At 48.0% G+C, this 238,156-nt stretch overlaps 4 protein-coding genes across 5 annotated transcripts in view; 2 read left to right on the forward strand and 2 right to left on the reverse strand.

Annotated features, from left to right (window-relative positions):
* The window catches only part of Ndae1 (Na[+]-driven anion exchanger 1), a 207,260-nt gene extending 150,538 nt beyond the window's left edge, over nucleotides 1-56,722 (reverse strand). Inside the window, exon 1 of one of the 2 annotated variants that reach the window (XM_089543780.1) lies at nucleotides 56,357-56,722. Coding sequence is in view for 1 of the 2 variants with exons in the window: in XM_089543777.1 (XP_089399903.1) it covers nucleotides 20,218-20,237 (20 nt within the window). In the remaining variant the exon portion in view is untranslated. Of the gene's footprint in view, nucleotides 1-20,217; nucleotides 20,851-56,356 lie in introns of those variants that run through there. The other variant, XM_089543777.1, reaches the window with a different exon arrangement.
* Nucleotides 56,723-67,964: 11,242 nt separating this feature from the next.
* On the forward strand, nucleotides 67,965-167,823 carry LOC149341652 (arrestin domain-containing protein 3-like). The gene is made up of 8 exons (XM_089543785.1): nucleotides 67,965-68,739; nucleotides 159,644-159,716; nucleotides 160,537-160,684; nucleotides 161,866-161,968; nucleotides 163,187-163,443; nucleotides 164,190-164,379; nucleotides 164,764-164,909; nucleotides 166,880-167,823. The coding sequence occupies exons 1-8, from the start codon at nucleotides 68,481-68,483 to the stop codon at nucleotides 166,934-166,936; spliced, it is 1,233 nt and encodes a 410-aa protein (XP_089399911.1). The 5' UTR covers nucleotides 67,965-68,480; the 3' UTR covers nucleotides 166,937-167,823.
* A 2,713-nt stretch (nucleotides 167,824-170,536) lies between these two features.
* LOC149341653 (lon protease homolog, mitochondrial-like) lies at nucleotides 170,537-203,046 on the reverse strand. Its single transcript, XM_089543783.1, has 21 exons — nucleotides 202,387-203,046; nucleotides 200,809-200,897; nucleotides 197,722-197,841; nucleotides 197,479-197,507; nucleotides 197,167-197,378; nucleotides 195,720-195,852; nucleotides 194,999-195,057; nucleotides 191,433-191,516; nucleotides 189,940-190,071; nucleotides 189,045-189,133; nucleotides 188,113-188,251; nucleotides 186,085-186,207; nucleotides 185,264-185,319; nucleotides 184,057-184,148; nucleotides 183,851-183,969; nucleotides 183,397-183,513; nucleotides 181,903-182,043; nucleotides 178,585-178,750; nucleotides 177,185-177,402; nucleotides 174,334-174,498; nucleotides 170,537-170,841 (listed from the first exon to the last, which is right to left on the reverse strand). Exons 1-21 carry the CDS (start codon nucleotides 203,008-203,010, stop codon nucleotides 170,695-170,697), a joined length of 3,054 nt encoding a protein of 1,017 aa, XP_089399909.1. The 5' UTR covers nucleotides 203,011-203,046; the 3' UTR covers nucleotides 170,537-170,694.
* A 231-nt stretch (nucleotides 203,047-203,277) lies between these two features.
* vap (RAS p21 protein activator vap) lies at nucleotides 203,278-236,504 on the forward strand. The gene is made up of 25 exons (XM_089543786.1): nucleotides 203,278-203,730; nucleotides 204,552-204,701; nucleotides 206,681-206,816; nucleotides 207,394-207,464; nucleotides 208,895-209,012; nucleotides 210,108-210,192; nucleotides 212,031-212,175; nucleotides 213,826-213,901; nucleotides 214,152-214,299; nucleotides 215,816-215,898; nucleotides 216,056-216,129; nucleotides 217,891-217,978; nucleotides 219,264-219,440; nucleotides 221,899-221,966; nucleotides 222,591-222,667; nucleotides 222,786-222,958; nucleotides 224,151-224,310; nucleotides 227,947-228,089; nucleotides 228,528-228,643; nucleotides 229,229-229,315; nucleotides 230,474-230,541; nucleotides 231,269-231,357; nucleotides 231,422-231,499; nucleotides 232,661-232,783; nucleotides 234,947-236,504. The coding sequence occupies exons 1-25, from the start codon at nucleotides 203,528-203,530 to the stop codon at nucleotides 235,022-235,024; spliced, it is 2,814 nt and encodes a 937-aa protein (XP_089399912.1). The 5' UTR covers nucleotides 203,278-203,527; the 3' UTR covers nucleotides 235,025-236,504.
* The last annotated feature ends 1,652 nt before the right edge of the window (nucleotides 236,505-238,156 follow it).

Here is a 238,156-nt window from a genome sequence, read left to right on the forward strand (position 1 = left end):
CGACCGACCGACCGACCGACCGACCGACCGACCGACCGACGACGACCCGACCGACCGACCGACCGACCGACCGACCGACCGACCGACCGACCGACCGACCGACCGATCCGACCGACCGACCGACCGAGCCGACCCGACCGACCGACCGACCGACCGAACCGACCGACCGACCGACCGACCGACCGACCGACCGACCGACCGACCGACCCGACCGACCGACCGACCCCGACCGACCGACCCGACCGACCCGACCGACCCGACCCGACCGACCGAGCCGACCGACCGACCGACCGACCGACCCGACCGACGCCGACCGACCGACCGACCGACCGACCGACCCGACCGAACCCGACCGACCGACCGACCGACCGACCGAATCCGACCGACCGACCGAACCGACCGACCGACCGACCGACCGACCGACCGACCGACGCCGACCGATCCGACCGAGCCGACCCGACCGACCGACCGACCGACCGACCGATCCGACCGACCCGAACCGACCCGACCGACCGACCGACCGACCGACCGACCGACCGACCGACCGACCGAGCCGACCGACCGACCCGACCGACCGACCCGACCGACCGACCGACCGACCGACCGACCGACCCGACCGACCCGACCGACCGACCCGACCGACCCGACCGACCGACCGATCCGACCCGACCGACCCGACCGAGCCGACCGAGCCGACCGATCCGACCGACCGACCGACGATCCGACCGACCCCGACCGAGCCGACCCGACCGCCGACCGACCCGAACCGACCGACCGACCGACCGACCGACCCGACCGACCGACCGACCGACCGACCGACCCGACCGACCGACCGAGCCGACCGACCGACCGACCGACCGACCGACCGACCGACCGACCGACCGACCGACCGACGACCGACCGACCGACCGACCGACCGACCGACCGACCGACGACCGATCCGACCGACCGACCGACCGACCGACCGACGACCGACCGACCCGACCGACCGAGCCGACCGACCGACCGACCGACCGACCGACCGACCCGACCGACCGACCGACCGACCGACCGAGCCGACCGACCGAGCCGACGACCGACCGACCGACCGACCGACCGACCGAGCCGACCGACCGACCGACCGACCGACCGACCGACCGACCGACCGACCGACCGTCCCGACGACCGACGACCGACCGACCGACCGACCGACCGACCGACCGATCGACCGACCGACCGACCGACCGACCGACCGACCGACCGACCGACCGACGACCGACGCGACCGACCGACCGACCGACCGAGACCGACCGACCGACCGACCGACCGACCGACCGACCGACCGACCGAACCGACCGACCGACGACCGACCGACCGACCGACCCGACCGACCGACCGACCGACCGACGCCGACCGACCGACCGACCGACCGACCCGACCGACCGACCGACCGACCGACCGAGCCGACCGACCGACCGACCGACCGACCGAACCGACCGACCGACCGACCGACCGAGCCGAGCCGAGCCGACCGACCGACCCGACCGACCGACCGACCGACCGACCGACCGACCGACCGACCGACCGAGCCGACCGACCCGACCGACCGACCGACCGAGCCCGACACCGACCGACCGACCGAACCGACCCGACGACCGACCGAGCCGACCGAACCGACCCGACCGACCGACCGACCGACCGAGACCGACGCCGACCGACCGACCGACCGATCCGACCGACCGACCGACCGACCGACCGACCGACCGACCGACCGACCGACCGAACCGACCGACCGACCGACCGACCGACCGACCGATCCGACCGACCGACCGACCGACCGACCGACCGACCGACCGGACCGACCGACACGACCGACCGACCGACCGACCGACCGACCGACCGACCGACCGACCGACCGACCGACCGACCGACCGACCGACCGACCGACCGACCGACCGACCGACCGACCGACCGACCGACCGACCGACCGACCGACCGACCGACCGACCGACCGACCGACCGACCGACCGACCGACCGACCGACCGATACGGGTACTAGGACTCTACATCCACAAACACAGACGGCCAGACACTACATTGGCCAAACTCCGAAAGGTGGGGGACCAGGTGGGCCGTATGGTCCGCCGGGTTTCCAACAAACGCGGGGGGTTACGAAGTAAGGATGCCTTGCGGCTGGCAAACGCCTTTGTAACCAGTCGAATTCTCTATTCGACTCCTTATCTCCACCTACGGAAACAAGAGGAGGATGCGCTTGAGGCCATCCTTCGCAAAATTATTAAGCGTGCCCTTGACCTCCCCATCACTACTTCAAACAGCCGGCTTATGGCTCTTGGGGTGGTGAATACTTTCCGGGAGCTCCGGGAGGCGCACCTTACAAACCAGTACACGCGCTTGTCGCTAACGGAGTCGGGTCGCCGCCTTCTTGCTCGACTCCATATCCAACACACCCCTCCAATGGAAGACAGGTTTCGCATCCCAGAACTGTGGAGACGTGCCCTCCACGTGCGGCCTCTTCCAGCAAACATGTCACACGAAGACCATAATGGTCGGCGCCTGGCACGAGCGGAAGCGCTAGCCCGACATTATGGCAACAAAACAGGTGTATACTACGTGGACGCCTCCGGTCCTCACCACGGGGGATGGTACACGGCCGCGGTAGTTCACAACAGCAACACAGTTAACGGCCTCACCTTCAGAGCCAGAAGTGCAACACAAGCAGAAGAGGTCGCGATTGCTCTCGCGGCCTCACATTCCGATTCAAAATACATAATCACCGACTCGCGAGGGGCCTGTCGGAACGTCGAACAAGGCTGCACTCCCTTCCTAGCCTATCGAATATACCAAAATTGCATACGGGATACGGACCCCGCACACCGTTACATTATATGGGCCCCTGCTCATCAGGGGTTGGCAGGAAACGAGGCAGCAGACGCAGCCGCCCGCGCGCTCTCTCACCGGGCTGTTTTCTCCTCCCCACCCGATCAGGAACCCGATTTTAATCCGGTGTATACATTCAAAGAAATTACAGCCTACTATCAAAACAGTCATCGCCTTTACCCAAGCCCATGTAAAGGCCTCAAGAAGGCGGATGAGCGGCTCCTTCTCCGCCTTCTCACCAATACATTACTGTGCCCGGCAGCACTAAAGCATTTTGACCCCTCCTGTAACGGCAGCTGCCCGCACTGTAGTGCGGTGTCTTCTGACACCTATCACATGGTGTGGGCCTGCCCCTCCAACCCGGCTATTCCCCCCATCCCCAACCCAACCCGGGAGGACTGGGAGGCGACCCTGCTCGGCTGCCACGACTTACAGGCCCAACAAGCCTTAGTCGGGCGCGCCCGGGCGGCGGCCACCGCCACTGGGGTCCCATACTAGGGACCTCCACCTAGTGTTTGTAAGGATCGGTCCCTTACGGGCTGATCCAAGCATACCTCCTGTCCTTTCTTAATAAATGTTTTCACCACCACCACCACCGACCGACCGACCGACCGACCGACCGACCGACCGACCGACCGACCGACCGACCGACCGACCGACCGACCGACCGACCGACCGACCGACCGACCTTACAAAAGAAGTGATGGTTTCATCGAGCGCCCGAAAGACAAATAAATCTCCTGGATTAGAGCTTTCTTCAAATCCAATAACGTCTGGCGAAATCGGAGCCAAAAAAGGATAAGAAAAAACACCGGTTCGCTTTGCTATCAGGCGAGAAACATGAAGTAAAAAAGAAAATTAATAGTGACCTGAAGCAATCACCTTGCCGACGAAACTTTGATTACTCCGAGCAAAGGCTAAAGCTCCTCTCGCGAGCAGTCGTCCTTCGCTTCAAGTGAGAGAGAGAGAGGCACAGACTCGTTCGTTAGAAGCCACCTGTAGTCAGCTGCTATTTTAGGAGGGCTCGGAAAATGGATTCCGGAAAACCAGTACCGGGGAAAAAAAAGATACTGAGAAATTTCCAGACCGAAGACTGCTCGGTATACTCTGCGTGAAGCAGTAGGCGATCGAATGTTTCCCGAAAAAAACAAAGTTAGAGAAAGATTATTCCGAAAAAATAAACAAAATATATTTTGCAACAAATATTCTGGGATACTCGAGCCGTAAAAGAGAAGGGGCTCTGAATTCGATATTGCGGCTTCGTCATCGATTAGACCTTACTTGAAAACGTATAATAAATGCGAGAAAAAATGTGAGAAACTAGAATGGGCAGTGTGCGGTGCTGAGGGCGGTACGTCAGCTCACGCGGATCGAGTGCTGCTCTAGGCACACAAGAACCGCACCGATGCCGGTTTTAGAACACATACTTTTTCCGCACCGGCGATCACTGGAAACAGGGCAGAAATTAAATGCCTCGAATGTCTCCCACTCGTGAGCTATAGCAACACCGCCAGCCGATAGAGGACGCCCTGTAGCGACGTGTCCGCAAATCAAATGTTGCGGGTTGCGGGTTTGCTTAGCCTGACTGAGTCCCTCGCTTCTGGACGACCGAGAGTGGTATGCACGTGCACTTCTCTATCTCTATCTCTCTCTCTCTCCCATTTCTCCCCTTCCCCCCCCCCCCAAAAAAAAAAAAAAAAACTTGTGTATCTATAAACTTACAGGCTCAGCGCACTAATAAGCGAAGGCTGTTATAGCTTTGGTTTAGCCATTTATAATAACCCAACCCTCCTACATCTCCCGTAAACGTTTAGAGGGGGATTTCACTCGCTCCACTTTGCCACCTGCCAACCCTGGCATTTAGCAGCCACCGATCAAGTTAATTTACTAAGTAATTAGGATTCAGGATGCAGGGCTTAATGGCTGTACAGTAATTATAAAAGCTTTCGCTGTAAAGATCTCTTTTTCTCCTGTACATTACTAAACAAATAAGAAATAACAGGTGGAACATGCATTCTCACTTCTCTAGTCGGTTCTTTATCCAGCCATGCCGTGGAAACTAATGCATTTAGTTAACTCCCACTAAAGCCTCAACAACGGGCTCCCGAAGGCTTCAAGGACGAGTCACAGAGGCGTAGCTAGTCTGAGCATACCTCCACCTCCGCTATAAAATCTTTATGGAACGCCGGAATCGACTATTTCGTTTCGTTGTGAAACGACATTGCCGCCGGTATACGCAGTCTCGTCACAGGCGAAGGACGCGGGCATCATCGTGCACCCCTGCATACAAAGCCTCTGGCCAGGCACCCGTCGACGAAACGGCCAAGACGCGAGCCTCTCAAGCGAGTCGAGTTTCGATTCAGTGACCTTGAATGGGGCAGCGTATCGGCGGCACGCCTGACGCGCACGCATCTCATCCGGCCGCTGCCTATCCAGTGCAATCTCTGCCGCGGAATACCAATGTCCCTGCAGCCTCATACATCCAACCTGCGCATTATAAGACGTCGCGGAGACAGGGTCAAAGCTGCTGCGTGGACGCGAGACAAAGCGGACTTCAAGACCACGGACTTCAAGACCGCTATATCGCGGTCACGCATGCGCAGACCACGCGTCACTGGAACACTTTATCGGCACCGCACAGCCACTACTGTTACCGAGCCTGCAAGGAAATGCTCACGAACGTACTGCACGTGCACAGAAAGCAGCCGACGGTAGCGGTATAGGCAACAACGCTATGCTAAAACTCCCTAACCTTTACCGCGCAAACACCGCGGCGAAGGCGGCGGCGTCAGGGCGCGAGCGACTTGGCGCTCGAAGCAGGACTCGGGGCCACGAAAGATGTAAGACACGGGAAACTTACAACAGCGCCTAAGTATAGAGCCGCTGCGCGAGAACTCTGGGCTCCGGTGCCAGCCGCTGCATGCGTGCGGAGCTTTGAGGAGCCATTTGCGCAAAAGCACGGCACGTCGCGACGTCGAGCAACGCGCCCACGCGAGCAACGGCGCGATGCTTCCAGCCGCACTGTCGAAGCTCTGCGGAGCGCGCACAAAGCGAGACGGATTCTCCAAACACTTTCTCCTCTATATACCACTCGCACGCAAGGTGCCCACTGCACGACAAACGTAGGTATGAAAGCGGGCGGCCCGCCGCCGCTTAATTCAGTGTGCTTGGGGTGTTGACTTGCTCCCAGCATTATCGACCTAGGAACCAGAGAATGCAAACACGTTCAACAGCGTTTTGCAATGGAGCGTAAGGTTGAATAATGAGCGCTGCAGAGGACAGGCTATATATCCATGCAACTCGATGGGACAAAGCACATCTATACACTTTGCGCCGCCTCGTAATGAGTTTTTATTTTTTTCCCAACGTACAGCTCGTACGAATGAAACGGGTAAACGCCATAAGCGTCAATCGATGCACACATATAGGAACGCACTGTTTACGAACAACGTGCGAGAAACTCATTTCCGTTAGTCCGCTCGCGGTGCAGGCCCCACATCGCGCACACACGTTCGAGGTGGCGAACAATGCGAACGCGCCACAACACTGCGACCTCGAGGCCCCTGAATTCCCGGCCGGCCACCATCGATGCAGTGTGTGTCTGTACTGCCAGCTCTGCTGATACTTTTACAGGAGGCAGGTTATATACAGCTTGCGTGTACAGGAACGCAAAGACCGTGGGAAGGGGAAACGGAAGGCTCAGAATCACGGCCATGCGGCTCAACCCGACCATTACCAGCACAGGCGGGCGTAATCGTGCCCAACCGAGGCGCGATCATTGCTTTCTGCGACGGCGCCACCCAGGGCGGTCGGCGGCGGCACCACGGACGCGTTCGATGCGATAGCGCCGCTGCGGCCCGAATACAAAAAAGTTCGCTGCCGCAGAGGTGAATCACGCCTCCGCGATCGGCGGCTCCGCGCGGAAAAGCCCCGCGATTCGCCCGCGCCGCGCAACTGCGTCGGTCGGTAATGCCTCTCCTTTCTACGGTACAAAAGTGCGCGATAAGCCCCTACTCGCATTGGGATCGAATGTGACCCTGGAAGCCCGCAGTGTGCGAACATTGCTGCAACAGCGTCCATGAAAGGCGACACCGCACTCTGCTGTTGCAGAGTGCGGAGAGAGAGAGAGAGAAAATTCACACGATACTGAACCTGGATGAGGAGGATGAATGAATGAATGAATGAATGAATGAATGAATGAATGAATGAATGAAGACTTTATTGCAAGGAGATCGTTCCTATCTGGTCGTATCCCTCCTCTTGGGTTTGGAGGAGGATAAAACTTTTTTTTCTGTCGGGGTAGAGTTGGAATGGAGCAGGTCACAGCTGGAGGAATCCTTCGTTCAGGATCCCATTGGAGGCTGCGTCTTGGCCCTAAAGTGACTCGAAATTTCAACGACAGAGGCAATTGAAAGTTATTGCTGTTCGCTATCGTCGGGTGACGATTGCTGTGAATCTGGAATCTTGTTCTTAATACATTCGAGTTGAGTCCGCCGCGGTGGCTCAATGGTTACGGCGCTTGGCTGCTGACTCGAAAGACGCGGGTTCGGTGCCGGCCGCGGCGGTCGAATTTCTGTGGAGGCGAAATTCTGGAGGCCCGTGTTCTGTGCGATGTCAGTGCACGTTAAAGAACCCCAGGTGGTCGAAATTTCTGAATCCCTTCACAATGGCGTCCCTCATAGCCTGAGTCGCTTTGGGACGTTGAACCTCACAAACCAAACCAAATCACATCATTCGAGCTGAACTATTCGGGAAATTTCGATGTATTGAGCACTGATAAGTTTATAGCTCTGCGCGTTTTGAATATTCATACAACTCCTCTCCTATATAGCAAGTTGTGAATGTACTGAATTAGAACCGGTACTAACAGGTGTCGCCGGTACTTAGCTGGTGGGCCCAAGCCAGGTCTCCCACTAGCTACGGGCCAAGGTCACCGCTCGCCCGTCGTCAGCCAGTGACTGTCGGCACGACAGCATCGAGGCGCTGAGCGGAGCGGATCCCGATGTTCGAACCGTCAACGACCATCTGACGCTTGGACGAGGGCGGATGCAGGCCCTGCTGAGGAAATCAACGCGCACGCGAGCTCGCAAACAGGGCCGCGGTCACGCACGCCGTGTCGCAAAACAGGGGCACCAGCGCGCTCTGGCGGGGGCCTTTCCGTTTCCTCGTTACACCACCACTTGCCCAGCACACTTGTGTTTCTCAATATGACATCAGAACGGAGACACGGGCGCTGAGCGGAGAGCTTGTGCTGTTCCTCGAATGCGTTAGAAGTACATTTTGGCGCAATTCAGAGGTGCGCGCCGAAAAGAAAAAGAACGACTAGAGAAACGGTGGCAAAAGATCATCCGCATCGCGAAGACAAAAACAAACAAACAAAAGATAATTTTTCAGACTTTTCACTCGCTTCTGGGGCAACGAGGTGACAACAGTCACACGGCTGGGACATCCCAGTTGACATCCTATCAGAACAGGCACATACATTAGTCCCTCTAAGATGCGCATTACTACGAATGGCACATGGTCAAGAACGGCCGCTTCCGGGCCCGCCTGGACAGCGATTCTCAGTAACCAACTGGTGACCTCGGCGGAAAAGAAAGAGGGAGGAAGGGTTGAGGTGAGGCTGGAGGTAGTGAGAAAAGGAAAGGCACAGTAAAAGTCTCAGCCACGGTGGACACCTGAACTTCGCCCACGAGGCGGCAAAAGAGGGGATACGTGAACGCGGGAGCTTGAAAGCGTCAGCTGTTAAATGCCTGCTTTGTGCAGAGATAGCGTCTTTGTCACGAAATGACGTCAACGTCACGCGACCAGCGGCAGAGTAACGGCCATACCCGTTGACCTTGAAGCCACATCCCCCACACCATTTCGCCGGAGATGTCTTCGTCGTCGTGAAATGAAGTGATCCCATAACAAGGTCACGTGAGCCTGTATTCGCATTAAAAGGTCATGCGACCCTTTAAAAATCAATGGTACTTTCGAACGCGTTCTCTTGTAACACGATCTCTTCAACCTCCCTCTTTTCCAGATAAGCTCACGCTGAAAGTCGTGTCACAATACGCGAACGCCAGTTCAACTTTTTGTTCAACTACGCCGACGGCATTAGCTTTCAGCGGGGAAAGGGTCTCATTTATTGCTACCTCTGTAAAAAAAAAAAAGAACATACAAATAAAGAAAGCGAGAGCTAGATATTAGCCGCGGCGAGTCCACGAGCAAGAAACCTAGCGCATACTTAAACAGAATGATGCATCATTTAAGTCTGTACATATACAACTATCTCGCTTTGACCTTTGCCCCCGGAGCCCCCCGGTACGCCACGCGTTGGCATGCTTCCCCTCGTGTATCAAACACACTCGAACGACAACGGCGAATCACGAAGCCGGCCGGGCTCGACGCCAGGCCGGATTAGCACCGCGCTGACGCAACAGCTGCTGCGCCACGCTGCCGATCGACGTCGCGGGGCGCTTAATTTTAGAAGAGCCACGCTTGTCGAGCGGACGCTAAACGGCGCATGAGAAGCAGTGCGGAAAAAGCTCGTCGAGCCCGGACGCATAGCTGCGAATAAGGGGCGACATGTGCGGGAATGCGGACGATTCCGCGCGCGTGAGACGAGACAGGAGAAAGCGCGGGACGTGTAACAAGCTGCGCCCGGAAGATGTCGCAAAACGCACTCAAGCGAATCGTGAAAGATGCTCCGTAAGCATGGGCGAAAAATACTTCGCAAGGTAGATCCGGGTTTAAGAGTTTGAAATACATACACATTATATATAAAGCAGTTTCGCGTGCCAGTAATTAAATCCGCATGATTAATTGGAGGGATATGGCAGAGGCCTTTGTCATGCAGTGGGCGTAGTTAAGTTGACCATGATGATGGTGAACCTACTGAACGGAGTTATGAGGCAGGTCGGCGTTTTTCATATAGGGTCTATCGAAAGAAACGTCACTGAATTGTTATTTGATTTCATTTCAACCTAAACGCGGCAGCATGGAATCGAATCTACGACCTGGCTCTCAGCACCAGATTCATAGGCAGATCCAGACCTACAGGTTCGGAAAGGGCGGAAGGGGGGGGGGGGGGATATGCTACTTGGCGAGGTGGGAAGGCAAACTGTACTGCCTGAGGTTTCTTTGTTTTCAACTGCTTCTCCAACTGGCTTCTTTGTAAACATCACCACGCAGACGGCAGCCTAAATAAAGCAAGACGGACCATATAACCCGGGAATCACACTCAGGGTCAACGGTAACATTATACCAACGGTGGCAAGCATTAGAGTTCTTGGACTACGAATTCAGGCCAACGGCAGGAACTCGGAAACTATTCAGAGGCTAGAGGCCAGCACAAGTCAAACTTGTAGACTCCTGAAACGGATTGCAAACAAACATGCAGGCATGAAAGAAGCTAACCTCCTCAGGCTAGTCCAATCTTTCGTAATCAGTAGGATAGTCTACGTGGCGCCATATCTGCGGCTTCACAAGGCAGAAAAAGACAAACTCGACATTCTCATTCGTAAAGGGATAAAAACGGCACTAGGTTTACCACCCAATACATCGACGAACAGGATTATGAGACTGGGTGTTTCCAATACCCTCGAAGAGCTCATTGAGGCTGCAACAACCTCGCAATACCAGAGACTGTTGCGCAGCCGTACCGGTCGCACCATTCTGGAGAAGCTAGGGCATGAGCCACGAGCATGCTCCAGACGTACTGAAAAGGTTCCTACACAGGTTAGAGACAAATTAAAGATACCTCCACTCCCAAAAAACATGCATCCCATCTACCACGAGAGCCGGAGGAGGGATAGAGCAGTAGCTTTGCAAGCCCGATTTGATGGCAGACAGGACGTCTTGAATACAGATGCCGCAGAATGCGCGGACGGTACGGGGCGCGTTTCGGTAACAACCAGGGAAAACGAGGGCCCGGTAGCGTGCAGCAGCACCCGAAACTCGACCGCAATGGAGGCGGAAGAGCTGGCCATTGCGCTGGCTCTAACTCAAAAACAGGTCAAAATTATTGTCAGTGACTCAAAGTCAGCGATCAGAAACTTTGAGGCGGGCTGCATTTCAGCTGTAGCAGCACGAGTGCTGGCCGGTGCCCCACCACCGGCAGAACAGGTCGCGCTCATTTGGACACCGGCGCACCAGGGGTTGAGGGGGAACGAGAAAGCGCACACACTGGCCCGAGAATTAGCTACCTTCCGGGATCCCAGGGGCGTCTCATACGCAACCCCATCCCCCTCGCGAGATGAAGAGCCCCTACGGTTCGATGAGATTCTTAATACATACCAAGAAATTCTAAATCATTACAAATTAGGCAGAGCGACATTTCCAAAACCGAATAGACAACTCACTAAAAGCGAAGAGGTCGTGTGGCGCAAGCTTCAAACTGGAGTTTTCCCGAACCAGCAGCTCTATAGTAAGTGGCACCCGGAGATTTTCAGCCCCAGGTGCAAGCGTTGCGAGGGCATAGCGGACATGGTCCATATGATATGGACATGTCCTAGCTTTGGAGAGCCTTACAGAACTGCTGAGTCCTGGGAGGCACTGCTTCTGAAAGAGGACGAAAAATAACAACGCACTGTCATCCGTCTCGCCCTGGCCGCTGCCGAGATCTAGGAGATTCCGGTCGACGGTTAAGGGGGAGGACATGGCTGGGACCGAGCTGCGACTCGGATCCGGGTAAACCTTTTGACGGGTGTCAATAAATGTTATTTCTCTCTCTCTCTCTCCAGACAGGCGAAAAACACGTGACTCGTCCAGGAATTTATTTGTTGCACATCGGTTCGTGAGGCAACAGCACAAGATTCGTACACGATAACAATCCTAACATAAGCTCCTTGGATTAATCGCTGCCTAGAACATATTCGCCATCGGGCCACCGTGACGGGTGGGCACCGCCAAATATCTGTGAAAGCGAATGTGTAAAGCCGCTTCGCAACAAAGTTTAAAGGCGTAATGTTTGCACGAAAAAGAAAAGTTGAGTGCCAAAGATACGAACGCTGTAGACGAGAAGTAGCCTGCAACACACGAGCGCCAAATTTCATCAGCGGTGCTCTGGAGTCGCATCGCGAGCGTCCTTCAAATTTAGTCTCCTCATTAGCTCCGCGGCTTCCTTTCCTTCATGGAGCCCGCCATTGCCTCTTCCAGACGTGCGGCAGTGTCTAGGCACGTGTGTATGACACATATGTACGTGGGGGCGAACGGGAAAAGAAACAAGCAAAAAAAAAAAAGCTTTTTGCAAGTTGCGGCCATCTTCCAAGACATATTGTAGACACTACCTACGTACAGCAGTGCTCTTCAGACTGTCGCATTCAATCTCTTTTTATAAAGTATCTTCAGTTTTCTGTGATGTTTCCTCTAGTTCTTGTTATTGTTCCCTGGCACCAGCCGCTATACTTCTCTCTCTGATTATATTTTAGCCTGCTTTTTCACCGAAAAAAAAAAAAACTTCGTAATGTCCCCCACCTTCTGCAATGCCTTCGGGCCCTAAGAGTAACAAGCAAGTAAAATAAAGAGCCATTTTCCTTGATTCTCGAAACTGAAAGTTAGTGATCGTGTCCGATTTTCATTACTAGAGAATTAGAAATTAATTTTCCTAGCAGTGCACGGAGTCTCCTGCGCACTTCTCTGTGAATTAATCACTGCGCTCCCACGTAATTACGAGAACACAGAAATAACTGCGCCGTTCACCACACGGTTCTCTACAGTCGTTCAAATACGATCAAAACGAAACGCTATGCAATATAAGTGCCTAGCTGCCGTCCGCTGCTGCGATAAGTACAATAGAAGCGAAGTTTACATTTAACGCGACGAGGCGTCCGCAGAATTCACGATGAACCTTCGCAGGTACACTATAAGTCGTCATCAAAGCCACCAAGGCGGTCGCCGCTCCAGTAGCCCTCGTTGAACATGTGCCGACACGTATTTTTCACCTCTTCCAAAGGTCACGACACGGGAATGGAGAACGTGCTCCAGAGATTTGCGGTTGGCACCTGTTAGAGAGATGGCGCAATACTTAAGTGGCGGCCTGCATGAATAGGTTGTATATTGTGTGGATAGTTCAGGCGACTCGGCGGTCATGTGGCATGGTGCCTGTTGGCAATGATCGCGAAAAAAGAGTTGACGCAAGATATTTACGCAGCAAGCAATGTAATTACGATAAGCGATGAGTCTTGTTAACAAAACTAACAAAAACTCATTTTGAAAGCCCCGCTGCTCAAGCTACTTAGGCCTGAGATATGTATCTGATTTTTTTTATGAACGCCTATCGGTGACACAAGAGAAGAAGAGAGAGAGAGAAATTGTGAAGAATGGTAAAAAAAAAATCAAGAAAATGCACGAAAGAGCGCGCGGGATCTTCCACGGCCAGAATGGGCACGTATTGACATGCCTCGGCGTCGCAAAACTTGCGTCTATACAGGACCGCGGTAAGCTAAACTAAAAACTTACGCGTAAACAAAAAGAAAGCGAAATAATAACGGTTTACGGGGGTTTAACGTCCTAAAGCGACTCAGGTTATGAGGGACGCTGTAGTGAAGGGCTCCGGAAGTTTTGACCACCTGGGGTTGTTTAACGTGCACTGACATCACACAGTACACGGACCTCAAGTTAGCATTTCGACTCCATCGAAATGCGACCGCCGTAGCCGGGATCGAACCGCCATCTTTCGGGTCACAAAACGAAATAATAAGAAAACAACGTAGCTATAAAACGCTGATTATAATCACATGGATCTCACTTTCACCTCTCACTCTTTTCTTTCTTTTTCCTGCAGTCTTTTATGGGCTCCTTTCTTCTCGTCTTCTGCAGCGAGACACGTGCAACCTCTGTCCAGTTTAACAAAGAGCCTCGACTACACCGAAAAACCGAATAGACTGGTGACGTCATCCGCGTGTCAAGGGACCAAAGCGGAGGCGCAAACACAAACAGAAGGTGCGACGAAACACCCGAGCGGTCCCCGGCGCTGCGCCGCGCGACGCTGTCGTCCGTTTCGAAACTCAATTTCACAGTTGGCTCATCCCCGCGAGCTTATGGAGATGTTAACCTTGCCCTTTCGATTTCAACAGAGCCGCCGTCGCCATCGTCTCGTGGACAGTCCGCGCTGCAGGGAACGAAGCCGAGACGACGACATTTATACGCGACGAAAAGAAACAAAATTCAAGGTACGTCCAATTGCAAAATGAAAGACCGGGCGCTGTCCTTGTCCCTGCAAGACGCAGTGAACTTGCCCTTGTGGGCCCCATCACACATCCCGCAGCGGAGGACGTTGGCCGGACGTACGCATCATTTTGCTTGTCTTCGCTTCAGAGCAGCAAGACTAATGGATTACCGTCGCCGGCTGTCGATACGCATCTACTGGAAGTTTATACTGACAGCAGGGTGCTTCGGGGCCAATAACGACCCGCATGCGAGCGAGGTTGCTGTAATGAGCTCTCTCCTCATAATAGCTCCACTGCCAAACACCCGAGGGATTCATGCCAGAGCGCAGAGCACCGGGCGGGTGCAATATGTCTTCCGTCCCTTCGCATTTTTCACCTCTGTGTGTGTGTGTATATATATATATTTCTTTTCGAAACACCTCTGGATTTCCCCGACGCTTGTGTCGCTTTCTGTCCCCAGCAAATAAAATGGGAAAGTTCGAAGGCATTGCTGTATAGTTTCGCGCGCTGAGACCTACTATCGGCAAACGTGTCAACTATCTTTCTGCGTATGTGAGAGCCAGGTGCGCGTTTTTAAACGCAACCTCGAACTGGCAGGTTGCCCGCATACTTATCAACAACTTGTGCCCGCATTTTCCTCTCCGGCTGGTTTTCCTTTCAATTAACAGCAAAAAAAAAAAAAAAAAAAACAGCCACGAACGGAGCGGACAGCCAGACACGAACTGAGAGGGTTTTCTCCACTTGTTTCGCTACAACGCACTTAGCCGGGACGTGTGGCCTCCGCGTAGGGTAATAAATTTGTATCACTCTGTTTCAGAGATAAGCACGCGAGATAACCTTGACGCGAACTGCAATTATAGGTCCGAGACCAGCTCGCGCAAGCTTCGAACGGAAGCGCCCGTTCGTTTAGCCGAGCCTAAGGACGTCCTGCTCCTAGCTTATGTCCTCCCGATTAGCGACCACATGAACAGAATCCCTTTTGCTATGTAGTAAACAACAGCGTAACAGGTAAAGGCACTAAAGATGTAATTTCGTCACCTCACCCTGAACAAAGAAAAATGAAGGTAAAAGCGCTTGCCACACCAATTATGCTGCAGAGGATTGAAAGGGAACGGATAAGCCTGGTTTATGAAAGAACCCAGATAAGTCCACTTTTGTCCTCGTCGTCGCTCGCCCATTATGTGGCCAACCCCGCTAATTATTCTTTTTATCTATTTCTTTATTATTTTATCCATTCTCAGTATTCACTTCTGCTATAGCTCGCCGACAGCGCGTATATACCGCGGCCAAACATCGTTGTTGAGGCCAAGAAGCGCTCTGTACGGACCTAACGAGGGAAACGTGCGGCGTGATAAGATTACGTCACTGCATTCTGTCGGTGCTAACAAAGCTGCTGGCGACAAAAAGAGGTCTTGCGTTTACAGCAAGGCGACAGACACCACTTCGGCTCGCTTGGCAGCGGAGCGTTGCAATCGCTTGAAAGGCTGGCTGGCAGGAAAAGTGGCAAACACTACAGGTAAAATATGCGCTGTGCAGAGGTACAAAACAAAACGGTACAATAGAAAAGAACAAATATTTACATCCGGTAGGTTTGTTTCTCCATAGTTCAGTTACCCGACTTGATCAAACTATACCGTCAGCTGCATCGAAGCACTAAGGTAGAATGCACAGGTATAGAGCTGTTTTTTTTTTTTCATGGCCGCTCCGTAGTGGTGTTGCGTTAACCACGTCCTGCGCAACACCTGAATACAACATTCAGGCGTTGCATGGCCATGCGTACTTACTTTACGCTCGTAGCTCTTTACCACAACTACCTGCATACTGCGACGGCTATATACCCATGATCGCACGACTTTACCGCTCTTAGCTGTACCAGGACTGCCATAGCACAGACGCCCAAGAAAAGCGTACCCCGTTCAGTCAAGGCAACGGGCTTAAGAGCCCTCAGGCGCAGTGCTCAGCCAACTCGGTAATAAAATTGCTGTATATGTACAGAAATTTTATGATCGAGCCTGCACAACGACTGATCGATCAACGGACTGCACAGCCATGACGTTTCTGAACCCTGATCGTCTCAGTGCAAAGGCGCGCGTGTAAGATTGACGGTATAAACCGAAGAAAAAAAAATATTTTTTTTTTTTCAGGTACCAAACGCACAGCGGATAAGAATATGAAGCCTAATACACTAGGCAACTATTTACGCTTGCTGTTCTCTTTTCTTTTCCGCAGCAATCCTCCGCTGACCCAGCGTTCGACACGATTTCTTTTCAGTACCTCACGGCGCACACGTTCTCTTCCGCCTGACTGAGCGCTACTGCGCATCGGCTCTGCCCGAATGCGCAAAGCCGCCGCAAGAGGGTGTCCTTGCGGGCAAGCTCCTAGTCATCATCTCTCTTTGTGTTATGATTTTTGTTATTATTTGTAAGAAACGAAAGAGCCCTCGCGCAAGTTTCGCATGCATTCCCAAGCGCCAGAGTTAAGACCTGCAGGAGAGGCACACTATGCGCGCGACTTATGAAGCGCGAGATCCCATCGGCGAAGCCAGATCGTTTCCTCCGCCCCCTTGCAAGGACCGTAAACCCGAGAAGCGACAGTTTCGAAGAACGAAGAAAAAAAAAAATCTTTTAACAGCCCGATTGTTCTCGCGGCGGCCTCCGACCTGTCAGCAGTGCGCGCAACGATGAATCATTTATGCAGGCACCGCCGAGTCATAATAATAAAAAGAAACGATTGCGTAACGAGCGAAAGCCAAGCGCGAATTCAACCAACCCTCCGGGGGCATTATACTACATCCCAGCTACGGCGCACACACCTCAGCCCCCCACACCACCAATGGCATTATCGATGCAATCCGCGCGCAAAGGTCACGCAACGCGTGATCCGCCAACGCCCTGCCTTCCACGCGCCGCCGCCGCAACACTGAGCCGAGGAAAGTTTTCGCCAGCACTGCTGCGCTATAAAGTGAAATAGGCGCAGCGTCTATACGGCAGGCTACTGCTTGCTCTATTTATTTTATTGTTCCGATCAAGATCGCGAGCATAGCAACTGTTCGGCCTATTCTCGAGAAAGACGGCAAGTGCCGTTAGAAGCGAGAAAACGGCGAGGGGAAAGCTTCTCCAAGGATGGAGCGGCAGAATCACGTTTCCAGAATGCACACGCATTTGGGACAAAAGCGCAGATAATGACGCAATGGAGCAGGTGTCGCTGATATCGAACTTTCTACCTTATCTTTTTTCTTTTTTTTTTACATTGTGGGCGCTCTTGCATGCGTATCGGCCTTATTCCTGCTGCGTTGCACGCATTTAAATGTTCACCTTCGACACATAATTGACTTGAAGGAGTGCTCAAAATTCACACAACGGAATAAATGGACTCATAATCACTGTGTACAGCACCGTGGAGTGCAAACACCGTAGGTGGACTACAGCTCAAGACGTTAGCGGCTTGTGCAGTCGAGAGTTTGACGGAACACCGTGTGAAGCATGCCAGCGTCTTGCGCGTTAACACAGCACGCGCTGAAACGGTGCAACCGGTGTTATTGCACTGACCAAGCCAACTGCTCAGTCTCACTGAATTCTAGCACTGCTAAGTCATACACTAACAAAGTGGCACGAACATATGCATATGTCAAAACGAGAGGGGAAGTTTGCCTGCCATGAAGCATAGCGCGCGATTTCAAATTAAAAATGTTCAGCTCTGTATCCGATTCCAAACTAGATACAATGCAATTTCGGATCATAAGCCCAGTCACCCGCACACGGACGCCCAAAGCCGTTCACAGAGTTTAAGTCTTGTGGCCGCTACGAAAACTCGGTGATAAAGCATGATATAGCAAAGCAAGCGAGATCGAGGCACCTGAAAAAACAAATTAACTGACGAGAACTTTGGTGGGAACCGGCGTTGAATGAACGCACCTCGCCGTCCAAGCCACCTCTTCGAGTGCAGAGGACAACACGACGCAAAAGTGTTGCCTCGATGCGCGCGCGAGTGGGAGCGATCAAAAAACCGAGGCTTCTGTGCCTAAATAAAGGGCCGCTGGGACTTCATGGTTAATTACTCGCGTTGCCAAGGAAGGGCAGACCGGGCAGCTCCGACGAGCGATGACGCGCTTAGCCTCGCCTTCGCGAAGGGCTCTCCTGACAAGGGGCAAAACAAGGAAGGGCACGCAGGATCATACCCGCACCAACGGAATGAAACAAATATACATAAAAAAAGAAGATAAACTAAATCAAAAGAGCAAGCTCCGGTAACGGCAGAGTGATTACACACGCCTTGTTTCCTTCTTTTTCTTCTTTAACCGCCTCATTAGCTATCGAGAACGAGACTAAAAATACTCGCTAACGTAGGCGTAGTGAGCTGACGCTAATCACCGAGAACAGTGCGCTGTCAGGAAGCCCACCCTACAACTTCCCCCCTTTGTTGTTATACTTTTGCTTATGTAGGCGAGGACCTAAATGACAACGACTAAATTCCTTCGAACCTAGCTTGACGAGTGTGTGAAGACTTGCGGCAAGCGCGAACACAGGGGTCCCCATATTGCTGTACGCGCGCCAGCAGGGGAGAAGGAGGTATATATGCAGAGAACTACGAACGACTCCAGCTAACGGCGCGCGATGCTTTGCCAAGTAGGCGGTCACGAAAAAGGCGTTACCACTGGCCTGTTCAGACTAAATGATTGATCGCAGCACGAAAAGGCAGTTTTCAGCGCTCGCGCGATTCATCACGCGTTTTGTGGCGGTGATGGAGAAAACAAACACAGCTGAGAGGAAGGCCGACAAACAAGCGTGCCACGATGGAACATGCGTTAGATCTGAGCAGTTTCGCTTCGTAGTAGTAGGATAAGTGTTGTGTTGGGTTTTATGGCACATAAGCGACTGAGGCTATCATGCGTCAAGAACGAGGTCAGAAGTCTGTTTATTTATTTAAAAAAAAATCCAATCTATACTTAATTTTTTTAGAACATTTTGCTTTCTTGAAAAAACCTAAAACCACAGGACAAATCAACAAGACTGCTTTCACCTAAGAGCAATGTTGGACAGAAAGGTATGTGTTCATCGCAAAATAACGCAGCAAAATGTTGTTGGATAACGTTTCGCGCCAGACAAGGCCCAACACTTGACAGCGGCGTCTATAGCGTCACGACAAGGAATCTATTTAATAATGAGCAGTATACATAATGCAGCCAGATAAAGAACGAAGGAAGAAAGGAGACAACAGCAGCTGTTGGCTCCCCCTTTTTATTCGTACTTTGTCTGGTTGCGCTTATGACTGAAAATCAATTCGCCCGGCTATATATCCGTTCTTTAGAGGTTATGTTTCAAGCTTTTTCTTTCTTTTACGGGGTTCCTATCGCAAAGTAAGAAACGAAAAAAAAAACATCGAATTTTGTCATATCTGTTGTACACCAAGCGCCTTGTTTGACCGAGCCATTCGCGAAGCTGGGAATATTTTGAGAGTCTCTGGAATTTGGAAAACTTATTAAACATAAAAGTATGTGACACCAGGTCATTTATTTTTTTATCGACGTGACATGGAGTAACAATTAAATGCACGAGTCCTTTCCTGTCCAACCTTTTATCCACGCCAATATATCAGAATAAAAAGCTACATGATTGATCGCTGCTGACTAGGTATATTAATATCACTCAATTTTACAAACGAACTCAAGACCAATGTCGAGTCGAAAAAGCATGTATGCTGGTGGACGCGTCTGGTTTCTATCAGTCAAGTAAACCCAAAGCGCTTTCGTGAGACATTTAAGATGCAGCAAACAGGTGTTGACTTTTATTGTACTGTACCTAATGAAAGGTAAAACCGAAAAGAAGAAACGTGGTTTTCTGTTTCATAAAGTGTAAACTGCAGCTGATATGACATCGTAACATTCTGCTGACGGCATCTTAATAGACGTATGCTGTGCCACACGAAGCATGCACACAAACAATCTACAGAACGCGAAGAGAAAAACAGGTTTAATATTCGACCTGTTCTCAGGCAATTGTATACGAGTTTCACAGAAAGTAGACACATTTCATTGAATCAACCAAGCAAATTTGTCTTTACAGATAGTAACAGAGTTCGACCCCTGCTTTAACGGGGCCTGTTTACAACAGCCTTAACGCATGCCAAATATGAAGAAAAAAAAGATAAATAGGGGAGAAAAGAAATAGAAAGAAGCAAAATCTCTAACCTCGGTAAACGTAGCGACATGGCTGCCGTTTCGCCGCGGCGGCGACAGCTTCGACGAGACCCGGTGAGACAGTGGTATTCCTACGAGTCCCTGCAGTGCTCGACGGGATTCCTCCGAGATTCAGTTCACTCGCAAGCACGAGCACGCTCGCACACACACACACCACTCGCGAGGACCAAAAGAAAAGTGAAAGGGAATAACAAGACGCAGAACCGGCTCGCGCTGCTGCTCCCGAGGCAGCGGCGACGCGAAATCACGGCGACAGTCGGTCGCGTACAAAGAGAGCACCGGTATCCACCACGCGACACAAAGTCCGCGCAGGGATGGACTGTACGAGGCACACACGCGCACAAAGTCGGGTTCCGCCCACTCCAATCACTTCAGCAGAAACAGTAACAACAGCAGCAGCAGCAAAACTGGGGGCAGGGAACGGGCAGATGCACGGCGGCGAAGCCGATGCGGAGGACTCCCAGCGCTGCTCTGATGCGGCGAGTTCGACCCGGAGCGTGTCTCTTCTTCACGAGGCGAGAGAGATTGCAGAGTCGCGGCGCGCGCGACTGCTCTGAACGTTCTGAGCGCGCGACGGGTGTCGTGGTCTGAAAGCGGCGGCGGCTGCTGCGAGGTCCGCGTTACGCTAAGCGACGCTGGCGTGCCTTCGAGCGGAGGAATTAAGGCTTTCCCCCTCGACGCGCCACCTTCACCGCCACCCCCTCCGCCCTCCTGGCCCCCGTTGCACCCGCGGGAAATCGAAGAGAGGCGCGCAAGCACGCGTCGCACGCACGCACACAGCTGCCACAGCGTTACGCGGGAGCAGCGAGAGGAGGAGAAGGACGAAAAGGAGGAAAGGACGGAGGAGGAGGAGAGTGTCCTGCGAGGATGAGGGTGAGTCTCCATCCTCTCCGGCGGCACCACCAGCGCTGGAGGAGAGCCGGCGGAGGTGGTGGCCGACGCCAGTGAAAGGCCCTTGGCGGCAGCAGCCGCCGCCTCGTTGAGCAATCGCGGCCGGCCCTGGTGACAACGGCGGCTGCGGCAGCTCGAGAGGCACTGCTGGTGCAGCGCGAGCGGACGCTGGCTGGCATGGCGAGCGATGCGCTTTGGCCCCGTGGGCGGTGCCGACCAGTCGAAGCGCTCAATGGCGCTAACAAAAGAAGATGCGTAGAGCACCTGTTTACGAGACGACGGCTCAGAAGAGGAGGATGCGGTGACAGCATCCTCCGGTGGGAACACAATAGTAGAAGAAGCGGCGGAGGGGCCGAACAATCAGCACGCACGCTGCGTTTGGCGTGGCCCGAAGAGAAAGACGGCCCCTGCCTGCAAAGACAGCAGCGTGTCCCTGATGAGATCAAGGAGAGCCCCCTGACGCAACCAAGGGCGGTGTGCAAAAGTACAGGTAAAAAGGGCCGCTTGTAGTATGCGTAACCTTGAGCCACTTGTTTCAACTGGCTGACAATATGCGACGGTGGACGATGCGGTCCCAACACTCGGATTATTTTCAGACGAGCTTCGTCACCGAACAGCAAAGCGTAGAGCGAGCTCCAGTCAGGCTCGTGCAGTCAGGCTCGAATGAAACGCGAACAGCGCCTCTGAACAAAACAAAATAGTATTTTGCCAATGTACTTTCAGCTGCAGTGTAAAACTAGCCGGACTCATGTTGCTGGTAAAAAGATCTAGCGAAGTATATGTAGTCAGAAAGGAATATCTCGCTGCAAAGCCGAAAAGTTCGGCATATGCTGTTCGCGTTTCATTCCGGCCTGACTGTACATACCTGCGGTGCGGGCTGGGACACATTTTTTTTTTCCTTTTTCTTTTATTAGTTCCAATATAATATGTGTACATGCCTACGGTCGAAGCGTCGCAGAATTATACCATTCGAGGCACGCACCGCGCGAAGCACCTCGTCTCCCCAGAGGCACAATTCGACGGTGTTTTCATCCTGAACGCGCTACGTGAAAAACCAGCGCTTCTTCGTTTCAAAGGGGAAAGACGAATAAACCGAAAGCAGAACCGAGATACATCGCACTTCCTGTGTACCGGGCTATGCAGGCTTCGCGGCCGCCTCGAAATGCATTAAAGGGCGCCGCGGTGACGTCAGCGCAGCAGCGACCGCAGTGGTTGCGCATTCAGGTGCCTCGCGAGGAGTTGATTAGGCACCTAAAACGGAGCTCCGCGAAGTAATGCATCGCGCTCTCCCGGTTGCGAGTTCGTCGAGGGAACGTACCCGGACTTGGCAACGCGGTCACGCGTCATTAACGTTTTACGCAACAGCCCAGCTTACTCGGTTTCGCGAGGGCAGCTACAGAGAGAGAGGAGATGTGGGGAGAAAGCAAACGGTCAAGAAGAAAACACTCAGTATGACGGCAACACCGCATCTGGCAAAGGGCAACAACGCTAAAACACGGAAAGTATAAGACCTGAAAGGTCCGTATACAGAGGTTCCTAATGAGATTACCGCCAAGACAAATTGAATACTCGTGTCGGAGCGGTGAGAAACACAAACGAGCGGGAATTCCGCGAGTTTTTCGCAACAGAAAAAGTCTACCCTCCTCCCACCGTCTTTACTGTTCTTAATGGGAATAGAAATGTGCGACAGAGCTTATACAAGGAGGAACGCACGCGTACAGGGCGTTTGCATATTAGCACAACATAGCCGTTTAGCGAAGGGGTTCGCGTGAATCCAAACAAAACGAAAAGGAAAACCGGGATTCCCGTTTACTGCCAAGCAGTTATGGGAGAAAGACGTGGAGCGCCACTGCGAGTCATCTGCAGGCTTTCAAGGCGAATAAAGGTCTACGTGCTTTCGGTGGAGCTCGTTTGATCGACAACTATAGTCTCCAATAATGGCGCTCTGTTCCTGCCCTCGCGTTAGCCAGCTTCTCACCACAGCGGTCACTAGACAAAATACATCAAATGCAAAGAACTCATGCAGCTTCAGGTGATGCGCGTTTTTAACAAGTTGCAAGCAGTCCAGATCGGCCAACGTTAACCGCTGATAATGCATTTCGCCTTTCATTCGCGCAACATGCAGGGCCTACCAGCAGGCGCTCTTCCTAAGCCCCTTTTTTTAACTACTCATTTTTGTTCCCTCACAAATGAAGAGTCGCATGGAGAATTCAGCAACCCATGTATGCGCAAAGAGCTCCCACTCTAATTGATCCCCACGCACTATGAATGCGAGGCACTATACCTGACTCTGACAGGCAACACTCCACTGTCATTTGGAATGCGAGAGCGCACCGCCTGTCTGTGCTTGTACTAACATGCTTTTTAACTACCGCCACAGCTTCAGCTATACCTTAACCTCTAACCACACAACTGAACCTGTTTAGTCGTTTGTCTCATCCTCCGGCTCCCTGCATACAGGTAAGGAGCCCCAAGACGGAAGCAAACCTGCGAGCAGCTTCGTTTCCCGCCTTCTTGTCATCAAAGTATAGGAGCAGGCGTGCGGCAGCCGTGACCCGCAGGCGCATGGGGGAAGTGCGCGCCGCCGCGGGACGGCTTGCGCAACAGCGCCGCGACCCGACGCTCTGTCTATTTCGAGGTGCGCGCGGCTGCACACGTGCCTCCTTTGGACGCCGCGGCACGGCTCCTCGGGAGAGAGCCGAAACCAAACAAATACGCTGCGAATAAAGTAACCAGCGGTGGCGGCGGAGACTCGAGAAAGTGCGCAGCGCGGACGCCGTATAATAAGTATACATACAAAGCTCACATTCACCCCGGCGCAACGCGGAGGGCGGCCGCGACCGCGAAATCCGTGACCGGCTGCGACTTGCGTGACGACTACCAGCGCCGGGAACAAGAGCTGCCATATGACGTCACGTACACAGTGCCTCTAGATGCTGAACGATGCGGGAATCGGAGTCAGAACGCGGAGCACTGCGCCAACGCCAAACGTCCGCGAAATTAATGGTGCTCCGACTCCCGCTAATGCGCTATGTCCAGAAAACGTTTAAACGCCGCCCGCCACGGTGGCTCAGTGGCTCTGTCGTTCGGATGCCCGGCTCATGGTCGCGGGACTGAATCCCTGCCGCGGCTGCCGCATTTCGGTGCAGGTGAAATGCAGACACGGCCGTCTGTTGTGCGATGTGCAGTGCTCGCTAAAGAAAAAGAGAGAAGAAAAATAAAGGGAGAAATAAAGTAACGCTTGCGGTGATTTTTAGTGGCTAAAATGCCACTCGCGAGTTCCAGCTGCAACGACTGCCTGTGTAGAGTCCACTTGCCATGCGGCCTGACAGGCGTACGCTGCAATGTTTCGGGTTCCTGAATCTCTCCCGGAGATGCGAGTGCAACAGCCAGCGCTGGGGGCTTCTTTTGGCTGGTCGTTTATACGCGATGGCTCTCTTCTTACTCCTGACGATGGGACGACGATGGTATCGCTGCGGGAGAGCACCTGTGTATGCATACATACCTATATTCGCCTTTGGCTGCGCGACCTAAATGCCCGAGGACATATACCAATATACAAGCGCTTCCTTTGCTTTCCTTTCTCTATATCTCCTTCCATCTTTCTTCTTTCCATACTAATCGCTCACAGAGCCTCGTTCCCCGACCTATAAAGTGAGCTCAAAACGCAAAAAAACAAAAAAGTGAACAGATGCGTTATAAGCCCTGACACTTCGGTTCGATGGGCAGTCATACAGGTAAGGCTTGGTGCACAGCCGCAGCCGAGTGAATGAATGCAAGTTCAATCAGCAAAATTAGTCGTTAGTCAACTATGCGCGGCCAATTACCGACCCGAGCGCCAGCATTAACGACCGAGCGAGCTCGACGCAGGCGCCAATAACAGGTCTGACGCGAGCGAGCGCGCATTCCGAGGCGGAATTCTCGGTTAGCGGCGAGCGCCCGATGTGACACGTCGGCGCGGCGCGTTAACGACTTTCCGTCGCGCGTTTTCGCAGCTTCGCTTCGGTCAAATTACGTTGCTGTCAATCAGCCACGTCAAGAGTGACACAGGGGGCGGGTGCCTGGGCTGCGCACACCGCACAAACACGCGCGCACACACTTGAAGATTTCACAAACCGCAAATTTACCTTATAAGATCAAACAGCTGGCATCATTTAATTTTTTTCCGACGGTTATAAGTCTTTTCCCTGAGGAACCTCATCAAGCTACTCTGTTAATAGCTTTGTGTTCCTCTCCTGGCATTTTCTTTCTTCTGTAGCGTTGTCAGAAAAAGAAAAAATGCTCAGTAGGAATGAATGAATGAATGAATGAATGAATGAATGAATGAATGAATGAATGAATGAATGAATGAATGAATGAATGAATGAATGAATTTTGCCACCAAGGCAGCTAAACGTGGAGCAGTGCATTTTAAGCCTATTTCGGGGCCACTGAACAATCGGCTGGCAGGAACCGATAATGAAGCACAAAGAAGATGGCCAGAACACGAGCGTGGCTGAACTCCATAGTGCCGACCAGAAAACTCCCACGCGCTTGTACACTTTACAAAACATTTAAATTCGCGCTCCCCGGCGCTACTCACAAAGCACTCGTAGCCTTACGCGATGCTATGCATTTCTGCTGCCGCTTTTGCGTGTGTATTGAACTGCCGTTGAGGTGCGACCCTGCAGGCCGCAAGTTAAAAAGCGCCAGTTTCGTAAGGCAATTTCGGCAGCTCCGTCAAAATATATTATGAAAGAAAAGGCGCAGTGATTCTCGCACTCTAGGCGCACAGGACACCCGAACCTCGCATGATGGAAAGGATGATGGAGGGGCTGAAAGAAGGAAGAAAGAAAGAGGCATCGATGTTGGGGGCTCCGGAGTAATTTAGACCACCTGGTGTTCTCTGAGGCACAGTGACATCGCACAGCACACGGGGCCCTTTTCGCATTTCGCCTCCATCGAAATGCTGCCGCCGAGACAGGCAACTGATTCTGTGAACTCGCGCTCAGAAGCCAAATACGATGTAAACGAACACGGCGAAAAAGCGCCACATAAAAATGCATCGCACAGCCTCTAGTCTCCGCCTCTGCTTGCTGGGTGCCAGCGTGACGAGATCGTGGCGCATTTCAGAGAGAGAATGAGACGAGGCCCGCATAGACGCAGCATAAATGACACCTCTGACACCACTCAGTCGTACACGGCTGAGTCGGTAAACAACACGCGACCATGGCTTAGACGGTCGGATCTGATGAAGAGCCTGGCGCACCGACGGAAGAGAGAGAGAGGAAAGAAGTAAAGGGAGGGAGGAGACGCCGCACAAACCTCTTCGCAGAAGCAAAATGAAGGGCATCCTGTGAGTATACTGTCATATCTCGGGTAGAGGTAGCGTGGCCAGTTGTTGCATCACCAAGGGGGCTCGTACAGGATGAGGGAATGTTTGAAGCTTTGAAGGTTGGGGTTACGAAAACAAGCAGGTTTAATGACAAGAAACTAAGACACTTATTTACATAATGAAGAAAAAGAGCTAAGAAACAAAAATCAAGAGTTCAAAGCGTCGAGCGACTGGATGAGCCTATTACCCAAGGCCCAGAGCCACTGGATGAACCTGTTACCCAAGGTTCAGAGCCTTCGTGCTCACTTTGGGCGCAGGTTAAATAGCCCAAGGCTATTTAACGAAGACACCTGTTGTAGAGTCCACCCGTGGGAACTGGCGAGGAGGAAACGTAAGTCTGCAGCTCTTTCGCACTGCGAGGCAACCATACTGTTGGCAGCTCGTGTCCATTGAACACAGGTGTGGCATGATGGCGCCGCGGCCGCAGCTGCGCTGGCTTCCTCTGATTCGTTCCGGGTCTTTTCAGACGAGGAGCATCCTTTCTTCCCCTGTCGTCGGTCCTTCTAGAAGGGAAGGTCGTTGGCACCGAGCCGAGCATGGGAAGAGCTCCATCGACCATTTCCCAGCTAGTCATTCTTTTTGGTGGGGTCATCTTGGGGTTCAAACGACCTTTCGAAATTTCCGCTATTGAATCCGCCACCGTTATCATCGCGGGTCTCAATTTGGGTCGTGACAATACGTAGTTCACTAATACAGTTGTCCGTCCTCATTTATCCTATAAAGTATGTCTTTTTGATGAGCACACTGTTTGATAATGGACTCATCGCTAGAAAATTCACGGACGACCAATCGGATTGATGCGGATGATATGCGATAGCATTTTTCTCTCAATCGCCAGTCATATTCCAATTCCAGTTCCAGCAATTCCAGTTCCAGTACTGTTCCACTCTTGGTTTTATTGAAACTTTGATTGCATTCTGATCGCTTCCTCTATTTATTTTTGCTGCCTTAGTCTTGGTAATTTTCACATGAGCTGAGTCAATCTTACTCCGGCGTCTATCTCCCCTCTCCTACAGGAAGAAAGAGAGAGAGAGGCGGCAGAGGGAGGTGAGGGAGAGGAGGACGCTTGGCAGGTGTGACGATAACGGCAGTCTCCGAGTTTTCTCTTCAGTGAGGCTTTTATGATATCCCATAATATCCCCAACATGACGTAATCACTTTCCAATCACTGCGCCACCGCGTTCGGAGAATAGCCCCGCGGAGGAAAGGATGTTGAGGCTCTGAGAAATTCGCTTCGCTTTAGTTGAATCTGTTTCTCGCCATATGCGGAGAACATCGCCCCGTTATGCGTTTCGAGCTCTCGTCTCTCTTGAGTATAGTCGGGGCGCCGACGGGACATTCAAAGCTGCGAGAGAAAGACACGCCTGACCTCGCACAGCCGCGAACTATGAGGCTTCGAAGGCGAGCCGCCCATATTCGCACGTGCGCATTCTGCAACACAGACTCGTCCGCAGATGGTCGCTATTTGCTCTGACCCTTCTAACCCCTTTTACTTCTCTCCTTTCTTGGCCCTCTCGTGGTACAAACTCTTGTCCGAACGTCGGAAATTCCGGCCTTTTTCACGCGTACGGAATAAATCGTCAAAGCACGCGAAGCGTAGGTCAACAAAGGCAAATGCCGGCGTTGTCGCCGGCATTTCCTTCCCTCCACATTGTAACTAGGACATCCCGCTGGGCGTTCTCGCGCCTTTGTGCGGGGACCGAACATCGCCCGCTGACCCCGGTGTAGGGAAAGGAGAGGGAGAGGAAGAACCAGAAGCATAAAGTACGCTCGGGATACAAAGACCAAGCAGTGTAACCAGATTAATCGGCGCGTCTTCTTCGACTACTTCCGAAAAAGGCTCGCAGTCTCCCTCGTCGTCCAGTGTGGACGTAAGCATGAGGATAGTGATAGCCAGGCTCAGAAATGGACCTACAGAAGGAAAACGAAGACCTGCAGAGGACCATTAAGAGTGTGTCAGAGCACAACTTGGAGGCAACCTTGGGCTAAGCGCTTTTCTTCGGTTGGCGGCACCCTCCTTCTCTTTGCCCTCTCCCGTGCAGAGTGCGTACAGCCAGCGGTGACCCCGCGTTCCGCCGCACAAACCGTGGGTCGTCGCGGTCGCGTCCCTCCAGCGGCGGGACGTAAGAAAGACGCCGCTCTCCGTGACGGACCACGAGCACACGCTCTGCTGGCGCAGTTCCGCCTCGCACGGGCCATGCGGGGAGGCCGTGGCACGCGACAGCCACGCGCGCAGCAACCGAGCGTGCCTGGCTAATCACTCGGGGCCGGCCTAGTATCGGCGCGCTCGGCCACGGGCATGGCTGCGGGCGTGGGAGCGACACCGGGGAAGGCCGCTGCGGTCGGCTTCGCGCGGGCAGCCAGAGAACGACTGTCGAGAGATTTGTCGCTAACGAGCGGCGGCGGCCACTCGTCGGCCCAGACGGCGCGTCGCCATCCATCCACTACGCGACAAAGGGCTGTCTCTCTCCCCCAGCGAGCGCGACCGACCCCTGGGCGGCGGGAAAATTCCGCTGCGGAAACAGTGACGCAGTGGCGAAGTTGCGCACTTGACAGCGGACGTGCCACGCGGTGCCGTCGTATCGGCCGCACGCTTTTGGAATTCAAAATTCCAAGGCGCCCCGTAAAAAACGTGTAGTATTGCATGCTACAGCAGTTGATTAACGGTACAGCGCTAACTTCCAGGACAACTGCGACGTGAATGAAAATTTCAAGCTGGGGTGTGAATGCACACTTTATTATATTTTCTTGCAGTTTTTCTTGAACTTGCAGGACGTAGCATTTCATAATTCCGGAAGTGACCCGCAGTAGCTTGCAAGCATAAAACTGAACAAAGATATGAAATAATTTGTTTATTCACCCAGTGACTCGCTTAATCATGCAATCACTCACTAGCTCACTCACACCGACTCGCACGCTCACTAACTAACTAACTAACTAACTAACTAACTAACTAACTAACTAACTAACTAACTAACTAACTAACTATCTCGCTAACTAACTAACTAGCTTACTAACTCACTCACTCACAACGCCGCGCCTTCCTTTCCGTTTGATTGCGTTTTGCTCCACGCGGTTCAGCACTTGTTCCAGGACGTGTTCTTAGCAGTAGACTAGAGGATTTCATTTACCATATGGCGTGCCCAAACAGAAACAAAGATATTGGTAAAAAAAAATTGGGTTCGTAATTGCAAATCATGGACATCTCAGCCCACACGCAACAAAGCCGTAAGAGCAAAAAGCTCGACACAAATACCGTACCGCGCAAACTCGCCTTCTATAGACGACCTCTCATTTGTGTGCGCGACAGTCGACGCACGTCAGATGAATCGCGTTCCGAATTTCCCTCCATTGGGTATCGGCCAAGGAAAGCACGGTTATGGAAAATAAGCGGCAAGCTACACAGCGCATTGCTGAGACGTAAACAGCGTGTTATTCCGACATTATCATGGAAAAACCGTTCCCTTCCAGCGAACAAAGCGTCAAGAAAAAAGGAAAACGAAAAGCAGGAATGGTAGAAAAAAATTGGTGCTAGCACACTAGAAATTAGGGTGGAGGGGCTCATGGCAAATGGCACAGCGACTGCTTGGCAGCGGCCGAATCTGGGCGATCTTTTGGCGATAATAAACAGTCTCTGTGCCGCCTGGAAGCTCTTCGTAAGGACATCGGGTATCTCGGCGCAAACACAGCGTGAATAATGACCCATGTCGAGCCTCTTCGGATATATATCGGGAGGCGTATATATGCGTCCAGGGGAGCGCTAGAAGGGGATCGTGAGGTGCCTCGCAAAGAAGAACAACGCAGTTGAGCGAGAACGACGATGCGCAGAAGGCGAGTGCGCCCAGCACATGCAGCACGTGTCTGCCAAACTCTCATCGCACCCCATTGCAGGATCGGCGCCAACGAGAAAGGGGGACTTCATCCAGTCCCAACAAGAGGCGCGTATCGGCATCAGAAACCACTCCGCTGATTCCTCGCAACAATTTCAATAGGTGGTTCAGAAACTGTCGCAAGAAAATGACTAAGGGCAGTACTTTGAGTACCGACTCACCGGTGCGATAAGCTTCTTGAAGCCAGCTGCTTCCATGAAACCAGCGCTTCGATCTTCACCGCAGATAAGTTGTTACTCGAAGGACAAAGCCAATTAAGCGCAGGACATGATAAAAGAATCGACAATGGTATTCTCTCTTCAGCAATCGACCGCGAAGTTTTCGCACGTGCCCGGCGGCTGAAGAAGTTCCGCGACTGCGGGGGACGCGAGCGGATGTGGACGAGGAAGTTTCTCACACCAGGCGTCGTAGCAAGACTGAAAGCTTCCTGGCATTGGCGACTCGATGCAATCAGCTGGCACCGCGCTGACGGCCGAGCTGTTGCAGGGGGCGTCCTTCACCTCCGAGCGGCGTCGGGCTCGCGAAATCGAGGTCGCATCGGGGAGAGCCAATTATCAAACGCGTCCTCCACGAAGGCCCAATCTCAGAATGCGTGTTTGGAAGAAAGTGACAAATTCGGAATTTCAATTGCGGTCGCGATGTCTCCTTTGGAATCAAAGCTGCATGCGCTTATAAAGTTGCAGTTAACAGCGTCTATGCGTGCTTCTCTCTCTGTGTGCGCGCGCGCGTGTGTGTGTGTGTGTGTGTGTGTGTGTGTGTGTGTGTGTGTGTGTGTGTGTGTGTGTGTGTGTGTGTGTGTAGCCGATCGGCTAAAGAAATGAAAAAAAAGCTAAAAAAATCACATGGTGGTTACCAGTGTGCAACGCGAAATTCAGGGACAGCTGTTTGCGGTGGAGAATATTGTGTTGCGCGTTGCAGTGACGTCATGCGGACCAATCAGCAAGTTCTAGGAAGCAAGAAGGATGAACATAGCTGGAAATTATTATTTCAGTACACGACATGCAACTTATTACATAGGTGAGTAACGTACAAGGAAGTCCAGCTGCGCTGCGGCACGCCTATATATACTCGCGGCCGAGGGTGGGAACCGACGAGTGCCATAGATAAAGACAAGGCAGAGTAGTTTTAACAACGCCCACTTGGGAAAACAAACAGAGCATCGGAGATACAACGATGCGCCATGAACAAAACAACAAGAAAAATGATGCGATTACAGTCCTACGATTCAAAATTTTCGAAGCTTTCCCTCAACGAGCATCAAACAACAAACCACCGTTAATTGTGCTCGACGCGAAAAGGGTCATAATCGCACACTAAGTTGCTTTAGCACTTAGCAGTTGCACTTTAGCAGTTTCTGCATTTTATGAGCTATACGGATGGTGGATGAAATCCGCCTCCAAGCTGCTCAGACGCGATAAACAATCGAGAATGCGGCAGAGCGCCTGCAGCTCAGCTTCACTGCCATGCACAGCTTAAGATTCTCCGATCGCATTCATTCATTCTTTCACCCAGTCAGTAATATTAATCTTTTCCATTTTACTTCCTTTTTCTCTGATACTATGCATGTTATTTTCTCTCTCTACCTTTGTTTCCTGGTTATTTTTTCTCTTTTAGTTCCTCCCAACATTTTGTTCTTTGTCGAAATTCAAAAGAATCAGTCTTATACAACGCAATAATCAATATATTTGCTGTATTGAACACAATGATACACACTGTATGAACAGCGCGCCCCCTGCGTGGTCGGTGCCACGTGCTGTGTATTCGGGACGAAATAAGCGCGGTGCACTATGCGTTCGGCGCCGTCGTGAGGGCGACAGTTGGACGGCGGCCAGCGGCCCCGAGACCGACGAGAGGCCGCCGGATGATTTGATTGGGGCGGACGCGAGCCAGCTTCGGCAGCGCGCGCCCCCGTCAACGAGCGCACATTGGCCATCGCGACGGCCCCTTAATGGACGCCAAGGGGCCACGCGCCCGCCATCGGCACGCGCGCATCACGCAAATGAAGCGGCCGACGCCAGCACAAGCTCGGCGCCCGATATAGCGTATGGCTGCAGGCATCGCGACCTGGGTCGCTGTGCATTGCAAACAAGAGCGCCGACACCAGAGTGATGTCCCCTCGGACAGCGAACAGGCTCCAAGCATCGTCCGAAGTGCCTTCGGCCGTACGTGCGACGGCGTCGACGTGTTCTGGGAATGCTATGCGGGAGAATTTCCGGGAAAAAGGGTTTGTCCTCCAACCGCATCACGCCGTGCGCTCGATGATGACGGCACCATGGGCGCCTGTCATCGAGCGATTTCTGATACGGGATGTGCACGGCCTGTCGTCGCCCGTCGAGTTCTCCCTGCGCTTTTAAATTCAAATTTCGCGTCTCCGCTGTATCTCGCTGCTTCGCATTAACGCTGTGGTCGGTTGCTCGCTAACGGAGGAAACGACGAATCGGGGGATGAACTTGTGGAGGGGGGTCCTTCGGGCGGCCGTGACGGATGTTTTCCTGTCACGGCCAGCTGACGTTCGCGAGTACTTGTTGAAGAGTGCTACCCCTTTTCAAGGGCAACTTGCAGTCTGTCATTGAGAGAGAGACAGCTTTTGATGATTCATAAGCATCGCCATTTCATTCGGGGCGTTGGATACACGAGAACAAAAAATAATCAAACAAAATCCAGCCATACCAGCGGATTCTGTTTTTCTACGAATTCCCTTTTCCCGAAGGAAAGAAATATTAAGTCCGGGTCCAAATCGAGGGAACCGGCGATGCAAGCAAACAGCGCCGTTAAATCTTTCTACGCCGCTGAACTACTGATCAATTCGCGCTACAAGGGACATACACACGGAAACACAAACGGACGAAGCGCGTAACGCGCTTCGTCCGTTTGTGTCTTCGTGTGTATGTCCCTTGTAGCGCGAATTGATGAGTATGAAGCACCAACTAGCCCCCGCTCTTGCATTGTTAGCCGCTGAACTACCCGCCTTTCGGCAAACAGACACCTACAAGACTATTTTCGGTTGGGTGGACAGCAAAAGAAAGCCGGCAGAAAGCGCTAAATGACCCTATACGAAGAATGTAACACCCCATAAAAAGACCGCCGCTAGCTCATGGCCCCCATAAGCAGCGTATAGGACAAGCACTTATTCCCTACCCCGAGAAGCTCAATTACTTGAGCACGTGAGGCTGTAGTCCAAGAAAACAGCCATAAAGTAACGCAGTCAATCTTGAGCCCTCGACTGCAACACTAAGAGGTGAGACACTGTGTAAAAGAAGATGAAAAAGGAAAGGGAGAGGGGACGTTCCACGCCCTGTGTACCAACGTAACATATTAACGAACCGTAATGTGTCCGCCTGCCCAGAATCGCACAAAACATTGTGCCGAGCATCCAGCGTCGTGTGCGAACAGATGCCAATCCTGCTCGAAGTTCCCTCGGAAGAAGATTGATGGCGAATTGCAACTGGCGATCAGGAGCACTTTCTCCGCGAACCGAAACTCGCGTTTCAATGGGTGATTTGGATTCAGATCGAGGGCTCCAATCGTGAATTTCAGGTTAAACTCGCTGCGCGGCGGATCGCCCCGTATTTGAACGGGCAGCCAGGAGTGCGTCTTTTGTTCCAACCGTCCATCTGGATTTCTTGACACCGTGGCGGATTCAATGCATCGTTGGAGATTCAGAGCGATAATCCCGAAATTCGAGTGGAGTATGCCATAAATAACCTGATATATAATTGATAGATAACGCCTCCCGTTTGGCAAGAATATGATCTTGCGTCGGGATTAAGTCACCGTTGGAGAAAGCAGTAAAAAATTCAGCTAAATATAAGGAGGATCGATTGACACCCTCCACGCGCCCGCTGAAAGTCCTGTGACGTCACGTCAAGTTGACAGACAGTCCTTACGCTGAAACGCTGAAAGTATAAACACGGCGATGAATGGGACCATTAGGAGGCAGATAGGAATAGCCCCCCCTTCTTACAAAAGCAGGGCCCTGCAAGGAACAGCTCCGTCAGCGCAGGTGAGCGCGTCTGCCATGTTCTGGTGCACGCGCAAATCACCTTTCAGAGTAGTGAAATCCGATGCCCAGTCTAACGTACCTACTCAAAACAATCAAAGCAGAACACGCCTTGCCAGAAGTAAGATTTTTCATTTATTCATTTATACCAAATCTGCTCATGCCCCCAGCCATGAGTGAGTTCTGCTTCTTCCCGTCCTCTTCGAACGGGGACGCAAATCGATCGCCAAGAATCCGTGACGTGGCATACGCCGTCCGCAAACCAAATCAACGAATCGGTCCGCGAACAGTAAATCCACAATAACAACCGCTCTCCCTGTGAATATTTAGGTAAAGCGCTGATTTTGGCCAGGGAGCGGTGAAACTCGGAGACAGCCAGCCTGATGACGATATGCACAGCAGAGAAGGCTCAACAGCGTGTTCAGTCGATCCTTTCAGCCACCGCGGTGACAGCTACAAATTCTCACATGCTGCGCTCGCTGAGCCCGTTGGCAGTACAGGAAAGCGTAGAACCAGTTTCATCGGCAACATAACACCCTGCGTAGAACCAGTTTCATCGGAAACACAACACCCTGCGTGCTACTATTTATTTTTTCTTCACTTCCAGGTTTGCGCAATGAGGCGCTGCCTCAGGATTCTCCGTCCGCTGCCTGCCACCAATCACGTCCTCTTCGCCTGTGCTATCGATCCCACCACTTCCCGCTCAAGTTCAAGCGTAACTCATACGCCCCTGCGCCCGTGTGCGGGAGCAGTCTGGCTTGCGCCTAACACTATAGCGTACAAAATGGAAGAAGCCGTGCAGAGAGCAAACACGCCAGAGTAGGGACACGGTTCGAGCTAAACGGAGTCGTCACGCTCGGCTACGAATGGTCGCTTGCGCAAGCGCAGACACTCTTCGCTCACCCAGTTCTACACAGCAAACAGCGACGGGCACAGCAAGCGATTCCCTGTGGATGTTGCCGAGAGTGCCGGCGCGTCTTTCGACAGACCGCTTTGGCCTTCCGCGGCGAAGCGTATTGTATAGCGTCCAACAGACGGTCGTAGCCGGCGGCAGCAGGTTAGCGTGAGCGGCTCACGTCGCGGCTCCAGCCTGAACGCGGGACTCAGCGCAAAGCAGTCGAGGCACGAACGCTGCCTCCGACGCACGCAAGAGCAACAAAATAGCGAGGTCGTTCACCCCCTGAGACGCAGGTTTGCACGCGAAATGGACTGTAGACAGAAATGACAGCGAGTGAAGAAGTACGGGCCACATGCGGGGTGTGGACGTGTGACTATTCGCACCTTCTCCTTGTCAGCAGCATAACAAGGAGTAGGAACTGTTTAATGATCTACCTACGAGCTATTCGAGGTGAGGGTGGTAAATATGATGTGGAACGCGCACACACAAACGCACGCACAAACAGACACACACACGCACACACACGCATACACGCACGCATACACGAACGCGCATGCACGCACACACGGACACGCAGTTTTCAGATTACAAATGAGAAAGAAGTATGGGAGATGTAATACTGTTTTAGACTTTTCCAACAACGTGCTCTTATTACAGGAATAACAAAACTAGCAGCAGTGACGCGTTGGTGTCGGTATAGCCTTGCCATGCTCGCCTAACCGCATTTGCCGTGCGGCGGTAGTATCGCACTGTTAGCGTATTTACCGCACGACGGCGAAAAAACTGCCTAATATGGTGCCAGTCACGGCGGTTTTAATATTGTGTTCAGTAGCCCATTAAACTCGGCTTCCGAAAAAGATAAATAATTGAAAACAAAAATACACTGCGCCCTATCGTTCGCTATTTCTTTTCTTTGAACAGCATAGCGATGCTTCTAGGCTTGTTGCCGCGAGATAAGCTAAAGAGAGAAATCGAAAGCAACAGCGTGTCCAGCCTTGAACGGAGAGAGAGAGAGAGACGGAGGAAGCCACCGAGGGCTAGCGACGTGAGCCCCGGTCTCGACGCCGTGCGGGGAAGCGCCCCAAGTGCACTGGGGCAGTGGCGTCCCCTTCCCCCCCGTTACCTGTCCGGGCTCAGCGCAGTGGGCCAAGGGCGCACGATCGCCTCCTGGTCGCCCCTTCTTTCATCGCGGAGGGCCGAAACGCGGAAACGCCCAGCCTAATGGCTTTTCAGGCGGAGCACGTCAAGCAGACCGCCCTCCCGCCGGATCCTGTGCAAGCGATGCTGAGGAATTTCCCGCAGAAACGGTGGATTCATGGACGCCACCTGGGAAGCCGTGAAGGCGTCAGTGCGGAGGAAATGTCTGGACGCGTTCTGACGTCACCTTGTACTGCTCTCCGACGATGTACAGTCTTTGTCAAAAGTAACCAGGCTGCATGGTTTGCTTCTAGCTTGTATAGTGGAGCCCTTGTGACTTTCCTAAACATCAAAAGTTGTTGGAAGGTAAGAAGACCCCCAGTCCTTACCTTTAACAACCATTTCAGCTTCAGGGAAGCTGTAAGGGCTCCACTGTATGAGCTAGAAGCAAACCATGCAGCCTGGTTACTTTTGACAAAGACTGTACTTCGTATTTGCATTCTCAGCGAATGAAAAGCCTCATATCCCCCGCGTAAAAACGAACTACGGATTTTTTTTTTTTTTTTTGTAAGGAGCTCAGGAGCGCGGTAGTTTTTTCCAAGCATTTTTTTTTTCGATGAAATGACAAAAATAATTAATTAGGATCCCCTGAATGCCGAGTCGGAAACGCAAAACCACGAAGACAGCGCAACATGTAAATCCAAGTCCAGCTTTCTTGGAGATCGCTTTTAATCGTGAAGCAACTGTGGGATATTGTAAGGTACTGTTACGAACGTAATAGCGATGCGTAGCAAAATCTCGCTTTTAAAGTTTATCCTGCGCTCGCACTGAGTAGTAGATTGCCATAGAAAACCAGTGGGAGGCGTTTTTTTGACTACAAACAGCAGAAATCCACCAGAGTCCTGAGGAGGCATATGCGGATATATTGGTTGCCATGGTGCAATCTTAGATACGCGAAAATGGTTTCGTTCACAGTCAACGTCTCGTTGAAAAAATGCGCTTCTCCAGAATTTGTGGGCATGGATGCAACAAGGTGAGTGCAAGGTTCAATCCATTCCGCTCTAATGAATGCAAGAAAGGCTAGAAAGACAAAATGCAAGAAAATTTTCGAACGTCTAACTTCTCACCGTCTTTTTATGCAAGCGTGCGGCCCTTAACAAGATTAGGGATACTAAGTGAGGAAAAAAATACTCCGGACATTCAGGTCACGATTTCTCTCGGAAAAGGCAAATCGTAGTAAGATGAAATCTTGTTTTTCCTCGAGATTCTAAATTGCATAACAACGTTACTTCGTGTAAAAGGATCTAAGTAATAAGTTTAACAGAGTTCCATTCTAAAAGCGGCACGGTTCCAACGAGGCCTGCCTCTTGTAAGCGCGCTCGCTATCTGCGTAAACACGTACGAAAACGAGTGCGACAGGACCGTAACGAACCCGCGTTCTCTAATTCGTCCTCTTCCGAGCGGAAATGGTCAGTCCTTCGGATAGCTAGGCCGAGCCACGAGATGGAAAGTCATTTGCCCCCTCTAGTGCCTATAGCACGAACACCGAGTCGTCCTGACTGGTCCATGGACATTGTTTTTACGAGCTCTGCAAACGACCGTGCTTCTTCTTGGCACTCAGTCGAAGGGCCCAAGCCAAGGGACATGAACCAGGAAATAACAAAAACAACTGAGCAGTGCTTGCTTTACTTCCGCGGAGCGCACCGATTCCTTTTGTACTGGCAGTTGCAGAACAGAGCTCGCGCCTTTTCCGGGAAATCAAAGCGCTTACTGTGCCGTATACTTTTCGTTATTAACTGCGGGATGCCCATTATTGGCGTCAGCCGGGTTGGCAAAGCTCTCAGTCAGTCTGACCATAACACCGTCGCTGGTCAATAGGCTCAAAAAAAAAAAAAAATCTAGCAACTGGTCGAGCTCTTCCAGTCGAACTGTTGAGTAATTTGTTTGAAGGCCTGCATTCTGCTGATTACGTCATACGCGCAATAGGCAATACGCTACACATCGTAAGCAAGCCATGTACAGTCTTTGTCAAAAGTATACAGCCCAAGGGGTCTGCTTCTGAGCTCTGCAGCGCGGCTTCTCATGCATACTCGCGGACCCTAATCTCAAGAAGGCAGGAGGAACTTAAGTCCTCAACCCTCCCAAGCTTAGGACTGTCAAATGTGCTAAAGAGCTCCGCTACAACGCTTGGAAGCAAACCCATCGGGCTCTATATGTTTGACAAAGACAGTACATTCCGTAAGCCCGCTTCTTTTTCTTTTCTTGCAGCACGGAATTTGTTGCAGTGAAACGACGTTACTTGCAGCAACTATTGACAAAGCGACCGCAGAGGGACAGTTAACCAGAGCGACTGCGAGAATACCGTAACCAGTACTGCACACTAGAATGGCAGTATAAGGAGAAACAAGTGGTAAGGAGAGAGCGCATGAGTTCGGTTTGAAGGATGCAGCTTGGCCGTACATTTCGTCTGAGGTAAAAGCCGTGCGTTGTACCGCTATTAAAACTCCGTTGTTTCATCCTAACCGCACTCAAGCAACGAGTGCCAGTGAGTGCGCTCGGAATTGAGGGAGGGAAGAAAGAACGCCGATCGTATAAGTATAGAGTGAGGACACTGCTGACAGAGAACAGCTTTTAGTTTCTCAACGTGCGGCGATACTTGCGGCTGCGGGACAAACTGAAAGCTTGGATTTTCATCTTCTCGCAGATGAAAATGTTGACCCGGGATGTTACCGGGAAGCAGTAATTGGCCCGCCGAGGTCATATGTACACTATAAGTAGGCCTGACCCATACACCGATGTCTGAATGGGCGCCCTGACGCCTTCTTCTGTACTTCTTCGCAATGGAAGAAGACGGAAAGCCTGGAAGCATTTTTTCCTCTTGTTTTTTCTTTTTATTAAGCGAGTACAATCGCGTATGTATGGAGGCAGCTGCATTACCCAAAAGAACGCATTTAGCAGCTGTGCCCGCACTGCAATGAGAGTGTCTTGTGATTGGTAATCAACCTGAGGAAAACTATTAAGAAAAAAAAAGAAAATAAAAAGTGTCTCCTCCTGCCTCCATTCCTTGATAGTCTCGTTCACCATGAGAGAGAGATAGACTTTAATGAATAATGGAGAGGTCTGGCTGGTTATGATTACGTATAGGTAACGGCAACGTGAAAAGGGATCCCATCATGAGCATTCAAGCAATGGTTACTCCACAAGTAAGGGTGAATTAACCACTTTTATCGAGGTTACTCCACTCTGCAACCAATCAACGTTTCAAAAGTGTAGACGTCATCGCGTGCGTCAGTCATCTTTGCCCAGAACAGAAGAATTCTCTTCCAGTTCGCGGCGTTAAATGTAGAGTGGTACAGCGTCGGCATGCACTTCCAACGTCAATTTAGAGTGTAGGCAGAATAAATATTAGAGCGATTAATTTTCACTCCGAAGGCGCGAAGACTACTCTGCGGAAGTGATAATGTAACCCGCCTGTATTTCCACTCCAACAGCTATTTTTTCCGTTCTTGTGTTCGCGTTTCATTTGACGCTGGTGACTCCATCGGCATCAACGGCACTGGCACCCGCGCCAGCGCCGGCAGCTGCTGGTGCGACACCTACCGGCCGTCTTCCGCAACCGCCCCCTTGTGGCGCGCGCGCCGCACGCGACCGACCGTTCGCCGCCGCTTCCGTGCGCCGGTGGCGCCCAACGGAGCGTGCAGCGACTGCGTCCGCGGATGGGCCCAGCTGTCCGCTCCGGTCTGACGGCACCAACAAAGGGACGAGACCGGACAGACACACGCACGCGGCCCCGCTCCTTTTGTACGTGCGGCGTGTATGACGAGCGTGTTCGACGTCGTATCGCTGCCTACCCAAGCGTTGCCGCTTTCAGATATACGGCCATTACGATGCACTGGACGAGGAAGAAAGGGCTGCTTTTTTCCCCCTTTTTTTTTTTGCTGTTTGGTTGTCTTTGAGACGCCAATCGTGCTAAGCGCGCGATGAAACGCGACGCTGCGTCGTAATATATTATGCTTCAAAACCATGAACGTCAGCTTTGCGAAGAAGTATACAGGCTGAGAGTCGGGTCGAAACGTACCTGGAAGTGTGAAAGGCATGGCGACACGTGTATAATGCGTTATATAGGAGAGAATGCAATTAGTGCCACGTTAGCCCGCCTCTACTCCCGCGAAGGTTAAGTAGCTTGAGAGCTACCTTCAGAAGGTGATTCGATTTTGCACTATGAAGTTTCGTTTCACTAGTCTCCATGACATATATACATCATCTGCGCGCTTTCTCGAATACCTCCGCGTTCTAACGTTGTCAAATGTGCTTAGTGGAATCACCCAAGGCAGATAAGATTTGAAATAAGTGACTACTTACTCCCATCCAAAAGAGTTATGACGATTTAAGACGAGAAAGTTTTACAGCCTTTCTGCGTAGCCGTGCAGCTACGCTTGAGTGGATGCTAATGAGTAAATACTCCTTTATTTCAAATCTACTCCCCACACCTAGGTGGATCCCCATTAGGCCCGGCACCCATTCTGCCACCCTAAAGATGGTAGCAATTACTCCGCAGCCCCTCGTTACCCAGCGTGCAACGTAGCCCGGAGCATTGCCTTGGCATACTAATGTCCTTGGACCAAAATCCGACAAGACGAATGCGTTAGCCGTAAGGAAAAAAATACACACATAAATAAAACGACGACTCACACGCCTAGGTTTGAACGTCACCGAAGCAAGCACGATTATAGCCTATAGCGCATAGCGAGACTCAACATCGGCCTTCCAGCAACGAAAAGACATAAAAAAGGGAGAAAACTGTGTCGCAAAAGCCCCTCATTTGCTTCTGCTTAATTACGGCCAGCGAATACGCCGCGGCTGGCCAGTGTTTGGCCTTTCCAAACCAAACGCTGCAAAAAAGGAAGGGATGATGGGGGGGGGGGGGGGGGGGGGGGGGGTTAAAGATAGAAATGAATTCTGGACGCAACGCTGTAATAAGTCCTGGAGGCAGGCTGTTTTCCCGGCCGACGTGATGCAGTCCTTTTCACATTCCGCTGCAGGGGGCATTCTCCGAGGATGACAGCGGCGTTTATTTACTGCGAGCGAATCAGGAAAGTAAGGCGGCGAACGTGTCGCAAGCCGGTATCCCAGTCCAACATTTGAAAGCTGACACAGACAAGAAACATGTGCCTCTGAGAAGTATATAGCTCTGCCTTTCCGCATTCCGGACAGCCAGGCAATACCCTGCATGCATACACAAACGTTCTGTTTTACACGCGCCTGAAATTTTATCTGTGCTTTGTTAACTATTTCTTCTTTTTCCCCCTTTCTTTCAGCGTTGGCGCGCGATCGGTTTCTGCCCTTTTCAGACTGGCGCTGTTCTTCGCATTTCTTGCACGGGCGCGAATTCTTTCCTGCTCTTATTTTTTCGAGCAACGTGTCCTACGCTAAAAAGATCTGCTGAGAAGAGTGGCTGTGGTGTCGTCGTGGCAATGCAATAAAAGACGTGCTAGCAGGAAAAAAAAAAAAAAAAAGGTGGACACGCGTGCAGGCAGTCGCCAAGCGAAGGCAATCCCATAGGCACAAAAATAAAAAAGTAAACGAATAAATGAAAAATTAGTAAGATTCTTTAGCTCGGCTGCATAAGTTCTAAAACCTGGAGAGGCTGCAGACATGCTGTCGCTGATGAAAATGAACTATGCTATGCAGAAGCTCTGCTCCCAGGCTGGAAGAAATGGAAAGAGATGAAAGAGGGGGCGGATTTCGTCATAATCCTAATCTCCCTGTAACCTCTTTCCCTCTCCCTCTCTCTTTCCTCTGCAAGTTTCGCCCAGGTTCTCTCAGGGAGATGTGGGGATCTTCACTCAGTGTCTTTACAAACTGCTTCCCTCTTAATCCAACCCTGCGCTGCATAGATAAATTTACACTCTGAACACTAGCACACTAGGTGAATTTCTCTTGCGCAAGCCTGAGCTCCGCAAGGCTTTCAATTCAACTAAAGCGGATGGGAAAAACACATGCCTAAAAAAATTCAACCACGAAACCATGCATTGTGGGGTGCCGGCGTTAGCAACAAGCACACCCACTCTCTCGTGACGTGAAGACAAGCGTGCCACCGCATCGATGCACGACAACACCTACGCGCTAGTCAAGCAACGACGTTATTCCTTCCCTCCCCTCATCTTTCGTACACGTACAGCTTCACTTTTCAGTGGCTGCGAATAAAAATTCCCCCGAAAGGTTGCGCAAGGCTATATGCACCAACGCGTCGCGTCCACCACCGTGAAAAAGGATTGAAGCGCTTCTGACGACGGCTTTTCTTTGTCCTAGCTTTTGTCTGCGGTGGCCGAATCAATGGGCCTCCACGTCCGCGCTCCGTCAGCTCTGCACTGCACCTGCTGCTGACAAAAGGGCCCGTAGTCGGTGTCCACAGGAAGCGCCGCCAAGCGGCCATCCATGGCAACGCGTTGACTTCCGCTGACCGTGAGCACGTGCCTCGTTTCTCTCTCTTTTAACACCACAGACCAAGCAAGAACCCTTGACGCCTCCGAAGAATGCGAAAAGAAAAACTAAAGGAAAAAAGACGCATACAACGGTGACCGAATTTCTGCATTTTTCCAAGTCTGCAGGTAATAGAAAGCGGATGCGCATTAGACAGAAGGACACCCAACCCGCATGTCCGGTGCGCATTTCGAACGTCGCTTTGCACGCAATCGCCAGCCATTCTGCAAGCCGCCCGGATAGAAGCGCCCCGCCTCTCCGTGTTTGCGCAGTAGTACGACACCTCTCAAGTCTACAAAGTGTGGCAGGAAGTAGGCGTCGCACATTCTTGGCGGCGCCGGCCGGCTGGCTGGGAAAAGAAAACGCCTCGCGGTATACGAGTGTTCACGGAGCCTTTCGAAACCCGACTAACGTTGACTCTAATTATGGTGGGCCGTGCAAGAAAGTGCGCTTTCTTTTCTTTTTTTATATTATTCTGCGTCAGTCTAAGCAAACAATGCGGAGCCCAACGCGGCCCTGCGCAACGGCTGTACCGCTGAGCGGATGGGAGCACAAGGTCAAGGGTGCGCTTGCCAGTCGTTTTTCAGTAAGTCGAGGCTGGAAGGTACCGAATCCAGATATTTCGAATTACTGGCTACATCGAACACTCAGATTATCCCCTTGAAAATCCTGCGCAAAAGTATAGGAAAGTTCCGCGGTAAATCGAACTCTAATTTCGCCAGTCGTTCGGCATGTCGAACGGCGGACAACGCTCCTGCAAATGGCGCTTCTCCTCACTGCTCCCTTCGATTTTCGCGCGCGGAAACGCATCGGCTGCGTGGCCTTGGGCATCTGCTGGCAACGTTAGCGCTGTAAAGTCACGTGACGGGTGGAACGTTGGGTGTGTTTGAGAGCGGCCTCTGCTCTCTTGTGCTCACATTACATCGCTGCCATGCGGTGAAGCCAGCCTACTAAGTTAACCTAACGGCGGTCCTCCCTTTTCTCCCAAAGGCGTTACGGAAACCAACTGTACTTTAATTTCAGTAGTGTACTATTACATTATTATAGTGTATTGCATTTTTCGTGTATCGAATTATAGCTATATCAAACTATTTCGCGATCCCCTTCGAAGTCCATATATCTGGGTTTGAATGCAGAGAGTTTCAGCAGAGCGTTACCATTTACGCCACTGCTGTACACCGTTAGCCAACAACATCGCACGCACTGTCCGCGACTGGAAGCAGCCGTATACGTTAACGCTGTACTAAAGCTCTCTGATGACTAGCAGCACCAAGGCGAAGACCACACGTAGTCGGTCGGTCGCCGTCGGAGATATCAGAGGAAGATCCGAGCTTATGCCGAGCTTTCTGTAGCTGTCATACGCGTCAAATCACGTTGAGAGCACTTCCACTCATCCAAACCACGATGGCATTTACGTTTCCCGGCGTCATACACCATTGCTCTAGTGCCGTTAAAATTTCGGGATATCCATTCATTTAAGGCCTATAGCACCTAAAAAAAGACATAACAGTTGGGTAAGCAAGCAAGCAACGATATAAAATAGTCCAAACAATGTAGGTGTCGCGCAGCATCAGTACAGTGTAGTATGCAATCAGCACTAGGTTAAGACGCATTGCAGAGACGCCACTGAGGCCTCTCCGCTGGTCTTCCTCTTCTTCCTTTTAAAACATGGCACATACCCACACGGGGGTATTGGCGCTGCTCATAACCTCCGCCTGCTATTCATCGCACCGCTTTTTTTTTTTATATATAGGCGAGAGCGAGCATGTGTGAGTATGCTACAGCGCCTTCTTCTGACAAACGCATCGACTTTCGTCTCCTGCAGATACCCGTGTATTCTATCCTAAAGAAATCTCCATAACTGGCCTTAGCCGGAGAAACAAACACATGCGATGTTGAGAGGCACAAGGTACAGCTATAGGCGCGACAATTTATTCTCAGGTACAAGTGAGGCGCTAGTTGCGATTCCTCACGGAAGAGGAGAGCAAGGTAGGCGTTTCTTTTCCTTTCAAAAAGAGAAGAAAAAATTAAAGAAGAAAGACGGGCTAGTAACAAGCCGCCAAGAGCGCGTTCCGAAACCATGCGACAAAGACACGCACAGCGACGCATATCGGGCCGCGCGCTCAATACCCGGAGCTACACATTTCGTAAACACGCTCACATGTCCACCGAGATGGCGCGGGAAGCACGTAACGCTCGAGGGAAGAAGCAGCGCCCGCGTGTTTACGTTCCGGTTGCACTCCGCGTGACAGCTAAGCACGCACAATGTTGACGAGGAACCGCGCTTAACAGAACTGATCAGGCACGATAATGCAGTCGACAGCTCTCGGCCGCGCCGCCTTCACAAACATCGCCGAAAGCGGCGTGCGCTATGCTCGCCAGCTTTTCTCCCGGTTTCCTTCCCCGCACGCGCGACAGCGAAGGTCGCATCGCAGCGCCCGTGGTTCGCGGCTGGAAAGCGAAGCGCACGTAACATACACGCGCTTCCCAAGGCATCCGTCTCTCTCTCGTCCAAGCATGTAAGCGCTTATACGTGCGAACAAGGCAATATGCGCCAGAGTTTGCACACACACAGACGCAAGGTCAGCGAAGTGCATAATGCCACGTGACATATGCTCTTCTTGGCAGGCATTACGACAGCCTTTCCCCCCATCCGCCATCGTATTTTGGTTTCATGTTACTACGGCAGGAGCCGAGCGTGCACAGAGTGCGATCTTGCACGGCTGCCAAGTTACGCGTTACACAGCCCTCCCAGAGGTAACACACACTTGCCACATTAGACCAGCTGTTACGGCGTTCTGTTGTATACCGAGCACAACGAGGTCGAGGGTTCGATCCTGGCCGCAGCGTCCGTGTTTCCTAGTGAGCAAAATGTAGACTCGTGTAACGCAAATTTCAGTGCATGTTGAAGAACCCTCGAGGTGGCCGAAGTTAATTCGGTGCTCTATACTATATGAATTACGGCGCGGCTCCTAGGTGTTCCCTTAGCTTTTAGCGCTAAAACAACTGTTTTTCATTAGAAAATCCTTTCTCCCTCTCCCTCGCTCATGTTGTTTATGAGGTTTAACGTCCAGAAGCTGCACATGCGCTATGGGCGACGCTATCGTAGCGGAGAGTTACAGATTAACAAGCCGCCGCGGTGGCTCAGTGGCTATGGTGCTCGGCTGCTGGCCCGAAAGACGCGGGTTCGATCCCGGCCGCGGCGGCTGAATTTCTTTGGAGGAGAAATTCGAGGCCCGTGTACTGTGCGATGTCAGTGCACGTTAAAGAACCCCAGGTGGTCGAAATTTCCGGAGCCCTCCACTACGGCGTCTCTCATAGCCTTAGTCGCTTTGGGACGTTAAACCCCATAAACCAGTTACAGATTAACACAAGCCCATCTTTCTTGGACATCGATCTGATCGGTGAGGCAACAGTAGAATACTGCAAGATACCGTTATGACCATATTGATGGGAATAATCTAACCTTCCTATGCGCAGCTAAGTATTGCTTTTAAAGTGTGTCCAGCCCTCGCATCGAGTAGTTAAGACTGCCACAGAAAACCAGGGTGCGTTTTTGACAATAAATAGCAGAAAACTGCTGGCGTTCCGAGGATGGACCTGCGCATATATTGATTGTTATGGTGCAATATTACGATGTGCGAAAAAACTGCGTTCCTAAACAACTTCCCATTCAAAAAATGCGCTTTTCCGTAATTTCTGGGCAAGCGTGTAGGCGTATGACGTGCTTCACTCACTATAGAAATGTGAATAGTTTTAGTTTGTGCTCGCAGAAGTAGATCGATTACTCCATTACCGCAGAAGCCGCTTTTTCCATCACATCTATCAAAGTGGTGTCAAACTGTCAGCTGCCAAGGACGGAGGAAGCCGGTTATAATATACCTCCCTGCAAGCTATTCATTCGTTGCATGCACCTGGGTATTTGCGTGCAATTTTATTGCAATATATAGACGCGCAGAAACTACCACAATCCCGTATTTTTGATTCTGCAGTAACCATATTCTCCTTAATAAACCTACCAGTTCTTTTCTTTTTTGCGATGCAGGAACCACTAACGACGAAAGGCTGGAAATTTATAGTCTTTATTCGGCGTTTTCATTTCTTGGATATTATTACAGGATTAATTTCAACCACATCGGTTAACTTGAAGCAGGCCAGAGGAGGTTACTGATAAAAGAAAGGCGCTGTATCTGCCTCACTCGCGCATGGCATAGTAGCCATTTAATGCGCAGTGTCGCGAATTAGCGTTCACAGAATTTATTTCGCAGAGTTTGGCTTTTTTTAGATTTAAGGAGGTATAATCGACTTCACTTTGTTCACGAATGACGTCATATTTAAGCCGATGAGCCGAAAAGAGTTCGTCGTTTACAGAAACTTGTCACACTGCCTCGACGGAGGCATTTTCATGCGCTGGAAATTTACTAATTAAATTTCATTTACTACACGAACCTCGCTATCTGTTAGCTGCACCGTGAGGTTCGAAGTGATAGTAACGGCGAAAGGCGGGACGACGGAAAAAAGCGCAGGCGCAAGCCACCGCAAGTGGCATGGTGTGTGACGTAGCACTAGTGAGCCTATGCATAGTGGTCTCCATTGGCTCAACCTTCATTGTGCCCATCCAGAATACTAAAGACTGTCTTACAGTGTATAGTAAACCAGCTGTGACATGACTATTCGCACGCGCTTGATAATGACAGAACAAGCAATGACGGACATTTGTCGAGGCTGCTGCAGCATGTATATAGCATATAATGCACGTCCAATAACCAGGCGCCTATGCAGTCCTATTAACCGCTTAGAAAAGCAGACACGAAAGCACGAGCAAACTGACTCATGGACAACAGACGCGAGCAGAAAGGCGACACTGCGTTCCGGCCGACGACCCAACGATATTATTTCTTGGAGCTAGAGCAACAGCATGCACACGGGGGCTACCCTGAAACTGCATCCCACTTTAAAGCTTCTGGTAAAAGCAGTCGCAAAGACTGACGTTTTACTGTCGTTCACGGGTTATGAACTCGGACATATATGTCCGGAAGCAGTGCTACAAACGACTCGAATAAAGAAATAAAACGAAGACGATCGCGAGCTGCAGGGTCCGCTCGATGTATTACACATGCATTTATATCTGCGCATATATACCAGCAGGCATGTGAACGCAACAAACAAGAGGAAAGAGGGGGAGTTCAGAGGCCCTCTTCGGCGATCAAGACAGGATTTACGACGACGACTACCACGGGCAACGACGTTCTATGGCGGGCTCTTCGAAGCGAGGAATATGCCGAAGAGAAGGGTGACTCCCGAGTGCGCTTTCGAAAGCCGCTCCTCGGCGCGCTTCCGGGCAATTTCGTCGTCGTTCTCGTCGCCGGTCCCCGTGACAAGGCAGCCCTCGAGCAGAACGGAAATCACTTCCTGAATCAGGGCCCGTATCGAGTCGTCCTCTTCCCGGGGGAAATGACTCGCCTCGCCAAGTACGGCGGCGCGTGCCGCTCTCAGGGAGAAACAGGCACGAGCGACGACGATCTCCGTTGGACGTCAGTGAAGCCCGGGGCGCGGGGACCACTGGCTCGATTTCCACTGAGACGACGGGGATCTGTTGCTCTCTGTTCCGACGCTCGTCGCGCGACGTATAGCCGGCAGAACGCGCATTATAGTGGGGCGAGATGCGTAAACAGAGGGAGGGCCAATCAACGTCTTTGTTCTTCCTTATTGCTAGCTAGAGCGACCTCCGTCACCGAGCCAGCAGAGAAGCTCGGTGCAACAGGGCAAAAGTAACGCTTATACAACAACACTCAGTTACAGTGTACTATAGAAGAGGCAGTGCAGCGCGAGGAAAGACGAAGCAGTAAGACGCTTGACTCCTCCACTGGCGAACGAAGCGGTGGCGCTGGAGTCGTCCACCCTTGAACGCGTTTCTAGCCTTGCCGAGCTTCTGTGCCTGGTGCGTAAAAAGGCGATATATTATTTCCGTTTGCACAGCCAGTGGAGTGGTTTAGGCGGAAAAATGTGATCGCTCGCCGGACGGATCGACCCCGTGTTGAAATGGGACGCCGTGTTGAAATCGCCCCTCTTTGACGGCGCTGCGATCGAACCTCTTGAGAGCGGGCCGCTGCTGGCGATGCCGCTGGGGCCACGTGGAGAACAACCACCGATAAGTTGAATGTAACTCTGATGTGTTTTCGGGTTATTCTAAAACGCATTCCAAAAATCCACACAAAGAATTACGACCTTCTGCGAAAAATAATTTTGCGATGTCAGCCAGGTCCTCATATATTCACGTGGCGCCACAAATATCCTTTCAAGATGTCAATTATGCTTGTTTTGACAGACACCATTCATATGAAGCCGTTACGTAAAGAAATCAGCACATTTTGAGCAATTTAAAATACTAATGCTCGCAAAACAACCAAACGAAAACGCACTCTCACTGGAACCATGTCAAAGGCAGAGCTACCGTAAAACCCGAAAGGATCCATGCACAATTTTTGCAGGTCTCAGCACGTTTTAATGCGTCCACATATATGAATACATTACGCCTAGTACAGGAGGAATTTGACAGTGATAAGGTCGCGTCCACATATGTGGGGGCAGCGCCCGAGATGGACAGGCTATACTGATGCCCTCACTAGCCTACCTGCAGTCCGTGAAGCCTCTATACACCTGAACTTGCTTTAACGCCAGCGAAGATCAATTACCGCGCAATAAAGGCAAAATCGGTGCGCAACGCTGACAGGGCCGCACGGATTGTCAGTTGGATACCCGGCAACCTCACGGATACTAAAGCCTGCTTCAACGTTCGCACTGAAAAAAATGACAAATTTTTCGATAATGTGTCAGCAGGGAGCCCCTAGTTGAACTGCTAAAAGCGGACGCGACGACGATCACTGGATATTAACGATTCCGCATATATTTACCATCATAAGCGGCCGCAGACGGTGGTCCTTCATGGTCAATATTCTCGTACATGGAAACGCGAACCAGCCCAACTTGCGCTTGAGTGCTTCTTGTTTACAACTGCCGTCGCCATGACGACCCAGCTAAATATTCCATGCTCTGAAGACATTTCGCTTTTCCGACGGCAATATGGAGAGTTGATAAATTAATTAATTTTGACGCCCCCAAGCTTACACTACGACCTTCGCGCTCGTGACGACTCCCAATTTTTCCTGAGCGCGGTTCTTCAAATCGTACCAGGAGCGCAGCAGAGGGGCATTCTTGCTTTTTGCAGCCTTCGGTATGTCGTTTTCCGACTCCGTATATCGTAATAACGCCCTATAGCGTGCTTAGTAACCGAACGTCAGTATAGGAAAGCTCAAGAACGCGAACTTTTTATCGTCGAGTGCGAATAACTGGAGCCAGCAGGAGCGCCCAGTTCTGTCTGCATAGAAGATACGTTTCCTTCGACGTCGCCGGTCATCACCACGAACTTGGCTCAAAGAGACACGCAAGAATCGGCGAGGAGCCGTAACATAACGTTGGAACAATAAGTGAAATAAACTGCAGGTCGCCTTCCCCCTAATCCGAAGAACATTGCGGAGGGCCTTTAAAAATAACTACTTAAGACGGCTGACTGAGCGCACAAGATATATACCACAATATCGGGCCGATTACCTGTGCTGATTGCACGGGACGCTGCAAGTGGACCCGAATCCCTCTTCCAGAAGAGAATATATGCATTCTAAAGAAGCTAACAGCCATTGAAAACCAAGGAAAACAGAGGGGAACCTTACTTCTTCATGGTAGTGTTGATTAGAACAAGACATTGATAGCGTAATTGCTTTTGATAGGAGATGATTCTGCAGACAGCAGAAGAGAAATACAACCACGTGCCCGCGGTGTAATACGAACACATGGAAGCCCCGCAGGCGGATGTGACGCTCGGAAATGAGAGTACCGCGCACGGACACTGCGGAACTGACGCAGACCGACACGGAGACGACCTGCTCCGCTGGCGGGGTATCCGGGAGACGGCGTTGTTTCTCGTCCGTTGATGAGCGGGCACACAAAGCCCTCGACGCCGCGGTCAACCCGGGGGACTGCGGCGCACGTGGAGGGTACGTGATCCGCGGCAGCCCACGCACGGAGGCGCAGCCGTGATGGATCACGTATACGCTTCTACGGACCTGCGTACACGGCGGAGACAAAAGCGAGAGGGCCTGCAAGGCCGCGTGCGACGGAGGAAAGTGCGAGCAGGGCGACGAAAACCTTTTCACTGGGGCTGGTGCAGTACACTATACCTGCGCGTCCGTGGTCGCCGTTGAACTGTTACGCAATAATTGGTTATCGGGAAAGAAAAGGCGCAGTAACTGCCTCGCTCTCAACTACGCCGTGGGGGAAGGGATGGAGGAGGGAGTGAAAGTAGGAAGAAGGGTAAAAAAAGAGGCGCCGCAGTAGAAGGCTCTGGATAAATTTCGACCACCTACAGATCGTTAGAGGGACACCAAAGATAGCTGGTCCAATTGTTGTTTTTAGTTGAAAAGTCGATTCTATGTCTTGTTTTTTTCTGAAAGGGGGGGTGGGGGGGGGGGGGGGGGGGGTTATATGTACCCGGCAGAAAAATTACATTTCAAATGCTTCTCGCCACTCGATTCAGACTAGTGACATCTGCACCGAATATGATCCCGTGAGCTTATCCTCAGGGATGCGGTGCAGAAGAAAACTCTGTCTACGCATGCAGTTTACCTCCGAGATCGACCCGTGATGGCGACACCCTTATTTTATTTTGTACTCCTTGCCAATTAATGGAAGCCCCCTTTTTCGGTGCAGACAGTGTCTTTGTCGTTAGAATGTGGCTATCTATCAATACAGGGCTACTTCATTTTGTCCCCAGTGTCCCTTTAACGTCTACCAACGTCAAACATCGCACGGGAGTCTTTTGCCTTTCACCTTTGCGTCTAATCGTTGCGGGATTCGATCCCGCAACCATCAGACGCATTACAAGAACTAATGCACTGGAAACCTGCGCGCGCAAACACGCAAGACGTAATAGACCATACTGGGTCTAAAGCGACCTTTATATCAACGGGGGGAGGGGGGGGGGGGGGGGGGTGACGCAGATACGCACAGCCATTGTCGAAAGAACCGGGAGACCCAATAGCCACCTAGCGGACCATTGCATTTTCACAAAGTTGAGGCTGCTGGCGCCTGGCGTCCAGTCCTTATTCTGCAACGCCTGTTGTAATGCGAAGCTCCAGATAGCGACGAGGCGAACGTCCCTGTATCTTGGAGAAGAAGAGCGAGGGAAAGTTTGGGACGCAGGAGGAGCTCAGCTGGCTGAGAAAAGACTCGCTGACAGCACTGGCCGTGCGCATGAAATGAAGTTGTAAGCGCAGTTGTGACTAAAGCTGTTTATGACGAGTACTGGAAGCAGTTCATTTCAAGCACGTGCCCTTCTCACCAGTACGAAGTCCCTGCAGCTAGCTGCGCTTTGTCCGTGCGTGTAATGGCAGCACCCTTGTTCTCAAAACGTATTTTCTAACAGCAAGTGGTGGATTATATAAGAAAGGACGAGGGAGGGGGGGATCGGCACACCTCGACAAATTTTGTGCGGGGCGTCTTCGAGAAAGAAGGACGTTTTGTAACCTTCAGAAACATGGTACACGGGTATACGAGTCCCCAGCGGTCACCCGACGAAGAGGTGCGCAAACAAAAATGAGTTTTGGAATGGACACTGTTTGGTTTATCATGAGAGACAGAATAAAATAAAGGCATGGAGGTTAACAGGAAACCCAGTAAGGGAAGCACCTGAAAACAAATCATGACCATTACAGCTTACAGACATGTCTGAGCTGTAGAAATTCCTCCACACCGCCCTCCTCCTCGCCTCACCCCGGTGCTTGCATTCAGAAAGAAACGATATTAAATCCATCGGTCCACCAAATGGCACAAGACAGTCGAGGCAGCAAATCTGCACCGCAGCGACTACAAGAGAAGATAAAAAAAGGTACCATCGTTGCCATACGTTGCACTAGACAGATATATACCCCAAACTGAGCGATATCTCAGAGGGTTGTTTGTATACGGCAGCATACATGGCTACAGCGGCGCAGAAGATATCCTTCTTCTTACGTCACACAAGCGGAACGCCGTGACAAAAGGGGATTTCCCAATGTCAGATCAAATAAGCACCTCCCTTTCGATCGCTCTTTCTCTCGGACTGTTTGCCCTGTACCTGCTTATTGGAGGCTCGAAGTGCGCCATACGTACCGATCGATGCTCAAAGGAAGGAGGCGTCGCTAGAGAAAAGAATCTGACGTCAGGGGCTCACGCCTTCGAAAATACCCTGTGCAAAAGCAGGTCCGATCGGGTTCTTAAGCTACGGAATTAGCCTAGTTAGGCTAGGTTAATTCCGCAATTATCTTTAGTTACGCTCGACTTTTTTTTTTTTACCTCCGTCTGAGAAAATACAGCCCCTGTTAGAGAACACGTTCAGTCTTGGCCACTGGATGTATCACGGCATCAATTCGCAAATAACATAAAATAAGAATCGCCAGGTACTACATTTGCTAATGTTATAACCGCGCAGGTGGGCATTTCTGTAGTGTGCAGAGTGCAGACTTACGGTTTACCGCCAGACTTACGTCGGGCATAGCCGCTCAGGTCTTGTTTTACTCGTTCATGAAGACAGTTTTTCCAGATATAATTGCAGCGTAGGGCGGACACGCAGGCGCAATGACAGATAATGCCAGGGCGTATGTGGACTTCGCTTGTCCTGTACGACCCTGCTCGCACATATGCAAATGTTAGGCGGCAGTTTCTACGCGACAAGCATACGGTCAGTCACACGTTATGCCGCTGATCGTCACTTTTGCGGCTCGGGGTTGAACACATCACCAACAGCGACCTATCTTCTCACCAGTAGCTACAGCGTGTTTGGCGCAGGATATCCTCCATTGCGTATGTGCCATGAAACTCAACACAATATAAACTACAACCCGCTCAAAGAAGCACGCTATTCGATCCTCCCCTGCGTCAGAAACGCGTTCATGTATTTATTTATTTATTTATTTATTTATTTATTTATTTATTTATGAATACTGCGATCTTATACACAAGATCATAGCAGGTGGGAAACAATGTATTAAGATACAAAAATACAGACACATACGAACAAAACAGAATTGCACATAGAATTGCACATAGAAAAATCAGGAAGAAAAATACCGCGGCAAGGTCAAACAAACAATTATTTCAAATGCTCTTCAAACAAATGCAATGATCTCTGCCTGACAACATCATCCGTAAGGTTATTCCAATCAGTGATGGTCCTTGGAAAAAAAGAATATTTAAAACAAATAACTCGAGAATTTAATGGCGTTATGGAAAGAGAATGGCGATTTCTAGTTTGGTACCCCGAGGAATAAGCAAGGATATTAGAGGTGTCAACTTTGAAATTATTATGAATTAACTGAAAGAAAAATTTTAAGCGACATATGCGATTTATGTTAGGAATAGAGGGTAAGCAGCTTTTTTATTTATTTATTTATTTATGAATACTGTCAACCCTCATTTGAGGGTCATTACAGGGAGGGAAAGTGAGACAAAAAAAAATGCACATATAACCATGAATGAACAAGCTTCTTTGAGCATACAATACAAGAGAGCATTGAAACGCAACACAGTTCACACCACTGTAGAACCACCTGCTATACAAAAAGCAATATTGGACAATCAGTTACGCGCCCATCTACAAGAATCCCACTTTATTCTAGTGCTCAATAGCATCCGGAAAGAATGAGCAGCGAAAGACGTTAGTTCGTGTCAACGAGGAGATCACTGACTGATGCTCGCCCGTAAGTGTTATAAATAAACCTTACTGCTTTCTTTTGGATTCTTTCAAGTTTATTTATGTTTACCTTTGTGAACGGGTCCCAGATAATCACTGCATATTCTAAGATTGGTCTAATAACTTGGCGCACATTCTTAATTATGTGCGCCAAGTTCTTCGCTGTTCTGACGACGCAAGCTAGGGAAAACGACACGAGATTTATTTTCTTCTCGCATATCTGTTGACAGGAATGACAGCACTGATTATGCATTGTGCGGTTTTGAAGACCCCAAGCGAGTTAGGCTATGAGGGACGACGTAGTGGAGGGCTCCCGATTAATCTAGGCTACCTGGGGTTCTTTAAAGTGCGCTGACATCGCACAGCACACGGTCGTTTTTGAATTTTAGCTCCACCGAAATTCGGCCGCAGCGGCCAGAATCAAACCCGCGACCTTGGAATCAGCAGCTGAAGGCCAAAGCCACTAAGCCACCGCGGCGGGTGAATGACAGTGTGGTCGCGGTATGTATACAACGGAGGTTCAAGCTATTTTAACTGCCAAGCAAATATTCTTTAATCAAATAACTCCACAAAATCCCGTCAGTATCCGAGTGACACAGTTGGATGCTTATCCACGCACTTGGACACATGTGCACAACCAGTGCCTCCTGCAACTAACTTCACCTCCTCAAGCGGGGCAGCCTTGTGTTGATGTTCGAAGTTACTCTGCTCGTAGTGAAATTCCCCCAAGTACAGCGCAGTTACGATTCAATCGCACTACGCTTCCAGGTTTTATAGCTCGCGCAAGAACATCATGCGTCACACGCTACGGGCGACGAAGGTTCACCCCGGATGAGTCAAACAAGTGCGCAGCCTGAAACTGCGCGGCCAAAGTCGCACGCGCACCGACACATCTGGCGGTGTTACGCACATGTAATGACGTCACTGGCGTAGTGCGCGCGCATCTGACGGCCGCGTCATGTGACGTTACTTGAACGCCAACCGCGCCAGACCCGAGTATGCGGAGGGAGCTTCCCCACACTGAAGCCTTGGCGCGCGCGCCCGGTCAGACGGATGGCGGGAAGAGGAAGGCGAAAAGAAGCGGCGCCAGCCTAAAGGAAAAAAATAAAACCCAACCACCGCAGCAGCAGCAGCATGGCTGAAACTCCGCCGGCACAGGAGGCTGCGGCCGCCGGAGCTATAAATGACCAGGCTCGAGAAACGCCCGCGCCCAAGGTTTCTGGCGGCTCCTCAAGAGCACTTGACATTTCCGACGCGGCCGCCGTAGGAAAAACGTTGCCGGGAAGCGCGATTCACTCGCCAGCAAGGCTGCGCGCGGAATGGCATCGTACGCGCGAAAGAGGAGGGGGAGCACGCAACGACACCGCGCAGCTGGGCATCGCTTGTTGCCAGGCCCCGAGGCCGGCCCGGACGGAGAGGCCAGCATCCAACCTGTACACCCACGGTTGAATGAACCTGGGCCCGAGCACCGTTTCGCATCGTCCGTCACTTCGGGAGTTGGCTGGGGATCGATTGAAAATGTCGCCGGCGACCGTTCTGAGACGGCGACGAAACAACTTTCGCGGTAAACGCGCTTCGAGTTCATGCAGTGTCGAAACCGCCGGCGCGGGACAGGGGATAGAGGGGAAAAAATGTGGGGCAGCCGTTACACTGCGCTCTGCCGGGTACTCACAGCTTGTTTTAAAGACGGCAACGAGCGCAACGGTGTTGGGAAGTGCTGGCGGCGGCGGCAACGGCAAGCGTCACTCAGCTTCCACTGGGCCGAGGTTCGCCGAGGTACCGGCGGCTTCCGAACTTCATTCGCGTCTGCAGTGTTCACCAAGTCGCGCTAACGGGAGCACACGGTCAAGCGGACACAACAGAGATGCCGCCAGACAGACGTCCGATCTGTGACGATGCGGCAGCGGCGACTGCAACACACGTGAACACGGTAGCGAAGCGCTGCGCTGTGCTACGCCACTGTCGCAGCAGCACTCGGTCCGCGGGAACAGACAGCGGTACGATCAGAACGTCGCGTAGACTGTCCGTCAGCGTGACCAGTTGAAGGGCTGCTTGCCTGCTTCGAGGGAGGCAGAGCGTCCTTTTCGTCTTTCTTTTGTGGGGAGGTTATCCTCGTTTCAAACCCTACAACGGCTACGGCGGAAGGTGCTGGTTTCGCCGCAGTGCAGAAGGCGGTCGCCTGGCCAGCGATCGACGCTTGCGCCGCTCCGTCCAATGGCGGCGCTGCTTCCCGCTGACGTTTCGCCGGCTGCCTGGGCCGAGGCTACGCTCTCGATGACGTCCGGCGACACGTGATCCTTCCCGCCACGGGCTCCGCGTCGTCTGCTACCGGATGCTTCCGGCCGCAGGGCTGGGCCGGTTCCGTGGGAATAGCATGGGAGACGAGAGAAAAGCGGCGAAGGATCTTGGCTATCGCGTCTCGCGCAAGCTGCTGTGCCAGCTCGAGTGATAGGGGCTCCCTGTGAAAGTGAACGCTCGGCGCCGTTTCCGCACAAGCGACACGGCACTTGCTCGGCCCGGGTTCTTCCACGCGGGCACGATAAGCTGAGATCCGCTTACGACGACCCGAATTAGCCGTGAAAGAAAGCAGGTCAGCGAATGGCCCCGAGATATCTGAGAGCACGTGAGCTGCATGTCTTGAGAGGTCATCTAAACGCAAGCAGGGTGCATGCTCGCCCGTTTATCTTTGTGTATGTGTTCTGGAGGTTTTTATATCAAACTACGCTCCGTCGTGCAGTGACGCTTGGTTTCGTACCACTTAGTTCGACGGTAAATTTGAGGATAATAACTCATTCAATTTGAGGGTGTGAGAAATAGAGGCTTAAAACGAGGGCTATAAAAACAAAAGTGAGATATAGTGCTTTCCAGGATCCAACACCTAGGCAACCAATGTCTTACATCGGTGGCTTGCGGCTAATTTGTTGTTTTGTTTAATTATATTGACCGCCCTGCCTCTCTCCTTGTTTTCGTTTAATTGTGGCCTTGACAGCTGCCGCAGCACACGACCTCAGCTTAATACTGCTATTAATCCTTGGCACCAATGATTTTTACTTTTTTATTCGTCAGTCTGCGTTTCCCTATAATGCCTGGAGTCTTCACGTGTGAATGAGCTGCCAACAAATGCGTAGCGAGCGTTCAAGATGCCTATCTAGGGCTCTTTGTTGTATCTATGGAAGCCCTAAGAATGTGCGCTTTTGTTTGAAGACTTATTCACCCATCTCCACTTGTTGACAAGCGCTTAGATTCTCATTTCCAGCCTTTCCCTAAATGGTTTGGAGCTCATCCGAGGTTAACTCTTATGTATTTTCTCCGGTCATCTTCCCACAGGAAGTATTCATTGCTGATGGCGCCATGCCAGTTCTCTCAGAGAAACTGCAAGCTACACCTTTACAAAAGCTGCGAATTTTCCAAATTGGTTTTGCTTAATTAACTCCGGTAGTGCGCTAATCTAGGCACAGCGATAAAGACAGTTGATAGCTTTCGCACTGCCTTGTTGAGCCGTTCTTGCGTTCCCTAGTTGCTGACCGTACCCGTGGCAAAGCACTACTGAAGTTAACGAAGAGAATGTTGCCTACATGCCTCGATTAAACATAGCTGGCAGTTAGCAACTCACTTTAGAAAGTTTCTTCCTTTCAAAAGTCAATACGTAATATAATACTCAGAAATGACACTAAAAAGCAATTTTACCTGTATTAATAAAAATGCTAGCACTAATAATAATAATAAAAAATATAGTAAGTCAAGATGAACACTAAACTAACACTGAACTTTGATATCAATACACTGCATGGAACAGAGAACTGGGTAAAATTAAATATATCACGGCATGCGGAAGAAGATGTTTTCTTCATGTGAGCACAGCATCCCGCCAAACATTTGAGACTCTGATCCTCACTGTGCAATAGGTTAAAAATAAGGAAAGGTTGCTATTGGAGGTCGCCTCGAGAACGTGGGAGAAGAAACGAGTTAAGTATGCGAGTGATTAATAAACTTCTTCAACTCCTCCAGATATAGAAGAACACACTGAATTAAATAATTGTAAAGCTGGTGACGCAACGGCCAGATTTTGAACAGCGAAAAAAGGAAAATTCTCCACATGGAAATCTACTCTATCATGAAAACAGCAGCAAGCAAAACTCAGCAAAAATGCACTTTGAAAAAAAAAAAAGTAACAACGAATGCTGAAATCTACGCTTCATCCCTTTCGAAAATGGAACTTTCTCATTCAGTAGACGCGGTGAATTATAACTTACGGGCGTTTTCTGTGAAAGCTCGAATCCGAAAGTCTCTTATCGAGAGCATGATTATCGCGTGTTCACTTTTTCTCTGTTCGTTCTTTTTTTTTTTTTTGTTGCTGCATCTCTTGCATCCAGCAATACAAAACGCCAACAGAAAACAACCTTACGTGCTAGAGTAAACACAGACGAAAGCTATGCCGCAAACCCCACGAGCGTGACATCAGTCGTTACGGCATCGACGAGAATCATCGACTTATACCGTACCCCGCTTTCACCTTGGGATATCCAAGCAAGCGACGCTATCAGGCATACGCTACAGACATGCGAAATATGATTGCGCTCGCAATTGTCAGCAAGGCTGCAATGTTACGTGGCCTTCCGGGCAGATGTATACGCATACGCTATACGCGCAGGTCGAAGAAGATCCGCCTTACCTTCACGCCGCGTGGAGTGGGCCACGATAAACGTACAGAGCGATTGTGCGCGTATTCATGAGGTGGTGTACACGATGAGGCTTGGCAGACGCGCTGCGCAAGCGAGGTTATCGCCGAGCTCAGCCGTGGCAGTTTCCGGATCAGCCGTCGCTGGAGGGACTTCTTCGACGGGACTACACAGCTATGGCTGCGCCTATCCGTCCTCTATATACGTATAAAATATAGGCATATTGCGTAAATCAAAAAGCCGCCGATCGATCGGCTCTTGGCACGAAGGCGATTCTCGTTTCTCCTGACAGATATGGCTTGCGCGGTGGGAATTTCAATTCTTCTCTGGCGATCTGTATGCGGGTTTCTAAGTGCCAACTCAAGCTGCCTTCGCACAGCGAGAGTTCTTGCCGAACACACGCTCTTATTGATGCTGGTTCCGGTATATCCAGCCGCACGCCGCATATGTGTGTGCGACGCGCACTGCAGCCAAATCGCTGTCGAGATATGATCGGGAGATACGTGCGGAGTATTAAAGACTGGCTTTACTTCGCGTCTTCCCCTCATCCTCCGCCCGGTTATCGAGGTATTTATAATAAAGCAAGGGCACGCATCCTGTTGTGCTTCCTATCGATCTGGGAATTTGTGTGCGAATGGTGAAAAACTGCTTCTTAATGGGTGCGTAGTCAGCGAAGGTTAACAATGTTCTCAAGCTAGTCTTCGCTGCTGAACTGTATTCGAGACCTACCCTTTATTAAACTAAATGGGCCTCAAGGAGAAAGCGCTCCGATGAGCGAAATCTGCGTTTGCCATCGTTTCAAGGCTTCCTGAGACCGTATCCCAGCGTTATTTCGCGTTACCGTCCTACCCGAGCCTCAACAAAGCAGAGAGAATACTACAACGATCCTTCAATGCCGCTGAATTCAACGCCATTTAGCTGCGCTCTGAATGCGCAAATCAAGCACGCACAAGTTGTTTGTTGTTATCCTCAGAACGGAAACGGAAAATACCCAGAGTGGAAGACTGGCCAGGACTTGGGCGAGGCGATAAAACACCCTACAGCGGTGAAATTTAAGACAGGGGAATGATTTATTAAACTGAACTGTGAGTTTGATTGTGAGAGATAGATGAGTAATTGAATAACTAGTGAACTGAGCAGTTTGGCTTTAGTAGTTTTTTGGAGACTGCATAAGAAACCCTCCGCGGTGGCTCAGTGGCTTTGGTGTTTGGCCGCTAATCTCAAGGGGGCGAGTTCGATCTCGGCTGCGGCGGCCATAATTCGATGGAGGTGAAACGCAAAAAGGCGTCCGTGTGCTGTGCGATGTCAGAGCACATTGAGAAGCCCTACGTGGTCTAAATTAATGCGGAGCCCTCAACTACGGCGTCCCTCATAGTCCATGTGTTGCTTCACCATCATCATTGCTACATCACAACTATCACCATCATCTGCGGCCGTGGTGCCCACTCGTGTAACCAGTGCAGGATCAGTCCCGGGCGAATTACCCGATTTCTTTAAAAATAAATCACTGTTTGGTTTGGTTTACGGAGCTGTACGCCCCAAAGCGACTAATATGGAGTGACAGTGGTGTAATATGGCGCAACTATGGTAAACACTCTCTTTCCAGCTAGTTTCTGGCGAAAAAAATTTTCATGCCATGGCCGCCATCTTAAGTTCGCAAATTATATGATAACATAGTGTAACAAAAAATTACTTAAACTATGCTTTGTTCCCTCAGAGAGTGAACAACAACGAATCGAGGTGCTTTGCATGACTACAAGCTGGTGCGCGAAGTATTCGTACGCTATATACCGGGTGTCCCAGCTAAACGTAACCAAACTTTTAAAAAAGGCGAAGTGTCCTAGTCCAGTGACACCAACTCTGGGTTGTTCATAGTCGCGTGGCCTAGTCTTGGGTATTTTTTCGCTCTTCAAAGTTAATTAATTAGTTAAGTTTAATTAGCTAACTTTTTAATTATTAACTTCAGGAAGAAAGTGTCAATGCAAAAGTTTTAGATCACCTCGAAAAACCGCTAGTAGTGCTGTTTCCGCCAAGTTACGATTTACGTAGCTTCATTTATTGGCCTTAAAAGAAAGTTGTCACGTGACCAGCTTCTCGCTCACTTCTCTGCCCCAATGTGCACCCAAAGTCTCATCGAGGAGAGGACTTCAGAAAAAATAGATTTTATTCTTTAAGGCACGTCTTGGGACGTTGAAGTGGCACAGTTGTCATGTGGAAGCTTTTTCTTATTGTGCGGGTTATGGTTAAAGGCCGGTAAAAAAGCTACTTTACGTAAATATTACTTTGCTGCAAATGTCTCAGTAAGCTGTTTCTCAAAGCGATCTACAACTTTTCCATTCACACTTTGTTCCACAAGTCAATAATTAAAAAGTTAGTTAATTGAGCTTAAATAATCAGAGAACCTTGAAGAACGAAAAAAATACTGCAGACTAGGTCACGCGACTCTAAACAACCCTCATTTGGTTTCAGACGGCTAGGACACCCCGTGTTTTTACAAGCTTGGTTACATTTAGCTGGGACACCTGGTATACTGCACCCTTCCTTCCTGCATGTACACCGAGACAGTCGTCAGTGTCGTTGCTGACTTTTCAAAAGGAAGTGCGGAAAATAAATTCGAAGGCTTAAAATAAATCCACTGGTGGAGAAAAATGACCAGCATATAAATTGCAGCATATTCTCTCTGACTCATTCTAGTCCATGTATATTTGATTAAAGGTGAAAGAGAAAATAATGCATTAGTAGCCGATTACTCTTTTGTAATTGTTGAGTTTATTTATGGGTACTGTAACTGACAATTGAAATCAGTTACATTTCAGATTAAATAATTGTAATTGTAAACGGTTACTTCGTTTCAGTAACGTGCACAAGACTGATGCTTCCACATTCGGCAACGAATTCTCTCATTCCTCCTGCATGGAGTATGCATCGTCGCTTGTCATTTAACGGGCTGTCATGTCGATATGAGCCAACAAACCAAAAAAAGTTCAGCTATGGTCACTATATATGTCTGCTGACAATACGCGCCAAACGAGAAACGGCAGCGCTGAATAGAGTCCTCCCTGACCTTCACCACCGTCGCACACGGCACCGTTCTCGTTGCTTTAAGCGCAAGTCACGGTACTGTGCACGCCTGCGCCAGCTCTGCAAACGGTCGAGACCACATTGCCGGCGGCAAAAAGGAGACCACCCAAGCTTTATGGGAGTCCACTAAAAATTCTCCTTGCATTCCGCACTTTGCGTTGGAAACGACTCTTTTTCTTTGTTTTTCTTTATTTACGAAAACTTTCGAACTGATTCAGCTTGACGTAATTATTATTTTACGTTCGGCATCGTATCCTCCTGGAGCTACAGCACGGGAGCTGAGCTCAAGCTTACGAGCGTACGCCTTTCATTGTTGTTGTTGTTGTCGTTGCCTCTGAAGCGATGACACATACCCACGGTGGGCGATTGGCCAGGATTTGGTGCAGATCCTCTACCAAGATCTCTACCAGTTAATCCTCTACCAGGATCTGCACCAAACCCAGCCTAAACCTTCATTTCCACTTCTTCACTTATTCAGCGCGGCTATTACCCAGCGCATAACAGGCCGTCAACAGAGGTCAGACTTATGCTAATTTGACTGCAAGATATAACGGCCTCGCCGTGTCATGTTCTTTACAAGACAGCCATGAATACCTCCGTATAATGGCTGGTGTTCACTTCAGCCTATTTATTGCTTTCCTCGTACCCATCCGCATATTTATCAGCCTTCTTAGACCAGGACTATGCGTTACTGATTGCAAAGTTAATTACTCGTATGCGCAGTGCAAGAACCAAGGCGAGTTGACTTCTCGGAATTACCTCGAACCCTTTTACCGGGAACACCTACAAAGAACTCGCGAAAACTTTCCGACCGAGAATACAAATATGCAAGACCCCAAGCTGCAAGGTAGTCAACATTTTTAAACAACAATGTTTACAGCATGAGGTAGTTGGCGTCACAGCGCGCCCTGATTTAACTAGATAAAACGAGCGAGAGGGTTGTCAGCTTCTTTTTCTTCCTCCACTTTGTCACACCTGAGAGCCTTTTAAGTGTGACATAACGGCGCGGTTACTGGTCCGCGCCGTATAACATCTACACGCGACATAGGAAGGAATCTATTCACATTACACGAGGACCACGTGTTTCTCATGTGTGAATTCTCGCACTCTTTCTGGAGGGCGCCACAAGAGAGAGGCAACAAAAAAGCACGAAGCAGGACACTTTACGAGCTCATCGATTCCGGTTCGACATTCATCCTTATTGTTTACGCTTAAGCACTTGGAGCCCTACTTTCGTAAGAATGAGACCAAGAAGCAGAGAGAGATAGAGAGATATGTAACAAAAATGAGAGCGAAGGTCGGCCACGCGAGCTTCTTAGTCAACCACGTTCTTCACGAACTTGAACGGATTCGTAAACAAGGATCACGAGCTCATAGTCGCCATTTCGACATAGGATGTTCCGCTAATGAAAAGATGCGTGAGATATGCAGCGCGCGTGCGTTGCTGATCTCCGAAACCATTCACGTCCGCTTTGTGTGCGCTGTTCTTCAGAGCTTTGTATCGTATGTACGGCGGGTATATGCTGTTAGTTAGACAAGGAAGAACGGCATATTCCCAATACATTATTTGCCGCACGCGCACGCGCGTGCGCACTTCACCCCGAGATGGTATCGCCCTCTGCGCGGTGGCATTCCGGTGCATGCAGGTCGTAAAACGAGAAACTTCACTCGGGGGAATCACCCAGAGCTGCTCCCTTGCGAAAGTTGACAAGTGTCCAGAAAACGGGCGGAAAACACCAAGCCCACATCGCGACACGCGCTTGTGCCAGAAAAGAAAAGAAAATATCTCTGGCGATGTTATCCAAACTCTTCAACTCCCTCTATTCAGAGAGCAGTGAGTGCATTTAACAATAAATTCAGGATTGCAAGTACGAAGGAATGAAGGAATGAAGATCTGAAGTCTTTCTGGTTGTTTGTCGACCACCAGTGTGGCTAACTGTATCGGGACAACTTTTGAAGACCAGCTACTTTTAGATAAACTCATGAAATCAAATCAAATTAAACAATAATTTGTTGAGCACATGCGGGATGAGTACGACATCAGTATACAGGCAAGGGTCCTAAAGTCAGGAGACTGTGTCGCGGGACCCTCGATAGATTAATTGCTAAACTAAATTAAAACAAGCAGCAACACAGATAGACACTTATAAATTGGTAACAATGGTAACACACATTAGAAATGTTACATGTGATGGTAATGAAACCTCTTAATAGATTAACTGGGCATAAAACAAATATGCAGAAGAAAAGTAGCAGGCGAAATTCTAGAGACCCGTGTGCTGTGCGATGTCAGTGCATGTTAAAGAACCCCAGGTGGTCGAAATTTCCGGAGCCCTTCACTATGGCGTCCCTCATAGCCTGAGTTGCTTTGGGACGTTAAACCTCAATAAACCAAATCAAACTAAACAAAAAATAAGTAACCGTCGTTATACGTATGATAGTGATCAAAATACAAAAAAACAAGAAAGATATACACAGTTGTGAAAACAATATAAATATGATTTAATAAACGGCAATTACAGAAATCATAATTGAACCAAAAATTTAAGGGCAGGGCTGCAAAACTATATAAAAGAGAAAGTGTTCAAAGAATAATCAAAGATAGGAATTTTAGAAAAGAGAAAGATGTTACGTTTTCTATTGGTGAAAAAAAAATCAGAGTTGATTTAAACATAGACAAGGACATGAGGGAAATTCAACTCAGGAGTGCATTATTTCATACAGAACTACAGACGAAATATGAACTCCTTTTTCCGTAAATATTAAAAACTTGAGGGAGCAATTTTTTTTTGAGCTGGAAACCTAGTGTTGTTAGTTTTCTGTAAAAAAACTGTTCTCAATAAATTCAAAATATAGTTTGTTGTCCAATGACCAAAAAAAAACATGAACTGATATATTGTACTAAACAAATTATTAATGGATAATATATTGCTCAAACGCAACACATTAGAAACACATTCCGTAAAGGAAGGTGGGAGTGAAAGAGAAACAGGTGCCGTAGTGGTGGTCTCCGGAATCATTTCGACCCCCTGAGGATCATTAACGTGCACTGATATCGCACAGCACACAGGCGCCTTTTGCGTTTCGCCTCCACATAAACGCGGCCGCCCGGTTCGAAGATTTTCGTTTCGGAGAGTTTCAAGTTGCGGCTCCTGAGCTATATAACTAAGCAGAATAAGAACTCCTTACACAATATTGCTTAGCTTCTTGCTAAGAAAGTATTACAAAAGAAAAAAGTATAAAGTGGTCTCCTTGGTTCCAAAATGTTCACTCTGCGTGTGTGAGCAAGCTTCAGGAATTATGGAGGTCTGAAAAGCTCAGTGAAGCATAAAACGACAGTTGATCGGAAACTTGGTGTCCTGACAGGAACGACAAGAAAACCCACCAATACGACGGTGGAAGGAAACGCAACGTTGATTTAATCTCCTGAACATTCCTTTTGGGTGTATTCTACAGTAATGAGCACACTGTACTCCCCCCCCCCCCCCCCCCCCCCTTTTTTTTTTTCTTACGGAATACAGCCAACCGAATTAACAGGCTACTTCGTATTTAAATAACAGTACTAGAGGGGTGGACAGGGTTAATTGGAGAGACATGTGAGAGGTCTTTATATTGCAGTGGGCGTAGTCCGGCTGATGATGATGATGGCTGGTGGAGTGAGGAGAGAACTCGACAGCGTTCCGTGGTCTAATTACGCTGGCGTTCGAGCTAATGGTGATGCCAATCACGAAGTGTGTGGCGCGTACTCGCGGTACTGAGACGTTCACAAGGTAAGATCGCGCGCCAGTGACGTTTAACTATGATTAAGTCACTTGCGTACGTAACACCGGCATTCCACTCGTTTCACGAAAGCGTTGTTCTTGAGTAAAATCTAACAAGCAACTGAAGAGGCCTTGAATACTGGCCCTGCAGAACGGATGAATGAATATGGTGAGAAACATGCCGTTTTATCATACCCTCGCCTGAACTATTCTATACGGCATATAACCACACGGATATCTCCAATCAGAATTAAAGAGTGTTTCCTGCTTCTTGGATAAATTTCACGCTTATACGAGGGGGTACCCAAAAGAAACCGGACTAAATTTTTTGGTCGGCAAAGCTTCTGTGGTACCGCGTTTTGCCACTAGGAGCGCATAGAACGAACATTCCAGAGTCAGTAAGCCGAGTGCCGTCGTTGAAGGAGGTCAGTCTAGTTTAGGCAGAGTTTTAGAGTGACGACTGTTTTGTGTGAATGTCGTTTTTGCAATGGCTGATTTTCGTAAACAGCGTGCGCCGGTGAAATTCTGATTTTTGCTCGAAAAAAGTTGAATGGAAACTCTTGAAATATTAAGAAAGACGTACAAGGACAATGCTATGGGGATAACTCAAGTGTTCCTGAATCGAATCCTGAATCAAAGCAACAATCATGCCAATGGAAAACTTCAAATTCACCTCGCCTCAAGAAAGCTCGTCAGGTGAAACCAAACCTCAAAACAATGCTGGTTTGTTTTTTCGACGTGAGAGGAGTCGTCCATTGAGAATTTGTTCCGCAGGGTCAGACAGTTAGCCAGGCTTTCTACTTGGATGTTTTGAAAAGATTGGGCAACAGTGTGCGGTGGAAGCGGCCAGATTTGTGGCGGTCGGGTGACTGGTTTTTCCATCATGGCAATGCTCCTGCTCACACAGCCCTGTCTCTGCGACAATTTTGGACCAAAAATGGCATGACCCCTATTCCCCAACCCTCATATTCTCCCGACCTTGCCCCGTGCTACTTTCTTTGTTTCTTAGAATGAAAAAATAGGTGAATGGAAAGCGTTTCGATGATGTTGCTGAGGTGAACAAAAAAACGACGGAGGCACTGTCAAGCATCACAAAAGATGAATTTAAACAATGTTTTGAAAAATGGAATGAAAGATTCGACAAGCGTATCATTGCAAGTGGGGAATACTTTGAAGGTGATTGAAGGTCTGTGCTTAAAATGTGAACAAATAAGTTCAAACAAAAATAAGTCCGGTTTCTTTGGGTACCCCCTCGTATGTTCTATGGCTTTCATTGTACACTCCACAAATTATAACTACTAATAGCAAGGTATATGCAGTAAAAGTTGTAAATAAAGAATTCCTCCTACATATTCACATTAATTAAAATCTCCGGTTTTTTAGGTTGCCCGTGGCATGCTTAGTTCTTGATGCACTCATATAAAACACGCTGATGTCTGCTTTTCTTTCTTTTCTTTTTTAGCGTCTTAACTAATATTGCCTTCTAGCCTCTATACTAATATTTCATTTGAACCATAGTTGCCGCTGAAAGCATCGTCATGCGGGTGCTTGCACTTCTAGCGCTACCTAGCCACCAATTTTAACACGACGCAGCTGGCTGGGGCTAAAAGTCTCTTTGCTTTGCCGCAAGGTGGCAGCACCATCTCTGCTTCCCGTCGAACTTCTTGAATGAATTGTCATGCAAAGCACCTCCTACGCGTCGCGGGGGGCCCAAAAAGCGCATTCCTCGCGCGCCAGGCCCGTTAGATCATCTCCAGCTGTTCGCGAGGCACGAATGCCCATTCAGTTGCATAGCGTCGGCTTACTACTTCCAATGCAGGTCTCAGTTCAACCGGCGCACGGGCGCACGCGTGCACTTCGCGGCCGTTCCGTCTGCTGCGAGTTGGTTTCGGTTCCGTGCTTTGGTCTCGCTCCGGATCTCGCCTAAACGGGACAGCGCGAGAGCACGAGCGCATTCCCGAGACGCTTGGCCGTGCTCTCTCCTCCGGTGCTCCTCCTCCGTGTGCCTTCGATCGGAGTACGTAGCCGCCGCGGAAAAGCGGGCAGCGCGGCCTGCGGAGTGTTATATCAGCGTCGGCGACCACTGCGATGCGTGCCGTGACCGTCGCGGGCCGGCAGCGTCCGCGGTCGACGCAGCACGCGCTCGACAGCGAGCGCACCGGCCGCAAGCCCGGCGCGGGCTGACTGCACCGCGGCGCCGAGCTCTCTCCGATGCGCCGCGAGGGAAGACGTTGCTGCGACGACGACGAGGCCACGAGGCTGCTGCAGCCGAGCCATGGGCAAGCTGAAGGCGTTCGACATCGTGCTGGACGGCTACCGCAACGTGTACCACCCTGGCCAGGCGGTGCGCGGCAAGTGCGTGCTCGAACTCAAGGGTGACATGCGACTGAAGGCGGTGCGCGTGTTCATGCGCGGACTGGCCAAGGTGCACTGGACCGAGTCGCGCAGCACGGGCAACCGGCTGGGCGCCTACACTGAGCACTACAACGCCGAGCTGGAGTACTTTTTCCAGGGACAGACGCTCTTCGGCTCCGGTGGGTGAGCTGGCTCGTTGTGTACGCGTCCGTCGCGTATGCTAGACCTGTGTCCGTGCAGTGATTGCACATCTGTGTTGTGAGTGGCAGACCGGTGCTTTTCAGTACACACGCATGTCAGCTTGTTTCTGGTGTGTCTTTGTCATTTAATTAGTCCCGACTTGTAATCGCGGAGCCTCCTCGCGCATGCACGCAGTCACGTCTTCCGCCGACGTGCTGTGTTCCGGACTGTATCGAAATTTAAACCGCGCGCTTCGCGAAACTCCTCCTTCGCTCCCTTTTCCATTTTGAGCTCGGCATCACTTTCCAGTGCGCTCCTTTAATAACTTGCGCTTTAAAACGTTCTAACTGTATTTGCGTCGGACAAAGTCGTTTCTTTGAAGCTCCTGAGGGAATGTCTATACCGTCGAAAACGGGATTTTGCCAACAACTGATCATTTGTGCTTGTCATTCATGTTAACTGTCACTGTACACTGTTCCCAGCACTTAACTGTGACATAGTCGCCGGCTGTCTGTTATGCTGACTCTATATACGAAACGAATTCAGGTTCGGTGCAGCGCGTGTTGAGTGCCGGTTGCCATAAAGTGGCCACTTCTGCCGCTGCGGTCTTCGTCGTTTCCAAGGGGCGTGCTAGTGGACTGACTTGCCTTTCGTCGGCACGCTGTTTGTTTTTGTTGGCCAGATACCAGGCCAGGGCAGCAGGCCTTCACTCTGGCACTAGCAGCTAGAGAGAGAGAGAAAAATGACTAAAAGAAAGAAAGCGAGCCACGGGTATCAACAAACATTCCCCGAATTTACTGCGGACTACAGCATTGCAAGACGGGGCCTGACTGAAGAGCGCGACCGATGATGCATGATGGACACCCGCCGCGGTTCCGCTGGACTTGGACGGATCGTTGAAGTAATTTCCGCACCTCCGTTTACAAAGCGGCCTGTTCGCAGAGATGACTCTCCACGAACTCGCCGTTTGTCTGCGCGGCGACGCCTAAGTTTAGCTTTACTCGAGAGCAACGAGTGGGATCATTTGTCATTTCAGCAACCTCCTCTGGTCCCGATTTGAAACGACTCGCGTGCGTGGGAGGCTTCGAGGCTTTCTTTAATTTTTTTTTTCTCCTTTTAAACAGACTGGAGGAATGTCCTGCAAAGTGGCATAGTTCGCAGTGCGTGAGGTTACTGCTGTCGAGCAATGTCTAACGAAGGGACTTGTCAACAGAAGAGCGTCAAAATGAGTGTCATGCGCTAAGATTTTGACAGGCAGGAGACGGCTTATACTTATTCCATTCCTTTTTATTTTACATTTTTTCTGAGAAGGGGTATAACACTCGAAGCCGGCCGGCTGACCGGAAATTAATAGACATCAGTCAAGCATATTTATCCTGTCCTTCGATGGCACAGCGTAACGCTGACCAGCTCGGCGTAAATTCCTCTTAGCACTGCTGAATGACCGTCTCAAGAAACTCCCGCAGTTGCCGAACGGTCGCCGTAATCGGTATTTGTGGATCGTTAACGGAGCAAGGTTAAGATAGCGCGCGAACTAATCAAGCAGCTGAGGTGAGGGACAGAAAAAGTAGCACGTACTAAGCTCTCTTCGAGCTCACTGAGCTCGACATATTAGCTGGAAACACACAGAAGAGGCTTAGCATCAGCTGCCTGACAGAGAGGCTTCAGCTAGTGACTTAGAAAAACAAAAGCAATAGAAGGGGGAAAACAGAGGGACCTCGATGTTATCACCAACTCATTCTAGCAAGCAGGAAAACAGCACCATATTGTGCCCAGAGGCTTCAAGGACTATGATGAAGGAAATGCCGTGGGCTACGGGAAACACCTAGCTCCTCGAGTAAGAGCAACAACAGCAATAATAATAATAATAATAATAATAATAATAATAATAATAATAATAATAATAATAATAATAATCTTTCCAACAGAGGATAGAATACAAAATATTGTGGGCCAATCTAAGCCTACAAAGGCTTGCGCGATTGGGCCCGGCAACGCCAGAAATTTGCTGCTACGTTGGCTACGCGGTTTGAATATATTAACGAGCACTTACTGCAAGATTTCTTCATTCACAGTGGTATATATTACACACTTTCAGGACTTTGCCAAATTAACGGTCATGACATGTCATTGTCTTAACAAAGCAAAGAAATAAGAAGAAGCCATGTTCTAGAAGAAAATTCTTAACAGATGCTTTAATGCGCTCAATGAAGTATAGCCGCTAGCACTTCGTCTAAAAGTCTAATAAAGAATTCAGTAACATAACCACAGCGCCTTGGTCTAATAATAGTAATAATAATTTCGCAGCGAACATATATCCTGGAGAGACATGCGTATAAACTGTACAGCTAATCGTGCAGCTCCTGAAACGTTTCGGTGGGACTGTCACTCCTACTACAGAGTACACAACCATGATATGTCATGGTGAGTGTTGCAGTTACGTTCTTGTGCATTAATTAACAGCTTGTAGTACTAATAGTTTTCGGTTAACACGATACGTGCACGCCTAACACGAGTATCTCATATGGCCTTGTAAAAAAATACTGGTTGATTTCTTATTTTTTGCTTCGTCAGCTGCGTTTTGCACGAGTAAATGTATACAATGTACTACCCTCAAGAAAAGTAATGGACCATGGAAGCGGATTACACAAAACAAATATTTCTTGAAACATGGCAGCGGTAACGGTTTATCTGTCGATAGGTACAAAACATAGAATGCGTTTGTGTCGCTCGTCATATTATAACTGTGGTGTTAGACTTCCCGGCTAGGAAACTTTAATGCCGATTTCATGGTGAATTTTCTTATCCTGCCGATAGTACATCCCGTTCAATGCAATGACTGCAGCTGCAACAGCGCCGCACAGATCTTATTTCTGCATGCCGACTGCCATCTTTAAAGGGCACTGAGGTCAAATTGAAGTTGACACCTATCGCTAGCTTACCGCGTTGCAACACAGCGTTTTGGGCCAGTTGGTAATGCGTACTGAAAGAGGGGAACAGAGGGGAAAACAAAGGACCAGGTAAAGAAAGAGACGGACAGACGCTGAACTTACGAGCGGCTTTTTTTTTTTTTTATGCAGAAACACACGATTAAATAAAGCTGCCGCGGTGGTTCAGTGGTTATGGTGCTCGACTGCTGACCCGAAAGACGCGGGTTCGATCCCGGCCGCGGCGGTCGAATTTCGATGGAGGCGAAATGCTAGAGGCCCGTGTACTGTGCGATGTCAATGGACATTAAAAACTCCAGGTGGTCGAAATTTCCGGAGCCCTTCACTACGGCGTCCCTCATAGCCCGAGTTGCTTTGGCCATGAACCATAAACCAAACACGCTTACCTTTCCGCCGCGCTGACACGCTCATGTCATAGTTAACAAGAGACAAATAGCATATATAAATTCGAGCACTGCGAAACTTCTACAGGCTTGTCCAAAAGACCCATCTCACGTTTAGTCAATGCCACGAATGCCTTGCTCACACACCTGTCTGCTTCATGGCAGATATGGAATGCCTCTAAATGATCTGCCGCACAAAAACGTGTTTATGGTTATAGAACACAACTGTATTGTCCAGATATGGAGTGCAATGGCAGGTGCGACGATGTGTCACCAAATATGACGAATTTCAGCCATCCAGCGACTTGTCATGTTCCGGCAAGCGTTCATTCAGACATCTTCCTTTTTGGCTCCCGTGTGCATTGCCACACGAGAGTGAAATTCGGTTTACCACTCCAACCTTTCGCAGCACGTATTGTGTGCTGTGACGCACACCGCATGCTTGCGCGATTGTACCATTGTCTTTCTTGCTTTTCAAGGAAGCATGAATCTTTCTCAGTTTGTTTGGAGCGGAAAATACAATCTTGGCAGCGAATTTATCCGCCACTTTCTTTCATCTGTGCGACCGCGTCCTAATGACAAAGACGCTACTCTGGAAAAGGCAAAAAAAAAAAAAAATGTAATGCAGGGTGTTTACACAAGCAAACTGCGGTGAATCAAGGCGCTTTTTTCGGGAAGCAGAGAGGCTAGACTGTATCGCCAGTCATTTCCGAACGGTGATGACGGAGTCTCTTTTTAAGTCTTGACGTTACGAGCTTGGCGAGAGAAAAAAGAATGTTTCGTTTCTAAATCCCATTTTGTTGGCAATAAATGCGTTTTTTTTTTTTGCTTCCAGAAAAACGCCAATGGTGTAGCCAGAAAAAGCCATGGAATCGATTTTTACTGAGAACAAAAGTTCAATTGAGTATTTTTCAGTGTATCGTTGAGATGGAATGAACAACACTCGCACCGATTGCCGCCTACTGTTCCGCAACAGTGATTCGTTCAGAGAACAAGGGCGTCCGCAGAATTTTTTGCAGGGGGGGGCCCCATTGGTTGTTGGCGCCGGAGGGGGGGGGGGGGGGGGTATGTTCGTAGCAAAAAGGCACTATTTGCGGAGTAAATTTATTTATTTATATACAAATAAAATAAATAAGTAAAATACACGCATGAAAGAAAAATTACAAACAGCAAATTAAAGCGAGGCTAGGAGAGATACATTGGAGTTTATCAACGAAGAAACAATTAAAATTAATAAAAATGCAAAAAGATACTATCACTTCGTGGAGAAGAGTGCTCAGTCTTGCTGCATACGGGTTCTCGACACACCCGGATTGATGACCAGCACACAGCACAATATGTTCACAAACACGCAACGACAGTCACTCAGTCAGTCTTCCTTGAACAGAAACTGTAGACGCCTCGGATTTTTCTGGGCGAATTGCGTGATGACACTGGTGATAAATTCATTTCTGTGCTTCATTACACGCTCTCGGTGCACACTCATCATACAAAGGCCGTCCAGTCTGTCGTTTGTCATCGTTGAGCGTAGCCACGTTTTCACTCTCCTCATTGTACTGAAGGAGCGTTCGACCGTACAGGTAGTAACTGGCAAAGCCAGAGCCACCTCAATGGCTTTTGCAACACCAGGGAAGAATGTCTTGGCCTGATGTAGAAGCTCGCAGTAAGTTATTTCTGATGGGTCCCCAGTTTTGTTGCACCACATCTCGTACCAAGAGATGGCCTCTTCCTTGAAGTTGTCGATGCCGTAAAAGCACTGGAGTTCTTCGGCGAGAACAGCGAACTCAACACGGCTCAAGTGCTTCATTTTTGATGGATGCAGCTGGAGAAGTTTGAAGCTCCTCTCATTGCTTTCAGAAAAGCGCCGAGCTAAAGAAGCAGTGAGGGAGTCCAAGTACGGCACATATATTGCCACACGGTAGTATTCCTCTGGCGACTGAATCCCGTAGTTGTCTCGGTGGGCCTGACGAGAGACTTGTCTTGGTACAGATATCACCACATTTAAGTGATTGGCTGCCTCCCTTGCTGCATTCATGATGTTAGAGAACTCCTCTACAGCGTTTGTCCGGTGGCCGCGAAAAATACGTTGTAGCTCAGTGATGTGGCCATGCACAGAATGGAAGTCCATGGATACACCTTGCAGAATGTTCGTAGCTGGTTCGAGCCGAGCGCTGTACTTCGCTACAATATGCAAGCAGACGATGAAAGATGAGCTTGTTGTTGCGCAGTAGAGGATGTGAGCTCGTTGTCTAGTTGCAGCGTTCGAGCATGATTCCGTGGACGCGAGCTGCTCGAGTGCTTCGACTATGGGACCGTAATGCTGAGAGAAGATCCTAATAGACTTGTACTTTGCAGACCATCTTGTCTCACACAGCATCGGAATGTTGGGCACCAATTTTCTCCGGAGCACGCTCTCGCGGAAGAAGTTTATGGTTTGTTTGCTTATCCCAATTGTGTTTCGAATTTCAGAGACGTCGTTCAAATCGTTGATGACGAGATTTAGTTTGTGACTTGCACAGTGGAAAAATAGTGCCTTCGGGAACTGTTTTTGTATAATTTTGTTCACTCCAGCTTCTTTTCCAGCCATTGTAGAGCATCCATCGTACCCCTGTCCAACGAGGTTCGAAAGAATCAGTCCGACATTCGTCAAAAGCTTCAAGATTGCCGCGGCGATGCAAGCGGAGTTTAATTGCTCCAGCTCTACAAATCCCAAAAACTGCTCTCGAACGCACACTTCGACTTCCGCCTTGTCAATAAAGCGAACGCCTATAGACATCTGCTCTTTTCCTGAAATATCTGCAGTTTCGTCAGCAAGAACGGAAAAAGCAAACGCTTTGTTAGTTTCGGTAACTATCTGCTCTCTCAGGATGCCGCCACAGATTGTGATGATCTCGTTCTGGACGCGGACAGAAGTGTACTTGGCATTGCCAGCAGAAGAAGCGAAGTGCTCCTGAAGTAGAGTATCTCCAGCTTCTACACGAAAGTCAAGCAGATCATTGAAGACTCTACTATCGGACTCCTTGCCGCGAATCGGCAAGTCATGCGTCGCGCAAAAGACAATGGTGGAAACTATTGGAAATAGTTTCTCACGGTTCCTTTCAACTTGCGCGTGCAGTGCTCTGTTCAGCTGCTGTACAACGGGTAGCTGCTTGCCTTTCATCACATCCATAAAGTTCTGTGAGGCCGTCATTGCCTCCTGGTGCCATTGGGATTTTACGTGATCCCTGCACGCCTCGTGCATTTTTCTGTAGTTACTGAAAGCGCGCACGATAAAACTTCCTTGAGTACCCCGGTGAACACGTGGAGGAAAAATGACGCAAAAACGACAAATAGCGCCTTTCGCTGTCGCTGAGTACGCAAGCCAGGGGGCGTAATCTCCCAGCCATTGATGTCGAAAAGGCCTCTTTCCAGGTGTTACATCCTTCTTAAAATCGTATGTAACATTTGGCGACCATGGCTTAGTAAGAAGACGTAACTTCAAAAAGTCCGGTATGCCAGTGAGTTTAGCTTTGCCTAGAAACTCTCCTAAGTCATATTCTTGAGGCAAGTTATTTGTTTTCTTGATGTTGTCTCCGGACTTCGATCCCAAGCAAGGAGAAAGGGAATCGTCTCGGCTTACTGCGTGACCGGAGCTCGCTGGTGAAGTTCCCTCCATGGAGACGACGACGTCGGCTACTGTCCGGTGATGAAAGGTTGCATCGCTCTGGTCAAATCCGGACTTAAATCCCAAGAAAGGAGAAATGGAATCATCTCGGCCTGCTGCATTACCTGAACTCACTGTTGACAGAGTCCCTTCCATGGAGTCGACGACATCAGCTACTGTCCGGTGATAAAAGCTTGCATCACTCTGTTCAAATGCTACACCGTTGTCACATATCACACCAGAATCTGCAGGGGCGCATTTGGATAACGCTTCGTCAGACAACCGCTGACGCTTGAAGAAGCGCCGAATGTCCATCATTCGGAACCGCGCGAGACAAAGCTGGCTATGGAGTTCTTCGGGGTTGGTAGTGTTAAAAATATATACACATTGATTGAAAAAACGGTTGAATGCGTACGTTGAAAACAAAAAATGACTATATATACAACGAAAACTTATTTACAAGATAAATGCACGCTCGCAGCTTCATACACCTCGCTCCACCTTGCTCGCGCAACCGCACAGTCGAGTATTTGCACACACACTACTCGCCGCTCGTCGTTTTCTCGTCCGCTGTCTTGATTGTTCGTTGACAACCGGCCACTAAAAATACCGAAGCACAAACACAGAGGCGCGCACACATGCAAGGGCCTACTTGCCGCAGTATCCCCGAATACGCACTCTGGGGGTGAAAGGAACGCCTCGTGACTTCCGAGGGGAAGGGACACTCGCCACTCCGGTCGGAAAATTTGTTTTGTGTGTTTTTATGGGGTTCAGAGCCCCAAAACGACTCAGGCTATGAGGGACGGAGTAGTACAGAGTTCCGGATAATGTCGACCACCTGGGTCTCTTTACCATGCACTGACATCGCACAGTACATGGGCGCTGTTGGGATTTGAGGCCCAGCCAGAGGTGGCAGGCGAGCCAGGCGAGCCAGGCAGGCGCCATCGGGCTGCCTTGACCAAAGGCGCTGGTTTCCGGAGAAGATGCAAGGAACGCTGGTGTGGGGGCGCCTCTGGAGACTGCGTCGCCGTGAACAAAAGCAACTGCTAATCCCCTTTGCCGAAGATTCTGAAAGCGGCGCTTCTACCGAACTGCGCTCTCCCGTGGATCGGAGGAGACAGCGAGCGGCGGCGGCGCCAACTCATCGCCTGCTTGCCCTTGAGCAGCCCGACAAAGCGGGGGTGGACACGGCTGATTTGTCCCTCCCTCCTGAAGAATTCATCGGTGGCCGGAATGTGCACTGTCTGCCTCCGTGTGGCTATCTCTCTAGAGATCAAAGAAACAGGCACCCATCTCAAGACGCCTCGAAACACATGCTCGCCGGTGCCGCTGTATGTCTGCAACGACGCGTCCCCGGACGCGGCACTTCGCAGATGTGACCCAAAGCTGGAAGCGGGGCCGCTTTTACTCTTTTTGCTGAGCGCACCGCCGCCCCTGGTGTGCGGCCATCACTCACGGTTAGAGTGAGTGATTTTCCAGGGGGGTGCAGCCGCCCCCCTTTGCCCCCCCCTCCGGACGCCCATGGATCTACCTGCAAGCTATTCGAGGTGAGGGTGGTAAATATGATGTGGAACGCGCACACACAAACGCACGCACAAACAGACACACACACACACACACGCATACACGCACGCATACACGCACGCATACACGAACGCGCATGCACGCACACACGGACACGCAGTTTTCAGATTACAAATGAGAAAAAAGTATGGGAGATGTAATACTGTTTTAGACTTTTCCGCCCTCCCCACGTGACGGCGCACACCGCACAGACACACACATACACGGGCAAGGAGGAACTTGGCGTCTCTGAGTCGCGAACTGTTTTCCCAGGCCCAAAGGTCGTTTGCTGCTGAGTGACGATCCTGATCGATGGGGACGCGAGCGCTGACCGCTCACACCGGTGACCTCTTCAGTTCGGTGGAAGGGACAAATCAGCCGTGTCGCCCCTCGGCTTTGTCTGCTGCCCAGGGCGCACGCGGGTAATGAGTTAGCGGCGCCGCCGCCCCGCCGTCGTCGCCACTGGGTCTCGTCGGTCAGTCCACGGGCAGTCCGGGAGAAGCACCGCGCTCAGCCTTCCCGGCGAAGGGATTAGACGTCTTTGTGTACGCCGACGCCGTCGCCAGTAGCTGCCCCACGCAGTGTCTCTTTTGTCTCCCCCGGACAGCAGCGCTTTCCGTCGCAGTAGCCTGATGACGCCGGTCTGGCTCGCCTGTTTCCGCTGCCAGTCCCCAGGAACGCAGTCCGGCACCAGAGCCGCATTCAGCATCGCCGGCGAAGGGGATTAGAGCCTTTGTCCCCGCAAACGCCGAGCCAGAAGCCGCCTCCAGGCCAGCTTTTCCTTGCGTCTTCTCCGAGAAACAGCAGCGCTTTTGGCCGCATACCTGATGACGCCTGACTGTCTCGCCGTTCTCCGCTGGCTGGGCCTCCGATCATTACAGCACACGCAAGGAACGCCGCGCGACTTCCGAGGGGAAGGGACACTCGCCACTCCGGTCGGAAAATTTGTTTTGTGTGTTTTTATGAGGTTCAGAGCCCCAAAACGACTCAGGCTATGAGGGACGGACGGTCTCTTTACCATGCACTGACATCGCACAGTACATGGGCGCTGTTGGGATTTGAGGCCCAGCCAGAGGTGACAGGCGAGCCAGGCAGGCGCCATCGGGCTGCCTTGACCAAAGGCGCTGGTTTCCGGAGAAGACGCAAGGAACGCTGGTGTCGGGGCGCCTCTGGAGACTGCGTCGCCGTGAACAAAAGCAGCTAATCCCCTTTGCCGAAAATTCTGAAAGCGGCGCTTGTACCGAACTGCGCTCTCCCGTGGATCGGAGGAGACAGCGAGCGGCGGCGCCAACTCATCGCCCGCTTGCCCCTGAGCAGTCCGACAAAGCGGGGATGGACACGGCTGATTTGTCCCTCCCTCCTGAAGAATTCATCGGTGGCCGGGGTGTGCACTGTCTGCCTCCGTGTCGCTATCTCTCTAGAGATCAAAGAAACAGGCACACATCTCAAGACGGCTCGAAACACATGCTCGCCGGTGCCGCTGTATGTCTGCAACGACGCGTCCCCGGACGCGGCACTTTGCAGATGTGACCCAAAGCGTGGAAGCAGGGCCGCTTTTACTCTTTTGGCTGAGCGCACCGCCGCCCCTGACGTGCGGCCATCACTCACGGTTCGAGTGAGTGATTTTCCAGGGGGGTGCAGCCGCCCCCCCTTGCCCCCCCCCCCCCTCCGGACGCCCATGTCAGAGAATGAAGAAAGTGGTGTGAGGTGAAACGAAGCAACCTCGGCATTCCGGAACTATACCCGAGATGGCTGACGAGTGTCGAGTTAACTCACAAGTCTTCTTTCTACCGTAGCAAAGGAATGTCTGAAAAAAAAATGAAGGTAAACAATAGAAGCAAGGGAAAACAGTTTTAGAGATCAATAAGACCCGCTGCGACGGCGAGTGGCTACGCTGTTCTGCCGCTGAGTATACGGCGAAGTCTCGTGGGGTCGAACCAAGCTGCGGGCGGCCGCATTTTACGTGTGACGAAATGCGACTACGCCCGTGCGTAAATGGGAATTTCCGTGCGTGTTAACATGTCCGACTTTCCCGGACAAAAATTTAGAACATTGGAAAATTGTAAGGTACTGTTATGGCAATATCGAAGGGAGTGGTTCATTCTTCGGATGTTTAGCAAAATCTTTCTTTTAAAGCGGTTCCATCGCTCGTATCGAGCAGTTGAAGACTGCCACAGAAAACCGATACGAACGCTTATGACGATAGCAAAAATAAGCCTGTGGACGGGAAATCTGCTGATATAGTGATTGTTACAGTGAAACCTTACAATATATATAAAAAAATTGAGTTCTTAAACTGTTAATCCCGTTCAAAAATGTTTTTGTCCAGAATTGTTGGGTAAGAGAACACAGTGGTTGGTTGGAATTACTTCCTTCAGGCCTCTGCAACTCTTAGGTCCTATCGGGCGTCATAACTCAGGTTCAGTCTTGGCCCTGTTGACGCGATAACCGGCTCTTTCGACGCAGAAGATGAGCGGTGGACGTATAACGTCGTACATTCACCATCGTCAGTCGTTGAGGCGAGGCCGGCTTATTCGTTCTGCCTCGCACCCAGCTTCCGGACTGTGTGCGTGTCTCGCCAACAGCGACAGCACTGCAGCAGCGTCTCTGCTTATCCTCCGGCGGTGTGTTCCTTCTCCGCCGCCGGAGATGTCAATCCAAACAGAATTACCCCGACGACGCGTGTACGCGCTGGCGGCCCGGAGGCGAGCGACGCGTGATCTGCTCCAGACGCGGAGCACGCTTGGCGCGCGCTTTCTAATTGGATCCCCCTGGGCGCCCTGTGTACGCTGCCGCCGCCTTGCCTCTTGGCGGCTGATGCGATTGGAGTGCTTCGCCGCGCAGCCTGGTCACGTGCGACCCTGGGCTTCCTAATCGCATCATCGCTCGAGCTAAGTGTAAACACGTTACGCGCTACTGCGAGGAAGCGCTGCTGCTGCTGCTGCTGCTTGACCCTTCCTTCCTGCCTTCACGCGGCTAAACCTCTCCGCCAGGTTCGGGGCTACTGAGTGACTGCGTAAAAGTGCCGTCTGTTCGGTAAAGGAGGGAGGAGCCAATTTGAAAGCTACACGTTTAGGACGCTCGTGAGAACTCGCCCGCGACTGCTGTGGCCTTTCGCCGAGAAGGGGCGAAATCTGTGTGCGTTTAAAGGTATGAGGACGAGCCGGTGTACGATTTATGCGACGTAATTTTCATCTGTGACACACAGTGTCATGCTCAATAGTTTATATTGTTCGTGGCTGCTATAAAAAAAATTGTCAGGCGGTCAATTTTAGCTGCTCGCTTAGCCTCGCCTCCCTGTGGCCTTATTACTGACGAATTGGTGGTTTATTATACAGCCACCAAAGAAATTCACAGCACCTTTGAGAGTGTGTCACCAACCGAACACGCAGTTAAACCCGAACGGGTTGATATTACACTCTAAAACGCCCGAGTCGCACCATTGTTAGATCACTTGCCTCTTGCGTCCGGCGGGCTCGGTTTCGTGGCCACGCACTTTCTCATTCTGGCGCCGGTGCATAGTCTTCTAAGCATAGCGACCTCGCTCGTGAGGATCCTCTCGCCGCTTACGATTTGGCGCCTGAGCTTGCATTCGTGAAGTTCAGAGTACTGCTTCGGGCGACCTACCTTCTATGGTAGCGAGTGCCGCGAGTCAAGTGATGCTGCCCTCATAAGAGTGCATATGGCTTCGGACGACGCTGACTGTCAGAGCGTCGCACTAACAGTTAACGCTGTAAAACTCGTAACTCGCGCGACATGATTCGCGCTAAAAAGCAACGCACGGGCGATCGTTCTCAATGACTACGTCCACTGTGGCTGCCAGATCCCCCCATCAGCAAAGCGGCCGCATTTCATTGGCGGTGAAAGCAAAACGCTAACACGCCTGTGTGCTTTATGATGTAAGCAGGTGGTCTAGAATAATCCGGAGCCCTGCATTCCGGCATCCCTCATAGTTCACGCGCAACTTCGCGACGTTAAATTGTGCATTCCATACCAGTTTTCGGATTAATAACGCACGAAACGACGCCACGAAAGGAAGCAACAGGAAAAAGAGGATCGATATGCGCTGTCTTGTGCGTTATTAGAGGCTTTTAGCATAGCGGGGGCGTACTAACATAGACGTATACCGGCCAGCAAGACGCCTCCCGCGCACGCGCAGTGGAAGGGGCGGTGCCAGGCGAGGCCCCTGGACATATATAGCCAGAGTCCGGAAAACCGGTGTACGTCTCTGCTAGTACGTCTTCGCTGTGCTAAAAGCTTCTGCTGTTTGTCCAGAAATGTTTAATCAACCCGCCCAGGCTTCCAGCTTGGCGAATCCGTATACCGTCTTGAGGCCTCCGTTGAAGCTGTGCGTACTCTACTTCGCGCGCACTGTTGCCGGCGCACGAGTTAAGACGCGTGGAAAGGAGGACGGGGAGAGAGAGGGAAGCGCGCCAGTCCAGTGTGAGCTCAGGCGTGGCGCCAGTCGTTCTCCATTAATTTCGCTCGCTGCTTGAGACTAATCCACTTTTGCCGACTGCTCCGCTCGACGTGGCGCCACTCAGGAGAGCCCGTCATGAGTGGCGCCCTAATCGTGCCTGCCTCAGATTGGTGCTCGGCTAAGTAAAAAAAAGAAAAGAGGGAAGTGAGCATGGGAAAAGGCGAAATCGCGGCAAGCGCGTGGGAGCCCCGCGGCTGTCACTCCGGCTCTGAGTGGGCCCTGAGCTGTCATGGCCCGCTGTTGATAAGGGCGGCCCGTGCCTGCGTGCTTCCGACGCTGGGCGCGGAACACTTGAAAGGAGCGGGAGCTCGGACCCGTTGCCTGCGCGAACGGAGTTGTAGCTCGAGCAGCTTTCGTCTCTGACACTCGGAGCCGTGCCCTATGGCGCTCGTACAGTCGACGGTCGCTGCCGGCCTGTCTGATGGCGTGCTCAGACAATCGGTCTCGCTGGCGCCGTTGTCGAGAGTGGTTGCTCAAGGGACTGCAGGCCAGACCCGAGGGAAATGCTGAGCAGTATAAGGGTCGCTGTGAGCTTTTCACCCGACCGGTCGATCTGATGTCTCGATATTGCGGAGAGAGTCGAGTTTCTCACATTCGAGCTGAAAGAGGAGTGGAAGATTTGTTCCGCTTATGCGGAGTTTAAATTAATGGAGTTTTTAATCAGGCATTTGATGTTGAAAGGACGAAAGCATACGTGAGTTCGAATAAGCTGGAAGTTCGAATTAAGCGAGCTCGAATTAACGAGATTCCATTGCATATGGTATATGTATATGAAACTCAGTTCCGAGCTGAGTCTGCGCTGCGGACAATTCTATGTCCATCTTTTGTTTTAGCAAAAACCGATTCAGTGGCTTCTTCTATGCATGTTGATGCTTCTCCGGCAGCAAAAGATGCATTTATTGCGGAGGAACTTAGATTTCAAAATTTTCTCACCATTTAAAGCTTGTGACGTCAATACCTAAAACGAATCCGTGGTCACCGTTAGGAAATGAACGGCTATTTAGACTAGCCTCATGGATCCGCGCAAATATGTCTTAGCGCACCGCAGTTTGCTTCCGAAAACGACCGGTGGAGGCGAAACGTGTAGTTCATTTTTTTTTAAAATATTTTCTAGAGTATAGAAGCTCTTGTGTTTGGTTAAAGAAGCGTTTTTGTGATTCTCTATAGATCGATTCATCTATCGATGAATCTATTGACACAGGCCATCCTCCATTTGTCCTCAATGGTCTCTTGGTCATTGTATGCGTCAACGCGTATCCTTCCCACCCGCCGAAGGGAAACTGGTGGAGGTACTTAATTGTCTAACAAGGCTATTCGTGTTGACGTGTTGAAGCAGTTTGGAGAAGGGATTATTCATCGAAACGTGGCGAACGCTGTCGAGGAAGACTCGGTACTTTGCTTCTAGAAATCGAAATTGTAGTTTAAAACGGAGGGAAAGTGTTAAGTCGGGACGCTATTTTCCGCGCGTGTGATCCTCGTCTAAAGTGCGTCAAAATTAAGCTGCAAAGAAGTGATAGCAGTCTGGAGTTTGGCTAATTGGTGAATCGTAAACAGGACGGAGAACAGCGAGTAGAAACGGAAGCGTGCTGCGTATGCGTGTGTGGTCTCCTTCTTGTCCCACTTCTACGCCTTTTTTTTTTCGTCATGTAAAGAAGTGTGTGGCTGAGATGTCTGCGGAACCTCCCCGCATGCAAATAACGCATGCAAAGAAAAACAAAACCAAGAAATGTGAACGCGAAGAAAAATCAAGTTATCGCTCATCCTGTTATCGATTAAAAGCAAAAAACACTTCGCTTAAAACTTCGCCTAAAAGACAATGAATCAAGACGAGACACTCATGCAGCTTGTTGACTAAACCAAATTTTATGGGTAAGGAAGGGCGTAAGCAAGCGAAATGTATAGTTTGTTTATTACTAGACCTTTTTCGACATATCGTTATGTACATCGCATGTATATATCGATTTGGCAGCCTCTCATGAGAGGGTACGAATTTAGTAGTTGCTGTGCCGTAACTGGGTGTTTTCTCTTGTTAGCTACCGGCCGCGGTAAATAATACTCGGAGCAGTGAGCTGTGCAGCACATCCTTCGACTTTGTCGTAAACACAGTTTATGACCCTTAATAATATCACTTTATTCTGGGTTCCTATAGCGGCGTCCACATTCTGAAAAAAAAAGTACGTTCCCCTATATAATCCTTGTTTGAATAATATGTGTTTTGGTGTTGCAAGCCACTGTGACACTGCACGGAATTCTCTATGTGCCTGTAGAGGACTAGCAGTTGGCGTTGAAAACCTCGCTAATTGACTTTCTTTGGGCCTGCACGAAATACCAATATTAAAAGATTTTTTTATTTATTTTTTACGAAAGTGGCAAGCGGCGTCTGTAGCGGTTGAATTTTCACATCAAGTTCCGGGCGCTGAGAAGGGTATTAATGTTATCGAAGATGTCGCATTGATTCTACGGCGTCACATTTTCACGTGAGGTTTCTTAGCGCAAAATAACGAAGGGACAAGACGGGACAAGACAAAAGCGTTGTACAGAACAGAACGGAATATTTTTTATTTCACACAAAAAGGTGAAAAAAGAGGGTGGAGAAAAAGCTGTGCGAACACAGCTTGACAGCGCTGCGTCCCCCCCAAAGGCAACACTAAAATCTTGCATATTTCACGTTTCAAGATTACAGGGAAGGCCTATAGATTTAAAAAATGTTCAATATTGCATACCAGACTACAAGCTTCAAAGTTTCGAAGTAACAAAGGTACAAGGCAAAGGACAGTAATTGTTTGTGTCTTGCGTCTTGCCTCTTCGTTGTTTTGCGTTATGAAACCTCTTGTGAATTACCCACTAGCCTACGCATTTCGGGAACATTGCGTTAGAAAAACGAAATGCGCGGTATGTATTTGTCCTTCTCCGGCTTGTGTGACGTACGCGTCACTTCTACCGGTTGCTTGAGCAGGCGTCAGCTCAGTGTGCACTCCTTGCTTATTGCGACATGTGAGAAACGGGCATATGTACAGGCGCGGCCATAAGTAAACGGAGCACGCTATTGCGTTCGAAGTGCAATCACGCCTTCTCCATTGGTAATGAAGAAGCGTTGTTTGTCTACAAAAAAGCCCACCAACTTCCTCTACCAGCATGCGCGTACCACTGTTGGAAATTTCAATTAGGTGGCGCGTGAAAAATATTCGAAGACAGTTGCGTGCTCCGTTTACTTTTGTCCGCGCCTGTACATTCGGTGAGCAGCTGCCTCTGTCTGAATGTATGCTCGTGAATTGAAAGAGGACAGAAAAGAGGTTGAAGCACCGAGTTATGGGCTGTAGCCAGCGGTTACGCAAGTGGTGCCTGTCACAGGTGTATCAAGATAGGAAAGAAAGCGCTCTCACACACACACAAAAAAAAATATTGCGAGATATAGTGCTCATAGATTTTGAATGTCGTTAACGCTTCTGGGCCAGGTGCCTGCTGTATTGTTTGTGCGTGCCTTTCTTTCTTTGTTCTCAAGGGCTACATGTTGCCCTGATCATGCAGATACTATAGACAGAGTCGGGTTTGTTAGAGAGTTCTCAAAATATTCCCATTAACCTCTCTAGACAATGTTGGGCCGGTGGGAACCGATTCGGAGAATTATTCGTTTTGCGAGATGGCATAACGGAACAGCGGCCTTTGGCATGTTCGTTGCTTCTGCGTTCTCTAGTCCTATCGCTTCTGACTACGGAGCTTGGAGATTGAAACTTGGGAGCTGTGTGGCGTTCCTCCCTCTCGCGTACTCACAAATCTTGTGAGTAAGGTGACCGGAAAGATTTTATTATTATTACTGCGACAGCATGCCTTTCGGCATAAAAGTTGTAATTTGCAGATAAAGACACGCCGGCTCCAGCAAGGTCCGCTGATGCGGCCCCAGGATCCAATCATGTACAGTCTTTGTCAAAAGTAACCAGGCGGCCTGGTTTGCTTCTAGCTCGTACAGTGGAGCCCTTACAGCATCCCTGAAGCTGAAATGGTCGTTAAAGGTACGGACTGGGGGTCTTCTTACCTTCCAACACGTTTTGATCTTTAGGAAAGCCACAAGGGCTCCATTATGCAAGCTAGAAGCAAACCACGCAGCCTGGTTACTTTTGACAAAGACTGTACATCCGGCGGTCCACCTGGGGGCGATCCGCATCGGTACAGGTGTTTTTGCCGGAGGGTGCCCAGAGAGGGGCAGGTTTAGAGCAGGTGTCCAGCTGCTACTTCGCAGACAGGAGCTGTGCAGAAGGGACAGGAGTCTCTGAAGGGGGCGTCAAACCGTGCCGGCCACCACCATGCTACCGCTGGGATGAGGGCGATACGAAGGCGTAAACTTCGATGCAAGACCGCTTCCCAGTGCGCAAGGCCGCCTGCGAGGTCGGTGCCACGCGGCGGGAGAAGTGCTCGCGTGGCGCGCCGAAGTTTTTCCTTTTTTTTTTTTTGTGAGGAGCCTCGTCTCCGGAGAGGTCGGGGTCGATTGAAGGGGACGAGTAGGTGTTGAGTTGACTTGCTCCATCCACTAAGGCTCGCGTGGAATGCGCGTTTCGACGCATCCATCTTACACGTACTGTGACGGAGAATTTGTCAACGATGTCCTGAATTTCCTGTGCCAAGAAGCCTCGGAGTGCAGAACAAGCCGCAGGCTGCGGATGGCGCCTGAGGATTCCGTAATGATGATGTCAGTGTGACTTCAAGAGAACAAAAGGAACAGACAGAGGATGCATAATGTGTACCGAATGGCCAACAGCTTCGCCTGTGTCGACGGCGAGGCAGGGGAGCAAACGTATGATCAGGTTGCTATTTCTGTCAATATTTCAGGACGAGTGTAAGCCGCGTTCACGTGGCCTTCGCTCACACTAGCGTCAGCGTAGGCCACGTGTCGAAGGAGGGAGTTTTCACTCGCAGATGAGGCGCCTTCCGCCACCACACTGACTGAGGTCTTGTGTGTATGCAGGTCATAGGCCGATTGTCCGTGACTTGCCGAGATAAAGCCTCAGTGGTCGTGGCGGGCAGGAATCTGCAGGCGGCACAGAGCCGTCTTCCATATACTCTGCGAGAGCTGCAGCTTCAGGAATTGTATGGCATTTTATGCGCCGAGCTTGGCGACGCTGGTGAATCAGTTCGTCAAGCGTATTAATTGCGCCTCAACCTGGAGGGCGTAATTTGGGGCAGCTCATGGGAGGCCCGCAGTAACACGCATTGCTGCTCGATTGATAGATCCCAAGCGATTCCACTCTATGCGTGTTATTTAATGGAACTGGGCTCGGTACATTAATATTCGCTTGTGGTGGATGTGGCACCACATGACTTTTTAGAAGTCCAGCGGGTGAGGTGCAGCATCTGGGACGCCTTCCGGCGCGTTGTGTGAAGCCATGGGGTTGGCGGAACCGGGATCATGCATGTAAAGGCCGAGGACTTGGAGTGCGCGGTCAGATCTAGAATTCTGTGTCCGCACAAAAAGAGGCCAACAGGGGTGTTAAACGCGCGGTGGCCGTGCGCGCATTCGCGACGGGAAGTAGAGCTGTTTTTTTAGGTGACAGCTTGAGTCCTACAAAAGAACACCATTGATGTGTAATTGTCTTACAAACACGACGCTTGTCTATGTGTGTCTTCTCAAGCCTATCCGCTGACCGGCATCCTCGCCTTCCTTTTCTTTTCCTTCCCCATGTGTGCTGCTGGTGGCCACATGCCTCGATACGTCGCGTTGACTGCGGACTTTTTCTATCCTGACTATCAGTAATGCAGTCGTTGTGCAACTCGTTACCCATCACACTTGAATAAACGCGAGGTTTATTTCTCGTCACGTAGTCTTTTGGGACGAGAGAATACGAGCGATGGCAACATGCAGTTCACTCACTCTCCACAACTCTCTCTTGCAAGCACAAACGCACGCACCCACGCACAAACGCACACGCACAAACTCGAGCGCACAAACTCGCGCGCACACACTAAAGTCAAACTGTTTCTTACCAGACTCGTTCAAAGCTGTCATAGAACATAGTGCCACGCATGACAGCCCCGTTAGCGACGGCAGCCATGCTCTCACGTCTGCCCCGAAAGCCGTTTTCTCTGCTCTGGCGGCGAGACACCCGTCATGGGGTCGAGCGAAAGCGTGCCACGTCGAGCTCTCGCCCTCTTCCTCTCAGTCTCGGGCGTGCACTGCAATGCAGTGTCTCGGCTTGCATTGCGCTGGCATGCTTGACACAGATTCACATTTTTTTTTTCTCGCTTTCCAGCTCGACCAACACCGCTGTCAGCCAGCTTTCTGCTCTTTTCTCGGCCCGTGGACTTCCTTTTCGTGGCTCGTTGATTCGGTTTGCAGTTTCGCCTGGCATCCTCGGAGACCTCTTCGCCGAATACGTGCCGAGCCTACAGTGTCCTTCAAAAGCGCCCGGAGCTTAACACTCTTCGAGACGGGGCTCCTGTGATGCTTCTTAGCCTGTAACCGCTTCAAATCAAAGAAAAATTTTGACGAACGCTTTTAGTCTGCACGGCGGCACCACGCCGCATGGTACTGAACATCCAAAGTTACCGAAAAAATTTCGGATGTTTGATATACCACTGAATTTCTAAGGCTTCCAAAACCAGTCGGTGGCAGTGGGAGCTTGGGAACCGCTTTGTAAGGTTCAGCAGCGCGTAGGAAGAGTAGGCGAGCAGCATTAACATGTTCCGCAGAATATGACCGCACTATTTAGTTTTCTCACTATTACTAGCAGAAATAAGCCATTGAGTTACGTGGATTCGCCACTGGCGGCCGACAGATGGAGTTAGTTGACGTTCATAACGACGACGGGGGGAGGGGCGGGGGGACATTTATTCAGAGGCACCCTAATGTCCATGGAAGCTGTTTGTACTTGGCGCTACCCCGCCGCGGTGGCTCAGTGGTTGCGGCGCTCGGCTGCTGACCCGAAAGACGCAGGTTCGATCCCGGCCGCGGTCCCGATGGAGGTGAAATGCTAAGGCCCGTGTGCTGTGCGATGTCAGTGCACATTAAAGACCCCCAGGTGGTCGAAATTTCCAGAGTCCTTCACTACGGCGTCCCTCATAGCCTGTGCTGCTTTGGGACGTTAAACCCCAATAAACCAACTTGGCGCTCAAGGCATACGGGTAAAAGAGAGGTATACACCTTTCCATCGAGCGAGGGAGATGTCGAAACGCCTCCTCTCTGGACTGTTGTTCCGATGTGGTTCCGCTGCCGCTTCCACCATACGAGCACCAGGCGCACACAACACTCCGGAGAGCCCTTATTGGAAAGTTCTTAGCTCCTCGAGCGCAGTGCGGGCTCCACGTGCTTCAGGGCTTAGCGCCTGGTACCGGTCGCCGGCGCACTGTCCTGCGAGTATTTGAGATAGCTCTGTGCGTTAGTATTCTGCAGGAAGATAATTCCGGCTATGCTTCGCTCCGTTGCTGCGCAAGACAAAATCCTCTCTAAGCCTCAATAATGCGCTCGTAACGGCAGCAGCCATCTTTGAGCCATGGCTTCTCCCTCTTGCGACGACCTTCTTGAGTCTTGGTATATATACTCTCTTCGTGCGTTAGCCGTGGTTTTGCATGCTTGATGGAGTCTTATATTCTCGTTGTTATTATTTCTTATTGCGTGTACCTCTCCGGCATGAGCACGTATGTAAGTTTGTATCGTGCAGCCATGGCACCTATAAATTTTATCGCGTGTTAGTTTTTTGTGTCACTGCGTAAACTTGCTGATTATTATTTTTGTTTAATAACTTCGGCAGAAGCCCAAAATTGCGGAGATTTTTTGTACAAGTACGCTATGGTTAGTGAGTTCCCCGTTTTTGCATCAAGCGGACGTGCAAATTTATCCAGATTTCCTTCCGTACATTTTCGATTGACAAGGCATTTTGAGAGAGAGGTTGTCAGTTGTTATAAAGCACATGTATCTTAAGAATACGATGGCTCCGTGATGAATGTAAACAGGCCCACATATCCCGAATCGAAGGTTGGACATGGGTTGAACTCGATCTGCACGGCCTCCTTCGGCTCACCGTCACTTGGGCGTAAATCTAACGCTCGAAGGCGTTATTGTCAACATGCTCTTTAAACGTACACTTGCCGTCACATAGGCTTAGGGAAGGCGGCTTTGGAAAATAATTTTTTCTCTTTATCGGAGGCTCACTGCTTGGAGTTAAATGGCGCGCTTGACAATTCGCACCCTCAGCATAAGGCTACCTATACAGTATGCATGCTTGCGCGTGCGGCGGTGAAATAATTTTTATGCGTTGCATATTGCAATCACTCAGTCGAGCCCTTGGGCGCGGCCGGGCAGCCACCAAACAACGTGACGTGACGTCACGACAGCCGGAGGAAAAGCTGGGCCCCAACTCGCGCTGTCGCGCGCGGCCGCAGCCACCACCTGACTCCCGCTCCTCCCGCTAGGGGCGCTGCGCCGGCGCGTGACGTCACGGAGGAAAAGCTGCTGAGAAAATCGAGTGCCGCCAAGCAATAGCTCGCGCAAAAAGACCGCGCAATATGCAACGCATTCTTGGCTTAACCAAGCTAAGCCTGGGCATCTTTTTTTTTTGCTAGCATTGCTTTCCATAAACTTTTGACTGCAGGCGTACGTTGTTTTATGATACTACCAAAATCTCGTCAGTGCAACAAGAAGTTCCGAATTGACGGGACATGTCTTTATAGTAACCGGATTAGGCTGCGTATAGTGACCGCAAGTGTGATGGCAATTCCTTCTGCTCCGTCAGGGTCATTCGCGACTATTGAGGCACATGTAACAGCATTTAGTCGGTTTACTACCACCACCGACATTTCGCCGTTTATATATATGGTGCGGCATCCGTATATAGAGCGTTGGCTAATTCATACCGTTTTTGAAGGAAGAGTGCGTTGCGGGCGTCGAAACTGGTTACGTTGGGCCGTGTAGGTACGCCACTGTGACCTGTCACCTGTGTTTTTTTAATATCGCCATGGAAGGACTGCCGGAAAAACTAAATGGTAAAGGAAGTGTTGAACACGCGCTTTACGCAGATCATATTACGATATGGGTAAACCAAGATTTGAGATGCCGGGCAACATATTAGGTGAACGCTCGGGTGCGAGTGCATACACGATTTTCCAATTGGTTCTTGTGCCCTTGATCCCGGACGAATTGTCACGTGATACTACTCAGCACGTCACGACAATGGTGTTGCGCCGACCTGTATAGTGGCAATGTTAGCGCCAGAAGAATGCAATAGGAGAACGCGCCATCGCGACGCCGTGGCTTTTTATATGTATTAATCCAAGGACCCATGTTAGCGCTCCGTTCCATTGTCACTCTCGAAGGGACCTCGAGTCTCCGTCACTCCGTATCCCGCTCACGCTTTGCGGGAAGAGGTCGTTGAAAGTCACGCGCGTGCACGTCAATCGATGACGTCGCGCTTAGCCCTAATTATCGCCACGCGGAAGCGTCACCGCCAGGTGGCGTGGCGGTTCCGGGGCGCTGCCGGTGACGCACTCGTCGTCGTTACATAGGCGGCGCTTCCTCGGTCGTCGGCGCTCGCTAATTGCCGGCACGCCCGGTTATGTCAAGCCCCCTTCCGGACGCCCGTCAGGTGCGCTCGTCTTCTTTATACGCCCAGTACAGCGCGCATAGAAAAAAGGAAGAAGCGTCCATTTTTCTACCTCCACTTTGGGCACGCCTCCATTGACGAAGAAAGAAAGAAAGAAAGAAAGAAAGAAAGAAAGAAAGAAAGAAAGAAAGAAAGAAAGAAAGAAAGAAAGAAAGAAAGAAAGAAAGAAATTGCAGATACGCAGGTGTAATGCCGAGTGCAACTGTTGAAGAAATGCATTTCTATCAAGGCTATATTCCTCTTCTGCGTATATAGCACTTCTCACTCGATCCAACTCTCTCAGTACCTCCTGTAATCACGATTCGATCGAAGTGGGCTAAAAGCAAGCGGAATGCACCTTAGTAACAGTCCACCTTGCTGACGACACTCTCTGGCTAATTAACCCAGGGGAGGAATTGCAGCGTTTTTTGAGGACTTAAACCCAAAGCAGAGCGGCAAGACATAGAAGTTTACATGAAAATTAAGTTAATGTTTGGCAGACTGGATAAGAAAACAGCAGTCCGCGATACGGTGCGAAATACTGAAAGTGGTAAGGGAATGCGTATATATCTAGGGCACGGTGATTTAGGGCAAGTAGTGCCCGCAGGTACGGACTACGATAGCGAGATGGCTATAAGAATAAGAACTGGGTGGAGTGCATTGGGCAAGCACTCTGAAGTCATGAATAGTAGCTGGTGGTGGTTACGTTAAAGAGCAGGCAGGGTTTGTCTTACGTTGATGATGTCGACAATTGCTCCCCTTCAAGCGTAAAATACGCCTCAAGGTCCGCAAAGTGTATCTTACCACTCATCTGTGGTACAAAAACTTGGAGGCAATTGAAAAGGTTTGAAATTTAATGATAGGCGCGATGTTCAAAGATAGAAAGAGAGCAGAGTGAAGCAAACGCCAGTTATTGATATCCTGGCCGAAATCAAGACTAGGAAATTGGCTTGAGCGGGGCGTGTATAATGCGAAGGGACGATAACCGATAGTCACTCTGGGTAACAGAATGGATTCCAAAAAAAAAAAATGCATACGTAGCAGGAGGCGCCAGAGACTCCAATGATGGCTAGACGAGATTAGGAAGTTTACAGGAATGTGATGGTCGCAGATGGCAGAAGACAGGGCTAAGTGGAGGAGGCTTCTGTCCTGAAGTTGAAATAGTCAGGCTGATGATGTTGATGATGACTTCTTTCCATCTTCAGAGCTAACCTGGATGATATGATTAACCTCTTCTCCCAACTACGCTGCCGTATATGCAATGTGTAATACGTGGCCTTGTAACTTATGAAGGCAAGGGCGATCTTTATTCTCATATCCCGGTGAGCTGTGCAGTGCGGACTCAAAAGTGTTGCCTGAGAAATATGGCACGCAAGCCATCCAGCGCATTTGTGCATTAAAAAAAAGAGACTAAAGTTCGTCGGATTAGAGAAAGGGGGAACAAACGGGGTCTCCTTTGTCGCGCCGACGCAGCCCCGGTGCTCGCACGGGGCGAGCGCCGTATTAACGGCCGCTCTGGCTGCACCGGACCCGTTATTTATTTCGTCGGGCGCTGTAGCTGCCAGGCGTTTATGTATAGGGTGGCGGCAGCATCCGTTCGCCCCCAAGGCCCGAGGCGGAGCTGTTGGCGGCAGCGTTTTAAATATTCCCACGTCGTCCTTCATCTCCGACCTTACTTCTCCGGGAGTCGCAGGGTTGGGGATCTGCCCCCCCCCCCCCCCCCCCCCCTCTCGCTCTTTTTCCTGGCAGAACCCTCCGCGTTTCCGGGTTCCCACTTGTTTGTTGATTTATCGCGCTCCGAGACGTCTCGATTTCTGTTCCGTATTTTCATACCCTGCATGGCCGTCGGATGCGGGCGCGAAAATAAGGTAACCGCGCTGTGTCGCGCTCGGCTCAGCACAAGTGGCGGCGCATATATTGGAGTCCGGCTTGGAAAAGGGAACGTTGGAGCTGGTTTGTGTACATATATATACGGTAAAGGCGGTGCGAGACTGTACTATAGATGAGATGCGTGGCGCGGAGTGCCGGCGGCATGGCCTCGCATTTGCCGTGCCGCTTATATCTATACTTAACGCGTGAAGGCGCGAGGGGCGGATTTGAAAGTTTCTGCCCTGATCCGCGGTGTCCTTGCTCCTTATCTCTGTTTCTATTCATCCCCGAGATCGCGCCGGTCGCCACACTATACTTTCGCGCGACAACCGAGGACGTCGAGGCAAGATCTCCTGTCTTCCAACTCTGTGTCTCTTCCGCATAGAAAACTCGCACGATCTCTTCTCATCCGCGCACGTCCGGTCTCGAAAGGAGCGCCCCTTGAGACCGGCCGTGGTGTTCGCCGGCTGGTGTCTATAGCTCGGTTCGTGAAAACTTGCGGATATACTAACCGCGTTGTTCGCCCACTTACTCTCGATCAAAGGCGGGAGAGAGGGCGGCGATTACGGAGCTCGCGCGATGCCCTTGAACGCAGCTCGTCATCTCGAAATGCTTTTCCTGGAGGCTGGTTGTTTTATCGGACGTGAACTTCGTGTGCACACGTAACGCACAAATGGTGCCAGAAGTAAACGGAATGCGGTTGTGATACGAAAGCCGACTGGTGATGTGAAATAGTAATAAAAAAACTAAATGCGCTGTGGCTCCACCGGCTTAGAGCACAAATCACTTCTTTGAATTGAGACTTTCGCCGACTGAGCGTTGTCCATCCATGGTTAACGAGTAATGAGCGCAAAAAAAAAAAAAAAGACGAAGAGAAGAAGACGACAACACGACACAAGACGAGAGTTGTCGTCCGATGTTTGCACCGAAGTTGCAAGAATTGACCGAAGCTTGCTGTGAATTAATGGTCGCCGTGTCCAGGACGCGCGCGAACGTTACAGCTTTATCACAGGACGTTTTATCACAGGATAAAATCGAGCAGATATTTTGTGCCATCCGTCAATAACACACTTCTCTGACGCACCGTGCGCGTAACAGAAGGCAGCCACATCAATTAATATATAAAAGGAAAAGGAAGGAGACATTTTGTAACCAGAGGTGTGTGCACGGGCTCGCGAAGCGCTAACACAATGAAAGGTCAGCTCGGAGGACGTAGACACATTAAGAAAACGAAAGAAACTGCACAGGTTGCAAAAACGCTCTGTGAAGAGCTGCGTGTACCGCGACAGCCCCCGGCGCTCGGCACGCTGCAATTTATGCTTCAAAAATGCGTGGTTGACGCCATTCTCTCAACCAAGCACTCTCACATATAGCCTTGACGTGTACAAGAATACAACGTATACTCGTTTTCATTAATTTTTTATTTTTTTTTTTTGTATGAGCTATAGCAACCCTTTCCAGAATGCCTGAAAGTGGGCCGAGATCCAGAGCCCGCGAAAAATTTTGGCGCGTGGAGTGTCCCACGTGGAGGCGAGCTCTCTTTCGTCAAGAGTTATGAGTTTGTTGTTCGTTCTGAACACTCGCGTGCGATGCGGCTGCGGCCGTGGCCCGACTGTGCCTGACTGACGCAGGACGGAGGGGGAGACACATGACGCCCGGCTGTTATTCCCCAGCTTGACTTGTCAGCCCTGCTTTGCTGTCGCGGCACATGCGCCCGCCACTCCCGCAGTTTGTGCACACACGCAGGTTTACGGTTCGCTCATTTTCGCTGAGATGGGGCGACTGTGTAAATTTCCAGGAAATTTCCCATTTCTGGCCTCGGTCCGAAGCGCCAAAAATCCTCGCAGCTGATCATCTTCGTCCGAATTATTTTATTTATTTTATTTTCACAATACTGCAGACCCTCATTAGGGCGGGCAGAAAAACACATTCACACAACAGTGTAGCACATATACAATCTAAAATAGCGAGTTTAAGTTACCTGAAATGGAACGACAAACTTGTTCCATATCACGTATCGCGTGGGAGCAGTCAAGCTGATACTCAGGATGATGATGATGATGATGATATCGCGTATATTAACACACGCCAGCGAAAGTACCCAGTCGAAAGCTCCGCTCCTCTTTCGAGTCGCACTTTCGTCGGTGTTGACGACACGCTTAAGGCTGTTTTTATTTTCTTTTGATTGCGCCCAGCGTACTTCGCTGCATTAAACATCTTTAACATTCAACAACGATAACAAGGTGGCGGGAAGACGGTCCAACCAGTCTGTAGACTTCCACTGCACTCAATGGGGCTAGCTCTGCTAATATTGAAGGCTTGCGTGGAGAAGTCGTTGATTTGGCTTGAAGTGGTATAAGGTGGGAGGCACTCTCAAGTATACACGGTACTACTGAGTGCACGTCCAGTCCCAATAAGCTGTAATTTGCCTTTTCACGCCTTATATTATTCGTCTATAAGACAGCATCTTTTCCGCGGTCTTCAGTCTCGACAGTTTTTTTTGGAAATCGCAGTGGAAGACGCGACAGGATGGACAGGGTATGTTGATGCATGTAGTGTGTGCGGCTTTTATGTTTACAGGCAATCGCAAATGGCTTCAGTTGGATTATTACGCAGCGCGCAGATATTACAGAAAAAAAAATGCTCAAAGTACTGACTATTGTCTCGTCTGTATGCCGTCCTGCGCGGCCTGTGCATGATAAACTGACTAGCGCGTTGTAAGAGTGGTCGCTGTTGCACACTTTTGTTTTCACACTCTTTTGAACTGTTCTTTGTGTTTGGAGGTTGAATTTAATCTCATTTCGATTATCCGACTATCGGCGAATGTCCGCGGTTAATTGGTCTTGGCCGCAGAGGTCGTTTTTTTTTTTCCCCCCTTTTTCTCTGGCAATGTATACTTCGCATGAGCAGGAAAGCAAAGTAAGGAATTTCAAAAAGAAAAGTGAGAAAAAAAGAGGAAAGTGAAGAATCAGCCGGTTTGGAAATCCGGTGAAAGCATGGCAAGCCTACGGAAATTTTGAAGTTGTTTTTGGAATGATCCCAAAGTGCGATTCACCGGAGATTCTGAATCTCTGCGAGCCGACCGTAACCTCTGACGTACGTGACGATATGACCGCCCGTAAAACGGCGCGCTTGGTCCTCGCTGCGCGGAGTTGCGCGTATATGCGGCGGCTGCTTAACGCACGCCTGTGTACTGCTGCGGCCCTGTTGTTTGCTTTCGTTGGGGGCACGTGTCCACCTCTTTGAACACTTCCGCTTCACACGGAGGCGTTTCTCACTACTGTGGCAGTATAATGGGGCCGAAACAACAAACAGCCGAGCAGTTCCGAAAACAGCCTCTCTCTGTTGCTGCTGCTCGCTGTCTATATGCTGTACGCGTCTTTTCGGACGTGCATCAAAATTCAACCATGACTGTACAGTTGGGGACAAAAGTCTCTGGACCACGTGCTCCGTAAACGAAGCGGATGGATCTATTATTAGCCGCCGGCTGGAGACCACACTATATAGTGGAGGCGCAAGAGCAGAATTCTGACCTTCACTTCCACTAGAGTGGCCTCGCCGCCGGCTAATAATAGAGCTGTCGGCTTCGTTTACAGAGCACGTGGCCCAGATATTTTTGTCCCCGACTGTGCATGTCGTGAGCGCGCCCGGTACCGCGAGATGGCCCGTAATTATGCCCCGTTTCCTGCGAGCTCACTTTGTAATTGGGGGAGGACTTTGTGACTGGTTGATTCGCTGCCTCTCCTTGTGAGCAAACATCGCCAGCAAACTGTTTAATGATACGAGCCTGTCTCGCAAAAAGAAAAAAAAGTTGAATGGCGATCACAAAAACTGGTTGTGCGGAAAATCAGCGCTAGCTGGCATGCGGCAATGATTGCGCCCTGAAATGCAGCCCGTGCGGGATGCCCGTGCGCGGTCCCAGCCCCACTGCTGTCCGCTCACGCTCGGCTTCTCGGACGCGAATTGACTATAGGGACACAAACATTCCTTTCCCGGGGACCTCCGCCGTGTTTGTTTTGGGAAAGTTAGCGCGAGACTTAAGCCATACGCGCCGAAAGGACAAGTGATCGCACCCCCGTGGTGTGGCACCCCGTGCGGGGCACCCCCGTCCCTCTGGCAGGCCTTCTGGCCAGGTCACCCGGAAGGCCTTCACCTGGGTGAAGGGTACACCTGAGTGGAGGCCTTCAAAGTAAATACCTTCAGGTTAAAAGCCTTTAGGTCAGAGGTCTTTGTAGTAAAGGCCTTTAGGTTGAATGCCTTCATGGTATATGCCTTCAGGATGAAGGCATTTGGCCTTACGGTTTATGGCAGTAGCACTACTGTCCGCATTCTCGCAAAAACCCGATGTCTGAAGCCTGCTTTGTAGAAAGCTACCCACCTGCCCGCCGGGTTGTGGGTCAAATGTCTTTAGCAATACCTTAAGTGTCCACCGTAACTAGTGCTACTGTTCGTTCTGACGCCGGCCACAGAACGCGCGCCAGTAGCTGCAGTTATAGAAGAGCTCACATGCTGAATGGCATCCCTGATTCGCGGCTGTCTTTTCACTGTACGGAACACGACATGTGTTGTGATCTCCGGCCGAAGAACAACAAAGGAGCATATGACAGCACTGGGCGCCATTTTTTCTGCCTTCGTCACCTCTTTTGCGCATGCCCAGGAGAATGCTTCGCGCTTGCCCAAAAGTGTACCTGCTGCACGGGCAGCACTCTCGACCGTGTCTTCGATGTAAGGAGCCGTATAAGTCCACGTCGAGCGAAGCGCCGTTACGTCCAGCGGTGGTGCGGGTCATGTGACTCGCCGGCGAAAACAAAAATAAACGTGCAGCCACTCGAGTCAAGGCTGCCGCTGTGCTCGGTGCGGTTGAAAAAATCCCGAAGAGGCCGGCGCTCGCCACGATAGGGGACAGTGGACCACCGGCGGAAATGCACGCAGGAGGAGATAGAAGAAGAACAACAACAACAAAAAAAGACCCAAGGAGAGCCAGGACAGAAAACTCGTTGCCGATCGAAGCGTCGATAGTGATAAGTGTGGCTGCTATCGACGCCGTGAGCTAAGAACGAGGGGCAGAAATAATAGCAGTAATAAAAATATATAAATCGCCGTCGGGACTGCGACTGGCGCACAGCTAGTCGGGTGTAACCGCATATCACTGGCAGAGGCATTTGTCATGTAGTCCACGTAAGCCGGTTGTTGAGGATGCAATCGCTTTCCGCCAGGAAACCTTCCGTGGGTGTTTATATATGAGGCAGTGCAGGTCTGCAGGACATTCCTCCTTCTAGACAAAATCAGCTCATCAAGGCAGCGACGTCCGCCTAGTCTCTAGCTTTTTTTTTTTCCTTTACACCACCTCACGCGGTTTACCTATCCGGTTCTTTCACCGTCCAGCAGTGGGACTTGTGCATTGAAGCGCCGCGTTTTATGCGAAGCATACTAAAATAGCCCAACCCAGCTCCTCGAGCGCGGCGGTGTCGTTACCATTGACCTTTCGTGACCTCCATGTCATACCACGTGATGCGTGACGTCACAGCAGATGAAAAACGGGGGCCCAACTCGCGCCGTCGCGCGAGGCGTCGTGACCAAGGATGACCACGTGGTGCGTGACGTCACAGCAGATGAGAAACGGGGCCCCAGCTCGCGCCGTCGCGCGAGGCGTCGCGACCAGTGTGTTTCCTGCTTCTGCCGCTAGGTGCGCTGTAGTGAACACGTGATGCCCCTGTTTCAAAGGGGGCGCTCTTATCCATCCATCCATCCATCCATCCGATGTTGGAGCGGCGGTATACAAGGGGGTGCGCCTGCCTCTGCTAGGCGTACACGGGATAGAGATGCCTCCTGGAGACAGGGCTGCTCGTTGGAATGAGAAGCAAAAGTTGCGGCGTGCTACAGAGACTGATGAAGAGCGTGAAGAACGTCTAGCCAAGCGGCGTGCTCGATATGCAACTCGGCGACAATATGCTTCGCATCTGACTAGGCTTAACCTAAGCTAAGCCTCAGCCATTTTTTTTTCACAACCACCACTAGCTGAGGCTTCATAGAGTGCCTCTCGGTCTTGGGCCGGTCATGACCCCCGAAGCTGGCTGCTGGCATACGTACGACAAGTTACAGGAATGGAGCGAAGGGCGCTGTTTGCCGTCACAAAGAATTTACGAAGCACAGAGACAACGTCTCATGGAAGCGGAAATTAATGGCGAGCCCCCTATTCAGTTACTTCAGGTGAAGCGAGAGAACGACGAAGTATACGTACAACGAGGCGGATATGATAAAACGTCAATTGCCTCGGCCTTTGGCATGCAAAACTGGCGCTGCCTGGGCTTTGTCCGGCGCCTGATGGCATTTCAGTGGGCAGGGACCGTTCAGCTGAAGAAGCGAGAAAGATATGCTTCGGAAAGGACTCGTTGCTGGGCTAGTCGCCTTAACATCATTGCGGGCTATATATGCATAGGTACGAGCATACGCCAAGGAGACACACTTGCGTTCGTCCACGCCCTGGATGTCTCCATTTGCGCTGGATGTCTCCATTTGCGCCAGCTGCCTCCCGCAGCTCGAGGAAAGATCGCGTTTCCTTACGCTGCAAGCCGACACTTACGCTTTGTGCGCGTTGGTCTGCAGGCAAAGTCTGTTGAGTGACTTTGCCAAAGTTGTCGTCGTTGCCAAATGTTCTATAGCGGCGGAAGGCAGGATCAGTGGCAGGAGCGAGAGCTGACCTTCAAGCAGTGCGTCTTGTGGGGCATATTGGCGCATTATTCTTAAAAAGGTATTCGTATAGCGTAACAGACGAGGGCAATGATAAACAAGACACGGGCATAACTCGCAACTCGCGTTTTTGAGCAAAAGTGCGTTTGTATCCGCATGCACCCTGGCCAATCCCCCGCTGTGGGTGTGTGCCATTAAGCCTGAGGACATCATAATCATCATCATCATTACAGCGTATTAGTTCAGCGGACGGGGAAAAGTTGCGTGCGACGTTCGGAGTCTCTCGGACAGTTGCTCCTTAAGAAACCACCTGATGCTGCACATGGAACGAGTAACTCCGTTCCGACTGGCCGTTGGGAGGTCTGGACATGGAAGGAGGTCGGTTACCAAGCGCGAATTCCCGCGTGGCGCGAAATTCGCATCCACCGTTTTCCAGCAGATTACGCGTGCTCTCTGTATACACTATAGGATCATCGCACGAGCTCAGCGTGACCCGCATGAGGGAATTGAATGCCATCGCGTTCTACTCGCCCAGTACACCTATGAAAAAAAAAAACTAAATCGCCTGTAGGGAATGCTGGAGGGCGTAGTGACGTATATATGTATAAGGCGGAGGTTGCGGCGAACGAGGCCGCGACTTTGGTATAGGCTGGCTGCTTGTAAGACACTCCATTTTGCAATATAGGATTGAGTGGGGTCGCCTCATTGCACTGAGCCGGCGTAGGCTTATCGCGTGCCCTGGGAACTCATCGCTTTGGCTGCTCGGGGAGCGTCCACGCCGCCGCTAAGCGGATCTGCGGAATCTGAAGCCCCAATCTTGGGCACGGGTCAAGGTCCGTCCTTTCAGCGTGCCTCACCAATCTCCGCATCGAAGTCCTTTCGTAACCGGCGCCGTGGCGTGTCTGGCGACCGACGCCCGCCGAATGTAGCACACCTGTACGCTACCATCGCATACGCGGCGCAGTGGCGGGGAAAGGAATGGAAGGCCAGGGTGGAGAATGGAGACCGACGTGTAGAGCTGGAGCCCGGTTCGCAAATGAGTCGCAGTCAGCGCGCCTGTACGGCTATCGTTCAGCAGGGCACTAATACAGTAACTCTATTCAGCAGTGCGGCTCACTGCCACCTTTTGACTGAATCGTCTATTAAGAACATGCACTGCAGGAGCAGTGGACAGACACGAGGGGATGTGGGTGCGGTGTGGTTTGTGGCGTATTGAAATAAGCATTTTGCTCGAGTCGGTATAAATTCATGTTGAATCAGAATAGCGCGCTCGGACGACGGGCAGGGAAGAAGAAGGGTATGAAACGAGAGCTGAGTCTCGACTAAAGTTTCTTTAACGACAAGAAAATATACCCGACGCAAAAGGCGCGCGAACACATAAAATTTTCCGCTCGACTGTTCGCTCTGTTTAAATCAACGTGGTGCGGTGCGCGCTGCTGTGCGGTGCAGGGTGTGCTGTGCGTGCTGTGGCCTTGCGTAGTGCCAGGGCAAAAGAAAGCTAAAGCGTATTGTTTTAGCAGGTAACACCCGACCGGTTTATAAATGGAACAGACAAATGTCCATTACTTGCGCACTTAACGGGTATAGCTGTAGTTTTCTCAATCACGAAGTAGCTATAGCATCTCCGAAGCCGCGGATGCCGGACGAGGAAGAAAAGCTTTGAGGCCAGCACTAAGGCCCAGTGAAGAAGAGTGGTTGCTCCGCCAAGGCCCGCTGATAAGCTTGCTTAGCCCGAGTGAAGCCAAGCGCTCCAAGAAGAAGGGGGAGCGTAAGGGATATTAGGAGAGGTAATGGCAGTGGTACATGAGTGGAGAACGTATTCTGTGTCTGCCCTGATCTCTGGACAGTTGGGACAGAACTCCCATGACAGCGCAGTGCTCCAACGTTGTGCGCTGCACCGTTGCTGTCACCTTCCTTTGAGAGAGGAGCAGTTCTTTTTTCACCGCGCGAAATCTCGATAACAGGTCGACGTCATCGGCCGTATACCGCCCGGTTCGCGTCAAGCTCCCGCACCTGACTCGCCCGAGTCTGTGGAGACTAAAATTTCTCCGTTCTGCCTTCGTATTAACAGCGCTTCGTGCTTTCAAACTCTCAACGCCTGTCACGGCGCTCTGCCGCTGCTGGTCGCTGCTTTTAGGTAAGCGGGCCGGGACGGGGCGAGGGCCAGGGAAAGCAGAGACCGGGAGAGGAAAACGAGAAACGAAAAGCAGAAAGAAAGTGGGGGGGGGCGAAAGTTATCTTTTTTGTGTGTGTGTTTTCTGGGAACTGCGGGCTAGGGCATTGGCTAGGGCGCCGGAGCAAACGACTAAAACCAAAGGAAGAACGAACCGCAGTCTTTATGAACAGGCGTAAAGGAGTGACGGAGACGAGCTGGCGAGGGCGCAGAAGTGAGGGGAGAAGGGGTGAGCAGCGGAGCGCGGAATCCAAGAGTCATGTTTTTCATCAACCCCGTGCTTGTTTTGAACCCGCGCGTGGCTCTACTCCCCGAGAGTTTTCAGTCGCCCGCTGCGGCGGGAGCAGCCTCGCTGCGTCATCTGCAGGCATTTGGCTGCTAAGAACATTTTTACGACGCAGACAAACTCACCCTCCCTCGGTCACCTCGCTCACACCGTTTCACTTTCCCCATTTCTCCACACATCTCCTCAGCCGGGCGGCGGCGGCGGCAAAGATTTGTGCGTGGAACTCGCAATGAGCTCCAGTGCCCGAGTTGGATCTTCGGGTCAGGAGGAGGAGGAGGAAAGAACTGTTACTGAATCCAAGCCGTCATCAAAATGGGGATCAAGCCGTCCATCATGTCTGTCTACAAACAGATGGAAAACGGTTACGGCAGGAAGCAGTAGAGCGGGTTGTACGTAGCGGCACCTCTCCCCTCCTCTCTGGTGTGTTCGTTTGTACTGCTGTTTCAACTTTGTTTTATTTATTGATTTATTTATTTTCCCTTCGCAAGTAGAACACTCTCTGCGCGAGTCTGCACACGTGCCTCTTCTTGTGGACGGACACGGGAGTCAGGGCGTGGGCGTCGCATCGTGCGGAAGGCTCGAATATATGCGCCAGGGCGGCTCCTCACTCACTCACTCGAGGAAGAAGCGACGAAGCGAGCGTAAGCGGCCGGTTTTGTTTGCTCCGTCGACCTCATCTCGCAGAAGCAAAGAAGCAGCACTCTTTCGCTACTATCTCGCTTTTCTACTTCTTTTTTTTTTTCCGCGTTCCGAATCCAAACGCGGTTGTTGATTCCGCAGCTGTCTTTCCAAGCCTTGTGTTTTTTTTTCCCCTTCTGGACGGGGCGCGTGGCGCGCGTCTAGTGTTCCGCCCTGCTATTTCTGCGGCGTGTAGGCCTCTCTTCCTCAGTGTGCGCATTGAGCGCGTCTTTCACGCGCGCGGCCGCGGGGGATGGTGTCGTTCAAGGTTGGCCGCCTTTCCGGACGCGCGCGTTTAATTTGAAAACGCTTGACGCGAGGTGTACTTTTCCACGGCAGCGACTGGGGCGCGCGCCGCTCCTAGATGTATACGCTCAGCGAAGCTGCATGCATGCAAGCGTGTGCGTCGGCAGCAAGCGGCACCGTTCAATCGCCGCTGGGTGATCCCAATGTTCACTCATCGTGCGACCCAGCCTGCTTCCGCCTCGTATTTGTTCTGCCCCTTCCGGCTTTTTCAACGCTGTGCGAGTTTCACGCACACTGGAGCAGGCAGTCCCGATATTTCTCGCTGCTGCTTTCCATCTTCTTTTTGTCTTTTTTATTTAAGGCGATAATTGCACGTTCGACTTTCTCCAAGGTGTGCGGTATTAGCATGTGCTCCAGCATGCCCTCCTCAGACCCGAGAAATTAAATGTAAATGTTCGGCCCGTCAGCGTTATGCAAAATATATTTCTCATGTCTGGGTGTTGCTCCCGGCAACGAACGCGAATTTGTAATTATTTTTTTAATGTAGCCGTATGTTCGACAGTTCTCTCTGTCTGGCTTTGACCCATGCTGTGTGCTGCGAGTCTTTACGCCTTCATAAACATGGTTCAGCGACGGCCTATGACGCATATTTAGTTTATTTATTTTATTATTTGCAAATGCTGTTGGCCATGGGGCCGTTACAGTGGTGGGGCGTGACACTTGAAGAGTAACATGTTTCCTTTGGATTATACAAAAATACAAAGTTCCTCTTCATCTACACAATCATATTTGCTGCAGCGTAATGTTTCTCTTTTTTTACAGAAGCAGTGTTAACAAATATTTACTTGAAAAACAGTTATTTCGCACAGAAAAGGAAAAAAAGAAAAACATTTCTACATTTCCGGCCTTCACCTTAGGCGAGATGTAATCACCAAGTGATTAGGCGTATGAGATTGAAAAAACTTTTTAGTGCAAAATGGAGATAGCTTTTTCGAACTTTGTTAATGTACTGGACTGTAAGAGAGATGCTGGTAAATCATTCCATTCTGCTATCGTCCTTGGAAAGTAAGAATTAGCATACACATTAATGCGTGGCTTTGGGGTTTGGTAACGGTTGCTTGCTCTCATATGTGTAAGTTGTTTTCGGACAAAGTAATGGGAACTATTGATATTGAAGGAATTTCTTGAGAGCTGAAATAAAAATTTTAGTCTGGTCATTCGGCGACGTTCGGCTAGAGGTTGCAGAGAGAGGGAGAGAGACTCTTTAATGAAGAGCAGAGAATTTCGCCGGCGTTGAAAAATCGCTGGCATGCTACTGGTGACCCTCCAACCAGTCCGCCGCAGGGACCCACCGTTGCATATACTCAACGTGTACTGCTCTCCCAAACTAAAGCGAGTGACTTTTGCGGACCTCTTTAGCCGCGCGCTAAGAGTAGCGGGCCGCGATCCCCTGCTGATTGTGGGCGACTTTAACGCTCCCAGTCAGCAGTGGGGGTATCGCAAGGAGGAGTCGCGCGGGCGTAAGCTGGCGGAGCTTGCGTCCACGTTGGGCCTCACCCTCCACACGGACCCTGTCCACCCAACCCGGCTAGGAAATTCCGTGACACGGGATACGTGTCCGGACTTAACCTTCACTCGCAACATACGACACGCAGACTGGCTCAACACCGAGGAGACCCTCGGTAGCGACCACTGCATCATTAACACTACACTACGCACACGCCCCCTCAAGCGTCCCAGAACACAAGCCCATATCCCAGATTGGACGAAATTCAGGCAAAATTTTAACTCACTTGATAATACACCCATTTCCGCACAAGGCTACACAGCATGGTCCCAACAGCTGCTGGCACACCTTTCCTCGCATGAAAAACACATCCAGCTCTCAGAGGCGGTCACGGACGTGGATAACCACCTTCTACACCTCTGGGAAGCCCGTCGCAGCCTCGTCCGCCGTTGGCGACCCCAGAAACACAATAGAAAGCTTAAAGCTCGAATTGCCGAGCTTAACCAGAAAGCGGCAGAGTACGCGGCCCAACTCGCCGACTCCAACTGGGTAGATAGATGCAACACGGCCGCGCGACAAATGTCCAGCCGAAACACGTGGCGTCTCTTTCGAGCCCTAATCGACCCAACCCAAACACGAACCGAAACACAAAAACATTTGCAGCGAGCCATGCACGCTTTTCCTGGCAACACGACTCAACTGGCACAGAAACTTAGGGACCAGTATCTGTGTACAGCCCAAGACCCCCGTGGATCTGCGTACTCTTATGCAGGCAGAGAGAACACGGAGCTGGATCAACCTTTCCAGCTCCATGATCTGCGCCAGGACGGGATAAGGTCACCGTCAAGCTTTTGACGAACCTGCCCGACTTGGCATACCAGTCCCTCCTGGAATACGTCAATGCGATTTGGCGCGGGGACACCCCCCTGCCAATCGAATGGAAAACGGCTTTGGTCACCTTTATTCCTAAAGCTGGCAAACCAATTGACACAGATAACCTCCGCCCCATCTCTCTCACCTCATGTGTGGGCAAACTAATGGAGACGATGGTGCGGGATCGGTTATCTACATATCTTGAACACAAACAGGTCTTTGCGAGCACCATGTTCGGATTCCGCCCACACAGATCCGCACAGGATGTCCTCCTGCAACTCAATCGGGAAGTCCTTGACCCCCTCGAATGCCCCCATAATGACCGGGTAGTACTCGCCTTGGATCTTAAAGGGGCATTTGACAATGTAACACATGAGATCATACTCACTAACCTAAGTCACACCGACTGTGGCCTCAACACATTCCAATACATAAGCCAATTTTTAATGGATCGTGAATCCTACATTCGAATTCAAGATAGAGACCATGGTCCTTACCTACTCGGCACGCGGGGAACCCCTCAAGGCGCGGTACTTTCCCCGCTGCTCTTCAATCTGGCCATGATGCACCTGCCGGCCCAGCTGAGTGGTGTCGCCGGCGTGCAGCACGCCCTGTACGCCGATGACATCACTCTGTGGGCCACGCAGGGCAGCACAGGAGACATTGAAACCAGCCTGCAAACAGCGGCGACGATAGTAGACCTCTACGCCCGCCGCTGCGGTCTTCAATGTTCCCCTCAAAAATCGGAATTTGTGCACCTCCGCCCCTCACAGAAGTGCACAACTAAAATATCTCTCTCTCTTGAGAGTGGTCCCATACGCGAAAGTGATGAGATACGGGTACTCGGACTCTACATCCACAAACACAGGCGGCCAGACACTACATTGGCCAAACTCCGTAAGGTGGGGGACCAGGTGGGCCGCATGGTCCGCCGGGTTTCCAACAAACGCGGAGGGTTACGAAGTAAGGATGCCTTGCGGCTGGCAAACGCCTTCGTAACTAGTCGAATTCTCTATTCGACTCCTTATCTCCACCTACGGAAACAAGAGGAGGACGCCCTTGAGGTCATCCTTCGCAAAATTGTTAAACGTGCCCTTGACCTCCCCATCACTACTTCAAACAGCCGGCTTATGGCTCTTGGGGTGCTGAATACTTTCCGGGAGCTCCGGGAGGCGCACCTTACAAACCAGTACACGCGCTTGTCGCTAACGGAGTCGGGTCGCCGCCTTCTTGCTCGACTCCATATCCAACACACCCCTCCAATGGAAGACAGGTTTCGCATCCCGGAACTGTGGAGACGTGCCCTCCACGTGCGGCCTCTTCCAGCAAACATGTCACATGAAGACCATAATGGTCGGCGCCTGGCACGAGCGGAAGCGCTAGCCCGATATTATCGCAACAAAACAGATGTATACTACGTGGACGCCTCCGGCCCTCACCACGGGGGATGGTACACGGCCGCGGTAGTTCACAGCAGCAACACAGTTAATGGCCTAACTTTTAGAGCCCGCAGTGCAACACAAGCAGAAGAGGTCGCGATTGCTCTCGCGGCCTCACATTCCAATTCAAAATACATAATCACCGACTCGCGAGGGGCCTGTCGGAACGTCGAACAAGGCTGCACTACCTTCCTAGCCTATCGAATGTACCAAAATTGCATACGGGATACGGTCCCCGCACACCGTTACCTCATATGGGCCCCTGCTCATCAGGGGTTGGCAGGAAACGAGGCAGCAGACGCAGCCGCCCGCGCGCTCTCTCACCGGGCTGTTTTCTCCTCCCCATCCGATCAGGAACCCGATTTTAATCCGATCTATACATTCAAAGATATTACAACATATTATCAAAATTGTCATCGCCTTTACCCTAGCCCATGTAAAGGCCTGAAGAAGGCGGATGAGCGGCTCCTTCTCCGCCTTCTCACCAATACATTGCTGTGCCCGGCAGCGCTAAAACATTTTGACCCCTCCTTTAGCGGCAGCTGCCCACACTGTAGTGCGGTGTCTTCTGACACCTATCACATGGTGTGGGCCTGCCCTTCCAACCCCGCTATTCCCCCCATCCCCAACCCAACCCGGGAGGACTGGGAGGCGACCCTGCTCGGCTGCCACGACTTACAGGCCCAACAAGCCTTAGTCGGGCGCGCCCGGGCGGCGGCAACCGCCACTGGGGTCCCATACTAGGGACCTCCACCTAGAGTTTGTAAGGATCGGTCCCTTACGGGCTGATCCAAACATACCTCCTGTTCATTCGTAATAAATGTTTTCACCACCACCACCACTCTGCGTAGGGAGGGGAATTTGGGAGATAAAGACAGAAGGAGAACACTGTGGAAGAGGTAAAAAAAAAAACGAAGATAAAATGCGCCATGAAATGGGTACTCAGGATGCAATGGCGAGTATTGATGTAGCCTATGGAATGATGGAGTGCATAGTCCGTCAAATGGACTGACGAAGTTCACTGCATGAAGAATGCATGAAGGTAACGTGCAAGTGAATTTAAAGCTTATCGAGACGTCCAATGTCTTTTAAATATGTGAATAGAAAGTTCATTGCAAGTCTCTGTTGCCTAAGGCAGACTAAGGGACCTAAAACTTTGTCCATTGTTAGGGGCACTGGGCAGAGCTTCTGCATGCAATGTTCATAGTACGCACGCTCGTTAGCATACGCAGGGCACTCAAGCAAGATATGTTCCACAGTTTCTATCGAGGCACAGTTGTCACAGTGCGGACTGTTCATTTGTCTAAAACGGTATCGTAAGCTGTTTGTATATGCAGCATTCAGACGAAGTCGATGATAAAGTGTTTCCAGATGTCGAGGAATTCTGGGTGAGAGTCTTGATCTAAGATGTGGGTCGATTGAGTGAAGAAATTGGTACTGATGTGTCGGCAAACTCCAAAGCCGATACGTTTCTTAAGAGACAGCATATCTGTTGCAGAATCAGTACGCGCATATCTGCAGATTATAAATCGAGCTGTTCTTCTTAGCACACTTTCAAGTTTTTTCATTAAACCACTTTCTACAGGATCCCATATAATACAGGCATATTCTAATGTTGGTCGTGCATTAGTTAAAAATAGGCAGCTAACTTGGCAGATTGTGAGGCCAGTTTTAATCTTCGGCGCAAAAACCAGAGTTTCTTTTCAGCGTCTGAACAGATTTTTAGTACATGGCTTTTACAGCTTAGATCTCTAGAAATGAGGACTCCCAGGTATTTACGTAAGTGTCTATACTGTGGTAATTGCGGTAGATCCCAGCATATAACAGTATTCATGGGCATGTTTGGTCCTGTTCGGGACTCGCGAAACTACTGTTTTCTCTTCATTGATTTTCATTTTCCAGCATTGGCACCATTTTTCGACAGCTACGAGAGCATCATTAAGCGCTTTTTGATTATCTCTATTATTTATACCACAGTAGAGCAGGCAGTCGTCAGCGAAAAGTCTCACTGTAACATCTTTATCAATATCGGAAGCAATGTCATTAATACATAGTAAATATAGTATGCAATCTCGGCAGAAGACACATTTAAATAAACGTTACAAATAGCCACATGCGTAAACAGACAAGATAACCAGCTCTGTAGACTGCTCCGGACTCTTGAACATCACTTTTAATTGTGATGCGGCATGTGGAATATTGTAAACTGTACTGTTATGGAAATACTGAAGGTAATTGACCATTCTTCCGATGCGTAGCAAAATCTTTCTTTTAAAGTTTGTCCACTGCTCGCATCGAGTAGTTAAGACTGCCATGTAAAACCTGTGGGGAACGCTTTTGACGAAAGCAAGAATGGTAATTGCAAAGATAAAATGCAAGCCTCCCGAGGGAATTATCATAGTGGAATCTCGCGATGTAAGAAAAAATTGCGTTCATAAACAACTCCCCGTTGAAAAATGCGCTAGTCCAGAATTTCTGCTTATATATGTTTTAAGGCGGAAGCCTTTAATGCCTCATCGTTGTAAGCAGCAGTTGTCGACAGAAATGTCACGCTTTTGAGTTGGTCAAAATGGTCGTGACGTCACAGTGCGTGAATTTTAAACGGGGCCAATGGTACTTTGGCTAGTAACCATGACACCAATATAAGGGATATTATAGTGATGCTCCAAGTAAAATAAATAAATAAATAAAACCGAGTAGGAAATTGGTCGAGGTAGGGAACCGAACCAGGGTCTCCGGAGTGCGAGACGAGCACGCTGACAACTCCGCCATACCAGCTCGATGATTTAGAATGAACAAAGGCGCGTCTAGTGAATACGGTGTCTTCGTTCACTCCCATCTTCCTCCCTTCCCTTACGGCGAGGTTCAGGTGTCCACCGAGATATGCGAGACAGATACACTACCTTTCGTCAAAAACTGATTTACCGACGAGCAAGGCGTAGAGCCGTACAGGGGATGGCGTTCTGTGGACTCCCTGGCAGCGTCGCAAGACGCTGTCGCGTTCCACACTCGGAGGCGAAACTTAACATCTTAACCACACATCAGTGACACAAGCAGCAACACCGCGCTTAAGGCTTTCGCCTCACCGCACTTTAGGTCTACAAGCCCCCCCCCCCCCCCCTCCCCCCCCCCCCCCCCCCCCCAGAATTTTTTTTTTGTACACAATTCTTGAAAACGGGCACATTAAGTACCGTGCGACTTCCAATGACACTTTCAAAACGATTTCAATACCTGCTACCGCAACACAAAACACAAGAGGGAGACAAAAGGTATAAAGCAGGGCAGGCTGTCTTATCTCCTTCTGAAACGTGCAGTAAGCACGTCGAAAAGCACGTGATGCTCGGCCTTTTCAGGAAGGACAGTTATGCAAGCATTTTTGAAGCTATGACCTACATGGAACTGGTTTGGTTTGGTTATTGGGGTTTAACGTCCCAAAGCGACTCAGGCTATGAGGGACGCCGTAGTGAAGGGCTCCGGAAATTTCGGCCACCTGGGGTTCTTTAACGTGCACTGACATCGCACAGCACTGTTGTTGGCTAGCAAATCCAGGAGGTGCTTCTAGATATTTAGTAGAGAAAATTGTATTGCAGAACTGTCGTCAAGGGCTGCATAGCTCACACAACAGCACCATACCGTGTACATGGCAGATTCAGCAGCGCATAAGATCTGCTCAGAGCCTTTGGAAAGCTCTCGTTCCTTTCGTCTCGAAGTTGCGACTTGGCTCTGGCTTCAAGGGCTACTTGGCAAGGTCACCGCACATGTGTGGTTTCCGCTCGCGTATATCCATCGACGTCCCTCTCTCAAGGCCGTTCCTTCGTTGGATGCATTCGTGGGTATATCACTTTCCCTCCGCGCCACCGTATACCCTTCCGGCCTCCGTGCTCCTGCATGGTCGTGCGTACTCATGCGTCTTCGCATACGTGACTCCGTGCCGAACTCAAAACTCTTCGGCACGCGCCTCTGCTGCGCTCGTCTTTTCGTCTCCGCACCGTAAAGGCACGCGTAATTCCGAGGTTATTTATGTGGCGGCTAACCGCCTTCCCAAAGACATTATGCGCCCCATTTCCCCCTTCTCGGACGACGGCCATCGATCGAGTCGGCAGGTTTCAGAACTGGATCCTCCTGTATGGATGGCGTGCGGGTACGGCATGTGTGCCCAGCTGTACACCACTGGGGAAGTGCACGGAGCTAAAACGGTGTATATGTAATATATAGGTTCGGTTGTGCCCGCACCATCGTATAGCTCACCGGAATGAAATCCAAGGGCCTGCCGCCCCTTTACGTGCGTGTGCGTCGTGTCTCCCAATTTAAACTGCGAAGCAATTTTCCTAAGCGCCCAAAACACCCGACTAACCGCGCACGCGAGTCGTGCGTATGCTGGGTGTATCGCATCGTGATAAGCGAACCACGGCCCGCGCTCTCCGGCCTCGGCGCTAACGCACTTTCAATGGCTCATTGTGTTACGGCCTCCATACGTCACCGGAGCTCAGCGCACCCAAATTCAGCCGGCTCATCCGCTGGCTCGTATATAGTATATGCGCGCCGTGCTTGCGCGCCTGGTTCGGACGTGCTCGTATATTCCGCAGCCGGCAATTGATGATGTCGTGCGGCCAATATAGATGGCTCCTGGCGGGTGTGCTCTGCGGGGGCGGGATTGTACGCGTACGCGAGTCCAGCCAACCGGCGGGCCGGGCAGAGTGGAGGGAGAGGGAAGGGGGACCGCAGCCCCGGGATTAACGGGAGCGAACACGCCGCGTGTCTTCGCCCGGGGGGAGTGCGGCCGACAGCTTGAATGAGTGCCCGCACGCGGGGCGCTCGGACCGGCAGCGTTTAAAACTCTGCTGCTGCCGCGCATCCAGGCGGAGAGCCGCGATCGTCGCAGGGGCTTTGCCGATTAAGCCGTCCGCTATACGGGTCGCCTGAGCCGAGAACGGGCTATTTATAATCGGTGTGCGCGTCGGGATGTGTGCGGAGCGAAAGTATTGGAGACACCCTCGCTTGCTTTGAACTGTATGTACTTTTCCGCTGAAATGACACAACTTTTATTGATGTTTTGTTGTGCGGGGTATTATGTTGGAACTGCGAAGATTAAGCACTAGACTAAAAAGGAGCATCGAGGTTTTTAGCTAGACGCTATTCAATTTCAGAGGGAGAGGGGGCGATTTCTTAATTTTGTTCAAGGTTGTACCATCTACGTACAGTCTTTGTCAAAAGTAACCAGGCTGCATGGTTTGCTTCTAGCTAGTATAGTGGAGCCCTTGTGACTTTCCTAAACACCAAAATTTTTTTGAAGGTCAGAATACCCAGGGAAGCTGTATACGGGCTCCACTGTACGAGGTAGAAGCAAGCCATGCAGCCTGGTTACTTTTGACAAAGACTGTACATAATATGTATTAAATACAATGCTGAAGTGTCGTACGCTGTCGAACGGCTGTTCGGCGATGTGTTGTCATTCGCTGCTGGCGAGCGTTTGCAGGCGTACTGCGGTTTTTATGATCTGTTCAGCCGCTCCTGTCGCTGTAGTTCACTATTTCAGCCACCGTTTAATTCGTGCAAAGCTCACTTAGATGATTTTACTTAACAGACTATGTATACACCGTTTCACAAAATGCGTGTCTTATTTTCATAAAAGAAAAATAACATATGAGTCGGATAAGAGTAGGATAAATTTCATTAGAGCGCGAACCGTCGATAACTTAACTGTTGCGTTCTCCTCTGCTTTCTTTATTTTTTTGATCTCGCTTTTTTTCTTGCATTACGCGTGCGCGCACGCTGAAAGGAACCAAATCTAATTGAAGCTATTAAACTCAATCGCTAAAGCTAATCGCTAGCGGTTACAAATCTTACAATGAGCTACTGTGTTTCATCTGTGTGCATATTTCCTAGCGTGCAGGGTGCCAGGTGATGACAGCTGCCTGTTGTTATTCAGTTCAGTTCAGTTCAGTTTATTACCTTAAAAGTCCCCCGTAGGGGCATTACATAAGGGGTGGGTTTTTATACAAACAATAAGGATCATGGTAAACAGTTATTGAAAAAATGGTCAGATACAAGTTGCAAAAACGAAGATGGGCAGGTAGTAGAAGCGATTTCGTGGGAAGGCCGTTCCAGTCTGTGGCGGTTCGGAAAAAAAAATGAGGTAGTGAAGGTGGTGGTCCGGGCACGTGGGCGCGCAACTTGAAGTGGATGGCTGTCATCTTCCATCATGCGCCATTGTGCAGCTGTGTGACATTTAAAGCAGAATTGAGCCCGCACTTTGAGTGAATGGCAGCGCCGACCACAAAGTGAAGCGAAGTGACTGGATAGCTAAGACGAGCATCTCTTCAGCTCGTCTGCTCGTGGATTGTGAATTCGTGGCGCGCTGTGTCCCGCGACATTGGTAAAAGTTTTACCATTACAGGAATTTAGAATGCAATGGGTAGAATTGAAGGTGGCGAGGGTGGCGAGAAGCCGAGGCCGAGAAGCCGAGGCCGAGCAGTGGCAACAGCGACAGAGATGAACATACGTGAGAGCACCTGTAGTGTACAGTGAAGGTATACGGTGCCAGACTATATGGTACCACAGTACGGTTTCCGCGGAATACAGTTGGAAAACTGTACAACAAAATGCCAATTTCGTCTATGAGCCGCACGACTATAGCTCAGTTGAGATTTTAACTTGTGTTTACGATTCAGTGTTGATTTCTTAACGTTTTCCATAGCGTACCTAAGAACGCTGTTTCGAACCCAGTGGCCAAAAATATGTGTCGCCTACTGCGGAGGCGCTCTGAACGAGCGTATGGACGTGCGCTTGTCTACTTATAGTCTATATTGTTACAAAGACGAAGAAGAGGGGAGTGGCGCGGGACGGAGTGCTCGCGCTAGGCCCGCAGCCATTAAATCGTATTATCATCTGTCATCATGTCGTCCTTTTCCTAGGCTTGCCACCTCGTAACGTTTGGTGGAGGTGCGGGTTCCTCATCGTCGTCCTGGTCCCTGGAGCATCGCCGCCTTCTGCTGGCCTTCGTCGTTGGCCGAGGGGACCTGGACACTCCATATATGCAGGCATGGCTATAGACAGCCTAACAAAGGATATCTACTAAAACTGTAAAGCCATAATTCTACGGGTTGTCTATAGGCTGGCTTTAAAAGTTTGCAGACTGTCAGAGATTTTTCTGCTGGCGATGTGAAGGGCCTCATTAAGTATAGATGCTTATGGACAGTCAGCAGCAATTGCCTATTGATAGGCTATAGACAAAAGTTCGCTAAAGTGAAAGGCCGAGCGTAATCCACAGGCTGTCTGTAAACAGGCTGCAGAGACTTCGTAGACAAGCGTCTGTAGACTGTCCGCGGACTACGCGCTGAAGGAATTTTTGTAAGAGCTCGCCGGCCGCCTGCTATCGGTGCTTAATCGATGCCTATAATCTCCGGTCGATCGCTTCCTCGCTCGTCTTCCTTGACGACGATGCGTACAGGCGCACACACAACAGACATAAGCGCCGCGAGGATCAACCCCTGGCGCCGACCCAAATCACGTGTACTTATACACCGTTCTGGGTGAGGCCGGGCTACTTGCCTATAGCAACGCGAGGGGGCGCACTCTGCCGCGAAAACATAGAGATCCGGTGACTCTGCGAAGACAGTCTTCGTCCCTCGCGCCCCGCGGGGCGAAAATAACAACGCAGCTGCATACATAATGAACGCAAAACTTTCGGCAATACGGCGGGAGATAGAGAGAGAGAAAGAGACGAGTGAGAGAGAAGGCGGAAATAAAACAATCGGGCAAACAGGAAGAAGGAGGAAGAGACAATACAAAATGAAGCTTCGGCAGGGTATGCCCTCCATTCAGAGGGGGAAGCTGGCGAGCACATTATTGCTGGCCGCTGGACTGTTAAGCGCCGAGTTCCGAGCGAGAGGGGAGGAGACGGGGGGCAAAGGGCCGCGCTGCCGACCGGAGCTCGTAAAACTCACCGAGCGACGGAAGGCACGCGGATATATAGCGGACCGAAATCCCAGCGAGGCAGAGGACAGCGCTGCGCGAAGTCATCATCACGGCGCCTGCACTCCGCGTGTGCCGGGACAGGAAAGAAAAGTCTGCAGCGCCTACGAGGGGCCGTTGACTTTGCCGCCTGCATGCGCTCAGCGGGCGCGCTCTGGGAAGTTGGCTGTGGAAAAAAAAATAATAATAAAGGAGGGAAACTGTGCGGGGAAGCGTGGTTGTTGCGCACGCCGCCAGGATGCGACGCATAGCAATGCTGGTAAAGAGTTAATGGGGAGGGGGCTTCTGATTTTGGTGGCTTTCGGCGAAGAGATATATCTGAGAGGCAGTGCACGCTCAAAAAAAGAAATGGCTGGCGGTTTGGCATTTTGCTAAGCACGAAACATTGTGTTAAAGCGCAGTTTTTTGCAGATGGACACTACCGCCACAATCTGAAAGCGCGGTTGAGGTGTCCACTGACCAAGGGTGCCAGTTATGCGCGTCTTCAACTTTTTGGTCGTCAGTTCTAATTTACCCAATGCAAGCCGGCGACATGTGCTCCAGTGCCGTGTATCTGCCACAACGTTGCCCACGCCAACGCATGCAGCGCACATCTCTCTGTCACTACCGCCGTATAGCTCAAAACGCGAATACAGTTTGATAGTAGTATCTGTTGATGAGGAAGACGATGTGCAATGCACAGCGCGAGAGTGAGTTGCAGTTTAACACGAGGCGTGCTCGGCTGAGGCGATAGCATATCTACAATATGCTTACAAGAATTGGACTTTGTACCGGGTTGGTCTCCTCTGCTGATGCGCTGTATATCCTTACCCGCCTTTTAGTTATATATTACTATTATGTTTCTGCCACGTAGCGCCTACCTAGGTGCTCTGTAATTGTGTGTGTGTATACACACACACATACAGGGTGTTTCACCTAAGACTTTCTGCAATTTTTAAAAATAAGCTATTTGAATTAGATGCGCGCTTTTTCTGGCATAGCATTGTCAGCGGTGTAGTACATCATAATGCAGCTAATACGTGCTAACTAGGAGGCTTGTTAACCAATATTTAATAATTAACTTTTAAACTATTACCGTTGGGCTCCTTAATTATTGAGAGGCATGCAGCCCACCGTAAGTAATGTCCATATCCGTTTTTAGAATTTCGAGAACGCGATTATCCTCGGCGCTGTGGCCCAACAAACTTCGCCTACATCGCGCCAAAATACTTGCGGTTTGAGAAGCTTGCAGGCAAAGCAACCTCGCAGTGCACGTAACTCGTCGAAATAGCCAAAATTTGTTGGGCCACAGCGCCGAGGATAATCGCGTTCTAGAAATTCTAAAAACGGATATGGAGATCACTTACGGTGGGCTACATGCCTCTCAATAATTAAGGATCCCAACGGTAATAGTTTAAAAGTTAACTATTAAATATTGGTTAACAAGCCTGCTAGTTAGCACGTCTTAGCTGCATTATGATGTACTACACCACCAACAATGCTATTCCAGAAAAAGCGCGCATCTATTTCAAATAGCTTATTTTTAAAAATTGCAGAAAGTCTTAGGTGAAACACCCTGTATGTATATATATGCTTTCTATACAAAACCATGTAAATAAATACCATGAAAGAAAAAAAAAGGCGATAGCACAGTGCTTTCGTGCAGTGGCCAGCGAAGCTGATCTGTTCGCGTCGGCGCTGGTTCGAATCGCTGTCGCGGATATGTATTTGATTTATTTTTATTTATTTGTTTCGCTTGGCACAAACCCACAAACATCACAAGATCTTGCTCGAGGTTTACCCATCGGAACAGTGATTTCGCACTAATATCGAGAAACTGAGAATAACTACTGTGAACCAGGCGATATCGGGACGCAGCACGTACAGACCTAGCTACCTTTCAGCGCTCGAGCTGTACGAAACGACGTGTGATGGTTGTTTGTCGGTTTCGTGGGAAACGGTTGTGTGCAGCAAGCACAGGACTCGTATACAAGCGCTGTAACTTTTAACTCCACGGCCGCTATATGTAGCGTTCTACAGAATGGCCCGGCTGGGTCCGCACGTTGATTTGCTATGCACTATTAATGAAATGGAGGTGTAATGAAGGTGTTTGGAAGAGAGAGAAAACGTATTCAAGGAAAGTCTCTACACGACAGATATCTGTGATCACCTCTCAGTCTAGCGGACGGTACGTGATCGAACACGGAATTGATGTGAAAGCGTGCAGAACACTGCCAGGCGCGGAGTGATATTTCCACACTGGTGCGATTGTTGTAAAATGTCTGCGCTGAAATATCCGCCGTAGTTCGTCACTCTACAACAGGAAACATTTAATGCAGGGGCCCGACAGTATAGACGTTACGTCACAGGTGCGGCTTCACGCGGCTCCGATTTACATCTCCTATAAAGCGGCAGCGCACCGGCATGCAAGTAACTGGACATTTCACTTACGTTCTGAAACGTGCGTTTCGACACCGAATTTTTCGCTTTCTCCTCTCGAGTGATCAGACTGCATCGTGCTTTCTGTATTACATTTGTGCGATGACCGCGCAGTGGTTTAGTGACGCGCACGACGTTGCGGGTTCGACCCTGGCCGCGGCGACCACATTCCGATGTAGGCGAGGGGCAAAAACGGCCGTGTACTGTGACTTCGGTACACACTTGGCAGCAAAAGTTTACAGGATGCGCCTGCTCGAGGAGAGGCATAATTATTGTACCGCACCTTGCGAGCCAGTCGCTTTGATATTAATACAAAAGCATGAAGAAATGCACGCCGTTGCGTTCTTGTAGCGATTTAGGGTGAGTGGCTCGCGTGACTTCACCGGAACAATTTTTTTTTGTTCCCTGTACGCCCGCATTCCGAAAACTCTTATTGCCTACTGTACGGTAAAGAACCACGGATGGTCGAAATTAATCCGCACCCCTTCATTGTACGCCGCGCCTAATAGACCACAGTGTTGCATTCCTGCAAAGAAAGCCCATTAGTCAACGAACATTTATGCGTTATACACTCGTGCAGCGCAGGCGACCTTGCAAGGCGTTGCCGCTATAGCGAGACGCGCCCTTTGCTGACCCGCAGGCCGCAGTGTTTATTGATGGCGCCCAGTGGGCAGCCGCGAAGTCCACCGGGGCCGCGCGAGCCAGACAGGGAATACACCGGTTTATTTATCGCCGCCTCGTGTATCTTCGTGAAAAACCGCCTACGCCCGCTCTGCTGCGGGGGCCATCAATCGCCCAGTGTCCGATCCGCGCGCTCCAAACAACCGACGCGTCGCCGCCGAAATTGGAGCGAGCGCCTCTGCCTCGCTGCGGCGCCGACGACGTCGCGCGAATTGATGGTGCGCAGCATCCCGAGCGCGGGAAGGGGGAGAGACAATGCGAAGCAGCGACTAATGAATTGCAGCTGCGCGCTGGAGTAGCGAATGAATAAATGCGCTGCTCGAAGAGGGGAATAGAATGGGGAAAGTGGGGCGGAGGATGAGGAGGCAGCGGGAGGCAATAAAAGGAAAACGGAGACGACGGCCGAGCCGCGGGTGTCGTCTCCCTGCGTCGGCTCATTAGCATTCGGGGCTTCGCTGAAAGGGAGCGGAGAAGGAGGAGGGAAGGAAGAGGAAGATTTGTCACTCCGAGTATACGGTATAGGTAAAAAGAGGTTTCCCGGGGGGGCGTATACAAAAGCTTGCAATTCATTCATCAGACGCAGTGATGTACGAGGTTGAACTGCGCCCTTTGGAACCGCTTTAGAAGTTGGAGAAGTTCGGAAGGGCCATTGCGTACGCGGTGCGCGGCGCTAGGGCTCAGGGACAGTGGTTTAAGGAATAAAAAGGGAGCGATTCATTCGTCAAAGTCGGTGATTTGTAAGCATTACCTGTGCCCTCTAATAAGTCCCCTGGAAATTGGAGAGTTGAGCCGGTAACGCTGTATAATGCAAGCATTGTGACGAATACCGAAGCGATTGCACGAAAGTGTGGAATCATTCATCAGACGCAGTAATCTGTGAACATCGCAGGGGCGCGGTGGTTTTCCTGCATGTGTAGAAGGGTACGTCACCGGGTGCGAGTGCGGGCATCACTCTGAGGCCGCTGCATGCACGCACGAACTAAAGCGTGCGGTGCGCATTTCCTAAGGGACCCTTTCTGCAGGTTGCGGTGTCTATATGCGGCTCCATTTAATAGCGAAGAAATTGAGAATTTCCTTGGCCGTCACGTTTCTAAAACTTCTTCGAGCGCTTGTATACATTCGTCCTCGGAGCAAGGGAACACTTCTTTTCACCGCTCTGTGTATTACATGCGTCGTTGCATCGGGAAGAGGTCTTTAGTGAGTGATGCTCCGTTCGCGAGCTGTGTGTCGACAATAATATGTTTCGTTATTAGAGACTTTTAGAATAGCTGGAGCCTATCGATTAGGGCCCTAACGGGGCGCCAGTGGGCATGCGCAGAAGAGGCACCCTAGTCGATAGGGACCTCCTATTCTAAATGTCACTATTAGCTCAAAGGGCGGAGTGTAGTCGACAGAATGCAGCACCACTCCAGGAACGCCGACTAACGAGCCACTATTCAATGCCACCAACAGCTCGTCTTCTGGGGCACGCGCCAAATCAGTGCTGCTTCAGATGGCGGCACGCCATTTCTACGCGTTGTTCAAAATAAATAAATAAATAAATCCGAGGCCCCGAAATCGCGTCACCGAGCGAGACCTCGGCGCTAATGGCGTCGGTGTGTGCTGAAGCGTGCTTTCGCTTCAGCCGCGGCCGCTCATTCGCACTACATACACTCGCTGTAACCGAGCGTCGTGGTAGAGTGTCATTTGGTTCTGTACCGGTCCAGAGTTGTCCCGTACGTTGTTCCATGTGTACATCTGGCGGCGTCGTCGTGACAACTTTCGCAAAGACCCGAGTGCAGAACAGTGGGAGAGCCGGCTCTCCAGCGGCGATCTGGGTTGCCAACAAGGTCTGATCCAGCACGCCCAACGAGCAGCGAAGCTCAGCGGAGCCCTGGAATAGGGGCACCGACCCTGTGAGAAGAAGGAAGATGGACCTCTTCTTTCTCGTCTGCTACTAGCACCTTTCTAGAGCAATAAAAGTCTTTCCTACCTACCTACCTGCCTGCGTGCCATTGTGTACGCGCGTAGTGGCTTCAACGTCTTTTTAATGCGCAAGCATTACTTGGCTCTTGCGTGGCGTCCACGGGAAGTGTGTACAAGAAGTGTGTACAGAACGTGTGTGCAGAATGTGTGTACAGAAAGTGTTAACAGAAAGTGTGGACACTTACCCTATAGCTTACCCTAGTTACTCGGTAGTAAGCTCGGGTAAGTTCGAGAATCGCCGCGCAAGCTGCAGCGGTGGGCAGGCCGGCAGCCGGGCGACGAAAATCGTTTATTGATAGAAGTACACTTATTAGTACGCTTCAAGATACGTGACGCCAACGTCACGTGCGAAGAGTTGGATGGCTATCAGGACAACAATTAAGGCTACCTAGCCACAGCAGCCAAAAGGAGGAAGCTCGGGCAAATTCGGAGGAGTGTCGCGTCAGCTGCGCACGAAGTTGGTCGAGAAGAGAAATATCAATCAATCATTTTATTTCCTTAGAAAAGGAGGAGTACGGGACTAAAAGCTCGAACAGCTTGACGAGGTCCCGACCCCTTGTTAGTTGGCATGACAGCAGGATGACGGCCAGTCTTACACAAAAATGAAAAAATATCACAAAGCAACGGGTAATACAGAATGAAACAAGACGGCAATCAATCGGAGAAGCAACAAAAGGTAATACAGATAAATCAACACACATAAGCAACATTAGTGAACAAAATTAGGCGAATAGGAAGGCATGGTTTAGTCTTGCAAATGAAGAAGTTGACAAAAACGTTTAATGCGACAGTTTCGGTTTCTGGAGGGATCAAAATTTTGTCGGTCTAGTAAGTTTAACAGCGAAGGTAATGTATAAGATAGAGATTGTTCATCATAGGAGGTTCTCGGGGTGTGTACAAACCACATTTCTTTATGTCGGGTCTGACGAATATTTGTGTTTTCTTGGAGTTTTGCCAGATGAGTTATGTAATCAATGCCAAACTTTACAAAACCTTTGTAGCGCAACCTGAGTTGCGCAGTCCCTACGGGTGGCTGGGAACAGCCACCTGCCAGTGCAGTGGCGCATCGCTTAACCGCTGCGCCACTGCGCTGTTAGTGGCACGAGGACTCGCCGCCATCTATGAATGTTGAGTAGAGAGTGACTGATTCTGCATATATGGGCATTAACCCACAGGGAACGAGATGGCATATGAGAGCAATGTTCGGTTTATTTTGTACACGATGCGTTGTGAACGCACGAACCCACTTCACGTATCTCTTTTTTATTTATTTCACTATCGGCATCTAGAAATCGCCCTGAAGCCTGTGTTGAACTGGTTGAACTCATCACACACGCTCCCTTACCAGGGCTGTCGTCAATGCAGCGCATTGACAGATATGCCGCGGCAACGCGTACGCGGTTACGCTGACTTGGCTCGTCAGTGTTAAGCTTTTATTTTATCGAGCTATTTTTCTCAATTCAGCTTCTCGTAGCTACACGCAGAAACGCTGCGCTTGTGTGGCGGGAGCTGGTCGTTGCATGGTTCACTTTGAGCTGTCCTTTTACGATGGCCGTGCTGTCGTCGTCGCTATATAACTCGCCGATATTCATATAGCGATGGCCTTGCGAAGTCGACGACCATCTTGCGCAAATTGGGAAAACGACACCGGACGCATCATGCTCGAGCACAATACCAGAATGATCACACTTCATATCAGCCTGGTACGTCGCCAAGTCTGCATCGAACCGGCCTCGGGTCACTGAACGTTTCAGTATTAAAAGCAGCGCTACGCAAGCGTCCCTTACGGTCGCTGATTTCGACTGGCGTTGACGGGTGTGTACACTCATGTGCTTGTATAAGGTCGCGATACTGCGCTAGTCAGTAATAAAGAACGCACTCTTGGCCAGCGTCCTGCGTTGCGTTTCGTAAGTATCCGAGATGTTATAAATGGAGAGGGAGCGTCAGCGGCATCAACCGGCTTTTCTTGGCCACTGCATGCTTCGTCGTAAATAGACGGTCGACGCGCGGGCACTCGCCGCGTCTTCTCCGATAAAAAGTGAACTGCCTGCACATTTGGCCGCGATCGGAGCGAAAAGGAGTCAATCCCCTCGTATTTTTCTGCCTTCCTCCAACCGCTACCGCGTCTGCTCACTCGAAAACAAAAAACACGTATATATAGATAGACGCAGTTAGACTTTTTCTCTCCGTATAGATTGTTGCCGGGTGGTTTCGGAGGAGAGCTCGTCTGTAGTGCGGGCGAAAATCGCGTCGTTATCTGCGTCAAAGGCGCGGCAATCCCTCGGCCAGGCGCGAAGCCCGTCCAAACATCCCGAGTGCTTCGCTCGGTTCGTTGCTATCTTCCCTTTCCTCACTCTCCCTCCCGTTCTCTTTCTCGGGACGCTGTCACGACCGCTGCGCGGCGACAAGCCCGTTTCGAGCGCGCGCGACATCCATGCGGCCCGAACTTCAGTGCTCGCACCGCGAAGCGCTGTCGGAGCTGGAACGAGCGCCGTAGGCGGGCGCCGCGAAGCGACAGTAGCGAAACTGGCAAGAGAAATAAGCAAAAAGAAAGGAAACTGAAGAAGAGGGCGAGGGAAACACGCAAATATAGGCGCTCGCGCGCTGTCGACCGGCCGGGAATAGCATTTTGCATAGTGACCCCTCCTCCCAGGCGCGTTTTCGTGACGCTCGCGCGCGCGTCCCACGTGTTGCGACTGCACGACTTGTTTCGCATGCCACTGTGCGCGCGCCCCCGCTGGGTCCTGCTGCTGAAACGCGCGTGGAAAACCGGGCTGGGTAAACAGCTGCGCTTTGGCCGCGGCGGCGCTCTTCACTGCACTGCCCGCTCGTTCGGTCCTGTCCCGTCCGGGGTCGCTTGCGCCTCGCGCCGGACGTGCTTTGGGTGGACTCGCCGCTTTCGTGTTGCTCATGACGCTGAAGGAAAGATAGGAGTATTTGTCACCCTTGAACGCGGTGAAAGTTTTATCGTTGGTTTCCCCCGATGTTACAAGAAGCACGTTAGAAGAGCATACTGGAGCGTCAATGGAGGACGAGCTGCAGCAGAAATGTGGGAGAGAGAGCTAAAAAAAGATGTGGTTTAGCTCTGGTTTAGCACCCGCGCCAGTATGCCGCTGGACATGATCCACCATGCCCCTGCGTGTAGTTTAGTGTGGGGTGTTCTATCCCAGCGCGCGTCGGCTTTTGGATTCCTCGGCGAGATCGACTTTGTGATAGCTCAGTCTCCATACGCCTGCATGATCTCGTGTAACGGTTAAAACTGCTCGGCCTTGCGTAACGCTTATCCTTGGGACGCACAGGTAATTTGATGGGGTAAGTCAGGTTCAAAGCAGGCTGCTAAGTTCTTTTTTCTACTACGCTGAAGCATCAGGATTGATGCTGTCACAGGAATACCTCGAGCGCAAGTCAAGTTTGATTTGACGTCATTTCTGTCGTTATTGTGTCTAAGGTGGCGTTTTCAAGCGTCTGTGAAGACGTGAGGCTTATTGCCAACAAACTAATTCAGTCCGTTGTGTTCGTTCCCCTTGTACAGTTAGCTTGACAGATCGCTGCTGCATGAACTGTATCGATAGGTTAGCGACAAGCGAACTGTATAGCTACAAAAACTGCGGTGATACTAGTTTGCTGCATACCCCATATTTCGATGAGCGTTACTGATTTTTCGTCAAGTGACAGCCGCTGTATGGAGCAATAAACCCCGCTGGCACTGACCTTTCGGTTCGGCGTGCCCGCCAAACACGTCGAAATCGCAGAACTAACAACGGCTGTCTGACACTGGAATGGCTTTCAACTTCTTGATGCGACAGACACGTCTGTCTGTCCTTTCTTTCATCGTACGTTCATGATTTTTTTTCTCTTTTTGTTTTCTTTTTTCACGTTTAACAAATCACTAACACCGGTCAATCTTATACTCTGTTTTATCTCTTTCTTTTCGTTTCTAGATTGAATAATGCATACGGTTCGTTTTCCGCGCGAAGTGTTTTCGTCCCGCGTCATTTTCGACAGACGCGACTCGCCGCATTCATAGCAGGGACCGGACTGCCGGGCGCGGTGAATCATGCGAACGGAACAGAGTGGCACAAAAGAATCTGTAATGTCACACCGACCGTACAGATCGGCCCGTGTGATGGGCGTCACTGTCAAATGAGCTGAGAAAGCAAAAAAAAAAAAAAAGCCCAATATCCAACAGTTGGCGACGGAAAGAAAAGTCAGATAGATAGCCATGAGCAATTCATGCGTCACGCAGATGAAAACGCAGCGGTGAAGCGCCTCTTTGCAGAATGGGGGAAAAAAAAAAAGAGCATTACAGCTGCGAAGCGTACGGGCTTACCAGCCTGACAGGCCATAGGTTAGGTCTCCCGAAAGGGTCGCTGGGCCGTGCTATAGGGCGCGATGCTCGGTTTGGAAATCGAATTCTCCGTTGAAAAATTGGATGCCGTCATAAGATGCCACGACGAGCCCGCCGAATGGTTTGCGAGTCAGGGTTCCGTATTATACCTCTGCATGCGGCCCTTCTACCTGATTCGAGCGCCGGCACCGAGAGCATGTTTCGTCCCCCCCACTAGGATTGGAATGATGCTGCTTGCGAGAGCGTTATATCAGTCACATTGAAATGCAAAACGGAAACGAGAGCCTGAAAGGACGGTGAAGGAGAGGCACAAGAGGAGGGAGGGGGGGGGGGGGGGGGGGGGGGCAATGTGAAACAATTCTCTTCATACATAAGCGATACTCTACCCGCAGTTCTTTTTGTAGAAATGTTGACTCTCGAACCAGCTGCCAGCCATAAGTTTCTAAGTGGAAAAAGCATGTAGCCACAATTTTTTTTTTTTTTAGTAGGTGTTCAATGCGACGTCTAGCATCGGGGGAGTATCCCCCTCCCCTCTGTCCTTTTCATAAAAGTGTGCGAATACATTTTGTACCGGCATTTGTATTTTGTAGTTGTTTTACGTTTTATATGTGCACATTCTAACATTTCGCAGTAGATGTACGAAATGATCCATGTTAAAGGAGAAAGAAACAGCAAGAATGTTCAGTGCCAGCCATTCTTGCTAAGCTTCGCCATCGTGCTTCTTGTGGTGGCACAGGGCTTTGAAAAGTGGTAAAGCGCATTGCAAGACGAACACAGAAGTGGAAGGACACTGGGAAAGAGATAACTTTCATCTCGCTTTATTTGCGGTCCTGACAAACAACTATAAGAGGGGAGGGGGGATTAGGGCATGCGCATAGAAAATAGTCGCAGTTAGCGCACTACCATTCACGCGAAGCGCTCCAGGAACTTCATATTCGGCCTTAAAAGCGTCAAAGTCGTATCGATGACTCATTCGCTAGCTTTTTTTTTCTGTTAATATGATAAGCTCTAGCACACTCCGCGCTGTTGTGTCATAGCTTCTGCCTATAAACTTAAACATCGTGTCATCGCAGCCCACGCAGGCAGTCGACAAAATGCGCACAAGAATGCACTCCACCTTTTATTCTTAAACAATGGCAAGTATTCCTCAGCATGACAATTTATGTAATGCCGTGTTTGGCCCCTATCCACTTTTTGAAAATTGTCCATCTGGGCGCGGCCTTATTGCCTGCGTGGCAGCAGCGTTATTGGTGGGTCATTACTACGCATGCGTGACGCAGTCCAAAATACACATGCACTCAGTCACGCTGTAAACAGTGAAAACGTGTATACCAGCAGATGGTATGAGGCGCGACTTTCACTGCTGCTCAACTTCATACCGACGAAAAGGCGTCTGTGTCAAGAGCCCGCATCTTGTCCCCCCTGTCGTTGGCGGGTCCCTCGCCGACAGGCAGCAGCAATGTGTATTTCAATTCCGCGCTCCCCCGCTCCCTCGCGCGCGCATCTCAGCACTCCAACGAAATGTTCGCGGCAGTCCTCGCTGCTCTGCGTTTCCCGGCCCGCTTGGCCGGCTGGGCTCTCGCCAGGCGCAGCGGTGCGTCCGAACCGCACTGTGGCTCTCCGAGAAAGCGCGTGCTTGTCTCAAAATTGGGGCCCACCGCTCCGCGCCTCGCGTTCTCTTCCTTCTGGCCGTCGTCGCGTCGCCGTTGCACGCCGGCGTCTCCCTTCACCGTCCCTGCGTCGCCGTTCGGCGCCTTCAACTCCGAGCGTTACGCTATATCTGCCCAGCGTCCGTCGTAACAGGCTGTAAAACATTCGAACGCTGTCTGCCCGAAAGCCCAAGGCTCTTGGGATGCGGTCTCACTGTGGACGTCTCGCCGCGAACCTTGTGTAATCGAGGCGCTTCTTGCGAAGTGGGTTTCGCGCGGTTATTTACCGACCGCTGTCGCCCCGGGGTCCGCCTTGCGCACACATCGGCGCGGTTCCCCCGGCCAAGCTGGACGACCTGGCATTCCTTTCCACGACTCTTGTCTAACCGTGAGAGCCGTAAATCAGCGCCCCAGCTGCTGTCGGTCTGCCCTGGCCTTGCCACGGGAGAGCGGCCACCTTCAAGTCCGGCGAAGAGTCGACGCTGCCTGTGGGTAGCGTAAACACCCCTCCCGCTTTGCCCAACATGAAGTGTGACGTCAGCTGTTCGGCCTTCCCCCCCTCCGACTATATAGGACGTCGACCACATGGATGTGCGAGCAGCGCGACTACGCGAGGCCACGGACAAGGAAAAAGCTCGCAGTTTTTCTTTCCTCAACAATAAAGCCGCTATCACTATACGGCATCACAACGCCAACGCAACTGTTGCACAACGAAATGGCGTACACACTCTCATTAGGCTTAAGTTTAGATATTATTTATTAAGTTGTTTACTGCTGTCGCCCATGCCGTATAAGCCTTGGTTAATCCACTCCGCCTTGAAACGGCATCCTTGGCACCTTCTGGGCATTCCCCTTTCCGAAGATTGAAATCCGCGCTCAATCGCTGTTTTAATGACGCTAATAGCAGTATGATCATAATCATTGGCACAGTCATTGTGGACTGCACGGAGAGAAGTTCGGCAAGTTATTTCGCCGGAGACGAAAGAAACCGGTGAATATCATGGCCAAGAATCGAGAGTGATGAGAGCTGATTTTGCGCCAAGTTTCGGCAGTTTCGCGACCGCAACAGTCGAAGTTGCATACGTAATTTTCTCCGGCAGGAGAAAGCCGACCAGATCGGATAGCCTGCTTCGCATTTATGCTAGCAGGTGCCTGATCAGATGTCAGCCGAGTCAGACTTATTGTTCACACAGGTCCATGCCGTTGTTTTACAAGTTTCGCGCTAAAGCTTTGCTTTTCTCTTCATTTCACTTTTATAACTCCGCCTTCCACGACACAATGACAGGACACAGTTGTCTTTTCTATGTGGCCCAACGCAGTTTCTTTCTCTCTCTCCTTCCGTTTTTTTTCTGAACACTCTCCATTTCGATGTATCATCTTTAAAAGTGTCAGAGCGCTGAGTACCCGTCACATGGAGTCTTCGCAAAGCCCGCAGGTCCTTTTTCTTTGTAGTTGTGGGCCGAACGAGGACGTCCACTCCGACTTGTTCATCCACTCGTTGCAAAAGGGCTTCGGGCAAGTACAATGCTGCTTGCGTCACACAGGGGGCCGCTGCCCTTAGGAAAGTTACCCGCCCGCTCATATACAGTATATAGCCCGAGAAAATGATACGGCAGCATCATCTCGCTGCTGCTTTTGTCGCGTCGTCCCCTCAACGACACAGACACGTATACACGCACAAAGAATGACCGGTCAGGGTTGGTCGTCGAAAGCAGCTGCTGTTGTCCAGCGAAGCGCTCTTTTTCCTCTTTTTATAAGAGCGAGTGTGCCGCTGTGCTTGTCACCGTTTCTTGTAGATGTGTATCTCCCAATATAAACATCTCTTCGTCTGCCTTCGTTCCTCATATTCTAAGATGATATCCTCAGTATAGCCGCGGGCCGTTTACCGGCAAGTAGAAGGCGCCGCAGTGACCTCTTTTTCTTCAGACCTGTTTTAAAGAACTTCAACACATGGGAACGGGTACGCCGTTGTTTGTGCAAAGGTCAAAATGCGCTTCCTTGTTTTGCTGTTATTTGTCTGCCATTTAATACAAGTAGATGGAGTTGTCAAAGGCTATGACATGGTAGCCCTTTCTTGCGCATAAACGATTCAGCTTTTTTTTCTCTCTCTCTCATTAAGAGGCGTCAGATCTGTTTGCAGAAGCTGGCTCTTTTAGGCAGTTTAAATCACTCGCGTAATGAGGTTAGGTTTCAGCGCTTCGCAAATCCTCAGCCGCAGATGCACGTTGTGCTTTCCGCAAAATTTTGGTCCCAATCTATTTGGAAAAGGGTGTGAGAGACTCAGGTATCTATTAAGGGCAAGGTTGTGCCTTTTTGCTTTGTTTGAAAAAATAATAAGTACAGAAAAAAATGAACACTTCACCTTTCTATGTCTGTGTAGTGTTTTTTTCTTTTCCTGAGAAGCTAAAAAAAAAACTGCGTTTTCTTCTTTGCAGGACTTCTGTACATTCTCTCTCGGCTTTCATCGCGCTAAGTAAACAGCTTCTTGTTATATGTGAACCGCTGCTATAACACGTCGCTTTTCTTCGCCGGGTAATATCGTTAACCAGAAGAATCACTGTTGCTATGCCCGGACGTGAGAAGTCCATTACGAAAGCAGGTAACGTCACCGTGTACCCCAACGTCTGCCTGCGGACGCTACGCTGATGCTTTTGGTCAGACATTATATATGTAGCTAAGAGGGCTGCCTGTTTAAAAGAAAGAAGACTGGTGTTTCGCCCTTGCGAAGCAACGATGGCGCTGTTATCCAGGACATATGGCTGCTCAGGATGGAGACAGAAACGCAGAGTTGCCGCCAAAGAGGGTAAATAAAGGGAGCGGGGCACATACGCCGCACACGTATATGAAGCTGTCCATGGATGAGAACATAAAAGTTGCCGCTACAAGAACAAACGTCAGGGGGGCGCCCATAAATCCCTTTGAAATGAAGCGGCATACAAGTATACACGCCGGCCCGAGGGGGGTTGTACCGGAGTATACCGTGTTCAACCCTCGGGCCATGTTAGGGAGAGAACCCTGTGTGAGAGGCGCGCAGACGTAGTGGCGGCGCCAGAGAGAGCTGCTCCCCTGCGACACGATAAAAGCGCAGTCATGCTCGTAACGGCCGGGCAATAAACAGTAAACGCGACAGCGTATAGAAGAAGGACGCATCAGCGCAAGGTTTCCCGCCATGAAGACCGTGGCTGATATCCCCCTCCTTCTGCTGCCCGGGCGTTTATATATACGTCGCCGAGTTGTGTACTCTTTTTTGTTTTACTGCCTGCGTCTCTTACCTGCCCCAGTGCTGCATTTTTACGGATTTTCCGCCCTGCGGAAGTTAAGTGCTTTTCCTTTTGTATTTTTTTATCTTATAACACGCCTAGAGTATGCCGTCCTTCTCTCCTGCAGATTTTGTTCTTATTATTTTTTCCCCTGCCTTTCTGCGCCATCTCTCTCGCTGAGGGGGTGCCTCGGTGTGACGCGGCTGGTCATCTGCGAAGGTGGCGGGGAGCGGGCCAGGGCACCATTTTTCATCTCGCGCCACTCGGGAGATGACGGGCTGCGTTTCCGCACACCTTGCACCTGGTCCGCTCCTCCTTTACTTCCTTCGTTCCCTTCCTTGTCTCCTCCGGGGCTTCGCGTGTGTGCACTGGAGTCTGTGCGTGTGTGTGGCTGCGAGTGGCTAGTTCCTGAGTGGCCGCTGACAAGTTGCTTTGCTTTTCGCGGCGTTCGGGCAAAACTGGTCGGCAGCGAGGTGAATAAGCAGTGGAGAGGAAGAACGAGGGATAGAACGGAAGGAAGGGTGCGGTGCATTTGCCTTCCAAATAGGGAGTGCTTATACAAACCGCCGGAGGCGCTGCGATGCGCTCACTGTATATACGTATACGTATATTGCCGTTGCGACGACGCCATTTTCATATAAATGCGAGGGCACACAAGCGTAAAGGCGCCCAAATCTGGACGTACGTGTATAAAAGTGGACCTGCAGTTGTGGACGTTCCGAACTCTTTCGCGGCTCTGGGACGCGCTGAATGTATCTACCTCTCCCGTGTTGCGAGTGGCGGACCGACCCATCATCGCTTATGGGACTGTACTCACGTACGTTGCTTGTCTGTAACATTTTATTTTTAGGGGTGCAGCACCGAAGCGAGCTGGACTGTACTGACGTACGTTGCTTGTCTTTAAGATTTTATTTTTAGCGGTTATCGTTTGCGCGCACCAAAGCGAACTGCATTTTCTGAGCGCACCGGCAATAACATATATGCATCGGATAGCCAGCTTAATGTGCGCGTTTATGGTTTTTATGCCCCGGCTGTCGCAGTGCCGCATCGATTTGCACACTGACGTCAGAAAACGTATTCCTTTGACGATTCCTATGACGGTTCGCCGCGGTGGCTCAGTGGTTGTGGAATGCTGTTGACCACGAGGAGGCGGGATCAAATTCTGGCCGCGGAGGCCGTACTTCGATGGAGGCTAAACGTAAAAGACGCCCGAGTGATGTGTGTTGTCGGTGCACGCTGAAAAAATTCCAGGTGGTCTAAATAAATCCGTAGCCCCCCACTAAGGCGCCTCTCATAGTCCGTCGGTGCAGCTTGGGGACGTTAAAAACCCCACATACCACCACTACTTTACCATTGATAACGCTCGCCTCCGCTGACAACGAGGCGAGAAAAAAATGTACAGGGCAAAATAACCTTCACAATATGCGTCAATAACTTTGAAAACGCCGCTCGCAATTATCAGTCAAGAGCCGCCCATGTCTCCCTCGTCCGAGCTTCCATTCGTCTTAACTTTCCTCAGAACAGTTTGAATCAGTGGCCTGTCTGTTAGTAAAACAGTGGCACCGCATTTACGAGGGTGAAGGACCGGTGATTAATTGCGACCCGATAGGGTACTTTGACGTGCGCCCCGCTCTAATTGGAGGCCTCTGCTTTCAGCTCCGATTCAAATGCGGCCGAAGCTTTCAGCCACCGGGGAGCGAGAACCCCCTGTCCGTCCCTTTATCAAGATCAAGCGGTTCTGCACTTGTTCCACCCCGGTCATGCCGAATGGCGAACTTTCCGATGAAACAAAGACAGCCACACGAAACGCCAGCAGGGGAGGGAAATAAGTAGGAGAGAGAGAGAGAGAGGACCGCAGCAGGGGTGAAAGCGTGCAGAGTGAAGCGCGGGTCTATCGGGTGCTCGCACTGGTCGTCTTCGTTAGCGGCCTGACCAGGTCGATTGGAGCAGGGGTTTTGGCGGGCGCCCTTTTGTGAGACGAGTGTGTGCGGAGATCCTGAAAGGGACCGGCCTGCCGTGTGTGTGCGTAGCGGAGGCGCGCGCCAGCTCTTCCCAGACCACCACCGCCGCCGCTGCTCTGGAAGGGGACGGGAGTAGAGGACGCAACAAAGCGCGATCGGAACAGCTGCCGTCGGTTACGCGCTCCGAACAGCTGCGGCCGCGGGATGGCGCGGGCTATCGATCTGATCTTGGCGTGCGCGGCGGAAGAGCGCCGAGAGAAGAGAGGCGATACCCCTTTTCGCTGTTGGCCGAGGTTCGCGCTTCACCGATGGTTCTTCCTCCGCTGGTCGCCCTCTTCTGGCCACTCGAAAGCACGCCTCACTCCCGTGGTGTATGCGCCAGGCTTGGGAAACAGTCGGCACGAGAGTCCGCGGTGTTGACGAGCATCGCATTTACGCATTTCCTTCGTGGTTTTCTGTTCACATTCAGTATTCTGTCAGTACAAATATAAGTTGAGTTCTGAAGAAGATATCTTTCTCGTCCGCACCCCAGCCTCCCCCGTGGCGTAGTGTACTCATTACTCGTTCTCGGCGTGGCAGGTGCTTTTGGCAAAAATGCGGCGAAGTAAGTTCGCAGAAAAATTTTCGGAACGATATACAGTGTGTAGAATTTGACCGAGCGGAAAAGAGGCGGTAGGTATCCGGTATGGAAAGCGTGGGGGGGGGGGGGGGGGGGAGATAACATGGAGAGAGGGCGCCGCCAACAAGCTTTCTGCCCAGCTCGTATAGGTGGCGCCTTTGTCCACTAATTTCAAGAAACTGACCCGCTTTCTTTTTAAGCCGCCGCGGTATCTTAGTGGTTATGGCTCTCAGCTGCTGACCCGAAGGACGCGGGTTCGATCCTGGCCGTGACATTCGAATTTCGACGGAGGCGAAATTCTAGAGGCCGGTGTTCTGTGCGATGTCAGTGCGCGTTAGAAACCCCAGGTGGTCGAAATTTCCGGAGCCCTTCACTGCGGCGTCCCTCATAGATTGAGTCGCTTTGAGACGTTAAACCCCCATAAACCAAACCAAACCCGCTTTCTTTCTTTATTTATTAATGTGATAGCATTAGAGTTGTCACACCGACGCCCCACCGATGTCCGGTGTAACGAAATTCGCTGATTGGTCGAGAGAGCTCACGTGACCTTGTGACGTCATCAAGCCGTGTATTGATAGGTCGAGGGAGGTCACATAACCTTGCGACGTCATCAAAACCTGTACTAATGGGCCGCCCTGATCTGTAGAGAGGAATCACGTGACTAGCAAGTCTAAAGTTCTCTCTGAAGCCCGCAATTTGACGATATTAAGACGTCTCAGTGACGTCGTGATTCGCGTCGTACTACAGCTGTTGCTGTCACTTCTTCGCACGTTGAGGGCGAAAGGGCGTTGGTTACATGTTTCCTTCGTGGATTAGCACCCTGTATATTTTTAAGTAAATAGCTCGACTCTCTGGCTACCTTTGCTGCCTTTGGAGTTAGTCCTAAGTTAGTGCAGGGACTCCCCTTCTCGTAACAGGTGGTCCGGAATTCCCCAGCTTTCTCAAATTAAATCGGAATTCCCCTAACTTTGCGCAGCCTCCAGCGCAGGTTAGAAACACAACGCAATGGCGGGCCATTTACACTCGTGTCATTTTCCTCCGAAGCGCCGCGACTGTCATTAATGTCACGGGTGTAAAGAAAACGTGCTGGCAACAAACACATGCGGACGCTGCAGGTTTCCCTCTACGCCGCACGTGAGACACGCTCATGGAGGGATTACCTCATCTTTTGAATATGTGTTTACACCCGAACGTGTAAACGATCTGCAGTGGATAATAGATCTTCACAGCGTGCTTGCACGTTTTCCTCTTGTATTTTTTCCTTCTCAGTGCGTGTGTGCGATTTTCTGTTTAAGGAAAACTCCAACAACTGCTTTTGATTGCACCTCGGTAGTCAGCCATTAGAGTCAATTAAAACTGACGATGTGTGAGGCAGCGCACGCTGAGCTGCAGTGTTTTCGTTTCGGTGTTCACAAGAGATGAAACAATCCTCACGTCTAAGTTTTGGCCTTTGTACTGGATGTTACCCATTTATTTGGTCGACGTTCCTTCCTTATCAAAGCGCCGACTTTGATACATCTTGAGTCGTTGATACTTCTCCAATTTATTGGTTCGCATTTTTTTTTTCCTGAAATCACAGTTTCTCAGCTCGCACATCTGGGTATCATATCGGAAAGTATGAACTGAGAAGTTTGCAGCCGGGCGCTTGGAGTGCAGTGAAGTAGAGGGTAAGTTGAAGTAGAGAGATGCCCCTCGTTCCAATGCCACACACTGACGTACAACGGCGGGGCATCTTTCCTTCTTTCTGTCTTTCTTTGGGTGCATCGTTACAGTCACCTTCTTACGCTCTGTGTAAAACCGTGCTGCACTGTGGACCCCGTAGATTTTCTAACCATGGAGCGATTTCGCAAATCTACCGGCGCTTATAAGAACGACCGGCGTCACGTCGGCGCCGCTGTACCGATGGTTCCCGGCAGCTAAATCGACATCCAATGTGCCTAACAACAAAGGCCATTTTTACGAGTGAGGTCAGTTTCGTCGCCGCGTCACCCGCCCCTCTACTCCTTGACCTGCCGACGCCAGTCCGTGGCTTCCGCAACGCTGCACGCTATTTGCACAGGCGGCAAGAATGCGCGTTGGAAGTGACAGAAAACGAGAAGTTATTATTAACGAGCAGCGTCTGCTCCGCGCTATATCTCTATCACACTTGCAGAAACTCGCATGCACTCAACACTTCGGGAGATGCGCTCGGTTGCTTCGCTCGACGTTTTCGCGCCCTGCATCCCATATCTCTCTCTCTCTTTCATCCCCCCATTGGACGGAGCAGCACGAGCGAGGAAGGCTCTGGCAGCCTTCTATACGCTTGCGTGAACCGCTCTGGCAGCGAGTGTCGAAAAAGAATTGATGTCGCAGGCGTACGCCGGGGCCCATGCCAACTTGCTGAGTCGCTCTCTTCTCATCCGCAGCGCCGGAATCGAAGAAGCGCGGCGGCCTTCCTTTCAGCGGCGTCGCCAACAAGAGGGAGTGCGACGGATTCTAACGTCAACTGACATATTCCCGCGAACGGGACGACCTTCTGTACCACTGTATCGCTGCTGCTTCTCCCTGACCCCCCTCTGCTTGCCTTCGAGCCTTCCTATTCTGCACCGCTTTCATTTCTTCCACACAAGCGAAGCTCACGAGTGGCGGCGCTCAGGGCTGCCTATAGAGGCACGGCTCCGTGACTCTCATGCGAAACTCGTTTGCTGTCATGCATGTGCCCGCGCACATACAAGTACGCACGCACGCACGCACTCGCACTATTGCTCCATCCGCTCCCTCGCATCGGCACGAAGACGCGCCATTCGCGCGCGGCGTGTTTATAAACACGCCAGCGAGTCCATATAGAGAGGAACCGCTAGCTCCGCCGGCGCGCAACTCGTTCGACGCGCGCGAGGACGACGGGAGGCAGGCGTCGTCGGGGGTGAGAAGGAGGAGGACGCTCGCGAGTTTTCGCGCCCGCGTGGCGTTCGCTAGCTGCGCATATCGCGCTCTCGTCGCCAGCACGCGCTTCTGCTGGCTTGGCGCCATCGCGCGCGCCGGGCGCGCCTGCTGTCGCTCTGCTGGGCGCGGCTGTGCGTGCGCTCTCTCGAGCCGAACTGAATGCGAGGGTGGAAGAAGAAGAAAGGTGAAAAGAAAGGGACGAACGAACTAGAAGAGAACGGAAGGAAGAACGAACAACCGAAGGGAGTAACGAAAGAACGAACGACCAAAAGAAAGAAAGAAAGAAAGGGTGAACTACGCGCTTTGAAACTTCCGTGTACTGGTATAAGCGCGCCTGACGAGGAAAAATGGGAAGAAAGGAAGGCCTTAGACCACGGTGCGAATGCGGCATTTTAGCTTGGCTCATGCACACTGCAGCTGAGCTGTGAACTATGGAACGGGGGCTGATACCAGGGCAGAATAACGTTTGTCTGGGTCCTCAAAACCGACGAACGCGTCGAACATTTCCGGATGATACACGTGTGGGGTAATGCCATTAAGCTTGCAGAATGGGGAGCAGCCACTCTCTGCAGGCTTTGCGCTATTTGGAGAGCACCGATCGTTTTGTGGGAGAGAAGGAAACCCCACGAATTACGAAATGCGTTGTCCTTGTTTAGTTTCTGAACCAGCCCTTTTAAAGATGGCAATTTTCCTTGCTAATGGCTAGCGTCACCGAAACGAACTCGGGATTTCGACTCCACTTCGACACAACTGCTTTACTTCAGATTGACTGCTGGGGCAGGGAAGGAGAGTATGTAAGGCATACAGAACGTGGTAGTATACGTGCTCCTATCGTCTCAGTTTGTCACATTTTCCATTGTAGCTCGAGGTGGCAAAAAGAAAAATTCAATTCCAGCGCATAGCAGCGACTAATGGCGGACTTTTCAGCAGTCAGAATAATTCGCGTACAGTGGCGAATACGCGTATACAATCTGTTTTTGTTGCGTTGCAGCAGCACCAAAATGCATCCGCCGAGTCCGGGAATAATCCAAACCGTGACATCGCATTTCGGCGCCAGCAAAACGGATGACGGCTGTTCCTCGCGGCGAAGGGGCTGTCATGGCGTCTTTCCTTCAGTTTGCCTCGCGCTCTTAAGCGGGGCAAAAAAGATGAAAGAGCCGAACGTTGCTCTCTCCAGCTGAAGAAGGCGAAAAACTTCGGCGCCGAGTTTTGGTCGGTGCGGCCGGCTTCTCTGCGCCGTGACGGGAATGAACGCTGTCGCTTCTCCGCCGACGCGCGCCCTGTGTGGCCTCGCCGCGGCGGGCTGCGTGACGTCTCTATTATTTATGACGACGCGGCGGCTGGGCTGGGGTCGCGCGGGCGGGCCGCACTCAGCATTCCTGCAGCCGCGTCGGCCTCGGAGAGCGAATCGCGTGTCGTGCCTAACGTGTACGTGGTACAGGTCGAAGTGCCTTCAAAAGGGCAAAACTCTTTATCGGCGAGAGGTCGGCGATTACTCCCCCGAGTCCTTGTGAATTTTTTCCTTAAACGGACGATCCCCTCAATTCAATTTCTAGGCGCATAAAAAAAAGCACAAATTTTATTTTGAGTTTGTGCTAAATTTTGTTTCACATAAGGTCTGCTCGTCTACCTCACAGCATTCCATTTTATGGTGATAACTCCGTTGGGTGGGGCATGATCAAGGCCACGCCGCTCGAAGGCTGTGAAGAGTGCTTGCTCTAAGGGCCAGCGGGCTAAAATCGTTCTCCGTGCTACGGCCGGTGTATTTTGAGCCATGACCGGTGGAAGTAGTGTATGAGTGTGTTTTTTTATATATATACGCTGTGCCTTGTCCTTGCAACACTTCAGCTTTGTGGAAAAGAGCTGGAAGACCAGAGACACAACCGGGAAACCGGCGCGAAATAGACGGAATCCGGTGCCCAGTAGAGAGCTTATGGAGTTAGTTGGTTTGCGGCGGCCGATCGAGACGGTCCGGTCCTGACTCGGAGCCTGATGGTGATCCCGCTTGGCGTGGACCCCCGCCTATTTGAGAGCGGGAGACAGATTCTTCACTTGATGCGGGTTCTGGCCTGATTCCGCGTGCTTTCGATTGTTCTGCGCCTGAGGTGATCGCTTTTGGTGAGGACTCCGGCCTACACTTTGTGCTTAATGCGGGCGCTGATCTAGTTCCGCGGTTTTATGGGTATTGATCTCCTTTTGACTCTTAGCGAGTTTCTGTGTATGTACATCTTTTGCTTGTCGCAACTGGCAACCACGCGCTTGCAGGATCAAGGAAGTGTCTCCTCTCCGTTCGTCTCAACATGTCGCTGAGTCAGCGAGTCGGGAACATCATCGAAGGACAACATTAACTGTTGCCATTGAAATGGCACCAGCAGTGCATTCTTCATTGCATTCTTCGCTGCACTTCACTGCATTCTTCTCTTTCTGCCTGTCCCCTCTCCACTTGTACGGGAGAGGACGGCATCGGACGACGAATGGCTCATCAAAAACGTAAATGGCTAAGAAAGTGACGGACAACAGCGGGCCTATAATACGTGTAAAATATACAGCTTCCCGAATAGCTGTCTGTGCAAAAATGAGGCTTGCGGTAGCTATTCCTTCTCGCGCTGCCCGGGAAGAGCAACCTGGGTCTCACAAGCCCCATCAGTGGCTGTGTTCGAAACCGCCACCTGCCGGCACAGTGGCGCATAACGGCTGCGCCTCTGGGCCGGGGATGGTATGAGGACTCCCAGCGATCTAACTATGTAAGGAAATACAATACAATACAATACAATACAATACAATACAATACAATACAATACAATACAATACAATACAATAGAGTACAATATCTATTGTGCGCAAAGAAAACAAAATACAGATGGCAGGGAAGGGTATTGGACGCACGCTCGCTAACACTTCGATGCTTAGAGCGTCTGATTATCCCCCGATGCGTGACCATTCTTTTCCGGAATGTTATTTCACCTGCCAACAATGGTCGAAATTTGAATCGCTCAGTAGCGCAGTGGCGCAGCTAGGTATCGGAGAGAGGCTGTGTTTGACGAAAAAACAAACAAACAAACGTGTGCATAATAAAAGCTACCTTAACTAAGCTGTTTTCTTTGCCGCCAAATCTGAAATAGCTATTACAGCTTACAGTGACCTCGATCACGTATTGCTGAGAACGTGAAGCTTGCGCCGTTTTGCGCATCTACGTCTGGATGGTCGTTTGTCATATCTGAGTCAGGTTTTCATAGACACAAGCGTCGGGCTGTTTACCCTTGTCGAGCTGTGACCTTTACGTCCTGCTGTGACTTTCGCGTCGAGGCGTTTTCTTCGCAAGCTGTTCGTGCGCACTGGTTTCCAGCCAGCGTCAAAATGGGGCGCATAATGCAGGATGCAATTTGCAAAAAAAAAAAAAAAAAGCGCTTTTAACCGCTTACCGCCGAGATTTTCAGTTTATCTGGTACGCATCGCATTCTCTTTCCCAGTTAACGGCTCATTCGAACCTGTAATGACTTTGCATTTCTTTTCTTTGATTCGCGTGGCTGCGACCTCTTGTGATTGTGTCGCAAAACTTCCCACTTTGCGAACATTTCGCGCGTTTCGCCTATACTTTCCGTGGCGAGATGAGGCCTAACTGTATTCTTTGTTTTTTTTTTCTTCATCTCATCGCCACAATCGCCGCGAATGTGTGTAGACAGTAGATGAGGTGATTGCATTCCCGCCTTGCGCCTCATTCGGCGTCGTTGGAGGAGTTGAATGGGACTCTAATGACTCCATCGGGACGCGCACTCGCTCGCAAACATGCCCGCCCGCCTTCTCTTTCCTTCTTTCTTTCTCTCTCACTCTCTCCGTTCGCTTCCCGGCTGGATGAAGCGGCGGTAGGCTGCGTGTTCTGCCCGCACGGTGTTTACCACCTCTACGCTGGCGACGAATGGTCCGATAACGAGGTACACGGGCGCTCGAGACGAACGCGGAAAGAAAAAAAGAGGGGGTAAGAACAGAGTGAGTTCAGCCCGACTCGACGCGTTCTATGTCCTTCCATCACTTTTTTGCTTCCCCGTTGCTAACATCTCGTCGAGTGTTGTAGCCATTAGCGGGGCCTTTTCCGAAAAAGCTTGAAGACAATGCTCCGGGACGGACCATTTCTGGGAGCACTCTTGAGTGGCGTATTGTTGTAGCAAAGAGGGGAGCATTGTTTGGGAAACGAGCGGCTGGGGAGCCGGCAATTGTTGTAACACCCTGTAAAGTGCGTCCGTGTCGGAGCGCGCCGAGGGTGCAACGGACGTAAGGGCCAGTACATAGTTCTCCGTAGCGTACACGTTCTCGAGTCCAACATGATCCTATAAAGGTCCTTTTGTGCGCTTGAGGAGTACGGCAGCGCCCATTCGTCGTGAATTCTCCGGCCGATCTATAACAACGTGGCGGAGAGGAAGCGCTTACACTCCGTTTGATACGAGTATTTCTTTGTTCGCCCGTTAGACTTAAGTTTTCACTCGCCAGCATAGACAGGGAGACGCCGTATGCTTGGACACGATCGAAATGTGTACCCGCGACTCCATCGTTCGCATGAATTCGGGCCTGTCAGAAGCGCTCGAGCAAACAGCGAGCGGCACGAGCTGACCCCGAGGGAAAAGATGAACTCAGACACCTGCTTTGCGGCTCGCCACACCAACTTTCCCCGTGAGACGTTCGCAGGCTGTAAAGGTCCGGGTCTCCTTTAATTTTTCATTTTTTTTTTTATTGCGGGGTCGGGTCTTCCTCGTAGTCCGAAGAAGCGCGTTGCTTCGAAGGCAGGAGTCTCTGGGGGCCTCGCTGGGCAGAACACCGAACACGGTTGGGCCCGGCCCAGACCGGCTTTTGTGTGCGTGTGTGCAGCGGTTTGCTTTAGCATGGCCCGACTCGAGAGGCGGCAGCGGCAGTCCGGACGGCTGTGGCTTTACGTGCCGCTTGTGTTTCGCCCCAGCGGCTCTCCGTTCTGCAGTCAGTGAGGAGGCGGGTGGCTAAACGCTGAGCTCGCATCTTGCGCTGCCCGGCAGTGTTTTCATTTCGACGCAGTAGACGGGTCCGCGCGTTATACTACTCGGATTTCACGAGCGCTTGGCTTTTACCCGACCTCCTGTAGATGCTGACGCGGGAGACTTTTTCTCCCAACCGCTTAAGTGGTCGCACGAGTCGCTCGGGGCCATCGCCCTGAGGGTTGGCTGCACGAAATTGAACGCGTGGTCCGCTTCCTTTGAAGTCTTTCGGCGGTACCCGGAAACTCTCTCTAAAAATAAAAAATAAATCGATCTTCGTGACGCTTCCAGAAGTTGGCAGCATCGCCGGAGGGGAATTTAATTAAGAGTCAATTTCGGTTCGTGGTCATGTTATTTCTTGTCGTAGCCTCGCTTCTCCCGTGAAGGGTATTCGTTTGCGTCTAGCGGTAGTTCAATATTTTATCTTCGTTTCCAGTGTCCGACGTATATTGAACTGCGAGGGTTCACTGCTGCGTGGCTTGGAAAATCCGCTGTCTGTACGGGTAGCTGTCCATTACCGCAACGCTGAACTGTCCGGTCGCGTGAAGATAGAGAGGCTGTTGAGAGAGAAAGAGGCAGAGTATGTGTAAGGCCTGAAAACAATGGCGGTACGAGCAAGTCGCTGATACACTGTAATTTTAGAGCTGGAAAGACAAGATGAAGTGAAAGGGCACATGACAATCGCTTGTCTTTCGCGGTACTATAGATTCCAGTGTGTAAAATTGATTTGAGCACCGTTTGCTTAGCCGGGGAAGCGTTTCTAGAACAGACATGGCTATGACACACTCAGCCCTGTGGATCTTGAGCCTGTTTTTGAGTTCAACCAGCATGTGATCTAGTCCGTGTCTAGTGTCGCAGCGCATTAAGAGGCCCAGAAACTGCAAACGCCGCCGCCGGGATGATTCGTGATTAGCTCATCTGGACGGTGGGTAGAATCGTTTACTGTTGAACATGTACCGAAGCCGGGATGACCCGACGCTTGTGGAAACCTTGCGAAAAAAAAAAAAAAGGAAAAGAGGAGAACGCTAACGCAGCACCACGTGCAGGCCATGATGGAGGTTTATGGCTGCTTTCGTTTAGCGTAGATCGCTGTTGCTTGCTGCGAACGGAGGCCATCCCTGGAGCGCTTGCAGCGTGCCGCCACGAGGCAGTCATGTATATAAGCTTGTGTCCGCGGATCGCAATGAGAGTTGTCGGGAGAGGCGCGTCTTTTCTCGCCAAGGAGTGGACGCCTGGACAATGCGGCTATTAATGCTGCATGAGATTATATGCGTAAAACACGTTTGCTGATTCGTGTTTGTGGGCGAGACCTACTACTTCCTGTCTGCACTATAACTGTGCCAATATCGGGTCCGTGAACTGCGATTTATAGTATGTTTATTATCGTAATTATGCATATTTTTTATTGCCTTTCAGATTGCAACAAGAAAAACGCTTGCACTCAGTTCTTGCCTTCTTTTTGCCTTTCGTACCATTGACGGAGAACTGTGAGGAAAATTTTGGAGGCCGGGACGTATCCGAAGAGGGGCCCGAGGGGGGGGTCCGTACCCCCCCCCCCCCCCTCCTCTATCATTTTATAATTTGTATGCAGGTACAGAGCTGCACCTTGTAAAGAGTTAAAGCTGCGAAAAGCGATATGCGCTGTTCGATCGTCGTTTCCGATTTGCACTGCGCTCGGACGTGAAAGGAACGATATTTAAAATTAAGCGACGCAAGAGTGCGCGTGATGGCTATACATTAGGTTGGCGTTAGTCCAGCGTGTAGCGCAGCGCGGTCTCCCAGGTTTATTGCCCCGGGACAGAGACAGTGACAGAGAAACACTTTTTTTTTAATAGGCAGATTAGGCCTCACGTGACAAAAAGCAGCTTTGGTGTTTTTAGGACCTTTCTCCCCTCTTCCTCACCCCCACCTCTTTGGTGGTGATTTTAAATATGCCGCCTAAAATGTTGCCCCCCCCCCCCCCCCTCTCTCTCTCTCTCTCTCTCTCTCTCTCTCTCTCTCTCTCTCTCTCTCTCTTTTTTTCTCATTGTGTCAACCGTACCTTTTGGTCAAGGCAATGCGTTCAAATGCGTGCATCTGCATTTCAGTGCTTTGTCGAAGCGTATTCGCCTACAGAGCTAGGTGAGAGCAGCTGTTATGGCACGAAAAGAAAAAGCGAAGATTGCTGTTTTGCACTTTATAACTTGTTACGTTTCGCAAGCACTGCAATCCACACCACGTAATCAGTTGCAAGAATGAAACACCTAAGAGCAGTCAGAGAGCTACATGGGAAAGCTAAACACCTTTCTCATACCTTTGCAGCATAAAAAAGTTTACCCTTGTGCTGATAAGATGAGCGCACCAGACCATGTCCAGACTAGGGAAGTTGCCCTACCGGTGAGGTTTAAGCGAGTGGGGCGGTATTCAGATATCCACTCTTCCTTCATTCGGCCCCAGACGTATTTTGTACGTCGTGAACGAGTCTTGCAGCTCAAAATACAGAGCGAAAAGTGCCAGTTATGATAAGGCTAGTTGGTGACGACAGATTAGTTAACCAGCACACAATGATGTTCGTGCACGCTCGCTCTCTTCATTTCCCTTTCTCCGTTTTTCCCACTCTCTGCCGTCGGTTGTCAGAACGCACGGCACATGAGTGTACAAATCGTGTGTGAGGTGCGACGGCGCTTCTGCGCACGCCTGCCAACTCTGACCCCCCGGGGTTGTTTGGAAAGTGACGTCACGCCGCCGCGTGTGACTGGGAGAGAAGCTGCTAGATTGTCGGAGGAGGAGAGAGGCACGCACAGACGGGGCACTCAGGAAGAGGAGACGGCAGCGTCTGCGCTCCGACGACAGGCGTGTTTTGTCCGCCGCCGTTGGAAGGGTATTTTCCGCCGCAGCCCGCGCGCGGTTTCTTCAGCGCACAAACACACACGCACACATGCCGAGCTCCCAATCATTCGACGGCCGAGTCCCCGTGGGCTTCCAATATAGCAGCTCGGTGGGCGAGCACGCAGCTGGGCGCATGCGCCCAGGAAAGGAAGGGAAGGACGCGTCTCCCTCCCCTTCTATACGAGGGGAACCATCGGGTGGTGGAGGCCCCCGTGTCTACGCAATAGCCGTCGCCGCTGCCGCACAGTTGTCTCCCCACCTCAACATATCTCCTTCCCCACACCATCTAACTTTCTCCACGGTCTCCCGGGCCAGGTTCCATTCACCGGTCGTGCCCTGGTGATCGACGATGTGACGACGCGCCGATTGTAAAAGGTGCTTCAGCTCCCTTACGCGCCTCCACCGCCGTCCTCGGCGGCTGCAAAAACGCGGCGGCTGCTCCGTTATCATCTGTTTCGTATAAATATAGAAGGGCCGGCTGAACACTCCCCTGCGCGAGTCGGTCGCAGTTTTGCGCGCTGCGGTTTTCGTATGGCTAAAGTCGCGGTGATGCTTTTCGACCCTGAAGGCCTACATAACGAAGTAAAGAGGTAATACGCCGCAAATACCGCGGTTGCGTACTTCTTAGATCCACACGTTCGGCGTTGGGCCTGCACAGTTCCAGGTTGTCCGAGGAACTTCCTGCGCTGATGTACGTCGTCGTTACGCAGCGAGATACGGCTCCTTTTCCGCGTGACATGGAGAGATTCTACCCGCGTTCTCTGCAGCTACCACGCCATGGGTTCGTCCAAGAGAAAGCGGGGAGGTAAAAGTACGCAGCGAGAGCTCAGTGTGGTGCTGGTATGGGAAGTTCGATCAGGCATCGATTTCGATGAATCCCTGTCAGCGTCCATCGCTTGCGATAAATTTAAGCAAGGCACATACGACGCACCCTCAGTCCGTAGCTTCGTCGCCGTATACGCTTGACCATTCATGCGACCAGAGACACTCTTGAAGGAAGTATTGACACAGCGAGAGCCCCGTGGAAGCGCAGTGGCATGCACTAGCTGCTTTTAATGCGAAATCACTACTCCATACATACCAAGCCCGATAAAGAATCTTGTCTTATGTAAAGCATCGGATTAACTCGGGTTAGTACGGAGGAGCGTCGCGCTAGCTGTAGCCAATGGGAGGAATCTCGGGAAAGTTCGGAGAAGCGTCGCGCTAGCTGTATCCACTGGGAGAAATCTCGGGAAGTTCGGAGGAGCGTCGCGCTAGCTGTAGCCACTGGGAGAAATCTCGGGAAGTTCGGAGGAGCGTCGCGCTAGCTGTAGCCACTGGGAGAAATCTCGGGAAGTTCGGAGAAGCGTCGCGCTAGCTGTATCCACTGGGAGAAATCTCGGGAAGTTCGGAGGAGCGTCGCGCTAGCTGTAGCCACTGGGAGAAATCTCGGGAAAGTTCGGAGGAGCGTCGCGCTAGCTGTATCCACTGGGAGAAATCTCGGGAAAGTTCGGAGGAGCGTCGCGCTAGCTGTATCCACTGGGAGAAATCTCGGGAAGTTCGGAGGAGCGTCGCGCTAGCTGTATCCACTGGGAGAAATCTCGGGAAGTTCGGAGGAGCGTCGCGCTAGCTGTAGCCACTGGGAGAAATCTCGGGAAGTTCGGAGAAGCGTCGCGCTAGCTGTATCCACTGGGAGAAATCTCGGGAAGTTCGGAGAAGCGTCGCGCTAGCTGTATCCACTGGGAGAAATCTCGGGAAGTTCGGAGAACCGTCGCGCTAGCTGTAGCCACTGGGAGAAATCTCGGGAAGTTCGGAGAAGCGTCGCGCTAGCTGTATCCACTGGGAGAAATCTCGGGAAGTTCGGAGGAGCGTCGCGCTAGCTGTATCCACTGGGAGAAATCGGGAAGTTCGGAGAAGCGTCGCGCTAGCTGTATCCACTGGGAGAAATCTCGGGAAGTTCGGAGTAGCGTCGCGCTAGCTGTATCCACTGGGAGAAATCTCGGGAAGTTCGGAGAAGCGTTGCGCTAGCTGTATCCACTGGGAGAAATCTCGGGAAGTTCGGAGGAGCGTCGCGCTAGCTGTAGCCACTGGGAGAAACCTCGGGAAGTTCGGAGAAGCGTCGCGCTAGCTGTATCCACTGGGAGAAATCTCGGGAAGTTCGGAGAAGCGTCGCGCTAGCTGTATCCACTGGGAGAAATCTCGGGAAGTTCGGAGAAGCGTCGCGCTAGCTGTATCCACTGGGAGAAATCTCGGGAAGTTCGGAGGAGCGTCGCGCTAGCTGTATCCACTGGGAGAAATCTCGGGAAGTTCGGAGAAGCGTCGCGCTAGCTGTATCCACTGGGAGAAATCTCGGGAAGTTTGGAGGAGCGTCGCGCTAGCTGTAGCCACTGGGAGAAATCTCGGGAAGTTCGGAGGAGCGTCGCGCTAGCTGTGTCCACTGGGAGAAATCTCGGGAAGTTCGGAGAAGCGTCGCGCTAGCTGTATCCACTGGGAGAAATCTCGGGAAAGTTCGGAGGAGCGTCGCGCAAGCTGCAGCCAATGGGAGGAGGGCGTCGCTCCAGCTGCCGCCGAGTGTAGAGAGGGTGTGAAGATGAAGAGCGAGAAACGCGGTTGCCTGCACATGCAGATGTCAGAAAGAAAAGAAAAGAGAAATAACCCACGCTTTCGCACGTCTACTCGGTTCATGCTACATTAAAACCCTACCACTTTTTTGACAGTGAATCTTCTCTCGTGAAATGCACGCAGGTGGGATAAAAGCGGCATCAAGTGTATTCCCGTATGGAGCGAGGCAGTTCTTTCTCTTGCTTCAGTTGTCTGGCTAGCGCTGACAGGTAAACAGCGCTCACGCGTACCCTTGGCTGCAGTCCAGACTGTGCTGGAACAAACTAACGGTGTTCGCCGCCCATCGCTCAATCGCGAAAAATTATTTGACGGGCTTGTGACGCGCTTCTAAGTGGCGGGCACTCTTGCGCCACGGCACGGTCCTGGTGTTGGAACAGAGTGGCACTCCACATAACGTGAAATAAATAAAAATAAATAAAAACGTATCTGCGAAATAGGAGAAATAAAACGCGGACAAAAAACGCTCGCCATGGACGACTGCCTTCTTCCCTATAGAATGAAGTTTTTTCAGGTGCGTTCGCGGTTGGAATATCTGTAAATAAAGTTTGAACTGAGCACTGCAGTCGATATTACTACCAATTCTATTGTGCTCGCCCTTCACGCGTCATCAGTGGTGTGTCAAGGTGTGTCAGTTTTTTGTGTGTCAATCCTTTCATGCGTGGTGCCGGCGCACAGCCGCGAAAAATCGGGAATGAGCTCGCTGGTTGCATATGCGAACTTGTACCGACAGTTGTTTCTTTCGCGTACATGAAGAGGCCCCCGGAATCCTTTCGATATAGGCGTAGGCTAACTGAAATGCTACTCGGCAATTCACTTTGCATTTTCGATTATACCCTGTCTAACGCCGGCTTGCTTTTTTATTCGTCGTTAGACCTGCTTCAACTGCTCTAAAATTCCTGTGCACCTTTCCTGGCGAACGCGGAAAAACGCAATCAGCGGCCGCGCTGGTGGTATAGTGTGTTCGCGGCGGATGCCTAACAGCAAAAAGGCTGCCGCACTTGGCATGCCAAGTCCGCCAGAAATATTTTCGCGTTCTCGGCCCACGCGCCATATGTCCACAGCAGCACGTCCAAGCGCCAAGGTTGGGGCCTACGCTTTTCATGTATAGCGCTCGATGGCGCTGAATCAATCCACTGTTACCGCACACACGCAGCTAGCGAACTTTGCTCCAATCTTTCCTGACTGAAATGCGGACGAAAATTGGGAGTCCTTGCCATTCGACGATATACTGATCGCTACTCGTTTCAGCTTCGGCATCGCACTGTCATTCGGGATGGCAGAGTTCTAACGCGACAGCTTTAAGGAGCCCGTATTTCAGGAAAGTCATCGTCGGCAGTGTTGACCGTGAAAGAAAAATCTCCGGAGAAGCAACCTAGGTTGGCCACCTAGGTCATGTGACCTTGTGGCGTCATCACAACCCGCCCACCGGATTGCGAGTAAACCGCCCACCCTAACAGGTGGCAGTTCAGTGAATGATTGGTCGCGAGAGGTTACTCGGAAGGAGGGTGGGGGGGGGGGGGGGGGGTAGCAGTGGATGCAAAAGACGCGTTCAAAAGAATAGAGAGACCTTGGCTCTATTCTCTACCTGGCTCTCGCAATCAACCTAGGTCTCACAAGCCCCACCGGTGGCAGCACTTACCATCGCTGGGCAGTGGCGCATTGCTTAACCGCTGCATCACTGCGCCATGAGGCGCTCGAGGACTCAGAGGGATCTATTAATGTTATGTAGAGAACAAACAATTCCGCATATGTGATTATTAACTCATTAATGCTACCGGAGCTGTAGTGTCCCGTCTAATTTTTTCTTTTGCTTTGTTATTGTGCACGACTAGCATGCAGGCATTGTTGGCACGTCGCATTTTGGTTCGCGCCTGGCGCGCACGTCCTTTTCCCATTACGTTTCGTGCCCGAGAGCCTGTTTCTCAAGTTCGCATGCAGACCTCCGTGTGGTGCACGCAGCTGCTTCGCGGAAATACCATCGGTCGAGCACAGTGTCATTTCGACTCGCGCCAACAGCTTCTGCGTATCGGGAGCGTCAAGCGCCAAACAATTATGGAAGAGGAACCGACAAGACAAAGTGTAAGACAGGGGCGCAGACAGGGGGGGTGTCAGGACACCCCCAGAAATTTTCTGACCGCTGCATCCCACTCCCCCTACTTTCGGCCTTTTTTCGCCCATGCTATTGACACACCACGTCAATATATTAAGATGTAGAGACGAAATTAAGAAGAATGTCGCTTTGTTGACAAAAATGATTCCTGTTCTAAAAACCAGATGACGCCACTTAGCTCTTTCTTTACCGGCTGCGTGTAACACCCCCTGAAAAATATTTCTAGCTACGCCACTGGTGTAAGCAGACAGCGTTGGGCAGACAGGGCTGGGGTGCATTATTTGGCAGGGGCTCTCGTGTTATGAACTTGCCGATGCCCCTGAAAAGAAAATTACAGGAGTTGCTTCTGGCGGGGCAAAGCCATAGACTAACATAAAGGCTCGACATTTACTTGAAAACAACGCAGCAGGCTATCAAAAGGAAAATAATAGCGATAAAATCCAGAGGCAGGAAGAGCGCAACCACAACCACAGAACAATCCTGAATTGATATCTTAATAACGCAGACTTACGGGAGAAAATGGACCTGGGGTGATGGTGGTGGTGGTGGGGGCAGAGGGCAAGAGTGCAGGGGGATTATATGTAATTCGCAGAGCAGACAACCGATGGTCCCTTAAGGTAGCCGAATGTACTCCAAGAGAAAGAAAGCATAGGTTCTGCGCGGATGAGGGTCAGGATGGGGATAAAATGAGAGAAATCTCTTGGGATAAGGGACCATGTCTGGCACAGGTCGGGGCTTATTGGAGGTCGTAGGGAAAGACCCCTTGTCCTGCAGTGAACATAGTCTGTAGGTAATGAAAATGATGAAACAGGCGGCATAACTTTTGTCTTGTTCGGCACCTGCGCAACTGAGTTGCTTTTCTGCCTGGTATTTTGTTGCGCACAGTTTTTGTTCACTTCAACTTAAGCAACTCGTTCCTTTCTAATCGTTCTTCGCCAGTTAGGCCGGACGATACGTGACAGCGATAGCAGTGCATGAACAAAGCAAAGCAAACAAAAATTGACAGTCTTGTCATGTGACGTGTTACGCCGACTACGACGTGGAAACCACGCACGGGCGCCTAAGAGCTGCGCTATAGAAGCAACGCGATCAAATCTGCAACCAGACAGAGTGGTACATAACCATGACTATCCAAAGCGCGCGAGTCTTCCGAACACTCCACAAAACAGATAGCGGGGTTTAACCGTCGCTGTGCAAACATAAACGGACAAAGAAAAAAAAAAGGTAAGAGCTGTCTTTCGTTTTATCCATGGCGTTCGTCCGGCTCTTTCCCATCGGCCCCTTCGTTCCTGAGAGATATCGGCGGCGCAGCCTTTGCCCGGGCGAACGAGCAATTCTCCCCGCACATCTGGGCTTTGTTTCCCGACGCGCCGTATACGCGCGTGCATTTTACTTTGCTTGGCGCGTGCTCGTGGAAAACGCGGAGCAGCTGCAAGTTTCTTTCCGTTGCGAGAGGAAAGAGGGGCTTATTTGCTTTTCCTGATGTCACGGCTTATTTTCAGTTTTTTTTTTTCGTTTCTTTCTTTTTCTCCTGATAAGGTTTCGCTTTGTTGTCGGTCCCATTTATGAGAACAAATTCCCTCGCGTTGGCTCTTCTTTTTATTCCTGAAGAAACAAAAAAGGTTAAAGATCAGGAACTGTTTCGTCGGAGAGCAAGCGCGGGCTTTTAAAGAAAGCTCTGCTCACGCAGCCACGGGAGCGCGCACATCGAAGGCGGAATAGCAAGGGGGGAAGGAGGGGAGGTTCGAGCGATCATTCGATCTGCTATGACCGGAAAAGCTCCTGCGAAAAGAGGAACAAAACGATACTGCTCCCCGCTAAAGCCATGCAGCGTTGTCGAAGCTGAGGCTTGCCCACGGCCAGTCAGGAGCCCGAGTGCACGCTCTGCAAGGTTGTTTGCACGTCACATAACGGCTCGTGATCGGTTCTGCTGCCGCGTGATAACGAGGCGCGCGCCAATCACTTTGCTTTCTTGCGTGCAAGTTCAGTCGATTCAGTTTCGCGACTTCAGCGCTGAACTTGGAACGGACTTCAGCCTCTAGCCCCGGTGCCTCGCTGCACGCTTCTATTGTGCAGCAAGACGGAGTTATGGGAGCGACGATAAGCGTCCGGTCGAGTAGAAGAAGAAAGGTGGGCGCCCGCGGAGAACAGCGCGGCCAAAACAGGCGCAAGAGCTCTAGCACAGAGAAGAGCGGCGGCGCATTGTTGGAGGGCAGGGGGGCGGCGCACGTCGCAAGCAAATATGAAAGTAAGCCCGCGGCCTCTGTAATGACGAGCCGCCGGAGCCGAACGAGATCGATACAGCGAGCGGCGAATACACTATCCGGGTCAAGCAAAAAAAGACGACGACGGACGAGGCAGCAGCGGCAAGCACGGCGCCCCGAGCAGAGTGGCATTCAAGCCGCCGCTACCGCGGCTGATTTCGATCGGGCACTGCAGAGCAGAGCGCCTGCACCGAAGGAGCCGGCGGTTGGTGTCTTTCGATCGCGCCAGGCAAATTTCGAACGCCGCCTTTCGCCTCCGAGATTTACCCGAGGCAGGAGAGGAGGGGGGAAACTCTCGTTAATGAGCGGGTCCCAGGTGGCGGTCGCCTCGATTAGTTTGGAGGATTGGCCGCGCTCTCGTGAACTTCGGCTTCCATTAACTCTCTCGCGCGCGCACAAGCTACGCGCGTGCCTCGCCCGGCACTTAGCGGGCAGCGCTTTCCTTCCCGACTGCACTACTACTCCCTCCCTTCCTTTTTTTTTTTTTTTCACTTTGGTGGAGATGGCACGTGTGAGCTCTGGTGGTCTCGCGGTCAAGCGGAAACCTGGACCCGCCTCTCTCTCTTTTTCCCTCCTCGGTTGTCGTGTCCCGAGCCCTGGGAGCAAATGGAGACTGGCCGCTGTATAATGCCGCTCACGGTTGATTACCGGATAAGTAGTGCGCGCGGGTCCGGCAATCAGCTGCAGCGGTGGCTTTTTTTTTTTTTTTCATTCATTCATTTATTTATTGGTCTTTGTTGCAAAAAATGTACGCAAACACTGCCCGGACCCATAGCCAACGGCTAGTAACGGGTCCAATGGAAAAAAAGGTATACAAACATGCAGGCAACAATGTACCAAAATAAAGACAGTAAGTTAGTATAAACAATGCTATACATCACTCTCAACACTTGTAAGAGCATCAACAAAAGAAATACATATATTACAGATTATATAAACTAAGAAACTTAGATCAAACAAAACGCGTAGAACTTATACAAAAATTAAGGCATCACAAAAAGCGAAGGGAAAATAGCTGTTAAGTATTTACAAAGCATCACAAGGGTACAACACACAAGAACAGGATAAAATGATTTCAGTGCACACTTTTTAATCACAAACATCCTTAGAATAGACGCAAATGTACAAATCTGTAAATAAATCAAGGTATCAGGATTCGGCTACATGCAAATAATATCTGGCAAATATCTAAGACGACTATTAAAAAATGAAAGTATGAACTCAAAGTGTGTCATTCTTTTTAAGGTAATAATTTTTTATTCTAATGGAGAAGTTGTAGGCAGTCTTTAGGTCATGTGGTAGATTATTCCAAACTTTTACGCCCGTAAACTCTAGGAGACGCTCTCCATATACATTTCTTTTCACTGGCAAGTTAAAATTGCCGTACGTGCGGCTCCGTGTTGGAAGTGGCGGGATGTTAAATATTGATATGTCAAACGGGAGGTTGTTTGTTATTATTTTATGGACACATTCAGCAGTTCTTTTCTCACGAAGTAAATTGAGGGGTAATACGCGTAGTTTAGTAAATAGTGCCTTACTGCGTACAGTGTAACTAGAAAATGAAATTATTCTAAGTGCTCGCTTCTGTAACTTTTTAATAGGCTCTAGGTATGTGCTATACGTCCAGCCCCACGACTCGATGCAATATGAAAGGTGAGTATGTATTAATGTGAAGTATAGGACACGGAGGATATTGATGTCAAAGTATTCGCGCGTCTGGAGAAGAGCATAACAACCGGAAGCCATCTTAGTGCAAGTCGCCTCAATATGATGTTGCCAGTGTAAATGTTTATCCAGTGTGACTCCAAGATATGTAAAATTATTTGTTGACTCAAGCTGGGACTGGTTAATAGTTAATGTAATATCAGTTGAAAGAATTGATTTTTTCTTTGAGTGGAACAGTATGTATTTAGTTTTCTTAGCATTGATTGTTAATTTGTTTGTGAGAAACCAGTCAGAGATTTTTTCCAGTTCTATATTTGCTATGCTTTCAAGTTCGACCGTATGATGAGCAGTAACTACAATGGCAGTGTCATCAGCATACATGATGGCTTTGGATGAAGCTAATACCTTGGGCAGATCATTTACGTACAGTAAAAAGAGCAGCGGACCAAGAGTAGACCCCTGGGGAACCCCTGTGTGTAGGCGCTGAAGGGATGACGAGAAAGATTTCATTGAAACAATTTGTTGGCGGTTTGTGAGGTAGCTAGAGAAAAAGTCAAGCACCTTATCGCGAAATCCATATGTTTTTAGTTTATTTAGCATAATGTCATGGTTAACTGTGTCGAAGGCTTTCTTAATGTCCAGAAAGATAATTGCTGCGAGTCTGTTATTGTGTAAAGCATCATTAATTGCCTGGGTAAGAGTGATGACTGCTGAGCTGGTGGAGTACTGTGGGCGAAATCCGTGCTGCTCTGGGCATATAATGTTATATTTCTCAAGAAACTGATGAATACGTTTGTAAAGAATTTTTTCGAATATGGTATTAATAACACTAAGTACAGAGATAGGTCTGTAACTAGAAGGGTCAGAGGAGTCGCCGTCCTTGAATACAGGAGTAACACGTGCTATCTTCAGGGATGATGGGTATGTGCTGTTGAGTATTGAATGGTTGAATAAATGGCATAATATGGGTCCTAGAACATCAATATTTTCTTTAATTAGCTTCACAGGAATGCCATCGTAGCCTGCCGCCTTGTTTGTTGCTAAATCCATAACGACACACATCACTTCATTTAATTCAACTTCGTGCAGAACGAAAGAATTTAAAACTGGCCGCGGAAGATCACTGCTAGTACTTATATCAGGAAGTTTCGATGCTAGATCAGGGCCAACCTTGGTGAAAAATGTATTAAATTCTTCAACTGTCTGCTCAGTCACATTGGAGGGAAGTATGGAACGTTTTTTAAAGTTATGTGTCACCTCATTTACAATTTGCCACATTTCCTTTGAATTGCCAGTGGCGGCTTTAATTCGGCGTGCAAAATATTCCTTTTTGCGGGCTCTCATTAACGACACTGATTTATTACGTTCGCATTTGAACTGGTACAAGTAATACTGGCTAGTTCTATGATGTAGCCATTTGTGATACCAATAGTCCTTCTTCTTTAACACGTTCAAAATTTCTTCTGTCATCCACGGACAAATTGGCTTGTAACGCCTCGTGGCTGTTGTACTTCGGCTACTGTTTTTTATTAGATCCACAAGGGTGGTAATCAGGTTAGAGAACTCTATATTAACATCTTCATGATAGATTAGGTCAGTATTGAGGAATAACAACTTTTTGCGGAATGATTCATAATCTAGCTTTGCGTCAGTTCGCGATTTATTCTCTTTTATTGCAGGAGGTGTGTCTACGTTAACGAAAATCGGCAAGTGATCCGAAATTGGGGTTTGATATACGCCTGCTTGTGCGCCTGTGTCAATATTTGTCAGTGCATGATCGATAGATGTTGCCGAAAAAGTGGTTATGCGCGTCGGAGAATTAATCAAATTGCGAAAGTTGTATGACTGAAGTAGATATGTATAATCCATGGTGTTCGTAGAAAGTGTGTCAATATTAACATCTCCAACGATTATAACTTCATTTTTGTAGTTCGTGGCTAAAGATGACAAGACAATTTCCAATTTGTCAAAAAACATGGAAAGACTTGAGCTCGGGGGTCGGTAAACTACGCCCACTACTAGTCCCCATTCAAGTTTCAGAAATAGTGCTTCAAGTTCAGGCGAACACGATGAAAGTGATGATAAGATAGTGTAATGCAGGCTATCAGCAACAAACATCGCCACACTGCCACCACGAAACTGCGAGTTCCGTGGCTGTGATAATGTCGTGTAACCAGGAATTGTTATGTTTTCGTTCTTTTTCAGCCACGTTTCCGTGGTCGCTATGATTTCAAAAGACTCCCCCTGTTCAACGATAAACGAAAGTAGGGGGCTCAGGTTTTTGTTGAGACTGCGAACATTACTATGAAGTATAGATATGTTTGCTCTGGAAGCCATTATGAGCTCAAGTCAGGGTGATTATCACTTTGTGCTTGTGTCCCATGGGCCCGAGTTATTCTTTCTAGATCTGCTTCGCAGGTCACATGAACCACCTTCGATTTTTCTGCTTTCCTCATCAATATTTTCCCTTCAGACACCCAAGCAAACTTCCAGCCGACATCGCGTTTGGTTTGGATTGCTTTCCCCAGCAGTATCTTATTTTCTGGACACAAGTGTTCATTGACGAATATAGGATCAGTTCCTTCAAACCCAAGCATTGATGCGTTTAGTCGTGTCTTTTTTGCAGCAGCAAGGAATTTGTCACGGTTGGTCCTTGCGGCAAACCGTACAATCACATTTGGTGGTCCTTTAGCCTTAGTAGCTACACGATGTGCAACCTCTATGGCATGGCTGGGTAGTTCTGTAGACAAGCATGAAGCGACTGTTTCAACAACCTTGTTGAGGTCCTCACTTTCAGCAACAGGTATGCCCTTCAGTTCGAGGTTGTGTTTCCTACTGTACTGCTTTAGTTCAATTAGTTGCTTCTTGGTTTCAGCAAGTTCCTTACTTAGAATCCGGTTCTCTTTCTGACACTCAAGGCCCAGTTTTTTCGCATCGTCAAGTTCTTTACGGAGAGTCTGAACTTCAGTTTTGAATTCTTCGAAGTTTTCATTCATGAAGTCCATCCCTGTTCTGACCGAGGTAAGTTCCGCTTGAATGGCAGTATTTGATGACTGCAACTGTTTTACTTCATCCTTTAGTTCAGTCATGACTTCCACGAACCTAGAAGTCATATCTGTTAGAACTCTGACTATTTCTTTTATACTGTTCGGTGTTTTTTCAGCGAAAGTGTTTGCAAATTCAGCTAAAGGATCACTTTTGCCTTCCATTATAACAGGGTGTATCTCTCACGGCCAATTCAAACAATGACGATAACACTTGGAATTTCAGAGCAGCCCGGCAGCCACAGAAACATAACAGATAATAGATTTGTGAGCCCACCTGCAACAAGTGAAGACAGCGATTTAGCAGAAGTGGTAGCCACAGCTGCCGGAACCGCTCTGAATGTCCCTTGACTGGCGCTCAGTCCCTTTATATTGGCGAAGATGACGCCCCCAGTCGCTGAACTGCCGCAGCACAATGACACCTTCCGTTGCGATGGTGTCCGATGCGCATGCGCATAGCTCCTGATGATCGGGCTGCTGCAGACGACCGCTTTTTATCACATGCCTGCAACAAGTGAAGACAGCGATTTAGCAGAAGTGGTAGCCACAGCTGCCGGAACCGCTCTGAATGTCCCTTGACTGGCGCTCAGTCCCTTTATATTGGCGAAGATGACGCCCCCAGTCGCTGAACTGCCGCAGCACAATGACACCTTCCGTTGCGATGGTGTCCGATGCGCATGCGCATAGCTCCTGATGATCGGGCTGCTGCAGACGACCGCTTTTTATCACATGCCTGCAACAAGTGAAGACAGCGATTTAGCAGAAGTGGTAGCCACAGCTGCCGGAACCGCTCTGAATGTGCCGATGCTTGCGGCCGCAGTACTTGCGTGCCACTACGGTGGGGGTGAAATGCTTGCAGCTTATATTTGGCACTTTCAACTGAGTTTTCGTGCAGAGCATTTATTTCGAACGGTGTCTCATGTGCATTGACATAACGTGCGGTGGTTGAGCAGTTTCTGTTAACTGGCTTACGCGGCCTGCAAAGTACGCACGTCAGTAGCAGTTATGTGGTCCTCTTTATGCCGTGAATGATTTTAACGCGATATCGTGAAGGGTCCCGTGTCACAGAAAACCAAGCGTCGTCGTTGTCGCGTCTTTGGCTGTGAGCGAAAAATTCACGAAAAAATCCCCAGAGAACATCTTGGTCACGTGACCTTGTTACGTCATCGAAACTTGACCACCGTGGCGGGTGGCAGTTAAGTTAATGATTGGTCTCGAGAAGTTGTTCGGGTAGAGCAACTTGGCTCTAACAAGCCTCACCGGTGACGGCACCTGTCATCGCAGGGCAGTGGCGCATCGCTCAACTGTTCTATACCACTGCGTATGAAGACTCTCAGGTATCTATGAATGCAAAGTAAAGAATTACCAATTCCGCATACCGGGTGTTTCACCTAAGATGTTCTGCAATTTTATAAAATAGGCTTTTTGAGTTAGAGACCGCTTTTTTTTTTTTGGCATAGCATTTTCAACGGTGTAGCGTATCAGAATAGAGAACTAAGACGTGCTTACTAGCAGGCTGGTTAATTAGTACTGAATAGTTAAGTTTATAACTATTACTGTTGGGCTCCTATTTAATGAGAGGCTTGTAGCTCACCGTAAGCAATATACATATATTTCGAAAACGAAGTTACCCTCGGCGCTGTGGTCCAACAAATTATGACCACACTGCAGCAAAATACGTGCACTTTGGAGAAGCTTGCAGGCAAAACAACGCCTTCGGTGCACGCAACTCGTCGAAATAGCCAAAATTCGTTGGGCCACAGCGCCTAGGGTAACTGCTTTTTCGAAACTGTAAAAGCTGGCATGGATATTACTAGGCCTCTCAGGAAATAAGGAAACTGACAGTAATATTTGACTACTCAGTATTAGTTAACAAGCCTACTAGTTAGCACGTCTTGGCGCTATTTTGATGCGCTACACCGCTGACAATGCTATGACGAAAAAAGCTCTCTTCTAACTCGAAAAAGCCTATTTTTAATTTCAGAACATCTTAGGTGAAACACACGGTGCATGGGAATTAGCCATTAGCGCTGTCGGGCCTTAAGACGGAGCTTGCGTTCCCCCCCCCCCCCCCCCTTTTTTTTTTACTCTGTAAATATACCCGGCCAATCACATAATCAGTGCTGACGAAGCACTGAGCCTAACATAGTATAATAGCTGTTACACGCAAGTTGATAGTGGACATGCGGTCTTGCTCCGAAGATTGTCATTTGCAGCGCTTTTTCACCCCGCCCCACACTTGCTTCTTAAACGCCACATATTGCACGTCGCTGTGGGTAGGCGACGGGTACTTGCGGGATCTATTCGGCATCACGAACGCCTGGCGCCAATAGGAGCAGAACGAAAAATAACATGGGTTCACAAAACGCGGGAGCTCTTGTGGCTTAACCGGTGATAAACAATTCATTTAGGCGCGCGCGCGCGAGAGGAAATGTATGAAATATACTATAAAAGGCAGCGTCTCACTGGGCGCAAAGTCGCGGGCCGCTCCTTGCGCAGGCGTAGATGCGTATCCTCCGGTGCAGTAGGAATGACGCGAGGAGAAGAAAATCATGGGTAACGCATATAGGCGTTCGTAATTCCGCCGATAAAAATCGCGTTCCAGAAATTCTTGCAGCAGGAAACTGAGTGAACGGTGCTTTCATACATTTGTAATGAGTGGTGTTTCCTTTTCCTGTAAAAGAACGAATGGCAAAACATAATGGGCACAAGCTAGCAGAGCCTTCGAATGCACCGGCAGAAGGCAAAAGAAAGAAAGAAAGAAAGAAAGAAAGAAAGAAAGAAAGAAAGAAAGAAAGAAAGAAAGAAAGAAAGAAAGAAAGAAAGAAAGAATTAAGAATATACAGACAGTTGCGTCGCTCAGAGCGTCTCGGAAAATGCTTCTCTCGGCTAAACCACTGGCGTGTTCGCGATAAAATTTCGTACAAGGGGTGTAATTTGGTGGTAATTTTTGTTTTATATTGTGTTTGGGCCGGGTACGTGCTTCGGTCGGTGGGAATTAATCTCAACTACACGTCCCATGCGGTGATGCCTACCAAAAAAAAGGGGGCTTTCGCATCGGCTGTACTGGCAGCGCCAGCTCTCGAAGACGGAAGAATAAATAAATCAGACAATGGCTAGCAAGGCCGGACTGTAGTGGCGGCAGTGCTGCAGTCTGGCAGTATGGGTCGAGACCACGGTGGTCGAGACGCAACACAAGTGCTCCCCAACGCTCCCAGGGCGAGAGGTGGCGCTGCTGGTACGGCTGTTGCGAAAGTTTAGTTTTTGTTGTTGTTCGTCTTCGCTGCTGACGATGCGGACTTCCGATTAAGTCTCCCCGAATCGCGCAAGTACCCTACACAAACGTAGTATAAAACAAAATCACCGCCAAATGCCACCTGTGTGCGAAATTCTGGGGCGAACAAGCCAGCGATTTAGCTAAGATAACTATTTTACAAGGTGTTTTCGGAAATGCTACAGTTTCTCTTACACTGTAAACAAAATATACCCAAAAGGGAGTAAAAAAGGTGGCGGCCACCCTTTTTACTCCATTTGTGAAAACATTTACTCCATGAGTGGGGAGTAAAAGGTGGATTGCCCTCCATTTTACTCCCATGAGGGAATAATGGAGTAAAAATGAGGATTTAACAGCATTTACTCCAGTCTAGAAAGGGAGTTAATTGTGCCAAATACTCCACCAGTGCCGAAATGGAGTAAAAAAAACACCATTTTGTGCAATCCGCCGCGCCGCCCAGCGTCTCGTCTGCTTCTGGTCAGTTGTCGGATAATGGCGGTGAGTGACGACCGCTTGGTTACCATCGTCGCTGGATCTCTGCTGACTTCTGCTCCTTCACGGGCGCCTGCCGCGGTACAAGATATCGACTTGTCGCCGTTTTCCGCTACAGTGCGTTACATAATTGAATTGCTCCTATGAAGCCTCCAGTGCTCTAACGATACCTGACTTTCCTTTGTGTCGCCACCCCGTTACAGCCCACGCTTAGACCTAATTCTCACAGGCTTTTTTCAGTGTGGTTCTCGCAGTGTGTTGCATGAACATGGAACTGTGATAGAACATAGTGTCAACGCCGAGCTCTTGATTGAGCTCATGAGGCCACATTTTTCCTCAGTCATGTTTAAAATCCAAGCCTTAATGAAGTGAATATGAAAGCGAACGCTGCCATTTCAAACTACCATCAGGTGTATTTTCATCTTTTCTGCTCTGGTTTTGAGTCAAATATAGCGTGTGCATGACCGTGAAAACTACCCAGCGTCTCCTTTTCAGTTTTGAACTACTGATTATAATGTTACATCCCTTTATCTACGAACATGGCCAACGAAACGAGCTCGTACAGCAAAAGGAGACGATAAGCAGACGACTCCTGCCGCGTACGCTGCCGCTGGGCTAGCAGACGGCGGAAAGAATGCGTGACGCGGGGTCACATTAGGGCAGCGCAGTTTCCCAAGTTGAGTTGCCGGCGGCCCGCAGAGCTACTGCCCGTTTCCGCCGCTGTCACTGCTGTAAGAATGAGCCTGAATGAGGATAAATAAACATGACGCCATTTTTGGGCTCCATCTCTGTGGGTAGTAAAAAATTTATTCCCTTTTCACTCCAAAATAACTCCCTTATAAAAGAGAGTAAATAAAAAACACCATACATATGGAGTAAAAAGAACCTCCTTTTGGGTGTGCATTAGAGGACAAGCCATTTACTCCCTTTTGGGTGTTTTTTTGCTAACAGTACAGTAATATCCAGAAATTGGTTGAATCCGGTTTTGTAATATTGAGCTTCAACTGTACTCGAGCATTTGAGCGCCTCCTTCCCTAACGCGCATAATCATGAACGTCCCCGCCCGCGCTTTCGGTTCGGTCTTGTTTTCGCCGCATAACAAGGTTATCATCAGGAGAAGACAGCTTTGCAGAGCGCGCGTTTGCCGACTGAAGTAAACCGCCGAGTTTCACTACATCGCCGCGAAATAATTGGTTTCGCGTACTTTGATCTTTATTCGCGAGGTGTACTTTGTGGTCATAGATTGCTATACAGTGTGCTCAAAATCCCGGCGGAGTATTGTTTTTCGCTGTCTGTTCATATTCCCTTTTTCTCACCCATAGCTTTGAGGTTTGCTGCCCTATGATTATTGCGGAGGCGGCAGAGTGACGAGCGTTCTTTATGTTATTTTGCCCAGGCAGTTCTACAGCGTGATATCTTTGTCTCTTCTTCTTTTCCTTGACAGAGTCGGGAGACGGCAGGGACGTACTCACCGAGGGCCATCATGAATTCAACTTCACCTTCGTTCTTCCAGCAACGTGAGTTGCGTCTAAAATGTTCCCAGTGCGTTGATTTCAGGTCACGTTGAGAGCGTAGAGACAATATAGAGAGGCACAACAAATTTAATACTACTACAAGGAAGCGATACAGGAGCGGACTTTAAGCTAGCTTGGTTATCTTGGCAACGTCGAATGGCCGGCCGCCTGTGGATGGGTAAGCATTAGAAGTGACTCCTTAATCCTCTACCGATCTTTACGCTCGATCCTTTCCGGCTGAAGGGTCGGAAGAGGTGGAGTTAGCCGAGGCGCATTTTGGCCACTACATGTAAACTTAAACGACAGAAAGTGGGAGTGACAAAAACCGAGCAGAATTCTTACAGTCGGAGAAGAGTACTATAGCGATAAAGGTTAGTTTCTTGTTGGTTTCTCGAACTTCCATCAGGAGCCTAACCCCACGTTTGGCTACATCGATAAGGTTTACTGCCTTATTTGCTTGCTTCAGTCTTGTTTAAGTACGTGAAGATATGCTCCTACGCTCTTTTGAACAGTTAGTGGAAGACCAGCAGGTCATTAATTGCGGCTGAAATAAAAAAAATAACTGAATTAATGCTTTTTTAGAAACATAAATAAATAAATAAATAATGGTGAAGTGTCGGTGAAGTATGAAATAGACTTTAGCGATGCTAGCGGTTTTCGTTATTGCTGTTTCATGGGTATTTCCGAGTGTGTTACGATATGCAACCGCGTTCAAGCCTCCCTGTCCTTTTCTTGAAAGCGCAGTGAAAATCGCGACCGCCTCTTTCGTACGCATGCCGCAAGAGCGCGCGAGCTTCTCGATCCCGTCCCTCAATCTGTGCAGCGGTGTGACCACCTCTTTCGAGGGCAAGTACGGCAGCGTCCGCTACTGGCTCAAGGCCGAGGTGGAGAAACCCTGGTCCTTCAACCACAAGACGAAGAAGGCCTTCACAGTCATCAGCCCCATCGACATAAATCGCAACGAATACCTGGTACGTTCCAGCGAACGCTGCTTTCGAGCTGCACTAAAGGAGAAACGCGCTAGCGCTTGCTGCACTGTCAATGTCTACAAGCGAGCAGTACGGTGTACTGGCATGAAACTGTAACGCATAACTTCAAGTTATGGTGGTTGCATAGTTCATCATATTTAAGTCGTCGCGGGTGTATTGAACGCCCGAGAGAGTTAATTACTTAAAAGAGAAATATTTTTTATTGATAATATTATTACGGTCGTCATCTCGTCGTTCGAACTCGAGGAGGACCGAAAATTTGTTCCAGTTTGCGGAGTTAGGGAGAGCCTTTTTAATACACCCGATATTCACGGAACCAAAGCGTCACTTCGAATAAACCGGAAGTTCGTTATAAGCAAGTTGAGATTAACGAAATTCTACTGTATTATAGTTATTCACTGTAGAAGCACGTAGACATACTCGATGGAACAAAAATAAAGGGACCGGGTTAATAACAAGCGCCACTACGACGCCTACAGCTGCCCCGGAAAGAGAAAGGAACGAAGAATATCGAGAAAACAGAGCAAAGCCCGGCGCTTGGGATGCCGAACAGAATACCGACCGAAAAATTTGTAGTTGACCGAGAAGACGCGCCGGCGCTGCCATCGTGCTAACCGACCGATATCCCTCTCCCTTCATCCGCGCCGTGAGAGAGAAGGCGCAGGAAAGGGAAACGAGAGAGAAAGGAAACCAGTCCAGCGGAAGGAGCCGCGGTGAACAAAGAATAGAGCAAATGGGGAGACTCACAAGCGGCATTTACGTGTATGCGACATAAGCGCGTCATGGCATCGTTTACATGAGTGCGCATTGACGCTATCTCGCTGCAATTGCTTATTAATATCTCTTATTTATTTTGATCTGCATGACAGCAAAACAAAGAACAAAAAATATAGTCTTTGCCTACGGCGAGGTGATAAAAGCCTTCCTTATTTGATGTACCAATATATACCAGCAGCAAAAATTTCCTTATATGTCTGCCAGACAACTCCCAGAAGCATTTTTTTCTGGCTTAAACACTGGACAACACACCAAGCTTCTTAAAAGGGCATCTTTTACATCTGCCTGCTTCTGTGCACTCCAGGCATTATAAATTGTACCTTGTCTTCATAATTGTTACACTGTACATTGTATGGGGGACCTGTGTGCCTGTTTCTGTGCTTCAGACGGCGGTGGAGAGCAGTGTGGAGAAGACGCTGTGCTGCTGGTGCTGCACATCTGGACCCATCTCATTGTATGCCAGGACAGACCGCAAGGGATACTGCCCTGGTAAAGCACCCCTGTTCTTTGAGCTTGCAAAGCATGGCACAAGGCAGGGCTTCTGCACTCCTGAAGTGCAATTGTTTAGGTCCATCCTTCCCTGCACAGAGTACTCAGATTTCAAGTATACAAAGAAAGATCTATACATGGCACTCGGTTGATTACATTATGCATAAACTATGCACACGGAGCCAATAATGCTTTCGCATTTCCGCTCATCCCCGCTGAATCTTTTTGTGCACTTCTTGTCAATATGTCATATGTCATTGATATGATATCAGATGTCATACCAATGTGACCAAAATGTTATACTAAAGATAGCGTGTAATTCATTACCTGGTGATCAAGAAAAGCGACACTGGCAACGTTTCGACAATATTACAGACTAACGTTTAAACCTACTGAGGCAACATTTTGGCAATATTTTGCATTGCTCGAGTTGTCAGTGGGTTCTACTGGAGCTTTATTACTATGGCATGAGACAGGGCTTTCATCTCTGTCCATGTGTTCAGGCTGCACATTCATGTTTACTCCATACACTGAAAACAAGAAATTTCCAATACACAGCGGCATGCACATTGATGCAAACTGCTGTTTGCACCAACACAGCCTGAACTTTGTAATGCAGGCGTTTTATTTGGTTTAATCACACTAGCTGTACCCCACATCTTCTGAAAGTATTGTGCTGAATGCACTTGAAGATTCAAGTGCTTTTGACCTTCTCACCCACCTCCCAGCCCCGCTTTCTTATTGAAAAGAAGGAATCGTCAAAAAGAGGTCCAATTCTACGGAAATGTACAAGGAAGGCCTGCCTCAGTTCATTTTTGCATTCACTAAGCTATTTATTAAAAAAATTTTAGCTGTTTTTAAACTCTGCATACAATGAACTTAGTTCGTGTTGGTAGCACGTGAGCCACCTCGTATATCATTCGTGTGGTGCACTAGTTTCAACCTTAGGCTGTGTGCTAACTTTGCGTCCCCTGGCTTTTTATCCTTGATAACAATAACTATTATTATGTCTCCTTCTTGTGGAAATGCATGAAGCTGTGTCTATTCACACTTACAACTGAAGTATTGAGTGTTAAAACTGCACTTCCTTCAACTCATGGTGCAAATACTGATTTCTACTTATGTCTTTCAATGAAGGCAACTTTGATGGCATTATCTTGATGTGTCAGTATATCTGAATGGGAAGGCACAAGCACTAATGCAGTACATAATGTGCAGGTGAGTCTATCGCCATCACAGCTGACTTCGAGAACCTGTCGGGGCGCACAGTGGTTCCGCACGCAACACTCCACCAGACACAGACGTTCTTGGCTGGTGGAAAGTCCCGGTCACGCCACTGCAAATTCACCACAGTCACTGGTGTGGCACTCCAGCCTGGCCGCTCAGCCAATTGGGATGCCCAACTGCTCAAGATCCCCGCCGTCTCACCATCCATCACCAACTGTTGCCTGATCCATGTCGAGTATGCTGTTCGGGTGAGGAGCTATATGGATGTGTAGATGTGACAGTCCATACCATAAACAGTTGCCATACCCTGAGAACTATAAATGGTGTCTCATTTCACATAAATGCTGTGCATGCACACCCTCCTCATAGCAGCTCTGCACATGAAATAATAGTGCTGAGCAAGCCATGACGAGAGTGTTTCAAGTGAACTCAACTTTTTTGAAGGTACAGAATTGCAGGGCTATTGCCTGTCCACCTCATTTTTCAAAGTGTTCATGTGTGCTGAGATTTTGGTGCTCATTATACAACCCCTAGTGGTTTTATTAATCTCCACTAGGGCATGCCCACAGTATTACTCAGACATGTGTAAATCTTTAAATCATTAACTATTAATTGTGCTCAGGACAGGGAGGAAGAAGGCAGAGTGGATTAGGGAACAAGCCAGAATTGGTGATACTCTAGCTGAAATTGAGGAGAGGAAATGGACATGGGCAGGACATGTAAGGCGGGGGACAGATAGCTGATTAAGAGTAAGAGTGCATTCAAGAGAAGATAAACATAGCAGGTGGCAGAGAGTCAAGTGAACAGATGATATTGGAAAGTTTGAGGGGATAGGCTGACTGCAACTGGCAGAAGACAGAAAGGAAGTCTGTGGGAGAGGCACACACAGTGTGGCAGCTGTCACAGATGGTTGTATTGTCCAGGACTATTACAGAATGCTCGCACTCTTTGTATTGACTTCTCGCACAACCACTGAAGAAATTTTCTCTTGCAGATCACATTGCAGATTCCAGGAGCATACAATCTGTTTGTGGACCTGCCCATTGTCATTGGAACGGTGCCCCTCAGAGCCCGGCCTCCACACTATCGTACAGTGGGGCTGCCTAGTCAGCCCCAGATCCACTTCTACCCAGCTGCTCCTCCGTACTCTGAAGCCGACACAGATGACCCATTACCTGTTGAACGTGAGGAGCTTCTGTGGCCTCTAGAGCCCGCTAAGGGAAAAGTCACTGCCAGAGAAAGTGCATCTGTCATAATTATTGTACCCGTTTTCTGTTGATCAGATTATGCGATGTGCGATAGCTTTGGCGACGTTTTGTCTACTGGAATATTTCATCAATGTTTAATCATTTTGATAGAACGAGTACTACAGGCTTGCAGCTAAAGATAGGAGTATGTTTTAGTATTTAGTTCCAGCCTGCTTACAGGTGGTTGTTCACATTAAACACATTGCTTATCATCTGCTTGACCATTCTGTATGGTGTTTACGTCTGTAATTGTGCTTGCACCTTGTAGGACAAATTATGTTATGTTTAACAAAAAAAAAACAACTTTTTTTTTTGCTGCAGCTCCACCGACATATGCTGAGTGTATAGAAGGTTCAGTGGACATTGGTGATGATGAAGATGGCGAGATACTCGGAGACACACGGTTTACCCCTATGTATGCTTATGTACAAGACTACCTGTACCATCCGCCTCCTGCATATTCCGAGGTATGGCCACATCAAAAATGTTCCTAAAGGGCCTGTTTTCAGGCCTTTTTGAATGATAATGAGGCTTTGGAATATTGGATTGAAAGTGTTGTGACGCAATAGTTTCTTAGTCACATTAGGCACTGATATGAGGATTTTTCAACTGATTTTCCAGCTAATCTGTAGCGCATTTGTAACCGATTAATAAAGAGACAATTCTTAACTCTATAACTATTCATCTTTTACCAACAACTCCTCAAAAATGCTGCTTTACTGGTTGTGATTTGATAGCGCTGATGCTTTTAAAGAGGCCCTCCAATGATAATTTCTGACAGTTCTGTTATATGTACTCACACTTGGTTGGCACTTGCATGTTAAATTGATAAACTGTTGATTAAGCTACTGCTGTAGACAAAGTTGCCGTTCTCACAGAATATACCTTTGTTACCTTCAGACGTATGCTTTCTGACCCTCTGCCTCTTTTTTTCCAATTTTGAAAACATGCTGAAAGCATCTGCTGTCCCCTAGCACAATGCACATGCTTATTTTCCGGGCACCACGGGCACCACTTTTTATTACTTATACTGTTAACGAATAATCAATATACTGCTGAACTTCATCGCTTTATTGCTTTGATGGCCAGAGGTCATGGCTGGACACTTAAATAGGCATCCTTAAGACCAGAAAAGCTTGTATAGCTAATGTGCTGTGGAAGGCTGTCTTGTGCACATTCTTTTTTTTTTTTTAAGAATCTACAATTGCAGTGCTTGCTCTTAATGCCATTGTTACCTCGCTCTGTGACCCTACACCCCACACCATGTAGGTGAGGCCAGGCCACTAGCTATCCACTGTGTTGCGTGTTGTATGTCCGCTTCGTGCACGACAGTACACACTACTTGAGTAAAAAAAAGGTACCGCACTACGCTTCTTCTTGCTTCCACTTGTTTGCCTGCTTCCCACAACCCTTAATGAGACACAGTCCAGGATCCTGCCTGCCTGTGCTTTCTGCAGATACCTACTGCATGTGCATGACTCCCTGGTGGTAGCATGCTAAAGCTTTTTACTAACTGCTTTGTATTATACATCTAGTGAAGTGTGGGAGCAACTGCAAGGAGGCTTAAATTAGTGATTGATTTATGGAAAGAGATAGGGGTGACAAGAAGCTTCATTTCATTGCTCTCAGTTCATTATCTGCTTTTAAAAGTGTTCCAAGTCGTCACTTAAGAAGCTTGGTGCACTTTCTTCCGTTACTGAAGAGTGCTTCGTACTATAGCTGTAGCCCTAACAGCGCATATATTGTGTGCGGCGGCAGCAATGAGCACATGTATTTGTGATGACAAAGGTATTTTGCCCACAGAGTGACCTTTCTTGTCCGTTTCAGACGTAAATTCCAACCACTGGCCTCACTCTATCATGCACATCTTCATAGCCGATTAAAAAAGTGCATGTGAACGTGAAAGCTCAGTAAAGCCAATTGTGTCAAGCCAAAGGACTAGAAAAAGGCGAGGTATCAAAGAGGGATAACTAACAGGATTTCTAGGCTATACAGGTTATTCTGCATTCAAATCGTCATAACAGTTTATTTAATAAAACGTAAATAGAAAAGTTTTCTACATAGAGCTTTTCGACTTAAAAGGTACAAAATTAAATATAATTGACATAAGTAGCATGTCTGTGTGCCGGTTAGACACCTTAATAGCTCCTTAATCTTCAAGCAGCCTTTGTGTATGTGCAGAACTGAAAGCCTTGCAAACAATATTATTTGAAAAATGATGACTAAGCCTCATGTTGCATTGACATTTTGTTTTCCTTTTTTGACAATGGCTATGGCAAGCACCTGAAGCATGCATGGTAACTCACCACCTCCCAATCTTGTTTCTCGTAATTCTTATTTTATAGCCCAGTTAAGAGAATGCAACCTGCCTTGAAAATTACAAGAAGAATTTAGGCCTTCTTTCATGTTTTCACCATCCTGGATGGCTCTTCTGCAGGTGGACCCACACCCATCGCCTCAGGCAGAGGGAGCAGCATCCGGTGGTTCCAACTGAGGCCTGTCCTCGGCAAACATGCTTCGAGTGCAGACTGTGTGAGACATTTCTGTGCGTGCCGTGCTAGATGACCAAGCAGAGTGGCAAACGGGCAGAGGAGAGCGCAGCGCCTCGATTCAGCAGTGCTACAGCTTCATGTTCTCATCTCGTGCGCCTGCTCTGGCCCTCATCGTTTTCCGTTACTGCACTCCCAGCCGAAAAGACAGTTGTGGACGGTGCCAGTGGAAAATGCAAAGTACATCACCATAGATGCGCGTAGCCCTCAAACAGGTGCCACTCTTTTGCAGCACTGCCAGCGTTACCAAGAGCTGATGTGCCTGGTCTGCCATGGGTTCGATTGCAGCGCAAGCCACAAGGACATTATATTTAGCCTGTGGCATGTCGTGTGTTGCCGAACATCTGAATCTTTTATGAATGGGATTCGTAATGACTATGCCAACAGGGTGTTCAGCGTGAAAGTGTAAAACCAGGGCAACTGCTCACAACAAGCCCTGTCAACGGATTGGCTGGTGCAGGGCACCATCGGCAAGTATACTTCCACAGGCTGCTGCCTGCTCACAGGACAAAACAGTGACACATGTTCCACTGCACAAAATGGTGGCTTCCATCCTGTGCAGTACGGAAATGGCAAGCGCTTTAATTCCTCTGTTTTATGGGTGTTCTGTCCTTTGTCCTGTCAGTAATGTTTGCTGGTTTGTGTAATGGTTCGTCAGAACCAGAAAGTTCAACGGCTTCAATGCGGTGTAAACTCGACTTTATGAAGCATGCTTGGATGTGGTATAGTGGACCAGCAATTTTTTTCACTCTTGCTTTTGTTGTAAATGATAATTGACTGCATTGACAATGAGTGCATCTTTAATTGAAGACAAAATAATTGCTTCAGCCTACGCAGCTTCTGCAAGTGAACTCCCTAATGTTTAGCTAACAGCTATTTTGTAGGAGTCTAGTGTTTCTGTACATAAAAAGATGCCCTTTGACTAGAGCTTTGTTTGCTGCCATGCTAAATAATGATTACATATTTCACAGCTTCTTGCACTGTGAATTATGCATTACAGCGTGCTCTGTAATTACTTTCTCCTGCAGTAGGTGTAGTCAAGCAGATGATGATGATGATCTTGCTTTAAAAGGCAGACTATTCAATGCACTTTTCTCATTTGTAATGGCTTCATGAGGACCTGAGAGTTATAACTTGGCTTGTTGTGTACCTTACCAAAAACAAAAATATGAACATTCAGGGAATTCATGATTATGTTTACATGAAAGATAGCCACACCTGAACATAACTTTGCAATAACTAAACTATCATTCCCTACGTATATTTAGGCTTTTACTTTGAGGTGTTACACCATGCCTGAAAAGTAATAAAAACCATTAGCCATTTTGTTAAAAATTCAGAGCAGCAAAATATCATAATGCTTTATTAAATATCACAATAAATTTTTGTGAGCTTCAAAAGAAAAGAAGTGTGCAAGATTGAAACTGTCCTCAATATGAACGCCATATCTCACTGTCACATACCATGGTATGTATGTTCACTGTCGCTGAGGTGCACCCCGGTGCAATGGGAGCAAGCTAGACCACTTTCAAGCTTTTGCCCATATCTTTCTGGGCAATAGAATAAAAGGAAAACTACAGGAATGATAACATGTTTCAGAGATGGTATCACTAGTTGTTGGTTGTGACACTCCACAAGTTTTATTCATATGAAGCGATTGAGTAGAATGTTAAAATTGCTGTAGAGGTGTGTGTCACTAAAGCAAACCTTAGGGTTTACAGTCAAACCCACTTCTAACAATACCGGTTATAACAATGTATCGGATATAACAGTGGGTAGTCGCGGCATCGTCAGTTTTACCATGTGTTCTATGATAAAATAAACCGCTTATAGCGATGCTGTCACAGCATGTTATCGGTTATAAAAATTAAATACGGTCATTGAGTGGCAACCATAAAAGAAACAAAAATATGGAAACGCTACAACCGCACCAGCAAAACCATGCTTACAACACAAAAGCGCGCGTGTCGAGTCAACTGACTAACCGAGCCGGAGTAGCAACACTGCGAAAGCGAAAGAACCTGTGACCGCGCACTCGGAGACAACCGCCACCGGGTGCGCTGAGGATGCTTGGTTGTCGCGGCGACGCAGCGAGGAGAAATGGCAGATTCATTCCCCTGTGCAAAAGGCCCATGCAGAGAAGAAAGCAGAGAGCATGGTAGAGAGAGTCTTGGTGGAGCAGTTTATTGTAATGTTTCTGAGGGGTGTGCCACCTGCAGAAAGAAAACGTGCCGGCATGTTTTCCTTTGTTTTGCATCCTGCGCTACGTCTGGCCCCAACAGCGCGTGCGTTGTCCCATCTTCCCCTGTTCTTCGCCAACTTGGCCACGACACCCGCTTCGCAGATTTCACATGCCCCAAGGGCGAGCTGCAAAGGCGAGCTGTTGCGTTGCTGCATTGGCCACGCATGCCATGCGTACTCCCAATCAGTCAGTGCGGTGCGTGCGCACTGTCAGCGTGGCTTTTCTCTTGTCAGCTGTCATTGTACCTTGGTTCAGCAAGGTCCTTGGATTTCCCGTAAGAATTGCTCCTGGAAAGCGGGCTTGATGCCAGTGACACGGAGGCGTGTGAAACTCTTGCCGGTGCAGTGATAACAGTGCAACGATGCTTTGGTAATCGATGAACGGTGATGATTACAGCGTGTCGAGTCGAAGAATTCTTGCACGCTGACAATGCAGTCATGACAAATGAAGACCTCACCGATGATGCAATCATGGCAGCTGTCACCGGCGCGGACAGCAACAAACAGGAACCTTTGCAAGAAAACTCGTAATTCGACGTACATTAAATAGGAAATCTGGACAATTTGAACTGCCAGCACAGTCGTGTCAGGTTATAACGTTAAATGGTATTTCCATGGCACTTTAGTATTGTTAAAAGTGGGTTTGACTGTATTTGGAATTTTGTAAGTTATTCTGTTATTAAAGCTTCAACCATGCAGCAAGTAGAGACTGACTGTACAACCTTTTCCTGTGACCATTTGCTGTGACAACTCCTACTTAGTTATGCATCATCTGCTGCAGTGTGCCTAGGAGCTTGGCAGGGTTAACGAGGAACAGATATGACATGTTGGGAAAGCAATCCTGCATCCTAAACCTGCCTTCAGAGAATGGCTGTGTTGAGGAACCAGCATGAAAGGGTGGCACATAAATGTTGTTGTGGTAGTGTGGACTGTCTCATAAATACCACACCGAACACTCGCTTTGTTATTGTGTACATATACCTGTCTCCTGTACTGTTCCTGTGCTTTCTGCAGAGTATGTTCGCAATAGCATGGAAGCGTCTTCATCCGGCTCTAATGTTCTGTGAACCATGTGACCCCAGCTGTTTGCTGTTTCTTGCCATAACAGCCAGCTTTATGCATAAGTGGAACAAAGTTTGTTACATTTACATAACTAGACAGCTTTGTAGCTGCATGCATGCCAATGCTCTACAAAAAATTTCAAGACAACTAATAAATGACCGTCAAACACTTTCAAAAGATGTCTGAGTGTACACGCGAAAAAGACCAACCTGGTTATATTTTCATGGACTGAAGAACGGTGATGAGCAATTAATAATTAAGACCATTTATTTGCTATCCAGCTCTGGACAACCTGCAAATCTACAATGAAAATGCATAATATAAATGTAAAGGGTGATTTTAATTCTGCATTTAAGCAAACTGACCAGAACTAAACAATTGTACACATTCAATAAACTTCTCAGCCTTTCAGTACAAAGTCGAACACCTTAGAGTAGTGGTCAACAAAGTGGACTTCCAGGCCCTCTGTAATGTAGTCCTGCAACTCGGCAAAATCCTTTTTGTTCTCTTCAGGGAGAATGAGGCAGGTGACTCCAACTCTCTTGGCCTTTGCGTATAAAGAAAAGAGGTGAGAACAAAGGTTAGTGGGCAACTGGCATGGCCAAGCACCTGCATGGCAGCTGCTGAAATGAACCTGACGGTGTGCCACGAGCTCAGCTACAGCCTCCAAGAGATTAGCTCTAGCTCCGGTGTGGCCGTTCCAACACCTCCTCCGAACCTTATTGCTCCATAACCATGAAGGGTGCTTACACCACAGAACCACTTTGTGTGATGTACATAGAAAGAAACCAGCATAAAAGGGTGGCACGTGTGCTCCGCTATAAGGAAGTTAACTGGAAAAAAAAGATTTAGTGAAAGGCTTCGTTAGTGTGCTTCGCTGGTGGACAGTGCAGGAAAAAAACAGTAAAATGAAGGCAGCTGTAAAACATGTTCCGCAACCTATGAGCACATGTGGGAAGTGCACCATGTATGCTGATGCGGGGAAACAACCGCTCAGCAGAGCACAAAATGACCTCTGTGCAACTTTTTGTGAGGCACCAGTCATGGTCTCTACAGTATCAAAGGTAAAATGAAGAAAGCACAAGCAGATGGTTCTCAATTAACATCTGGTAGGGGTGGAAGGGGTGTGGTTGGCTGTTTTGGCGGGAGTGGCTTGATGCGACACACAACTCACCGCCAGGTTCCTTGCCATTTTAAGGATTGCACATGCATCAGCTCGTAAGTGAAGAAATTGGATCAGGAAATTCTCTTCGGCGTTAAGCACCACGCATTCCCCATTAGGCAAATGTGTAGTAATGAACGCATAAATTTGATCTTAAATGGTCTGAAAGGACTAGAAGAAAGAGGTTCTTAATTCTGATTCATATATACACATTACGGTGGACACATCATTACACAAATGTCAATGAGAAATAATTTGGTTTCATAATTTTATAGCATGCCCAGGGTTTCAGTACCTTTCAGGAGAGTAGACTTGTGGCAGATACCTTAGTCAGGTGATGCTTTTTACAACGTTTAATGCAAAACGTGTAGAAGAGCAAGCAAAAAAAAAAAGCCTAAAGAGCAACTTATAGAGAGATAGACAGTGTTTCGAATAGGAGGACATAATTGCTAGCAAAAGAGAACATGGATGGAGCCCGGTCGTTTTCTCAGTCCCTGTCCATGCTCTTACAACCAGCGATTGCATCTTCCTACTCCACTGCTGATTAATTAAAGGGCAAGTTCAAAATTCTCCTTTCCCCTCTGCTTTTCCCTCTCTTGGTCCTCTGCTGCCTGAACTATTGATGGAGTGCACTGAAATCATCCTAGAGAAAAGACAAATCTGAAGCATGTTGTGTTGCACTGCGTTGGGTTTTATGGCGCACGAGTGAAATTTGAAGCATCCTGCAGAATGCTGTAGCATGATATACCAAAACATACTGGAGCATTACCAAGGGCTCCTTAGAGTTGCCTTCAGCGGATCTTTCCCATCCAATCATCGAAACAACTTGAAGTGAAGGTGACCAACACAAGTGACCTGGTGACCTAAACCCAATTTCCTGAAAGGTGCTGAAGCTAGCTCGATCTGAGCATACTAGCAAGTATCAAACATTAAATTATTTCCCTTTCACCTCTGTGTGATGCTGTGCCACAGTAAGAATTAATGGTTCCTTTCTTCAGGTCTTCTGAGTTCATTTCTGACCATATTGATTCGGTCCCTCCTGCATGCCATCTAAGTGCCTTTATGCAACCTACAAGGATGCGCTGAGAATATTCTGACTAAACTTCTTTCCTTTTGGATCGATGTTTGTATACCCTTCAGAATGGAAACAAAGATGCTGGTGAGCTGTGTTCGTGTCAAGCTAGTCCCTTAAAAACAGCTTCTCTTAATCAAACCGTCCTCTACCCCTCCCTCCAAGGAATCGGATCGAGCCATCTGGGCGTGCATCTCTCATTAATTCCCCTAAGGTATGAAGAAGACCATGAATGGTGTCCAGAGTTGCACTCGGGTCACTTTGCTTCCCGGCCAGATGATTTTTTTCCGCTTCCCATTGCATGATGCTTCCCATTCACTCCTTTACAGCCACAAATGTCCACAGCTTCCGTCATTTTATTTATTTTCTTTTTTCCTGAACACTGCCCACCAGCGAAATGTGTTTCTTCACAGGCACCTGCACCATCTTTGTGCACAATCTCATGTCGGCGCAATAGGCTATTACTTCTGGTCTCAATAAAGTGCACACAACCCAGAACAGCTGGCGTCGGCCGACGGAATCAAGCACAACGCACGGGGCGAGCAGTCTGGTATGGAGCACCTCATCGCAGTGAGCACCAGAACTAGGCTCGATGGTCGGCATCTTTTGATCTCAGCATCTATGTCTGGCCATAGAAAAAAGATGGGAGGCTATGGCTTAGCTACCATATTACGGATAGTGTTTCTGCAAAGGCTGACAAAGAGAGAGAGAGAGAGAGAGAGATAAATAAAGAGGAGGAAGGAAGGCAGGGATGTTAACCAGAAGGGTGTTTCAGTTGGCAACCCTGCACTGGGAAAGAGGGATGAGGGGACTGAAAAGAGAAAGGAAGAAGGGGTGAGGAGCACAGTCGAAGTTTGTCATTCAAGCCAGCTGCTCTCATGAATGGCGGCACAGTAAGCCTTGAGGGCAGTCGACTGCTTTAGCTAAGGCTTCCTCAGTACAGATGCATACCAGAGGGAGAAAGGTAAGAAAATTAAGGAAAATTTGTTGTTCAATACAAAACTGTGTGGACATCTGCTGAATAATAAATCACAACACAGTAGTGAGCAACAATAAAGGCACTCAAATTAAAAAATTTCTCACCCAAAACAAAACTTCCTGCGACAAAAATTGCTGAGCAAGATGCCAGTAGCATTACAAATCTGATGCGCCACATATTACATTTCCACCTGGACCACTTCAACGTGAAATTTACAGCGAAATAAGCGGCAAAATACACTTCTTCGCAACTTCGGGACTTTTTTTCTGAAACATTTTAAAAAGTGGTACAGGTCCCAGACAGACTACAGAAATTTTCAAAATGACCATGAAAGAAGCAAACATTTTTTTTTTATTTTGCATTACGACTGTGAGCTAAAAATACATTTAAAAAATCATCTGCATCCGTGTTCTTGCTGCCTTTTACAAAAGAACAATGCTTAAACACTGTTCATAAAAAATGCAGAGTCAAAAAATTTTTTTCAGTGAACTTTCATGAGACCTAGTTTTTTTCATTCATCTGCAAATTCAAAGGGTGGTCAAAGATCCAGCAGTTTTCGTTGACAAAAATATGAAAAATGACTCTTAAGAGTACAGTACAGAGCTATAAATTTCCTTGAAAAATCAGGGAGGGTTGAAAGCAAACTATGCTGTCTAGAATGTGGAGGTCGCAGGTCTCACACACACTGCAGGTTGCAATTAACAACAAATATGCAGGGGAGTATCCCAAGAAGCGCTTGTTTGCACCCACAATAACAGTGAAGCTTGGTAAAACACTGGTCGAAATTTTTTTTGTATGTCAGCTTCAGACAGGCACAGTCACTCACCGCTATTGTCTTCTCCTTGATTCCTCCCACGGGCAGCACCTTACCAGTGAGGGACACCTCTCCAGTCATAGCCACACCAGGCTTCACCGGCTTGTTCAGGGCCAGTGACAACATTGCCGTCACCATGGTTATCCCTGCACTGGGGCCATCTTTTGGCACAGCACCCTGCCAGAACATGCATACAAGGTTGAGTCACCAAACACACGCCCTCATGTGGCATAGCTGTCGACACTGGCAGGCCTTTGGCTGTTGCAACCCTTTCTAGAAAAGCCTGAACTGAGCAAATACATTAGAACCCTGTAGTGAAGTTTTTTTCACAGGAACGAGGTAAACAAAAGATGTGAAAACGCAACGCACTTCTATGCAACGCACTTCTATGCAACGCTCTTCTATGGAATTTTCAAGGCTTTACAGCTGTCGTGTAGCTCCTGCACGGAACACCTGAAATGCCCTATGATGGCTATTCATCTGCCTAACCAGCTGTCGGTGGAAAGGAGACAGCAGCGGGAAGGTAGTGCGTGCAAAGTGGGCGAAGCTGAGGCACACCTTTGCTGTTTTTGAGGTGACCACTTCAATCCTACACGATGTCTGTCTATTGGAATCTAGAAATTGTCTACTGTCTATCGGAATCTGCAGGTTACAAGAAAAAGGCGAATGATAGAAACTATAGTCTCAGTGCCAACCCATGCAACCGCATCCCGTATAGCGCTGCTCACTCGCCATCTGCCGCAGCATGGCATTGTTCCTACCCTTTGGTCGTTCACGCTCGTGTCATAGTAGTGATGGAACTGCACCAACAGCTCATGCTGCTGCCTGCAAGCATGCACGCCATCGGCATGCATGTTGGCATGAACGCAGCGCATGAGAAGCCACTAAACTAGGCTGTCAAAATGTCGGCATGAGGTAAAGCACTACAGCAAGGTGGGATTCATGGTGTACTATGTGGGAATGCAGCCATAATTGTGGCATAACGGTCAGCATAGGTACAGTGCAATGCATAGATTTGTATGGGTGTTGGTAACATTATTGTGAACTAAAAAATAAAAGACGTTCCTCAATGTTGGGCTTCTACTTGTCAAAGAGCCCATGGGCCTGGGCTTCGCGGAGAGCTCTGTCCACTAGCCATGTTTGGCCAGCTGGTTGAGCAACTCGCAGAACGGCATTCCATGAGAAAGAGGGAGGGAGGGTACTAGGATGGGTTGGTGGGGAATTCCCACAGAAAGTGTATGAGGGTGACCTTGGTCGCTGTACATGTTGAGCAGACTGGGAGGGTCAGGGTGGTAGCGATGAAGGAGGTAGGGCGAGATGTAGCTAGACAGGGACTGGCACCTAAAAACATAGCAGCCGGGAAAACACAGCTCCCAGGAATGTAGTAGCAGGGTTCTATTGAAGTGAATTGGCCATTAGAATCATTGCAAGTTTATAATCACAAGGCGTATTTTGCTGTAACGTCAGTGCTGACTTGAAGCCAAATACAAATTGCATGTATGCCTACAGTCACCAGACGTACCATTTCAATAACACCAGAAAGAACAATATACATGTATATGCAAATGAAGCAGCTGCATAAAAGCAAAAACAGTAAGACTGGCCATGTGCCTAGACATCATCCTGCCAATTTTCTTTTTAATCAAGTTACTTACTGCTGTATCGGCCGCTGTGTCATTGTGCGGACTACACACTGCGCAAGCGTGAAGTTTTTGTTCTACCTCGCCATGTCCCCCCTTTCCATTCCCTCTCTCCCCTGGAATGCTATATAATCACCCTCTGTTGCAATAAACATTGGTTTTCGCCTGTCTTGTCCCCAGGCGTGTACGCTCGTTCCGTTCCTGCCATGGCCTATCGGCCACGGCTATGTTACACTTACCTAGCTAATACCCCTGAACGACAATTAGGCATGCGGCTAGTGCAGTCTCAATTGCCAGATTCTCAGGTTTCTTGATGATGATGATGATAAATCCTAATGGAACAGGGGTAACTTTCGCCAAAGAGTGCCATGGCACAAGGCATTTTCGTTTACAAAAGGTGAGGTCTCAAAGACCCTTTTCCAAGCACTTCACCCCAGATGAGGCCAAGCATCAGGCCAGGAGAAAGCTTGTACCCATTGTATCAGCGGTGGGTACACGGTGGCACTGCGGATCGAACCCTCCACCTCCCGCATGAGAGCCGGATGTTCTGTTTTGCTTGTTGCGTTCCTTTCAAAAACATCTGAATTTTGCTCTTTGCCGTACATGTTTCCAGGGAGAGTCTGTGATAGCTATTCTCATGCATAGGGCTTGTATGTGAATGTGTGTAGCATTTTCAAAACAAAACTCTCCATGCGCAGTAATTTTAAAGGAAAACTCTCCTTATATATTACCTATGCACCTGCAGGTGCAAAGGTAATACACAACAGGACAATTCCAGAAGCGGGTTCAGTTCAGCGAACATCGCACTCTAATTTCATGGAACGGTGCAGAATAATGTTTAACCAGCCTTACCCCCTACTGGTCCAAGCAACTGTACCACATGCTATGTTCACATCTGGGAGGTTTCATATGTATGGCCCAGACCCTGGCTTGAACATGTGTGAGGAAAGAAAATCAAAAAGTGCACTACTTGCGGAAAATGACAAGTAAGCTATAGATGAAACAGCGCTGCATAATGAAGATGCGAATGCGGAGCAGGAAAATAGTAAACCAAATAAACAAGAAATCATTACCAGACCAAATCCGCTTTCTCCGGTGCCCGGCCTTTCAAAGAGGTGTAATGTTAAGCTATGTCTTTCCAAGGGCCAAGAAGAATATGTTGTGGCACTCTGGTTTTATGGAATCTATCATATGTATCGCCCAAGAATACCCCAGAAACTTGCCTCAGGTACATGCAGGTGAATGTGCGCTTTCTGGAGGAAGTCATTGTCAGGCGCCTGAGCCAGCAGGAAGGCCTTTGCAAAGGTGTAGGCAATATTGGCACTCTCTTTCATCACGTCACCAAGGTGCCCGGTTAGCTGCAGCGAGCCCTCAGGTTTCTTGTCTCCACCAAATTCCAGAGGTCGCGGCACCGCCGTCTCTATGTACAGTGTGGACCCACCTAGAAAAAACGCCCACAAGCAACGATGCATTGCTCAGATTCAATGAAAAACCACCAATGGCATTGAAATAAACATGCTGATGCACATCTGTCAATGATATTTAGACATCTAACCTCTCTCCAACTCGTTAATGTGACACAGGCTGGTTTCACTTTAGCATTCAGCACACAGCTAGAGAGTAGTGGTTGGCACGTGCCACTTCTTGCAGGCCACCACGTTTCCCTAATCACAAACTGGAAGCTCTTGCTCATATTCCCTGTATAAGGTCAAAATAATATAATAAAGAGGAAAGCTATAGAGCACCCTCTCTCAAGCTTGCAAAGCTTAAGTAAATCTTAAGCAAAAAGTAACCTGTGATCCAGTACAAAAAGGCTTCTCGCAACACAGTAAAAAACAAATCAGCCGAAGCTATGCCTAGGCATTCCAGAATGGTACCTGCAAAGCTTAGCAATGTGCGCTGCACAGAGGTACAAAAAGATAGGCACCAATTATGCTGAAAAAAAACAACTGAACAAACAGGAAATATTACCAGTATAACCAGAGATGCCTTCTGATCAAGGTAAAAGAATAAGTTCCTCAACGAATAACACAAATAACATGCCTTAAGGGGCATAGACAAAGCTTTAGGGTGTACGTTTCCTTGCCTTGAAAGAGGCCTATGGACCAAGTAATCATGAAAATGAGTTCACAATACCAGTGCGCATCACGAATAATTACTTACTTACAAACAATTTTGTACCGGCAGTTTCAGTCTCGGCCTACGCCAGCACTTAAGTGCACCATGATGTCATGACTGACCGCCTAACCTGGACTACCACATTCCCATTGACGTTGGTGTCACCAGCAAGCATTGGTTGTTCCTGTGAACCACTGGGTTTGGTGAAGTGAGAATAATTGGAGCAAGTGCACCTTGATGTTACTTGATACCGATAGAAAGGCTGAGCGGCTCCTCGGACAATATTCAAAATGAGATTAAATTATGTTCCACTCAACGCATGTGACTCAAACTTGCTAGAAGGCATCTCCTTAGGCCCATGAAATAAATCATGCCATAATTTGCACTCAAAACTTTGTATTTGTGCCCCTTTAAGCAAAAACACGTTTCTAGTTTGTCACAGAAACTCCCCCAGCCTCCTTGTGGCCTCGCAGTGAGCACAGAAAGGCTGCGGTCCATAGCTCACCCATAGCGGTCCAGGCAAGTCCCATGACCACACCGGGGGGCGTGTCGTCATACATCTTGTCATGTGTGAACAATGGCTTCCCAACAAAGTCGTTGAGGTTTTCTGGCTGCACTTCCACCACTTCGCACTCCTTGCTCACTATCTTGAAAGCTGCCTTGCGGAAGATCTGCACCAGATACATCAAGAGTATGCAACATTATTGGGCCACTTTTCACCCCACCTGTTGACATGTCCCACAGCTCAGGCCTGCTGCTATGAGATTCTAGCCACACAGCACCGTTACATGAAACGTTATGCTGCTGGAGACTGGAGGCAGTGCCGCTATGTGCTATTATTATAGTGCCATAAGATTTCATAGTCGTAGCACTCAACCTCCCTCTCTCTGATACACAACCACATACACAGTGCTACAGCGCATGGAAGGAAAAAGAAAAGAAATGACAGCGGTACGGAAAACTGAAAGTAGGATTTTTGGGCAGAAAGCAAATCCTCTGCCAATTTAAACTGATTTAATGTGTGGCCAATAGCAGTCGCTGCTGCACGCTGGAGGGTTAGTTCAGAAACCGAAACTATGCGGCCAGGCTATGACCTAGCTACAGGCACCTTTATATAGTTGTCACAGATAACTCGAAACCATGACTCGGGCCCTAGAAGCCCCATGCGAAATTCCAGAAGAGGGCTTTCCCACATATCATAGTCGACTGGAACAAGATGGTGGAGCTCATGCTAGAAGAGTTGTGAAGGCAACAGTGCGAGTACCATGGGTGAAGGCGCTAAGTGTGGAACACATTACGGGCAGATCAAGCAAAAAATCACGCGCTTTCACGTGACTGTTCCAAGTGGCATGTCGGCCATTTGTTTTCATCACCAGGGGTATGTGAGAAATTACACTTAGGAAAGCAGAAAGTTGGGCTAGTTAGTTGGTAGGCTTAGTCCTCGTGTTTCTGCGCAATTTTTTCAGTATGCATATATGAGAAAGCCCACCTTCGGAATTTCGCATAAGGTCCAAGCTTAGCAGCGCCCGAATGCGATCGCTCCTTGTGACCAATGTAGGAGGAGAAAGTGAACAGAATGTCTCTGTTCTGTTTTTCTGAGACTTTAAACTCCACCTTCAGACAAACTGCCCTAATACTGAGGTTTTTCCACAGTCAAATTTATGAAAACCGGCCCATCATTTCATTTCTGTTGAATCCTCAGAAGTTTTCAGATATTCAAAAATTTTCGATTATCAACTGCTCAAATGAATATTAACCGAATAACAAACACATTTGATTCGTATTCAAAATTTTGAATATTCACACACCACAAGTCATAAAGTACTTACAAATTACCTGGAGGGGAAAAGAGGCACCATTGTCTATATAAATTTCTTAAAGAAACATTGAGGACAAATAGAAATTGGCCTGTATAGTTAGTGTATCACGTTCTAATCCCAAAGAGACTACTCTCACTGAAAATGGGCGTATTATAAACTAGAAAAGGCCAAAAAACAAAATACAGGTGCCATCACCACCAGCTGATTTTGCATGTAAGAGGCGCCAACACCGATTTTTGAACGTAGATTCCAGAAACTACACTATACCGCCATTCACTATACCGCCATTCACCCTATCCTTTTCAGTAACAACATAATGAATTTGAATCAACTGGCAGGAAGATTTTTAAATCCAATTTTCTTGGAGTATGTACGTCTTTTGCTACCAAATAAAGGTAATCAATTTTTACCGAGAACAATATTTGGACGAAGCTGCCCTCAGCGTCCCTGAAAGTAACACTGTACTGTGGGAATGATTATAAAAATATTGGCATTTTCTTGTAGATCTTTCTCTGCACTGACAATAACGAGGGCAGAAATCGTGGTTTCGGCAGGAATTTACATATTAAATTGGCAAAGAATGTCAGGTCAGAGCCAACGGCAGCACCGTACTGTGTTCAAACTTCGCAGCTCTTCATGTAGTAGCACGGAGTGGATATATACTACACTCCATGAATAGGACTGAGTACCATACAAACGATTATTGCTGGAAGATACTCCAGATGTCATTGTTTCTTCTTTTGCTACTATTTGTCATTCCTTACAAGGTATAACCCTGCTTGTTCATCATTTCTTGAAATGTTTTGAAATGACAGGTAGCCGCTATGCAGGCAGTGGCACTGCAATCGACAAAAAATGATTCCTGGTATCTGTGATCATTATTATCAGTCTTATTTTACTGAGTGTTTTTAAAACCATCTCAATGCTTTAAACTATAATTTTAATAAAACCTACCTCTGCCCACCGCCTAGGCAGAGGGGTACTGGTGCCTGCAAGTCAGGGTTTGCAGACTATTACGGAAAAGTGACAATCCCATACCAAAAAATTTTGTCTTAAATTTCTCTGCCGTGTTTCTCAGCCCCACAGTTCGGCTTGTGTTCATTTAATTAAGCAAGAAGATCTCAATTACGACAACTTTGGCATGGAACAACATGAAAAAAAGCATGGTTGATAAAAGTCTGTGGACTTTCCCAGTAAGGACAACTTCATCCACCAAAGGTGTACTGGAGATGTGAACTTCACATGTGGCTTGGCTAAACTTTGGCCAAGATTGGCTTTGAAAACAGGATTACACTAAGATTTAGGTTACTACAGAGTTTATACAGCAGTGATTAAAATCCAAAAATAGTATTTCTACATCCCCAAGGTTCAGAAAACATTCATGCAGATTCCTGAATTTCACAGGAAAATGAGAAGCATACTCCCTACTGTGCAGAGAATAATGTACTGCAAACAAAAATCTGAGAATTTACACTTCTTTCACAGATTCACAAAGTAAATGTTCGGTGGTATTATGAGCATTTCGAAATAAGCAAGACATTTCATGGAGGCCTGTCTTGACGAAAGGTCACTTTCCCCAAGTTATTTCACCCTTGAAGTGAACCAAAAGCTAAGGCAAATACAAAGTTTACACTTCTCAGCATTTTCATGGTGGGAGTTTTCCCTCTAGGTAATTGTTAGCAACTAACTAGTTACCGCTGGCTAACTCCAGGCAACTGTATGAAATGCGCAGGAGCAAGAGATAGGAAATTCCCAACACCAGATGCATGACACAGCACACAGAACACTTGCAATCACATTTTCGCTGCTGAAGTCAGCAACTAATTGTTTTAGCTTTTATACTGGTTCCTTTTCCTGCGCATGCTAACGACAGTATATAAAAACAATAAACCACAATAACAACAACATAACAATACTAGTACATAATATGACGTGACATTGTTATACACCAAAGAAGGATACACTGCAAGTATGTTTCAACCCAACAAGTTCTAGACACTGACCTTTTCAATGTGTTTCTGCAAGTTTCGTACCCCGCTCTCTCGACAGTAGTACTTGATGAGCTGCTGCAGAGTCTCCTGTTTCACATCCACCTGATTCTCTGCAATGCCGGAAAGGGCTCTTGCTTGTGGAATCAGGTAGCGCTGCACGGTTACGGATAAAAATAAGTCAGATTCAGGAAGCACCAACACGTTTTGAGCAAGTCTTTCCAACTGAAGAACAAACAAACAAACAAAAAATATCTTAATGTTGCCAGTGATAGTGTTGTGCTCTGTCTCATCACTGCTTGCTAACTCATGAGACACCATGAGTAGCAAGCACACACCACAGAACATAGTGGATCATGCTATCACTGCTACCTGCATGTTTCTGAAATACTCGCAACAGCTTGTGCACACTGCTGCAAGTGTTCAGTGTTCAAAATCAGTGAACATGACAACTACTAACATGGACGTTTTGGCTGAAGTCAGAGATGTCCTCATTAGTGTGAATTGGCTTGTGAAAAGCACTCCTAATCACATGGATGAACAGTTGTTTGTGTAATCAATGCTGGCTGAGAAAGTGCAGCTTACTCAGAGGGTAATAAAACTATATAAAATGTTTGGCAAAGCAACATAGCATACAGCAACTTTCACTCATGTTCACAGAGCAACTCAGGCTCGAGTTCACTACGATGGCATGCCAACAAAGCCACACATCCAATGAAGGCATCTCTCAACACCAAGTGAGAGGCAAGCTGCTTACTTAAAGGTGCACTGAAGAGGAATCTGAACTCGTCTCTTTGACGCGGGAACTCAATCTGCACGTTTCGAGCATTCTTAGAAACTTCGATTTATTGCCCTGTGTGGCCGATTTCCCTAATTAAATCGAATTAACGTCCGGCTCCCGCCTTTTTTTTAAAAACTCTCCCTCGTACGGTAGGCGGAGTCAACCAACGCGGGGAGTGCCTTTCACCCAGTCCCGTGGCGGCTTGCCGCTCTGCCATCGGCGGAGTAATATGTAGTAGTCCTTAGAAGCAAATAGTCCGCGCGTATTTTTATTTCTGCGGGCTTATTTTGCGGTTATATTAACTGCAAATGAAACTATTTATTCACGGAAACCTAAAAAACAAAATGAAGCGAAAGCAAAGCCTCCACGGAGCTGGCTGAAGGGCACTCCACGCGTTGGTCGACTCCGCCCACCGTACGAGGGAGAATTAAAAAAAAAAAGGCGGGAGCCGGGTGTTAATTCGATTTAATTAGGGAAATCGGCCACACAGGGCAATAAGTCGCAGTTTCTAGGAATGCTAGGAACGTGTAGATCGAGTTCCCGCGGCAAAAAGACGAGTTCAGATTCCTCTTCAGTGCACCTTTAAGAAAAAAAAAGCATAAAACAGGGGCTATGATCGCTACTGGTGACACATCCAATCTTGTAAAATGTAGTATTTCCTGGGTGTTGCTGGGTGAGTCTGAACTCACAGGAACGCATCCTGTCCTGGAGGCAGTAGGCGAGCTTACCTGTGCAATAGCCATCTTCTCTTCAGCGACATAGCCAGACAACTCTATCATCTCCATTCGGTCCTTAAGTGGCTCAGGTATTGTGTCTGTAACATTTGCAGTGCAGATGAACAAAATCTGCGTAAGGGTAAAAACACAATGGCATGTAAATAACAATGCGTTTAGCTTCAATTTTTTTTTTTTTTCTGCTAAGTGCTCAGCAAGGCTTCTACTTGCAGAGAAGGCCCAATTATAAAGAGGACATTTCACTGAGGTGGTAGAGTGAAATAAAAAAAAAAGTAACAGATGGTGAATAAATAACTTTTGGAAGACTTATTCTTTGCACATTATTTCATCAAGCAGCGAACTTGCAGAAACCACAGATCAGAAAAACAGACACTATGTTGGATTTTATAAAGAACAGCAGATATAAACGAAAACACAGTGAGCCAGCAACACATTATGCTTGAGTCACCTTTGAGAGATCAACGTTGACATCAAGGTAATGATCCAAAAAGCTGCAATTCTGTTCAGGGTCGAGAACCTCTAGAAGTGCAGATGAAGGGTCACCTTGATAGCCCCTTCCAATTTTGTCTACCTATAGAAGATGAAAAAGAGCCAACTCACAAAACAGCAAGCAACTAATGCTGACAGGGTGAAAATTGAGCCACAGAGCAGAACCTACCTCATCTATTAGCACCAAAGGATTTTCTGTTTTTGTCTTTTTCAAGCACTGGATCAGCTTTCCAGGCATGGCCCCAACATATGTACGGCTTTATAAAAGAAACAGAAACGTCCGTAAAGGGATGGTTATTAGAAAAAGTAAACCAGTCCTTCCAACCGCCATTCATTTGGAATCATATTTTCCCTGACATACTCTACTAATGTATAAAAGATGCCAGTAGCCTTTTGAACCAAGGAAAGCATAATGGAATATTTCATTTGCGCAACAAAAGGTTAGGCTGCAGTTAACTACATAAAGATTAAAATATCACATTCGAAAGTATAGAAGAATAGCTGTCATCATACCTCAGTAGACAGAGTGCTGTACACTACACGCCGAAGAGGAGGAACCAACTTTATTTTAACAAAAGAACAAAAGGTCCTCAAGGGTGGGCTCCCACATGTCCAAGAGTCCATGAGCCTGAGCTTCACAGAGGGTTCTGTCCACTAGCCATATTTATGTGCTGATTACCGGGGATCGAGGCACGCCCAGGAAGCCACGTTAGGGTAAGCCACATGCTTGGATAAGCATTTGTCCTGATGTGAGAATGCTACACGTAGAGGCTGCGGGTTCAGTCTCCACTGGTGGCATGTTGTCCTTTCATTCCTCAGTTACTATCCTTCTCTGATTGAATGAGGAAATCCTCCCCTATGCTTTCATTGGTTGCAATGACTGTTGCCTTCTTTCTTATATGCCCTAACAATTGCCTCATTCCTCATTTTCTGCTATGATTAGGCTGAGAACTTCTTTCAACATAGACAATATAAAAAATGAACAAGGGTTTCTTGTCATCCTTATGCAGCCTTGAGAGAAATTAATGTGCTCGAGAACGGGACTCCTCTGAGATGCATCCAAAATGTGCCAAATGCAATAGCCATCTTAACAGTGGTACGTCAGCATGTCGGGATTGCCGAGAGCCAACTTCGTCCATTTGTTTACGCACGCATGCCAGCCTTGGACAACGTACACAACACACTTAACTTTTTAGCCCAAAGCCTCCCCTTTAACACATAAAATTAAGGCTTCACAAGATTGAAGTGACGGACCCTGCCAACCACATTCAACCGCTGAGGCAACATTTAAAACCATACAAATTTGTAAAAAGAAAGGCACTCCTTCAAGGCGGGTGGTGCACAGCAATTTTTTTAATGAGATAGTACTTACCGGTGGCCTTTGATCTCTGCAACATCAGTCATGCCACCAACACTGAAGCGGAAGTACTGCAAGAAAAAAAAAAGTAACAAAAAAGTAATTTCATGTAAAATTCTGCACTTTGTCAGGCAAAAGACAGCAGTTGATATCCCTGCATAATACTGCCTTCATGAAGACAAAATTGATCAGCTACTTCAAAAATACAAAAAAAAAAATTTCCCCAGCACATTTTGCCTTAGGTTACTGAAACACATTTTGGCTTTCAAAGAACACCTAACTGCAATCTACACAGAGGAGGTAAGCTGAAGGGCCACTGCTAAAAAAAGGGGGCAAGAATGTGACTATCCAGCAGTGGCTTGGTATATAGCTTCAAAAGTGCCACATTCAGGTCACTGACCTACGGGATAAAGACTGCAGCTAAAGTTTAAAATTCTACCACAAGGTTAACGAACACAACTTCACATGCATCAAAACTCTGATATGCAAAAAAAAAGGGGGGAACTAAACAGTAAACAACAAGATCTGAACAGTATAACAAAATAGCACTAATTTCACTTTGATCCACCAAGCATCTAAAAATTGATGCAGCAACCATGCACATATAAACAAAAGGCCATGCTGAGTACAAAATACACAGCACAACCTCATGGTAAGTGCTAAGATGCACCATGGACTCGCTGCCAGGTGTGTTAATAGAAATGAAAACACCTACCATGGGGTAAGTGTTTTCTGCCCACTGCCCCCAACTATTTAGCCAGAGAATGAAAGAGCAAGTTTCAATCCCACTAAGCTGAACATCGCCATCAATGGCCACAGGACATCAGTGACCTCACCTCTCTGTTGAGAGCTCGTGCAATAGATCTCGCAATGCTAGTCTTCCCTACACCAGGTGGACCATAGAAGCAGAGAATCTTTCCCTGTGTTGTTCCCTTCAGCTGACTCACAGCAATGAACTCCTGCAAAGCAAGAGGAACTTCTTCAGATATGGACTGCTCTGCAACTCTTCTAGTATATTTGGTATTTTTTAAAAAATGCTCCAGTGCAAATGCAATATAAGAACAACTTCCGGCACAGAAGCAGAACTGCTTTATCTGAAGGCACAGTACCCCATTTAATGAAAGCCGAACATAACTGTCTGTCTGCAACACTTTAATTAAATTAAGATTCCCAGTACATCAATCTGGACATTTTAGAACACTTTCACCTAAATATTTATTTTGCTTCCATGAAAATGAAAATAGGCTACAACTGCTGAACTAACTAATAATGGCAATTAAAAGTGTGACCTGTAAATTTCTGGATATTTTCCTACTGCCGCTGCAGACTTATATAGCCAATTAGGCAACATCAAGATCACAGCTGTTCTGAGAGAGTTTGATACAAATGAATTCATATGAACCGCATTTTATGTCATAAAGCATTCAATTTACTGCACCACGTCTCATACCTGCGCCACATACGCACGAGAAATGCCAGTAAATTCTTATTGCCGTAAGTGTGTTAATGCCATTATTTTTGGAGTTCGTGCTACACGTCCAGATTTAATGTCATTATACTTACGTCACGATGACAATAAGGCCTGCAAGCGAGTCAGATATAAACAGTGCAAATGAGCACAAATGGAAAGTTTTCAAAAAGTAACATAAAAATTATTTTGCACAAAATGCCTATCCTTGGTTGTCAAGACGAAAAAGTAGCCTCGAACTCGAGCGTCAGCCAGTGTCATCAGCGCACAAGCCAAGAGTATGTCAGAAGTGTCAGCAGAAATGGCACTATTTACATCAAAATACAGTAAACGTGTCTCATCTAGCTGAAAAATATCAATAAACAATTTGCTACTAGATAGGAAGTTGATACTAATAAATTTTCTTGCTTTTCTGCATTGAACGGAGTCAAGAGTACGCATTTCTGGGGCGAATGGGTTGTGGCGAACTCGGTAAGTTGCAAATGGCAGCAAGGCAAATGCCATTAAAACTTAAGGCAGTAAGCACTTACTGCCATTCAATTTGCCCGTGTGGTACGGGTATTAGTATAATTTCTTGCCATTTCATTTACTGTACACAAAAATACTTTCCACTGGGGCAACAAATTAAAAGTAATTCACCCCTAGCCTGCTATTGGTTGGGATCTATATGAGATCTACAACGTTACAATAATAGTGTTAAGCATTCAGCGCTTCGCAGTCTTTTTACGATCACAAGAAAAAGCTCATAATCCAGAAGAGCCCATTAAACTTGAAGAAAATACATTGTAACAAAGGAGATGGCAATGAAATTTGACCAAATCCAGATATGAACATTCATCTCTCATCATGTGATGCTCTTCTTTGTGAGCACTTGGCTTAGACTGGAATAGTTTGGCTGTCAACTGCACTGTGCTTAATTATGATCTAACAAACATCACTTGAAAATAGAACTACAGCAACTGCAGATTTCATTATTTCTATGCAACAGAATAATAGAAATGGCTATCCTACACGTGTGGCTATATGCCGCTAACCATATGTTTGTTCAAGATGTGTGAAAAGGCAAAAACGCATCTGTGTAAGAAAAAGCTGAGAGTCAGATTGTCATAAAAAGGAAAATGAAATGCACAAAGGCAAAAATTACAGCAAAGGACTGATATCTGAAGTACCAACACTGCAATATTTCAGAAGATACTTGCTCAAGAGTATTACTAAAGATGAGAAGAAAATTGGGAAAAAAAGGAAAATGAATTCACCAGCAGATTTCAATGGATGTGCAAAAACAGTAATCACCACAACAGTCACACAAATAGCCGCTCAGCTAGTACCATGAAAAAGGACAGCAAACAGCACTTGGTAAATGTACTTGGTAAACCTTTGATGCTGCACAACTCACCAAGATGCGCTTCTTCACATCATCCATTCCATAGTGGTCCTCCTCGAGAACCTCTTTTGCTCTAGCCAGATCTAGGTTCTCTTCGCTTGTCTTACCCCAGGGGAGGCTTGTCAGCCAGTCGAGGTAGTTACGTGTAACACTGCATGACATGAAAAGCAGCAACAACAGCTTTGTAGCTACGGAAAGCGTAGATCAACAACACACTCACTCACGAAAATACTAACATTCGCTCGCATTCAGTTCACAGATACGCATGTGAGCAAGTGCTGGCTGGAACAAGTGAATACGAGTGTGTGAGTAAAGGCAGGCAAGCAACTGGAAAAGAGTGTGAATACAAGTGATTGACACCGAGTGCATGTGGAAGTGAGTGTGAACCTGAGTAAGTGTTGGTTGGACATGAGTAAAACCCTAAAAGTAAAAAAAACTTGCATTCTCAAGCCTAAGCTGCGAAGTTAATTATTATTATTAGTGGTCTATTCATAATAAAATAAATATAGAAGGAAGAGACGTTGCTAGCTAGGGCATCTGTTATCGAAGTCTGAAGCATCTGAGCTGCAGCTAGCATAAATAAAAGAGACAAGCAGAGGACAGGGAGAGGGAAAGGAAGAGGACAGCGACAGAAAGAAAGGACAAGGGCAGGGTGACACTATACATAATATACAAAAATATATACATGGTTTCAAGCTATCGAAAGGTCTCTGCGTGTAGGCACAGAGGTGCACTTGCCTAGGGAGCAGGAGGCCACAGCAGACGCGATGTCTCATGCGCACGCACTCACAAATTGCCTCGCGTGCACATAAACATCACGTGGGCCATTCTTTGTGAACAAGGGCACGCACACACACACATGGCCTTCTCCCTACCTCTCCCACTCACTCATAGTAAATATTCACATGCTACACATAAAGATAAATGATGCACTGAGCACATACCTGAACTCTGATGAATGATTGTCCAAAAATGAAAGTTTGTTCAATTCTTCGTCTATCACATCCATGACTTGCTTTGGAACAACAAGATCCTGTTTATCAGAGATTTAAAAAAATAGTAGAATGTGCACCACAAGCGACAGAAAAATCAAGCACAAAACTCAAATACTTTTCCTCCAGCTGTAAGAAGCAAAAAAATTGATAATTGTAGGACCAGAAAATGATGGTATCTACGGGATGTTTACCAGAGCCATCAGTCTTTGCCCTTATTTAAGGTCATAGTAGCGATGAGCCTAAGAAATAAGCTTACTGCACACAGTTTATGCCCTATTTTCTATTCAAACCTATCTGAACTAGTACAGAAGCAATCTTTCTAGCAGTCAGTTTCTTAATCAAGTTGTTCATTCTCATACTGGTGGCACCCACCCTGCATCAGTTTACAATAAGCTGCTGGCGTGTTGATGACCATGTGCTCATTCTGGTTGCAAAAGACGAGCTGCTGCAATACCGAGATATCTGCCTCTTGACACACTCCAGCCTACTGAAAACGTGGGGCATTCAAGCTACACACGATAATGCAATGCTGCTTGATGCGTTCATTTTCAATACATCCATAAACACGAATTAAGAAAATGGCTGCAGATAAATGAGTACATGACCACTTAATTCTTATACAGATAAGAACGTCTAGGAGAGCAAGCTGCCGGGCTAGTTGGCGATGCATTTTCTGAAGAAGTTAGTGCAAAAAACGGACAATGGACAGAAAGAAAGGCTCGTGAATGTCTTAAGTGTCCTTTCTTTCTTTCCCTTGTCCATTTTTTGTGCTAACTTCTTCAGAAGATAAGAACGTCTAGCGTAGGCATTTCTGTCCACACTTATAATGATGCAGCCCGTATACCTGCAGCCTCTGCTTGAACTTTTCCTCAATGGCATCTTTGTCGTCTTTCTCAAGGCCCAGCTCCTTCTTGATAGCCTTGAGTTGCTCCTGCAGCATGTACCGCCGGTGCTGGCTCTTCACTTTCTCCTCAACCTGCCCAGACAAAAAACAAGGGCTTTCATACAGTGCAGGCCACAAACACTAGTTCTCATGTCTTTCTTTTTTTCTTTTGTTTTTCCTCTATCAGTGCTGCCCATTACAACAATTTCTGCAATACTCCCCCTCTGGCCACACATGAAGAAGTGGCCACAGGAACTTCTCAAGAGACAGATATAATAGCACAGCTAGTTTGTACAAGTCTGTTATTTTACAACTGCAGTCATATCTGAGGTTATACTACATTAGCAGCAAAACACATAAAAACATGATTCATTACCTAATAATTCACAATGGCTATGCTAGCCTTTTTCGGATGTTCAGATCAACTCATAAAAAATGAAGCAAGTTCAGATTAGTAAGAACCATCCAGAGGCAGTCAACAAAAGCTGAGCGCTCAGCCCTCAGACTGGTTGCAGTTCATGAGCGTGGACAAATCAAGCATTAGGCTTTCGTCTTTAGAATGCTGCAAAAGTAGTCATTTATAACGTATCACAACAAAGAATTTGACAATGTGCAACGTAAGCTTTTTTCAATGACAAAATTTTAGTTTCTTAAACTAGTTTTTAGGCAAATGACAGCACCACTACGACACCATGATCCGCAAACACAAATTTAATGATGTCTTCAAACTTTTAGTGTACAATCACGTTAACATGTTGCAATCTTTCCAAAGGGTTATGCAGCAGTTGCTGAAGCTCTAGTGTGAGTAGCTCAAATTTGCAAGCAGATCAAAAGCAAAGTGGTTCAAAGGCTCTGTTACTGCAATTTCCTCAAGCTTGAAGGCACTGAACCTGCTGGAGCTTGAAAATCACATCTTCGAAACATGCGCCTTCCATGCCAGGCAAAAATGCATGCACCCTAATATCAAGAACACAAGACACTGAATAGTTTTAAAGCCACATGGTTTTTCTTTTTTTCTGAAACCATGTTATTAATATCATAGCTGCTACCACACTGAATGCCTTTGATGTCACATTCAACTCCAGAGTTTTAGTGCTCAAAGCTCAAACTACTTGACAGAAAAAGCCTAGCGAAGAATTTAGAGCTACTTGAAAAATCTAAACTAATCTTTACTGTAACCAATGCCATTCCTATTGCCCTAAGAAAAGAAGAAGGAAGAGAAAAGTCGCAATTCCGCTGCCCTCTTGGCACCATTTCTATGCACCCACTGCTTTCAAACACTGCACATTAGCTCTTCTGAGCAGCGAATATACTAAGTTACACACACGCTTGAAATAACTTGTAAGGCAGAAAGAATGCAAGCAATGGCCAGCCTTGGAGGCAAGGCTGTGCAGTGCACTGTTACTCTTATGCAAGAATAAGAAAAAAAAAAGGCAATTTAGAAAGGCTACAACCTCCTTGCCAATTTTCTGCTGGAGTTTGCTAAGTTCGTATTCTTTCTTCAGGAGAGAAAGGGCCAACAGGAGACGTTTTGATATCTGAAAAAAGAAATAAAACGGAATTATGTACAAGCAGCAGATGAAAACACCAGTAATATAAGGTTATAAGGCTAAAATAAAAATGTGAACACTGCCTATACGGAGATACAATCTTTTGCCTATTTAGGTTAGCTACAGTAAGCAATTCATCTGATTCATATTTCCATGTTGTGTGTTGGGTTTAATGGCACATAAGCAGCTAAGGCTATCATGCACCAAGCTCAGGGTGTGTGTGTTGCACCAAGCCCAACACACACAACAATACTTCCATGTAATCCCCTCTGAAGCACGCATTGTCCACTCCCTTACAAATTGATGTCGCACTAAATACTCAAGGGGTCACACATAGAAGCATTCTCATTTTAATTAGGTCAAGTTGTACAAGCACAGGGAAGAGCTACATTGAAAACAAGGTGTACAGCAGTAAGCAACATAGTATACATAACCTGAATTACTGACTGCAGAAATGTGCAGATACTAAAGATGTGCGAATATTGAAACCTTCAAACATGAATCGAATAGGAATATGAAGAGAAATAGCTTCGAATATCAAATATCTGTTCAATATTAAAAAATATTTGAAAAAAGATGAACAGTCGCACGCTGTTGCCATTATATTTTTCAAAATAGTGTACAGTGTTTGCAACTGAAGTACTGACTTAGCATCATACAAATACACTTTGTACATGGAAATGTATAGAACTTAATCAGACAGCGTAACAGTATGCACCCTTTTATGTGGTCTTTCAAAAAGAGTAACAAAAAGAAATTTATGAATTGGCACATGACTGTCAACTGAAAATAACACGATGTCACTAAAACCTCACTATTTCGGATTTCAAGAGGCCGGAATAAATGCCCGAATTATGCGAAGGCCGATTCATAAAATCCCTCCATTCCCGAAAAATGCCAAAAAATAAGAAAATGTGATGAAGCCTTATGGGGAGGCTCCATCACACGGACACCGAAAAGCCTGTGACGAGCATGCAGTTTCGGCATGCTGGAAGAACGACGCGGATACGAGGGGAAAGCACACAGGCATCACAGAACAGCAAGACTGCTTTTAGAAAGTAAGAAAAAATGACCAGCGACGTGCAGTCAGCATCTGAAAGAGGAACACAGCTGCGTTCGGAAGATCGGCGAAAGCATGGGCTAGCGGTGAAGCTCAAAAACCGGAACTACACGGCCAAGTTATTTTTTGGCCTAGTGACAGGGGCCCTCCCTTCATCGCCACACCTACCATTACGCACACTGAAAGAGTTCTGCGGGTTGAAATGCACCATGCAAAAGACAGGATTCTTACAAAACCGCCTGCCCTGCTCTGGCACCTCTACTCGCCCCTTTGGGAGCCTCGTGCAGAATTTCGCAAGTGGGCTTTCCCACACATCATAGTTGATCAAAACGAGATGGCAGAGCTAGAAGAGCTGTGGAGTCGATAGAATGAGTGCCATGGGTGTGGGCTTTAACACATCATGAAAGAATAAAAAACATGCCCTTTCGTGTTGTGATTGTTCGAACTGGGCAGATGGCCATCTTGTTCTCATCAGATGTCATATGTGGGAAAGCCTGCTTGCAGAATTTTGCATAGGATTCAAGCCCAGCAGTGTCCAAAAGTGATCAGTCCACACAATAAATGAAGGTGATGAAAGTGAAAAGGATGCCTCTGTACTGTTTTCCTAGAACTTTAAACTAGATCTTCGTTTAATTTGCCCACATAAAGTCACCGCGGTATTCGATCGGTGGCGAATATCCAGAGATTTTCGAATACATATTTGGGAGTTTTCAAATATTTGGAAATTCTTGAATATCAATTTGTCGAACTGAATATAAGCCAAGCATCTATTCGTATTCGTATTAGATTCACATACCCCTACAGGATACTCACCTAGTGAGAGAAAGATATTTGTTCCAGCTCGTTCATGTTTCAGGCACAAGTAGGCTTACTTGGTTTTGACCACTACAAATAGTTTAATAACCATGTTTGCAAACCAAAACTAGCTAGACCTCATAGACTAGCCTTGACTAAGACAAAAAGAGAATTCGGCATTTAATGTTCCAAACTTGCACAAGAGCTATAAAAGACGCTGTAGTGGAGTGCTACGGAATAATTTTGATCACTTTCTTTAAAGAAGTACAGACACTAAATTTTTGGTTTCGTGTTTTCTTCTTACTATTAATATTTAAGACATAAGAACATATAACATTCACAGACATTGCAGAGTCAATGGATGTTTTGCATTTTGCCTTCATCAAAATGTGTCTACACAGCTGGTATTTGATGCTGTATCCTTGGGGGGAGCAGACTTGAGAAAAAGATATGCTGCAATATATGTAACCTAACATGCCCGCATACCAACTCAGTGTTCAAACTATGACCGTTTGGTCCTAGAAAAAAGCCCTACATCTAGTCTCTTCTCCCTCTGCAGCCTTCACGTGATCCAGGCACATGTGAAATAGCAGTAGAAGTGCAAAATATACTAGGGGTGTGCGAATATTCGAAATTTTCGAATATATTTCGAATATTATATTTTTAGTATTCGAATTCGATTCGAAATCCAAGTACTCGTGTTGTTTCGAATATTCGACCCGACGCGAATATTCGTATCTAGCCAAATATTCATTGTGACCACCGGCGTTCATTTCGGTCCGCAAGCCCTATCGACAGATACATAACAACATGGCGGCGCCTACACGGAAGGAAAATACTTTCTTCCTCCAAGGGCCATGCTGTAGCTTACTGTGCTGGTGAGCTTTTTTGTGGCCATACCTGCGAAGCTGGTATAGTCAGAGCTGTGCACGAAGTACCTCGCAATACGTGCCAGGTCAGTGCCAAGTGAGAGGGCATTTTCTGTGGCTGGAGGAGTCGGTCGTTTCAGTTAGAAAAGAACTACTTCTGCCTGACCATGTGGTGCAGCTGGTTTTCCTTCCCGACAACCTTTTACGTCATCTCAGCAACGCACTTCTGTGCTGATGGCAATCTAGCCTTAATCAATGCTGTGTACTAGCCATCTTCTCTGATATTTTCACTCTTCTAAGAATAATGTTCGAGACTGATACTTTTTGTGCAGCCACACACACCTTTTGTGTTCATTTAATCATCGATAGTTGAACTGTGATGTTCTTGGGTGCACAAATAAATGTTTTGTAGTGAATAAATGTGTCTGTCCTTGATTATTCGATATTCGATTCGATATTCGGAACTACGTATTCGTATTCAATTCGTATTCAAAAAATTTGATATTCGCACACCCCTAAAATATACTCTTCCTCGGCAAACTGGAGCAAAGGATGATTCCTTAAATGCCAGCATTTACCAGTCAGTTAAACAAACATGACACATTTTTCACAATGAACCCGCTGCAGCATCCAACAGGTGAAGAACATCTCTACATGCATGCTATATGGGCTAAAAGGTTTCAGTATTTGCTATTTGATGCCCCAAAAACATCATTATCACAAAAATAAATGGGAGAAATGCTTACATCAGTCTCTTCAAGGATCTGCTGAAGCTCATGAGACTCAGCCCCAGTCAGTGCCGCACCTAGAATGTTGAACAAGGATGCTAAGTACATGCCACTGAATGCAAACTACTTTCCCAGGACCTCTAAATGGCTCTTGCTGAATTTAATTTCTACAGAAAAGAATTATTCAAGACAGCATTGTATGAGAGTGTAATGTACAAATACAAATGTGATGGAGCAAATTCCAGTGCGAAAAAGAAAATAATTGATAAAAAGAAGTAAAATCACAGAGTTTGGAAGTAAGACCTTTTCAGCTGTCAAGGTCTTTCACTGAATAAAAGCTAAAAGCTTTAAAGAATCAAAAACAAAAATGTTTTAATTCCCCCAAAACACTGCACTTACACCACTCCCACTTTGAGCCACCATCTGCAAGCCATCCTAGTTAACTCATTTGGTAGAGACTGCATTAGTCAGGTAGTGATCCCAGGTTCAAGTCCCGGCCCAGGATGAATCTTTCTGCAACTACAAAGTTTCTTTGAAAGCTGTCTGGCTTTCCTCTGTAGCCAGGCTGCACTTTTGTGGATGCTAACGAGTAATTACTTCATTACAAATCTACTCCACCTTGAGAGATCCCCCTAAAACGCTGGACTAAGATAACATTAATGGCTCTAAACTGTAGAAGTTACTGCTGCAAGACTGCAAGTGTAAATGCCAACACGAGTGCACGAGTGCATAGACTCACCAAGGTCAGAAAGGTAAACAGGATTGTCCACAACACGTTGCCCAGCCTGGATCATCTGCTGGATGGACTCTCGGTACAGAGGATTGAGGGCAATGATGTCACGGATGGTCTTCACTATTTCCTGAGTAACTGCCTACATGAAGTGAGCAAGGTGTACACTGCATCAATGTCTATGAGGAGGGACAGGACTAAAGACAATGACAAGGCACTCTAGCCCTTCTAGCATCATAGGACATCAGTATTAAATCTCAATACCGCAGTTTACAGTCCCAGTTTCCGACTGCCAAAATTTAGCCTAGTTTTCAACCACTTTGTCACACAGGAAAATGTTGAAGTTAAACCACATCAGGCTCTCCATTTATAATGTGGTCTGCATAATAGAGAAAGAAAGGTGGCTTTAAAAGCGCAAACACAAATGTGACCCCAGACAGTGAAGAGAATGGCGGCAGCATCAGAAAAAAAAGGGAAGTATTATTGAGTAGAGAAACTAGACATTTGTCTGCATGTGCACAGCCTCCCACTTTGCATTTTGATGGGCACACAGAAAGAGTTACACAGAAAGGGTACACAGAAAGAGTTAACAACAACAGAAAGCTGTTACTGCCTTCGACCATGAGGATGGCTAGGCCTAGCCAGGAATGATGGGTCACTGGCATGAGCGTTGATGTGGAAGTCCTAAGTTCTGTTCCACGATGTCAATTTACATATGAAGGTGCGCAAGTCTACCAAGGATGTGACCGAAAAATCCAGTGATGGGCAAGTTGAACTGCACAGGTGGGGACCATATTAATTGGTAGTGGAAACACAGCTGCTTATCACGACGAGAATCTTGTCCCTCACATACGTGCAGATACACATCACTGACAGGTTTCAAAGCTCCTGCAACCACTCTCTTCTTTTTTCAGATAGCTTTGGCTATGCCTCCCTTTTGTGCAAATGCCTTGTGGCGCCAACCGGCAATTCGCAGAATTGATGGATTTGCTATTCTCAGATTGCTAAGGCATACATTGTGTCCCTTCTGGCATGATTACACTTAAAAGCAAAACATAGAAAGATTATTTAGAGACATTTATGTAGAAAACACCATAAATACACATGACTGAATGGGAATTCCTACAACATTTATTGCCGGCTGAATGTTTGCCCCGACTGTGACACACTGTGGTAACGCTGTAATAAAAGCATCTAGAACTTGCATCGGCAAGCTGTGCTCGAGAATAAAAACAGAAGAAAAAAAACTCAAATGGCAAGCTCCAAATGATCACTTAAATGACGAGTTCAGTGCTGAAGCATTTACACATACCGGAAGTAATCTCATTACAAAGCACAGGTATGTGAAGTAGTATTTATGTAATAGCCACAAAAAGTGCAAAGAATGACGTGATGACAAGACTTCTTATATTCAATCCAATTCTTTACACAAAAAGAGAAGGTATGCCCTACTTACTTTCATTTCTTCATTGATGGCAAACTTTTCATGAGGCACATTTTCAACTTCTGCCATCAAAACAGGTCCCATGGGAACCGACACAGGAGGTGAAGGCACTTCCTTGTCAGGGGAGGCATCCTCAACCACCTCTTCTGAAGCTGCATTTGTAGCACGGCCATTTGAGGTAGGCCGCCTACGTCTTCGATTTGACCTTTTAACCTCTTCCTCTTCTGTCAAAAAAGAAAAAAAAAATGCATGCAACACAAACTAGCCACTTTAGAAAAAGAAACCACTTTCCATGCCACTATATAAAAAAAACTTATCACTTACCTTCAACAAGCTGACGAATAATTTTGACCCTAAAGGAAAAAAAAAATACAACTCAAAATATTAATATCAGCATCTCATCACTGCAAGATGATACAAGTAAACTACATTTCTCTTTGTAAATCGGTTGCAGGAAACTATAGATAAGCAAAGTAACTAATTAAATCAGGAGTTTAATTCAACGTTTCACTGTCTATCACAGCAATCTTCTTGTACTACCAGTAATGTCTGCAAAGAGTCCCCTACCTTCTGTGGGCCATGACAATCATGCGTAGCTTTTCTCCAAGATCTTGAAGCTCGTGTATTTGAACAAAGGTCCCAACACTATACAGGTCATCCAGCTTGTCCACCACTTCCGCTTCATTACTGCATTAAAACATAAACAATATATATCATTTGCATCTAAATTACGTGTAAGGCCTTTCACAATGATAAAGCAAAATATTCAAAAGTCACCATTAAAATAGCGCAGTAAAATAAATGAACAAATGCGTAGCTAACTGATGCGCACAGATTACTGGCTCCATACTAAACCTTTTCAGGTACCACTCGTCATTTTGATTCAAAACAAAGTTTTTACATCTAAAAAGTATATACAGGCCTCAAGAAAGCCAAAGTCTTAGTTTTCCGCTGCAAAATATCAACAAGTAATTTTTAGAGGCATGTACAAAACTTTCATACAAAGTGCCACAATGGTTGAAAACTGCAATACTAAAATGCCAGGATTTGTCAAATAAGCACCTAAGAGATAGTGGAATCACTAATGTTTTAAGGATACACATGATGGAAGAAATTCTGGGAAAAAAATTGAATGGTTACTGGAGGAAAAACCTCTGCATGAAAATGGCAGGAGACTTGCTACCAAGCCCACTGCTTTGTGCAATATTAATATTTAATACACTTGCTAGCTGGCTTAAAAATTTTAACCATCCTACTGATGAAATGAAGGATGCTAAGTTCACCTAGAATCATGCCTAGATTCAGTACACTTTACGAAAAAGCCATAATTTCGCCTTCAAGGGCAACTCTAGAGGATTTTCAAACATGCTGAGTTGACTATTGCATTAATTTCTTGGACTTTCCTATCTCAGTTTCATTGAATGGTTTTTCAAAATAATGAAAAAATAAACTATAAAACAGCAAAAAACAGAAAACCAAAACTGAAACTGGGTTTTGACCAAAGTATAATGTCACAGGTACTGTCACAAATACTCTCTTGTGAGCGTTGATTGGCTAAAGTGGGGACTGTAAGTGACAACTTCAATCATTATTTGCCTGAAATGACCAAAAACAAACAAGAATTTTTTCTTCAACAACGCAAAGAAAATGACGGTGGGTGAGCAAAATGAAACAGAAAAATTTTAATTCATTTGCGTTGAAACAAAATGCTGCCTGCAAAATTTTGCAAAAAGATCAGAAGACTCCGGTGAACCCGCCGTGAAAATTTCAGTAAAATGCATGCAGAAAAAGAAAAAAAATGCAGAAAAAGCCCTGTAGCTGCCCTTTAAAGGGTCAGTGAGATGTAATCAATAAAGAAGACAAAGTTCTGGCATAACTGCTCTGCAGTTCCTCCTTCCCCTCTCACTCATCTTTTGTGGTGGTTTCCACATTTTTCACTAGGGGCGTAGGCAGGAGAAGGGTGACTGCCCAGGCTGAAGCCCCATCTCCAAATGTGACTGATGCCTTATAGGCGACTTTTTATATGGTGCTTTGTAATTTTTTTTTAAACGGGTAGAGACCTCTGGATTCTGGTTTCGTTATGACCACAAGGCTGGTTTGATTGCTTTGGTTTTACGAGGTTAACGTCCCAAAGCGACCCAGGCTATGAGGGACGCCGCAGTGAAGGGCTCGGGAAATTTCGACCACCTGGGGTTCTTTAACACGCACTGACATCACACTGTACATGGGCCTCTAGCATTTCGCCTCCATCGAAATGCGACCGCCGTGGCCAAGATCGAACCAATGTCTTTCGGGTCAGCAGCCGAGCGCCATAACCACTGAGCCACCGCGGCGGCTACCAGGCTGGCTTGAGTAACTGGTAGCCACTACACTTGGCTAAGCAAGAGCAGCCACTTGCAGAGCCACAAAAACCACAACTGCCTGAGCGTGTCACGATTTGAGAGCAAATGTGCTGACAAGAACAGTGATGTCAGTTCATTATCGCAACTACGAGTAAGCTTGACCTGACAATCCAGCCATTAACACAACACATTCACTTCGGACAAGCTTACTATGCAGCAAGAAAGAAAGCAGCCTCGCAAAATTTGAGGCTCTTTGCAATGCGAAAAGCACGGAAATAAAGTAGCATTGTAGACATGGCTGCAATTTGGTGGCTATGTATAAGATTTATATTCGCCTGCATGTAAAACACATGTGCTCTACTGCTTCGCCAATACTCCTCAGTAATTTCAGTTCAGAGATATTTAACTGTTTACACTCTGCTGATAAACTGCACTTTTACTATTTGGAGCCTTGACATGACTCAAGTGGCAAAAAAGTCATCTTTCCCTGGTAAATGTTTTACTGCTTATCGGTAAACTTTCAACCTCTATGTTACCTTTCTTATATACCTTCCCTAAGTGTCCATACAGCTTGAATTTGCAATATCAACATGCAGAATTATATCGTACCACGTCAAACAGGATGCTTTAAAAAATACCACCATGAGAACTTTCTGAAGCACTAAGAATTAAGCAAGCTGATCATGGTATTATGGAATTTGGCTGAGGAAGCATTCAGCAGAAGTCAGGCACATAGCCAGAAATTTCTTTTGAGAGGAGCCCAAGGCAATTTATTGTACCCCGAAAAAAAGGGGGGGGGGGGCTCGGATAAGTGCCTGGCAGAAGTCCAATGTCTTCTATTTAGAGCTTTTTCCAACCACAACAAACGACCAAAATTTTACCAACTGCACAAGCATATTTTCTTTTTTAACCAGAACTTAGATCATTTTTTCTTGCCCAAAACACAAGCATTTTTTCAATGTTGTAAGCCTCTTCAGAAAATACAAAAGATGACAACTGTACATTTCTACATGACATAGCAGTTTGCTGACAAATAGGGTCTTCTCAATGACATAAAGCATGCACCAATCTGCGACACTGCTGCCATCATCTGGTATTTTTCTTATTCCTGGAGTTGGAGATAATGCGAAACAAGGTGGTGCAAGCAAGAGGTTAGGCCCTTCAATGCAGAACCACCGGTGGGCACAGACCAAAAGGGTTGCCCTACCTTCAAAGCCACTGCTATCAGTCTTCACTCCAAACAATGACACAGAATAACTCTTGCCTTCTGAACATAGTTCTACAGCTACAGAACTCTACAGGAAAAGCTCACCTTTCATCACGTTTTAGAAATACACCAGCGTAAGGTTGGTTGAGGCGAACCTTTCGTCTTATCAGGTCTACAAGTGATGGGTTCGAAATCTGCAAGATTGAAAGGGAAGACAGGGTTAGCAGTTGCATGTGAAATGCTGCCTACGTTGCACCATGAAAGCATAAAGGGTAGAATGGGCAGGAAAAAGAACTAAAAAGAAAATTATCTAATTCATACTGCCACAATGAAAGCATAGAAAGAAGTACTAGCACGAAAGGCACAACACCCAAAAGTGACTCAGAAAGTGTGTGTGTGTGCGCGTGCGTGTGTGTGCATGCATGTGTGCGCGCGCGCACACACCTGGGCTATGAAGGTCCCCACTGTGGACGGCTGTGCATAGATTTCAACCATGCTTGCATTTTGCCTCCATCATTAACTGATAGGCCTGTATGGAAGGTGCACTGGTTCTTTGCAACGCAAAATTAACATAGGTGACAGTGTGGTGCATTATTAGGCCCATTCTTGAATACTGCTCTATTATTGGGATCCATACACTCAGTGCAACATCAACAAGTTAGAAAGCATTCAGAAAAAATCAGTAAGGTTCGTATTCAATTCCTACAGCTGGCACACATCACCAAGCATACTTGTCAAACAAGCAAGATTGGAATCCTTACAGATCAGACGCTATAGAGAGAGGTTGAAGTTCATGTATTTACTCTACCATAATAAATTAGGAATAGACAAGAATATGTACATTGAATCAGTCATCAGACGTCCAACATGATCACACCATTAAACAAAATTAAAGGACTATAGTTGCAGAACCAACGCTTTCAAAAATTCCTATTTCCCGCAAACGGCCCGATATTGGAACTTGCTAAATCCAGACACTGTGGAAAGCTCCTCGGTCAAGTCATTTTGCGGCGTAATTAAGCAAAACACGAATACATAAAATATATTTGTTTGGTGGTTAAACCGTACCATGCTGTACTCTTTTCTTATACAGCCGTGGAGTACAAGTACTACTGATTTCTTTCCATTTTTGCATGTGCAACCTGTGTTGAATGTTTCACAATGCATTTATACTGTGTTCTGTTTGAATCTTTTTGTATCGCCAACTCCTGCTTAAGGCCTCAAATTAAGGCTGGCAGTTTCTTTGAAATTAAGCTTGGCTCAAGTCTCTTAACACCTTTTAACATCTCCTTGCCACAGTTAACTGTTAAAAAGTATCTTTATGAATTGCATTCCGCAATGTTTTACACAATGTGTGTGTGAGTGGTATCACAGCTGTGATCTCTAAATCAGATGCAAACAGTGTTGGTCACCAACAGCAGGCATCTAAAATTATAGATTCCAAAATTTCACACAGCGCTGGTTTATTTTTCAGAGCCATAATCGTGGGCTCAGACGTATTTTAAAAAACAACAAACATTCAAGGCATCGATGAGCACCAGTACAACAAAACTAAGCAGAATTTGAGTACCTTGTATGGAAGTATTCTACCACTGAACCACCGACGCAATGTTCACTAGGCAAGGCTGAAACGTCAACAACACATCATGTTGATCGTATTGGCTTATATATAACGGAACTTACCTCCACCATCTTTATAAACCTTGGAAATACGGGGTTTCGACTAACAGCGATCACAGGAACTTGGGGCCAAATGTCAGGCACAGTAAGCGCAGTGACTGCGCCGACACCTTGGTTAGGGTAGTGAATAACGCTTCCTTCGTTCTTTGGTCCATCATCGTCAGGGAGCTCGTCAGGTTTCTGTTGGTCGCAGTACGCCCTTACACAGTTCGTAACAGTTCCCGCGAAATTCTGCAGCTTGTTAGCAGACGGCACAGGCCATGACGCCCCATTAGCCGGATTCTTCTCATAGAATCGCCAGCCGCCAAGGCGGGAAACTGCAGATGCGCTGCTGTAGTGCCTCCAGCCAACCCCGAACACTCCCCGTCTCTGTAGTAATCTCCTAGGGGACGAGTAACCAGCCATGGTCAACAGGTAGCAGGAGCTTCTCCTATGTGCTTCAGACGACGCCGAGGTCACTGATTGGGAATATCGACAGCACTGTGACAACCACTTGCATGGGGCTGTTTTAGCTGTCGCTGCAGTAGCCCTTGCTCCACCGGTGAAGCCATGCTCTCTCAGGATAAGCGCTGAAGTTAAAAAGTTTCGTCCACTTGCCCGCATGGGCTCCTTTATGAGCGCCGCCATGACAGTACTAAGATCGCTGTAGTAGTGAAACCGTTCTCAAATTAAAAAGACGTTGTTACCGCTAGGGGTATAACTTGGGGACCAAGTGGCGCTTGCTACGTTAATACTGGCCGAAAAACAAAACAAGTGTAAGATATAACTTTTATTTAAAACGCATTCACATGTATTTTTGAGCTATATGAAACTTTGAATTTTAATTTGGTCTTAAAAAACACAAACTTTGGGACGAATGCAGGCGCTAAATCTGCTCTCGTGATATCTCATGTTGGGCGGTACAGCGCGTTACTCATGCAGTCTGTCAATGAGGGATTTTGATTGCGACTGCTGAAGTGGCGATGTTCGCAGTTCTGCTGCGCTGTTAATTTAGATTAGCGGCCTAAATTTGATGAGGCCGTGCACTTGAGGCACCGAGGAGAAACTGAAAGTCGCTTAGACCCGCGCGCAACTCTGCGCGCCGTACGCGGCCTCAAGGGCCGTCTGGACGCCGATGCTGTAAACAAGATGTGATCGGCAACCTATGCAAGCAGCCGCGTCGTGCCATAAGATGGCAGAGCACGACTTTGACCCGCGGCATCATCGAAAGCACTTCCACGGTAATGCAGTCAGCCAAGATGACGACCGAGAAGGCTGCTTTCACGAGGAATACGACCCTTTCGCTGGTGACGGCGATGTGATTGAGAACGACTCGAACATCTCGTTGACGGCGCCTCCTCAATCGCAGTGAGTTAATTGTCAGTGCCAAGGTAAATTGTGCCAGTCGTTTAGTATTGTCCTTCGACGTCGCGGCATCGTTGACGTACAGCTTTTGCAGGCATCCTCGAGCATGTGTTCACTCGCAGGCGGAACAGTAGAAACCTTTTTAGCTTGCGCCCTTTTCAGTGGCGAGAGTAACATCCGGCTAACTGAAAGCGCGTGTACTCAACACTTGTCAAGACCTGTATGTTCGGGCTTTACGATTGCCTGACGCTTTTGGCAGCTTTTTCTCTTTATCCCTCTCCTTCTTCTTTTAATTAGTTTATTTGTGTTACTGGAGCTGATGGTACAGGCTCTAGAATACTGATGGTTATGAATACTAAGAAACTGCTGTTGTCCATTTAAATGTTTTGCGTGTGAGAGATATTTCTAGTTGTAACGCGGCCGTTGTGGTGAATCCGAGGGTTTCAGTTCGCTTTGCGCCTTATTGGAGTTTGAAGCACGAAGTTTAGGAGGGAAGCCTTTGAACGTTTCGAAATTGTATTTCGAATTCACGCCGCACAGCTATGTAAAATGAAGGTGCGTATGGTAGATTTTAGATGAACATGCTTCACTGAAAGTTCGCTGCAGACCTGTTGCAGCTAACAAACCAGACGTTTTCTTGAGTTAGCTTAAATACACAAGGACAAAGGGAGAAACAATGTATACAGTAGCATTAAATTCTATGTCCAACCCTTGAGTAAATCTCTGCTAACTCAATGGATGGACTTATACCAACAAATCCTATCCATTTGTTCATTAACTTAAACGGCTCAGCTGTTCATTGTGCCACTCAATATTCGATTCAGGTGGTACCATGGCCGCCTGGACCGGTACACTGCAGAGCAGCGCCTCCAAGCTGCTGGTGGGCTGGGCCGATACCTGGTTCGAGAGAGTGACCGCAAGCCAGGCTCCTACGTACTTTCTTATCTCGGCCACACCGGCATCAACCACTTTAGGTTTACATAACCTTCCACTGGTGTATCTTTGTGCTTGTGTAGTCTTGCTTGTGCCAAGTCTTGCCTTTACCTTGCTTGTCTGGCCAATAGTCCATTTTTGATGGGGAGTGTCATTTGCGAAAGCTCAGGAGGGTAGGTCGTAAAAGCCATCCAACGATGTCAGCCCCTACGTCATGGTGAAACCCCCCCCAACACCCAAACAGGAAATCTTCTGTGGCAAAACCAAATGGACTCTCTGCCCCATCTTTTGTCGGCATAAAACAATGTTACAAGAAATGCATGCATTGTGCTGAGGAGACTGGCCTAAATTCCTTGGTACCTGCTTGGCACCTTGTGGTGTGCACAGCACTCCTCTTCCAACCTCCAATACTGCCACTCTCTCAAGTGGGAGCTGAAAATTTGTGGGAAGTTTAAGTTTGTTATTAAATTTTCACAGTTGCATTGAAGTGAGGCAGAGGTGAGTTGCAATAAAAATTGGTATATCATACGTGTCAGGCATCTTCCAAGTTTGTTTAGGGTGGCAGCTAGGGAAATGTATTTGTAAATCATTTTTCCCAGGTTTCTGTATTAGCCTCAAGAACAGTCCTGGGGTCGCCCTTTGTTACTCTGTTCCCTTCTGTTTATGTGCCTTTCTGTCTAAACTAGAGGTGGTGGCTCAGAGGTTATGAAGCTCAGGTGTTAACAATAAAGACGCGGGTTTGAACCCAGCCACTGCAGTCGCATTTTGATGGAGTGAAATGCTAGAGGCCTCCCATGTGCTGTGTGATGTCGATGCTCATCAAAAAACTCGAGGTGGTCGAAATTGTTTGGAGCCCTTCACTACGGCGTTCCTCATAGCCCGAGTCACTTTGAGACGTTAAACCCCATAAGCCATAAACCCTACTGTGTGACTTGAGTCAGGCTACTTGTTTGAACAGAAGTCAGCTAGAGGTTACTGGGATAGTCATGCTGTCAAACCTTGCAAGAGCTCATTGGAGATACATTACTATTGCAAAAATGTAGCTGAACGGAAATGTTGTATTACCTGCTGTCATTGCTTCTTAGCACAACCAAGAAAATACTTGTGGCACTTTCATTTCACGTACACTTCATCCTGCTGGCTCTCTCCTTTAGGCTTTACCTTGTTTACTCACCATATTTCTAACATTCTATAATTGTGTTGGAAGATTTTAAGATTGTAAAATGAGAACAAAAGCCTTCATATGGAATTAGCTGCTAGAACTGAGACATGACAACTCCTTGGTTTGTGCTCACTTGGGTGTTCGAATCTCTGCTGCCTAGTGGTCGCCTCAATCTGTCCTATCCAAGCAGAAATGCTCTGGCCCATTTCTGTTGGCCATTTAATTGTAATCTTTATTTCTCTAGGTGCGTTTGGTCATTATAATTGCTAGGGTTACTTCATAATGTCGCTTCATGGCATTCAAGTTAAAATGTTTTGAATGAATAGATGGCTGTTCAGTTAACAAAAAGAAGACTGCATTAGCAAGGGTTGACAGTGCACCCATGCCCTCAAAACTGTGCAGATCATGTCTGGTTGAGTCTGTGATCAGCTTTGCCAGTAAATCGTCTTTCTGCATGCCATTGTGTCGCCAAATAAGTGTGGGAAAATTCTCCCTTATTTTCTTTGTTACTGCATCTGGGAAACATTATTTTCTGCTTTAAATTGTAACTTGTGACCAATTGCAACCAGTTGTTGATGCCTTGCAAGTTGTTGATGCCTTGCAGTTGTTGATGCCTTGCACATGCACGCACATACACACAGGAACACACTGTTGCCACTGTGTTTACAATGATACACTTCATGCTTGTGAAAGTGCAAAGCAATAAAGGTGAGCTGTAGCACTCGATGGCTGAATGCGTCAAACATTGAAATCTCCAGAGTTTTTTGCTAACCTGGTAGGTACTTAGAAAAACCAATTGCAGAAAAAAAAACGACAAAATGACAACACTTTACAAAATCTTGATCTGCATTGGTGCAGGGTCACTGCTGTCTGTGGCGACTACTACATCGGTGGCCGTCAGTTTGACTCGCTCTCTGACCTGATTGGCTACTACACTGGCTGGTCTGATCTGCTCAAGAAGGAGCGCCTGATCCAGCCAGTTCCTCCTCCTGAGGCAAGCAACAATTTCGACATGCAATCTTTCCTTCTTTTCCTTACCATGTTGCCAGTGAAATTATCCTTTTTCTTGTTTTCACGGCTCAGCCTTAGCTGTCCATTGTTTGCAGCAAGGCACTGTTGCCTTTTCTGCTCTGCGATTTATTGAGTCTGTTACTGTTTTTTATGTCCTTTGACCATTTCTGATTCTTATCTTGTGTAGAAGTTGCATACTCATTATACAGAGCAGGTAGCTGTGAAGTACTGTGAAAGTTTGGGATGAAAGTAAAAGTGTAATTACACAGCATGGGAAGTTAAGGCACAAGGGTAACCTGTTCCACCAACTGGCTCAATCTGCTACCATAGGGATAAAAAAGTTGAGTTGCAAAGGATACCTGAAAATTAGAATATTGTGAAATTCAATTTGGAGGTAAAGATTTTTGAAGTTACCAGCAAAAAAGCACGTGATAGGTTAGAAGTCAATTTCTGGAGTTTTTCATGCCTTCCAGCTTTCTTAGCTATATTGCCTAATAAAGCCTTTATTAGCTCTGCCAATTTTTGCTGCTTATGTTGCGGTTTCTTTGCTGTTATAACAGCCTGTCAATGACAAGAAACGGGCTATTGCTGTGCTCCCCTATGTCAAGATGGCTGACACTGATGAACTCAGGTGAGCATAATTGCATTCAGTGGGCATTTGACACCAGGCAGAGGCTAATCCCTAACGGGCTATATCTGTACAACCTTCATTGTGAAAGTGTGTTATTCTAACTATTTTCTAACTTTTGTGCATTTGGTTTCCGGATTGCATTTAGTGCCTGCTACCTGACAGCAGATTTGTTGCTAACCTGCGAGACCAAAAGGAAGGGCTGCAGGCTGAATGAGCAGTGATAGGCACATACTGCTGTTTCACAGAGGCCCTTGCACCGGGTCCAATGACCTCTGTATTGTATGACAAGGTTTGGAATCCTATCAAGACTGGCTAATGGAAGTAATTTTCTTTAAGTACCCTGGGCCAAGCGAAAGTAGTATAATTCTTTCGTACTGACTTGCCTGTTGGCTCTTGGTCAGAGAAAAGAGAGAGAAAAAAAGTGTGCACAGACACTTAAGACTGCTTACGTGTGAGAAGGCATAAGCCTGTCCCCCACTTTGTGAACGCAGTCGTCGCGCACTGTACCTTGACATAGCCCGATGCTATGCAGCTGGCAATTCTACCTCTGCATGGCTTTACGTAGCCACTACCGCGAAGCCACCGCAGCCCTTCTGATCTGTGCACTAACTTCGTGAAGGCAGTTGCTGCCGTACTGTTACCGCCAGAGTCACCGCCGCAGTGGTTAAGCGGCGCACCACTGCCCTGAAATGGCAGGTGCTGCTGCCGGTGGAATTTGTGCGATCCAGTTTGCTCTTCCTGAGCAACCTCACGCGATCAGTCATTATTTAACCGCCACCTGCCCACTGTGGCGCTTTGCATGAGCCTTACGGGAGCTCGGAAGACGCAACCTGGGCCCTGCAATCCCCCCCAGTGGTAGTGTTTGAAACAGCCACCTGCTGGGGCAGTGTTGCATCACTTAACCGCTGCACCACTGTGCCATTAGCGGTATGAGGACTCCCCGTGATCTATGAATGTGATTAAGAGGGTTGTGACATCATCAACACCATTTGACCACCAGTGGACCAATCATAGGGCACTGCCAAAGTTGAAATATGAGGTCCCCCAAAATTTAGAAGTTTGCCCACACCCAAAAATTCATAAGGACGCCCAAAATATTGGAAGCAGGCCCACCCCTGAAAATGGATTAAAGTGGATTAATTGGTCGGATCAGTATAATCGCATATGATAATCCAATGGAAGGTACTCAAACATTCTAGACGGTGTTGATTCATGCATATCATGTAAAGCCAATGGAACGGGTTCCAGCCAGAGTTTTGGTGGGAAAATCATTGCAAGAAGAGCATTAGACACTCATTGTAGACACCACAGCAGGCAGCCCAGGTGCTGTCGCAATAGTTCACTTAGCTGAAGTACACTACATCTGCTAGCTCTGCTGCATTTTTTTTTTTTTTCTGATCGTTCCTTCCTTTTTTTTCTTTCTTTTGTAGCTTCCAGAAAGGGGACATCTTTGTGGTGCACAATGACATGGGTGATGGCTGGCTCTGGTGCACCTTACACCGTACTCAGGAAAGCGGCCTGGTCTTCAAGGAGCTCTTAGAGGAGCTGGTAAGCCGAACGAGCCCCTGCTCGACCGTTAACGTCTTGGCTTGTTTCCTTGCCTGTCAACTGATTACCTGCATGTTAGACTTTGCACCAGAATCCTGAACAACTTGCTTTATCGATGTCATTTTATGCATCTCTCAGCTGGAGGCAGTGGTAGGAATGTTGTGCCAATGTGTCCCGTTGCATTAAACCTGCTGCATGCTGCTACAAATAGGTCGGTTTTTTTGCAGTGCTACCAGTGCTGCACCAAAACACTATTTCAGCAGCCAAGAGCGAGAACTAACGCCTTATGTGCATGGTAGCGATTCCGGTTTCAGTGTGTTAGCATTAAAATGCTTCTGCAAACAAACACCCGGCAGTGGCCATCTGTCGGTGACCAGCCTCTAAGAAAGCAGGTAAAAACTTATCGTACATGTGGCCTCGAGTGGGATTTGAACCTATTGCAGCACGGAACTGATCAGCTTCGCTGGCTGCTGCTTTAGACCACTCAACCACGACTGCCTAAAATCCTGCACTTTTTGGGTCTTCGTGCAGCGCTTTGTCCTTTCTTAAACTTTGGCCCGAGGTAGCTGAAATCTCCTGTATGTTTGCATTTTTACTTTGCTTTTGGGTATAGAGTTCCTGCTACAAAATATGAGGAAGCTGCTTCGAATTGAATTTTTGCCTGGTATGTAGCCTGCTCCATATTGCTTTTGGCTGTTCCCACCACTGCAAAGGCAAAAATGAAAAAAAAAAAAGGTTGTGTGAGGCTCAAATGAAATGCAAACAGTTGATTAGGCTAGCCCTGTCAGTGCCAAGTCAATGAACAGACAGATTATATTTATAGCTTCACGTGCTTACCGTGACGTAAACAGCCTACCTTTTTAGTGCAAAAGCACTTCTAGCTGCACTGCCCTTGTTTCGATGGTGCCTGTCTGTGTGAAGCCTCTGAGTTGCAAGTGTAACTGGCTCACTGGGTGAGTGGACACCTCAACTGTGCTGTGAGTAGGGGGTGGTGTCCACCTACAAAAAAAAAATCATGCTTTGGCACAATATTTCGTGCTTAGCAATGCTAAACTGCCAGCCATTTTTTTTCCCCCCTCCCTTTGTGCTTTGCAGGATGACAACGTAGACCCGAACGAGATCTACCCCTGGTTTCATGGTGACATCTCAAAGGAGGCTGCTGTTGAGGAGCTTGCAAAAAGTAACCTTGTTTTCTGCACTCAGGGGAATGATTTTATTATGAAAAAGAAACTGGTCAGAAAAAAATCACTCGAAAATGCAGCATGGCAGCGCTTACAAAGAAAAAATACAAAGTATAATGTGAACCGCCTACTGCAAGGAGATGCACATTTGCCACACTGATACTCAAAAAAATCCTGTGATGACTCAATTTGTCAAATTTCATTGTATAAATTTTATTTCATTCAGAAAGCTGGATGCTGTCAGTTTCGAACGCAAATTGCCGAGCCCCTCCTCAAGGCATTAAAACTGGGAACAAAAAAAAATGTGGTAGCCCTGCTCCTTACATACCACCTCCCAGCAGCTTGGACAAGACCATGCATTGGCCTATACACTATGATGAACAGCAGAGACGCAAGCTTTGTATCGTGTTATACTAGCATAGTCAACTTGAGAAGTGTTCCAATGCGTTTTGTAGGGAAACATTTGTGTTTCTCTACAAAACTCCCTACAATGTGTTTTGTAGGGAGTTGATGCAATTACACATTTCCCACCCACTACTTCCCACTGATTCCATTTGGAATCATGCAAAAAAAAAAATGGATAGGGCTGAGTCCTGATTTTCTCATTTTCGGACATTGTCTTCTTCCTAAACACTCAAATCTCAGCATGGCTTTTTTTTTTATTCCAAGAAGTCTTAATTTTGACCTGGAAGGGTTAAGCCTGATTGCAACAACTGCAGTTTTGCCGAGGTGAAGTGTAAAGGAGCTCACATGCAGTAAGGAAACCCCAGGCGGTTAAAAATAAGGTGTAGTCCTCTACTACTGTGATACTTTCTCTCTCCCTTCTTTCAAGTTAAGGGGGGACCCTGGTCTTGAAAAAAAAAATTTTATTAATAAAGTCACAGTTATAAAATTTTCAGGCCACATGTATTTTTGTGCGCCGATTCTAGATATTTCATTTAATTTCGTGTAAAACAGTTCCATGAGCACTTGTGCAATTTTTATGCAAGTATTTTGGGAAAAGTTTTGCAGAAAATTTGCTGCAGGAAACTGAAATGGCTGAAATTCATGCCATTGGGTTCTCTTGACACCAAGGAATGCAATAAGGGTAAAATTATCATCCTGGCTATCATAGAACTTGAGTTATAGAGTTTTGAAGTAGTCACTTCAGAAATGAGAAGAAAAGTGTGTATTCCTGTTTCTGAAGTGGCAGCTTCAGTACCCTATAACTCAAGTTCTATGATAGCCAGGATGATAATTTTACCCTTATTGCATTCCTTGGTGTCAAGAGAACCTAATGGCATGCATTTCAGCGAGTTTCCCGCAGCAAATTTTCTTCAAAACTTTTCCCAAAATACTTGCATAAAAATTGCACAAGTGCTTAAGGAATTGTTTTACACGAAATTAAATGACATGTCTAGAATCAGTGCACAAAAGTACATGTGGCCTGAAAATTTCATTACTATATCTAGATTAATAAAATATTCTTTTCAAGACCAGGGTCCCCCCTTAACATCCAACCTCCCACCCTTCCTTCAAAATGTTATTGCTTTGGCATGTAAAAGTTGTTTAGTTATTAATAATTCCTCTTGTAGGCAAGGAAGTTGCACACAGCTAATCTTATTTTGTTTACATTGAAAATGATACTCTTATAACTTCTCTTGGTGCTTTATAGCCTTGATAGGTGCTGCACCATAAACTCCAGCTTACTATTCTTTTGACCCTTTTTTTACTAGTTCGCTCTTTCTACATTCTTTATATTGGGTAGCTACATGGCACAAGCCTGTCAGTGGTCTTTTGCTCTGTTTCAAGGGCTGACAAGTTGCACTTTCTTTTTTTTCTTCCCTTGTCTGTACAGTGGGTCCAGGGAGCTTTTTGGTGCGGCCAAGTGACAACTCACCGGGGAACTTTTCCCTCTTCTTCCACATTAACAACACCATCCAGAGGTTTCGTATAGAGCGCAAGGGAAACCGCTACGTCATGGGTGGTCGCACCTTTGACAGGTAGTGTGGCTTGACGCTGCATACTTTTTGCAGGACTTGTTGTTTTTCGCAGTTAGCATGATATAGTTGCCTTGGGCAGGAACCCATCAGCCTATTAATGAACTGTTTGCTTTTTTTAATTTAGGTTGAGTGGAAAGGTAGTGTGCAAGGTGTCTTGTTTTATTTATATTGCTTGAACTAATGTGATAGTAACATGTGCTGGATAGTTTATTTTGTTCATGATGCACTTCATGGTGAAAATAATTATTGTGGAAGAAACCTTGCCCATTCATGTACAGCCTTTGTCAGTAGTATACAGCCCAAGGGGTTTTCTTCTAAGGAGGGGTGTGTGAATATTCTAAATTTAGAATACGAATAGAATATATTTGTTATTCACTTCATGTTCAATTTGAGAAATTGATATTTGAGAATTTCCAAATGTTCACCAGCAATCAAGTAGAGGCAGAGGGCACTTTATAATTCGACCTTCGGATAATTTAGGTATTTCTTTCGTCTCTTGAAGTCCAAATTAATCAGGTTTTACTATCCATCATGTCAAATTTATTTCCTAGTCGTGAGTAAATTCATGGATTTCATTATGTTACTCATTTTGCCTGACCACATAAAAGGTTGCACCTGTTCTGCTTCCTAAGCAAGCAGTATATGTTCCCGTGCACATCACATTCTCTTAAATACGGCGCTCAGTCAGTCTGTAGTAGGAAACAGCTTAAAAGAGCAGCGAATGGTATCAATGGGCCGTGGCCTGCTGGGTCCTGTATTGCTCCACTGGCCAACCACAACAGTAAATGAATTCAGCTTTTTAATGTTTGCCTATATCAATTCAGCCATGGGCATCAAAATTCTTGAGCTTATAATTACTTCTTAAGATATGCTTCTTGTTAGGTCGCAAGAAAAACTTTACCAACGGGCTACTTTTGTCTTGTTGGAATTTGTTGTGGCAGCATTAAAGTTGGCGGAGCTTCACTGCAGACAGTTTTATTTATTTTGGTTGCAGAGACCGTGCAGTATTTGGAAAAAATAAGGACTGCAACATTTGACTTTCTATTTGTTTTTGAAAATTTTTTACATATTGGGCAGATATTTGATTCAATATTTGAAGCTATTTTTTCTTCATTTCGTATTCAGTTCATATTCGAAAATTTCAGTATTCCCACAGGCGTAAAGTTCCAGAAGGGTGAGTGCTTGAATGATTTCAATGCTGGTGATGCTGAACGAGTCAGACTGCATGGCCCAGGTGGAGACCTGGTGGGCTGTTTATTTTTTACAAAGGCTGTACCTCCTCCATGTTGTACCACTCAACCTTTGTTTGCAAAGTTGTCGCTGTCACGTGCTGCAAAAGTCAATCCCTTTGTGTAGACTTGCGACAAAGGCATCATTTCTTGCTTGTGGGTTTGCTGCAGTCATTGAAACTCTTAGCAAAACAAACATGGGCAACAACTATGTGTCTTTTTCTTATCAGATAATGTTGATATCTCTAAACCGTGTTCTATGTGAAGGTTCGACGAGCTACATGATAAGTTTTTGTTGTCGGCAGTTGGCTTTGTTTTGATTCCCTTCATTACGCATGCAAAGAGCACTGCCCTGTTGTGGTTTCTTGTGTTGCTGCTACAATGTTCTCACGCTTTCCCTTTTCATTTGCCATGGTTTTAGTCTTGAGGCTGTTGTGAGCCGCTACAAGGTGGAGCAGATAGTGGAAGGTCATGTGCTGGGAGATCCCGTGCTAAAGGTTTGTAATCCTCTTGTTGTCTTTAGTAATTGGTTCCACACCTGGATAAAAAGGAAGGATTGAACTTGCATAAGTGCGCATTCTTGATGTGAATAAATGTCATTTGCTGGGGATGAAATGCTTTACTTGAATTGGGTTTATTTCGTTTTGAGATTTTTTTTTTATTTTTAAGCAGTGCTGCGATGTGTTGACATGCGCAGCTTGAAGCCTGCAAAGTGTGCTGAGGACACCGTGGGGCCTTTTGTTTCAGGCGCCTTACGAGACCTGTCACTCAAGTCGTGCTGAAGAGCTCCAGCATCGATCGCGCGACATTTATGCCACTTTGCGGGAGAGCCGGGAAACTGGCATGGCAAAGCGCAACAAGGGTGTTCGCATGCAGGGCTACCTGTCCAAAAAAAGTACGCTTCACTACTGTGTGGATATGTAATTTAAATACTCTGCTGCTTTCTGTGTACTCCTAGGAGCTGCAGTGATGTGCCCACTGTTCTAGGACTGCCACTGCAGCACCAGGGACAGTGCTTGCCTGGATGGAATATGGCTCTGTAGTTTGGCTGTTGGTTACTTAAGGGGGGACACTGGTCTTGAAAAAAAAATGTTTATTAATGAAGTCACAGTTACGAAATCTTCAGAGAATATGTATTTTTGTGCGCCGATTCTAGATATGTCATTTAATTTCATGTAAAACAATTCCCTGAGCACCTATGCACTTATTATGCAAGTATTTCGCGGAGAGTTTTGAAGAAAATTTGCTGTGGGAAACTCGCTGAAATGTATGCCATTGGGTTCTCTTGACACCAAGGAATACAATAAGGGTGAAATTGTCTTCCTGCCTATCATAGAACTTAAGTTATAGAGTTTTGAAGTTTTCGCTTCAGAAATGAGAAGTAAAGTGTGTATTCCTGTTTCTGAAGTGGCAGCTTCAGTACCCTATAACTCATGATCTATGATAGCCAGGATTATAATTTTACCCTTATTGTATTCCTTGGTGTCAAGAGAACCCAATGGCATGCATTTCAGCGAGTTTCCTGCTGCAAATTTTCTTCAAAACTCTCTGCAAAATACTTGCATAAAAAGTTCATAAGTGCTCAAGGAATTGCTTTACATGAAATTAAATGACATACCTAGAATCAGCGCGCAAAATACATGTGCTCTGAAAATTTCATAACTATGACTAAATTAATAAAATTTTCTTTTCAAGACCAGTGTCCCTTCTTAAAGGGACACTGAGGAGAACTCTCATCTGATTATCGTGCTCAGTAAAAACTTCCGGCTGTGTTGACGTTTGTCCGGCAGCAAAATACGCATTTATCGCCAAGAAAATTGACCTAAAAATCTTCCCACTGGATGATTTAAACTCGTGAAGTCCTTACCGAAAAGGACTGGTTGCCATCGTTTTAAAGTAAATGTTTGTGTAATGTAGTTTGTTGTGATCTTCGTCAAGTACCTGTCATGCCATCCGTATCTAGAAAACGTGCATAGGGCTGTGTGTTATCATGCTAGCTATTAGTGGGATGGCAGGGGCAATTTTGTTGTCTGAGCAAAGGAAAGCTGTGTGTGTGCATATAGATGTCAGCGAGTGCTGTAGCAGCTGCACTGTGAGCTTTGCAGTCAGTGTGAGGTCATCTGTCATGAGGGCCAAAGGGAAACGCCACCAGTTTATCACTTGGTGCCTTTCCTGGCACATTTTGTAAGTACCACACAGTGCAATAGAGAGGCAAACCATTGTCTTGGTAAAAGATTGTGCTGCAATCCTTAGGAGCAGTGTGGGGCTGTGTGGCTGCAGTAGCGTGCCTGTCACTCAGCAGTTGGTGTCTGTAACAAACTAGAAGTGTTTGACTGCATGTTGCAAAGCGATTGAGTTGTGGTGATTGGTGTCATGGCTGTTCTTAAATGCTTGGGCCTGGCTTTCCCCAGGTTTGGGAAACAAGAAATGGAAGAACCTGTACTTTGTCCTCAATTCCAAAGAACTGCACCTGTGTTTTTTTGACAACCCCAGGGTGAGTAATATTTTGACAGAATATCCATTGAGTGGAAAATGAGAAAGGGCTGTGCAACATTTTTAGCTTCATGCACAGCGTAAGCCAAATGTTCGGGATATGTTGCTGTTACATCTGTTACTTATTTTTTACGTTGTACATGTTTTTGTTTATGTAGCGAACGAAGCCCAAAGGTTTGATCGATCTCAGTTACTCCTACCTGTACATGGTCCATGACAGCCTCTTAGAAAGGTAAGAGTTCTTTCTGAGCTTACTTATTCTGTGATGTAGGTGTGTTCAATTGTATGTGCTCTTATTGCCGAGAGCTGCCATTTGTTTGATGCATCTCGCACAGACCAGGTACACTCTTTTCCTTTCAGTTGAATATTAAATAGCTTATATATTTCTATAAAATATGCGTATGATTTGATTTGAAAGTTCAAAAGCGCAGTTTAAGCTGAATAATAGCATATTCATTGTTCTTGAATAATGCTATAGTGCAGAGTGTTTTAACGGGGGATGCGATGGCTAAAAATCATGATTTTCACCCCCTCCAAAAAAAATGTTTTTGAATTTTTGTCGTTTTGCATTCCTGTTGTTTTGGATTTAATGAAGAAACTTCTCACCAAACTTGGTTGTTGTCTGCAGTGTAAAAGAGAAGAAAATGAATTCTTTTTATGAGATGGTGTTGTGCGTTTGCCGTCGAAAGCACCAGTGAATGCTTTTTTTATAGACACAGCCACAGAGTGGGCTAGAAAATGAACGCGGATTGAATGCCCACATTAGTTGGAAAGTGTGTTTCTCATGCTTTCTGGTAATGGTAGACATTTTATTGAGAGTACACCAGACCGCTCAAGAAAAACTAAAAGAAAAGCACATTTATGGCCATGGCAACTGCGGATTGGCTGGCAAATTGAAACAGAAGTTTGGATTATCAGAAACACAGCACGTGACTTTCTGGCGGTGTTTTCGCACCACTCGGAGTCTTGCTAAGCCAGACCTGGTTTTGGTTGTGTTTGACACTGGATCTTGCCAACCAACCAAGGAAGCATTTCATGAGTGCAGACAAGGGCGCTGGACAGCTCTAGAGCTGAAAAAAAAGAGCAAACTTGAAGCAGTTGCCACTGAACAACCTTGTGTTGAAAGAAGAGGGCCCAACATATGCAGCAGGGCACTTTTGATTATTTTTGGCCATAAAATTAAATAGCATGTTTTGAAATCTTTGAACCTATTTTTCTCAGTTTACGCTTTTTGGGAAAACAAAACTGTTGAAAAACTATCATTTCCAAACTGCTTTGCCAAACGCTGCTTACAGGGTATTTTCTAGATTTAAAGTATGTCGGGAACGAGATGAGGTACTTTTTGATCCCTAAATTTTTTCTAACACAAAACATTGTCAGATGTGTGACATATAATGACAACAGCAATAAAAAAGAACTCTGTTGTTAAAGTGATTAGATTTTTACAGAAATGACATAAAAACACGCGACTTGACTTATCCTGAACTATGAACCACCTAGAAGGTATCTAATCAGAAACAATCAGTATATCTTCATTATTTTTTAAATGATAGTTTTCCTAAGCTGACACTTCAATTTGCTCTATATAAGAACTATACATTTGTGTGTGCGTGTGCGCGCGCGCATGCTATGGTAATTAAATTTGTATTAGTCTGATGACAAAAAGCTAAACCTTCCATGCAACTTTTATCAAAATTGGTGCAATAGTTCAAAAGTTGACTCTGCAGTCTAGCACTCCCCATTGCCATTGCCATTGTGAGACTGTGTCATGTGACATCTTTCAAGATCTGATGTGCCTATTAGAGTTATGAGCTTGACTTATGATTTAGATACCAAGCTTACGCTTTGGAAGGGTTATGACGACTCAATGATTAATATTTAGTTATGTATGTAGAAATTTGTGATTGACAACTTTGTCGTCACAGTAACTGCTATGTTAGCTTATTGAAGGCAAAACCCACTGTGTGAAAGTTGTGTCTTCTCCATTCTTCAGGTCCAACTGCTTTCAGATAGTTGAGAGGGCTCTTCCATGTATCAGCACTGTATACTATCTCTGTGCCAGTTCCTCGGATCTGGTCCGGGTAAGTGCATGATTTGAATGAGAAGGACTTCATTTGCTAGTACAGGCTGTGCCATTGCTTACTTTGTAGAGCACCATTTGTAACTGCAGATGTTGTTGTTTCTGTCACTACTGGTGGTGTGCTCTTCTTCCTTATCCATTTTTTAATCCCTTAAAGCCCTTTGCTTTGGCTTCCTCTTTCATTTTGAAAGAAATAAACATCAAACCAAACTTAGACATGCTCACTTAATTTCTGGTTAAAACCGTTTGTTTTGGTTTTGACAGTTCTTCCTCGTCAAGTATATTTTGAAGCTGTTAACAGGGTTTTTGATGAATTGAGTGCATAGAACAGTTTCATAGTTCCCATTGCATACAATAGATGGTCTTATATGTTCTGTCAAGCACGTATACCTGTTGAACTTCGGACAGCCCACAAAGGAAGCAGTAAGATGGCTTAAAGCTCTTAATCTCAACGAACATTCTGGCACCATTGTTAGGTGGAAGTGCAGGCAGTTTAAGGGTTAATTTTACCTACATGCTGTCACATCCCACTTACAGTTAGTGCTAGTTACAGTGGCCATTCCCGCATTTAGCCGTTGTGTGTTTGTCTGTGTGTCTGTTTGTTTGAAGCCGGCTTTATGGCAGACTGCTCGCCTGCCTTCTGGGCAACCTGCTCTGGTGTGTGTGCGTGCATGTGCGTGCATGCACACACACAACAGACAGACGAGCAGTGGCACATCTTAACTTGGCCAGTGCACCACTGTACCAGGAATGGTAGGAAGACTCCCAGGCATCTATGAATGGAGAGACTGACCAGTTATGCATATATGGACATTAACCCATTATCCCTATCCGAACAACTTTTACCTGGAAACACTGGATCTGAACACTAGAACCAAAGGGAAAACCGAACTGCTAGTGCACCTAATTCTCATTTGGCCTAACTACACAAATCAACCATCATTTTTTAGTAACTTGCAGTTTTGTGGTTTGTTCATTTCAACGAGCCCAGTATTTGTGGACTTAACTGTCACCTCAAGTATCGCATGCAACATGGGTGTCGGGTGTTGGCAGCTTGTATGCAAGCTGTATTGTTGCCTTGAATGTAAAACACCTTGAAGCTTTTGCATCCACCAGTCTAATTCATAATCCTGCGTAGAAGTTTGGTTGGACAGTTTGTAGTATAGTTTAGCGTGACAGTGATCCCGTTGTTGAGCACGTCCTCAAATAGCCGCTGGGCGAAGTTTCACGTATGGCGAATAGCTAAATAGCTAAGGGTCTGCACTCCCATCCCGCTGCCTTTGCAGGAGTGGATGAGTGCGGTGGGCCCGCTGTGTGTGCCACAGCTGGCCAAGGGAGCGGCTGGCCGAGGCCCCCCTCCAGCCGTCTCCCAGGTGCGCTCGCTCAGCCTCACCCTACTCGAGGCCCACAGGCTGCCTGTGCGTCTTGCTCCACATCCCTTCTGCATCATCTCCCTCAACCAGGTGATCCCCTTTCCGCATGTGTTGATTTGTCGGTCTCTCACCGTGCCTTCACGCTAAGTTTTCATGCCATGTTGACTGCACGTAAGCACAGTGGGTTGGTTTGGCATGTATAGAGCACCGAGTGTTGGCTATCAATCATGTGAATGGTTACAAGAGTCCTCAGAGGTCCAGCACCATGGAAAAAACTACATTTTGTCGAAGCCAGTGTTTAACTTCATGAGTGATTTAAAGGTGTATCCTACTCCTGTGTGTACTTCCATTTGCCATGCTGCTCGCCTAGGCTATAATGATAAGGGCCAGGCTGATAGTGATGATGAAATGGGGTAGGTTACAGGTGCAAAAGGAAAGTAGAGGTCTGCTTAGTTTTTATAAGTAGACCTTATATGTAGACAGATTGCCTACATATAAGCTGAAAAATGGCTGAGCAGCTGACTATTCCTCCTGACAGTACTGCTTTTCTTTGCACTTTTGCATTGCACTTTGCACTACCCTGTAGCTCTGGTGTGCTCGTGTGAACACTGCTCTAAATGAGGCTCATTGAGCTTAGGCCCCGTTTTGTCACTGTGTGATTGATGAAGATTAGGATTAGGAAGCAAAAGCTGCAAGTTTCATTACAAAGCATCTCATTCCTGTATATACTTGCCACTCGGAAGGTCAGCCCCATTAAAAATATTCCGGACAAGGTGTTCACTTAACCTTTGACCTCACTTGGAAAATTCATGTCAAGAGTGTTAACTTGTCTTCCTTAAACATTTTTTCAGGCTAACTAACAAGCAAAGCTAGTCTACACTACACTGGTTAGGTAACAGAAAATGATGTAATTTTGTGCTTCTGACCAGGCTTATCTTGCTTATGTGCTGGCCTAGCATGCCAGCATAACTAGTTTAGTTCACTGTTTTGACGCAGCTCTCTCTCCCCATCAAAGTACACTTTTTCCAACCATCTCAGCACATATCTCTCCTGAATGGTACCCTTAAAATGAGCCCCATGTACATACAAGTAAACATGTTTAGGTACTCCTATCTGTGTGTAAAGTGATCTGCGTGGGCAAAATGATTCTCATCAGTGGTCCTGCCTCGTAACATGTGGAGGTAGGGATGAATCTGGATCTTGCCTGTTCCTGATTCATCACTGCCTTGAAGGGGCGCTGAAGACAACTCCATCCAATTTTTTTTTTCTCGCTGAAAATAGATTCTGTGGCTCTTTCTGGCTATGTTGATGCAAAAGAGCTATTTATTGCAGAGGAAATTAGATTTAAAATTTTTCTTATTAATTCAAACTTGTTACGTTTGCACTGAAAATGGCGTTGTAGCTAGCCTCTGGGATCCGTTCCCAAAAAAACTGCATCCCATTTTCAGTGAGAGTGGTCTCTTTGGGATTAGAACACAGTTATCTGTCAATAATAAGCAACTTCAGTTTGTCCTTAGTGTTCCTTTAATATGTTGTCGCCTAAGAGAGCCCGCAGACTTGTTACAGTAGGTTCTGTGGAATTGTTCTGCTTGTTTCTTTTTTTTTTCTCTCTCTCTCTTCTCTATGTTGTGTTATGTTCTCTTCGTAAGTATGCATGTATGGCAAAGCATATCTTTGGTCCTGTCCTATTTAATGCCTGGAAGGGCCTTTAGGACACATCAAGCAAATAAATGACTGAGATGCATGGCCATGAAGACAGCATGCATGAAAAGAGACACATGCCTGGTTCCGTCATATGAAGCCCATTCTGCTTGCTTGACTGACTCATCCGACAGCTGTTCGGGGCCAGCACATCTGTTCCGCTGCTTAGGGCTTGCTGTTCTGCTTGCTTGGTTGGCTCTGGCCTGGCAGCTGTTTCTATCCAGAGCACCTGTTCCTATGATTTCAGTGTTTGCCGGGTCATTGCGCGGAGAATTTTGTGCCGTCAGTGCCTCTTCCTCCTTGATTGCTTGTCTTGCACTATATTTCTGTCCTGTTTAGTTAAGCAAGAGCTGGTGCTTGCTATTCATGGAGTTTTTCCTTCACATGCCTTGCATGGTCTGCTTTTCTGGCTGATTTTCTGCTGCAGCATCCTTTTGTTTCCTTTTGTCATTTGTGGTTTAATTCACTGACCTTGAGATGACAAGAGTGGTACTTATGTCCACGGTGCACATTTCATTGGCCTGCTTTGACATTAAAAAACTGCAGCTTGGTGGAACGCACATGCACGCTGCTTTTGTATTCACTTCGCTGAAACATACTCTGTTCTCTATCCCACTGGTATGGCCCCACCATATCACGAGATCCAGACCTGCCATTTCAAGTGAAGTTTTCTGTCCCTTTTCTCATTCACCAGTAACATCTTTTACTCTGTGCGAGCGTGCATTTATACCAAATATTGGTCCCAGCTGCCTGTACAGTCTCATTGGCTGATGGTTGATCACACTGGATTCCCATTTCGCCTTTTTTTTTTTCTTTGTCACCCTCCAACCCAATCTCTTGACATCAGGTGAAGGTGTGCCGCACTCAGGTCAAGTGCCCACCTGATCCAATCTGGGAAGAGGACTTTCTGCTCGAGTGAGCATCGTTTGCATTGCTCTCTGTTCCATCGTTGCTGTTGTTTCCTTTTTTTTTGTTGTTCTCCTCAGTCTGCTGATTGCAGTGTTCTTGCTGATTGCAGTGTTCTTGTGAAGGTCAGCCTAATGTGGAAACTTGTAAAGGCTTTGCAGCAGAGTGGTGAAAACATGAACACACAAAAGTCACTACTCATTCCCTGTCACAGATGCTTGATCCAGATATGTTACTTGATGCACATTTTTGTTATGTTTAGGAGTGTTTAAAATTCATTTGGTCCTTTGTCAAGCTTTGTGGCTTGCATTGTCTTCATCTAGATTTCCTTCCATGGCCCCATTCCTGGTTACTGATTGGCTGATGGTCTTAATCAAAAAGCCAGTGTTTTTTCTGTTTTATCAACATTTTTTTAGCTCAAGTGATGGGTTTTGCACAGTAATTTGTAAACTGTTCAGTGGCTTTAAAATGCAGTGCAAGCCTTTGAAGCGAAAGGGGTGCTGTTTTTAATCACATTCTCAACGGAGTTTGCTATGAGACGTGACCATTGTGTGAGACTTGAGCGCTAGAGATCTTGCTGTTCTGTTAGTTCCGAATATCTGTGTAGTCACCATGGCTGTTGTGCCTCCACAGGGATCTTCCGTCAGACGTCACATCTTTCACCATTACTCTTTACACTAAAGGGAAAAGGTCAAAAGACATGGAAATGGGTGAGTGGCACAATGTTCCCTCATACTGGCCTGACATTTAGCAGTGTTCTTGTGGCAGCCCGCCATCAATCAGAACAGTGCGAACCACAGGCTTAGTCCTCTGCTTCTGTCTTTCCAGCGGAAGTTACAGTCGAGTTGGACAGCCTGGTTAACTGTGAAGAAACCGAAGAGTGGTTCTCCCTGGGGGGGTTAACGCCACCCATTCGTGAAGACTGGGGGTCCCTGCGTGTGCGCATCCGCTACGTACACGAGGTCATCATGCCACTGGCTGAGTATACGGCATTCAAGGAGGTGTGTACACTGGTCGCTTATCGTCTGGAAAAAGTGCTGGTTGAGCCTCAAGGATAGAAAGCCAACACTGATTCTGTAGCATGAAATGCTTAGGGGCAGGGTTTCGAAGGTTTGAAGGAACAACTACACAGCAAAACACAATATCTGTCAGTTTCTCATACTGCCGAAGCCGCACATTAAAAAGGTCCCAAATTGTGGCGCTAGGCCGTTGTTTTGGGAAGTGTAGAATATTGCTTAAGCACAGTTACAAAAGCTTTAATACGTAATGGTATAGGGGTCGTGTTAGATATAACTCAGCCAAAAGAAGTGCTGTAGAGTTCTGTGTTAATTTGAAGTTGTATTTTTGATGTAAAAGTGCATTATTCAGATGAGGTGTTTGGGTAAAGACTGCTTGTGGGAGCTGTAACTGTTGTCTGAGCTGACAACATAGGGGTAACTTTGAATGGGAACAATGTATTTTGGCCTTTTGAAACCTGACTGCATTTGGTGCACGACCAACCAGATGTGTAGCAGTGTGACACTAGTGTTGAAAGGCCAGTGTGTTAGTGCCCTATTACAGCATGGAGCAATAAAGCCAGTGAGAACAGGCACATGCATGGATACTAGTATTGTCGGCAAGGCTCTTTTGTGCATGCAAATACAACTACTGCTAGTAGTTGTATTTGCATGGCTGGGTGGAGCCAGCATTTGCAAGACTGGGTGGAGCCTCTAGCCATGAGGCCAAATGCTCCCGAGAGGCATTAGTGAGGTGAGGAATGGGACGTAAGGAACTCTTGGAGTGGAAAATCTCTGAGTCCACCACAACTGTTGAAAAATGTGGCTCTGCATTAGAGAGGTGCTTTGTAAATATAGTCTAGTAACATGACTGAACTGTTCAGTATGATGTACTTTGTCCCATGTAAATTCAATTGATGCTTGTGAAGCATGTAGCTAGTTGCATGTGATGTATTGTCAGTTGCTGCTGTGTCAGCAACAAGTCCGCGGCAGCATTAAAAGCTAGTTGCTCATGTTGCTTGTCGCTTACCTCTGCCAAGTGACTGCTCGAGAGCTTCATTAATGAGGTTGCCAATTATCTGCTGTACATACCTGCTGTTTAATGTGACCAGAACGTACGCATCATATGGTGTCCACTTTGGTATTGGAACTCTGGCTTCTTAACGCTTGCTCTCTGCGTGATGTGTGTGTTTGGCAGCTGGTGGTAGACGAGGAGCTCCACCTGGTGAGCGTTCTGGCAGACTTGTGCCACAAGGACCGCACTCCCCTGGCCAGTGCCGTGCTCCGGGTGTTCCGCTACGAGAGAAAGGAGGCGCTCCTGCTCAGGGACATGAACAACCGGGAGATCGACCTCGAGGGTGCGCTGGGCCGTTCCCTGCTTCTCTTGTCTGCATTCCCTTCTTGCCCCGTGCTTTCCTTGGCTGATCACAGCTTTTCATGCCAGAGAAGCAGGAAGATGATTACGTGGCGCCCAGTTATTTGGCTCCACTAAAGAAATGCCCAGAAGTTTTAGTGTTCGTTGGTTGGTTTATGGGATTTAACGTCCCAAAGCGACTAAGGCTATGAGAGACGCCGTAGTGAGGGGCTCCGGAAGTTTCGACCACCTGGGGTTCTTTAACGTGCACTGACATCGCACAGTACACGGGCCTCTAGAATTTCTCCCCCAAAGAAATTCAGCCGCCGCGGCCGGGATCGAACCCGCGTCTTTCGGGTCAGCAGCCGAGCACCATAATCACTGAGTCACCGCAGCGGGTAGAAGTTTAGTGTACATTCCTTTTATTAGGTCTGAGCCGTACACGTCGGCACACTTCCATGTGCCTGTTCTTTCTACAGTAGAAATACGCATTCCGCGCCCTGAATGCTAGTAATTGCAGTGACTTCATCATCATCAGCAGCAGCCTGACTCTGACTATGCCCAGAACAGGACAGACCTCTCCCATATCCTGTATATATATACAGTAAAAGCTCGTTAATTCGAACTTCACGGGACCGGGAAAAACGTTCGAATTATCCGATGTTCGAATTATCGAATGGCCGCGAAAAAACCGACAAGAACTATTTGCATTACGGTGTATGTAGGGTATTTACTCGGGTAACGAACCCACTCACATAATGAACCCCCCTCCCCGATTTTTGCCTAAGAATAAAAAAAAAAGCGTCAGTCGTTAACGCTTCCCTCCGCTTGGTACCGTCACGGCCCACAACGCATTTCTTGGCAGCGCGCAAGATGCTGCGCAGCGATAACATCACTTTTTACGTTAGCTCCAGCAAGGGGGAAGCGAACTTTGGCAGAGTGCCAGCGCTTGTGCCGGCGTCTTGTTCGCGGCTGAGCGCGTGCTTCTGTTGGCGACCGACGGAGGGGGGGAAGCATGGACGACACTCGCAAAGAAAAAAAAAAAAGTTTTTCGCTCGTGAAGAAAAAAAAAGTTTTTCGCTCGTAATTTGTAGCGCCCGTCCGAAGTCATAGCATAGAGTAACATAAAAGTAAAGAGCGGACACTCGGGCCCTTTCGCGGCCGAGTTCGGCGCTTCCCCGTTTCCGCCAGATGGCACTGAACGTGCAAATAAAAAAAGGAAAAAGAGTATGGTCTTGGCATATCTTGGCTTGCAGTGACGTGCGCTGCGCGCCTACGGCCGCAGTTACGTCAGCAACAGCGGCGTCTTTTAAGTGCGTCAAGCCAAGGGGCAAGCACGCCCAGGCGGCAGTGTGCGACGGACCGACGGTGTGAGCGGCTGTATTTTTTTGCGGCGTCTGCAAGCTTCGTGGGCACGTCCGTTTTGTGTACTGCTGTGGTGCTGCGACGGTTGTTTCTTCCACCCCGTGAACTGTCCAACAAGAAGCTGCAGCTGTCGGCCTTAAAGGCGGCGGCGGCGGCTCTTCCTAAGCACTTCCAAAGAGGCAACAAAGCTGCGTCAAGGGCAGATGCCCACCACCAGGTTTTGACAGTAGAGCCTCCAAGATTCCTGTTTAGGCCTATCATCTCTGAGGCCAGTGCGTTTCCCCGGGTCCGCTAGGTGCGCTGTGCACAAAAGTCGGCCGCTGGGGCCTACGGGAGTGTCCGCTCTTTACTTCTATATTACTCTATGGTCATAGCCTTCATGGGCGTTGGCTGGGACGGCGCTGACAGTGCTTATCCGTATTTTCGAATTAACAGGGCTCGAATTCGAGCATTTAGTTGCGAGTTCCGGAGGTTGCGCGGAAAAGAGGGTAGGCAGGGGGGTTGCGCGGAAAAGAGGGTAGGCAGCCGCCAGCGCGGTCGCCAACCCCTTCCCTCCGGTGCCGCCGGCCACCGCGCCAGTAATGGCGCCATTTAAGCTTTACCCACTCTTCCAAGCTTTTATCTAGTTCCATCTTCTGTCCCCGTTTAGGACGTACTAACTATGCGGAGGAAGTGCTTTCTTTTTTTTGGCCACATGCTGTGTGCCAAGCCGCCCAGACGCGGTGGCGCGTTGTTCGAATTATCCGTAACGGAACCGACTCGCTTTCGAATTAACGGGCTTTTTTATACACAGATCTCTATGGAGCTTGGCCGGACCAAGTAGTGTAGTTCGAATTATCCGAAAATTCGAATTATCGAGTTTTGATTTAACGAGCTTTCACTGTATCTCTCCAATTAACCCTGTCCTGTACCAGCTGCGGCCAGCCTGTACCTGCAAACATCTTAATCTCATCCTCCCCCTAACTTTCTGCAGCTCCCTGCTATGTTTGCCTTCCTTTGGAATCCAGTCTATTTTCCTTAACGACCATCGGTTGTCTGGCCTCCAGATTACATGCCCTGCCCAAGCCCATTTCTTCTTTATTTCGACGAGGATGTCTTTAACCCATGTTTGTTCCCTGACCCTGAGAGAGAGAGAGACTTTAATGAAGAAAGAAGAGGCCTGCCTGGTTATTAGCCTAGCATGCTACTCCAGACCCACTCTGCACTCGTTCTGTCTATTATTGTTACACCTATCATTTTCTTTTCCATAGCTCGCTGTGTTATCCTTTATTAACTAGGTTGAAACCTTTTTGTTAGCCTCCACGTTTCTGCCCCACAGGAGAGTACCGCTAAGATACAACTGTTATATGCTTTTCTCTTGAGGGATATTGGTAAACTGCCATTCATGATCTGAGAAAACCTGCCAAGTGCACTCCACCCCATTCTTATTCTTCTGGTTATTTCACTCTCGTGATCCGAATTCGCGGTCACTACTTGCCCCAAGCAGCCGTATTTCCTTATCATTTCTGGTGCCTCACTACCAATTTTAAACTACTGTTCCCTTTCAAGACTGTTGAACTTTACTTTGGTTTTCTGCATATTCATTTTAAGACCCACCGTTCTGCTCTGCCTGCCTAAGTCATTGATCATGCTTTGCATTCACTTATATGTGGTTTACCGGTGAACCTCCTAGCAGAGAAAAAACTGAGGAAATGTTCTTTCATCAGGAGGCAAAACAAGCAAAATAATTCATGGTTCATAGGCTGACATAATTAGTCCTCCAAGACCTCTGGCATCATTTTGTTTTCAAGTTTTCGACTTTTACAGTGTTGCTTTTGCCTAACTACAGTTTTAGAGCAGTTTTCGGAGCACAAAAAAAAAAATTAATTTTGTAGCACTTTGGAGCAGCTATACTGGCATTTTGGAGCAGCTTAGAGCAGGTGTGCTCCATCTGTAGAGTTTGCTTGCCCATCACGTAGCCAGTTCTGAAATTTCTGAGAGGCCTTTGCCCCGCAGTGGGCGTAGTCACGCTGATGATGATGATGGCTATACAATCACCACCTCTGCATGCAGCTTGGAATAGATATATGCAGCCTGATTTTGAGAATGCAGATTATAATCGGACCACGAACTTTCAAGTAGGTTGCCTAGCAGTGTGAAGTATTGTTAATGCTGTAGCTTTCCCATCGAGGAATAGAATTAAAATACTGGGAGTTTTCCAGTGTTTTAAGGGTTTCACCTGAAAAGTGTGCTATATTTGCTTTTTTACTGAGGCATTTTTTATTGCGTATTGCAGAGGAGACATCAACGTTGTTTCGCACGACGTCTTTGACGACGACGCTGATGGACCAGTACATGCGCTCGACAGGCCACGAGTTTCTAAAGCACACTGTTTATGACTCCATCATTCGTGTCATGGATGGGAGACAGTCCTGTGAGGTGAATGAGCTCTGCTTGTATCTTGGTGTTTGAAGCATGACATGCTTGGTATAAATTGAGTGAATATAAATTCAAGAAGCTCAGTATATTCAGTAAAGAGTGCATCAGCCTGAAAGTACAAATGTAATTAAAAAAGCATGCTAAAAAAAAGAAGTGTGCTATGCTGTTTTCTAATAATTTGTGCACTGCCACGCTAGCATGAACTGGTTTAAGCACTCCCAAACCTGCACTACTATTACTAATCATTTATATATTGGTCACTCTATTAGAGTATTGCACTGATCTGCTGGTTTGTTAATGCTTGAACAAATGCAGCTTGCAATATCTAATTCTTTGCTAGTGTTAGCAGATGTTAGGGTTAAAAGGCGACATGATCAAATGACCTTTCTCTTTGTTTGTAGCCCGAGTCTGATAACTTTTTATTTTTCTTGTTGCCAGCTGAATCCTAGCAAACTTGACAGCCCCTCAGAAGCCTGTGCCAATGCTGAACACTTGCTCTCTGTGCTTGATTCAATTGTTGAATCCATCTTTTCATCTGTGGAATATTGCTGCCGGTGGGTACATATCCTTGACTTTTTTCACTGGCAATGCTTTTGAGCAGCACTTTTAGTGGTCTTGCTAATAGCTCCTTTCTTGAGGCTGGAGCATTTAGTCACAGTGTTTTCGCTGTCTCCTCGTTGAACTTGGTGGCAAAGTTCAGTGTGGCATGTGGTCGAAGTTATTAACCTTCACGCGCTTTTTCCTTATAGGACTACAAGTAACACACTGGCATGCTGAGTTTGTAGTGCTTATCATGTAGCACAGCGCACAAGATGGGACACTAAGAAAAAACAGAACAAACAAGAGCGCTTTCTTCTTTCTTCTTAGTGTCACGTCTTGAGTGTTGTATTGCATGTTGACCACCTTCCAGCTAGCCCTACATTCTGCGCTACCATAGTGGTTACACATTCAAAGCAAAAAATCTTGAATAGAAAGTACTTATCACCTTCTCTCTTGCTGTCTGTTTCACACTAAAGCCCTTCTGGCTAACCCTGTGCTGAGTCCAGGAGCATGCTGTTGTCAATTTGCAGTGCTCCCCCACCTTACTGTTTGGTGCATATTTTATTGTGATAGTTTTTATTCTTTTATCTTTATTTCAGTACATTGAGGTACATTTGTTACTGTCTCCAGAAGAAGGTGGCATCCAAATGGCCACATGATCCCATGGTGAAGACCAGAGTAGTCAGGTAAGGTTAATTAATGTCAGAAGGGGGCATTGTATGCTTTGAGGCAGTCGAGGGCTTGCACTGCAGGAAGCGATAAACCACTGAAGAGAGCTTGATATCTTATTAACATCTTAAAGCAGGACATACAGTTTGCAAGTGCTGCAGCCATAACATTATCAGCAGCCCGTAGAGAGTGCATGAATTTAAGCTTAAAGGAACTGTCTACTGACATTTCTCAGCGATATTTTCTTTGCACCATTCAAAAGTTCCTTGCGAAAATAAACATATGCCCGGCTGTGGGGCAAAGCATCACGGCAGGACATTTTAAAATTTTTCAATATGGGCATGTCACATTCTAGTACTAGTCAGCGTCCGTAAATTCTGGCATGGCATATGTCACGACTGTCTGTTGCCTAGGCAGTGGGCATCAACTGAGAGGCATAGGTATTATTAGACATATAGTTTAATAATTTAAAAAAAATGCGATATCTATACCAGGTACTGCTTTTTCCCGGTAGCAGCACTGTGGATGGCTTTGCCACTGTCACTACAGCATATTGGCAGCCTGCTTTTTCGAAACATTTTGAGAGATGGTGAAAAAGCAGTGTCAAACTTAAACTGTCCTAGAAACCGTGGCTCATGGCAAGAGAAAGAAAGTAATGCATCTGAGGTTTATTCCAGCGAAAATAACGCTCTGTGTTGCGCTCAGCCCTACTTACAAAGTGTGCTGTATCAGTTCCAGGCAACGTAGCCTGACTGTATGCAGAGCCGCAAAGTGTGATCATAGTACGGCATGACTGTTGGCTCTGGCCTGACTTTCTTTGCCAAATTAAAGTATAAATTCCTGCCAAAACCACGAGTGCTGCCTTCGATATTGTCATCACAGGGAAAGATTACAAGAATATGCCAGTATTCTTATAACTCATCTCTGATAGTAGACTATCTCTTCAAGTCATCATTTCTGAACTACTGAAGACCTTTCAAGTTTACAGTTTACGAGTAAGATAATAGTAAGATACGTTGTAATAGATAATGATGGCTCACTGTGGTCTGTGCTAACTCCTTTCTACACGACAAAATTACAGTGCTTGCCAAGTGAAACTCTAAAGATTATATGCGGAGTGTGCATGTAATTTTCATGTATAATCTGCCTGTCATGGTTTCCTGCTTGCTTTGCAGTGGATTCATTTTCCTCCGGCTTTTGTGCCCCGCCATATTGAATCCAAGACAGTTCAACCTTATCAGTGGTGTGTTCAACTTTATTCTTAGACTTTGCTGTGCATCTGCATATGAGTGGCACGAAGCCAGGAAGTGTGTGCAGTGTCTGATTATCAGATGACAATGTATTTCATTCTTTTCTTTGCAAGATTTTTTAATGGTGTTTACATTTCTGGCTGTATTTTTTGTTCTATGCAAAAGGAGATCTTGATTAAACATTATTTAGCGTTTTTTTTTTATGCCACCGATTCAGTATGGCCATTTGTTATGTCTTTAATTCACAAGATGTCTGGTGGCTAATGCATGACATCAGATGTTTTTCACTCAAAACTTTGGAATAAAATTGGTAGTTTATTTTTTTTATTATTATTAGTCAAGAACAATTCAAACTGTAAGTGTAACGCTTAGTTACATGCTTTAATTTCTGGTGCTAATATATGCCTATGGCACCATGACACTTTTTTCTTCTGCTGAAACTTAAGCTCCGTTGCAAGTTTTCGGAACTCGGCACAGTAACATCAGTGTTGTAACTGCACCTATTGCCATGTCAAAGGATTGAATCAAGCACAGCACATCTGTATAAATTACAGCGTTACAGATGTTGTTCATGTCTCATGTGGCTGGTACAGTTGATAAAAGTCAGCAGTACAAAGAGCAGGTGTGGGAGAAGACACTGAATGCCCCTGGTGGGATGTAAAAATGGGAATTGCCCATGCACCATTTGGAGCAGTATTGTGAAAATATGTCTCTCTGTAGATACTCCATCAGAGACAGCATCACGCAGCCTCATACTGGTGGCCAAGTGCCTGCAAAATCTGGCCAATCTTGTCGAGTTTGGGGCAAAGGTGAGCCTGAGAGATGGGAGCACGAGGATATGCCAACATTATTGCTCTGGTTTTGTTTAAACAGGAGCCATGGATGGAAGTTGTGAACCCTTTCATACTGAAGAACAAAAATCGAATGATTCGCTTCCTGGATGAAATAGCCGTAAGTATTGCTGAGCTTATTATTGGTGCACCTGAATAGTGATCACAAGGATGTGCTGCCTTATCTTGCATGCTCCAACAGCAGCCTACATTGATTTACTTCATTATGAGCAAGCAGAATGTAGAAGATTCGAGCGCACTGATCACTTTTGATCTCTGGGATCTGATCATGAGTAGTAGTGCAGACTCGTTGGCTCACACTTAGCACAGGTCAACAAGCAGGTAGTGGCAGGCGAACTCGCACAGGAAACGCTACACATGTTAACCACTTTGTAGTAAGTGCAATAATGATTATAGAAGTGAGGCACTTGCTGTTGGTGCTCATGCCTACTTGCTTGCTTGTTTGGTTGCTTGTGTAGGTACTGTAGGCTGTTGAAATGAAATAGCAGAGGGACTGCACACATGCTATAGCCGATCACTGGCAAGAGCCGAGTCAGTCTGGTACTCCGCTTGGCAGCAACTAAAGTGAACTGCGCCGAAGAATCAAGGCTGCGAAAACTGCAGCAAAACTTCTCGCGACGCTCCAAATCGTTAATCAGAGGTGACTGCTGAACAGTTGCGTCCAGGCTTACCAACCGACACAGGAAACCTCCTGTTCCCCAGCCACAACCACCTCCCAGCCCTTCGACTTCTGGTGCAGTACTTAGACATTACTGGGTTAGCTTCGATTTTGTGAGCCAGCCTAATATCTGTGCCGTGGCAGGTGGTAACACGCCACGCCATGGTAACGTGTGCCACCTCTCAGGTGGTGTGTTACGCTGAGAACGCTGACTACTGTGGCGCAGAATGCGGGAGCAGGCGCCTAACGGGAGCTGTGCTCTTAAAAAGAACACATGAAAGACGGGACCAGAAGAAGGGAAAACCTATGTTCGATGACCACTGTTAGCAGAAAGGTACACCTGCACGTACGGGGGGGGGGGGGCACGGGGTAGCAGGCAGAAGAGCCTCTGATGAATATCCTGCAGGATGAATACCCTGCAGGAAGTGGGCTTGACTGTATATCAGTTGCTCCAGCTCATGAGTGGCCTAGTCTTCAGGTGCATGGTATTGTGAGACTACCTGTAGACTGCAGACACTCTAGCAGGAGTTGCGCACAGTGGGATGGTTGTAGTCTCTTGCATGGCAAATTGCATAGCTATACATGTGCATCATGTGCTTGCAGAATGTTCCTGAAAAGCCAGAACCCGATGACACATTTGCTGGGGACCCTGCCCGCGACTTGGCAACTCTGCACCATATATGTGTTATGCACAAGGAAGACTTGATTGCACAGAGCAATGAAAAGGTACTTGCCTCCTGCTCTAGTAAGGGGCTAAACCATGCTGATGTAATGCTGTGCATTAGCTGAGTGCAATTTCCATAAAAAATCGGGCATTGTACAAGTGTTTGTATATGTCGCTACTGCATTAGGTGTTCGCTAGGTTCTTTTTTCATAATATGCAGTCCCTGATAGCAGCATGTTTACCCGATATGTCTTGTACTCAATATGTCTTGGACATTAGTACTGTGCATTGGTGTTCCAGCATGTCTTGGCATTTGACAGGCGGCACCGCTTATGTATAATATAGGCACTTCACTGCAAAACACTCATGCTTTGAGAAATAGGATGACAGAAAAGAAATTGGAGGGGCACTTAAGCTTCGCCTTAAGGGTATGATGCAATAGTGTTAAAGGGTTAACGGCCACATGACCATTCTTGACTTTACGTGCATAGACCCCTGATACCAATCCTGCTGATGCAGCGGTTAAGCGATGCGCTATTGCCCTGCGATGGTAGGCGGTGGGGCTTTAGAGACCCAGGTCGCCCTTCCCGGGCTACCTTTCGCAACCAGCCATTAATTTAACTGCCACGCTAGGCACTTAGCTCACAATCCAGTGGAGAGGTTGTGATGACGTCACAAGGTTGTGTGGCCTAGGTGGCCCACCTAGGTTGCTTGTCTGGTGATCTTTCGCTCACAGTGCCGACTATGATGACACCAGATTTTCTGCAGAACAGGCTTAATGCTGTCGCTTTGAAAATTTCATAGACTTATAGGAATTTCGACTTTGCTAATTTGTGTATCACATAGTATTTTATATAGCGCATGAAAAAAGAAAAACAGAAAAAAAATGTAAGAAAACTAAGTTGCTTTTTCTTTTTTGTTTTTCTCAAAACATAGCCTGATATGTGCTTAACTACTTGTATACTGGAAGAACCGATCTTGGAGTAACTTGATCAGTACTGGCAGTCAGCTCCCTGCCTCCATCACTGTGCCTAGTTTCTTCATCTGTTACTTGTGCATGTGTGCGTATATATGCGTGCCTCTTTCTCTCACAAAAAAACACAGTTTCATGGAAGTAACAGTGATCTTCAGAGGTTGCTTACAGCTTCTGTAGAATGGAGAATGCTTGATGTGTAACGTGGTGCCAAATGTGAGCTATAACCAAATTTAAATCCAAGTTCTAATATCCAGTCCAACTAGTATGGTGGTTGGGAACAAATGATACTAATCCCCACAATTTTCCCTCTAGTCACATCATAGCCCCACAGTCCTTTTACTGTTGGTTCTACTGGACTATGTAAGCAGTTCAACCCATTTAAGACTTGAAGTTCACGGGGTTGGATTGTCGAACTTTTTGCGTACTGCACCTTTGTTAATCATATTTAGTGCTAGAGACAGCAGCAAAGGTTAAGGAGGGGCGCGGCTTTCAGAGGTGAAATTTTTTATTTTTTTGCGTGCAGCAGTGAAATTTGGCACGCTTTTTGGGATGTGCACTGAATGAATAAACACAAATTTTTTCTATATCTCTTCAGTACGTGCTTCATTGCTATACCAAACTTGCAGAAAGCTTGGCGTGACAACAAAACTTGATAAGAGCTTAGAGTGGCTCTTAAATTTTAGTCAAAGGAATGCTTCATGCAGTGAAATTCTCAGAATATTTTTATCAACTTTTTCTATGCAGAACATTTTATACGTGCTTGCATAATGCACTCATTATCATCATGGTTAAGTTAGTGACCAAGTGAAAAAATGAAAATAGTCGTTCAGAAGTGTAGGAATGTCACTGCTTAAAGGATTTATCAAAGAACATAATGCAACAAACCGCATGAAAATCCATGAAGCTATTGTCATGCTATGCCTTCTGCAAGCAGTGTAGTCTGCTCAAAAAATACATTTGAGAAACCTGGCACTTAGATCTTAGTCAGTGTTATGCTACCTATAGTCACAAAAAGAAAAGAAATATTTTTTAAAGTCACTTCTGGGCTGTTTTCAGGGTAAATCTTTTGGGGATATAGTTATAAAGACCTTACAGACAAGAAATGTGGTGTTTTTTGAAATTCGATCTCAAATCTAATCTCTTTCATAGACTAATATGTCACTGCAGAATGCCACACATACGAAAGTTGTGCTCATCATTTTTTTCTTCTTGTAGAAATTGGTACATTGAGCTCTTTTTCTTTTTCTAGCCTATATTGAAGAAGGTGATCACAGTCACTGATATGCTCTCCAAGCACCGTCAGCACTACATGGATGCTGCAAGGTAGCCGTGGGTCACCAATGCCTGTGCATCCGAGGTTTACTGCCCAGTCTTTCTGTTCGTGCCACAGTGGCATGCCTCCGCTGGGACCCTTCCTTGTTTCAGCAAAGGAATCATTATGTCAGCAGTCCGTTTTCCACATCCTTGTCTCCGTTTGTCACTTTTCCTCTTGTATGGTACGAAGCAGCCACTGGAACAGTAAATATGTGAATAAACACTGGCGAGCACCTTTCCGCAAGATTTAAAATGCCAGCTTTTTTTTTTTTTTTCTTCGGGACCTTACCGACGCCACATTATGGAATTCTGTGAAGTGGACTGAATACTTTTCAATTAATTTAAAGCCCCCGTAACATAGTTGCACTAGTGTAGTGTCGGCATAGCACTGTTGCTCGTGGCACATTTCTCTAGTAAGTTTTGATGCTAATTGCCAAAAATAAATTGTAGCTGTGAACCATTTACCAAAGTGCCAATGTACCTGAACCAAACCTCTCCTGTGTTGTTTTCAGCTTTCCACCTCTTCATTTTGCATCTCGAGGCATTTTGTGATTAGGAATAGTTACTGATCCCCGTCTTTGCGAATCCAGTGCTACATAAAAAGATCACTGTGATAAGTGTGCTAGCCAGAATGCTGCTGTTTGCCATGTCGTGCCGGAAGTATTATTCACGCTCTTAGATACAGCAAAAGCTGCCATGTTTACGTACATAACAGTGCAGAGTAGTCAACTGTGAACGAGTAGTAAAAATTGCTTTATTGTAGGTGTGCAGTTTTGATTTTAAGGAGAAAAAAGTAAATTTACTTTTTTGTGTTATAATTTTGTAGTCCTTTTCCTTATGGTATTAACAGGGCCAACTTTCTGTGGGCCCCATACTTTGCTCAAGATGAAGTCTAGTGAATTTTTTTTTTTTTCCTAGCTTACACTGAAGGAGTGTGTTCAGCAGAGATTAATGGAAAGTGAATTCTAACTTTTTTACATGCCAGTTGGTTGCTGGCATGAAACAGTGGAAACATTGTTCTAGAAAATCGCATTAATGCACTAAACATGTAAAAACATTTGTCTGTCTTTTGGAGAGCACTTTATTCACTGCTGGTCCTCTCATTTCTAATTGTTCACTACTTCCTTCAATATGCTGAATTGTTAACCCTTGCCTCTTGTTCTCTGTATATGTGCATATCCAAGCTTATGTGGGCTCGATTCTCAACCCGTTTTTTTAAGATGCAATATGCCTAGGTGCTTGATGCTGCCTCATGTGTAACAGTATTTAGCAAAAATTTCCTATGCCTAACTTTTACTGCTCCATATTACTACTGTATGAATGTAGTGCTTGCTGTGCCTGCCTTTACCTGGAGCTATTGCATTTGAAAATAAAGTTATCCCTTAGTGTCACTCATGCAAAAAGACAAAACAGATGCTGCAGAGATACGTCATGCTTACATTTTGATGGTGCTTGTAATGCCTGTAAATAAATTGCATTCATATGCACTTCCCTGCAAGTATACTGTCTGTTTGCTACCGCTTTCGTTCAACACATGCAGGAGTTTCACAAGGTGAAACTAATGGCGTATTCTGATCGATGATCCAGAGCATGTTTTCTTGCTCCGCAAACCAGAGAGAGTGTTTGAATGGGTAATTTGAATTCAAGTCCCAAGTTCTTATTGTCAGGGACTGATTTTGTACTCCTTTGCAAATTGTTCTGTTTGGGGTCACCAATTGATATACACCATTGCATCTTTTCAAGCGATTTTACAGACTTCTGATGTTTCGCATTATATTTGCAGCAATGGGCAAGTTTGATAGTATTTTCATTACTTCAGTTTCAAGGCAAACAAGTCTTTGAGACATGCAAGTTAGATCAGCAAATATATCTGCCCCTGCTAGCAGGGGACAAACAATGCTTCGGTGTCATAAATGGCTTTTTTTCAGTTGTCACAAGGTGGTACTCTGCCAACAAGTGTGGTTATGGTTCGATGGTAGTTGTGCTGAACATGTTGCACATGCAGTACCTGTGCTGCAGTGGCTGCATTTAGACCCCACCACAGAGATCGAGAATGGAATGTGTAGTGTCAATGAACACATCACCAGAGTGAGTGAAGAGCATGGACTGCTGCGAAAATGGATATCGGCTTAAACTGCAGCGTTCCTGGTGAGCTGCATACGCTGAAGAAAACGCCCAGAGAGTCGCTTGGTGTTCACGATAGGCTGCACAAATAGGAACAGTCGCAGGCTGAATAGCACTGGGCTGCAAAGGCCGCTACAGCCGGAACATCCTTTGCACAAGGGGCAATGTTGACTGGCACCTTTTTGGTGTGAGGCTAGAAATTCCCCAGCTGCATATTGACTGCAAGGGACGCAGTAGCTGCAAGCTCAATAATATGGACTACTAGCTAGCTGGCTTTTTTTGTTCTCTCATGAAGAGGTTACTGCAGTTATTACAGTAACACTTTGAAAAAAAAAAAAAAAGGTATGCTTCAGTAACCCTTACAGGCGTCAATTTTTGCTCCCATTAAAAACTAGTATTTTTCCACCTAAATATAATATTTAGCTCTCAAGGACAACTGGTTTGCCAGCGCAAAATACCAGTGGGTACTGTTTTACAGGTGTGTAAAATGGCGTTTGAAATTGCACAAACAAAATAGATGCTATTCTTCGTGTCAAAATCTGCATAAAAATGGCAAGAGATGCTACCCCACTAACTGTTCTATGAAATATTTACTGTATTCGCTATATGCTATCAAAAAGCAGCTTATTTGCAACACAGGAATGTTAAATTCACTTGAAACAAATTGCTGCGAAGCGCAGCACACGCTCAGAAAAATTAAGTTTGCTCTGTATACAACTGTGCACAAAGTGCCTGAAAGGGTTAAGCGTACTTCGGGGTGGCTTACAGCATTGTCCCTGGGCAATTTTGCCTTTGATTGCATATGGCTACCAAATACAGAGCAAACTAACAATCTTCACACGGTCAGTTGGCATCAGTCCAAGAATTTAGGCACTGCACTTCCGATGCCATCAGTGCAACTGCCATAATCATGCTTGGCCGTTTCACTTTTCCTAGCTCTGGATTATTGCCCACAAGGACATGCAAAGCAATATTCGACTAAAGCCCAGCTTTCAACCAGCGAAATTCCCAAACGTCGCTA

Source organism: Amblyomma mixtum, chromosome 5 (genome assembly GCF_055824585.1).
Source record: "Amblyomma mixtum isolate Tamu chromosome 5, ASM5582458v1, whole genome shotgun sequence".
In the NCBI taxonomy this organism is placed as follows: domain Eukaryota; kingdom Metazoa; phylum Arthropoda; class Arachnida; order Ixodida; family Ixodidae; genus Amblyomma; species Amblyomma mixtum.

Bases quoted from the DNA above. Each gene is read 5' to 3' on its own strand.
- LOC149341652 (XM_089543785.1), top strand. From the start codon at position 68,481: ATGGGCAAGCTGAAGGCGTTCGACATCGTGCTGGACGGCTACCGCAAC. The intron at 159,717-160,536 runs GTGAGTTGCGTC...CAATCTGTGCAG, and splicing joins ACCTTCGTTCTTCCAGCAAC to CGGTGTGACCACCTCTTTCG. The intron at 164,910-166,879 runs GTATGGCCACAT...GCTCTTCTGCAG, and splicing joins CGCCTCCTGCATATTCCGAG to GTGGACCCACACCCATCGCC.
- LOC149341653 (XM_089543783.1), bottom strand. From the start codon at position 203,010: ATGGCGGCGCTCATAAAGGAGCCCATGCGGGCAAGTGGACGAAACTTT. The intron at 188,252-189,044 runs GTATGTGCTCAG...CATGTCATGCAG, and splicing joins AATCATTCATCAGAGTTCAG to TGTTACACGTAACTACCTCG. The intron at 183,514-183,850 runs GTGACTCAAGCA...ACCCTTACGCAG, and splicing joins TCAACGTTGATCTCTCAAAG to ATTTTGTTCATCTGCACTGC.
- vap (XM_089543786.1), top strand. From the start codon at position 203,528: ATGCAAGCAGCCGCGTCGTGCCATAAGATGGCAGAGCACGACTTTGAC. The intron at 230,542-231,268 runs GTGTGTTCAACT...GTCTCTCTGTAG, and splicing joins ACAGTTCAACCTTATCAGTG to ATACTCCATCAGAGACAGCA. The intron at 231,358-231,421 runs GTGAGCCTGAGA...TTGTTTAAACAG, and splicing joins TTGTCGAGTTTGGGGCAAAG to GAGCCATGGATGGAAGTTGT.